This window comes from Heterodontus francisci, chromosome 6, assembly GCF_036365525.1.
Source record: "Heterodontus francisci isolate sHetFra1 chromosome 6, sHetFra1.hap1, whole genome shotgun sequence".
NCBI lineage: Eukaryota > Metazoa > Chordata > Chondrichthyes > Heterodontiformes > Heterodontidae > Heterodontus > Heterodontus francisci.
In genome coordinates, this window is record NC_090376.1 from 106,390,268 (window position 1) to 106,678,625 (window position 288,358).

Here is a 288,358-nt window from a genome sequence, read left to right on the forward strand (position 1 = left end):
AAAGTCGGAAAACCCCAAATCTGTCCCAAGTTGGGAAGCGCATTCCTGTTTCAGCAGCTGTCATCTACGAAACTGACAGCATAATGTTTTTAAACAAACTGACCAACCACAAAGCTAATGTGCTGAGCGCTCCCGCTCCCTGCAACTGTCAAGAGAGAGAGAGGGAGAGGGGTGAAGGGGGGAACAAAGGGGGGGGGAACAAAGAGAGAGAGAGAGGGGAGAAACAAAGAGAGAGGGGGAAATCAGAGAGAGAGAGGGGGAAACAAAGAGGGGGGAAACAAAGACGGGGGGACAGACAGAGACAGACAGTCAGATAGAGAGAGGGGGAAACAAGAGAGAGAAATGGGGGACAGAGAGGGGGGCACAGAGAGTGAGGGGAACACAGAGAGGGGGGAACAACAGAGAGGGAGGAACACAGGGAGAGAGACAGGCAGAGAGAGAGATCAAGATCACTCCTGACAAATAGATATCTATCCGGAATACTCCGCATTGCTACAAGGAGTGTGCGGACATTGACTAGGGAGGTGGTCGTATAGTGGTAATGCCACTGCACTAGTAATCCAGGGACTCAGGCCAATGCTTTGGGGACATGGGTTGGAATTCCACCATAGCAGATGGTGACATTTGAAGTCAATTATTAATCTGGAATTAAAAGCTAGTCTAATGGTGACCATCAAGCCATAATCAATTGTTGTTAAAAACCCATCTGGTTCACTAATGTCCTTTAGGGAAGAAAATCTGCCATCTTACCTGGTCTGGCCTACATGCGACTCCAGACCCACAGCAATGTGGCTGACTCTTAACTGCCATCTGAAATGGCTTAGCAAGCCACTCAGTTGTCAAGGGCAATTAAGGATGGGCATCAAATGCTGGCCTTGCCAGTAATGCTCATATCCCATGAATGAATAAAAGAAAACTTGTGCAAGCAAAAAATGCCAGGTATTGCACTAAATCAGTGTCCAACATAGTGATGAGAAAGTAAGTCAATAAATTAATCTTCTCATTTAAACTCTTTTCACAAAAAATGCACATTTGTTGTCATTTTGATGAATATTAAGATAACTTTTTAATACCTTTATCTTTCTGAAATTGTCTCATCGGCCTCCCTACATAAGACAAAAATTGTAATGTGGCCCCCCCCACATGAAAAGGTTGGACAGCCTTGATGTAGCTTAACATGTTCCTAGGTGTGCTTGAGCTTGAACAATAATAATGCTTAAAACTAAATCATTGAGGGTTTTGGTCATTTAAGGATGGGAATAAAAAGCTATCAGGGAGTTTGCAAAATCTATCTTAGAATTCAAAAAGCCATTTCTTTTGTTTCTTCATTTATTTCTTGAAAGCTATTTTAATAATTTGAAATTTTGCAGCGGTCACAGCAAGCGCATAATTCATTTTTCACAAAATCAGTCCTCTGCAGAAACATTGGTTTTATCGTGATATATAGTGAAAATCTAATATAAAATAATACAATGACAGAACAGTGCTCCTTGTACCATTTCTCATTGTTAACTATGTAGGAGAAGCTGAGGAAACATGAAAGATACAGCCCAATTGAAAATATAGTTACATAGAAAGTAGGTGGAAAAAAGTTGCTTTTGCAATTTATCTAATGGAACAGTTGTCATTTTCTTGTGTGAAGACTTTATAACTCCTACACATTCACTATTTATTATCTGCTATTTTGAACATCTCCTGTATTCTGATGTCTACATTTTGAAACCCTATTGGGAAATCCATATCTTGAAGCAAAATTGGATCTTTAAGCATTCGATAAAGGGACTGGCCCCAGCTTGCAACATTTGGGTGTTTTATGAGGTCATAGCAAAAAACATTTCAAATTTTAAGATAGTTCAATTGGATCTGGCCTTTGGAAATTCCATGCGTTAGCTCTGCCATTCAATAAGAGTTCTATCTGTCCCTAAATCGAAAGCCCAGTAAGCCCAAGCTGCATTGAGATGTTATCAAAAACTTGTTAGCATTGAAATTCAAAGTGCCTGACCTTCAGCTTTAGCTTTGTAAAGACTTCAAATTCAAGCAATGGGGTTTTATTAGCATCTTGTTTGGTATATTGTGTGTCGCTGATCTAAGTTGCAGTTATCTTCAAAATTTATTGTGCCTCAGCGCACAAGAGCTTTCAGTTTATGTATGTCTGAAATCTTATCTTTTTAGGTTAGATTAGTTAACAGGTTCAGTACCTAAGAATGGATGGAAATCTTTAACACTTTGTGGTGAAATCCAAAGTAATATTGATAACCTAGGTGTTTCTTTTTATTACCTATAGTTCAGCTTTCTGTCCAAATTCTGTTTCCCTCAGGCCCCTCTCTCTCCCCACTGTCACTTATACCTATTGTTTTCCAGCACTGTTCACCCTCCAACTTGCTCTCTCTAAATTTAAATTGCCCAGATAGTTGGGATTTAGACTCATGTCACCTGGATAATTAATCTAGCAACATAACCACTACAGTGTTGTGCCCCTAACTGAGGGCTTTTCCAAGATTTGAACCCAGGACCTCTCACACATTTGAATGAACAGCTCTGAAGCAAGAATCATATCCCTAGACCAAGAAGCCAACTGTTCCTATGCTCTCTTAGCCATCCTATCCTCTTCCACCCTTCATGAGCTTGAGATCATCCAAAAATCTGCTGTCTGTATCTTAACTTACACAATGTACTGTCCACCTATCACTCCTGCGGTTGCTGACCTACATTGGCTCCTTTTTTAACATCTCCATTTAAAAACTTTCATCCTCAAATTCAAATCCCTTCATGGCCTTGCCCCTTCCTATCTCTGTAACCTTCTCCAGCCCTGCATCCCGATAGCTCTATATTCCTGCACCTCTGGGCTCCTGTCCATCATCCATTTCCTTCATCCCACCATTGGTGACAGTGTCTTCAGCCATCTTGACCCCGAGCTCTGGAATTTCCTTCCTAAACCTATTATGACAGTGACTGCACTTCAGAACATGATGGTCACTTGAGCAGCTCGGAATCCTTCCGCCCTGGCTGTTACCTTTGTCAAGAAAGACATCCATCCAGGTGGTGTCATGTTCACCAATTTTCCCATCAACCAGATGAAGAACAATAAAGCCCCCGCAGCCGATGGAATTCCACCCGAAGCCTTGAAGCATGGTAGCCCTGCCTTATACACCAAGCTCCATGAGTTTTTCACGGTCTGCTGGGAACAGGGCAGGATTCCACAGGATCTTCGTGATGCCATTATCATCACCTTGTACAAAAACAAAGGAGAAAAATCAGACTGCTCCAACTACAGTGGGAGCACCCTCCTTTCTACTGCTGAGAAGATCCTGGCTAGAATACTTCTGAACAGGCCTTGTGCCTACCATTGCGGAAGAACGATGGGCCGAAGGGCCTGTTTCTGGCTGTATAACTCTATGACTCTAAAATCTCCCAGAGAGCCAGTGTGGTTTCAGAGCAAACAGAGGCACCACAGACATGGTATTTGCACTCAGACAATTACTAGAGAAGTGCCGTGAGCAAAACAAAGGCCTGAACGTCACTTTCATAGACCTCATCAAGGCATTCGACACTGTGAGCAGAGATGGACTTTGGAAAATCCTTGAAAAACTTGGATGCCCACCCAGGTTCCTTGCCATGGTGAAGCAGTTTCATGAAGATCAGTATGGACAAATTAAGCAAAACAGCAACCTCTCAGGTCCCTTCTGTATCTCCAATGGCATGAAGCAGGGATGTGTGCTGGTCCCGATCCTATTCACCATCTTTTTCAGCATGGTGCTGCATCAGGCAATGGAAGATCTTGAGGAGGGGTTTTACTTATGCTTCCGGACTGAGGGAGGCCTTTTCAACCTCAGGCGCTTTCAGGCTCACACAAAGACATAAGAAAAACTCATCTATGAACTTCTTTTCACCGATGTCTGTGCTCTCCTGGCCCACAGTCAGTTAGACCTGCAATGTATAACAACACATTTTCCCAGGGCGGCGCAACTCTTCGGACTAAAAATCAGTTTAAAGAAAACTGAAGTCCTGCATCAGCCTGCAGCCCAAGAAGAATATAGACCACCAAGCATTGTCATCGACGGAACCGAGCTGAATGCCGTCAAGCAATTTACTTACTTGGGGAGCGTCCTCTCATTTGATGCCACCATAGGCAAGGAAGTGGACAGTAGGCTCTCAAAAGCAAACAGTACATTCGGCAGACTCTAGAAACGTGTGTGGAGCAACCACAGCCTCAGAGCACAGACCAAACGGAAAGTGTACAAAGCCTCACCATCCTTTTGTATGGCGCTGTCATGGGTCCTATTCCGCCGTCATGTACGTCTTCTAGAGTGCTTCCATCAGCGCTACCTCCTCAGCATCCTCAAGACCCGCTGGCAGGACCACATCACAAACATTGAAGTCCTGGAAACAGCCAACATCATCAGCATCGAGGCCATCCTCCTGCAAAACCAACTGCTTTGGGCGGGTCACATTGCCTGGATGGATGACAGTTGCCTGCCCAAGATCATGTTATACGGAGATCTAACCATGGGTCAAAGTAACAGAGTGGCCCAATGCAAACGTTTCAAGGACTCCCTGAAGAAGTCTTTCTCTGTGTGCCACATCGACCATCACCAGTGGGAAGTGCAGGCCATAGATCATGATGCCTGGAGATGCTACATCAGGAGGGCTACAGACACCTTTGAGACTGAGCGAAGAACCAGCATGAAAGAGAAAAGGAGGAGAAGGATAGATCCAATTGTCCCCAGCAGCGACTACACCTTCACTTGTACCCACTGTGGGAAAATCTGCTGGTCATGGATAGGCCTGACTAGCCACCAGCGGGCCTGCAACCGATGTCTACAACCTTCCCAAAATCTTTGTCTGGGAAAGAATGCCAAGAGAACACCTCAGAGGTACGTAATTGGCTGTAAAGCACTTTCGGACATGTGGCGGTCTTGCAAAGCACTATATATAAATTATATGTTTCTTATTACGATGCCAATGGAGGGCTGAAGTCAACAGTTTGCAAAAGTTTGGTGGTGGTGGGATTCCACAGGAAGTGCCCATTGCTATGGTAACACACTGGTTTTGTTAGGCATGTGTAGCAGTGCCTCACCTGTCCAAAAAGATCACTGTGCACTACTGCCTTCAACCAGCAGATTAATTGGCCATTAATCTCAAACTACAAACTGTCTTCTTAAACCTCTCTCCCTTGTTCCCTCCACACTCACTTCTAACAATAAGTGTGAGGGGCTCATGGACTTCTTTGTCAATAACATCGGGACCATCCAGTCAGTTGCCTCTACCATGACCCTCCCTTCCACTAATCTACCTGGCCAAACTTCCTATAATGCTCCTCACTGCCCTAGCCCTTAACTGGCATCTTTCTCTAGTTTCTCTCCAATCTCCTCTCGTGCCTCCCTGAGTTCATCTTGTCCATGAGACCCGCCTCCGGTTCACTTGATCCAATTCCCACTAAACTGCTGATCATCCAACTTCCCCTCCTGGTCCCCATGTTAGCTGATATTATAAATGGTTGTCTCTCTTCAGGTGTTGTCCCTTTCTCCTTTAAATCTGCCATAATCACCCCAGTCTTCACAAAAGGGCAGCACAGTGGCGCAGTGGTTAGCACCGCAGCCTCACAGCTCCAGCAACCTGGGTTCAAATCCGGGTACTGCCTGTGCGGAGTTTGCAAGTTCTTCCTGTGTCTGCGTGGGTTTCCTCCGGGTGCTCCGGTTTCCTCCCACATGCCAAAGACTTGCAGGTTGATTGGTGAATTGGCCATTATAAATTGTCACTAGTATAGGTAGGTGGTAGGGAAATATAGGGACAGGTGGGGATGTGGTAGGAATATGGAATTAGTGTAGGATTAGTACAAATGGGTGGTTGATGGTCGGCACAGACTCGGTGGGCCGAAGGGCCTGTTTCGGTGCTGTATCTCTAAAAAAACCCTTGACCCCACTGCTCTAGCAAACTACCATCCCATCTCCAACATCCCTTTCCTCTCCAAAGTCCTTGAATGTGTTGTCACCTCTCAAATCCATTCCCATCTTTCTTGGAACTCGATGTTTGAATCCCTCCAATCAGGTTTCCGCCCTTGCCACAGTACTGAAACAGCTCTTATAGAAGTCACAAATGACATCCTATATGACTGTGACAAAGATAATCTTTCCCTCCTCGTCCTTCTTAACCCATCTGCAGCCTTTGACATGGTTGACCACACCATCCTAATGCCTCTCCAGTCATCCAGCTGGGTGGGTCTGTTATCCGCTGGTTCCGTTCTTATCTATCTAATTGTAGCCAGAAAATCACTTGTAATGGCTTCTCTTCCTGCTCCCGCACTGTTACCTCTGGTGTCCCCCAAAGATCTATCCTTGGCCTCCTTCCATTTCTCATCTGCATGCTTCCCCTCAGCCACATCATCTGAAAGCACAGTATTAGTATTCACATGTATGCTGACAACACTCAGCTCTACCTTACCACCTCTTCTCTTGACTCCTCCACATTGCGAAATTACCAGACAACTTATCCGATATCCAGCACTGGATGAGCAGAAATCTCTTCTAATTAAATATTGAGAAGACTGAAGCCATTGTTTTCAGTCCCTGCTGCAAATTCCATCCCTCTCCCTGACAACAGTCTGAGATTAAATCAGTCTGTTTGCAACCTTGGTGTCACATTTAATCCCGAGATGAGCTCCTGACCTTATATTTGTGCCATCACTAAGACTGCCTATTTCCACCTCTGTAACATCTTCCAACTTTGCCCCGTCTCAGCTCACCTGCTGCTGAAACTTTCATTCATGCCTCCATTACCTCTAGACTTGACTATTCCAATGAACTCCTGGCTGGTCTCCCACATTCCACTCTCCATAAACTTGAGGTCATCCAAAACTCTGCTGCCCGTGTCTTAACTCGCACCAAGTCACGTTCCCCTTTCACCACTGTACTCTCTGACCAACATTGGCTCCTGGTCAAACAGCATCTGGATTTTAATATGCTCACCCTTGTTTACAAATCCCTCCACGACCTCACCCCTCACTATCTCTGTAATCTCCTCCAGCCCCATAACCCTCCAAGATATCTGTGCTCCTCGAATTTTAGCCTCTTGAGCATCCCTGATTTTAATCACTCAACATTGGTGGTCCCACCTACAGTTGCCTTGACCCCAAGCTCTGGAATAGCCTCCCTGCAACTCTCCACCTCTCCATCTCACTTTCCTCCTTTTAAACACTCCTTAAAGTTTACCTCTTTGACCATCTTGGTCATCTGATCTAATATTTCCTTTTCTGGTTTGGTGTCATACTTTGTTTTATAATGTTCTTGTGCAGTGCCTTGGGACGTTTTGTTACATTAAAGGTGCTACATAATTATAAGTTGTTGTTGTATTAGTAGTGGGAATTTTACCATGTACTAACTGGATGCTCTATTTGCTTCTATAATAAAGGTGATTAAATTTCACAAGTAATGAATTGGACATGACGGATTTTGGGATATCCTGAGGATATGATTTGGTACCACGTTTTTTCTTGCATCTTATGGATAACAAAAAGGGTTGATTTTCCAAACAGGCACTCCTGGTGAGAATTGGTTCTTGCAGAGGGTGCTGGTTGGGAAACTGTTGGACCACAACAGATTTTCATTCATTTAAATTAATTCCAGGGGCTGTGTACTTAAAATTTGCCAACCAGTGCTCCTTTTGAGCACTATCGCAATTGGAGCTTTAAATCAGGAAGCAAGACTTATGAGAGCACACGCACAGGGAAAATGATTAAAGGAAAGTACAGGAAAAACATTTGTAGATTCCTGAAAGGGTCTGATGATCATCAGTGATGATCATCAGTTGAAAGTGAGTCCCCTCCTACACTGAGCAGATGAGAACCATTAAATCGTATTTCATGTTACATTCAAAATAGAGATTAAGAATCAGATTGGTTGTTAATATCTTTCCTTTGTATAATTAAATTCTATGATGTAGTGTAATATGGCAATTATTAATCATTATTAACTTGTATTATTATGTTTGGTATGCCTGAAATTGTATTAATATATCCTTTGGAGGAAGTAACTAGGCACATGCTAACCATGTGTGGTTAATAAAAGTATTGATATTTGCATAACACCTTCTTATTAAAACATCTCAACACCTCACACAATGAAGTACTTTTGATAGTCACTGGTAATTGTATTACTGAGATAGTGAGGAACTACAAGATCAAGCCAATGGGGTATGTGATTAATCCTTGCAGCTTCCTGTATGTTCCTTTCCTATCACTTTTTATACTTCAGAGGTAAAAGATCATTTTGTCATTTGTCATTGTTTCCTCAGTGAAATATCCTTTCTATCATGACAATTTCAATGACAACACTGGTAAGATCTAAAGTTCTATTGTGAATTATTAGCCAGTTATAATGACTTGTTATAAAAACAAAAAATGCTGGAAAATATTCAGCAGCATCTGTGGAGAGACAAGCAAAGTTAACATTTCAGGTCAGTGACCTTTCATCAGAAAGTTCTGATCAGGAGTTCTGATGAAATGTCACTGACCTGAAATGTTAACTTTGCTTCTCTTTCCACAGATGCTGCCAGACCTGCTGAGTATTTTCCAGCACTTTTTGTTTTAATTTCAGATTTCCAGCATCTGCAGTATTTTACTTTTATTATAATGACTTGTTGTTCCACTTACCCACTACAGATCTTAGGTTTGTATCAACCATTATCTCGTAGCACTGAAATTCATAAAATTAACTCACTATTTTTAAACATTATATCGTATAGGCAGCATTGTCAGTGAATATGTTACTGTTAAATGTTACTCAATTCTCCCTTTCACTCCTGTAGGTGCTGACTTGGCCTGTTACATTGGTCACTTAGTTAACTTGCCCAGATGGCTATTCTTTTTTGACTCTAGTCAATGTCAGCACATTCTATAATCATGGGTCATCGTAGCCGAGGCCTGCCAGACCTTCACTCCAGGTCACCTGCACACTTAATTAGGCCAGCACAGATCAGCAATTGGAACAAGAGCTTTGGCAGTTTTTGCCTGTCCCAAACCCAGATAGGAGTGAGGCCAATTTTAGCATGCTGTACTGCTGCCCTGGCCTACAGCCACTAACTCGTCATGCATCAAAAATTGATCCTGGGACATAGACAAGTTACTACAACAAATAGAGGCTTTATCTTCTGCACCATCAATTGAGCTGGGCTGTGCCACTATGACAGATTATTAGCTTAAATTCAAGCAAATGAGGGAACTTCTTTCACTGTTCTTAAAAATGACTGAAAATATATCATTGAATATGTGTGAAAATAGTTCGCTAATCACAGTTTGTTATAGTGTAGTTCTTATAATCTCCAGCACAAACAGTTCCCTTGATCTTTTTGATTGCTCCACACATAGCTAAGAGTAAGGTGTCACACAGCATGATGAGTAACTCAAGACTGGCAGCAACAGGGTTAAAATGATTGTTAGGCACTTTCTACTATATTTCCAAAATATTTGTGCTTGCTGCCATTTTAACTTTGCTCCTTTTTTCATTTGGAAGAGGTGTCTACCAGTGGAAGGTGAGGGCCTTGTTAAAATGTAAAGATTGTGTCCAGTAACATCATCCATACCCTGACCTCATTCGAACTCTAAATCACGGAAACCTTACTTGCCAGTAAAACCTGCTGAGCTTGGTGTGTGAGCACTACTAAAGCTGTTCAAAAAGGGACTTTCATCTGCATCTTAGTGGATCAGAGGATCTTGTTGTTGTCAGGTTGACCGGGAGCGTTTCCAGCTTCCAGATGGCTTCTTTCACATTTTTTGGCCTTGTCACTTTCAGAGTGCTTTAGCTGCTTATTATGTGTGTAATTATTGCTACTTTATTCTAGATGGAGGAACACTTGAATGAGGAGGAGGAGGAGGAGAGCAGCATGAGCAACCACCACTAACAGCAGCAGGGCCTCTTAGAAAACAGAAGGTGAGCAGGGCTGCTTGTCAGAGGCCATACCCAGTATACAGGGTGTACAGACCAAGAGTCTCTTTTGTGGACCTAGCTGAGGAACAGTGCAGAAGGAGGCAATATTTCTCCAGGTAGGCTGTCTTAGAACTCAGCAATCATCCTGCGATGGGACTAGCTGCTTGTTGGACCAATGATGCTGTTTCATCTTTATGTTGTTTTTGGTTCCCCGATGTTGAAAAGAATCACACTTTAAACTTGGAAAAAGCTGGAGTCTGTCTTGTTTATTTCAGCACCGTGCTTTGTACTGTAGACCCCGTTGAACTGGTTCTTGTGTTACATATAACATGACTCCCCAGTGCAGCTGTGAATGAGGCCCCCACTGGAACACTTACACATAACAACTAGTTCCTAGCACTTTACAGATAGTATAACAATATATATATACATAACAGACACGTCCTTTGCCAGTGACTCTCAAAGTCATCAGAGCCCTTAACTTCTTCACCACTGACTCCTTTCAGTCTGCTACAGGAAACATCAACCGTACCTCCAAACTGCAGTACACAGCTGTCTTTAGTAATTGTCTGATGCCCTGTTCGACAAGGTGCAGCAGTATATCATTCTCCCCAATGACCTCTGTTGTGTTTTATTTATTTTATTTTAAGATACAGCACTGAAACAGGCCCTTCGGCCCACCGAGTCTGTGCCGACCATCAACCACCCATTTATACTAATCCTTCACTAATCCCATATTCGTACCACATGCCCACCTTCCCTATATTCCCCTACCTATACTAGGGGCAATTTATAATGGCCAATTTACCTATCAACCTGCACGTCTTTGGCTGTGGGAGGAAACCGGAGCACCCGGCGAAAACCCACGCGGTCAGAGGGATTTTAGATTTAGATTTAGAGATACAGCACTGAAACAGGCCCTTCGGCCCACCGAGTCTGTGCTGACCATTAACCACCCATTTATACTAATCCTACACTAATCCCATATTCCTACCACATCCTCACCTGTCTCTATATTCCCCTACCACCAACCTATACGAGGGGCAATTTATAATGGCCAATTTACCTATCAACCTGCAAGTCTTTTGGCTGTGAGAGGAAACCGGAGCACCCGGAGGAAACCCACGCAGACACAGGGAGAACTTGCAAACTCCGCACAGGCAGTACCCAGAATTGAACCCGGATCGCTGGAGCTGTGAGGCTGCGATGCTAACCACTGCGCCACTGTGCCGCCCATGCAAGTTGTGAGGTGTGGACTTTCAAGGCAAGACGCGCCTCATGAGCTCTTTGTAACATAGGTGTACTATATCTGCAGCAGTCTGAGCTCTCAAATAAAACAAATTTATCATTTGTTCATACCAATCGTTTGGTATCTCCGTGTACAGCAAACAAAGCAACATGACAAAACAACATTACAACCTCAACAGTCAAAAGGACAGAAATCAGGGATTTGCAACAGTGACATTGGAACCACACATGTTGCGGTCAGGGCACCGAAACAAGAGCCACTATCACAGAAAGTCTACCAGTTCATTGATGTCCAGCTAGTGGCCGATCAAAGGAATACCATCATGCAGGTTTGTTTCAGGTATCCAGGGAATTGACCTAATGCTTTGATCCTGAGAGAGTCTATCATTCCCCCTATATTCAACCCTGCAAGGAAAGTGGCAGGGTGGCTGGGGGATAAGAGTTGTTTCCACAGACTTTACTAAAGAAAACCCTGCACAACCCCACCATATCCAAACAGCACAGATATAATAGGAGACAGGGACCATCAAAATCATTATTGAATACACCATAGCGATATGGAAGAAGAGGTTCAGGTATGTCAACAGGTTTGGGGCTCCCTAAACATGCCCCACATATCTCCTGAATCATTATGTTTAGTGATGCATATTAAATAACATCACGCTGCAGAGAGGCCTGCATTTGGAGGGGGCAGAACAGCTTCAGCAACAGTCCACATAGGCCAAGGAGATCAGGGCGAAGGAGAAGAAGGAAGAAGGAAGGGCAGCTCAATACCTTACTGCAAGCGATGTGAGGAAGAAGTTTACTTTCTTTTTTGATTTATCTATCAATTGGTTATTTGAAAAAGACCATAGCAGAGAAGTATCAAAGTATTTAACTCATAAATTTATGTAAAGTAATAAAGTAATTAACTAAGTAGAGATGGCTGGGCAGGTGATGTGCTGTAGCTGTATGATGTGGGAGCTGGCTGACCCCATTGTAAACGGCAGGGACCACATCTGCAGCAAGTGTTGGTTGCTGGAAGAACTCCGGCTCAGAGTTGATGATCTGGAATCTGAGCTTCAAACACTGCGGCACATCCGGGAGGGGGAGAGTTACCTGGACGTTTCGTTTCAGGAGGCAGTCACACCTGGTAGATTAAGTAATTCAAATTCAGTTAGTGATCAGGGACAACAGGGTGTGATTGCAAGTGAGGCAGGTAGGGGGATCCTGAGTTCAGGAGTGGAGGAGCCTCAGCCTTTGACCTTATCCAACAGGTACGAGATACTTGCTCCCTGTGTGGATGAGGAAAAGGGCTGCAGGGAGGATGAGCCAACTGACCACGCCACCATGGTGCAGAAGGCCATTCAAGAGGGGGGAGCAAAAAGACAAGTGGTAGTTATAGGGGATTCTATAATTAGGGGGATAGATAGTATCCTTTGCAAGCCGGATCGGGAGTCCTCCATGGTGTGTTGCCTGCCCGGTGCCAGGGTGCAGGACATCTCTGACCAGCTTGAAAGGATATTGGAGCGGGAGGGGGAGAATCCAGTTGTTGTGGTCCACGTTGGGACTAACAACATAGGCAAGGCTAGGATGGAGGACCTGTTTGGGGATTATAAAGCACAAGGAACGAAATTAAGGAACAGTTCCTCGAGGGTCATAATCTCCGGATTACTGCCCGAGCCACGTGCAAATTGGCTTAGGGATAAGAAAATTAGGGAAGTAAACACGTGGCTAAGGGAGTGGTGTGGGAAAGAGGGGTTCCATTTCATGGGGCATTGGCATCAGTTTTGGAACCGGGGGGATCTGTACCGATGGGACGATCTCCACCTGAACCGATCTGGAACCAGTGTTCTAGCGAAAAGGACAAATAAGGTGGTCTCCAGGACTTTAAACTAGTGAGTCGGGGGGAAGGGAAAGGGAAAACGACAGGGAGTATGATGATAAATAAAAAGGTAAGCAGCAGGTTAACATGTGTGCAGGAGGGTTTAAGTTCAAGGCAGACTATGAAAGAAGCAGAAAGGAAGGATAACTCAGGAGTTATTATTAGAGATGTTGGAAATCATGAGGGTAAGAAAGCTAGCATAAAGGCACTTTACCTGAATGCTCGTAGCATTCGTAACAAAGTTGATGAGTTAATAGCACAAATCATCGCGAATGAATATGATTTGGTAGCCATTACGGAGACATGGTTACAGGTTGGTCACGACTGGGAGTTAAATATCCAGGGGTACCAGACTATTCGGAAAGACAGACAGGAAGGTAAGGGAGGTGGTGTAGCTCTGATATTCAAGAACGACATCAGGGTGAGAGATGATATAGGTTCTATGGAGAATGAGATTGAATCCATTTGGGTGGAAATTAGAAACTCTAAGAAGAAAAAGTCATTGATAGGCGTAGTCTATAGGCCACCAAATAATAACATCACATTGGGGCGGGCAATAAACAAAGGAATAACTAATGCCTGTAAAAATGGTACGGCAATTATCATGGGGGATTTTAATCTACATGTAGATTGGTCGAACCAGCTCAGTCAGGGTAGCCTTGAGGAGGAGTTCGTTGAGTGTATCTGTGATAGTTTTCTTGAACAGTATGTAATGGAACCGACGAGGGAGCAAGCTATCCTAGATCTAGTCCTGTGTAATGAGACAGGAATAATTAATGACCTCATAGTTAGGGATCCTCTTGGAAGGAGTGATCACAGTATGGTTGAATTTAGAATACAGATGGAGAGTGTGAAGATAAAATCCAATACCAGGGTCCTGCGCTTGAACAAGGGGACTACAATAGAATGAGGGAGGACTTGGCTAAAGTAGACTGGAAACAAAGATTTTACGGTGGGACAGTTGACGAGCAGTGGAGGACTTTCAAAGCAATTTTTCAAAGTGCTCAGCAAAAGTATATTCCAGTGAAAAGGAAGGACTGGGAGAAAAGGGGTAATCTGCCATGGGTGTCTAAGGAAATAAGGGAGGCTATCAAATTGAAAGAGAAGGCATACAAAGTGGCCAAAAACAGCATGAAACTAGAAGATTGGGAAAACTTTAAAGGTCAACAGAAAGCCACAAAAAGAGCGATAAAGAAAAGTAAGATAGAACATGAGAAAAAATTAAAGACAGATAGCAAAAGTTTCTATAAATATATAAAACGAAAAAGAGTGGCTAAAGTAAAAGTTGGTCCTTTAGAGGATGAGAAGGGGAATTTAGTTATGGGATATGATGAAATGGCCGAGGCATTGAACAGGTATTTTGTATCGGTCTTCACAGTAGAGGACACTAATAACATGCCAGTAATTGATAAAGAGACGAACGTAGGTGAGGACCTGGAAACAATCATTATTACGGAAGAGGTAGTGTTGGGCAAGCTAATGGAGCTAAGGATTGATAAGTCTCCTGGCCCTGATGGAATGCATCCCAGGGTACTAAAAGAGATGGCGGGAGAAATAGCAGGTGCACTGGCGGAAATTTTCCAAAATTCGCTGGACTCTGGGGTAGTCCCAGCAGATTGGAAAACAGCAGATGTGACGCCACTGTTTAAGAAGGGAGGTAGACAAAAGATGGGGAATTATAGACCGGTTAGCTTAACCCCTGTAGTGGGGAAGATGCTTGAGTCTATTATCAAGGAAGAAATAACAGGGCATCTCGATAGAAATTGTCCCGTTGGGCAGACGCAGCATGGGTTCATGAAGGGCAGGTCATGCTTGACAAATCTTTTGGAATTCTATGAAGACATTACGAGCAAGGTGGACAATGGGGACCCAGTGGATGTGGTGTACCTAGATTTCCAAAAGGCCTTCGACAAGGTGCCGCACAAGAGGCTGCTGCATAAGATAAGGATGCATGGAGTTAGGGGTAAAGTATTAGCATGGATAGAGGATTGGTTGACTAACAGGAAGCAGAGAGTGGGGATAAATGAGTGCTATTCTGGTTGGCAATCAGTCACTAGTGGTGTGCCTCAGGGATCGGTGTTGGGACCGCAATTATTTACAATTTATATAGATGATTTGGAGTTGGGTACCATGTGTAGGGTGTCAAAGTTTTCAGATGACACTAAGATGAGTGGCAGAGCAAAGTGTGCATGCAGATGACTGTGAAACTTTGCAGAGGAACATAGATACATTGAGTGAGTGGGCAAAGGTCTGGCAGATGGAATACAATGTTAGTAAATGTGATGTCATTCATTTCGGTAGGAGTAACGGTAAAAAGGATTATTACTTGAATGGTAAAAAGTTGCAGCATGCTGCTATGCAGAGGGACCTGGGTGTCCTTGTGCATGAATCGCAGAAGGTTGGTCTGCAGGTACAGCAAGTAATTAGGAAGGCAAATGGAATTTTGTCCTTCATTGCTAAAGGGATTGAGTTTAAAAGCAGAGAGGTTATGTTGCAGCTGTATAAGGTACTGGTGAGGCCGCACCTGGAGTACTGTGTGCAGTTTTGGTCTCCTTACTTGAGAAAGGATATACTAGTACTGGAGGGGGTGCAGAGGAGGTTCACTAGGTTGATTCCGGAGTTGAGGGGGTTGGCTTATGAGGAGAGACTGAGCAGATTGGGATTATATTCATTGGAATTCAGAAGAATGAGGGGGGATCTTATAGAAACATATAAAATTATGAAGGGAATAGATAAGATACAAGTAGAGAGGATGTTTCCACTGGCAGGTGAAGCTAGGACAAGAGGGCATAGCCTCAAGATTAGAGGGAGCAGATTTGGGACTGAATTGAGAAGGAACTTCTTCACCCAGAGGGTTGTAAATCAACGGAATTCCTTGCCCAGTGAAGTAGTTGACGCTACTTCAGTAAACGTTTTTAAAGCTAATGTAGATATCTTTTTGAACAATAAAGGAATTAAGGGATACAGTGAGAGAGCGGGTAAGTGGATCTGAGTCCACGAAAAGATCAGCCATGATCTTATTGAATGGCGGAGCAGGCTCGAGGGGCCGGACGGCCTACTCCTGCTCCTAGTTCTTATGTTCTATGTTCTTATTGCTTAACAATTTCACTGACCTGTTCATTCTTGAGGTCCCCATTATCATAGAAGCAAGTCTTCAGCCCATTCAATTCATTTCTTGTGAAATCAGAAAATGGCTGCGTGTACTAGATACAACAAAGGAGATAGGCCTCAAAAACATCCTCGCTGTCGTGTTGAAGACTTGTGCTCCAGAGCTAGCTGTGCCTCTAACCAAGATGTTCCATTGCAGCTACAACACTGGCATCTACCTAACAATGTGGAAAATTTCCCAGGTATATCCTGTCCACAAAAAGCATGTTAAATCCAATCCAGCCCATTGCCGCTCCATCAGTCTATTGTCAATCATTAGCAAAGTGATAGAAGGTGTCATAGATAGAAGGTGTCATAGTGATATCAAGCTGCACTTATTCACCAATAACCTGCTCACCAATGCTCAGTTTAGGTTCTGCCAGGACCACTCAGCTCCAGATCTCATTACAGCCTCAGGACAAACATGAACAAGAGCTGGATGTCAGAGGCGAGGTGAGAATGACTGGCGTTGACATCAAGGCAACATTTGACCGAGCGTGGCACCAAGGAGTTCTATTAAAATTGAAGTCACTGGGAATCAGGAGGGAAAACTCTCCAGTGGTTTGGAGTCTTACCTAGCACAGAGGAAGATGGTTGTGGGTGTTGGAGGCCTATCATCTCAGCCCAGGACATCACTGCAGGAATTCCTCAGGGCAGTGTCCTTGGTTCAACCATCTTCAGCTGCTTAATCAATGACCTTCCCTCCATCATAAGGTCAGAAGTAAGGATGTTCGCTGATGATTGCACAGTGTTAAGTACCATTCACAACTCCTCAGATACTGAAGCAGTCCTAGCCCACATGCAGCAAGACCTGGACAACATTCAGGCTTGGGCTGATAAGCAATGACCAGATCCCACAAATGAATGAAAAACAATGTTGAGAGGTGGGGTAAAAACAAGATAGAATGAAAATGGAGAGGTGATGCATATAAAGGCAGATGTGTTTAATGTGAAGTGTGGAGTTTGTGGTAGTGCAAATTGTAACATCTGAGAAGAAAATGGTGTGGGTGGTATGAAGAGAGCATAGGAAGAGTTTCTTTGTGATTGTATGGTCAATTATATGTTTTGGGATCTGCATGTAGAAAATGACTACATTGGGTGAATTCCTTATTGATCACCAAAATTACTATGGACATCTTAGCTTGAAAGTACAACATGAGTTCTGTAAGAAAACAGGCTGTAGGGAGACCTTGAGGCAAGGAACTACAACCGGCTGAACCAGATAAGGTCAGAACAAGAGAAGTAAATACAGTAATTGAGGAGGTAGAAACAGGAGATGGTGTGACAGTCTGTGGTTTAATATGAAGAAGACTAAAGCAATAATGAATAATAGAATTATATATGATTTTAATAGTATAAGAACTAACAATTAACAGAAGGAAAGATGGCTAGAGGCAAGTGGAATGGTTAACTGAGACTTTGACTGTGAATAGCTAACAGTGCTGCCCTGAAAAATAGGCTCCAACTGTGGCCTAGTGCAAAAGTACTGGATAGAGAAACCTTGCAGAGTTAAGAGCCGAGGCTAATGCCTATACTGCAGAATTGGACTAAACTCGCCAATCATTTTCAGACAAAGAGAATAGCACATGGTGCTATGGCACATCATATCCTGTTGTGTGGTAGAATAAAACCATGTAAGTTAGGACATCCTACTGGCCTGCAGACAGTTTGGACTAATGATTTTGGAGATCCAGTTCAGGGTGTCTCCAGTTCAGGGTGTCCTAAGATTTTATTCAAGTATGCATGCAAGTATGTTTGCTTGCTTACTAGGATTGATATATAAATAAGACAGAGGCTAAATGTTGTCTTATTTAATAAAGTATTAAAATTGCTGAAACTAGACTCTCAAACATATTAATTAAAAATATAGTGTTGAATCCAAGTTCTTGTAATGTGATGGAAGAAACAGGGGAGAGAGTAACAGGCATGTTGAGAGGTCCTGTTGGGAGGGTTGGAATGATAAAGAGCTGTACTTACCCTTGCTGCTCTTGTGAGGTTATTGAACCTCTTCCTACATTGAACTTGGGTCCTGAGGGTCATGCTGGTGGCACTGATCCTTTCATCTACCTCTCTCAAGGTCTGTTTCATGGTAGCCTTGGGATTGCTCGTGTGGCTTCAGACAACAGTTGCACCCTCCTGGCCCTCATTTCCTCCATTAAGACATCCAGGGATGCATCTGAAATTAAGGCGACAGGTCCTTGACTTGTCTGTCTTGTTTCTATCTTTAGCAACATTCTTCCAGCAAAAATCAAAGCAGAGGACACAACTTGTGTCAGGTGATGCATGTAGCCCTCGAGGCTTGCCTGATGTGGGCAGGCTGCCCGGATCACAATCCAATTGGGAGGGCAACATGTCAATCATATTGAAATGAGGTCTGGGAGTTAAGATGGCTCAGCCTCACGCCACCAGCATCATGGGACTTGCTCTCAGCCTGTCCTCAGCGTGTCTGATTCACACACCGCGTTTAAATTAGGGCTTTAATCTATTATTAGACACAATGTAATCTGAATTATTTAACACTTAACACTCTGTTATTAATTTCTCACAAGTTCAGATTTCAGAAGGATAGATCTGGAAGCTGGAAGCATCTGAATATATGTGCTGTGGCAGCATAACACTGAGAAAGGGAGCCACAGCTGAATGCAACGCACAGTTACTCCAGAGCGATGGAGACGCAATTATATTCTCCAAGTATGGATAACTATTGATAAAAGGAGGAAATTATTAATTTAAAAATTGCCAGTAATGAATTATGGGATCCATTAATGATCTAGAATAGTGTTTTTGCATGTTTGGAGATATTAAACAATGGCATATTAAAAAGAAGCAAAATGAGTTGGATGTGGCTATGTAATTTACCAAATTTTATAAATACTTCCCTTTTGTACATTAAGTATCAATGCTATTTCTCAAAATATCAGTGCAGCAATGTGCAATGAATTATTGACAGAGAAACACATTTTGAACACTTGGTAATTTAAAAAAAAAATGGGATACTTAATATGTCAACCAATTCTCAAAGCTTCAGCATAATTCTTCTTAAATAAAAGCCAAATGGCAGGATACAGTGATCATCATATTTACAGATATTTATTTGCTCAGTTGTCATTTTCAATGTATGAATTGCATAATTAGGTTACAAAGTATCTCAAAGTATAATTAGAGACATTGAGAAACTGATACATTCCATATAAGATATCACTAATTTAAAAGAGCTGTCATTCTCTTAAAGCTTGCCAGTATCTTTTCTTTATTTAAAAAAATCTAAACTTTGGCCATTTTAAGGAAGAAATGAGTTAACTTACTTCCTGAAATCTACTGGAGCAATTTTATACACACATTTGCATTTGTCTCTTGGAGTCTGTGCACATGCACGTGTGAGTTTGCATATATCTATGTATCTGTGTGGTTGCATTGGATAAAAAGACAACAAAAATCTTTTTCTTTGCTCTCGGTTTTACAGCATTATGAGTGTTATCTTGCCTCCAAATGGCGTCCATGGGATACGCGCCTTAACATTTTGGTGATGGTGTTAAAGCGGGCAGCAAGCATCCACTAGAAATACACATCGATTTTATGCCAGTGCTGCCATTTTGGAGCTCAATGCTTCAGCTAACACACTCTCTTAATCTTGCACAGCTCAACATGCATTCAATAACCACACACCCCCTTCCCACCTCCCACCAGTGCTATTTAAAGGATCATGAACTACTTACAAGTTAGTTGTTGTTTGATTTCTACTGGTGTTGGTGCAATTGTAGAAGTGTTTAGTGGTTTCCAGAGTTGTTTGAAGTTGTGAAATCTACAGATGGTGGTGTGGTATGTGCTGTAGAACTTAGTTCTGACTTACGCACAAGCCACTTGCTCCGAGATATGGGTGCAGTAGTATGTGTACAAAGCAGGACAAGCTGCTGGAAGATGGAGGAAGAGGAGGGGAAGAAAGGTTCTCAGCAGGAGGTCATATACATCTAGGGTGTTTAGGCAGCAGCTTTCTGTATTAAATTCCATCTGCCACTTGTCTGCCCATTCTGCTTGCCTATGTATGTCCTATTGCTGGCGATTCATATCATCCTCACTGTTTGCCACTCCTCCAAGTTTGATATCATCGGCAAATTTTGAAATTCTACTCTGTATTCCAAGATCCAAGTCATTTATATATATCAAAAAAAGCAGTGGTCCTAGCACTGACCCTTAGGGAACACCACTGTCTACCATCCTCCAGTCTGAAAAATAACCATTTACAATTACTCACTGTTTTCTGTCCTTAAGCCAATTTTGTTTTATCCAATTGGACACTGATCCTCCTATTCCATGAGTCTCAATTTTATTAACAACCCTTTTATGTGGTTCTTTATCAAACACTTTCTTAAAATCCATATAGGCAACACCCACCACATTCCATTCATCAACCTCTCTGTTACTTCATCAAAAAATTCAATTAGATTAGTCAAGAATGATCTACCTTTTACAAATCTGTGCTGGCTATCCTTAATTAACTCAAACCTCTAAGTGTCTGTTGCTTTTTTCCCCTGATTATTGTTTCTGAAACCTTATCCACAACTGATGTCAAACTAACTGGCCTATAGTTCCTAGTTCTGTCCTTACACCCTTTCTTGAATAAGGGTGTTACATTTGCCACTCTCCAATCCTCTGGCACATCCCCCCCCCCCCCCCCCCACTCCATATCGAGGAAAGATTGGAAGATTACGACAAGCCCTTCCACTATCTCTACCCCCACTTCCTTTAGCAAGCGATCCAGACCAGGTGACTTATTTATCCTGAGCATAACCAGACTTTCTAGTACCTTCTCCCTCTCAATTTTCACCTTATCCAGTATCACTACTTTCTCTGTGTCTACCGATACTTTGTCAGATTCCACTTCCTTAGTAAACACTGATACGAAGGACACATTGGCCAGAATTTTACATTGGGGCGGAGGCCCCTCCCACCAGCCAAAACGTTGGAGGCAAGCCTGCCTCCATCGGGCCTGGAAGCCATGCCGTGATTTTATGCGGGCCCAGGACTTCAATTGGCCTCGGGTGGGATTTCCACCCCTCTGAGGCAGGAAGTCCAGCCTCCAAGAGCTGACAGCCAATCAGGCCTCCACGAGCTGGCTGCCAATAAGTGGGCCAGCAGCTCTTCAGTCCCAGCAGCATCACCTGGAGCGGTGGCCATTGCTGGGACTGCACCAAGCAAGAGCAGCAGCAATGGAGGAGCCCCAGAATTAAAGTAAGCATGCCAGGCTTCACCAGGGATGATCAGCCGTGTCCCGGCAAGGCAGGGATGGTCGGTTGGGGCAGTGTGGGGGGGGGGGGCGGTGGTGGATGCAGAATACGCTCCAGTGGGGGCGGCATGTGCCATGGGGGGGGCCTCCATGAGGCACAGGGTGCCAGATCAGGAGGGCACCGACCACCCCCCACCCCCCGCAAGAAGACTGCCAGATTTTACTGGGTGGCCACCAGAGGTGCTGAGCCGGCTGTCCACCGCTGGAAATATACCAGTGACAGCGAGAGGAGGGCCTTAAGTGGCAATTAATTGGTCACTTACAGGCCTTAATTGGCCTGGGGCGTCAAGTCATTCATCACCTCCCCCGCTGCTAGTACAATTGCAGCCTGGGTGGCAAGGCGACGGGAACGCCACCCCCTGCCTCCAATTCAATTTTATGCCTCCTCGTCTCCAGCCAACCTCCGTGGGGCGAGTAAAATTCTGACCATTAAGTATATTAGCCTTGCCCGACATCTCTAAGCATACATTACCCTCTTTGTCCCTTATAAGCTCCACTCCACTTCTTACTACATGTTTACTATTTACATGCCAGTAGAAAATTTTGGGTTCCCTTGTATGTTGATTGCCATTCTATTCTCATATTCTCTCTTTGCCAGCCTTATTTTTCCCTTCACCTCCCCTCTCAACTTATTGTATTTGGCCTGGTTCACACTTGAACAATTCACCTGACATGCATCATAAAGCCTCTTCTTTTGTTTCATCATAATCTCTATCTCCCTCATTATTCAAGTAGTCCTAGCTTTGATTCCCATAGCTTTTGCCCTTATTGGAATGTACCTAGCCTGTACCTGAAGCATCTCTTCCTTAAAGATAACCCATTGTTCCAGTATAGTTTTTCCTGTCAGTCATTGACTCCATTTTACCCTGACAAGATCCCGTCACATCACATTGAAATTAGCCCTCTTCCAATCTAATGTTGATCCATGGTGAACTCCAAAAGGTTGACAGTGTGGAATCTGACAATGCTATTGTCACTGAAGGTCAAGGAGAGGTGATTGGTCTTTCCGGCCTTATCAAGATGTCTTTACCTGGCATTTAAATGGCACAAATAATACCTGTCACTTGTCATCCCAACTCTAGATGTTATCTAGGTCCTGAGGCTAGCTTGGGATACTTCATTATTAGAAGAGTTGTGAATCGAGCGGAACATTATGGATTCATCAATAAGCAGCCAACTCCCAACCTTATGATGGAGGGAAGGTCAAAGGTGAAGCTGCTAAAATGGTTGGGCTGATAACATTTCCGTGAGGAACTCCTGTTGGAGCTGTCAATACTGGTTTCTACCAACCACCACCATCTTCAGGTATCAACTATCAGGTATGAAGGCAGCTAATGGAGGGTTTTCCATTTGCCACTCATGGACTTCATTATTGTTAAGGTTCCTCAATGTCATACGCTGTTGAGGGTAGCTACTCGTCTTTCCTATGATATTTAGCTCTTGAGTGCATATAGGAACATAGGAACATAGAAACATAGGAGCAGGAGTAGTCCATTCAGCCCATCGAGCCTTCTCCGCCATTCAATATGATCATGGCTGATCATCCACTTCAATGCCTTTTTCCCACACTATCCCCATATCCCTTTATGTCATTGGTATTTAGAAATCTGTCAATCTCTGCTTTAAACATACTCAATGACTGAGCCACAGCCCTCTGGGATAGCGAATTCCAAAGATTCGCAACACTCTGAGGAAAGAAATTTCTCCTCATCTCTCCTAAGTGGCTTCCCCCTTATTTTGAAATTGTGTCCCCAGGTTCCAGACTTCCCAACTAGGGGAAACATCTTACCTGCATTTACCATGTCTATCCCTTTAAGTATTTTGTAGGTTTCAATGAGATCACCTCTCATTCTTTGAAACTCTACAGAATACAGGCCCAGTTTCCACAATCTCTCTTCATAGGACAGTCCCGCCAAAGGGGAACAAGTCTAGGGAACCTTCGTTGCACTCCCTCTATGGCAATAATATCCTTCCTAAGGTAAGGGAACCAAAACTGCACACAGTACTCCAGGTCCAGTCTAACCAAGGTTCTATATAATTGAAGCAAGACTTCGCTACTCCTGTAATCAAATCCTCTTGCAATAAAGGCTAAAATACCATTAGCCTTCCTAATTGCTTGCTGCACGTCCATGTTAGCTTTCAGTGACTTACTAACGAGGACATCCAGGTCCCTTTGTACATCTACACTTTCTAATCTCTTATCATTTATGAAATACTCTGCACATCTATTCCTCCTACCAATGTGGATAACCTCACATTTTCCACATTATATTCTATCTGCCATGTTCTTGCCTACTCCCCTTGAAGCTGCTTTGCATCTTCCTCACAACATATATTCCCACCTAGTTTTGTGTCATCCGCAAACTTGGAAATATTACATTTGGTCCCCACATCCAAATCATTGATATTGTGAACTGCTAGAGCCCAAGTACTGATCCCTGTGGTACCCCACTAGTCACAGCCTGCCAATGCAAGAAGGACCCATTTATTCCTACTGTCTGTTTTCTGCCTGTGAACCAATCCTCAATCCACACCAATATATCACCTCCTATCCCATGTGCTTTATTTTGTTAACCAACCTCCTGTGAGGGACTTTATCAAAAGCCTTCTGAAAATTCAAGTATACCACGTTCACCGACTCCCCTTTATCAATTATGTTAGTAACATCCTCAAAAAAACTCCAACAGGCTCGTCAAGCATGATTTCCCATTCATAAATCCATGTTGACTATGCCCAATCAGATCATTATTATCCATTTATCACATCCTTTAGAATAGATTCTAGCATTTTCCCTACTATTGATGTAAGGCTAACAGGTCTCCAGTTCTCTGTTTTCTCTCTCCCTCCCTTCTTAAGTAGTGGGGTGACATTTGCTACCTGCCAATCTGCAGGAACTGCTCCAGAATCTATAGAATTTTGGAAGATGATCACCAGTGCATCCATTATCTCCATAGCTACCTCTTTCAACACTCTGGGATGTAGAATACCAGGTCCTGGGGACTTATCAATATTCAGCCCCATTAATTTCTCCAATACAACTTTCTTACTAATACTAATTTACTTCAATTCCTCATTCTCCCGAGTCCCTTGGATCTCTAATTCTGGGAGATTTCTTGTATCTTCCTCAGTGAAGACAGACACAAAGTAAGCATTTAGCTTCTCTGCCATTTCTCTATTCCCCATTATAAATTCTCCTCACTCTGACTACAACAGACCGACATTTGTCTTAGCCAAACATTTCCTTTTTACATACCTAAAGAAGCTTTTACAGTCCATTTTTATGTTTTTTGCTAGCTTACATGCATATCTATTTTCCCTTTCCTTATCAGTTCCTTGGTTCTCCTTTGCGGTATTCTAAAATCCTCCCAATTCTCAGGTTTATTACTAATTCTGGCAACTTTATAGGCCTTTTATTTAATCTTATACAATATTTAACTTCCTTTGTTAGCCACGGTTGACTGCCTTTTCTTTTGAGGTGTTTGTGCCTTGAAGGAATGTATAGTTGCTGTAAATTATGTAATAATTCTTTAAATACGATCCATTGCCTCTGTACTGTCTTACCTTTTAATGTATTTTCCCAATCCATCTCAGCCTATTTGCCCCTCATACCTTCTTAATTTCCTTTGCTCAAATTTAACACCCTGGCTTCAGATTGAACTACCTCACTTACAAACATAATGTAAAATTCTATCATATTATGATCACTCATCCCTAAAGGTTCTTTTACAACAAGATTATTAATTAACCCTTTCTCATTACATAATACTAAATCTAAACTGGCATGTTCTCTAGACGGTTCCTCAACATACTGCTCTAGAAAACCATCCTTAACACACTCCAGAAACCCATCCTCCACAGCATTAGTGCTCATTAGGTTTACCCAGTCTATATGCAGATTGAACTCAGCCATGATTACTGTATTACCCATGCTACATACTTCTCTAATCTCCTGATTATACCCATGCCCCACACTACCACTACTGTTTGGTGGCCTATAAACAACTCCTACCAATGTTTGCTGCCCCATGCTGTTTCTTAGCTCCATCCAAACAGATTCCACATTTTGTTCTTCCGATCTGAGATCCTTCCTTACTAATGTACAGATCCCATCCTTTATTCTCAGTGCAACATCACCTCCTTTTCCTTTTTGCCTGTCCTTCCTAAATGTCGAATATCCTTGAATATTCAGCTCCCAGTCTTGATCAAGCTGTAGCCACATTTGCGTAATGACAATCAGATCATACACATTTCCCTCTATTTGGGCCTTTAAATCATTTACCTTGTTGCAAATGCTATGTGCATTCAGGTAAAGTGCCCTTAACCTTGTCTTCTTAACATTATTCTGCGTTCTAAGCCTAGTTGTTGCTCGCCTTTGTTTCGCCTGTCTTCTAATGTCGCTTGCACCTCCTGTTACAAGATTTACTTCCTTCCAATTTGAGCTTCCCCTCAGTTTCCCATCCCCCTAACAAGCAAGTTTAAACCCTCCCCAACAGCATTAGCATATCTCCCTGCAAGGATATTAGTTCTGGTCCTGTAAAGGTGTAGCCCATCCACCTTGTACAGGTGCCCCAGAACTGGTGTCAATGCCTCAGAAATCTGTTGCCCTCTCTCCTACACCAATTCTCCAGCCACGATGTCTGGATCAAAGCACTGGTGCCAATAGTGGAACGATTAAAATTAGGATTGCACAGGAGGCCAGCATTGAAGGAGCACAGAGATCTTGAAGGCTTGTAAGGCTGGAGGAGGCTACACAGATAGGGAGGGGTGAGGCCTTGGAGGGATTTGAAAACAAAGATGAGAATTTTAAAACTGAGGTGCTTTCAGATGGAGAGTCAGTGAAGGTCAGCAAGGACAGGGTTGATGAGTCAATGAGTGAATGAGATTTGGAGAAACGTAAGATAAAGGCAGCAGAGTTTTGAGATGTCATCAGGGCCCATGGTATTTGTTGGGTCCAGATGCCCAACCACTTCCTAACATTTATGGAATGAATTGAATTGACTGGACTGATGGTGGGGAGCTCCAGAATATAAACATTTTAAGAGATGATAAATCAAAAAAAGTATAACATTGACTAATGTAGTCTCAGTAGTTTTGGTAAAAAAAACATTCAGGAGAATTTGATCTTTCTGCCATCCTGTTTTTCAAAAAGAATAAGTCAATAATGAGACTAAAATTTAAAAAAGCTTACTGCCATCTTCTTGTGGCCATTATCAAGTTCAGTTTTAATATAGGTGGTCAGCACTACTGCTGGAAACAGGCAATGTAGATTGGGGTCCGAAGATGTAGATTGGACCCTGATGTCATTTTTATCTAGGAACATGTGAATCCGGTGCAGCACCAGACCCGCCCACTGCCCTGAGTGGAAAGCAGCCACAACCAGCGTTCCTTAAAGGGTTCCCTGGGATTCAAAGCCATGCTGAAAAAGTAAAAGTAATGGCTTTGATGGATTTTGGCAACAGGATGAAGATAATTGCTTTTCCTGGTTAAATATTTTCCCAAATTTTAAATGTCATGTCTGCCTTGGCCCCCCAACTCTAAGGATTGACCATTTGTACCCCTTTAATGGAATTCTGCTGATTTGGCTCCATGGATAGACTACCAGATTTCCTGCACACCCCAGAATCATGAGCAGCCTATAAGGGCTTGGTTTGCATTGGCACTTTGCTTCTTCCATGCTAATCATGTCTGACCATCAATATGACTCAGGCCTCTCACAAAGAAGATCTGGTGGGTGTTACAATTTCTCTGCCTATTGCCCAACCAATGTACACTCGACTTCAAAATCATACCTCGTCCCTTTCAAGTCTTGTAAGTCCCAATATGAAAATCACTGAACCACTTTGAAAATAGAACTGCTCACAATGACTGGGAGAAAGAATTAGGTTTGGCTGTAATGCACCCATGATAGTCAAATAGTGTGCTGATGGTCAGTCTTGATTAGCATGCAAGCAGTGAGCTGGAAATGCAAACCAAGCACTGCTTGGTCTTCTGGGGGGTGCGGGAAATCTGGTTGCCCAACCACAGAGCTGAGTTGGCAGAACTCCATTAAAGGGGAAGGAACGGTCAATCTTTGGGGTGGGGTTGCAGGGTGGTGGGGGGGGGCGGGGGGGGGGGGGGTGGGAGGCATTGTCCAGACTCAAACATAAATAATGTTCACATAGCAAGGAACTGGAGAGCTGATGCTTGTGGAACAGCTCCCCAGCACAACTCTCCACCTTTTCAAGACGAATGGGAAAAAAAATTGGATAAATAACAAAGAGGAAATTAAATGAGATCAACAGGCTAATCTTTAATCTTACTGCAGACAGGAGCTCATTTTTCCCACAGTTTCTCTTTCTACTCATTGCCAGCTTTAGAACATATTTGAAAGAGGGGGAAGAGAAATGAGCTCAAAGGACAAATCCACTCCTTTCATTTTTGATCAATGTTGGGTATTTAATTTGGCTTTGGATACAAACATGTAAAAGATCTGAAAAGCTTGCAAATTATACACAAATACATGGAGAAATCATGGGCACTGGAGGATCAAAATGACAGCCTTGGGGGGGATGTTGGGAGGTGTGAGGTGCGGTGATGGTGACATGGAGACACATTGCCGGTAGTGTATAAAACTCTTGTAATATTTTAGGGTTTGTCTCAGTAGTTAGATTTCACCATTTCTTTTAACATTGTTACATTTTTTATTCTCAATTAGAGTTGCACTATACTTGCTTATGAAGAGGATATAAATACAATATTTAAGGACATGAAGGAAGCTTTTATTATCATTCATATTTTTAGTCATTATGCAATTATTTCAAATCATAAAAATGTTTTTACTGGCAATCTCCCCAACGCTCAACTCTAAATGTTAGCTTGTTTCTCTTCCAAAAAAGATTTGCTTACCAACTCGTCTAGACAGAAATACTGAGGGAAATAAAGATACCTGCATGCGCCTGACAATGAACATGGATAAATTAAACATCGTTTCCTGGGTGTACTACCTTGTATAACATTGTGGCCAGTCTGAAGGCATTGCCAATTCATATTGGGCTTTATAATTTACTATTTTGATGTATTGGGATTCCATATTCTTCCTCATTCTCCTTTTCCCATTACTTTATTATTTGGCATACATTAAGAGTAATAATGGGCATGAAATTGGAATCTACGGCACCATTGGCGATGCTGTTACTAAAGTCGGAGGCCCTTCTTGTGGGACGTGCTGTGTCTCCAGCCACTTTTGGTGTGCCCACATAACACCCCATGCGGGTGCTTGCACAGGCATCCTCTGACATGCCAGAAGTCTTCCAACTGGTGCTGTATTGATGCCATTCAGACCTACTGGCTCTATTTGTGAACTTGGACCATACAGGTCTGTTCCATGTATTCGCTTGTTGCTCACCAAAGATCATGCATTTAGCAGCAAGAGGGGCCCAGCACGAGCATTATTTAAAGGCTGGGTGTTGTAGTGAGTTCCCAGCTTTGGCAGAGAGTGCTGTTGCATCCTCACAGAGAGGGCGGAGGATTTGGTGACTTGTCCCTGCAAATGGGGGGATTTTATGCTCTTCCCCGCAGCGTGTTTGGAGGTGGGGAGAGCATTTTATCAGGTGGGATGGTGGCAGGGCGGGATCCTGCCACATTCCCGCCTCCACTCCAATTAAGTCTCTGGTAAGAAGGCCCGTGGTTGGCCTTTCTGCCCCGTTGCCAATTAAGGCCCTTAAGTGAGCAATTGGTGCCCAATTAAGGGCTTCGTTCCGTCTCCGTTGGTATTAGCCCAGCGGTGGGCGGGCCTGTCGCCATATGGGGAGCACAACAAACAAACCCATGTGGGTTGCTTGACAGCTCTGGGGCTGGGTGTCCCTCGTTAAAAGGCACTTAGTGTCTGCTCAAGGGACCTGGCATGGGGGGGTGGGGGCCCACTGAGAGCCACCCCCTACCCCTGCTGCCGACCCCCTCCTACAACACCCTCCCCGACAACTCCCACCATGTGAAACCCCTCCCGCCATGACTCATCTGTAGCCTGAGTCCCTCGATGATCCTTAGCTGTCGGTGAGTACATTACCGGCAGCAGCCACAACTTCCACGATGGTGCTACTCAATGAAACAGCTGCCAGCCTCTGATTGGATGGCAGCTCTCAGCAGGCGGGACTTCCATCATTAGGGTCCTTAATCCTGGTCAAGGCCTAATTGGCACATAATACGTGGGCCTTCCTAAGAGGAGGCGATGCGGGGCTCTTGCTGGCTCTTCAGCCTGTGGCCAAGACCCCCATTGCCTACATAAGATCCCCCCTAAAGGCTGCAACAGGGGCTGCAGTTGCAGTACCTCTGCATCTGCATTATTAAAGGATCAGAGGCTGGAGAGAGGGCAAGCTCTGCGCGATGGCCTCTGTCAAGTTGGAGCTGGACTCCTTCATGCTCCTTGGCAAGTGAAAGTATTTACAGATCAATTGAACGTTGATTGAATGGAAGCCCGTACTGTTGATGAAGGTGGCTGGCTGGTCCGTGGGATTCTTGATGGCCAAATATGTGCAATCTAACACACCTTGCTCATGGGGGAATCCAGCGATGACCCCGAATCCAGTGGCCCTCGCAGCCTGACTGTCAGAGTCGGTCCGGTAGCCCACATAGTCGATGGCCCTCTTGAACAACTCCTTGGTGCAGTGGTGTGCTGCAGCCTGGGAGACCCCACACACGTCCCCAGTGGATCCCTGGAAAGATCCTAATGTGTAGAAGTTTAGTGCATTGGGGTTGTTAATGCCACTGGCATAGGGTGACCCCTAAATCCCAGAGGCCACAAATCATCCTGTAGAAGGCCCAATAAGTTTTTGCAGTCTCCTTTGAGGGCCATAGTCATCGCTGACAGTGTCGCTCGGACATTTGGAGGCATGTGATGTGAGTCCTGTAGACTCTCTGGTGTATGTGGACCCTTCTTGGCCTGGCTGGCTGCTGCTGCTCTTGTTGTGGAGCTTCGGGTCTGGGCCAACTGTCTCTTGGGCCTGTATCCATTGGAGGTGCCTCAACACGCTAAGGCGATCCAAAAACATAGGGTGCATGAGACACATGGCAGGTGTCCTGGGACCTTCCGATTGCTTCAGATGCAGATTACCTTGGCAATTAAGCTGATCAATATTTGCTCGTCTGAATGCCTGATGCGTCTCAAAACTAAAGATAACTGTGGGGCTACCATCTTTTCCAGCATTGTGAGCCACCACACATACTAACACAGCATTTATGATACCCTCTAATGCCCACCCACACCCAAGCTAGAATCTTGCAGAGCCCCCAAATACACACAACCCCCTTGCAGAGCCGCCCGATACACACAACTCCCTTGCAGAGCCCCCCAATACACACAACCCCCATGCAGAGCCCCCTGATACACACAACCCCTTGCAGAGCTACCGATACACACAACCCCCTTGTAGACCCTTCATCAGTAGAGCAATAATGGCCACAGAACCCTCCACTTTCCCGATGCTGCAATGGTCAGGAAAGCTCCCCATGGTGGCACTGAGGCCTATCGCCTCGGTGCCGCCAGCTTTTAACAGTTGCAAAGCTGAAAACACGAGTGCCACATAGCATCCACAAAATCACAGTCCAATTAATCACAAATAATTACATTTAATTTCATGTTAAACAGCATTTCAGCAATTTAAATTAGGCTCCCATCACGTTGGAGCATCAATACCGCCATGGTGCATCCCTGCCTCGGACTAAATTGGGAAATTACGGAACGAGACGGCACAGTGGCGCAGTGGTTAGCACCGCAGCCTCACAGCTCCAGCGACCCGGGTTCAATTCTGGGTACTGCCTGTGTGGAGTTTGCAAGTTCTCCCTGTGTCTGCGTGGGTTTCCTCCGGGTGCTCCGGTTTCCTCCCACATGCCAAAAAGACTTGCAGGTTGATAGGTAAATTGGCCATTATAAATTGCCCCTAGTATAGGTAGGGAAATATAGGGACAGGTGGGGATGTGGTAGGAATATGAGATTAGTGTAGGATTAGTATAAATGGGTGGTTGATGGTCAGCACAGACTCGGTGGGCCGAAGGGCCTGTTTCAGTGCTGTATCACTAAACTAAAGATGCTGGATTTCAGGGAGGACGGCTCCACTGCAATTCTCCATCCCCCCCACAGCACCGAACCCGCCTTAAATGGCCGCACAGAATTCAGCCCAGTGGGTCACTGGGCATGAGAGGGCTGCAGCCAAAACAGGTAAGAGATGAGATTATGTGTCAGATCACTGGGGTAAAGGCCTGCTACCCGACCCGAACCCGACGGGACCCGACATGTGTCGGGTTCGGGTCGGGTCAGGTTGCACTTCCGGGTCCGGCATTCGGGCTCAGGTCATGCCAGGTTGGACACGCTCTATCATAGGTAAGTGGCTCCAATGTTAATTTAATTTTTGGACTAGAAAGGTGGTTTTGTTACAGTTATTTTAAGCTAGTGCAGATCAGCAACAAAGTGAAAAACGGAAGGTAAATTAACTGATGGTCGGGTTGTGTCGGGTCGGGCACGGGAAAAAATGGAAGGACTCAGGCTGGGTCGGGTTTTTTTTTGCAGACCCGAGCAGGCCTTTACACATGGGGTGGTGGGGGGGGGGGGAGCGTGGAGGGTGGTGGTGGGGTGGTGGAGACTGGGGTGGTTGGTGGGGGGAGGCGAGATTGCAGATGAGTTTTACTGCAGAAAACTCAGATGGGCACTTTGATGGGGCAGCATCCAGGAGAATTCTGATGAACATGCATGTTGAGATGCTGTCAGGCAAGACTATGGCTCTCCAGGGAGGCTGTCACAGACTTATTGGGCCTCCTGCAGGATGATTTGCAACCTCTGGGATTTAGGGGTCAGATTAGCATGGCACTAAACTTCTACACATCTGGAGCTTTCCAGGGATCCACTGGGGACATGTGTGGGGTCTCCCAGGCTGCAGGGTGATGCTGCATCAAGGAGGTTTTCAAGAGGGCCGGCAACTATGTGCACTATCGGGCTGATCCTGACAGTTAGGCCGAGCGAGCCATCAGATTCGGGACCATAGCTGGATCCCCGCAGGTGGAAGGTGTGATTGATTGCATGTGTGTGGCCTCAAGAGTCCCACAGACCAGCCAGCTGCCTTTATCAACAGGAAAGGCTTCCATTAAATCAATGTTCAATTGATCTGTGACCACTGAAAGCATTTCCTGCAGGTGTATGTCCACTTCCTCGAAACAGCCACAATACCTACATACTTTGACAGTCCTAGATGCCACAGCTTTTCAATCCCCCCACTCACCTTCAGGGATGGATTCTTGTCTTCAAGGGCTTGAAGATTTGGTTTCTGACACCTGTGAGGAACCCTTGCAATGCAGCAGAGGAGAGGTATGTGATATATGCATCAAACTGGCTGAGCATTTTGTATATTGCTTCTTTGCTGCCCTCTCTGTTGCGGAGGTACAATTACACAAGTTCAACAATGGCTGCTTACATGTTAGACTTACTCATTGAATAGACAAGAAGGTACAACACTTGCCACAGCTCCACCAGAATGACCATTAAGCAGGCCATTGAGCTGCTGCAGATGAGGTTATTCTGCCTTGATCTGTCTGGTGGAGCCCTGCATTATGCCCCATCCAAGGGTCCTGCGTATCGTGGTGGTTTGCTGTGCTCTGCACAATCTAGCATTACAGAGAAGGGAGGCCTTTCAAGAGGAAGATATGCTTGAGGGATAATCATCCTCCAAAGAGGAGGATGCAGAGGAGAGACAGGGGCAAACAGCACTGGATGACGATAACACGGCGATGGAGGCAAGACATGTTGAGCAACGGAGGCAAGAGACAACCTCTTAATGACCCACTTTCAGCCACCCTGATGTCCACTCAATGAGAATCCAATGAAGACTCACTTTCATGCATGTAGTCTTCCACCTCCTTTCCATCTGTGCTCCCTGAATGCCGACTAGCTGCAATGTACACGGCTACCTGTGGGAGAACATATGTTCATGAGATCTGCAGTCACATTTCCATGATAATGAGGGCTCTGGTCACATTGGTACAGCACCAAGGGGTAGCGTGGAAGTCAGAAGCTCACAAATAAGGCAGGTTGGAACATGATTTTCACACAATGATGGATAATGATTGGCACAAAAGTGCGTTTAATTAAATTCCAAATAACATATCTGCAACACCCGTGAATACCCATGTGTGGTTAGATGCTTTTCTTAATACGCTTGTAGTTGCTCCTATGTGGTGTGATCCCTGCGCTAGCAGCTGTGCTGGAGGCAGGCTGCTGATCAGTCTGTCCCTTGGCCTGAGGTGACTTTGGTCGCAATCCCCTGGGTGCCTGAGGCCGGAGGGCCCCAGCTCTCTAAGGGTTTCCTGCACTGGTGCAGAATGTTCCTCAGGCATTGCAGCTGCTGGAGCTGGGCTCACTGGCGGCATGGCTGAGGAGCCGGTTTCCACACTCAGAGCATCCTGAGGGGAGACCCCAGAATTGGAGGGCAGCCTCTCCTCCATCCTTCAAGGCTTGCTGGAACCTCCCTGCTCACCAGAGCAGGGTGAGGAGTGGGACAAGTCTCCAGGCTCCTGCTTCTTCTCGCACCATGCCATTGCTGAGTTGAGCTTGTCATGGGTTCCTTTGCGTTATCTTAAGTAACACAGTGAGCGATGTGGATTCCAGAAGATCCTCTAGAAGGTTTATTAACAGCTAAACGAATATACACAATACAGAACCTTTGTCCAGAGTGTTACAGAACAGAGTGACTATGGTTTCTAGGCACATGACTACATCCTGGTACTTAGCTCATTTGCATACTGAATTCTTAAAGGAACATCACTCTTAAAGCGATCATACAACATCTCCTTTCTTTCCAAACATAAGTCTTGTACGTTGAAGTAAAAACACATAAAATTGGATAATATCAAAATTAGTTGTACAGGGATAGAGATTATAAAATTTACAAGTATAAAGATGAAGGTTGTGAAAATTACAAGTACAGAAGCTTAAGAGTTCATGTATTGTTTCGGTCATTTGACAACTCTTCCAGATCTTGTTGTGGTATAACATTCTGGGGATATGAATTTCACCCTTGGCTGTTCTTGACTTGCAGATGTGTTGGCAATGTGTTGGTTGTTGTTCACTTGTTCCATCACACCCTCATTGTCGGAGTGTATTCTTTCGAGGCCGCTGTGCGCAATTGGAGTATTGCACACTTCTCTTAATTGGCTTTGGTTCCTCCTTAACACTGTTCCGTTAGATGTTGTAATCTTGTAAGACCTGAGCTCACTGCATACTTTGGATATCTCTGTGGGTAATCATGTTCTCATTGTGGGGTGTATGACACTGACCTTTTATCCTACGTGTAGTTGAGGTAGTTTTGCCCCTGCATGTCGGTCATGCAACATTTTCATTCTCCCTTGTTTTTCGAGTAGTATCTCCTACATCTCGGAGAATTTGGACAGATGGCACTTGTCTGCCAATCATGATCTCTGCTGGTGACGATAAGCCCATATCCACAGGCGCAGCTCTGAAGTGTAACATGGCAACATGAAAATCTTGTTTTGTTGTCCTACATTTCAGGATAAGCAATTTAACTGTGTGAACCATTCACTCGGCAAGACCATTAGATCTAGGGTAATGTGGTGAGGATGTCACATGGTTTACGCCCCATTTGACGCACATATCCCTGTAAGGTCTGCCCGTATACTGTGGCCCATTGTCAGAAATAATTTTTTCAGGTGTATCAAACAAACTGCATATGGCACTCAACGTGTCTGCGACAACCGTGCTTGATGTGTCTTTTACCTGTCTGACAGTTGGAAATTTGGAGAAATTATCGGTGACTAAGATAAAGTCCTCTCTATTCACAGTAAATAGATCAGTGGTGATTTTGGACCAAGAGACTGATGGAATCTTGTGAGGATGTAGAGCTTCTTTACGTTGTTGTGGCTGGTGGCTCTGGCATGCCTAGCACATCCTCACTAACTTTTCAATGTAAGCATTGATCCCTGGCTAATAAACAGTGTCTCTTGCCAGTCATCTTATTCGCTCTATACCCATATGGCCTAGGTGAAGTTGTGACAAGATGTCCTGATGGAGAACTTTGGGCACAATCACTTGTTTTCCTTTGAAGGTGATGCCTCTCAAGATACCAAGTTCATCTCTACAAGGCCAAAAACATCTGAAGGTTTCTGGCACCTCTTTTATAATATCAGGCCAACCTTCTATGATGACTCTCCACAGGGCCTTCAGTTGTGGGTCATTGGCTGTTTCTGATTGCAGTTGGTCACATTTGTGCTGACCAAAATTCAATAAATTAATTTTGAGCACATCTTCCACCTCGATGTCCATGCTGTCCACTTATAGATCCAGTGGAACTTCTTCATTCTCATTCAGATTTGACAATCTGCTCAGTGTATCCAAGATGACCATTTTGCTAACTTGTTTTGCAGCAAACGTCGAAGTCTTACCCCTGTACTGTCACTAAAAGTCGCTGTAGTTGAGGTGGTGCGCTTGTCAATAGTTTGTGTCAGATCATCTTCAGTAGTTTGTGCTCAGTTTCCACAGTGAACTGCTTACCGAACAGGAAGGTGTGGAACCTTGTGATCCCAAACACCAGAGCAAGTGTTTCATGCTCTATGTTTGAGTAATTGAATTGTGCTGAGGATAAACATTTGGATCTGAATGCAATTGGTTTGCTATCCTGCAGGATGCACGCTCCACACCCTTTCTGTGAGGCGTCGACTTCCAGGATTGTCGTCTTCCATGGATCATAGTACTGCTGGGTACAGGTTTCTGCTGACAATGCTTGTTTGAGAGACTCAAACATATGCTGATGGTCCTCCTGCCATACATATGGTACGCCTTTCTTTAAGGGCTCTCTCGGTGATGATGCTTTGTCAGAAAAATTTGGAATATATTGTGCCAAGAAGTTGAAAAATCCAAGGCATCTCTGTAGATCTTCTTTGTCTTGTGCTTTACATCTAGGACTTTTCCTGGGTCAAGACAGATTCCGCAACCTAATAGATGGAGCCAAAGAAATTGATCTGACTGACATTCACCTGACACTTGCTGTTAAAAACAAGCCCTTCACAACGATCTAGTGCCATCAGTGAATGCAGATTTTGATCATGCTCTTCTTTGGTTTTGCCCATTACCGGAATATCATTGGCAATGCATATACATCCAGGCATGCTCTCTATAATTATGTTCATATTTTGCTGAAACAAATCTTGACTGACAGATAAGCCGAAGGGTAGTCTCTGGAAGCAATATCTTTTCAATGGTGTTCTGAAGGTGGTGACTTCCTGAGATTCCTTAGTTAAGTGTACTGACCAATATCCATGTTTAGCCTCCAACTTGGAGAAGAATTTGTCTCCTTTGAATTTGGGATTCAATTCCTCTAATGTTGGAATCTTGTGGGGGCATCTCTTTAGGGAGAGGTTTAGACGCCTTGGATCTAGACATATCCTGATTGCTCCATCCTTCTTCAGTACGCACATAATTGAGCTGCACCAGTCTGTGTGATGATGCGCACGATGGATGATGCCATTGTGTTCCATGTCATCCAACTCGCGCTTAAGCTTTTCTTGTATTTGCACGCTGCACTTTCTGGGAGGGTCAATTGACGGAATTGCATCCTCTCTGAGGTGCAGTACAGTATCGCCTTTGAAATCTCCTGTGGCGTTGAACCTGTCTGGGTACATTTGTTGTAGGTCCTGGACTGGCTCAATGTGGTACCCTTGGTCTTTTCTATTGTAATGGGTACCTTGGTGATCTCATGGATAGTCACAATGTTGAGGTCCTTACACACTGGTAGTCCTACCACTGGTGGTCCGCTTGTGTCTACCAAGTAAAATATGTGTGGTTTCCATGCTGACTTGCTATTGCTGCATTGAATTGTTAGTGTGCCACTGCGAGGGATGGGTGACCCATTGTATGCAGTTAAGTTTGCAGTTGTGGATTATATCATTGATTTCCTATGACCCCGGTACATATCCTTCAGGATTCGGACTGGTAGGATATTTGCACTAGTTCTGATGTCAATCTTAGTCCTGAGTGTGTGTTTGCCAGGTTTCTTTGGGCACAAGATATTAATTGTAGCAAAAGCTTCCAGTTGTTTGACTTCATCAACACAATGTGTCAGGTTCACAATGTGAAATGCCTGCTTGTCTTCTGGCTGCGAATTTCTCCACTTTGAGTGTTGTCTCAGGTCTGTTTCTCTGGTGACTTCATGTATCGGCTTGCATTTATGCAGGTCTCTGGTGCTGTCCTTGCTGCTGTTGCCATGCTGCTGCACCTGTCTTCTATTTGTTTGTGTCCTATTGTGACTTCTGGCCATGTCTTCAGAGCCAGATTTCTTGCATAGGTGGGCCCAGTGTCATTTTGCACTGCATGCCTTGCACAGATCTTGAAATGCAGGACAGCTTCACAGTGAGTGGGACAACCCACACTTACCACACAGCCTGCTTGCATTTTGTGACCCAGTTACTGTGCCTATACTGCTGGCTGCACATAGTGCTTGCAGATGTTGTTGTCCAGCTACAATGGCTTCATATTTCCTGCCATCTTCTAGCAGTGCATCAATGCTCTGACCTGTCTTTTTTCCCTAGAGGTCTTATTGAAACACTTCAATCGGTGTTGAGACAATCACCAGCTTCACTATTCACTCTGACAGCTCTATTTCTGAAAAGTCACATTCATTCCCTTACTATGGCATCTACTGATGAATTGATCTATGGATTCTTGTGGCTGTTGCCTCTAGGACATCAAATTCCAGGCGATGAATTCTAAAATTCACTCTTACCCGAAGCTGATCTTCTAACACTTTCCATATCTTTGCGGGATCTTTCTGATCCTCTTTGGATAAGCCAGAGGTATTGATTCTGTATGACTCCTCATTTCCAAATGCGATCAGTATTTTCACAGCCTGCTTCTCTGGTTCTGCAACCACTTGGTCTATGACGCATAACTGCATTCTTTGTTTAAAAATTTTGAACTCGAATAGGTTATCAATGACTTTCCAGTTCATGCTGAGAAATTTTATATCCATCCTTCTGCTGTTCTTTTTGCTTTCTGCTTTATGTTTAACTTTGTTCATCTCTGTGTGTGCCTTCAGCACTATACTTATTATGACTTTTCTATTTGTAGCTTAAAACTTGTTTTATTAACTCTGCGCTGTTCCCCATAAGAAATTCTTTTCTTCTGGCTAACCGCTTTGATGGCCATGTGAGCCGCATGGAAGATGGCAGGATCCCCAAAGACACATTGTACAGCGAGCTCGCCACTGGTATCAGACCCACTGGCCGTCCATGTCTCCGCTTTAAAGACGTCTGCAAACGCGACATGAAATCCTGTGACATTGATCACAAGTCGTGGGAGTCAGTTGCCAGCGTTCGCCAGAGCTGGCGGGCAGCCATAAAGACAGGGCTAAAATGTGGCGAGTCGAAGAGACTTAGTAGTTGGCAGGAAAAAAGACAGAGGCGCAAGGGGAGAGCCAACTGTGCAACAGCCCCGACAAACAAATTTCTCTGCAGCACCTGTGGAAGAGCCTGTCACTCTAGAATTGGCCTTTATAGCCACTCCAGGCGCTGCTTCACAAACCACTGACCACCTCCAGGCGCTTATCCATTGTCTCTCGAGATAAGGAGGCCCAAAAGAAAAAGAACAGGTGCTTGACAGTGTTCTTTTTTTCTTGCAGCACTTTACTTGTATGTTTGCACAGCTGTTCGATAGGCAGTTCAATGGTTTTCCCCTTTGCTTTTTTTGCGAGAGTTTAGTTATCTTCTTCACGTTTGACTGGTTTAATGATTTTTTTTCAACTTTGCTGCTTCAATGGAGACTGCTGTGCTCAAGAGGTCCCCATGCTTTCTTTTCACTGTCAGACTTTGATTTCTTTTCAGTTCACTCGCTTTTCGGGGTTTTCCCCATTTTTCTCACTCACATGGAGCCTTTAGAAAATTAATTTTTTAAAACTCTCCAAAGGCTTTTTTATACCGGAATTTCTCGATCATCGGCACAATGACTCACCTGATTGTTCGCTTTTCAGTCACATTTCCTTCCTATGAAGCTTTTCTCAGTCTTCAAAGATATGTAACTTTCTTTCACTCTTTTCAAGTACTTTAAAGTTTCTTCACTTGCTTCAGATTTTCTCTTTTTTTCTCTGTACTGCTTTTAAATTTTGTTTGCTGTTTTACCCATGATCTTCAAGCTTATAGCTTGTCTTTTAACCACTGCTGCTACCATATCATGGGTTCCATTGTGTTATCTTAAGCAACACAATGAGATATGTGGATTCCAGTTCCTTGAAGATCTCTAGAAGGTTTATTAACAGCTATACTTATATACACAATACAGAGCAAACTATATACAGAACCTTTGTCCAGCGTGTTACACTGCAGATTGACTATGGCTTCTAGTCACTACATCCTGGTGCTTAGCTCATTAGCATACTGAGTTCTTAAAGAGACATCACTCTTAAAGTGAACATACAACAAAGCTCATGACCAAGGCGATGGTGTGCAGGTCCTAAGCGTCTGCGGAATCTGGCTCTCCATGGGGGTCACCAACCTCTCGATGGAGGAAGACATGCATTTATATGCCTGGGACATAGCAGCAGTAATGGCTTGGCTGGATTCCTCCATCATCTGCTCATGGCTGCGCATGCCCTCTGGCAGCTCCATCAGATGTTGCCTTACCTCTCTCTGTAACTCCATCATGCCCTGTGCTGCTGACAACAAAGGCTCACCATCAGCCTGGGGCTCAGCATAGGCCTGACCAACCAAAGTCCTCCGACTGTCAGTGGCCTCGGCTGTTTCAGCCTCTGCCAGCTACTCTGGTGCCTGGGCAGTGCTTTCACCAGCTAGTGACCCTGATTCTAATGCCAATCAATCACCCACTGAGATGAAAGTATCTGCACTGGTGAAAGGTACAGGAGAGCCATGGGATGGTTCATCCTCTGAGTGGTCCTCCTCCTCAGAGGTTGACAGATGTCACTCTGTAGCAGTAGTCACCAGCAAATGGTTACCTGCATGAGGGAACAAAAACATGTGTGGGTTAGGCTGCACATATCCTGTTATGACAAATATGCCAGATGTGGTTCTCCTTCATTAATTTTTCAATGAACAGCAATGGTCAATATCATGCGCAGGGCCTCCAGTCTCCCTATCAGATACAGCATGTCCTCCCTGACTCCCAGGTAGATCCCCTTGCTCTTCCATGGCCTGCTTAGAGGACGTATGTTATGCACCCACTCCACCAGTTCTGGCCACCTGTTATAGGCCTTCTTCTCCTGCAAGAGGAAGGATGGAGAAATTATAAATTGACATAAATTTCAACATGACAGTTCTGCTATTATGGGCCCCTTGTCCCAAGCTGGAGTATCTGATATGATGATACATGCTGTCATGGGATTTACTGGGGGTGAAATATGAACCAGAGAGGCATGTGGCCCAGATGCAGCCATGCATCTGTCATGAGGAGGTTATCACCTCTCTGTCACTGAGCTGGTAGTGGCACCCTCACCATGTCATACACCCAGTAGTAATATCAAAACCCCAGAAAAGAGCATTGAAACAGAGACCTCACCTTGGCTGAATACAGGGGGTCATTGACCCTCTTCCTGCACTGGACCCAGTTGTAATGGGTGGCCCCATGGCTGCTGACCTCCTCTGCAATCTCCACTCGGGCTGGCATGGTTAGGCAGGAGGACCTGTTCTTGCCATTGCTGGGGAAGAGAACGTCCAGCCTTTCCCTTACAGTCTGAGGAGAATCTGCAGGGATGCATCACTAAAGTATGGGGCCACCCTTGGTCTATCCTCTGCCATCCTCTCCACTCTTTCTAGGAGGGTTGAATGTTGTAGTAAACAGTGCTGTGACTTTCTATGCCTCACAATAAACTGATCTTCTATCGACTGCAAGGCAGGAGTGAATGCAAGGCTGGCAGGATTTTAATACGGTGCCAGCAACTGATCAGCTGTCAGCTGATGCCATAATCAGCACCTCACCTCTCGTGCCCGCCTCATGATTTTGGGTGACCGCCTGCTACAGAATCACGACAGCATGGCTGCACACGTGACGCACAAATTTCTGGGTCCACTGCCAGGACTGGTCGTGGACTCATTAAATTCAGCCCATTATGTGCAGATCCTAACTCTGTGATGGCCTCCAAGATAGGTACAGTACCACTATTTGAACTGGTGACTCCGAGTGTCAGATCAAGTGATAGTGCCTCTCCATCAGTGTTGCTCTGTTGCATTCTCTCTTCCTGCTGTGGCTGGGCAGGCAACAGCTCTTGGGTGTCTGAAAGTGGGAAATCAGAAATAAGAAGGTTGGTTCTGAGGGAAGGGAGGTGGGGGGAAAGCAAGAGGAGAACCTATTTCTGATGTTTTAGTTTAGTTTAGTTTAGTTTAGAGATACAGCACTGAAACAGGCCCTTCGGCCTACTGAGTCTGTGCCGACCATCAACCACCCATTTATACTAATCCTACACTAAACCCATATTCCTACCACATCCCCACCTGTCCCTATATTTCCCTACCACCTACCTATACTAGGGGCAATTTATAATGGCCAATTTACCTACCAACCTGCAAGTCTTTTGGCTGTGGGAGGAAACTGGAGCACCTGGAGAAAACCCACGCAGAGACAGGGAGAACTTGCAAACTCCACATAGGCAGTACCCAGAATTGAACCCGGGTCGCTGGAGCTGTGAGGCTGCGGTGCTAACCACTGCGCCACTGTGCCGCCCGATGTTCTTGCTCATCTTTCTAGATAGCAGGATGAGGAGCAGCTGGGAGTTGAGAAGGGGCACAGGCAAGAACATACCATCATTCCCAACGTTGTCAATGACACTGGATGTCACAGACTTTGTCGCAGGCCCATGATTCAGGGAACCATCTCCTCCACAGGTTTCAGCAGATGCAGGTATCCTTGTCCCCCCAACTGTTATGGGCCACCATGTTCTGTAAGAGAGAGGGAAGAATTTAAGTGATTGTGTTTCATTGTGTTTGGTGAATGTTCCTGCCACAGCTGAATAGCTGGTGGTATATGGAAGCAGCGGGAGCTGGATGTGAGGCTGGCATCATTGGAAGATGTGTGAGGGTGAGGTGGAATATCCGGATGTTAGTGCTGGGGATTGCTGATGGGTCAGTGATGAGTATGTGGTCCATTGAGCAGCATAAGAGGCTAGTGGTCTGCTGGGTAGGCGATGCCCTGTGGAGAGGCATTCATTAACCTTGAACACCCACTTGAGGTCATTACACTTATTATGGCACCGCTGCCAGGTCCACGGGGCCAGACACTGTAAATTGAGCTCCCTGGCTACCTGATCCTATTCCCTCCTGGGGGCATTCCTTGTGGGCCTTAACGCCCCCTAAGGAAACAGGGCCTCTCTCCGACTGCCCACATACATCTCTGAGGTATCCGGCAGCTCATCCATGAACCTTGGAGCCCTCTTTCTACCCTAGTAGCCTTCTGTGATTCAGTACAGCTTCCTTTAAGAGGGACAGACTGCCTTTAAGAGGGACAGGCTGTCTGCATCATGTGGTCTCTGCAAACCTAGCTTGGCTCCCTGCTTAGTTCGCAGGCAGCCAACAATGTGAATCTCACTCAGACCATGCTACAATCATTTGATTGAGGAGGCAGCATGAAATTTGCATGCTGCCTATCTCTGTGACAATGGGTGCAGGCAGGACGTGAATCATGACACCCACGCCCAAAAAACAGTGTGGACCAATTCCTGGCCCATTACTTTGAATATTACTTGATTTTATTTAAAATTGAAGATCATGAAATTTTTAAAAAGCGAGAGACTGCTGGAGGTAAATGTACTTAAGATGAAAAAACTGCCACTATAAAAAATAGTCTAATCTGTCTCTCTTGACAATTGACATATATTCAGTAAATAATGAATTTTATGTATTATTTATTTCTCAGGATTAATTTCTCTGCTTGTCCATATGAGGCTTGTCAGCTCTGCAGAATGGACCAGTGTCACTATCAATCAATCCAGCACAGCATGGACCAGCTGCAGACTAAAGCTCACTCAACTCTTCACAGTAACATGACTTTACCCAAAGTCAAAAGAACACTTGTGTGAATGTTTCCACTTTCCACCTCAGCTGCCTTGGTTTTCATGGCAATTTGTGCCAAAGATAGGCACTTCAGAGCTGCTGCCTTGCACTCATTAGGCATTGCATTAAGACTGCACAAACAGGAACACTAAAAGGGGAAACAAACTTCTCCATCCAAGCTTCCAGTGGCAAGCATGAACTACTATGGACATAAGCCATGCTTTTTCAGCACTGCTATGTTTTTCTCCTGCACCTTGGTCAGCTCATCCTTTGGTATAAATGATGCTGCTACACCAAGAAGAAGAATAAATTCTACATTTTTATCACTGCCTCCCAATGTGGCTGGGAACATAGAAAGGAATGGGACCAAGGTTTCCAATGAGCTTAGCCACTGACCACAGGTATTGGGAAATGGATATGAACTATTCATAATTTTACAAGGATTACATTAATCCTTGGAAAGTCATACACCACATAATTTGCTGCTATACCTGGCCAGCTGACTTCACTAAAATAAAAGCAAAATACTGCAGATGCTGGAAATCTGAAATAAAAACAAGAAATGCTGGAAATACTCAGCAGGTCTGGCAGCATCAGAACATTCTGATGAAGGGTCACTGACCTGAAACATTAACTCTGCTTCTCTCTCCACATATGCTGACAGACCTGCTGAGTATTTCCAGCATTTCTTGTTTTTATTTCAGCTGACTTCACTCCCTGCCAATGAGAAAATCATGTCCCGCCAATTAGAAAATCAATCTTGAATGCTAGAATTTGATTCTCTACTAACATCTGCCAATCTGAAACTAGAAAAATATATGGTAAAATGAACATTGGGCCAGTCAACATCTGAGATAGAAAGATATGTTGTTGCTTGGGTCTGACCTCCTATCACAGATTTCCAGCATTTGCACTTTTTCTTTATATCCATCTCTATACATCTCAGTCTGTCTATCTACTTCACATCTGTGTGTCTATATCTCTCTGTCTGCCCAGTTGCTTATGTTTTCTCAACACATATAGTGTTAAGTGTTTATGGGTGTATGATTCTGAGGCAGCATTGCACGCAACAAGTGGCATTCCATGAGATGCTTGGAGTTCGTATGAAATGAAGTACATACAAATCACACGCTTGCTTTTATAAAACACTTGTGTTTCAGTTAGGAATAGATTTATTTGAAATCAAGCAATAGTAATTGTCATGACCAAAACAGCATCTGCAATCATCCTTGAGGTGCAATGAATCAAAAGTTAAATAATATTCTTCAATCCTGGGAAGCACCTTCAAACTCTCTCCAGTGCCCTTTGATTTTTCATTTATACTCTGTTAAAAACAGACTTATTCCTCAACTGCTAGTTCAGTACACAACAAATATTGACTCTGTCCGGAACTAAAACTGTCTCTAAATCAGTTTTTTACTGCTAAAAGATTATAGTTTCGGTCCAGAAAGAGTGCTAGAATGCTTTTAATGTCTTCCTTTCGCAACAGTTTATTAGTAGCCCACGCCTTATATTGCCCACAGCCTGGGTATGTAGAAGGTTCAATGGACTACTGCAGTCAGAGATTAGCTATAAACCAGGACGTGTGTTGCACAAAATATGCTAATTTTTGTGTTAAGTCTTAGTCTTCTGAGACATGTGTAGTGCTGGATTATCATTATGAGTGGATTTCTCTCAATTTCTCATAACCTGCATTACGAGCTTAGTGACCTTTCACTGTATTGTTTGTTCAATGAGTATATTACAACACAAGAAAATGATCTCCCGGTGGTGTTCACATTGCATTAGTTACAAAATTGGAATTTTCTCTCTTGCACATCCTCACTGGAGGTTTCAAACAATACTATGTGTTTAACAAGACGTCTGCTCAAGGTTTTCATCAGCACTTGAACTATGATCACAAGCTGTTGTAACTGTCAGCCACGGCTCTGTGCAGACTCTCACCCCTGAGTTAGAAGTCTCTGGGTTCAAGTCCCAATCTGTGGATTTGAGCCCACAATCTAGTGTGACACTCAAGTACTGCACTATAAGAGGAGCTGTCTTTTGTATAAGAGTTTAGCACCTCTTGTGGGAATCGTGACTTCACTGTTCAGTTGTATACCAATGATTTAAAACAAACATGCTGTCTTCATGAAAAGAGTTTCTGACACCATTTTTTGATTCAAGTCTAGAAAAAGCTTTATGTCATTTTTGTCACATTGGTGCCACAAATTAGTGATGTAACGATGTATTTTGAGGCAACTCAAAATCATTTGTTTGTAAACAAATAAAATTCAATAGTCGTATGGTTTTTTTGGGAGCGTGAAAGCAATGCCTGTTGAATTCATTTTGTCACTGGCCCCTTGACCAGTTACCCCAAGTTTGCATGTGAGTAAAGGTGCTAAACTTTGATGGGCATGAATATTCATCTGGGGGTAAATGCACTGTGTGAAACACAGGAAAGTAAAATGAGAAAAGTCCATGTCTTCCACAGACCATGTATAATTTATTCTCTCATGGACCCTATTCCATGCGATTCATCTCTCCACCCAAACTATCAAATCAGCTCCAAAATATTCATCAATCTCATGTGTCTAAGATTTAACCCTGGCCTGATGTCTCTTTAGATAATGGGACAGAAATTTGTCTAGTCCCCCATTGCTCAGGCAGTGCGTGCTCCAACCAGGAGGCCCCAGGCAGGCCTAAAAATGGGCATCACTGATTTAGGTGAGCTGTTTGTCACACTCAGGCAGCTCGACCTGTTTGAAGAAATATATCTCAGGCCACCTCCTTAGTTAGAAGTGACCCATAGGTAAATCCCAGGAAGAGGGTTGTGGTAAGTGGGGTGGCGATCGGGTTGCTGTGGAATTGGTGGAGCAGTCCAACTCCTGTTTTCAGAGCAACAATTTTAAAAACAGTAAAAAAAATCTTACCTTTTGTTGACAACCATTGTTTAGGCCACAGGAACTGCTGAAGGATCCAAAGCGAGCGAGTTTGTTGCAAGTCGTGTCCTGTGGTATCCAATTTCTGCATGGGACTATTTTATTCTTTCAAGGGATGTGAGTGCCATTGGCAAGGCAAGCATTTGTTGCCCAACCCTAATTGCCCTTGACAGCTGAATGGCTTGCTAGGTTATTTCAGAGGGCAGTTAGGAGTCAACCACATATCTGAGGGTCTGGCATCGCATGTAGACCAGATCAGATAAGGATGGTAGATTTCCTTCCCTGAAGGACATTTGTGAACCAGATGCATTTTTATGAGAATCAATAATAGTTTCATGGCACCATTACTGAGACGAGCTTTCAGTTCCAGATTATTAATTTATTAATTTAATTTAAATTCCACCAGCTGCCATGGTGAGATTTGAATCTGTGTCCCCAGGGCATTAGCCTGGGCCTCTGGATTACTAGTTCAGTGCCATTACCACAACATCACCATCTCCCTTTAAGACTGACCTCCTGCCTCCACTGCTTCACCCCTGCCAGTGGTTGCCTGACACTTCTATCCTTACATCACATTGCCTGCCCAAGTCAATTGGCAAGGAAACAGATTCTTAACCATCCTATTGAATGATCCCTGACAGTCATCAAACAGCCTTTTTCTCCAGTATTTTTATAACTAATAAATGAACGAATTCAAAGAAAATGAAAAAGGCACTAACAATCTTCTTTGATACCACTGTGATTTTGTTTGTCCTGGGTTACTTACTGCAGTATCCTGCAGATTATTCTTTAATTCATGGAGACTGGAGGACAATCCTAGAGAGTTGGCAGCTCTACATAAAACAGGCATTAAGCCCTTTACTTACATATACAAAGGGGCCTAACACCTGTTTTAGGTTGTCACCAGGGGCACCTGAAAATAGGTCAGATATTTTACAGGCATCTCTGGGGTGGAGCATATTGGTCCCCGAAATTGGGCCTTGTTTACTTAAACTGGCGAAAGTTCTATCCCCAACATTCTTGCTTTGTCCTAGAAGCACTGTCCATGACTTTAATCCACTCTCAATGGGCAGGAGAGTGTCAGGGATAGTTTGAAATATCAAAATCAGGCAACTTCACTCTTTTCCTGTCCCTTTAAAATTTAAAATGTAGAATTCAGGCATGGACAAGTCTCCAGCAAAAGGCAGATGAGGGCCTAAATAACGCATCTAAGTCACAGCATGATGGCAGCAACTGCATTGCGACTTAAATTTAATAGAAAGTAAAGTGGAGCCCTGCAACAGAACCGAGTTGGGAGCTGCTAACTTCACAAGGCATCTGATTTTTGTCAGCACTGCTTGTGAGCCAGGAGCAGCAGAAGTGCTCCACAAGGACCCACAAAGAAGGTTTTAGCTTCTCCCCGCCCCAATCTGTAGCCACCTTTCCCCAGCCCCTGTCGAAATTGTCATTTCTCCAGCTCTGATCTTCAGTCTCCCTCCTCCAGCCCTGATCTCCATTTTCATATAGAGTCTTCATATAAACAGAGCAAAGCAAATTGGCAAAGATAGTCTGTAAGATATGTTTGTAGAATGCTTTTGTGACAGTTTCTTAGAACAATATGTTGTGGAAACAATTAGGGAAAAAGCTATTTTAGATCGAGTATTGTGTAATGTTGCAGGTTTAATTAGAAATCTCATCGTAAAAGGTCCTGTGGGAAAACATGAGCATAATATAATTGAATTGCACATTAAGTTTAAGTGCAACATATTCGAGTCCAATACAAGAATCTTAAACTTAGACAAAGCCAATTACATAGAATTGAGGGGAGAGCTAGCTAAGGTTGGTTAGGTGAATAGATTGAAAGATATGGTCATAAAGAAACATGGGAAACATTTAAAGAAATGATACAAAATTGTCAACAAAAAATACATTCCATTGAAAAACAAAAACTCAGCTAGAAAGATCCATCTGTAGCTGACTAGAAAAAGTAAGATAGTATTGTTCTAATCCAAGAAATCAGTTGTTGAAGGATAGAACTGGAGTCAATTTTTACACACTTCTATATTTATTTACAGCAATACACATTACAAGAAAACACCTCCTAAACTAAGAAACCACAGTGAAGCCCCGGTTAATGCCCACCACCTGAATACAATGTAACACAATTAATATTCAATTAACAAGTATTAGATTCAAAGAAGAGGCTTATAATGTTGCGAAGAATAGTGGTAAGCCTAAGGAGAGTTTTAGAAACCAGCAAAGGGTAACCAAAATGTTGATAAAATGGGATAAAATGGAACATAAGATTAAACAATGTTCTTATAAATTAGCCAGGAGAATAAAAACAGATTGTAAGAGCTTTTACAAGCATATAAAAAGTAGGAGAGTAGTTAAAGTAAATGATGGTCCCTTCAATGCAAAGACAGGAGAAATTATCATGGGAAATGAGGAAAAATGGCAGAGACATTGAACAAATATTTTGTGTCTGTCTTCACAGTAGACGACGCAAATTACATGCTAGAAATAGAGGGTGACCAAGGAGCTAATAAGAGTGAGGAACTTAAAGTAATTAATATCAGCAGAGAAAAAGTATTAGAAAAACTTAAAGGACTAAAAGCTGATAAATCCCCAGGACCTGATGGCCTATATCCTAGGGTTCTAAAAGAAGTAGCTGCAGAGATAGTAGATACACTGCTCATGATTTTCCAAAATTCCCTAGATTCTGGAAGGGTCCCAGTAGATTGGAAGTTAGCAAATGTAACACCGCTATTCAAGAAAGGAGGGAATGGGAAAACAGGGAACAATAGGCCAATTAGCCTGACATCAGTCATTGATAAAATGCTGGAATCTATTATTAAGGAAGTCTTATCAATGCTCTTTGAAAATCGTAGTACGATTAGACAGAGTCAACATGATTTTATGAAAGGGAAATCATGTTTGACTAATTTATTAAAATGTTTTGAGGATATAACTAGTAGGATAAATAAAGGAGAGCCAGTAGATATAATATACCTGGATTTCCAAAAGACATTCAATAAGGTTAATAAAAGGTTATATGCAAGATAAGGGCTTATGGAGTTGGAGGTAATATATTAGCATGGATGGAGGGTTGGTTAATGGACAGGAAGTAGAGAGTAGGGATAAACATGGCATTTTTAGGTTGGCAGGCTGTTACTAGTGGAATTTCTCAAGGATCACTCTTGGGGTCTTGGATATTTACAAGCCATATTAATAACTTAGATGAAGAGACCAAGAATAATACATTCAGGTTTGCTTACGGTACAAAGCTAGGTGGGAATGTGAGCTGTTAGGAGGACACAAAGAGCACAAAGAGGCTGCAAAGAGATATAGACAGGTTAAGCGAGTGTATAACATGGTGACAGATGGAGTGTAATGTGGGGAAGTGTGAGGTTAGTCACTTCTGCATAAAGAATAGAAATGCAGAATATTTTTAAAAGGCGTAAAAGTTTTAAGTATTGATATTCAGAGAGACTTAGGTGTACTTGCAAAAGGAACATAGAAAGTTAGTATGCAGGTACAAAAAGCAATCAGGAAGGCAAATGGCAAGTTCACTTTTATTACTAGGAGATTTTAGTACAAGAATAAGGAAGTCTTGCTACAATTGTATAGGGCTTTGGTGAGACCACACCTGGAGTACTGTGTGCAGGTTTGGTTTCCATATCTAAGGAAGGATATACTTACATTGGAAGTGGTACAACTCAGGTTCGCTAGATTGGTTGTTGGGATGAGAGGGTTGTCCTATGATGAGAGAGTGAGTAAATTGGGCCTATACTCTCTGGAGTTTAGAAGAATGAGAGATGATCTCATTGAAACGTACAAGATTCTGAAGGGGTTAACAGGGTAGACACTGAGAGGTTGTTGCCCCTGGCTGGGGAATATAGAACATGGTGACACAGTCTCAGGATCAGGAGTTGATCATTTAAGACTGAGATGAGGAGAAATTTCTTCACCTAGAGTGTTGCAAATCTTTGGAAGGCTCTACCCCAAAGGGTTGTGGATGCTCCATTGTTGAGTATTTTTAAGGCTGAGATAGACAGACTTTTGATCTCTCAGGGATTTGAGGGATATGAGCAGTGGGCAGGAAAGTGGAGTTGAGACAGAAGATCATCCACAATCATATTGAATGGTGGAGCAGGCTCAAGGGACAATATGGTCTACTCCTGCTTCTATGTTTTATGTTCTTATGTTCTCCCTCCCCCAGCCCCGATCTCTAGTCTGCTTCCTTCAGACCCAATCTCCAGCCATCTTCCTCAGGCCATAATACAAATAATACAAACATACGAATTAGGAGCAGGCCACTCGGCCCCTTGAGCCTGTTGCGCCATTCAATAAGTTCATGGCTGAACTGATTTCTCCACATTACCACCTACCCCCGATAACCTTTCACCCCCTTGCTTGTCAAGAAACTATCTACCTCTGCCTTAAACATATTCAAAGACTCTGCTTCCACTGCCTTTTGAGGAAGAAAGTTCCAAAGACTCACAACCCTCTGAGAGAAAAAAATTCTCATCTCTGTCTTAAATGGGCGACCCCTTATTTTTAAACAGTGATCCCTAGTTCTAGATTCTCCCACAAGGGGAAACATCCTTTCCACATCCACCCTGTCAAGACCCCTCAGGATCTTATATGTTTCAATCAAGTCGCCTCTTACTCTTCGAAATTCCAACGGATACAAGCCTAGCCTGTCCAATCTTTCCTCATAAGATAGCCCGCCCATTCCAGGTATCAATCCAGTAAACCTTCTTTGAACTGCTTCCAATGCATTTACAACTTTCCTTAAATAAGGAGACCAATACTGTACACAATACTCCAAATGTGATCACACCAATGCCCTGTATAGCTGAAGCATAACCTCCCTACTTTTGTATTCAATTCTATTCGCTTTCCTAATTACGTGCTGTACCTGCATATTAACCTTTTGCAATTCATGCACTAGGACACCCAGATCCCTCTGCAGCTCAGAGCTCTGCAAAGAACAAAGAACAAAGAACAAAGAAAATTACAGCACAGGAACAGGCCCTTCGGCCCTCCAAGCCAACGCCGCTCCAAATCCTCTATCTAAACCTGTCGCCTATTTTCGAAGGGTCTGTATCTCTTTACTTCCTGCCCATTCATGTATTTGTCTAGATGCATCTTAAAAGACGCTATCGTGCCCGCGTCTACCACCTCCGCTGGCAATGCATTCCATGCACCCACCACTCTCTGCGTAAAGAACTTTCCACGCATATCCCCCCTAAACTTTTCCCCTTTCACTTTGAACTCGTGTCCCCTTGTAATTGAATCCCCCACTCTGGGAAAAAGCTTCTTGCTATCCACCCTGTCTATACCTCTCATGATTTTGTACACCTCAATCAGGTCCCCCCTCAACCTCCGTCTTTCTAATGAAAATAATCCTAATCTACTCAACCTCTCTTCATAGCTAGCGCCCTCCATACCAGGCAACATCCTGGTGAACCTCCTCTGCACCCTCTCCAAAGCATCCACATCCTTTTGGTAATGTGGCGACCAGAACTGCACGCAGTATTCCAAATGTGGCCGAACCAAAGTCCTATACAACTGTAACATGACCTGCCAACTCTTGTACTCAATACCCCGTCCGATGAAGGAAAGCATGCCGTATGCCTTCTTGACCACTCTATTGACCTGCGTTGCCACCTTCAGGGAACAATGGACCTGAACACCCAAATCTCTCTGTACATCAATTTTCCCCAGGACTTTTCCATTTACTGTATACTTCACTCTTGAATTGGATCTTCCAAAGTGCATCACCTCGCATTTTCCCTGATTGAACTCCATCTGCCATTTCTCTGCCCAACTCTCCAGTCTATCTATATTCTGCTGTATTCTCTGACAGTCCCCTTCACTATCTGCTACTCCACCAATCTTAGTGTCGTCTGCAAACTTGCTAATCAGACCACCTATACTTTCCTCCAAATCATTTATGTATATCACAAACAACAGTGGTCCCAGCACGGATCCCTGTGGAACACCACTGGTCACACGTCTCCATTTTGAGAAACTCCCTTCCACTGCTACCCTCTGTCTCCTGTTGCCCAGCCAGTTCTTTATCCATCTAGCTAGTACACCCTGGATCCCATGCGCCTTCACTTTCTCCATCAGCCTACCATGGGAAATCTTATCAAACGCCTTACTGAAGTCCATGTATACGACATCTACAGCCCTTCCCTCATCAATCAACTTTGTCACTTCCTCAAAGAATTCTATTAAGTTGGTAAGACATGACCTTCCCTGCACAAAACCATGTTGCCTATCACTGATAAGCCCATTTTCTTCCAAATGGGAATAGATTCTATCCCTCAGTATCTTCTCCAGCAGCTTCCCTACCACTGACATCAGGCTCACCGGTCTATAATTACCTGGATTATCCCTGCTACCCTTCTTAAACAAGGGGACAACATTAGCAATTCTCCAGTCCTCCGGGACCTCACCCATGTTTAAGGATGTTGCAAAGATATCTGTTAAGGCCCCAACTATCTCCTCTCTCGCTTCCCACAGTAACCTGGGATAGATCCCATCCGGACCTGGGAGTTGTCTACCTTAATGCCTTTTAGAATACCCAACACTTCCTCCCTCCTTATGCCGACTTGACCAAGAGTAATCAAACATCTGTCCCTAACCTCAACATCCGTCATGTCCCTCTCCTCGGTAAATACCGATGCAAAGTACTCGTTTCGAATCTCACCCATTTTCTCTGACTCCACGCATAACTTTCCTCCTTTGTCCTTGAGTGGGCCAATCCTTTCTCTAGTTACCCTCTTGCTCCTTATATATGAATAAAAGGCTTTGGGATTTTCCTTAACCCTGTTTGCTAAAGATATTTCATGACCCCTTTTAGCCCTCTTAATTCCTCGTTTCAGATTGCGCCTACAATCCCGATATTCTTTCAAAGCTTCGTCTTTCTTCAGCCGCCTAGACCTTATGTATGCTTCCTTTTTCCTCTTAGCTAGTCTCACAATTTCACCTGTCATCCATGGTTCCCTAATCTTGCCATTTCTACCCCTCATTTTCACAGGAACATGTCTCTCCTGCACGCTAATCAACCTCTCTTTAAAAGCCTCCCACATATCAAATGTGGATTTACCTTCAAACAGCTGCTCCCAATCTACATTCCTCAGCTCCTGCCGAATTTTGGTATAGTTGGCCTTCCCCCAATTTAGCACTCTTCCTTTAGGACCACTCTCGTCTTTGTCCATGAGTATTCTAAAACTTGCAAAATTGTGATCACTATTCCCAAAGTAGTCCCCAACTGAAACGTCAACCACCTGGCCAGGCTCATTCCCCAACACCAGGTCCAGTATGGCCCCTTCCCGAGTTGGACTATTTACATACTGCTCCAGAAAACCCTCCTGGATGCTCCCTACAAATTCTGCTCCATCTAGACCTCTAACACTATGTGAATCCCAGTCAATGTTGGGAAAATTAAAATCTCCTATCACCACCACCCTGTTGCTCCTACATCTTTCCATAATCTGTTTACATATTTGTACCTCTATCTCACGCTCGCTGTTGGGAGGCCTGAAGTACAGCCCCAACATTGTTACCGCACCCTTCCTATTTCTGAGTTCTGCCCATATTGCCTCACAGCTCGAGTCCTCCATAGTGCCCTCCTTCAGCACAGCTGTGATATCCTCTTTGACCAGTAATGCAACTCCTCCACCCCTTTTACCTCCCCCTCTATCCCGCCTGAAGCATCGGTATCCTGGGATATTTAGTTGCCAATCATGCTCATCCCTTAACCAAGTCTCAGTAATAGCAATAACATCATACTCCCAGGTACTAATCCAAGCCCTAAGTTCATCTGCCTTACCTATTACACTTCTTGCATTAAAACAAATACACCTCAGACCACCAGTCCCTTTGCTTTCATCATCTGCTCCCTGCCTACTCTTTCCCTTAGTCACGCTGACTTCATTATCTAGTTCCTTACAGGCTTTAGTTACTACATCCTTACCAGCAATCTCTCACCATTTAGATAATATGCTATTCTTCTTGCCAAAATGGACAACTTCACATTTTCCCACATTATACTCCATCTGCCAGGTTTTTGCCCACTGAGTTAACCTATCTATATCCCTTTGTAGCCTCCTTATGTCCTCTTCACAACTTACTTTCCTACCTATCTTTGTGACATCAGCAAATTTAGCAACCATACCTTCAGTCCCTTCATCTAAGTCATTTATATAAATTGTACAAAGTTGAGACCCCAGCACAGATCCCTGTGTCACACCACTCGTTACATCTTGCTAAACAGAAAATGACCCATTTATGCCTTCCCCCTGTTTCCTGTTAGCTAGCCAATCTTCTATTCATGCCAATATGTTATCCCCTACACCATGAGCTTTTATTTTTTGCAATAACCTTTGATGTGGCACCTTATCAAATGTCTTTTGGAAATCCAAGTACAATGCATCCACCGGTTCCCCTTCAACCACAGCACATGTAACTCCCTCTAAGAACTCCAATAAATTGGGTAAACATGATTTCCCTTTAACAAAACCATGTTGACTCTGCCTGATTATCTTCAAAGTTTCTAAGTTTCCAGCTATGATGTCTTTAATAATAGCTTCTAACATTTTCCCTCAGACAGATGGTAAGCTAACTGGCTTGTAGTTTCCTGCTTTCTGTCTCCCTCCTTTTTTGAATAAAAAAGTTACATTTGCTATTTTCCAATCGAATGGAATCTTCCCTGAATCTAGGGAATTTTGGAAAATTGAAACTAACGCATCAACTATCTCACTAGCCACTTCTTTCAAGACCCTAGGATGAAGTCCATCAGGACCCGAGGACTTTTCAGCCTGCAGCTCCAACAATTTGTTCAGTCCAACTTCCCTGGTGATTGTAATTTTCTTGAGTTCCTCCCTCCCTTCTATTTCCTGACTTACAGCTAATTCTGGGATCATACTTGCATCCTCTATTGTGAAGACCACTGCAAAATACCTGTTCAGTTCATCTGCCATCTCTTTATTATCCATTATTGATTCCCCAGGCTCACTTTCTATAGGACCAATGTTCACTTTGTTAACTCTTTTCTTTTTTAAATATCTATAGAAACTCTTACCATCTGTCTTTATATTTCTAGCTAGCTTTCTCTTGTACTCTAATTTTACCTTCCTTATCCGTCTTTTAGTCAATCTTTGCTGTTTTTTATGTTCAATCTTCTGACCTGCAACCCATCTTTGCACAAATATATGCTTTTTCTTGAAGTTTGATACTATCTTTAACTGTTTTATTTAACCACGGATGGCGGGTCCCACCCTTGGAATTTTTCTTTCTCATTGGAATATATCTATTCTGTGTATTCTGAAATATACTCTTAAAAGTCTGCCTCTGCATCTCTATTGACCTATCCCTTAACCTGATTTGCCAGTTCACTCAAGCTCACTCTGCTTTCATGCCCTCATAATTGCCCTTATTTAAGTTTAAAATACGAATCTTGGACCCACTCTTCTCTCCCTCAAACTGAATGTAAAATTCAATCATATTATGATCGCTGCTACCTAGGGATGCCTTAACAATGAGGTCATTAATTATTCCTATCTCATTGCACAATACCAGGTCGAGTATAGCTTGCTCTCTGGTGGGCTTCAGAACTTATTGTTCCAAGAAATTATCCCCAAAACATTCTATGTACTCCTCATCTAGGCTACCTCTGCCCATCTGATTTTTCCAGTCTATGTGTAGGTTAAAATCCCCCATGATTATCGCCGTACCTTTCTGACAGGCTGCCATTATTTCTTCCTTTATACCCCGTTCTACAGTTTGGTTAACATTAAGTGGTCTGTACACCACTCCCACAAGTGATTTTTTGCCTTTATGATTTCTCATCTCCACCCAAACCGCTTTTACATCCTGGTTTCCTGAACTTAGGTCATCCCTCTCTATTGCGCTAATAATCTCCTTAGAATCAGAGAATCATGGATAGATTTATGGCACAGAAGGGAGACATTCAGCCCATCATGTCTGTGCCGGCCAAAAAGGAGCTACCTACCCTCATCCCACATTTCACCTCTTGGTCAATGGCCTTGTAGGTTATGGCACTTCAAGTGCATATACAAGAACTTTTTAATTGTGATGAGCTTTTCTTCCTCTACCACATGATTAGCCAGTGAGTTCCAAAACCCCACCATCATCTGGGTGAAAAAGCTTCTCCTCAACTTCCAGGATATTGATCTGGAGACATGGGTTCGAATCCCACCACAGCAGAACGTGGAATTTGAATTTAATTAATAAATCTGGAATTAAAAGCTAGTCTAATGATGGCCATGAAACCATCGTCGATTGTTGTAAAAACCCATCTGGTTCACTAATGTCCTTTAGGGAAGAAAATCTGCTGTCTTTACCTGGTCTGGCCTACATGTGACTCCAGACCCACAGCAATGTGGTTAACTCTTACATGCCCTCTGAAATGGCCTAGCAAGCCACTCAGTTGTACCTAACTGCTACGAAGTTAATAAAAAGGAATGAAACCGGACGGACCACCCGGTGTCGACCTCGGCACCGGAAACGACAATGGCAAACCCAGCCCTGTCGACCCTGCAAAGTCCTCCTTACTAACATCTGGGGGCTTATGCCAAAGTTGGGAGAGCTGTCCCACAGACTAGTCAAGCAACAGCCTGACATAATCATGCTCACGGAATCATACCTTACAGACAATGTCCCAGATACTGCAATCACTATCCCTCGGCATGTCCTGTCCCACCGGCAGGACAGACCCAGTAGAGGTGGCGGGACAGTGGTCTACAGGAGGGAGGGAGTTGCCCTGGGAGTCCTCAACATCGACTCCGGACCCCATGAAGTCTCATGGCATCAGGTCAAACATGGGCAAGGTAATTTCCTATTGATTACCACCTACCACACTCCCTCAGCTGATGAGTCAATACTCCTCCATGTTGAACACCATTTGGAGTAAGCACTGAGGGCGGCAAGGGCACAAAATGTACTCTGGGTGGGGGACTTCAATGTCCATCACCAAGAGTGGCTCCGTAGCACCACTACTGACCGAGCTGGCCGAGTCCTAAAGGACATAGCTGCTAGACTGGGTCTGCAGCAGGTGGTGGGGGAACCAACACGAGGGAAAAACATACTTGACCTTGTCCTCGCCAATCTGCCTGCCACAGATGCTTCTGTCCATGACTGTATTGGTGGAAGTGACCACCGCACAGTCCTTGTGGAGACAAAGTCAAGCCTTCACATTGAGGATACCGTCCATCGTGTTGTGTGGCACTATCACTGTGCTAAATGGGATAGATTTTGAACAGATCTAGCAATGCAAAACTGGGCATCCATGAGGCGCTGTGGGCCATCAGCAGCAGCAGAATTGTACTCAACCACAATCCGTAACCTCATGGCCCGGCATATTCCCCACTCCACCATTACCATCAAGCCAGGAGACCAACCCTGGTTCAATGAAGACTGCAGGAGGGCATGCCAGGAGCAGCACCAGGCAAACCTCAAAATGAGGTGTCAACCTGGAGAAGCTACAACCCAGGACTACTTGCATGCCAAACTGCATAAGCAGCATGCAATAGATAGAGCTAAGCGATCCCATAACCAACGGATCAGATCTAAGCTCTGCAGTCCTGCCACATCCAGTCGTGAATGGTGGTGGACAATTAAACGACTAACTGGAGGAGGTGGCTCCATAAATATCCCCATCCTCAATGATGGGGGAGCCCAGCACAGCCATGCAAAAGGTAAGGCTGAAGCATTTGCAACAATCTTCAGCCAGAAGTGCCGAGTGGATGATCCATGTCGGTCTCCTCATGAAGTGCCCAGCATTACAGATGCCAGACTTCAGCCAATTCGATTCACTCCGCGTGATATCAAGAAACAACTGAAGGCACTGGATACTGCAAAGGCTATGGGTCCTGACAATATTCCGGCAATAGTACTGAAGACCTGTGCTCCAGAACGTGCTGCACCCCTAGCCAAGCTCTTCCAGTACAGCTACAACACTGGCATTTACCCGGCAATGTGGAAAATTGTCCAGGTATGTCCTGTACACAAAAAGCAGGACAAGTCCAACCCACCCAATTACTCCCCCATCAATCTACTCTCAATCATCAGTAAAGTGATGGAAGGTGTTATCAACAGTGCCATCAAGCAGCACTTGCTTAGTAATAACCTGCTCAGTGGCGCTCAGTTTGGGTTCCGCTAGAGCCACTCAGCTCCTGACCTCATTACAGCCTTGGTTCAAACATGGACAAAAGAGCTAAACTCAAGAGGTGAGGTGAGAGTGACTGCCCTTGACTTCAAGGCAGCATTTGACCGAGTATGGCATCAAGGAGCCCTAGCAAAGCTGGAGTCAATGGGAATCAGGGGCAAAACTCTCCGCTGGTTGGAGTCATACCTAGCGCAAAGGAAGATGGCTGTGGTTGTTGGAGATCAAACATCTGAGCTCCAGGACATCAATGCAGGAGTTCCTCAGGGTAGTGTCCTGGGCCCAACCATCTTCAGTTGCTTCATCAATGACCTTCCTTCAATCATAAGCTCGGAAGTGGCGATGTTCGCTGATGATTGCACAATGTTCTGCACCATTCGCATCTCCTCAAATACTGAAGCACTCCGTGTAGAAATGCAACAAAACCTGGACAATATCCAGGCTTGGGCTGATAAGTGGCAAGTAACATTCGCGCCACACAAGTGCCAGGCAATGACCATCACCAACAAGAGAGAATCTAACCATCCCCCCTTGACATTCAATGGCATTATCATCATCACTATCAACATCCTAGGGGTTACCATTGACCAGAAACTGAACTGGAGTAGTCATATAAATACCGTGGCTGCAAGAGGCTAGGACTCCTGAGGCGAGTAACTCACCTCCTGACTCCCCAAAGCCTGTCCACCATCTACAAGACACAAGTCAGGAGTGTGATGGAATACTCTCCACTTGCCTGGACGGGTGCAGCTCCAACAACACTCAAGAAGCTCGACACCATCCAGAACAAAGCAGCCCGCTTGATTGGCACCCCATCTACAAACATTCACTCCCTCCACCACCAACGCACAGTGGCAGCAGTGTGTACCATCTACAAGATGCACTGCAGTAATGCACCAAGGCTCCTTAGACAGCACCTTCCAAACCCGTGACCTCTACTACCTTGAAGGACAAGAGCAGCAGATGCATGGGAACATCACCACCTGCAAGTTCCCGTCCAAGTCACACACCATCCTGACTTGGAACTATATCGCCGTTCCTTCACTGTCGCTGGGTCAAAATCCTGGAACTCCCTTCCTAACAGCACTGTGGGTGCACCTACCTCACATGGACTGCAGCGGTTCAAGAAGGCAGCTCACCACTACCTGCTCAAGGGCAATTAGGGATGGGCAATAAATGCTGGCATAGCCAGTGACGCCCACATCCCATGAATGAATAAAAAATACTCCTCCTTCATCCTTCTACCGATTACCTTCTACCAATTTAAATTTATGACCTTTTGTTCTTGACCTCTCTGCCAAGGGAAATACACCCTTCTTACCTACTCTAACTCGCCCCTCTTGATTTTATATACCTCAATTAAATCTCCCTTCAGCTTCCTCTGTTTCAAAGAAAACAACTTTAGCCTATCCAATCTTTCCTTATAGCTAAAATTCACTATTCCTGGCAACATCTGCGTAAATCTCCTCTGTACTACCTGTAATGCAATCACATCCTTCCCATAATGCAGTGACCAGAACTGTATGCAATACTCTAGCTTGTGATGTACCTAGTGTTTTATACAGTTCTCGCATCACCTCCCTGCTTAAATTCTATGCCTTGGCTAAGAAAAAAAAATATCCTGTACCCCTTCTTAATCACCATATCTATCTTCAGTAATCTGTATGCATGCAGTCCAGAGTCCCTCTGTTCCTCTACAGTCCTTAGTATCCTATCATTTATTGTGTATTCCCTTGCCTTGTTTGCTCTCCGCAAAAACATTACCTCGCAATTCTCTGGATTTAGTTCCATTTGTTATTTTTCTACCCACTTGAGTAGTGCACTGATAGCTTCCTGCGGTCTACAGTTTTCTTTCTCTCAATCACACAGCCAATTTTAGTATCATCTGAAAACCTCTTAATCATGGCTACTACATTTAAGTCTAAATCATTGGTATATACCATGAAAAGTAAGGGACCAGTACTGAGTCCCGTGGAACTGCACAAGAAACAGCCTTCCAATCACAGAAACACCCATCGACCAAAACCCTTTACTTCCTGCCACTGAACCAATTTAGGATCCAACTTGTCACTTTATTCTTGGATACCACTTTTCTGACCAGTCTACCATGTGGGATCTTGTCAAATATCTTGCTAAAAATCCATGTCGATTACACTGACCCTTCTTGTTACTTCCTCAAAAAGTTCAATTAAGTTAGTCAGACATAGCCTTCTCTTAACAAATCCATGATGACTGCCCTTGATTAATCCATGTTTTACTAAATGACAATTAGTACTGTGCCTCAGAATTTTTACAATAATTTGCTCATGATCAAGGTTAGGCTGACTGGCCTGTAATTATCTGGTCTATCCCTTTTTCTCTTTTTAAACAACAGTACACTGTCAGCAGTCGTCTAGTCCTCCAGCACCATACCTGCAGCCAGAGAGAATTGGAAAATGATGAGGGTCTCTATTATTTCTCCCCTTGCCTCTCTTAACAACCTGGGATTCATTTCATTTGAGTGTGTTTTTTTTCTCTACTTTGAAGGATGCGAAACCACTTAATATTTCCTCTTTCATTATGTTTACCCCACCCACTATTTCACACACCTCCTCTTAGCTATAATGTCTGCATCATTCCTCTTGTTTGTGAAGACAGACATAAAGTATTCTTTAAGAACCATGCTTGTAACTTTTGCCTCCACACATAGGTTATCTTTTTGATCCCTAGTTTGCCCTACTTTTTCCTTAGTAATCCTCTTGCTCTTTGTGTATTTATAAAACAGCTTTGGGTTTTCCTTGATTTTACTTGTGAATATTTTTTCATGCTCTCTCTCTTTGCTTATGGAACTTCATTTTAAATTTTACCTCTGCACTCCCAAGGCTTTTTGCAGTATTGAACTCTTGGTACCTGACATAAGCGTCCCATTTTTGCCTTATCCTACCCTGTATGTTCTTTGACATCTGGTGGGGGTGGGGTGTAGAGTGTGGGGGGAGAATCTAAATTTGGAAGTCCCATCTTTTTTTTTTAGCAGGAACAATATTTGTTCTGAACTCTATCTCCTCCTTGAATGCCTCCCACCGCTTTGGCACTGATTTAACTGATGTAGCTGTTTCTTGACCACTTTTGCGAACTCATGTCTCAGTTCATTAAAATTGGCCTTTCTCCAATTGAGAACCTTTACTCCTGGTCTGTCTTTGTCCTTTTCCATAGCTACCCTGAATCAAATTAAATTCTGATCACTACCACTAAAAAGCTCATCTACTGATAACCCTTTCACTTGCCCAGCTTCATCCCTAAAACTAAGTCCAGAATAGCCCCATGAATAGTTCCGATGAAGGGTCACTGACTCGAAACGTTAACTCTTCTTCTCTTTCCACAGATGCTGCCAGACCTGCTGAGTGGTTCCAGCATTTCTTGTTTTTATATTAGACCCATTTTTTATTGGGCTTGCTATGCCCAAATTCTGTCGAATGCATTTTAAGAATTTTGCACCCTCTATACTTTTACACTGATTTTATCCCAGGTAATATTAGGTAGTTGAAATCCCCAAACTATTACTGCCCTAATGATTTGCACTTCTCAGAAATTTGCCTACATATTTGCACTTTTATCTCCCTCTGACTATGGGTCTATAGTACACTGTCAGAAGTATGATTGCCCCATTTTTGTTCCTCAGTTCAATCCATATGGCCTCAGTGGATAATCCTTCTAACATATCACCGAGACCAGCAGCGGGGTATAAAGAGCAGTGGCAGAGCAGGCCCAAGAACAGCAACGAGAGTGAGAGCGAGAACAGTGCGACACCTGTGGCAGAGGGTAATGAGCTAGGGGATTCAGAGTGGACCGACAGTCTTTGAGGGAAAAAAAGAAAAAAAAATCAAACTGCAACATCACAGGAAAGTGATTGGTTGGCGAGTATTTCTCTAGTTCTCTCTCTAAACTAGGGCATTTGTTCAAACTAGGATTCAGGAAATAAAAAAAGTCAGTTGGGGTAAGTATAATGATAAGTGAATTAATAATGAATATTAGCACAGAGCACGTCCAGAGGCATTAATTAAAATTAGCAGTTCAAACAAGGTACTAACTAGATTCTAAAAAAAGGAATAGAGCTTTTTTTAGATCATGGATGGGCAGCTGAGATCTGTTGCTTGTAATTCCTGTACTATGTGGGGACTTCAGGATACTTCATGTGTCTTAGAGGATCACATGTGTAGGAAGGGTCTCCAGCTGCTTGAGCTCAAGCTCAGGATTTCTGAGTTTGAGGGGCAGCTGGAGTCACTGCAGAATATGAGGGAGGATGAGTGTTCCAGGAGGTAGTTACCCCACAGGTAGTAAGAGTTCAGGATAGTAGATGGGTGGTCATCAGGAAGATTAGGAAGAGACAGGAAGTGTAGGAGTTGTCAGCATGTGTGCTGCTCTCAAACCGGTATTCAGCAGTGGAGACTGTTGGGAGTGATGACACCTTGAAGGAGTGTAGTCCAGACCATGGCATCAATGGGCAAGGGACTGTACAGGAGAGGACAGCAAAGAGTAGAAATGCAGTTGTTATAGGAGATTCCATAGTCATCAAGAGATACAGTACCGAAACAGGCCCTTCGGCCCACCGAGTCCACGCCGACCACCACTCATTTATACTAATCCTACATTCATCCCATTTTCCCTCTCACATCTCCACCTTTCCTCAATTCTCCTACCACCTACCTACACTAGAGGCAATTTTTACAATGGCCAATTTACCTATCAACCCACAAGTCTTTGGCACGTGGGAGGAAACCGAAGCACCTGGAGGAAATGCATGCGGTCACAGGGTGAACTTGCAACTCCACTTAGGTAGTACCCAGAACCGAACCCAGGTCGCTGGAGCTATAAGGCTGTGGTGCTAGCCACTGTGTCGGGATACAGACAGACATTTCTGCAACCATGATTGTGAATCCCGCATTGTGAGTTGCCTCCCTGGTGCCAGGATAAAGAACATCATGGAGATGGTGCAGAATAATCTGCAGGGGGAAGAGATTGAGCCAGAAGTTGTGGTACATGTCTGTATCAATGGCATAAAGAGGGCAGGAATTAAGGTTCTGTGGTCAGATTTTCAGAAGCTAGGGAGCAAGTTAAAAAGTAGGACCTTGAAGGTAGTAATCCCTAGATTACTCCCAGTGCCACGCCTTTAGTGAGAGTAGAAATAGGAAGACAGGGAGGATCAATGCATGGCTTAAGGCATGGTGCAGGAGGGTGAGCCTCAGAATCTTGCTGCATTTGGACCAGTTCTAGGGCAGGAGGCACCTATTCAAAAGGGCTGGGTTGAACCTCAACAGGACTGGGACAAATGTCCTCGTGGGGAGGTTCACTAGTGTTGTTGGTGAGGGTTTAAAATAAATTGGCAGAGGGTTGGGCACCAGCATATAGAAGTGAAGGGGAATAAGTTGCATAAAAGAGTGAGATGTGTTCACTAGTACTAGAGAAGGAAATAAGACCATATAAGATATCAGCAGACTAAGAAGGACTACCAAGAATACAAAGACAGGCTTACAGTGCATGAATGTAAATGCACAAAGTCTGGTGAATAAGGTTGGTGAGCTACAAGCACAAGTAGCTGTGTTGGAATATGATGAAATGGCAATAACAGAAATGTGGTTTAAAAATGGTGAGGACTGGGCACTTAATATTCAAGGATACAAAGTGTTCAGAAAAGATAGGGAAGGGAAAAAGGCCGGTGGGGTGGCAGTACTGATTAGGGAAGACATTATGTTGGTGTTGAAATAGAGGATGTCTTTGAAGGTGCAAGGATAGAATCCTAGATTAGAGAAGGAAGAAAGGTGTTATCACGCTACTGGGGTATACTCTATAGGCCTCCAAACAGAGACAGAGTGATAGAGAAGAAAATCTGCAGGGAATTCAGAGAGATGTGCAAGAGCTATGGAGCAGTGATATCGAGGAATTTTAATTACACAAATAATGATTGGGATGATGTTAGAGTAAAGGGTAAGGGGGTGGAGGAATTTCTGAAAAGTGTGCAGGAAATATTCCTTGACCAGTATTTTCTTGGTCCAACTGGAAAAGAAGCATTGCTGAATCTGCTGCTGGGGAATGAGGTGGGCCAAGTGTCTGCGGAGGAACACTTGGGTAAGAGTAATCATCATATCATAAGGTTTTGATTAGTAAAGGAGAAGAACAAGGAACAATCTAAAGTAGAACTTCTGAATTGGAAGAGAACTAACTTCAATGGGATGAGAGGGGATCTAGCCAGGAGAAAATGGAACCAAAGATTGACAGGAAAAACTGTAATGGAACAATGGGTGATCTTTAAGGAGGAGATCTTTCAGGTACAGGTTAGGTACATTCCAACAAGGGTGAAAATTGCGAAAACCAAAGCCAGGACTCCTTGGATGATGAGTGGGCTAGAGATTATGATGAAACAAAAAAATGGGTGTATGATGCATGTCAGGTGAATTCTTCAAATGAGAACCACGCCAAATATTTTAAGTTGAGAGGGGAAGTGGTACAGAGTAATGCTAGAATATTAATGAGTATTTTGTATCAGTGTTTACTAATGAAGAGAATGCTGACAAAATATTGGTAGAAGCGGAGATGATCAAAGTAATGGATGGAGTGAAAATTGATAGACAGGATGTTCTGGAAAGGTTGGCTATGCTTAGGGTGTATAGGTCAACTGGTCCAGATGGCTTGCTGAAGGAATTAGGGGTGGAGATAGTAGTTGGGCTTGCCATCATCTTTCAATCTTCCCTAGAAATGGGGGAGGTGCCAGATTATTGGAGAGTGGCAAATATGGCACCCTAATTCAAGAAATGGTGTGAGGACATTCCTAGTAACTACAGTCCGGTTGGTTTAACTTCAGTGGTGGGTAAGGCTTTAGAAACAATAATCAAGGGAAAAATTAACAGGCACTTGAAGAGGTTTGAATTAATTAAAAAGAGACAGCATGGATTTGTAAAAGGCAGTTCATGCTTGACAAATCGTATTGAATTTTTTGATGAAGTAACAGAAAAGGTTGATGAAAGGAATGCAATGGATGTTGTCTATATGGATTTTAAGAAACCATTTGACAGAGTACCACATGAAAGACTCGCCAACAAAATTGAGGCTCATGGAATAGGAGGTCAGTGTCAACTTGGATAAAAAAATTGGCTTAGGGACAGAAAACAGTGAGTTGATTGTTTTTCAGACTGGAGGATGGTAGACAATGGTGTTCCCCAAGGGTCAGTGCCTGGACCACTGCTTTTTTGATATATGTAAATGACTGGGATATTGGAGTACAGAGTAAAATTTCAAAATTTGACAATGTTACCAAACTTAGTGGTGTGGCAGATAGTGCAGATGACACCAGTCGACTGCAACAGGTCACAGATAGGGTAACAGAATTAACAGACAAGTGTCAGATAGAATTTAATGCAGAGAAGTGTGAGGTGATGCATTTTGGCAGAAGGGAGAGGGAGAGGCAGTATAGATTTAATGGCATAGTTCCAAAGAGTGTGCAGGGACAGAAGGACCGTGGGGTTATTGCACATAGATATTTGAAGGTGGCAGGACATATTGAGAGAGTAATTAGCAAAGGATCTTGGGCTTCATAATTAGAGGTATTGAGTACAAAATCAGGGAAGTTATGCTGAACCTGCATAATGCTCTGGTTAGGCAAAAACTAAAGTGTTGCATCCAGTTCCAGTCACCGCACTTTAGGAAGGTTGTGAGGGTCCTTGAGAGGTTGCAGAGGAAATTTACCAGAATGGTTCCAGGGTTGGGGGATTTTAGCAACAAATTTAAGTTGGTGAAGCTGGGATTGTTCTCCTTGGAGCAAATGAGATTAAGGGGAAATTTGATAGAGGTGTACAAGATTATGACAAGCTTAGATGAGGTAGACAAAGAAAAGCTGTTCCCATTAGCTGATGGTATAAGGACTAGGGGACACAGAATTAAGGTTTTGGGCAAGGAATGCATGGGAGATGTGAGGAAGAACTTTTTTATGCAGCAAGTGGTAATGACCTGGAACAACTTGCTTTCTTCGTGGGCGGTGGTAACGGACACAATAAATGATTTCAAAAGGAAACTGGATGAGCACTTGAGGGAAATAAACTTGCAGGGTTGCAAAGACAGAGCGGGGGAGTCGGACTGATTGGATTGCTTTGCAGAGAATCGGCATTGAGTCAATGGGCTGCATGGCCTCCTTCTGTGCCATAATGACTCTATGGCTGAATTTTGTGTCTGTGGTGGGGGTCCCGATGCTGGGCTGGAAAGCTGGGGGCAATCCCGCCTTTGCATTTGTGGGACCGCTGTAGCATTTTCAGCACTCTGGCAATTAGCTGCCTAGTGTTGGGGCTCATGTCCCTTTAAAAGCCTCCAAAGAGCTGGCAGCAAATTGGAAGGTCAGCAGCTCTTCAGTCCCACTTGGAGCAGTGGTCACTACTAGAACTGCAGTAGGGCCAGACCATCCAACATGGAGGAGGCCTCGGAATCAGGTATGCTTCAGTGGCTTGCCGAGCCTTGGGTTGTGGGAAGGTTGGAGGGGTGGGAGGAGTGGGGGTAGGGGTCAGTTGTGAGTGCAGATGGATCTTTCCGAGGGGGTAGCCCTTGCCACCAGGGCAACAGGTTGCCTGATCAGAAGGGCACCCCCTCTCCACCCAAGCCTGTAGGGAGGCTGCCAGAATTTACTGGGCACCCTCTCCATGTGGCGGGGTGCTCCACTACTGGCAAAATACCAGCAGTGGTGGGAAAAGGCCCTTAAGTGACCCTTAATTGGCCTCTGGACAGGAAGACGGTTCTTGATCTCCCCCACCCCAGTAAAATTCCATGGCTTTGGGAAGGCCATGGACACTCCACTCTCCTCCTTCCTTTACCATTTTGTTCCTCCCTAACCTCATTTACCCCTCTTCAGGGTACCTCGGTCGTTGAGGCACCCTCTCCTTGAAGCTGTAGCCTTGGCAACAGTCAATGCTAGTGGTGGTGCTGCGGTTGCTGCTGACTTAATTGGCCACCGCCAGGAACATGCCTGCCTGGATCCTGCCGCCAGCTGAAGCAGGGTTGCCTCTCGCATTCGGCTCCTGCAGAAGGACTTCAGCCATCATGGAAAAATTCTGGCCATTGTTTCTGATCCTGTTGAAGTGCATCCTGTCCAGCTTGTACAGCCCCACCTCCCCAGACCTGGTGCCAATCCCCCAGAAATCTAAAGCCTTCCCTCCTGCACCGTCTCTCCAGCCACATGCTCATCTGCACTGTACTCCTATTTCTGTATTCACTAGCACGTGGCACTGGGAGTAATCCAGAGATCGCTACCTTTGAGGTCCTATTTATTAATTTTGTTCCTAGCTCCCTAAAATCTTCCTGCAGGACCTCATTCTTCTTTCTGCCTATGCCATTGGTACCGATATGGACCACGATCTCTGGCTATTTACCCTCCCCCTGCAAAATTGTCTGCAGCTGCTCAGTGGCAACCTTGACCCTACCAACAAGGAAGCAACATATCATCCTGGAAACATGTCTGTGGCCACATAAACACCTGTGTGTTCCCTAACCATTGAGTTCTCTATCACTATTGATTTTCTGACTTTTCTCTCCTCCCTTTTGCAGCTGAGCCAGCCATGGTGCTGTGGATTCGGTCTGGCTGTACTCCCCAAAAGAAACATCACTCTCACCAGTGTTCAGAACTGAATACCAGTTGGAGAGCATGATGCGCTCAGGGGACTCCTACTCTATTTGCCTGGTCCTCCTTGTCTGTCTGGTGGCCACCTATTTCCTTTCTACCTGCTTACTCTTAAACTACGGGGTGTCCAGCTCCTAAAATATGCTATCCATGTAGCTCTGCAGATGCACTGCAGTGACACCAGCTGTTGCTCAAGCTCTGAAACCCGGAGCTCGAACTCCTCCAGCTGATGATACATCCAGCACATGTGGTTGTCCAGGAACAAGAAGCATCCTGGTGTTCTCACGTGGCACAGGATGTGCATTCGACAGGACTGAAGTACCCTGCCATGCCTCTATTTATTAGGCTAATAACTAAAATTTACCTGAAATAAACTAAAGACCTTTCCCTGATCTGGTCAAAAAAGCACTCACCAGCTACTCAGCAACCAGCAGCTTCCCTCATGTTGATGTCACTTTAGGTGCCTTTATCACTCTCCCTGACACAGGCTCACTTATCTCTAGCTTCTCCATTTCTTGAATTAATTGATCAGTTGTTAAAAATACTAAGCACACATCCAATTGCCTTCCCCTAGTCCCTGCTTCCAGCTTACCTCCCCAATTCCTGATCTCGAGTCTCCATCCCACAGACCTGATCTTTAACCTCCTTCCCCAGCCCTGATCTCCAGCCTCCTCCTCATTGCTCAACCTCCAACATCCTTCCCCCAGTTCCAATCTTTAGTCTTCTTCTGCCATCCCTGATCTCCAGCCTCCTTCCTCCAGCCCTGACCTTTGCCCTCATTCCCCCAGCCCCGATCTCCAGCCTCTTTCCCCAGGCCTCCTGATCACTGGTTTCCTCTCCACCAGTCCTCCTGATCTCAGGCTTCCTGTCATTTGGCTGGCTGCCAAGCATAAAATGGTCCTATTAGAGACAAATTAGGTCCAGTCATCAAGATCAGTAGAGCTGCCACGTTCTTGGCCTTGCTGGGTACTTGGGTCGATTTTGGCCTTACCTGCACCCTCACTGCCTGCCCATGCCCTGCCCACCACCACCCTGTAAATCTTGGGGACATTTTGTCTCAAAGAGTCAGTCGATATATATATGTGTATATACATATATTAGTATATCTCCAGGTAACTTCTGATTCCTTTACCAACCAAGCAATTATCCAACTCCTTTTTCATAGAGTTAAGCCTCTCAGTCTTAATATTGTCTGGCCGGAATCTATTCCAGATGTACAATATACAGAGAGGGCAGGGAAAAGGAAATATTTTGCCTGACTTGTAACCTCACTTGAGGTTTGTTACCTTTAATAAGCCTTTGTTATTTAACTCTGCACTCCATGATCTAAATTACCCAGCTTGTTTTCAAGTGTATCATCTCTGGTAATTGAAATGTGTCTGATTTGAAAGGATGGTATTGTAATCCAGGGTTGCAGCCCCCCACCACCCACTTCACCCAGTGAATAATTTTTTGCCATTTCTAAACCACCAGCATGTTCAAAGTTTCACTGATGTATCAAATGTCACACACCACATTTATTACCAAATAGGTGAAAAATCAGAACTAACACCAGAGAGATAGAGGAGTGCTGCCAGTAATGCTGAATTACTAGCATTTCACTAATACAGAGCAGAGATGTCAGCAATTAAAAGAATTTCAGGATTAGTGGGAATCAGGAATGCTTGTTCAAGACAACAGCAGTCTGCTTGGCAGCGCTACCTTTTTCTGTTTTTTGTGAGGCTTAACAGTCTGTAGTGGGCGGACTGTCTGAGTTACTTGCTGCTGCTCACTCCTATTTGTATAGATAAGGAAATTTCCAGGCTGCTTCCTTTTGTCTGGGTTGGGTCAGCTGATCTCAGCCAGGATAACGGTGAGGGTATGATCTCTGGCCTGGGTTTCCACAGGCCCTTAAGAAGAATAATCAATCAGGGTTCCAGCTCCTAACACCTATTGGGAATACTCATCCTGTGGATAAATATGGCTATTCACTGAAATCAGCCACAGATAATTTTTCATATTTTGTTAGTGTCAGTGGAGGTGTTGCCCTACTGATAATGCCCCAGTTTCATGTCACACACAAATCTGAGGCTGAATCCTTATTACTTGGCTGCATCTGATGCTAAACCCTGGAGTGTAACTTGATGCATTGGAAAAATAAAAAATATATTAGGCGAGTAAGCAATGAAAAATTGTTTCCACCTTTGGTGGTTTAATAATAAGGGAGTATAGATTTAGAAATGTGATTAATCCTATGTGGCCATTGGACCAATATGGGAGAGTATTCGAACATGTAAGCTACTTTGTGAATCTGAACCTACACAGCAACAATATGTTAATGGTTTTCTTTAAACAGCGGCTCTGCTATGGTCCAGATCTGGCTGATAAAGTCATTCAAACAGCTGAGATAAGGGGAAGGCACAGTAGAAAATGATGATAATAGTTTTCTTTAATTGCTAGCCAATAAAATTAATCACCTGCTATGTATGGAATGTTGCTACTTGTAAGGCAATAAAAGGGCCTTCTTGCTGCACTGTGTTGTAAACCATTGTCTTCCAATAGGCTACTCATCAGGCAGAGAACATTAACTGACAGTCGTAAAAATGTAATCCTTGTGTTATCTGCATTTTTTCCACAAAAGCCACAGTGGTTTACAAAGCTGCCGTTGCCAATTTCACTGACAGTCCCCTTGTGTTCAAGCACTCATTTCAGCCATTATTTGGAAGTATATTCTCTCCCCAGTGATTCCTTGGGGAAACAGTACACTTTACAGTGAAATAAGGAAGGTAACCATCCAGATCATTGACTAGAAACTAAAATTACTTGGTAATGATTTGTTGCAAACTAATAGATGCAGCTGACCTCATATTTCCTCCACCACAGCTGAACTGCCATATAGGCAGAAACTCAGCGCTTCACGAGTGGTTATATTCTGCCTGGTATTTCTAAGATTATTCTATTTTGGGTTCACTCTGAGGCTAGCTTGACAGTGTTTACACTCTACTAGAGGTTGCCGACAGTAGGTTAATTTGAACTATTGATCTCAGGTCAGTAATTTTTTTACACAGTACATTAGAATAATAAATTAAATCACAGCATCCTAGCTTGGTGTCCTGATGTGTGTCCATGCTCCTCTGCATTCCACAACGCTGGCAGTTATCTACTTCTGCAGTTCACAGAACTCATAGCCCCCCTTTAGACTCTTGCCGCTAACACATTTGAGCACAGATTGGGTTGACTTAGATACCATGTGGACCTTGACAGCATTTGAGAGTATGATTGATAATTTAATATTCCTTAGAATTCTACTTCAGGTGTGCAAAAGTCAAGTGTATGCCAAGGCAAATCTGCAATCCGGAAATCCAAACATGATCCTGATGGCCAGTGCTTGTATCTTCCTGGATTGCCTGGGAACTGGCTATATGGCGGTATCCCACTGCTGTATTATCACATAAACAAGGCACAACCTCTTTAACACAAAGCCTCCTCATCACAGTAGATCATAACAATCTACACCACCTAGCTCATATATTTTTATTAATTAATTCTTGTACACAATAATGTTCTGGCTTTTATTTCTTTTGATCCATGCTTCATTTCTTGTGCTGCAAGAATTTCCAGTTGAACACAAAGATGGCGGAATGTTAAAGGGAGACATTTAATGTTTTCAGAATGTGCAGTGTCATCCCTGTAAAGGACACGGTTCCAAATTCATACAGGGCCAATTATTGTCCTTTAGACAGGAGATATTGATTCCGATCTGACTCCTCATGGCTAGCCTTAACTTGAAGGAACAAACATAACAATATTTGCAGACCAGTAACTGGTAAGTCATAATTCCTTGTGTTGTAAGGGTCGGTCCACATAACATGGATCTGTTAGTCAAAGTTTTAATAAGAAAATACGTCACAATTTTTGCATGATGATCTATATCCTATACTAAAAGGTATCAACCTTGGCTCAGTGGTAGCATATTTGACAATAAATCAGAACATTGTGGGTTCAAGCCTTACTTCAGGAACTTGAAGACATAATCTAGACTGACACTCCAGTGCAGCAACTAAGCGAGTGCCATACCATTGGAAGTGCTGTCTATCAGATAAGATGTTAAACTAAGGCCCCATCTGCCATCTCAAGTGAATGTAAACGATCCCATGGCACTCTTTGAAGAAGAGGCCTGGTGCCCTGACCATTATATTATCCCATTGCTGTTTGTTGGGCCTTGTTATGCACAAAGGTGGCTGCTACATTTTTAAAAATACAACAGTATCAAAAGTATTTTATTGCTGCAAAGCGCTTAGGAATGTCCTGAAGTCATAAAAGGTTTCATGAAACTTCATCTAGTTTGAAATGGATAAAGGAGATATGCCATATTCAGTATAATTCAATCTTTGGCATCCTTGGTTCGAGAGACAATGGGTAAGTGACTAGAGGTGGTCAGTGGTTTGTGGAGCAGTGCCTGGAGTGGCTATAAAGGCCAATTCTAGAGTGACAGACTCTTCCACAGGCGCTGAAGATAAAATTGGTTGTCGGGGCTGTGACACAGTTGGCTCTCTCCTTACACTTCTGTCTCTTTTCCTGCCAACTGCTAAGTCTTTTCGACTCGCCTCTCTTTAGCCCCGCCTTTACAGATGTCTGCCAGCTCTGGCGATCTCTGGCAACTGACTCCCACGACTTGTGGTCAATGTCGCAGGACTTCATGTCACATTTGCAGACATCTTTAAAGCGGAGACATGGACGGCTGGTCGGTCTGATACCAGTGACGAGCTTGCTGTACAATGTGTCCTTGGCAATCCTGCGATCTTCCATGCGGCTCACATGGCCAAGCCATCTCAAGCGCCGCTGGGTCAGTAGGGCGTATATGCTGGGGATGCTGGCCGCCTCGAAGACTTCTGCGTTGGAGATACGGTCCTGTCACCTGATGCCAAGGATTCTCCGGAGACAGTGAAGATGGAATGCGTTGAGACGTCGCTCTTGGCTGACATACATTGTCCAGGCCTCGCTGCTGTACAGCAAGGTACTGAGGACACAGGCTTGAAACACTCGGACTTTTGTGTTCCGTGTCAGTGTGCCATTTTCCCACCCTCTTGGCCAGTCTGGACATAGCAGCAGATGCCTTTCCCATGTGTTTGTTGATTTCTGCATCGAGAGACAGGTTACTGCTGATAGTTGAGCCTAGGTAGGTGAACTCTTGAACCATTTCCAGAGCGTGGTTGCCGATATTGATGAATGGAGCTTTTCTGGTGTCCTGTCCCATGATGTTTGTTTTCTTGAGGCTGATGGTTAGGCCAAATACGTTGCAGGCAGCCGCAATCCTGTTGATGACTCTGTGCAGACACTCTTCTGTGTGAGATGTTAATGCAGCATCGTCAGCAAAGAGGAGATCCCTGATGAGGACTTTCCATACTTTGGTCTTCACTTTAAGGTGGGCAAAGTTAAATAATCTGCCATCTGATCTTGTCTGGAGGAAAATTCCTTCTTCTGAAGACTTAAACGCATGTGAGAGCAGCAGTGAGAAGACGATCCCAAACAGTGTAGGTGCGCGATCACAGCCCTGTTTCACGCCACTCAGGATAGGAAAGGGGTCTGATGAGGCACCGCTATGCTGAATTGTGCCTTTCATATTGTCATGGAATGAGGTGATGATGCTTAGTAGCTTTGGTGGACACCCGATCTTTGCCACTAGTCTGAAGAGACCATGTCTGCTGACGAGGTCACAGGCTTTGGTGAGATCTATGAAGGCAATGTAGAGGGGCATCTGTTTTTCATGGCATTTCTCCTGTAGCTGGCGAAGGGAGAACAGCATGTCAATGGTGGATCTTTCTGCTCGAAAGCCGCACTATGCCTCAGGGTAGACATGCTCAGCCAGCTTCTGGAGTCTGTTTAAAACAACTAAAGCGAAGGCGTTCCCCACTATGCTGAGCAGGGAGATTCCACGGTAGTTGTTGCAGTCACCACGGTCACCCTTGTTTTTATAAAGGGTTTTGATATTGGCATTGCGCATGTCCTGTGGTACTGCTCCCTCATCCCAGCACAGGCATAGCAGTTCATGTAGTGCTGAGCATATAGCAGGCTTAGCACTCTTGATTATTTCAGGAGTAATGCCGTCCTTTCCAGGGGCTTTTCCACTGGCTAGATAATCATAGGCATTACTGAGTTCTGATTTTGTTGGCTGTTCGTCTAGCTCATCCATGACTGGCAGAGACTGGTCTGCATTGAGGGTGGTATCAGTGACATCATTTTCCCTGGAGTACAGTTCTAGCTAGTGCTCCATCCAGCGGCCCATTTGCTTGCGTTGGTCAGTGATCATTTCCCCTGATTTACACTTGAGGGGACGATCTTCTTGATGGTTGGTCCAAAAGCTCTCTTAGTGCCATCATACATTCCTCTAATGTTTCCGGTGTCGGAGGCCAGCTGAATATGACTGCATAGGTGTTGCCAGTAGTCATTTGCACAGCGCCTGGCTGTTCTTTGCACGGTGCTTCTGGCGGCTTTATGTGCTATGGATGTTAACTCGCTGGGAGCTTTCTTGTAGCTTAGCAGAGCAGTGTGCTTAGCTGCTATGACTGGCTCCATCTCTTCAGAGTGAGATTGAAACCAGTCTGCATTCCGCTTCTCACGTTTGCCAAAGGTGGTCATTGCTGAGTCATAGATGGCGTCTCTGATGTGGGCCCACTTGGTCTCTGCATCCCCTGAATGAGTGTTTTGAAGGGCTTTTTCAAGTGAATTAAGAAACTTTTGTGACAGCTGTAGCTAAGAAATTCTGTTAGTGTTGATGCGCGGGCGGCCCTTCTGCTTGGAGTGATGCAGCTTCTTTGGTTTGAGTCTAACCTTGTTGCACACCAGGGAGTGGTCGGTGTCACAGTCTGCACTGTGGAAGCTGCGTGTGATTTGAACACTGTTTATAGGGGCTCGCCTTGTGATAATGAAGTCCAGCTGGTGCCAATGACATGATCTTGGGTGTCTCCATGAAACTTGGTGACAGGGTTTAGTTTGAAAGAACGGGTTTGTGATGCAGAGGTTGTGATAGGCACACAACTCCAGCAGTCTCTGTCCATTCTCATTCATCCTTCCAATGGCATAGCGCCCGAGGCAGGAGAGTCGTGAGTCATGGTCGGCCCCAACCCTGGCCTTAAAGTCCCCCAGCAGGAACAAATGCTCGGTATTAGGAATGCTACTAATGATATTATGGAGTTCCTCATAGAACTGGTCTTTAACTTCAGGTGGGGAGCAGAGTGTTGGAGCGTAGATGCTGAGTAGGTGTACTGGACCAGAGGCGGTAAGTAGTTGGACAGACAGTATGCGTTCCGAGCCATTTGTAGGTGGCTCTATCATGCTGAGCAAAGAGTTTCTGAAGGCGAAGCCCGCTCAATGCTGTCTTGGTTTTCTGGATCCCTAACTTGCCAGTAGAAGGTGTAGTCTTGCTCTCTTAGTGATCCGCTCACAGAGAGGCGTGTCTCCTGAAGTGCTGCAATATCCACATTGAGTCTACTGAGCTCGTTGTTAATGATGGCGGTCATCCAAGAGTCGTCAATTTGTGTAAGGTCTTCCGACAGGCCAGGACACACAGGCCGGAATTTTATGCTGGGCGGACGGGAGCCGGATTTCTCCGTAAATGTCGGTGCCGATCCTGCTCCCGCCCAGCCTGGGAATCCATCCCATATTTTATGGATCCCCAGGCTTCAATTGGCCCGAGGCGGGGCCTCCACCCACTTGAGGGATGAGGTCCCGCCTCAGTGAGCTGCCGGCCAATCAGCGGGCCGGCAGCTCTTAGTCTCAGCAGCGCCATGGGAAGCAGTGGCCACTGCTGAGACTGCAGCCCAGCCGACTGAGGAGGACGCAATGGAACCAGGACAGAAGGTAAGTTTGGGCAGCCTCACCAGGGGAATCGGTCATGCCCTGGTGAGGCTAGGGTAGTCGTTTGGGGGGAGGGGGTCGTCTTGGATCCCAGGGTTGGGTTGGGAGGTGGGGGTGGCCCTCAATCGGGCACCCTGTGCCTGATTGCCAGGCCCCCCCACCCGGGTGCGGAAAGGCCGACAGCTGTAGCTGGGTGGCCTTTCATGTCCCGAGCACACCCGCTTGCCACGGGTAAAATACCTGTGGAGGCGGGCGAGGTCCCTTAAGTTGCCGTTAAGTGGCCACTTAAGGGTCTTGATTGGCCTTGGGCAAGCGGGCCGTCTCACCCCCCGCCCCCTGCTGGACCGCCGTAGACTTGGTCGGAGGCGGAATCGGGGCGGTTAGGCCTCCCGGAGCCTGCCGCTTAATTTTACGCTGCCCCCATGCCACCATCCGACCCGCTGGGGCGGCGTAAAATTCCGACCATAATTCTGATGTTCCAGCTTGCAAAATGAAGGGCTGGTACCTTCTTTCCTTTATTTGTCGTGCTGTTTGGTGCGATGTTACAGTCCACTTGTCGGGCAATGACCCTTAGCTCCAAGCACCCATTGAAGCAGGTGGACTGTGGCGGGACAGAACCTTTCTGATCGGGGGCTGCCCGGTTTGAGGCAGGCGGTAGCTGTCCCACTGACAAAGGCAACCCGTGGCGCCCAATTCCTACGCCAATTGAGCTGGGCTTAAATCCCGTAACTGCTGCCTTCCGTGTTGTTTTGGCCGCTGTGAGGCAACTATGGAGTGACCTCTCCATGGTGCATGCCTGGGCGGAATGTGTGGAGGCTGTGAATTTCCCAAGCATCAAAGCCCCCCTCTCGGCCTTCCTAGTGGGGTCCGAAGGAGTGCAGAGCATGACATTTGGCACCAGTATGGCTGCAGGAACTGCCGGAAACATGCCAAAGGTGACACATGACCGCCTTATCGGTGCCGCTCCAGATTAGTGTTTGCTCCCTTAGGCTTAGTCTCTCCCGAGACACCCACAAGGCAGTGGGGTTGTTAGCTCATATCCCTGAGCAGGGGCCCTAACAATTAAAATAACAAGTATAATTATGTTATACACAAGTATCACAAGCAGCCACTGTTTGCTTTTAATATTAAAAAACTCCCAAGGTATGCCTCAAGTAGGTGTAAGGACAACAGATGCTGAGTGGGGAGTGTGAGCTTGAGAGGAATGACAAAAATCTTGGTCAAAGAGAAGGATCTGGAGCTTTTTATAAAATGGCAAGTAGTGCAGCTTTCGGGAAGGAGTTTCACAGGTAGGACACAATTATGAAGAAAAGAAAGATTTGCATCTGTATAATGCTTTTCATGACCTCAGGATGTCCCAAAATACTTTACAGACAATTAAATAAATACCTTTGAATGTTTGTAAAGGGTAGGTCATGCCTGACGAATCTGATTGAATTTTTTGAAGAGGTGACTAAAATAGTGAATAGAGGAATCTCTATGAATGTTCTTTATATGGACTTCCAGAAGATATTTGATAAAGTCCTTCATAAGAGACTGTTAGCTAAAGTTAAAGCTCATGGAATTGAATGAAATTATTGACTTGTGTAAGAATTGGCAGGATGTGACTCGTGGTGTCCCACATGGATCTGTGTTAGGGCATCAGCAATTCACTGTATTCATTAACAACTTAGGTGATGGGATAGAAAACCACATATTCAAATTTTCCAATGACACAAAGATAGGGAGTATTATAAGTAATGTAGATGGAAGCGTAAAATTACAAAGAGATTTTAATAGATTAAGTGTGCGGACAAATGGATTTCAATGTAGACAAATGTGAGGTCATTCACTTTAGACTGAAAAAGGATAGAACAGGATACTTTGTAAATGGTGAAAAGCTAGAAACAGTAAAGGTCCAAAGAAACTTGGGGATCCAGGTAAACAGATCATTAAAATATCAGGAACAGGTACAGAAAATAATCAAAAACGCTAATGGAATGCTGACCATTGTATTTAGAGGACTGGAATGCAAGGGATTAGAAGACAGACCACACCTGGAATACTGCGAGCAGTTCTGGGCACCACACCTTAGGAAGGATATATTGACCTTGGAGGGGTACAGCGTAGGTTTAGGGCTCCAAAGGTTAAGCTACAATGAGAGATTGCACAAACTAGGACTGTATTCCCTGGAATTTAGACAGTTAAGGAGTGATTTGATTGAAGTATTCAAGATATTAAGGGGAACATATAGGGTAGATAGAGTGAAACAATTTCCGCTAGCTGGGAGTCTAGGCCCGGGGGTATAATCTAAAAATTAGAGCCAAGTGTTTCAAGAGTAAAATTAGGAAACAATTCTTCAAGCATAGGGTTGTAGAAATTTGGACCTCTCTTCCACAAGCAGCAATTGATATTAGATCAATTGTTAATTTTAGACCTGAGATGGATAGATTTTTGTTCGTCACAAGTATTAAAAAGATATGGGGGAAAGGGATATGGAATTAAGTCGCAGATCAGCTATGATCTCATTGAATGGTGGAACAGGCTTGAGGGGCTAAATGACTTGTTGCTGTTCCTATGTTCTTGAAGTGTAGTCACTGTTGTAATCTAGGAAACGCGGCAGCCAATTTATGCACAGCAAGCTCCCACGAATAGCAAAGTGATAATGACTGGCTAATTCATTTTAATGATGTTGGTTGACAGATAAATATTGGCCAGGACACCGGAGAGAACTTCCCTGTTTTTCTTTAAATAACATATATACTCGTGTAAAGGTCCAATTTCAGTGACCATTTTTTGAGGCTAAAACTGGGGGGCTCGAATTTTACATGAGTAATATTTGAGAGGTTGAAATCCTGCTCATTTTAAGTTCACAAAATATGAAACAAAAGTCCAATGGATATCAAAGAGTGACTGTTTTTTTCTCATTTTTATTATCAAACATTTATTAACAAAATAATAGCCACCATTGAGACAGATATAATTTTGATTTGGTTTGCCAGCATATCAAAATTCATAGGAGTTTCATCTATATTGCCAATGCAAACCAAACTGTCACTATTCTTTTCTCGATGCCTGAGTACAAATTGGTGGATCTGGTGATCTTGTTGTCAAGTTTAGCATGTAAACACTGTGAAATCTTTGTCTTTTGGTGAAGTATGTCTCTGCGTGAACATGGTACACCATCCAACACTGTCCTTGAATTCTGCTAGGCCTTCTTTCTTTGCTTCTTTCAGGACGTAGAGTCAGATGGATGAATAGGAAACTATAGGCTGGATTTTGTTGTCTCGCCACCACTCCTGGCGACGGGTGCATAAAATGGCAGCCGCCCACACAGAAGACGCGCTGCCACGCTGCTGCGATTATGCGACAGGTGACCACTTAACATATTGACGGCGGCCGCACCCTCCCAATCATGTGACAGGGGCAGCAATGGTGACATTGGAGCAGGTGCTGGCGCCATTTTAACAAGGTTGCCAGCCCTGCAAACAGTTCAAAATAATACAGAGTTCACCCCCTTCCCCCCAATCCAAACTCAGAATTTAGCAGTGACCCCTTCCCCTCCTCGGTGGCGCCAGCTTCTCTTAGACAGGAAAGCGAAGGCACATGAGTGCCACACTTTGCGCTGAAGATCAGGAATGGATGGATATATGCAGATAGATATTTTAAATATGTTCAGCAGGGTTCCCTCATAGAGTGGCAGAGGGCCCGCCATGGAGCTTCCCCACCGCTGGAAAGATTGGTTCCAGCAATCCCAGCGTCGGGTTCCATGGCGGCTGCCGCCACTCCGATTCTCTGGTTCCCCCACCGCCACGAAACCCGACGTTGGGCTGGGAACAAAATCCAGCCCTATGTATCCATTCTGGCAATGGTCACTGACCCATTCTGCAACTTTACCATCTAATTACAGCTACTTGCTTGGCTTTCCCCTGTTGGCACTTTTATTCTTTGGTATCTTCATGAGCTGTGTGGAAAGCTTTCTCCAATTTCTGACATTCTTCTCTGATACTTTGAATTCTCTTGCTGCTGCACAATTATTCACCTTCTCTGCAAATGCAACAACTTTCAGCTTAAACTGCACTGTTTATTTGTTGTTCTTTCTTGATGCCATTTTGACAAAATGTGGGGGTCCTAGCTGAACGTTCAGGTATTTATACCAGTGCACGATTGGAATGTTCTGTCTGTGCTCTGAAAGTTAAGGTCGACTTTTACACAATATATGGGAAAAATTCAAGAATTTTTGGCCAAAACTCACGGGTCGACTTTTACTCGTGTATATGCAGGTATCATGGAATCTCTTATGCCCACTTGAAAGGGCAGATGGGGTTTTGGTTTAATGTTGCATCCGAAAGACAGCATTTCCTCAGTGCTGGACTGGGATTATGTGCTTAAATCCCTGGAGTAAGATTTGAACTCAGAACGTTATGACTCAGGTATGAGTGCTACCACTAAGCCACAGCTGACAACTTTTCTTTATCGCAAAGCGAGGAAGTGAACAGAAGGCTTGAGTCAGAGGAACAAGATGTTCAGTGCAATTTGTGCCATTCTGCTGTGTATTAGCAAAGAAAAAAGAAAGTTTGTGAAATATCTTTTATAAGAAGGTGGTCCACTTTAAATAAACATATCGATGATCAACTGGGTGATACAGTGGTATGGATGATTGGTACACTACTCTAGACCAGCTAAACTGACAGCATAAAGTGTCCTCTCTGTGTTGATCCTAAGGGTAATAATTAAATGGCTCATATCAATCTCTACCTAGTCCCTAATCAGGGTTGGGACTCAAATCCATTTGTTTTCTCCAGTAGGTTACTGTCATATTTGGACTGCACTTGCATACCTTCCAGACGGGGTTGTCTTTCTGAACTTTGGACAATAGATGATGTGTGATGCAGGAAACCAGGTAGAAAAACTTTAATATTAAAACAGGGAACTTAAAAAATTTGGGATTTGGAATTCTAGTGTATGTTGTGAAGGTGCTCATTAGGAGAGGGAGCACTGAAATACTATAAATAATATACTGCTCAATATAGGAAAAATGGGATCAACATAAAATACAATGCTTTTAACATCACTACTTAGTGTGAGAACAAACGTCTGAATCAAAACCCTTTGGACTGAAATAAAACAGTAAATGCTGGAAATACTTAGCAGGTCAAGCAGCATCTGTAGAGAGAGAAACAGCATTAATGTTTCAGGTCGATGGCCCTTCATCAGAACTGGGGAAAGTTAGTTTTAAACAGGTTTTAAGCAAGTGAAAAGGAGGAGGGTGGGAAAAGAACAAAAGGGAAGGTCTGTGATAGTGCAGAAGGCAGGAGAGGTTAAATGACAAAAGGATTGGTGGTGCACCCCTCCCTTTCACTTGCTTAAAACCTGTTACACCTCTAACTTTTCCCAGTTCTGATGAAAAATCATCGACATGAAATGTTGGCCAGAATGTTACGCCCCCAGTGGGAGTGGGCTAGAGGCGGGGTGGGGACAGGGCTGCAGGGGGGAGGCGTAAAATTGAGTTCCCATCACCTTCCCGCCCCCACTGCAATTTTATAAACAGTGGAGGAGGTGACAAATGGCCCACCCGCCCCAGGCCAATTAATTTTCATTGAAGCGCCTCCTCCCGCCGCCGTTGTTGTATTACCAGCTGCAGACAGGCAGCTCAACACCTTAGGAGGCTGCTCAGTAAAACCTGGCAGCCTCCTTGTGGGCTGTGGGGGGGGGGCCCTCCTGATTGGGCACCCTGTGCCCCACAGAGGGCCCTCCCCACAGCACAAGCCACCCCTGCCTCGCCAGGCCTAGCTGATTGTCCCCGGGAAGGCCTCCTCCATTGCTGCTCCTCTCACTGGGTGCAGTCCCAGCAGTGGCCACTGGGCCCAGTGGTGCTGCTGGGACTGACGGGCTGCTGGCCCACTGATTGGCCAGCAGCTCTTGGAGGCAAAACTTCCTGCCTCACAGGGGCGGAAGTCCCACTTGAGACTTGAGGGCCTGGAACACATAAAATCATGGCATGGCTTCCAGGCCTGGTAGAGGTGGGCTCAGCCCTGACTTTTTAGCCGGTGAGCAGGACCGCCGCCCTGACGTAAAATTCCAGCCATTAACTTTGTTTCTCTCTCCACACATGCTATCTGACCTGCTCAGTATTTCTGACATTTTCTGTTTGTATTTCAGATTTCCAGCATCTGCAATATTTTGCTTTTGTCATTTGAACTGATATCTGTTTTACTGCTCCATTTGGGGGTTTTTGGGGGGGAAGGAAAACTGAAGTTCCTGGTGGAAATTAAATATTGTCATTTTTCTGTCCTAAAATAGGCTGACAGACTCTGCAAAGGAGACCAACAGTTTATAAGTGATGTTCCATCTTTACGATCTATGTGAATTCTCTGTTACTTCCTTGAATAAAATCCAAGGCAGGTATGATGTTGCCTAGGAACAGAACTAGAAACACCTATATACTTTTTCTGAATGAAGTAAGCATTTCTATAGAAAAATAAGTAATTTAACTATTCCAAGCACTTGGACTTTGAATCAGACTAGGCCTCTGTGATTACTGCACCAGCTCCCAACTGCTTTGACCATTTTCAAACCCCTACACAAATTCTTAATGCATTTGTTCGCACTGTGTATAAGTAGGAATGTTACATTAGTAAACATGTTTGTACGATTAACGTCTCTCTTGCTTCATGAAGTTAGAATTGTATTTGACCCCATTTTGATTTTAGAATGTTATTCAGAGTGCTTTCAGTAAGAGCAAGCTGCTGACACGCAGCTTTCAATGAAGTTCTGTTTTGACTTTGGCCGAACAAAATCTGAGGGAGTACAACCAATTAATAATGCAACAAAATGAAAACATTACACAGAACACAGCAGTGATGGGAAGCCAAGACTCCCTGAAGTCTGAGTTGTTAGAACATAATTAATATCAAATAAGGAGTAAGACATGCCCACAGCACCTAACTGAAAGGCATTTGATTGATATCTTTTAATAGTACTAATGGGAGTGAAACAGAAACTTGCTGAAAGGGCAGTTCAAGCAGGTCAAGATATTCATTTTCAATGTGGTGACCCTGCCAGCCTCAGTAAAAAGGTGGGAGGCCTAACCTCTGATGATCTTGTTTTCTGGTATTGATCTCAGCCATTAGGGCTTCTTATATTAAAATGTCAATTTGTACAAAACACAATATTAATAACTATGAGGTAAGGCAGTCGATCTAAGTGACCTCACCTTTCAGTGATGTGGCAATTTTCTCTTCTTTCCTACCAAATTTCATTTTGTAACAGATTGCATGGATTTTTTGAAGTGTATTGTTCCATGACTGAGCAAGACTTATTTTATTACAGTCTTCAATGGGCTTAGATTTGAATTTACTTAATAAATGTAAGTAAACTTCATTTTTCATCCCTTCTCAGAAGAAGGCACTGATTCATGCTGTAGTCGACTGTCATGTACGTTGTCCATCCCACTCTATTGAACAGAACTCAAAAGCCCATTCTTCATATCAGAACTTAGAGTGTAAGCTCAGAAGTAGGGAGGGAGCAGGGGAGGTGGGGACTGTTTTGAAGTCGGAACTCCCAGAACAACCGTTTTCCTTCAGGTTCCACCGATTTTAACGGAAGGACCTGATTAATATTTTTTGTCTCTGTTTCCTGACTGTAGCCAGCCAGATTGAGAGGCTATCTGTCTGTTGGACAGGTCAGCCTTTGGCAGCCAGCTGCAGCTGGAGAGCAGAGAGGAGGGAGGAAGAGGAAGCCTCGGGGGAGATTGGAAGAGTTGGAAGGGGAGATCGGAAGGGTCAGGAGTGGGGGAGATCAGAAGGGCCGATGGGTGTTTGATTGTGGGTTGGGTGAAGCAAGTGCACTGGATCCAGCAGATAATTGGAAAGACACATACCTCCTGGATCCAGCAGTCTTCACCTCCTGTTAAGTAATGGCTGTCCAGAGGCACGGGAGATACAGTTGGACAGGGTTAACTTTAAAATGGTAATTAATTCTGAGGCACGCAGCCTCATTATACTATTTGAATGACCAAACCACCTCCTGTGAACAGGTTGATAGCTCACCCTGGCCCCTACCTCCCAGCATGACCTTCATTAATATGAAAGAGGGCGGGTTGGAGGTAGGTTGGGCTCAGGTTTCAGATTTTTACATTTTATAGAGTCATAGAGAGATACAACACTGAAACAGGCCCTTCGGCCCACCGAGTCTGTGCTGGCCATCAGCCACCCATTTATACTAATCCTATATTCCCTACCACATCCCCTCCTACATTAATCCCAAATTCCCTACCACCTACCTACACTAGGGACAATGGCCAATTTACCTATCAACCTGCAAGTCTTTGGCGGTGGGAGGAAACCAGAGCACCCGACGGAAACCCACGCAGTCACAGGGAGAACTTGCAATCTCCGCACAGGCAGTACCCAGAACCGAACACAGGTCACTGGAGCTGTGAGGCTGCAGTGCTAACCACTGCGCTACTGTGCCGCCCAAATTCATCTGTTTTTAGGATTAAAATTCCTACCTAAATGTCAATAGGCTATTTGACTATGGGGACCAGCACAGTTGATGCAGCTTCTGTCCTTGCCTGAACTACATGTTTAGTTTGGTAAGTTATTTTATGTTCCTTTTTTTCCTTAAGAATCTATGGACTGTGTACTAATCCCATCTGAGAGGACAAGTTGGGAACCACTAGGTAGCCGTAAGAATAAGGTCAGGTTTTCTGCATCAATTCTACTCTCCCTCCCTGTGAGCAGGAAGGTTCTTTCCCTCGCCTGGTAGCCTGACTGAAATCAGGGATTTGTAATATGGACATCTTCAGGAATGAACCAGCCTAGAACATTGAGGTCAATTGCAATGCCCGTACCATGACCTCAGCTAAGATCAGCTAACTCAGCACTAACCGGCAATTGACCCTTCATGGTCTGTGCAGCATATTAGATACTGTGCAGTACATCTATTCACACAATTGTTACGTCCAGGTGATGAAGGGGTCTCAGTCTCCCCTTTCGCCCCTTCTCTGGTTTGACTGCAACAGGGTTTATCTTTCTTAACACAGTGATTTAACTTACTACCTGAGTGAGCACTTGCTGTTGTTCAAAGAACAAAGAACAAAGAACAGTACAGCACAGGAACAGGCCATTTGGCCCTCCAAGCCTGCGCTGATCTTGGCGCCTGCCTAAACTAAAACCTTCTGCACTTCCGGGGTCCGTATCCCTCTATTCCCATCCTATTCATGTATTTGTCAAGATGCCTCTTAAACATCTCTATGGTACCTGCTTCCACCACCTCCCCCGGCAACAAGTTCCAGGCACTCACCACCCTCTGTGTAAAGAACTTGCCTCGCACATCCACTCTAAACTTGGCCCCTCTCACCTTAAACCTATGTCCCCTAGTAACTGACTCTTCCACCCTGGGAAAAAGCTTCTGACTATCCACTCTGTCCATGCCGCTTATAACTTTGTAAACCACTATCATGTCGCCCCTCCACCTCCGTCGTTCCAGTGAAAACAATCCGAGTTTATCCAACCTCTCCTCAGCTAATGCCCTCCAGACCAGGCAACATCCTGGCAAACCTCTTCTGTACTCTCTCCAAAGCCTCCATGTCCTTCTGGTAGTGTGGCAACCAGAATTGCACGCAATATTCTAAGTGTGGCCTAACTAAAGTTCTGTACAGCTGCAGCATGACCTGCCTATTTTTATACTCTATGCCCCGACCGATGAAGGCAAGCATGCCGTATGCCTTCTTGACTACATTATCCACCTGCGTTGCCACTTTAAGTGACCTGTGGACCTGCACGCCCAGATCTCTCTGCCTATCAATACTCCAAAGGGTTCTGCCATTTACTGTATACTTCCCACCTGCATTAGACCTTCCAAAATGCATTACCTCACATTTGTCTGGATTAAACTCCATCTGCCATTTCTCCGCCCAAGTCTCCAACCAATCTATATCCTGCTGTATCCTCTGACAATCTTCATCACTGTCTGCAACTCCACCAACCTTTGTGTCGTCCGCAAACTTACTAATCAGACCAGCTACATTTTCCTCCAAATCATTTATATATACTACAAACAGCAAAGGTCCCAGCACTGATCCCTGCGGAACACCACTAGTCATATCCCTGCATTCAGAAAAGCACCCTTCCACTGCTACCCTCTGTCTTCTATGACTGAGCAAGTTCTGTATCCATCTTGCCAGCTCCCCTCTGATCCCATGTGACTTCACCTCTTGTATCAGTCTGCCATGCAGGACCTTGTCAAAGGCTTTACTAAAGTCCATATAGATAACATCCACTGCCCTTCCTTCATCAATCATCTTCGTCACTTCCTCAAAAAACTCAATCAAATTAGTGAGACACGACCTCCCCTTCACAAAACCATGCTGCCTCTCGCTAATAAGTCCATTTGTTTCCAAATGGGAGTAAATCCTGTCCCGAAGAATCCTCTCTAATAATTTCTCTACCACTGACGTAAGGCTCACCGGCCTATAATTTCCTGGATTATCCTTGCTCCCCTTCTTAAGCAAAGCAGCAACATTGGCTATTCTCCAGTCCTCTGGGACCTCACCTGTAGCCAATGAGGATGCAAAGATTTCTGTCAAGGCCCCAGCAATTTCTTCCCTTGCCTCCCTCAGTATTCTGGGGTAGATCCCATCAGGCCCTGGGGACTTATCTACCTTAATGCTTTGCAAGACACCCAACACATCCTCCTTTTTGATAATGAGATGACTGAGACTATCTACACTCCCTTCCCTCGGCTCATCATCCACCAAGTCCTTCTCCTTGGTGAATACTGATGCAAAGTACTCATTTAGTACCTCGCCCATTTCCTCTGGCTCCACACGTAGATTCCCTTTTCTGTCCTTGAGTGGGTCAACCCTTTCCCTGGTTACCTTCTTGCTCTTTATGTAGGGAGAAAAAGCCTTGGGATTTTCCTTAATCCTGAAAGCCAATGACTTTTCATGACCCCTTTTAGCCCTCCTGACTCCTTGCTTAAGTTCCTTCCTACTGTCTTTATATTCCTCAAGGGATTCGTCTGTTCCTAGCCTTCCAGCTCTTACGAATGCTTCCTTTTTCTTTTTGACGAGACTCACAATATCCCGCGTTATCCAAGGTTCCCGAAACTTGCCAAACTTATCCTTCTACCTCACAGGAACATGTTGGTCCTGGATTCTAATCAACTGATTCCCACATGTCAGATGTTGATTTACCCTCAAACAGCCGCCCCCAATCTAAATTCTTCAGTTCCTGCCTAATATTGTTACTATTAGCCTTCCCCCAATTTAGCACCTTCACCCGAGGACTACTCTTATCCTTATCCACAAGTACCTTAAAACTCATGGAATTATGGTCACTGTTCCCGAAATGCTCCCCTACTGAAACGTCGACCACCTGGCCGGGCTCATTCCCCAATACCAGGTCCAGTACGGCCCCATCCCTAGTTGGACTATCTACGTATTGTTTCAAGAAGCCCTCCTGGATGCTCCTTACAAATTCTGCCCCATCCAAGCCCCGACCACTAAGTGAGTCCCAGTCAATATAGGGGAAGTTAAAATCACCCACCACTACAACCCTGTTACCTTTACATCTTTCCAAAATCTGTCTACATATCTGCTCCTCTACCTCCCGCTGGCTGTTGGGAGGCCTGTAGTAAACCCCTAACATCGTGACTGCACCCTTCCTATTCCTGAGCTCCACCCATATTGCCTCGCTGCATGACCCCTCCAAGGTGTCCTCTAATATAATTGCAAACGAACCAATCAGACATTTTTTTTTGCATTTAAACAAGAAAGGTGTAAATTTATTAACCTTATCACTCTAACCTGCTTAAAATTACTAAAATATGCAACGCATCCATGCTCACATTCACATGAGAGGCACACACAAACAAATAGATTACAGAAGGGAAAAAACAGAGTTGGGAGGTTGGTGTAAAGTCTGTAATAAATGGAATTTAAATACTGAGCTTCAGTCCTAGAGTCCTTTGTTGAAGTTGTAGTCCTGAAGTCCTCACTGGGCCACACAGGGTTTGAGCTTTCTTCTCAGGTTCTGGAAAGCAGAAGTAGGGCTTTGTCCATCCCCTTAGTTGCTGATCCCCTTTAGGCGTAGTTGCTGTAGCCGAGGCTTCTCTGGGAATTTACTGGAGAGAGGGAGAAGGAGAAGTTCCCTTGATCGATTTCAGTTGCAGTCTGACTTCTGAGTCACCACTCACAAATCTCCAGAGTGGCCCAAGCCGTCATGTGATGTGACCACCTCCTTGTGTTTGAATTATGAATCTTCCGGAAAGGTTTTTGAAATTCAAAACTCTTCAGACATACTTTGCGGTGTTGGGGGAGTAGTGGGGGGTGGGGGGGGGGGGGGTGGGGGGTGGGTAGAATTTGGCTCTTTCAAATTCAATGTGTGTCGATGGCTTTTGATGACCCCCAATTGATAAGGCTATCCCAGGTAAGTGAATCAGAGAGTACCCCATTGTTCTGGCTAGAATGAATAATCACATCTGTCTCCAGCCGGGTTCTTTGATTTTTTGCATATGCAAATTATGAGTGGCCATCTTGGCTGCTAGTTGTTCTGTTTTAAAAATTACTTGTGACAATGTCCAGTAAAAATCTCAGACAAAGTTCCACGTGATGAAATTAATATCTCCATTTGGCATGTGGGGTTCCCATCACAGTCATGGTGGTATTTTATACATTGAGTGTATTTTTCCAAAGCACATGCATTTTAGGACCTCCTATTTTACTATATAGAATCTTGCTAAAATATATAAACTGGCATTTGTCCTTAATGTAGTAATTATCATCTCTATATGGTCTATACTGTTCAGAGTGTTTCTCGATAACTGACCGTGAATCACTCAGTAAACATGAACTGATTACTTCATATTCAATAGCAATGATTTCTGTCAGTCTGTTTGTTATACTGTGATATGTGGCATTCCCAAACCATCTCAAATCATTTTTAATATATACTTAACCTAGATCATGCTGATAACAAAGTGTGAATTACTTTTCCATAAATTTGCAGTAGTCCCAGCATGAATGTAGAAATTACTCTATAACGAAATGCTATTTGGCTCCTAGTTCCTATACTGGTGCTAACTCTTCAACTGGTATATTCTTCTCTTATCCCACTTCTTATGCATTTCCTCATACCCCTCCTTTTCAAAGGGGTGATGGTTGTTAGTGGGGAAGGGGGCAAGGGTGAAGTCTGATCCCAGATGGGAGGATGCCAATGTGGCAGCGGCCTTGGGTAGTTTTGTGAATGCTCGTATTTCTCCTGGCCCAACAAAAATAAACACAAACTTACCTTGAATCATAGACTCTTACAGCATAGATGCAGGCCATTCAGCTTGGTATGCCTGCGCTGGCTCTTTTGAAAGAAGTGTCCAATATAATCCCATACTTCATCTTTTTCCTCATAACCCAGCAATCCTCGTCATGTACATGTCCAATTGCCATTTGAAATTTCCTATGGAATCTGCCTCCACCAGCTTTTCAAATAGTGCGCTCCAGATCTTAGCAACACTCTGGCTGGAATTTTACATTGGGCAGGCAGCCCCGCCCACCATCTGAAAAGCTCAGGGCAAGTCCGCCTCCACTAGGCCTGGGGTGCCACACTGGGATTTTTCGCTCCCCAGGCCCATAATTGGCCTTGGGAGGGACTTCCACCTCCTTGAGGCAGGAAGTTCCGCCTAATGGAACAGTCGGCCAATCAGCAGGCCGGAAGCTCTTAGTCCCAGCAGTGCCACCAGGAGCGGTGGCCAGTATTAGGTCTACACCCAGCCATTGCAAGCAAGGTGAAGGACAGCCTGAAATGAAGGTAAATTTTTGGGCTTCGGCGGGGACAATGGACCGGGCCCCGGCGAGGCAAGGTTCGTCAGTTGGGGGAGGGGGGGGGAGTGTTGTGTGGTGGGGGTGTTTGGGGCTTCGGGGGCAGCTCTCCTTGGGGAACAGGGTGTCGGATGGGAAGGGCCCCCTCCCAGCCCACAAGAAGGCCACCAGCTTTTACCTGGTGCTGTTCTTGGGGCATTTGCTCTCCGCCCACTGAGAGTAAAATAACTGCGGCGGCAGGAGGAGGCCCTTATTTATTTATTTTATTTTATTTATTTAGAGATACAGCACTGAAACAGGCCCTTCGGCCCACCGAGTCTGTGCCGACCATCAACCACCCATTTCTATACTAATCCTACACTAATTCCATATTCTTACCACATCCCCACCTGTCCCTATATTTCCCTACCAACTACCTGTACTAGGGGCAATTTATAATGGCCAATTTACCTATCAACCCGCAAGTCTTTGGCAGGTGGGAGGAAACCGGAGCACCCGGAGGAAACCCACACAGACACAGGGAGAACTTGCAAACTCCACACAGGCAGTACCCAGAATTGAACCTGGGTCGCTGGAGCTGTGAGGCTGCGGTGCTAACCACTGCGCTACTGTGGCAGTAGCAGTGAATTGGCCATTTAGGGGCTTTGATTGTCCTGGGGTGGGCGGGCTGTTTCTCACCACCGCCACCCCACGTATAATTGCAGCAGAGGCGGGAGGGGGTCAGGAACAGCCCCCCTGCCTCCCACTCAATTCTACGCCCCGTCCACCCCCTAACACCAGCCCGCTCATTGGGGGCGGGGGGGGAACGCAAGAATTTCGGCCTCTGTGTGCAAAACTTTCTTCTCATTTCCCCTTTACTTCTTTTAAACCCCTCAATTATTAGAACATTTCCAAACAACTACTCCAAGCTATCCATGATTCTACTTACAAATCTTCTGAACTCTTTTTTTCAAATCACTGGCTTTACATTCTCCACTGTGTCCTAAAATCCATGTGGCGTTGGACTGACTCAATTTTAGCAATCTTTTGATCAAACAGGAGCCAATTTATCCAATTGACGCTGCTCTGAAATTGAGATCTGCTCTACATTTTCCAGGAAATATGCTGAGTGTTGTTTTGAAAATTATATCAAGAGAAACATTTTTACATCAGATACGCATTTCCACCAATATCCTCCAAGTTACAGAACTATTACATCATTATGATAATGATTTAGTCTGTTCCAAGCTATTATTAGTTTTTCACAAATTCTGGAACAACCTCCTCATGGGATGGAATTGCTCTTTTACATGATATCTTTGGCAGATATGAACTATTGACTATGACAGTGGGTAAAGCTTTCTAGAAGACAATCTAGTTTCGTGACCACAGATGTTCAGACTTGCCTAGTTTCAATAAATCTCTTGCATCCCGGTCTGATTAGGCTGATCAAAGTGTAGCAACATAAGCATTGCTGCCAAAATGACTGAAAGATTAGACAAACAATGTTGGAATTAAAACAAGTGTCTTTTTATTTATTATTCTATTGAATAACCTGTATTACAGACTCCTTTCAGGATGACTGGGAGAGGGAGTGAACAAAGTTATATGAAGTAGATGGTTTATTTACACAATTAAAAAAAGAATGTGGCAGGCTGGAAACTCTTCCTGTGCTGTCTAGGAATGCATCAGCCTTTGTGATCTGATGTCTGTTCGATGATTTGCTGAACATTTTTCATTCTAGTCTTCCATTATATTCTTGCTTATTTGGACACTGCCTTAAAGTTCAACCTGCTTCAAGCCATGACCTTTACCAACTAGAAGGACAAGGGCAGCAGCCACATGGGAACACCACCATCTGAAAGTACCCCTTCAAGTCACACACCATCAGGACTTGGAACTGTATCACTCACCGTTCTTTCACTGTCGCTGGGTCAAATACCTGGAACTCCCTTCCCAATGGCACTGTGGGTGTACCTATACCACATGGACAGCAGAGGTTCAAGAAGGTGCTCACCACCACCTACTCAAGGGCAATTAAGGATGGGTGACAAATGCTGGCCTTATCAGAAACACTCACATTCCCATGAATGCATAAAAAAGCAATAAGTTCTTGTACTCTTGTGACACATGGACCGCATCATTCTGCTTCATTTAATGCCAAACTAGGGTAAGTATATTGCCCAAATTTTGCTATAGTAAGGCATCTCCATTAGTTAGACTTTCCCTTGTACATTTAAGTTTTTTTTAACATGGTATTTTGCTGAAAATGAGAGCTTATAACATGGCAGTGGGGGCAACTTGACATCTGGGACCTGAGTGAACAGGTTAAGCAACTGTGCATCTCCTTAACCAATCCAATCGAAGGACTGTGAAATAAACAAAGGAATGACGGAGAAAAAAGTGTAAATTAGAGTAGTCAAGTCAGGTACAGGAAGAGAAAGAAAGGCCTCAATATTAAGTCTGGGACACACTGTGAGTGTGGGGGAGGGGTTGGGGTCTGATATTGACCAGGAAACCCAAGAGTACATTCAGTATGTCAGTCAGTGGCTTTTTAACTCAGCCGCTTCATTTGCATTTTGCTTCTGGCTTTAGTGTCGAATATACAACAGCAAGCATGATGAGGACCCTCATGACGTAATCTCAATTCCAGTATTCCCGGATAGTACATGTTGCTGCCACTGTGCGTTAATCTTGAAGGGTATGAATTTTGAAGATTGTAGATGGGGTGCAAATCAAGCTGGCTGCTTTGTCCTGGATGCTATCAAGCTTCTTGAGTGATGTTGGAGCTGCCCTCATCCAGGAAAGTGGAGAGTATTCCATCACATTCCTGACTTGTGCCGTGTAGATCATGGACAGGCATTGGGGAGACAGGAGGTGAGTTACTTGCTGCTGAATTCCTAGCCTCTGACCTGCTCTTGTAGCCACAGTATTTATGTGACTGGTCCATTTCAGTTTCTGGTCAATGGTAACCCTCCAGAATGTTTATAGTGGGGGATTCAGCGATGGTAGTTCCATTGAAAGTCAAGGGGAGATGGTTAGTTTCTCTCTTGTTGAAGATGGTCATTGCTTGGCACTTGCATGGTGCAAATGATACTTGCCACTTATCAGCCCAAGCCTGGCTGTTGTCTAAGCCTTGCTGCATCTGGACGCAGGTTGCTTCAGTATCTGAGGAGTTACGAATGATAATGAACATTGTGCAATCATCAGTGAACATCCTCAATTCTGACATTATGATGGAGGGAAGGTCATTGATGAAACAGCTGAAGATGGTTGGGTCTAGGACACTGCCCTGAGGAACTCCTGCAATGATGTCCTGGGACTGAGATGATTGACCTCCAACAACCACAACCATCTTCCTTTGTGGAGTTTGAGCATCCATGGAGAGGGGGAGCTCCCAGCTACCTGGCGACTCAATTATATATCACCGATCCACATTTTATACAGCACTCAGTCATTTTGGCTTGGTTTCAACAGAGGGTGAAATAAGATTATCTTCATAACAATAACTTGCAACATATTCTTACCTTACCGGTACTAATTCATGTCTTTTATCTCCGACGGGGCCTCCGCTTGTGCAGCAGAAGGTGGTCAACGATTCCTCAGATCTGAATCTTTTGCGGGTGCACCATATCTGGACTCATGCAGAATATGCATCAACTCAGATGCTCACTATTCAGTGGGACCAGTAAGGATGATAGTTGGGTTTTCACTTCACAAGTAAGCAGGTGCAGATGATGGAGACAGGGACAGCAGTGGAGAGTCTGTGTCATCCGGCACATCCCTCTTCAAGCTTTGCTCACCTGTACATAGGTGCTGTATCTGGAGGGCCGTTGATGAAAAGGTGAATCATTCAGCAGCAACAGACAACATGCTTTGCACAGACAGACCTTCCAAGTACACTCTTTTTTTTAATTTCCAAAATATACTTTATTCATAAAATTCTGTAAAAATTACTTTCCCAAACAGTTTAAAACAGCATCAAGTCAAAAAATACAAACAGTGCAAAGGTGATCGGTGTCCTTCGAGACAACCATGAGTTGCCTCACAACCCTTCCATTTCATTGTCATGCCATATACATTTTTACATTTACAGCACACAAAATTTTCCCGATACAGTTCGAGGGGTTTCCCATGGATCCAGCCCCTCAGTTCAGCTTGGCGGAGGGACCTTACACTGTGGTCTTTCCCCATTGAGCCTTTGCTGCGGCTGCCCCAAGCTTTAGTGCGTCCCTCAGCATGTAGTCCTGGACCTTGGAATGTGCCAGTCTGCAACATTCGGTGGTGGACAACTCTTTGCGCTGGAAGACCAGCAGGTTTCGGGCAGGCCAAAGGGCGTCTTTCACCGAATTGATAGTCCTCCAGCAGCAGTTGATGTTTGTCTCAAGTACACTCACCATAATTGTAGAGACAATGGAGAAGTCCCCCTCCAGAGTGAGTGGGTTGATGTTGCTGGACCATTGTGATGATACGTTCCCTTTTTGGTTAGAGTGGCCAGCTCTGTGAAATATCAAATGCTCCAATCCATACATGCCTTGACCACAGCCATGAGACGCTGAATGACAACATGTCTGCGACCTTAAATAGGATGACAGATACCTTAGCCTTAGCTTTGGTGCACAGATCTGAAACAAAGTGTTCTCCACCGTAGTGGTAGCAGATAAATGTGACTGGGCCATGATAGATAACGGTGAAAGTAGGAAATCCATTCAAATCACTTCCACTCATTACCCTCAGCGAGCATTGGACATGCTGTCTCATCTTCCAATGGTCAAGTATGCTCCTGCATAAATGCAGGTGGAGCAGTCTTTAGCGAGGCTCTTGTGGGTGCCAAAACCTAGAGGTACTCAGTCAAGAGCATCTTAACAGTCAGAGCAGGTATGTGAGCAACTTGCCTTCTACTTCTGCTCAAGCCACAGGGGTTGCACACACATAGAAACAGAAAGAAAAATTAGAAAGCTTTGTTGTTGCTTGCATAACGGTATACACATATGGGTGAATGATAACATTTAATGCTGTTAAGGTTCTGTTACTTATTTAAAGCACCTACATTTTATTATTTTATACCACTGTCCCATCTTGCCCCATCTTGGTTGCTGGTTGGCAGGTGTCTTTTAACTTGTTTGATGATGAAAGGGAAGACATGAATTGACAGGAGTCAATGTGTGGATGTGCAAGGGGTGATTGGTTGTTTGTAGAACTACTTTGAGTCAGTGTCATTGTGAGTGGAGTGGACAGTTGGGGGCGGGGAGGAACAGTTCTGGAAGAGTGGTGTTTGTCCCATGGGTGCACTAGCACAACCCAAGTGAACTTTGCATTAATTGCATTGCCCTCATTACCTTCCTCCTGTTCCTCCTCAGAATTCTCTGAAGAGGATCTATGCTCTGCACCTTATTCCTCCTGCAGGTCCAAATCTCACTGCTGTTCAATGTTGTGCAGGGAGCAGTAGATCACAACCAATTTGGAGACCCTGGCTAGTGTAGAAGGGAGCCTCCAGATCTGTTTAGATACCTGGATTGCATCTTCAGCATGATGACAGCTAGTTTGATCACACATCTGGTGGTCATGTGGCTTTCAATATAGCATCTTTGGACTTCATTGGTCGCATTTCTGAAAGGTGTCATCAATCAATTTTAAAATGGTTATCCCTTGTCTCTTAGCAGACACCCCTTACGTCTGCTTGCAGGTCAAAAAATGTCAGAACTTCATAGGACTATTGCAGCATGAAAGAGTCATGGCAACTGCCTGGCACTATTGTGCACACCTACATAAATACGTTTTTGTGGTTGCACACTAGCTACATACTGACGTAGTGGAAGCACTTGTGGTTCATGAACACTTCTGGTTGATCTGGGATTACATGGATTACTACATGTGTTCAGTCAATGGTTCCCTGCGCCTGTGGGAAGTCAGTCAAAGCTGTAAACTCAAGCACCCGCTCATTCTGACTAGTGCCTCACAAGCAGCGTTGATATAATTGCTGGCCCTCGAAAACAATCAGTCAGCTGTCTTATGCATTTGTGGGCCGCTTACTGGGACATCCTGGATATGTCTCTAGCAGAGTCCTGGAAGGTTCCAGAGGCTAAAATGTTGAGGTTGGTGGTGACTTTGACAGCCACTGATAACACAAGGCTACCAGGTCCAGGAGGCAGCATGTCTTCTTTTAGGAAGCTGCAGATATTTGGCCCCACCTGACATGACAGCCTGAGCCCATTGGCCCACTGTTGTTCGGATATGTCAAGGCAACTCAGCCTCCGCCTGTACACCCTGTATCATGGGTAGTGCCTCTTGTGAGCTGCTTCATTCTCTGCTGTTCCCCTCTCTGCTGTCCAGCCAGATGTCTCTAAAGCGCAGGTTGCTGCTGCTTCTGGGGCTTGTACTAATTATAATGGTACATGTCTGAGGTCCAATCTAAAGAAATCATAGCACTACTGATCCTGAACTGATTCACAAAATTTCCAAAATGTCAAAAGTAAACTCTCAGTAAAATCTGTGAACGAACTCTTTCCCACGAGCAAGCAAGAAAGCAGCTATGAGTCCTGAGCATTCATTTTAGTACTTATCCCCAACATATATCCCTCAAACAACATCACACACAAAAAACAGATCATCTGGTCATTATATTGTTGTTTGTGGGAATTTGCGCTGCACAAACTGGCTGCCGATTTCTACATTACAACAGTGACTACACTTCAAAAGTACTTAATTGGCTGTAAAGCACCTTGGGACCTCCTGTGGTTGTGAAAGGTGCTATACAAATGCAAGTCTTACTTCTTTCTTTTTCCTTGATTTTGACTCAGCCCCTTCAATTGCCACTGTGTTTTTGTCTTGCTTTTACTGGCGATTTTGTGGATGCCCGGGAAATGCATGGATGCGCTGTTAAATTTAAAAGTCAGTCAAAATATCGCTGCAGTTGAGGACAATGCACAAAACATGATGAAGTTAAACCTAGGAGTTGATTGGTTGGAGCTGGTTTCCTGACTTGCTGACATTTTTACTGGTTTTAATTCCCAAGCTGCACCCAAACCCAAGCACTCCTCCAGATTAAAATTTCTAGCCAAAGAGATGAAAAGAAAGATTAGAGTAAAAAAAAGACAGAAAGGGAAAGTTAATTTTAAAAATTACATTCAAAATTTGATATTTTTATAATCTCCAACAATTAATACCTGAAGGAATGAGACTTCATGCTTGTAATAATGATTTGTCTTTCTGTGGTGAGTTTAATTCATATCTACTTAGTGAATGCAGCAACTTTATACCATACAGTGCATTTCAATGGTGAGAGAAACAGCAAAATTCTGCTTTTGTTGTAGGGAAGTGATTAGAATCTCTAATTAAGGAGTGACTGAGAACTTGGAGAAATTTGAGCTTGGTTCTGGGGCAGAAGAGACTTGTACAAGCTGGACAAGTTACACCTGAACAGAGCCGGGGCCAATATCCTTGTGGGCTGATTTACTACTGCTGTTGGGGCGGATTTAAACTAACTCGGCAGGGTTGTGGGAACCAGAAGTTAATATGAACAAGGAAAAACAAGGTGCACAGAGAATTGGGAGAGACAGATAGCACTAGAGAAGGAAATAGTAAGGTATTAGGTGGGGTCAAAGTAAGAGGGAATGAAATAAGGTCCAAATTAAGTTTGCTGTGTATGCAAATACGTGGAGTGTGGTCAATAAGGGCTGGTGAGCTGCAGGCTCAGATAGCCACTTGGGAATATGATGTTGTGGTGATAATGCAGACCTTGCTCAAAAAAGAGCAGGACTGGGTATTAAATATTCCTGGATATAGGGAAAGATAAGGAAGGAAAGGAAGGAAGTGAGGTAGCAGTTTTATCTACCGTTCAACTACAGCATCTTTATGACCTTCAATGCATGTCGATGGTGAGGCGGACAGCAAAATGCCAATTTTGTGAAGCAAATGGTGGAGCAAACATGGACAACAACTTTTGGATGTTCACATTTAACCATGCTTCTACGCCTTGTTTGAAGTTGCTGTTCTTCTTTGGCCTCCTTACCTCGAGAGACAATGGGTAAATGCCTGGAGGTGGTCAGTGGTGTGTGGAGCAGCGCCTGGAGTGGCTATAAAGGCCATTCTAGAGTGACAGGCTCTTCCACAGGTGCTGCAGAAAAATTTGTTTGTCGGGGCTGTTACACAGTTGGCTCTCCCCTTGCGCCTCTGTCTTTTTTCCTGCCAACTGCTAAGTCTCTTCGACTCGCCACACTTTAGCCCTGTCTTTATGGCTGCCCGCCAGCTCTGGCGAACGCTGGCAACTGACTCCCATGACTTGTGATCAATGTCGCAGGACTTCATGTCGCCTTTGCAGACGTCTTTAAAGCGGAGACATGGACGGCCGGTGGGTCTGATACCAGTGGCGAGCTTGCTGTACAATGTGTCTTTGGGGATCCTACCATCTTCCATGCAGCTCACATGGCCAAGCCATCTCAAGCGCCGCTGACTCAGTAGTGTGTATAAGCTGGGGATGTTGGCCGCCTCGAGGTTACCATACTGTACCATTTACATAAAGGCTAGCTTCATTGTTATTTCCCTCATCTGCTGAAGTTGGTGACTGTTGCTAAGGGCTGGCAACCTTGGGTGCCTTATTACCCCAGTGGCCTCCACATGTGACATCAGGAACGGTATGTCTCCAGGTGCAGGAGGTTATAACAGCCAAGCCTGTTCTCACTGTACTTACACACAAACACTTGCCAGCAGAAGTCACTGGGTAAGATTCAGGAGTGAGAACCTTAGTTGCTTTTCCTGTTTTTTAAAAAATTAATCATAAGATGTGGGAGTCATTGCAAAGGCCAGCGTTTATTGTCTATCCTGAATTGCCCTTGGAAAAAAAAACACTTTCATGGCTTGCTAGAGCAGTGCAGAAGACAGAGAAGACTAAATCATATTGTTGTGGATCTGGAGCCACATGTAGGCCAGACCAGGTCAGAATGGCTGATGTCCTTCCCTAAAGGACAATAGTGAACCAGATTTTTTTTAAAAACAACCTTGTTGCTTCATGGTTACCATACTGATAGTAGTTTTTTTCTTAAATTTCAGATTTATTTAATCAAACTGAATTCAAATTTCCTCAGCTGCTGTGGTGGGATTTGAATTCATCTTGCCAGATCATTAGTCTAGGCCTCTGGATGATTAGACGAGTAACATAACTACTATGCTACCATACCCATTTATGCTTGAAGCACTGAGGCTAATAACAGTATCCTAATGGCTGCCGAGAATGAAATCAGCACGCTGAGCACAAACCAGAAGTTGAACCAAGCTTCTTATGCTTTGATATTATAGAGGGCAGGACCTTTACCTGGTTTGCAAGTAAATCAGTTAACTTTCAGTGTCTTTTTCTTACTCTTGTGTTTCAGATTCATTTGAAAATAACTGTTAAAAAGTAATAATACATAACAGACCTGCTGTTGTACATATGTTAATGAGATAAAAATATGCTAATAACTGACATTCCACAACAAGCACTGACGAAGGAAACATTTGTGAAAATTTGGGTGGAGTGTGGGGTGCAGGGATGATGGGTGCAAGGGATGGGAAATAGTATCCAGTTTTTGTTACTTTGAAAGAAAACAAAAATTATGAAGGGTTTAGATAAAGTAAAGAGAAACTGTCTCCAATGGCAGAACGATCAATAACCAGAGGGGCCACAGATTTAAAATCAGCAAAAGTATTATAGGAACAAAAGGAAAAACTTTCTTACGTAACAAGTGGTTAAGATTTGGAATGCATTGCCTGATAGAGTAGTGGAAATGGATTCAATAGTAGCCTTCAAAAGGGAAATGAGTAAATATTTGAAGGAGAAAAACTACAGGGATATGGGTTAAAGGTGGGGAGTGGGTCCAACTGGATAGTAGACTCAATGGGCCAAATGGCCTCCTTCTGTGCTGTACTATTTTATGGTTCTACAATTCTATGAAATATATTGTCAGGATGTTCTAGTAGAGTTTTAAAAGTTTGGAAGAATGGCTAAAAGGCAGTAAGATGATCAAGAAGTTTACGTCACCTTCTGAAATCAAAGTAAACTGTGAAATGAGGTTACGATTCCTTCATCACTCCTGGTGATCTGTTATTTTTAATCATTTATCTGTGGAGTAGTTTTGTTGACTTTTTTTGGAGCTTGTCAGGGTGAATGTGGGTGGCTCTCTGAGCTCATGATCCGAATTTTGCAGTCAGCAGGGAAGCAACAATGCTCACCGCTGACCTCAAAGAAAGCTCCCCACAAAGAACTCTATGGTGCAGATGTTGCCTTTCCTAACATCAGTTTGAATCTGGTGTTAAGTCCAGAGGATCTCCAGGCATCTAGTAACAGTGATGTCATCAAGCAGGGTAAGCAGTCAATTACACTGAAGTAGTCTCACAGACAGAAACCCAGGCAATAAAAATCACTGAATCCTTCACCTTTGATTGTTAAATTTTACAGAGAGCAAATTAAATGCTTGGTACATACACATGGGATTAAGGTAGAAGCTAAAATATCATAAACAAATAAAAAAAATACTTTTTTTTTTATTCATTCGTAGGCTGTGGGCATCGCTGGCTATGCCAGCATTTATTGCCCATCCCTAATTGCCCTTGAGAAGGTGATGGTGAGCCACCTTCTTGAACCACTGTAGTCCATGTAGGTTAGGTGCACCCACAGCGCTGTTAGGAAGGGAGTTCCAGGATTTTGACCCAGCGACAGTGAAGGAATGGCGATATAGTCCCAAGTCAGGATGGTGTGTGGCTTGGAGAGGAACTTGCAGGTGGTGGTGTTCCCATGCAACTGCTGCCCTTGTCCTTCTAGGTGGTAGAGGTTGTGGATTTGGAAAGTGCTGTCTAAGGAGCCTTGGCGTATTGCTGCAGTGCATCTTGTAGATGGTACACACTGCTGCCACTGTGCGTCGGTGGTGGAGAGAGTGAATGTTTGTGGATGGGGTGCCAATCAAGTGGGCTGCTTTGTCCTCAATGGTGTCGAACTTTTTGAGTGTTGTTGGAGCTGCTCCCATCCAGGCAAGTGGAGAATATTCCATCACACTCCTGACTTGTGCCTTGTAGATGGTGGCCAGGCTTTGGGGAATCAGGAGGTGAGTTACTCGCCACAGGATTCCTAGCCTTTGACCTGCCTTTGTAGCTACAGTATTTATATGGCTGGTCCAGTTCAGTTTCTGGTCAATGGTAAGCCCAGGATGTTGATATTGGGGATTCAACGATTGTAATGCCTTTGAATGTCAAGGGGAGTTGGTTAGATTCTCTCTTGTTGGAGATAGTCATTGCCTGGCACTTGAGTGGTGTGAATGTTACTTGCCACTTATTATTAAATTATATGAAATTCCTTATCATAATGGAAAAATCTGACATTCAACAAATATGAAATTTGTCTTTCAGGGCCAGTGAGGTGGTTTAGCGGCAATTACAAATTTAGTACAGCGTTGAAAACCCAGTTACCCTCATTTAACAAGGTATAACTTTATCAAGGGTCATTGCAGTGAAACTAAGAGCGTGAGCATGAAAGTTCTCATCAGTTTAGTGATCTCTAATTGATTATGTAATTCAGGTGCACTTGCCTCGCGGCCGCCCGAGCTCCTCACTTTCCAACTCCAACTGACCCGGCAGCAACGGACACGGGAGGAACTGGCCAGCCAGGGTATCTTGCCACTTCACTTCCAATGGAGATGCCTGGTTTCTATTAGAGCGAGTGGGGAGCTGGAGCAAGGAGCTCAGGATCATCGTCACCAGCGGCCGGAGCCGCAAGGGGGTCGTGTCGGAGCTGGAGCTGCAGTGCCCGGACTGGGGCGACGATGAGCGCATGGCCTTCCTGTTCTCGGACTGGGGACGGTCCACATGTGGATGGCTCCAGATGAAAGCAATTGCACCCCCTCGCACCCCCTTGCATCCCCTCCCCCCCTCCCCCCTCACAACCGCTCCCCCCTTCTCTTTCCCTCCAGGAAATCGCACAGTTTACTTGTTAGGGCCCCTGCTCAGGGATATGAGCTAACAACCCCACTGCCTTGTGGATGTCACGGGAGAGACTAAGGCTAAGGGAGTAAACACGAACAGAAAATCCGGAGCGGAACATCTAAGGTGGTCATGTGTCACCTTTGGCATGTTTCCGGCAGTTCCTGCAGCTATACTGGTGCCAAACGTCATGCTCTTCACTCATTTGGACCCCACTAGGACGGCCGAGAGGGGGGTTTTGACGCTTGGACAACTCACAACCTCCATACGTTCCGCCCAGGCATGCACCATAGAGAGGTCACTCCATAGTCGCCTCATAGCGACCAAAACAACATGGAAGGCAGCAGTTACGTGTTTTAAATCCAGCTCAATTGGCGTAGAGATTGGGCGCCACGGGTTGCCTTTGTCAGTGTGAGAGGTCATCGCATCTCACTGCACGGCTACTGCCTGCCTCAAACCGGGCAGCCCCCGGTCAGAAAGGTTCTGTCCCGCCATAGGCCACCTGCTTCAATGGGTGCTTGGAGCTCAGGGTCATTGCCTGACAAGTGGACTGTAACACTGCACCAAACAGCATGACAAAAAAAGGCAAGAAGGTACCAGCCCTTCATTTTGCAAGCTGGAACGTCAGAACTATGTGTCCTGGCCTGTTGGATGACGTTACACAAATCAACGACTCTCGGAAGACCGCCAACTTTAACAACGAGCTCCGTAGATTCAATGTGGACAATGCAGCACTTCAGGAGACACGCCTCCCTGTGAGCGGATCACTAAGAGAGCAAGACTACACCTTCTCCTAGCAAGGTAGGGATCCAGAAAACCAAAACAGCATTGAGTGGGCTTCACCTTCAGAAACTCTTTGCTCAGCATGATAGAGCCACCTACAAATGGCTCGGAACGCATACTGTCTATCCAACTGCTCACCGCCTCTGGTCCAGTACACCTACTCAGCATCTATGCTCCAACACTCCGCTTCCCACCTTGAGTTAAAGACCAGTTCTACGAGGAACTCCATAATATCATTCGTAGCATTCCTAATACCGAACATTTGTTCCTGCTCTGGGACTTTAACACCCGGGTTGGGCCGACCATGACTCATGGCCCTCCTGCCTCCGGTGCTATGCCATTGGAAGGATGGATGAGAATATATAGAGACGGCTGGAGTTGTGTAATCACAACCTCTGCATCACCAACTCGTTCTTTCAAACTAAACCCTGTCACCTGGTTTCTTGGAGGCACCCAAGATCACGTTGTTGGCACCAGCTGGACCTCATCGTCACAACGCAAGCCTTTATAAACAGTGTTCAAATCACACGCAGCTTCCACAGTGCGGAATGCGACACCGATCACTCCCTGGTGTGCAGCAAATTTAGACTCAAACCAAAGAAGCTACATCACTTCAAGCAGAAGGACCGCCTGCGCATCAACACTAACAGAATTTCTTACCCACAGCTGTTACATAAGTTTCTTAATTCACTTGAAAAAGCCCTTCAAAACACTCCTGCAGGGGATGCAGAGACCAAGTGGGCCCACATCAGAGACGCCATCTATGACTCGGCAATGACCACCTTTGGCAAACGTGAGAAGCAGAATGCAGACTGGTTTCAATCTCACTCTGAAGAGGTGGAACCAGTCATAGCCACTAAGCGCACTGCACTGCTGAACTACAAGAAAGTCCCCAGCGAGTTAACATCCTTAGCACCTAATGCCACCAGAAGCACTGCGCAAAGAACAGCCAGGTGCTGTGCAAATGACTACTTGCAACACCTATGCAGCCGTATTCCGCTGCCCTCCGACACCGGAAACATCAGAGGAATGTATGATGGCATTAAGAGAGCTTTTGGGCCAACCATCAAGAAGATCGCCACCACCACCCCCCAAGTCTAAATCAGGGGAAATGATCACTGACCAATGCAAGCAAATGGACCGCTGGGTGGAGCACTACCGAGAACTGTACTCCAGAGAAAATGATGTCACTGATACCGCCCTCAATGCAGCCCAGTCTCTGCCAGTCATGGATGAGCTGGACGATCAGCCAACAAAATCAGAACTCAGTGATGCCGTTGATTCTCTAGCCAGTGGAAAAGCCCCTGGAAAGGACAGCATTACAAAGAACAAAGAACAGTACAGCACAGGAACAGGCCATTCGGCCCTCCAAGCCTGCGCCGATCTTGATGCCTGATGAAACTAACACCTTCTGCACTTCCGGGGCCCATATCCCTCTATTCCCATCCTATTCATATATTTGTCAAGATGTCTCTTAAACGTCGCTATCGTATCTGCTTCCACCAACCTTTGTGTCGTCCGCAAACTTACTAATCAGACCAGCTACATTTTCCTCCAAATCATTTATATATACTACAAACAGCAAAGGTCCCAGCACTGATCCCTGCGGAACACCACTAGTCACATCCCTCCATTCAGAAAAACACCCATCCACTGTTACCCTCTGTCTTCTGTGACTGAGCCAGTTCTGTATCCATCTTGCCAGCTCACCTCTGATCCCATGTGACTTCACCTTTTGCACCAGTCTGCCATGCAGGACCTTGTCAAAGGCTTTACTAAAGCCCAGAAAGACAACATCCACCGCCCTTACCTCATCAATCATCTTCGTCACTTCCTCAAAAAACTCAATCAAATTAGTAAGACACGACCTCCCCTTCACAAAACCATGCTGTCTCTCGCTAATAGGTTTGTTTGTTTCCAAATGGGAGTAAATCCTGTCCCGAAGAATCCTCTCTAATAGTTTCCCTACCACTGCTATGTCCAGACTGGCCAAGAGGGTGTGGGAAAATGGCGCACTGACATGGAACACAAAAGGCTGAATGTTTCAAGCCTGTGTCCTCAGTACCTTGCTCTACGGCAGTGAGGCCTGGACAACATACGTCAGCCAAGAGCGACGTCTCAACGCATTCCATCTTTGCTATGTCCGAAGAATCCTTGGCATCAGGTGCAGGACCGTATCTCCAACGCAGAAGTCCTCGAAGCGGCCAACATCCCCAGCATATACACCCTACTGAGCCAGCGGCCCTTGAGATGGCTTGGCCATGTGAGCCGCATGGAAGATGGCGGGATCCCCAAGGACACATTGTACAGCGAGCTCGTTGCTGGTATCAGACCCACCGGCCGTTCATGTCTCCGCTTTAAAGATGTTTGCAAACGCGACATGAAGCCCTGTGACATTGGCCACAAGTCATGGGAGTCAGTTGCCAGTGATTGCAAGAGCTGGTGGACAACTATAAAGGCGGGGCTAAAGAGCGACAAGTCGAAGAGACTTAGCAGTTGGCAGGAAAAGAGACAGAAATGTAAGGAAAGAGCCAACTGTGTCACAGCCCCAACAACCAATTTTATCTGCAGCGCCTGTGGAAGAGTCTGTCACTCTAGAATTGGCCTTTATAGCCACTCCAGGCACTGCTCCAGAAACCACTGACCACCTCTCGATGCTTACCCATTGTCTCTTGAGACAAGGAGGCCAAAGAATTGGAGGACCTCAACAGTGCTCCCTCCGGAGTAGCATAGTATTACTGACAGAAACTTCTGGATTTCCATGTTTAACTGCACATGTGTAGTCTCCAGAATGTGTTTTCAGTTTCAGAAGAGTAATGATGGTGAACACTGACAGCTTAGTCCATTATTGCTACCCAAAATCCGGGCCGCTGTGTTGTGACATGTTCACTGAAGGACTAATGATTGCTTGGTAATCACTGAGAGATTTTTGAGTAATATCTTAAAGATGGTTGCAATAAATAAAAGACAATTGATAAACAGAATTCAAATCTTCCCACCTGGCAAGTGCATGAAGTACAAAACTGCATGAAGAATACTGGTTGGGTTTTTTTTAAGCAAATGGGAAATTTGAGCCAATTGAAATCCATTATCTGCAAAAATAAAAACACAAAATCTCTTCCTAAGTTATCCATTTTTAAAGAGTAGCCAGTGATGCAGAAACAATCATTCAATTCTCTAAACAGTGTTGTCAAAATCTGTTGAGTGGTTTGTTGCCTCTCCTAGGTACTTCTAAAATAAAATTGATAATGTAATAGATCTACAATTTTGAACCAATTCACAACATTGATCAATAAACTCAACAATCTGTCCTCCCAGCATTTAAAACCACTTCAGTTGTCACATGCCTTTCTCACTTGGGGCCTTTGACTTCCACTATTTGCAGATTTCTGCACTAGGCATCCTTACAGGACTCTGCCTTCACACAACCTTACCTTTCCCCCTTGGTGCTTGCCTTTCTCCACACCATCACTTTCTCTGAGTGCTCATATAACACTTGATTTTGAAATGTAAATTGTTTTCATAATCTGGTCTGGTTTCAGTGGGAACACTTTAACCATTTATTAATTACTCTCTTTTTTCAAGTAACCATTGAAATCAGTTATGAATCATATTGTAGAGAAATTACATCCATATGCGAGTTATCAACATGCTTATATTGAGATATTGCCTTTCTGTTCTTCTCTCTATATCAAGATTGTCCAACCTTTCCATGTGGGAGCCAATATTACAATTTTCGTCTTACATAGGTGGCCAGTGAGACAATTTCGGATAGATAAAGGCATTAATAATTTATTTTACTATTAATCAAAACAACAACAAATGTGCATTTTTGTGAAGAAGCTTTAAATGAGAAAATTAATTTATTGACATACTTTCTCATCACTATCTTGGACACTGATTTAGTGAGATACCTGGCACTTTTTTGCTTACACAAGTAGTCAATGTTTGCCCGCACACTTGAAGCAATGTGAAGTATTCAGATAGATGTCCATCTTTCAGGAGTGATCTTGATCACTGTCTCTCCATCCCTTTCTGTTTCTCACTCTCCGTTTCTCTCTCTCCCTGTATCCCCCCTCTGTGTCCCCCTCCCTGTTCTTCCCATGTCCCCCCTTCCTATGCCACACCCCGTGTCCCCCCTCTCTGTATCATCCTCACTCTGTGTCCCTTCCTCTCTCTGTTTCCCCACCCACCCACACCACCCCCCCGCCCCGCCCCCGTCTCTTGTCCCCAAGTCTCTCTCCCTCTCTCTTAAATCACGTCAGTTTCACCATTGACCTTTGCCGGCAGTGGGAACAGCGGTTTTCCAACTTTGGACAGATTTGATATTTTCCGGCGGGTGTTGACTTTTTAAAAGCCTGCCAGAATACCAGGAATCCATCCGCAGTTGGGAACCCGCGGTTCCCGCTGTCAGCGCCTGTCAACTGTGAAACTGACTTGTGATTTTTTTTAAAAAGCCGGTCTTAAAGAAGAAGCCAATTTATTTTTTTTTATTTTTTTATTTTAGGGATACAGCACTGAAACAGGCCCTTCGGCCCACCGAGTCTGTGCCGACCATCAACCACCCATTTTTATACTAATCCTACACTAATTCCATATTCCTATCACATCCCCACCTGTCCCTATATTTCCCTACCTATACTAGGGGCAATTTATAATGGCCAATTTACCTATCAACCCGCAAGTCTTTGGCATGTGGGAGGAAACCGGAGCACCCGGAGGAAACCCACACAGACACAGGGAGAACTTGCAAACTCCACACAGGCAGTACCCAGAATTGAACCCGGGTTGCTGCAGCCGTGAGGCTGCGGTGCTAACCACTGCGCCACTGTGCCACCCACAAATTTCAATGAGGAAATTTCTCATCTCCTAAATTACCAGTCATGGACCCCTGGCAAGGATGAGAAACGGCCGGGTACAGTTTACATCTGCAGGTTGAATGGAAACCTTTGGCGCTCTGGATCCTGGCCCACGGGCCGTATGTTGCACAACCCTGCCCTATGTCATTTTCTTTGTCTTCTTAGTTCTATGCCTTTCACCCCTTCATTCTTTGTACTGGAAACCTGCTTTTGTTTGATCTTTTGGTCATCAGGCTCATGATTTCCATCTGTTTTGCTAACACAATTGAAGGATGTGGCACTGTACAAATACAATCTATGTTTAAAACAGATCTCTATCTTACAAATCCTACATTGAAACTAGAGGCAGGGAGAGATAAATGGACACTCAACATACACAACACAAGAATGGAAGGTGATTGTTACACAGACATCTGCCACCTGAAATATATATATGAGTTATACGCATAGGCTGGGATTTTACGCTGGCGACAGGTCTCGACATGCGGAAAAAGTGGTGCTGAATACCCCGCATTGCCTCTTCTCTGGAAGGCACGTCGAATCTAGAGCCAATCAGGCACTTAAGTAGACAGTGGTGGGCCTTCCACGGGATCAAGGACCCTGGTGCAGAAGACCCACCCTCAGAGAACTGCCGACCAATCAGAGGCTGGCACACCTCCACTGAGCAGCACCACCATGGCAGCAGTGGCTGCTGCCAGTAGAGCAACTACCGGAGTGGCACTGGACCCAGACCACAGGTAGGTGAGGGCGGGAGGGGTCTCGTGGGGTGGAGTCATGGGGGATAGGGGTCACTAGTAAAGCCAAGGGGTGGCTCTCAGTGGGCCCCTCCCCCTTCCCAATGTCAGGCCCCTCATTCGGGCACCAAGTACCTTTTAACAAGGGACCCCCCCACCCCTCACCCCCACCTCCCTGGAGCCGGGAAGCAGCCGGCATTATTTTTTGTGTTGTGCTTCCCATGCAGTAACAGGGCCGCCTGCCGCATAGCTAATTGTGGCAGTGGCAGGATGAGGCCCTTAATTGAGGATGAAATTGCCCAGTTATGGGCCTCAATTGGCAGCGGACAGGAACCATCCCACCCTATTTTATGCTCTCCTCACCTCCAAACCTGCCATGGGGAAGAACATACAATTGCCCTCGTAAAGTTTTATAAACGCTGGCCTGGATAATAGGAAAACTTTCCTGCTCTTCTTCGAATTGTGCCATGGCAACTTTATAATGGATTTTTAAAAAATCGATGCTTTCAAAATAGACATAGTTCTCAATTTAATTCAAACATCTGCCATTATGTCAGAAAGCTCTATAATTCAGATCGTGATTGAATGTACTTAAATGTTAAAGCAATAGTGGAACACATCTAGACTTAAAAGTACAATTTTTAATGTAAGAATATTTTAATGTTTTGCATATTACAATCTGTTATATTTTCTACATGGACAGTGCCACAAAAGTTCAGCTTTACAGTACTACATTGTACATAACATGGTATAATACCCCCTCATCACTGAATGAGTTATTGTCAGTATTGGCATTCACTAGGGTTTTAGAATAATGTTACTAATTCAAGTGATTCTAGCACACTGTATCTATAACTTCAGAATGGCATTGTTGCACCACATCTCACAGCTTGCTTACACTGCTCGATGTTCATCCATGACAGCCACATCATCCAAACATATTGAAAAACACTCACTGACTGACGGCTCTCTTCCTCACTGGAGAAAGTGTCACACAAAAGAAGGCAACAGGAATTAACAGGAGGGAGAGAGACACAACTGCTTGTTTTAAACCCCGTTGAGGAGACGTGGTGGACATTATGGGAAGGGGCATTGCTGAAATCCCTTCTCCCCCTCCTCCTCCATCTTCCAGCAGCATGTCCTGCTCTGTGTGACCTCTGTGCATTCTCCCAGCCATGCTTAATACCAAAAGGAAGCCCTACTAGACCAGCCAGGTCTGGAAGCAACTGGTTTGCGTACAAGCCTTTATATCAGCAAAAAAAAAGCTTCAGCTTTGGACTTTTGAAACATTGAGTAAGTATGAAAAAGCACCAAAAATGTGTAGAATTGGAACCACAGCCAGAAGAAATAATACAGCAATGAACCTGCAAGTATTTGATTATCCCTTTAAATAGTGCTGGTGGGGGTTCCTTCATGCCATTGAATGTGTGTTCAGTTGTGCAAGGTTAAGAGAGGGTGTAGGCTGCAATGTGAAGCTCCAAAACAGCATCGCTGGTGCTAAATTAGCATTACATGTTGACTGATGTCATGATTTGTCTGCTCCACATGTTGCAGATGGTCTTTAGGTGTGCACTTGCAATTCCTTTTACAAATATGGCATCCTGTGCACTTCCCATTGAAAATGTGTGCAAGCATTTCAGACTCTTTTCGTTAGTTTAAGAGGGGTCAAAACGTAGGTCACAGAAACATAGGAACATGAGTCGGTTATTTAATCCCTTGAGCCTGTTCTGCCATTCAATTAGATCATGGTTAAGCTGCAAACTAACTTCCTTTACCTGCCTTTACAGCATATCCTTTGATATTTTTGGATCATAAAAACCTATTAATCTCAAGATTTAAAATTTACTATTAATCTAGCATTAATTGCCATTAATAGAAGAGAGTTCCAAACTTCTACCACCCTTTGTGTGAAGAAGAGTTTCCTAATCTCAATCCTGAAAGGCCTGGCTCTAATTTTTAGACTATGATCTCTCGTCCTAGACTCCCCAACTAGTGGCAATAGTTTCTCCCAATCTATCCTATCTGTTCCCCTTAATATCTTGAGAACTACAATCAAATCACCCTTAACCTTCTAAATTCCAGGGATTGCAATCCTAGTTTGTTTAATCTCTCCTTGTAGCTTAATCTTTGGAGCTCAGGTATCATTCTAGCAAATCTACAATACACTTCCTCCAAGGCCAATATATCCTTCCTAAGGTGTGGTGCCCAGAACTGCTCATAGTACTCCAGGTATGGTCTGACCAGAGCTTTGTACAGCTGAAGCATGACGTCTACCCCCTTGTACTCTTGTCCTCTAGATATAAAGGCAGGCATTCCTTTAGTCTTTTTGATTATTTTCTATATCTGTTCTTGACATTTTAATGATCTGTGTACCTGGACCTCCAAGTCTCTTTGGACCTCCACTGTTTTTAGCTTTCTGCCATTTAGAAAGTACCCTGTTCTATCCTTTTTAGATCCAAAATGAATTACCTCACATTTGCCTACATTAAAATCCATTTAAAACAATTTTGCCCATTCTCTTAATCTACCAACATCTCTTTGTAATTTTACACTTCCATCTATGCTGCTTATAATACTGCCTATCTTTGTGTCCTTGGAAAATTTGGATATGTGGCTTTCTATCCCATCATCTAAGCAGTTAATGAATACAATGAATAGTTGAGGCTCCAACACAGATCATTGCAGGACACACAAGACACATTACTGTGTCATACAAATCACCACTGCCAATTAGAGTATTTGCTCATTATCCCTACTCTTTGTCTCCTACTTAGCCAATTTCCTAACCAGGTCAATAATTTGTCTTCAATTCCATGAGCTTCAACTTTAACTAATAGTCTCTTATGAGGGACTTTATCAAATGCCTTCTGGAAGTCCATAAAAATAACATCCATAGACTTTCCCTTTTCCATTACTTTAGACACTCCTTCAAAAAATTGAATCAAATTTGTCAGGCACGACCTGTCTTTTACAAATCCAAAATTGGTGCTTACGAAGCTCAATTTCATTTCCATACAATGATATTATGTTCTGTTCAGCTGTTGCAGTACTAGAGGTCACTGCAAACATGAGCTTCACACAAAAATAACTTTAACCAGTTACCACCACAGATCTGGGGCTGTGTAAGTTTTGTCAAGCAGAAGAAGCCATCAGGTAGAGAATGATATATTTATTCCACTGCACAATACATTCAAGATTGCTGCACGGCCTTGCATGTGGGCATCTTAAAGGAAACGTTAATTGTGCACGGCCTGTTTATTGTGCTGCGCAGTACCTTCCAGACATCTGTGTGGCTGTGTACTTGGGAAATTTAGTGGGAACATTGCTATTGAGTGTGTAAATATGACTTTGCCATTGTCGATTACAAGGTAGTAAACCTTGAGAGATTGCAAAGAGAAACAAGTCACTGTATAAAGGCTAATAAACTGGTTCTGATAAAATTTTATGATGACGTTCACCTTTGATTTAAGAGGGACTTTGTGAGGTTCCCTCAAGTTCTAGAACTCTGAGGTATTATTTAAGGTGTCAGGCTTGGATCAGTGATAGCACAGTGGCCTCTGAGTTAGATTATCAGTTCAAATTCCACTCCAGGGACTTAATCATTTAATCTCAGCAATATTTATCCTTCAGCAATATTTATCCCTCGACAAAGATCACTAAAACAGATTACCTGGACATTTACCACATTGCTATTTGTAGGGCATTATTGTGCACAAATCAGCTGCTGCATTTCCCTACATTACAACAGTGACTATGCTTCAGAAGTATTTCATTGACTGTAAAACACATTGAGATGTCCTGCAGGTGTGAAAGGCACTATATAAATGTAAGTTTTTCCTTTCTATTAGATGAGGTGCAGAAAAAAGCACTTTGTAAAGCCATTATCGTCACAAGGTAAATATTTTTGACAACTGTAAAATAATATTTATAATAAAAACAGAAAGTGCTGAAAAAACTCAGCAGGTCTGGCAGCATCTGTGGAGAGAGAAGCAGAGTTGACGTTTCAGGTCAGTGACCTATCATCAGAACTGGCAAAGGTTAGAAATGTTATAAGAACATAAGAACCTAAGAACTAGGAGCAGGAGTAGGCAATTCAGCCCCTCGAACCTGCTCCACCATTCAATACAATCATGGCTGATCTCATCTTGGCCTCAACTCTACTTTCCTGCCCATTCTCCATAATCCTTCAACCCATTTCTAATTAAAAATCTGTCTCTCTCCTCTTTAAATTTACCCAATGTCCCGGCATCCACCGCACTCTGGTGTAGTGAATTCTACAGATTCACGACCCTTTGAGAGAAGTAATTTCTCCTCATCTCTGCTTTAAATCTGCTACCCCTTATCCTAAAACTATGACCTCTCGTTCTAGACTGCTCCACAAGAGGAAACATCCTCTCTATGTCTATTTTGTCAATCCCCTTAATCATCTTTTCTACCTCAATTAGATCTCCTCTCATTCTTCTAAACTCCAGAGAGTAAAGGCCTAAACTGCTCAATCTCTCTTCATAAGACAAGCCCCCCAACTCTGGAATTAATCTAGTGAACCTCCTCTGAACTCCCTCCAATGCAACTACATCGTTTCTCAAGTAAGGGGACTAAAACTGTACGCAATACTCTAGGTGCGATCTCACCAATGCCTTGTACAGTTGCAGCAACACTTCCCTACTTTTATACCCTATTCCTTTAGCAATAAATGCCAAAATTCAATTTTTCTTCCTTATCACCTGCTGTACCTGCAAACTAGTTTTCTGCGATTCATGCACGAGGACACCCAGATCCCTCTGCACCGAAGCAATCTGAAGTTTCTTTCCATTTAGATAATAATTTGCCTTTCTGTTCTTCTGACCAAAATGAATAACCTCACACTTATCCACGTTAAAATCCATCTTCCAAATTTTGGCCCATTTATCTAATCTAACCATATCCATTTGTAGATTTCTTATTTCTTTATTGCAACTTACTGTCCCACCTATTTTAGTGTCATCTGCAAATTTGGCGATAGAACCTTCTATCCCTGCATCCAAGTCATTAATATAGATTGTAAATAGTTGGGGCCCGAGGACCAAACCCTGTGGCACCCCACTAGTTACATCTTGCCAACCAGAAAAATACCCATTTATCCCAACTCTCTGTTTTCTGTTGGTTAGCCAATCCTCTATCCAAGCGAATAAATTGCCTTTAACCCCATGTGAACTTACCTTGTGTATTAACCTTTTGTGCGGCACCTTATCAAATGCCTTCTGGACGTCCAGATAAACTACATCTACAGGATCCCCATTATCCATTTTGCTTGTTACATCTTCGAAGAACTCTAGCAAATTTGTCAAACACGATTTACCCTTCATAAAACCATGCTGACTCTGATGGATTGCGTTTTGACTTTCTAAATGTCCTGTTATTACATCCCTAATAATGGATTCTAACAATTTCCCAACGACAGATGTTAAACTAACTGGCCTACAGTTTCCTACTTTCTGCCTCCCTCCCTTTTTGAATAAGGGCGTTACATTAGCTTTTTTCCAATCCACTGGAACCTTCCCTGTATCCAGAGAATTTTGGAATATTATCACCAATGGATCCACTATCTACACTGCCACTTCCTTTAAGACCCTAGGATGTAGGCCATCAGGCCCTGGGGACTTGTCTGCCTTCAACCCCAATAGTTTGCTCAGTACTTTTCCCCTAGTGATGGTGATTGTTCTAAGTTCCTCCCTTTCTATAACCTCTGCATTACCTGGTACTATTGGGATGGTACTAGTGTCCTCCACCGTGAAAACTGAAGCAAAATACTGAGTAGTGTCTCTGCCATTTCTGTGTTGCCTTCTATTAACTCCCCTGTCTCATCCTCCAATGGACCAACATTCACTTTAGCTGCTCTCTTCCCTTTTATATACTTGTAGAAGCTTTTATATTTCAGGCTAGTTTTCTTTCATAATTTACCTTTGCTCTTTTTATTACTTTTTTAGTAACCCTTTGTTGATCTTTAAAAGTTTCCCAATCTTCCAGCCTGCCACTAGCCTTTGCAATATGGTATGCCTTAGTTTTTGTCTTTATGTTATCCTTAACTTCTTTGCTTAGCCATGGATGTTTTTCCCCCTCCTAGAATCTTTCTTCCTCGCTGGAATATATTTTATTTGGGATAAATTGAATATCTCCTTAAACATCTGCCACTGCTCATCAACTGTCCTACCTTTTAGTCTTCCCGCCCAGTCCACTAGGGCCAAATCTGTCCCCATGCCTATATAATTACCTTTGTTTAACTCCAGAACGCTCGTGTGGGACTCCAGCTGCTCGCCCTCAAACTGAATTTGAAATTCTAGGATGCTATGATCACTTTTCCCTAGAGGATCCTTAACAATGAGATCATTTATTAATCCCACCTCATTACACAACACCAAATCTAGCGTAGCCTGCTCCCTGGTTGATTCCACAACTTATTGCTCCAAAAAACAATCTCTAATACATTCAATGAACTCTTCCTCGAGGCTACCCTTGCCAATTTGACTAATCCAGTCTATATGCATATTAAAATCACCCATGATTATTGCCGTACCTTTCTTACAAGCCCCCAGTATTTCCTGGTTTACACTGTGCCCTGCTACGGAACTACTGTTTGGGGACCTATAGGTGACTCCCATCAATGACTTGCTATTTCTTATTTTTACCCAGACTGATCCTACATCTTGATCTCCAGTGCCTATATCGTTTCTCACTACAGCACTGATCTCTTCCTTCACTAACAAAGCGACACCACCTCCTTTTCCTTCCTATCTATCCTTCCGAAATACTGAGTACCCTTGGATATTCAATTCCCAAACCTGGTTTCCCTGCAACCACGTCTCAGTAATCGCCACTAAATCATACCCATTTGTCTCTATTTGCGCTGTTAACTCATTTATTTTATTCCGGATGGTTCGTGCATTCAGATACAAAGCCTTTAAGTTTGTTCTATTATTAAATTTCCCTACTCTTATACGATTGCTTGGTGCAATATGATGTTCACATGTTCTGTCCCTTCCTTTTATTTTCCGGTAACAATTAGCCTCACCACTAACCTGCACTAACCTACCTTCTCCTTTAACTTCCTGTTTTTCCATGCAACTGAACCCTCTCCCCCACTATTTAATTTAAAGCCCTATCTACAGCCCTAGTTATGTAATTTGCCAGGACTCTGGTCCCAGCATGATTCAGATGGAGTCCGTCCCATCGGAACAGCTCCCTCCTTCCCCATTACTGATGCCAATGTTCCATGAATTCGAACCCATTTCTCCCACACCAGTCTTTGAGCCACGCATTTACCTCTTTAATCTTATTGACCCTTTGCCAATTTTCTCGTGGCTCAGGTAGTAATCCGGAAATTATTACCTTTTTGGTTCTGCTTTTTAATTTAGCCCCTAGCTGCTCATATTCCCTCAGCAGAACCTCTAACCTTGTTCTACCTATAATGTTGGTACTTACGTGGGCCATGACAACTGGATCTTTTCCCTCACACTCCAAGTTCCTCTGCAGCCCAGATGAGATATCCCGAACCTGGCACCAGGTAGACAACAGAGCCTTCGGGATTCTCGATCCTGGCCACAGAGAACAGTGTCTATGCCCCTAACTATACTATCCCCGATTACGACTACATTTCTCTTTTCTCACCCCACCTGAATGATTCCCTATACCACGGTGCTGTGGTCAGTTTGCCATCCTCCCTACAGTCCCTGCTCTCGTCCACACAGGGAGCAAGAATCTCAAACCAGTTGGACAAGGACAATGGCTGAGACTCCTGTAGCACTACCTCCTGGATTCCTCTACCTGCCTCACTTATAGTCACACCCTCCTGTCCCTGACCACTGGCTGAATTCAAGGTAGTTAATCTAAGGGGTGTGACTGCCTCCTGAAACACAGCGTCCAGGTAACTCTCCCCCTCCCTGATGTTTCGCAGTGTCCGAAGCTCAGACACCAATTCATCAACTCTGAGCCGGAGTTCCTCGAGTAGCCAACACTTGCGACAGATGTGTTCACCAGGAACCACAATGGAGTCCACCAGCTCTCATATCATGCGGTACAACACATCACCTGGCCCTGCATCTCTATTTTATTTAATTAGATTTTAATTTGTTATTTAAATTTCCGACTGGTCTTTAGTTTTTTTAATCCGCTTTAGTCTTTAGTTTATATACTTATAAATCGATCAAGTCTTACTCTATGTTGATTCAATTAAATTCAATTAAAAACTTACCTGAATACTGACGCCCAGCTGCTTCCCTATTTTCAGTGTTCAATATGACGTCACTCTGACGTCACTTTTCGATTTTTCCCTGGCTCCTCATGCTCCACTCCTCTCTGTTTCTCTCCCAGACAAACTTCCGGTCCTGCTGCTCTTCGGGCACTGCTCCTCTCTGTCTCTCTCCCACACAGGTTTTTGTTGTGCTTTTTCAAACCTCCGGTCCTGCTTCTCCTTGGGCTCTGCTCCTCTCCTGCATGCCTAATTGGAAAATAAAGTGCTGTTCCTCTCGCTCGCGTTGATGTTCACTAAAACACTGCAACAGGCCCAGGACAGAGATGTGGGCATGAGAGCACGCTAAAGCCTACCGGACTGAACATTGAGTTCAATAATTTGAGAGCATGACTGGCCCTTTTTAATTTTTATTTAATTTTAATTTGTTCCATTTTTTTTAACCATGTGCCTTCCTACTGCTTTTCTCATGTTTGTGCTTTTGGCTAGGGCTGCTCATTATTCTGTCATTAACACTCCCTCTGCACTAATGCTTTGTCTTTCACCACACCATTAGCACACTCTCTTTGCCTTTGTCCCATGACCTTGTCAGTTAATCTCTTCGGCCTTCAGTCCGATCACACATCTTCCCTTGTGTTCTCTTCCCCCCACTCTCCCACACCCCCACTTTACTTATTTAAAACCAATTACATTTCCAACCTTTGCTAGTTCTGATAAAAGGTCACTGACCTGAAACATTAACTCTGCTTCTGTCTCCACAGATGCTGCCAGACCTGCTGAGTTTTTCTGGCATGTTCTGTTTTTATTTCAGAATTCCAGCCTCTGCGGTATTTTGCTTTTATTTAAATAATATTTATGATTGTCCTGGAGACCATTCAGCAAGGTGCTGTGTGAACAGAACAACAGCTAATTCCAGGCACGGCTCCACACATCTGTAGACTGTATGGGTCGCCTCGCATTCGCCACACTGATTTACAAAATATATTTATTGATTGAGATAACACATTTGCAACAGTTGCATCAACCACTTATGGTGCATTCTGAACAGCACTTCATGCTCTTGCTTTTGGTCTTTTTATTGGGAAGCTGTTCAGATTCGTCAAGATCATAAGAAAGAAAGCCTTGATTTATATATACTCCCAGTGAGCAAAAAGCAGTAGCTGGAAATAGAAAAGAATGTTCACATAGAGCAGAGGCAGCATGATAAGTAAATACAACAATGAAAATCTCTATACAGAGGGACAGTTAACAGGCCTTACTTCACAAAACACAAATGTGCAAGATATTGTGCCAATGCAGTGTACATGCGTCATAACTCTAATTAGAACAGCCTGGAGTGTTTTATTGTTTCCCCTAGCAGTGCTCACTAACAATTGCCTGTCAGAAGTCCCATCATGATAGAATTCTTGTGGCATTTCTGACAAAAGTTGCATTTAGTGGCTGTGGAGTGAGCTTGTCAACAATCCGGATAGTAATGAAAATATTCAAGGCACATAATGCTGTTTGCAAAAACTGCAGTAGAAGTAAAATATATATATATATATATATATATATATATAGATATAGATATATATATATATATCATATTTTGGTTTCTGCTTATTTCATTTTATGAATGGGCTTTTTTCCTTTTGACCACCCCCCCCCCCCCCCCCGTCACATATAGATTCCTTCACATGTCACTCAAATAGTGGTTCATCTCTGAGAAACATAATACATTTCTATTCAAATGTCACTGTGGTACAAGCGGGGCGGCCCATACAGCCTACTGATGTGCGGAGAGGTGCCTGGAATTAGATGTTGTTCTGTTCACACTGCACCTCGCCAAATGGTCTCTTTGACAATCATAAATATTATTCTTCAACTGTCAAAATATTTACGTCTATGACAAAAATGACTTTACAAAATGCTCTTTCCTCCATCTCATCCAATAGAAAGAAAAAACTTGCATTTATATAGCACCTTTCACACCTTCAGGACATCTCAATGTGTTTTCCAGTCAATGAAATACTTCTGAAGTCTAGTCATGTTCTTTTCAAATGTAAATACAGCTTGTTAAAAAAAGTGGTGATTTAGTTGTTAGTTCTACCATTGATAATTTAGTTGCAGTGTTTTGGAAACTTGAACTCCAATGACGCTATTTATTTTCCAGCCAATATAACATTAAATGCACGAAGTAAGTATATCACAAACAGGGAAGAATCTGTTTATACTGTTCCACTTTCAACACCAAGTATGTTTTGAGAAGTTTGAGGTTGTGAAAGACAAGAGTTTAATGACATCAATGGCATTTGTTGAACCTGCCTTGAACAAGCACCTTGTCTAGAGTTATGTCCAGAAGGTAAATATTATATAAGCACATTCACAGCACAAGATTTCAACATGGATACAAAGAGAAAAATATATCCCTTTCTTAAATCTAGTGGCATGAAGAAAATGATCCTCTTATTACTAATGGGAAAATTAAATGTAACTGGGAAGCACTGAATAGCGAAACAGTGAATTTCCAGTTCTCTGGGTTAACTGGTTTTGATGTTCATTCCCTACGTCAGTGCTAAGTTAAAAGATAAGGAGAACATTCCATTCCTCTGACCTTATTTATATTACAGCTTTTTATCTGAATTTATTTCTCCTGAATTTACAGTTGTACCAAAGCAAACATGAATCATTTGTGTGGTGTGGTGTCATTTTGAAATGTAACAAACTCCCACCTGGTTTGAAACCAGCTGTGAAACAGTCTCACTTGATTTGCCGTATCTCTCTTGCCTCTCAGCTGCATTTCACTTATAGTCTGACACCTGCCCATGTAAGTTCAGTGTATATAGAAACAAATGGACTCAAACTTGAATGAAACCAAAAGAGGTCATTTGTTTGATACAACTTGTGGTTATGAATTTTACTCAACCCCTTTAATACCTGCTTTCATTTAACATTCATTTAAGGCTAGAGTTTATCTATGGAGATCAATAACGGACAACCACCTAAGTGTTTCTGTGACCTTCCTCTTTATTAACATGGGTGTTAACTCACTTGTGTAAATAATGGCTAGAGGAATGCTGTAAGAACACATTAAACATTTGTCTGCTCTTATCACTGGTTAATTTCTAGCCATTAATCTTTAGAGAAGGCAGTCTATGTGTCACTATTTATGATGGTATTACTTTGTCCACTAATTTAGAGAAGTCCTGGGGAATGGATGTAACAGAACAACAACATCAACTTGCATTTAAAAGTACCTTTAAAATAGAAAAAAAGGTCTCAAGGTATTTCAGAGAGGCAAAATCAGACAATAATAGATGTAGACACAAAGAAAGAGATATTAGGAGAGGGTCTTAAAGGAGGAGAGGGAAGTAGAGAGGTGGAGGGGTTTCTGGAGGGAATTTTGGACTTTGGGACTTCGACAGCTGAAGATACCTCACTAATGGTGGGGCAATGTGAGGCGGGGAGTGGGTGGTAATTGCACAAAGAGCAGAGTCACAGCAGAGTGTATGGAGAGTTTGTGTAGTTGAAGAGGTTACAGAGATAGGAGGGATAGGCAAGTCCATGAAGAGATTTACATCAGTATTACATTAATATCCCAAGCACCAATTTTTAAGCTAGTGTGTTTAACCAACTTTCTAGAGACTAGTTAGATAGAGGGTATAAGCCCAGGATCAGTGGTTCACATAAAGTTAAAGCACGAGGTGAGCTGTGCTGATTTTATTGAAGCTTCTATAGCAGTCATTACAGGAATGTTCATTGATTTAAGCCAATCACTTCTAAAAATGCATCCTCTTTCTGCTTCTGCGGTAAAATATAATTCAAGCTTTTTGCCACAGTCAACCCTCATGAATATAGTCGAAGCTACAGATTGACATACATTATAATGTCTTTTATTAGACTAGGAATACATTTAACAATTATGCTATTGATTTAATCTTAGATTTTTAAAAAAATGTTCAACTGCTGGCTTTATAGAAGCAGAGACCGCTGAGCATAATTTCCCAGAAAAAAAAAATAACAGGCACAGTTTGATGATGTTTAAAGGCATTTTTTGTCACTGATTTATTTCTGGTGATTTGTGTCTTTCAGGAACGGTGATTAGTACCATACCTGATTGACGTGATTAACAACTTAGACGTGATCAACAACTTAAGCAGTGTGTTTTACCGAAAAAAATGGCCACCTCATCATTTGGAGACTACAAGATCCACAGGCTCTTCAGTTTCTGGATGATATAGCGAATCTCTGCCTCACTAGTTATTGAGAAATCTTAGTGGAAAATGGGCAAATAAATTAATATTTAATGTTCGATCAGATAGGAAGGACATTGGAAAAAATAATCCTGCCACTTTTTAAATTCACAGTATTTTTTTCTAACTTTGAAAACATTGTGCAATTTATTGCAAATGACATCTGAACAGAAATGAAGGCCCCAATAAATAGAAACAAACTGTTAGGCTCAGAGACATGACTGCACCACTTCAAACATCATGTGAAGTTCCTGTGTTGTGGATGGCATTATTTAAACTGTTATTGTTGAAATGAGATTGGTGTATTCCAGCCTTGACACAATCAGCCAAAAGGATAAGAACATAAGAAATAGCACAAGTAGGCCATTCGGCCCTTTGAGCCTACTCTGCCGTTCAATATGTTCATCTTCCACCTCAACTCCTCCTTCTCGAACTATCCCCAAATCCCTTGATTCCCTGAATATCCAAAAATCTATCAATCTCTGTCTTGAATGTACTCAATGACTGAGCATCCAAGAATCACAACCCTTTGAGTATCAATACTAACTGGCCCACCCCTTATTCTGAGACTCTGATCCTGTGTTCTAGACTCTCCAGCCAGGGGAAACACTTTCTCAGCAGCTACCCTACCAAGCCACTTAAGAATTTTATATGTTTCAATGAGTTAACCTTTCATTCTTCTAAACTCAAGGAAATATATGCCTCATCTATTCAACCTCTCTGCATAGGGCAATCCCTTCATCACCAGGATTTTTTTAAAATTCATTTTTGTGATGTGAGTGTCTCTGGCAAGGCCAGCATTTGTCGCTCATCCCTAATTACCATTGAGAAAGTGGTGGTGAGTCGTTTTCTTGAACCACTGCAGTCCATGAGGTGTAGGTACACCAATTGTTCGGAAGGGAGTTCCAGGTTTTTGACCCAGCAACAGTGAAGGAACTGTGATATAGGGCTGAATTTTATGGGCCCGCTAAGGATGTGAATGGCGATACGGGGGTCCATAAAAGTGTGTGGGAAGGCAGGGGGTGGAGTGCCTGTCGCCTTCCTGATGCCTTTGAATTTAGTCCAGGCTGTGGAAGGCCCAGGACGGGCTTCCTGCCCCAGGCCAATTAAGGACCTTAACTGGCCAACTAATGGTCACTTAAGGTCCTCTTCCCACCTCCACAGGGAGACACCACAATGTAAAACCTGGCAGCCTCCTAGTGAGGTCAGGGTGGGTCCCTCCTTTGGGCACAATCCAGAGCCTCCAGAGAGACCCCTGGCAATGAAGGCCACACCCCAGGAAGATCCCCAACACCCTCACTAACACCCCCCCACACCCTGTCACCAGGGCCTGCCTGAATGGCCCGGTGACCCAACCTCACTTACCTCTCCTTGGGTGGTCATCACTCTTCTACTCTTCAGATCCTCCTACAGTGCCAGCAGTGGACACTGTTGTGTTATTGCTTTCTTCAGCAATAAGGTACCAAATAATGTTGAGCTGAATAGTAGCTAAATAATGATTCTTTATTGTGAAATAACAAGTTTACAAGAGAGTTCTATCATCCATGTGTGACTAGGTGACAAACACAACTCCAACTGCTCCATTACATGTTGGTTGACATCACTTCCTGTGAAGACGTGTGAAGTACACAGACCGTTAATGCAGTATCACAATGGCCCACCTTAAGTGGAAATACACAAGAAATAAACTACGTACACAATGAAACAGAACAGTTTTAAACAATATTTACATATGCATTGACTCTTATGTCCTTTAATCAAGTGTCTCTGAAATGTACAGGTGATCTACTGACTTGACCTGATCTTGTCACTGTGTAAATTGGTTAAAAGTTAGATATGTCAACTTACTTCTCTTCACCTGTTTATCTGTTCTGACAGTCATCCTGTGCTTTAGCATTACACTTAACACTTTTCTTCACTATGTTCTGTGGATTCGGATATGAACATGTTCTCAAAGCAATAAGGTTGTCAGGCACAATGTTGTTAACTAGTTCCCTCAGCTGACATTTATTTCTTCTTAGTACTGGTCCATTAGGGATGGTTACTTCGTATGACCTTGGCTTGTTGCAGATTTTGGACACTTCCACAGGGAACCATGTCTTCTCTTGTGGATGGATCACTCTGACATTCTGGCCAATCTGTAATGGTGGTAGTTCGCAGCTTTCAGCTTTTCTTGTTTCTCCAACCGTTTGTCCTGGATTGACAAAGATTTCAGGAAATGATGACTTGGAAGAGTTGTCTTGACTTGGAAGAGTTGACTTGCCTTCCAAATATAATTTCCGCAGATGATGCTAATCCTGTGCTGATTGGTCTTGCCCTTAAGTGTAACATGGCTATGTGCAGATCTTGTTTAGTTTCTCAACACTTCACAATCAGTAATTTGACTGTGCATACCATTCTTACTGCTAGTCCATTCAACCTAAGGTATTGCGATGATGATGTAACATGGTTCACAGCCCGTCTCTGACAAGTCATTGAATGGTTTGGTGCTGTATTGTGGGCCATTGTCTGACACTATCTCCTCTGAGGGACCAAATAAACTGAAGATTGAGCTGACAGTGTTAGCAACTGATGAGCTTGACATGTCCCTCAATTGAGTGATTATGGGGAAGTTGGAGAAGTAGTTGGTCAGCAATACATAATCATCACCTTTAACAGAGAAGAGGTCAGTGGCTATCCTTGGCCAAGGATGTGAAGGAACTTCATAAGGATGGAGTGGCTCTTTATGTTGACTTGGTTCTTGCCCTTGGCATGCGTCACATAACCTTACCGCTTGCTCAATGTCTCTGTTAATTCCCGGCCAATAGACTGTTTCATGTGCAAGTCTTCTGGATTTCTCAATGTCCATATGACCTTGGTGCAACTTTGAAAGAGTGTCAAGGTGAAGTGTTTTATTTTATTTATTTTTTATTAAAATTTTTTATTTAGAGATACAGCACTGAAACAGGCCCTTCAGCCCATCGTGTCTGTGCCGACCAACAACCACCCATTTATACTAACCCTACAGTAATCCCATATTCCATATCACCTCCCTATACGAGGGGCAATTTACAATGGCCAATTTACCTATCACCTGCAAGTCTTTGGATGTGGGAGGAAACTGGAGCACCCGGCGAAAACCCACGCAGACACAGGGAGAAGTTGCAAACTCCACACAGGCAGTACCCAGAATCGAACCCGGGTCCCTGGAGCTGTGAGGCTGCGGTGCTAACCACTGCGCCACAGAGCCGCTTGTGAAATTAGCATTTTTCTTCCTTTGAAGAGAACGCCACTAGATAACCCCAGCTCATCTCAGTATGGCCAAAAGATTCTGAGTCCTGTAGGAACATCTTGTATTGTGTCAGGCCATCTTTTGACAATGACTTGCCGTAACTCCTTTAAAACTGGGTTTATGGAAGTCTCTTCTTGTAGTTCTTCATGTTTCCTTTGTCCGAAATGCATCAAATCTCTCTGGTATATATCTCCCAGCTCTATGTTGAGTTCATTAATCTGGACATCTAATGGAATGTCTTCACACTTTCTGGGATTGGTAATCTGCTAAGGATGTCAGAAGCCACCATAAAATTCCCAGGCTTATATCTGACCTCTCAGTCGTACCTTTGCACCTTGATTAATAGCCATTGTAGTCGAGGTGGCGCACTGGTGAGTGTTTTTTGCCATATCAGTGCCAATGGTTTGTGAACCGTATTAACAATGAAATGCTTGCCAAAGGGATAAATGTGAAATTTTGAGATTCCGAATAACAGTGCTCATGTTTCCCTTTCTATGTTGGAATAGTTGGCATGTGTAGGCGATAAATATTTTGGACCAAAAGCAATTGCACAATCTTCTTGCAATAAACATGCTCCTAGACCTTTTAACGAAGTATCTACTTTAAGAATGGTATCCTTAGTCGGATCATAATACTGTAAATGTGCCTCTGTCGACAGTGACTGGTTCAGCAAATCAAATGCATGCTTGTGATCCTCATGCCACAGAAATGGTGTATCCACGTGAGGGCATTGGAGAGAGGATAGAACAAATTTACGAGAATGGTTCCAGGGATGAGGAATTTCAGTTATAAAGATAGACTGGAGAAGTTAGGACTGTTTTCCTTTGAGAAGAGAAGGCCGAGAGGCGATTTGATAGAGGTATTCAAAATCATAAGGGGTCTGGAAAGAGTAGATAGAGAGAAACTGCTCCCACTCGTGAAAGAATCGATGACGAGAGGGCACAGATTTAAAGTAAGAGAAGCAAAAGTGACATGAGGAAATACTTTTTCATGCAGCGAGTGGTTAAGATCTGGAATGCGCTGCCTGAGAATATGGTGGAGGTAGGTTCAAATGAAGCATTCAAAAGGGAATTAGACTGTTATATGAAAAGGAAGAATCTGCAGGATTACGGGGAGAAGGCAGGGGAATGGAACTGAGGGAATTGCTCTTTCAGACAGCTAGTGTAGACATGATGGGCCAAATAGCCTCTTTCTGTACTGTAGCGATTCTGTGATTCCTTTTGATAAGTTCCCGTAGAGAAGATGACTTCTCAGAAAAATGTGATGTAGTAAGCTAGGAAATTTAATTGACCAAGGCATCTCCGTGAGTCTTCCTTGTCTTGTGGACTAGGCATAGACTGAATATCCTCTACCTTGCTGAGATCTGGTATTATGCCTGGATCAGCCTCACAGCTCCAGCGACCCAGATTCAATTCTGGTACTGACGACCCAGGTTCAATTCTGGGTACTGCCTGTGTGGAGTTTGCAAGTTCTCCCTGTGTCTGTGTGGGTTTTCTCCGGTTGCTCCGGTTTCCTCCCACAAGCCAAAAGACTTGCAGGTAGGTAAATTGGCCATTATAAATTTCCCCTAGTATAGGTAGGTGGTAGGGAAATATAGGGACAGGTGGGGATGTGGTAGGAATATGGGATTAGTGTAGGATTAATATAAATGGGTGGTTGATGGTCGGCACAGACTCGGTGGGCCGAAGGGCCTGTTTCAGTGCTGTATCTCTAAACTAAACTTAAATAAAGGTGAAGTGGCTCACGTTAATGGGGCACTTCTTACTGTCGAGTGCAAGGCCTTCCTTTCTGGTTGTTTGCACTAGGATGTGCAGTTTCCTGTCATGCACTTCTTTTGTGCTTCCCATAACTGCAATACAGACACACTCTGGAACATTTTCAGTAATATGATCCATACATTGTTGAAATAAATCCTACTTATTGATGGACCAAACGGTAAGTGCAAAAAACAATAGGCTGTATCTTGCTGTCCTCCCGATGGCAGGTTCCGTGGCGGGGGGTGCGGGGGGTAGGCTGGAGAATCAGAGTGGCAGTGGCCACCATGGAACCCGACACCAGGATTGCCTGGCCCAATCTTCCCTGCGGCAGGATAGGCCATCCGGCCATCCAGACTGGCCCCGGCGACCCCACCTTTTCTACCTCTTCTCTGGGGTACCAGTAGTGGCCACCGCTCCCAGTGATGCTGCCAATACTGCAGAGCTGCCAGCCCTGTGATTGTCCGGCAGCTCTTGGGGGGCGGCATCCCTGGTCCTGTTAAGTTTTAAAGGGACGGGAATTCCACATCCTAAAACTTTCACCCCGAAAGACCAGAGGATTACTCCAGAGGAGCTAAAATGCAGAGATGGTTTTTCCCCGGCTTTTTGGCCTGGCACCAGGAATCCCGTCTCCTGCACACAATCCAGCCCAATATCTTCCAAATGGAGTTCTGAAACTCATTAACTCCTGTGAACTTTCAGAGAGATGAACCGACCTGTTTCCATGCTTTGCATCTAGCATTAAAAAGAACTTGGCTCTTGCAAACTTCAGATTTAACTCTTCTAAAGTGGGGACATTGTTTTAACACCAGGTCAGCCTTCTAGAGTCTAACACACCCTGATGGAGCAGTCTTTTTTGATCACAGCTGTTATAGAGCTGCACCAATCAGTGTGCTACTGAACATGCCAAATCATTCTTTGCCTTTCCATAGTATCCAGCTTGGCTTTCAGTTTGTGCTTGATGTGGACACTACATTTCCTTGGTGGATCTTGCATATGGTTGTTCCTCCAAGTGCTCATACGCAGTGCTGGCTTGTAGCTATGGTCTCAAACTTCCTGCCTTCTTTCAGGAGACTTTTGATGTCATACCCCTTTTTCTTTGTCTAATAGCTCTTTCTGAAAAGCTTCAATCAGGGTAGATGCAATGACAAATTCCGTTATCCTTTCGGATAAATCCACTTCTGAGAAATCACAGGGCTGAATTTTACCAGCCTTCCGACATTGGGGGTCGTGGCAGGGGGGGCGCTAGGGAAATTCCTTTGGGAGTGGCCCTCTACGACCCCGACACCGGATGAGCCCATCGCATTTTAGCAAGGCCTTGGTGCAGCTCCCCTGACACTTGGCAGCGGAGTCTTCATTTAAATATGCTAATCGTACTACAATTAATGAATAAACACCTATCCTGTAACGACAGCCATCCCACGCCGATATTCTGGCTGCTGGACGGAACTCCCACGCCTTCAGATCTCCGTTTGGGGATCCAAGGCGTGATACTGGTGGGGAGGGGGTAGGAGTGAACTTTGCAGACTGGGAGGGGGGGAGCAGGGAAAACCACTCCGATTGGTTGTGGGGATGGTGGAAAAGGGTTGAGAGTCAAAGGTGCTGGGGTTGGGGGGCGGGGAGGTGGTGGTGAAAGGTCGGCATATTAAAAAGTGGTTTTCCTGGGGGATGGGCCAGTTTATTTATTGAGAACTCAGTGGGGGGGGGGAGGGGGGTGGTGGGAGAGGTGTTTCAAAGTTTAAATAAAATTTTATTTCCAATTTTCGTGTGGTGGCACCTTTAAAAATGTAAATTTACCGGAAGGGCTTAAAGCGCCTGTGCGGTGGGGCTGGACGCCAATGCTGGGGACGGAGCGCCCTCCCCCTTTACGTCATCGGGGCAGGCACTTCACCAACTCCATGCTAATGAGCCGCCGCGTTCAATATAGTAGGGGCTCGGCAATGGGCGATCCGCGTGGGCAGACCGCCATCTTCAAAGTGCACCACTGCAATCAGTAGTACGCTCGTAAAATTCAGTTACAGACTTTTCCTTACTCGCGGCATCTACCGACAATTGATTGATGGTCTCTTTGGACTGCTGTCTGGAGACCATCAGTTCCAGATGATAGATTCTAAAATTAATGTTTACCTTCAGCTGGTCCTCTAATGTAGTCCAGAGTCTCCCTGGGTCCTTCTGGTCCACTTCAGATAGTTCTGTGGTGTTGATGCAATGGTGCCCTTCATTGTCAATCATGATTTTTTTTTTGCTCACTTGCTTGTCAAGCTCTGTGACAGCAAGATCCAAAAAACACAACTCCATGCACTATTTAAAGAGCTGGAATATGTGAAGGAGATCTTGGGCTCCTGTTGAACACCATTGTTGAGCATCTCTGCAGTACTGCTATTTTGATGTGTTCTGCTGCCTCCATGCTGTGGTCTTCAAATACACATCACTGCCACTACTGCCACCATATTATGCTATTGCTTTCTTCAGCAGTAAGGTACTAAACAGTCTTGAGCTAAATGGTAGTTAAATAGTGAATTTTTTATTGTAAAGTAACAAGTTTACAAGAGAGCTCCATAATACATGTGTGACTAGGTGACTAACATGACTCCAACTGCTCTATCACATATTGGTTGACATCACTTTCTGTGATGATGTGCGAAGTACTCAGACTGTTAAAGTGATATCACAACAGCCACTGTTCCTGGTGGCACTGCCAGTATTACAGATCTGCCGACCTTCTGATTGGCTGGCATCTCTGGAGGTGGGAGCTCGTCCCTTAAAGGGATGGCATCCCCAATGGTGGGCAGTTACTTGCCTGCCCACCTTGAAATTGCAATTGAGGTTCAGCGGAGGGCTGAGGCTGGGTCTCCCCCATCTTCCGGCCTGCCGCCAGGAACCCTTTTGCCAGAATATAGTTCCAAATCAGGAAGATGTGAGGCTTGGAGGGGAACTTGCATGGACGTTCCCATGTGTTTGCTGCCCTTGTCCTTCTAGGTGGTAGAGGTCCCAGGTTGGGAAGGTGCCACTGTGTGCCAGTGGTGGAAGGAGTGAATGTTGAAGGTGGTGGATGGGGAACAGATCAAGCGGGCTGCTTTGTCCTGGATTGTGTCGAGCTTCTTGAGTGTTGGTAAAGTTGCACTCATCCAGGCAAGTGGAGAATATTCCATCACACTCCTGACTTGTTCTTTGTAGATGATGGGCCGGCTTTGGGAAGTCAGGAGGTGAGTTACTCGCTGCAGAATTCCCAGCCTCTGACCTGCTTTTGTAGCCACACTACTTATTTGGCTGGTTCAGTTAAATTTCTGGTCAATGGTAACACCCCAGAATGTTGTTGGCGGGGTATTCAACTATAGTAATATCCTTGAACGTCAAGGGGAGATGGTCAGATTCTCTCTTGTTGGACAAGGCCTTTGCCTGGCACTTGTGTGGCGTGAATGTTACATGTCAATTATAAGCTCAAACCTGAATCCTGTCCAGGTCTTGCTGCATGTGGGCACGGACTGCTTCAGTATCTGAGGAGTAACAAATAGTACTGAACGCTATGCAATCATCAATGAACATCCCCGTTTCTGACCTTCTGATAGAGGGAAGTTCATTGATGAAGCAGCTGAAGATGGTTGGGCCTAGGACACTACCCTGAGGAACTCCTGTAGCGATGTTCTGGAGCTGAGATGATTGGTCTCCAACAGCCACAGCCATCTTTCTTAGTGATGGGTATGACTCCAACCAGTGGACAGGTTCCCCCGATTACCATTAACTTCAATTTTGCTAGGGCTCCTTGATTCCACTCCCGATCAAATGCTGCCTTGATATCAAGGGCAGTCACTCACCTCGCCTACTGAACCTTCCTTGTACTCCATCTAAGGCAGGTATTTCCTTCCTTAGACAAGGAGCCAAACTGTACACAGTATTCCGGGTGTGGTCTCATTAAGGCCTTATATAATTGCAGTAAAACCTCTTTACTCTTCTACTGCAATTCTTTTGTAATAAAGGCAAACATGTTATTTGCTTTCCTAATTGCTTGCTGTATTTGCATGATAGCTTTTTTGTGATTCATGTACAAGGATACCCAGGTCCCTCTGAATGCCAACATTTCCCAGTCTCCCATCTTTTCATAAACATTCTACTTTTCGATTTTTCTGACCAAAATGGATAATTCGCATTTCTTCATATTATGTTCTGCCTGCCTCATTTTTGCCTACTCACTTAACCTGTCTTTATCCCTTTGCAGTATCTTTGAATCCTCCTCACAGCTTACCTTCCCACCTTACTTTGTATCATCAGCCAGCTTGGATACGTCATTCTTGGTTCCTTCATCCTTATTATTAATATAGATTGTAAATACATGAGGCCCAAGCACTGATCCTTGAGGTACACCACTAGTTACGTCCTGTCAAATCAAAATTGGCATATTTATTCCTACTCTCTGTTTTATGTGCATTAACCTATCCTCAATCCATGCTAATGTTTTACCCCCAATCATATGAATTATAGTTTTGTGTAATTTTGTTGCACATAATTGAATGCTTTTGAAAATCCAAATGCACTACATCCATTGGTTCACCCTTATCTACCCTGCCAATTACAACTTCAAACAACTAACAGATTTATCAAACACAATTTCCTTTCCATAAATCCTTGTTGACTCTGCCTGGTCATTTTATGATTTTCTAAGTGCCCGATTACCATGTCGCTAACATTAGATTCTAATATTTTCCTGACTATTGATGCCATGCTAACTGAGCTCTAGTTTGTTGTATCCTTTTTACCTCCTTTCTTGAATAACAGGGTTATGTTTGCCAACTTCAAATCCATGGGGCCATTCTAAAATCATGGGAATTACAGTAGATCAAAACCAATTCATTCACTGGCTGCAAAATCCAGCTCCATAGCATTGCTGGAGTCAGTGTTATGGAAACCAGAGACCCTCAAAATGGTGTGAACAATGCTTCCAATGTGACTCTTGTGACTCCCATGCTAGGAAAGGTGCTGTGCGGTGCCAAAAGCTTTTGCAGTGGGCAGATCGTGACACCAAACAGCCTCTCAGGCTGATTTGACTCACATCTGCAAAAGTAGACTGCACAGGTCAAGTGAATGCCTGTGCTAACCATTCCAAGCATTCAGCTGCACGAGGGACCAACATTAGCTCTATCTAAAGGGACAGCCATCCAACTTGCAGATGAGGTGCCTTTGACTTACAGTTGCTCTGGCAAAGTTTGTGGAAGTACTGTGGTGTGTTTTGGAGGAGTTCTAATGACTTGCTGGATTTGGAAGCGAGTGTTGCTGCATCCTGACAGGAGATCAGAGGAGTTTTGTGACCTGTCCACAGAGAGGCTGCAACAGGGCTGTAGTTGCAACAGACAAGGAAATGGATCTGAGGCAGCAGAGAGGGAACCAGTGCAGAGGAAGGAGGAGAAGGGGTTTCCATAGAAGGCTGTGCTTCTGGCTGATATCCTTCTTGCCTACCTAGAAGAACAAGTTAAAATCAGAACAGACGGGAAGGCAGCTTAATCAGATTGGATACATCATATGAGCTATTTCAACTTGCTGCTCATCTAGTTTCTGTCAGGTGAATAGGGTTAAAATTGGCGCTTAAATGTTTCGAAGATGTACTACCAGATACAAATGCTGTGTATGGTACTCAGCAGCCTTCTATAATAAATTTAATATAAAATAGTCATTTGTACAGAACTTGAGTATTGCTGAAAATAGAGACATGTTGTTGAAGATTTTCGTCTTGCACTCATCAGGACAATCCGCAAGGAGACCAATGTAAGGGAATATGTGTTGGAAACCACACCTGTCAAAATGAAACATATTAATTTCATCATATGGAACAATAACTTTGAACTGTTACTGGACTTGAAGTAACTTGTTTAAAAAAGACAACAATAGTGGCTAAAAACATGGCTGCACATTTGCATCCTAAAAGACAGTTGCATGCAGAAGACAATGGGAGCACTCCCTGATTCAATTAACCTGATGGATTTGTCAATAGAAATGATCAAGACAGATTGAATGTGTAAAAGCCAGCATTCCACCCCATCACTGAGAGTGTCTAGTAAGCTGGTGGGTATCTACAAACCTCGCAGGAGAGGCTGTTCCAAATAAGGAAGGTCTCTCCATGTCTCTCTCTCTCACGCAAAATTCTAGGGACCCACAGAAGTAACTCAAAGCTCAAGACAGAAGACCAGCGAAACAAGTTTGAAAGTGTGCACTGGGCCCCAACAAGAACTACAAGACTTAAGTTCAATCAAAGACTTTACATCCAATCCAAAACCAGTAACTGAACTCCAGTTATTACTTCAAACCTTTCCCCTTCATTCTCCTCCTCTGTCTCTATTTGCGTGTATGTTTATTGTGTATGCATGCTAGCGTGGTTGAGTCGTGTATTTTTAGTAGCTTTAATTGAATTAGAGTTTTAAGGTTAATAAACTTACACCTTTCTTGTTTAAATCTGAGAAAAGCTATCTGGTTGATTTCTTTTGCCATTACAATTAGAGAGCAGTGAGCATGGACTCACTGAGAGGGAAGCTAAAAAAATGGTGTTTTAAAAATTAAACCCTATTACGGCCAAACCAGGAAAAGGCTGAGGGGGACCCCTAGACCCCCTTTCTCACCTGTTCGTATCAAAAATAACAACTTTATACTACCTGTGAAGAGAGTGCTAATTGGTTGACAAGAGAACTATGATTGGTAGAGGTACTGCAATGGAGAATGCACCAGCTTACGGTGACTGACAGTTAACTGCCAAGCTTTCTTTGAAATTTAAACCAGGCAGCTTGACTTTGATTGGTCAAGGCAGTGCCCCGAGGAATAAGCCAGCGAATGACTGTCACGTATTTTGTTTAGCTGAAACAGATGCGATGTTTGTACATGTTCTTTCAGTCTGCAAAGAACAGGGCCCTGTGTATTAATATATGTAGCTTCCAGTAACTGCAAATGTGCCACACGATGAGCCCTACTGACAATCTTAAATTGGTTGTCAGCGTAATTTTTAGCACACTGAGGATTAATTAGCAATTGTTGTCCAATTGTGGAATATTATTTCCAGTTGGCTGCATGTAATGGTGGAATGAAATAACTGAATGAATTATGGTCAATAATCCATTTGACCAAGAAGATGATTGGTCAAAAGCCACACCTGGCCATGTCGTACAAGGCTGCCTGCAGTGTGTGCATGTATTCAGTCAGCTCTTGATTATATTTCTGATGACCACCTTTGTGTGCAGCTGCATCAAGATCTGCATAGACACTTGGTATGCAAACACCAAGTGTCACTATGTTCTGAGGTTCTATCTGTCCCCAATGTTAGGAAGGATGGGTCTGGCCACGTTACTGCGGAAAGCTTCAGTCAGTTGGACCTGGCCATACCACCTGTCCCTTATGGAAAGGTCTGCACAGAAAAACACATTTGACCACAGGTCCATCAGGATGTGCCCTACACATAATGTCCTCAAGCCCCTGTGGAAAAAAGAGTTGGTGGATCCTGTCGGACGTTTCCCCAACCAGACTGTCAAACTTATTTGACAGGGCGACACAGTGGCGCAGTGGTTAGCACCGCAGCCTCACAGCTCCAGCGACCCGGGTTCGATTCCGGGTACTGCCTGTGTGGAGTTTGCAAGTTCTCCCTGTGTCTGCGTGGGTTTTCTCCGGGTGCTCCGGTTTCCTCCCACAAGCCAAAAGACTTGCAGGTTGATAGGTGAATTGGCCATTATAAAATTGTCACTAGTATAGGTAGGTGGTAGGGAAATATAGGGACATGTGGGGATGTTTGTTGGGAATATGGGATTAGTGTAGGATTAGTATAAATGGGTGGTTGATGTTCGGCACAGACTCGGTGGGCCGAAGGGCCTGTTTCAGTGCTGTATCTCTAATCTAATCTAATCTAATCTAATCAGAACGCCTTAGCACCAGACCTTTCAAATAGGCACCAAGATGCAGCTTGGCTGGTGGTGAGAAGACCCCTCCCCGTCAGATGCTTCCTCCATGCCCCGACACGCTGCCCTCGAGGCGGCTGTGGTGGGAAAGAAACCGACGCCCACCTCCTTCTGGAATGTGCCTTTGCAAAGCAGATCTGAAAAGAGATACATTGGCATTTGTCGAGATTCATCCTAACCAGCTCCATAATGCAGGACTCAGTGCTGTTCTCAGGGGCGCACACCGCGATAGACATCAGCTGCTGCTGGAGGGTCATCAACTCGATAAAAGACATACTTTGGTCTTCCCAAAACTTGCTGGTCTTTCAGTACAAAGAGCTGTTGACGAATGAGTGTTGCTGACCGTCAAATTCCAAGGTCCAGGACTATGTGCTGAGAGATGCACAAAAGCTTGGGGCAGCCGCCACAATGGCTCAATGGGGAAAGGCCACTGTGTTAAGGCCCTCCCACCATAGTATACCAAGGGGCTGGAATCCGTGTAAGACCCTTGGGGCTGTATGCACCAGAGAATGTTTGACATGGAATGTAAATGTACCTTATAAATATAACCTGTAATGGCAAGTGCAGTGAGGCACCTCATGTACTGTATTGAAAGCAAGCGATCTGTATTGCACTTTATGTAATGACAAATTTGAAATGTTGTGTAATTTTATGAATAAAGTATACTTTTTGAAAAGAAATGTTGCAATAGAATCCCATTTTCCTGTTGATATTAACGTTTCTGCTTCTCAAAGTTGTCTAATCTCATCATTGTATTCAATGCCATCCTGGCCAGTCTGTCACAGGCATCTCCCAGTTGTTTGAATCAATATCACACAGCTTCATTAGTCCTTAAAATGCTTCCCCTAACTACCCAGCAATGGTTGAGCTGCCTGCTTGAGGAATCTGTTGTTGCCCTTCTCTCCCAGTGGAACTGTGATTTTATTAACATCGTCTCAATGCTGTTTGATCTTCCATGTTTCAACACCTTACAACTGGAATGAATGATGGTATGCAGTTAGTGTGCTATTGTAATTGATATGCATGATGTATTTAAGGTGGGGCAAGATGAATTGTATTGTCGCTGTGGAAGGAAATGAATATTGACAGGTGTCCAAACAGCTACCAAGGCTTATAAATAAGCATGTTTAACAGGTTTGTACTAGGCGTATCCATGCATATGCATCTCCAGTCAAGTTTTTTTCCTAGTTGCAAAACTCTCGATAGATTTGGTATCCCAACCAACAGGCTCACCCAGCTGTGTTATTCATTATTAATTTTTCCACAAGTATTTGGGTTCTCATGATTATCAGGGTCACTGCCAGGCAAACCATAGTATGGCTGGCAGGCATATCTGTAAGAGAAACAACAACAGCATACCTCAGGAGCCCTCCCCTTACTTCAACTTTGAGACATTTTTTGTTTGTGAGAAGTATTTCTCTTGCTTTTGCAAGTTAGGTTACCAAATGAATGGTGGTTGCACTGGGTTTGGTGATGTTCCATGCCCATTAGAAAATGGATGGTGAATATGGCTGGAATTTTACGGTGGGCGGACGGGAGCTGTCCTCCGATGTAAAAGTCGATAGCGAACCCGCTTCCTCCTCGCCTGGGGATCCTTTCCGTACTTTACGGGTCCTAGGCTTTAATTGTTCTGTGGAGGGACTTCCACCCGCTTGAGGGAGGAAGTCTCGCTTCATTAAACTACCAGCCAATCAGCGGGCTGGCAGCTCTTAGTCCCAGCAGTGCCACCGGGAGCGCTGGCCACTACTGGGACTACACCCAGCTTCACGATGAGGAGGTAGGTTTTTGGGGCCACGCCGGAGATGATTGGTCAGGCCCCAGCGAGGCAAGGGTAGTCGATTGGGGTGGAAGGGGGGGTGTGTTGGGAATTGGGGGTGGTTGGGGCATTGGCAGCAGCCCTCCATCAGGCGCAGGCAATGCCCGATCAGGAGGGCTCCCCCAGGCCATCAGAAGGCTACCTGCTTTGGTCAGTTGGCCACTTAAGAACCTTGAGTGGCCTAGGGCAGGCGGGCTGTTTTCCGTCACAGCCGCCCCGCGTAAAATGGCGGCGGCGGCGGGAGCGGGTCCTGAAGGGCGCCCCGAGCCTCCCACTCCATTTTATGCCCCCGTCGCCACCAGTCCACTCGTTGGGGGGGGCATAAAATTCTGGCTCTGACTTTAGATTCTTTATATATTGGCTGTGCAATTGTAAAACACTGACTATTAAAATTTGTTCCTTGCGTATTTGCCAAATTCAAGGCATAATAAGGAATACTACACTTTGGGGTTTTTATTTGTTGTGTGTTTTGGCCAGTATTATATTGCAAACCTAACTTTGTAAGAGAATCTGTTGTGAAATCTAAGCAGGTGACAGAAATGACAGTGTTTGATAAGAGCTTAACAGAATTCAGCAACAAAGTAACCTAAATTGATCGATTGCTAAAACACAAATTTTGTCCAATTAAGTTTGGGTTATTAATTTTAATTGTTTCTAATGAGTATTTACCTTCACCTGGTAAGTAAACAGAAATGCCATGCAGAGGGCTTTGTAACTGCCTAGTGTTTACTACACAGAGGCTAATCAGATGATCAAATGATACTTTAAGTCATTTTTGATTGGTTTGGTGTTATAACAACCCATTTGGCCAATAAATCTCTGGCAATAGGAAAGATGCTTGGCTGATAATTTAATGACTTTCCGGTTGACTATGTATTAAAATTTAAGTGAAATAACAAGAAAGAAGTTCTCTGTAAAAAAAAATTGAGTGAAAAAGCCAGAAAATGTATCTTTTCCTTATTTTCTCTGTTGTATCTTGTTGTGGTTCCATTAAATGTCTTGTCACCTACCATTAACCAAAATCATCGATTCTACAGAACTGAGACTGAATGAAAGGCCACAAGACATTTACCTTTTTGAGGATAATGTGCTAAAGTATAAAATATTTCTCTTTAAGGTTACCAATCGTCCTTTTATATTTTCCCTGAGGGGTATTTCCATTCTACAGAGTCTATCGCTATGACCTGATGGTCTTTGTCCTTTTAGGCTTGTGTATTCCAGCACTGTGACTTTAATCGTTGTATTATGTGCTCTCTATCATCTGTCGGTATTCCTTTCATCACACCAGCTTGAGTTAGGGAACTGGCATTACCAGTCTTTGTAACATAAGAAGTTAAGAACGAGTTCAGGGTATTTAATTTCATATGGAGTTTAAAATAGATGTAATTTTATTTAAACACAACAGTTATAATTCCAGTTTTCTCGGGGTGTACAAGTCTTCCCCATTACATGTTGTTGATGAATTTGACACATACATCCACTTGAAAATCTGGCCAGTTCTTGTGTTGTATCTTCCTGCTTTATTTCAAGGTTCATTTAAAGCACAAAGCTAAGTAAATGGCAGGAACAGTGTATTATCAGCAATAGTGGGCAATGGAGGGAGGATGGATCAGAGACAGGTCCTGCTTTTGGTGAAGAACAGGTGACACTAATGAATCAAAACATCATGTCAAAACAATGCAGCCAATTGCCCAGAGGTTTAGTATCATTATTACCAATATTGGCCTCTTTCAAAATCAGCAAGTAACTTGCTGAATGACGTTCCTCACCAAGCTATTTTTATACCTTATCTAACATGTCATCTAAGACTTGGGTAGAAGGCCACAGTCTACATACTAGAGTAACAGTTGATACAAAAGAAGACCCTGCATTGGAAAGTAATCATATGAAATGATTTGAAATGTATTTGACTAGAGCTAAGGAACGAAAAAGGTGTGGTTACATTGCTTGGTGTTGTCTATAGGCCACCAACTAGTGGGAAGGATGTGGAGAAACAAATTTTCAAGGAAATTACAGAGAGTTGCAAACTTTAAAGGGCAGTTATAATTTGTGACTTTAATTATCCAAACATAGACTGGGATAACAGTAGTGTTAGGGGCAATGAGAGGCAAGAACCCCGAGAGTGTGTTCAGAACATTTTTCTACAACAGTATGTTGCTAGTCCAACAAGAAAGGAGACACTGTTGGACCTGGTTCTTGGGAATGAGGTGGGCCAAGTGGATCAAGTATCAGTAGGAGAGCATTTGGGGGATAGTGATCATTGTATCATAAGGTTTAGACTGACTATGGAAAAGGACGAAGAGCAATCCAAGGTAAGAAAAATTAACTGCGAGAAGGCCAGCTTCAATGGGGTAAGAATGGAGCTGAGGCGAATAAATTGGAGTCAAAAGCTGTCAGAAAAACCGGTAGATGAGCAATGGGCTACCTTCAAAGAAGAGATCATTCGGGCACAGTCAAGATATGTTCCCTCGAAGGGAAAAAGGAGGGTAAACAAATCCAGAGCTCCCTGCATGACAAAAGAGGTAGAGATTAAAATAAAGAAGAAAAAGTGTGCTTATGCCAGGTAGAAAATACTATTGAGAAACAGGCTGAATAGAGAAGGTTCAGAGTGAAAAAGCAAATAAGAGAAGCAAAGCGAGAGCATGAAAAGAGACTGGCAGCTAGCATTAAAGGAAATCCCAAAGTTTTCTGTAGCCATATAAATATTAAAAGGGTGGTAAAAGGCGGAGTGGTGTCAATTAGGGACCAGAAAGGGGATTTACATATGGAGGCAGAGGGCATAGCTGAGGTATTAAATGAATACTTTGCATCTGTCTTTATCAAGGAAGAAGATGCAACCCAGGGAATGTTAAAAGAGGAGGTAAGTCAGATACTAAAGGGGTTTGAAATTGATAAAGAGGAAGTATGAGATAGGCTGTCTGAACTTTAAGTGGATAAGGCACCAGGACCAAATGAGTTGTATCCTAGGATACTGAGGGAAGTTAGGGTAGAAATCACAGAAGCACTGGCAAAAAATTTTCAGTCTTCCTTAGACTGGGAGGTGATGCCAGAGGACTGGAGAATTGCAAACATTACACCCTTGTTCAAAAAAGGGTGTCAAGATAAGCCCAGCAACTGCAGGCCAGTCAGTTTAACTTCGGTGATGGGAAAACTTCTGGAAAGAATAATCCGGGACATAATCAATAGTCACATGGACAAATGCAAGTTCATTAAGGAAAGCCAGCATGGATTTCTTAAGGGAAAATCATGTTTAACTAACTTGCTGGAGTTTTTTGAGGAGGTAACAGAGAGGGTTGATGAGGGCAATGCTGTTGATGTGGTGTACTTTCAAAAGGCATTTGATACAATGCCACACAACAGACTTGTGAGCAAACTTGTAGCTCATGGAATAAAAGGGATGGTAGCAACATGGTTACAAGATTGGCTGAGTGACAGGAAACAAAGTGTAGTGGTTAATGGATGTTTTTTGGGCTGGAGGAAGGTTTGTAGTGGAGTTCCCCAGGGATCAGTGGTGGGACCCTTACTTTTCCTGATATATATTAACGACCTAGACCTTGGTGTACAGGGCATAATTTCACCATTTGAAGATGATACAAAACTTGGAAACATTATGAACTGTGAGAAGGATAGTGTAGAACTTCAAAAAGACATAGACAAATTGGTGGAATGGGCAGACAGGTGGAAGATGAAGTTCAATGCAGAGAGATGCAAAGTGATTCATTTTGGTAGGAAGACCATGGACAGACAATATAGAATAAAGGTTACAATTGTAAAGTGGGTGCAGGAGCAGAGGGATTAGGTGTATATGTACATAAGTCATTGAAGATGGCAGGAAAGGTTGAGAGAGTGGTTAATAAAATATACAGTGTCCTTGGCTTTGTTAATAGGGGCATAGAGTACAAGAGCAAGGAAGTTATGTTGAACTTGTATAAGAGATTTGTTCGGCCTCAGGTGCAGTATTGTGTCCACTTTAGGAAAGGCATGAGGGCATTGGAAGAGTATAGAAAAGATTCACGAGAATGGTTCCAGGGATGAGGAATTTCAGTTATGAAGATAGACTGGAGAAGTTAGGACTGTTTTCCTTGGAGAAGAGAAGGCTGAGAGGTGAATTGATAGAGATATTCAAAATTATGAGGGTCTGGACAGAGTAGTTAGAGAGAAACTGTTCCCACTCGTGAAAGGATCGAGAACGAGAGGGCACAGATTTAAAGTATTTGGTAAGAGAAGCAAATGTGACATGAGGAAATATGTTATCACGCAGCGAGTGGTTAAGGTCTGGAATGTGCTGCCTGAGAACATGGTGGAGGCAGGTTCAATTGAAGCATTCAAAAGGGAATTAGACAGTTATAGGAAAAGAATGAATGTGCAGGGTTACGGGGAGAGGCAGGGGAATGGAACTGAGGGAATTGCTCATTTGCAGAGCCAGTGAGGACACGATGGGCCGAATGGCCTCCTTCTGCACTGTAACGATTCTGTGATCCTGTGATTCTGTGATTCTGTATTGATGCCATGTCCACAGTGTCAGATATAAGACAAACCATAAATCAGCTTTGCTGGCAACACCCATATTATTCCTGCTTTCCTTTACATTGGGATACTCATAGCTCAGCACATTACACATACAAATACGTGGTGCAGCAGTTTTGTTTCATTTAGGGTCCAAACGATGCTGAACGCCTGTCAGCAAATTACAAGACAGTAGTCCAATTGAAGGAGTTAGATGACATCATAAACCACAAGAGCTTAACTGTCATTTGAGCTCCTCAACTGGATTACTGCCTTAGGTTTACTTAAAGGCATCTGGTATTTATTTGTACTATATGAGCTAAGCAGTGAATCTTTTATACAAAATATTTTTGTTTTATTTTCCATTGACAGTAGACATTATTTGATGTCTTTCTTTGCAGATAAAAGTACTTGGCACAGGCACACAAAGATTGAGGTTTTTTGGTGTTGCGTATATCAGCCTATTTTGGAAAGTGAGTTAAGGAAGAATCTTAGTATGCAGTCAGGCTGATTCTGGGAGTGGGCAATCCAAGTGAGGAGTTGGACTCGGTTAAGTCCGCACCAAGATTGGGGATGGCATGGGTCAACTGGGATCGGGGGGGTTGGAGGGGGAGGGCTGGTGGGGTGATGCCAGGGGGTTGATCTGAGAAAGTGAGGGTTAACCAGAAGAGGTGTCAGTCGGGGGCTGGAGGGGGGGGGTGCGATCTGAAGTGGAGGGTCAACTAAGTGAGCGGGGTTAGTCAGAATAGGGGAGGAATTGATGGAGTTCACCAGTAGGGGGAGTGAGGAGAAGGGGTTGATCAGAGTGGGGCATAGATTTCAGTGGGCGGCCAATCAGGGGATTCATCAGTTCATGGGTCAATTGGGAGCCTGAGGAGGGGTTCAAACAGAGGATACGATGCAGGGGGCAAGGAGTGAGGATTAATTGGGGGTACGAGGAGAGGGAGTCAATTGGAGAGTTTTAGGATTGGTGAGGGGAGGGGGTCTATGGGGGGGGCGAGAGGTTGGTCAGTCGGGGGTGGGGGGGTGGTGCCTTGGGGCCTTGTGGTTGGAAGAATCGGAAGCCTTGGGGTGGGGTCGGAGGCCTCGGGGGGAAGGTCATGGAGGCTGGGGGTGCACAATTGTGGAGGCTGCTCAGTCAGGAGGTAGTTGTGAAAGCATGCACCACCTGAATCCACCAAGCCTTTCCCTCGATGAAGCCTGCCAGAGTTCCCAGCAGTTAATGTTGAAAATATGAATAACAATATTATTAGTTAATATTATCAGCTTCATTATCATATTTAAAGTTCCAACGTGCCTCCTTGGAGCCAGAAATTAGTTAAAGCCAGAAATGGGTGGGTTGGAGGTGGGTTTGTGTTGGGAAACAGATTTCTGAGACTTTAACTCCCCCCTCGACCCAAACCCACCCATTCTTTTAGGTTAAACTTCAGCTCATTGTTTCCATATATTACTTCTGAATTCTAATCTCACCCCTCGCCCTCCAACCTTCAAGCTTAAGCAGTGGTCCTATTGTTCTGGACAAGTTGTATCATATCATTAAATTGGACATGTTTCCCCATGATTTTCTATCTATCAATTATAATACAGTGTGTGCCAAAATTTCTTTATCGATGCTCTTAGCTTGAAAATCTCTGACTTGAGAATGTGAATTTGTAAAATAACCTCTATAGATCTGGATGTAGCATGCAGCACACACAGCACACATATTCACTGCATTTAGCAGTAGCTTACCTTTGTTACCTAGTGTTGGCACCAAGAGTGCTGAAGTTTGGTTTAACATTGTCATGTTTAACATTTTCATTGCAGCAGCTTATTCGGGAGCAGAGAGTGCGAGCGAGTGAGCAGCTGGGAAGGTCAGTTTCAGCTTAAACTTAATTTCCTTTTGTTTTCGGCGGACCAAGGGGCTGCTGGGTAAGTAAAACCCTATATATTTGGGCCGTTTAAAATAACTTGCCTTTCATTGCAGCAGCTTATTCGGGAGCAGAGAGTGCGAGCGAGTGAGCAGCTGGGCAGGTCAGTTTCAGCTTAAACTTAATTTCCTTTTGTTTTCGGTGGACCAAGGGGCTGCTGGGTAAGTAAAACCCTATATATTTGGGCCATTTCTGAACCCGAGACACGACATGGGTAGTGTCTCCCACCTGCCCTCCTCCTCTAACCAAAAAAAAAGGACTCGGTGGTGAGTAGATAAGGTAAGGCTTTTTCTACTTTGTTTTTTATCGTGTGATTGGTAAAAACTTTTCGTTCCTTTTTCATTTATCTAAGTTTCAGACTAAGTTAAGCTTAAGATTAAAAATGGCAGGAGATCTCAGACCCGTGTTATGCTCCTCTTGCTCAATGTAGGAGCTCAGGGACACGGCTGATGTCCCTGACTCCTTCACGTGCAGGAAGTGTGTCCAGCTGCAGCTCTTGTTAGACCGCATGACGGCTCTGGAGCTGCGGATGGACTCACTTTGGAGCATCCGCGATGCTGAGGAGGTAGTGGATAGCACGTTTAGCGAATTGGTCACACCGCAGATTAGGATTGCTGAGGGAGAAAGGGAATGGGTGACCAAAAGGCAGAGAAAGAGCAGGAAGGCAGCGCAGGTGTCCCCTGCGGTCATCTCCCTCCACAACAGGTATACTGTTTTGGATACTGTTGAGGGAGATGGCTCACCAGGGGAAGGCAGCAGTAGCCAGGTTCATGGCACCGTGGCTGGCTCTGCTGTTTAGAAGGGCGGGAAAAAGAGTGGAAGGGCTATAGTCATAGGGGATTCGATTGTAAGGGGAGTAGATAGGCGGTTCTGTGGTCGAAAACGAGACTCCCGAATGGTATGTTGCCTCCCAGGTGCACGGGTCAGGGATGTCTCAGATCGGCTGCAGAACATTCTGAAGGGGGAGGGTGAACAGCCAGTTGTCGTTGTGCACATAGGCACCAATGATATAGGTAAAAAACGGGATAAGGTCCTACAAGCAGAATTTAGGGAGTTAGGAGCCAAGTTAAAAAGTAGGACCTCAGAGGTAGTAATCTCAGGATTGCTACCAGTGCCACGTGATAGTCAGAGTAGAAATGAAAGAATAGTCAGGATGAATGCGTGGCTTGAGAGATGGTGCAGGAGGGAGGGGTTCAGATTTTTGGGACATTGGGACCGGTTCTGGGGGAGGTGGGACTATTACAAATTGGACGGTCTACACCTGGGCCGGACTGAAACCAATGTCCTTGGGGGTGCTTTTGCTAACTCTGTTGGGGAGGGTTTAAACTAATGTGGCAGGGGGATGGGAACCAAATGAGGAGGTCAGTGGACAGTAAGGAGGTAGTAACTAAAGCCTGTAAGGAACTAGATAATGAAGTCAGCGTGACTAAGGGAAAGAGTAGGCAGGGAGCAGATGATGAAAGCAAAGGGACTGGTGGTCTGAGGTGCATTTGTTTTAATGCAAGAAGTGTAGTAGGTAAGGCAGATGAACTTAGGGCTTGGATTAGTACCTGGGAGTATGATGTTATTGCTATCACTGAGACTTGGTTAAGGGAAGGGCATGATTGGCAACTAAATATCCCAGGATACCGATGCTTCAGGCGGGATAGAGAGGGAGGTAAAAGGGGTGGAGGAGTTGCATTACTGGTCAAAGAGGATATCACAGCTGGGCTGAAGGAAGGCACTATGGATAGAACTCAGAAATAGGAAGGGTGCGGTAACAATGTTGGGGCTGTTCTACAGGCCTCCCAACAGCGAGCGTGAGATAGAGGTACAAATATGTAAACAGATTATGGAAAGATGTAGGAGCAACAGGGTGGTGGTGATAGGAGATTTTAATTTTCCCAACATTGACTGGGATTCACTTAGTGTTAGAGATCTAGATGGAGCAGAATTTGTAAGGAGCATCCAGGAGGGTTTTCTAGAGCAGTATGTAAATAGTCCAACTCGGGAAGGGGCCATACTGGACCTGGTGTTGGGGAATGAGCCCGGCAAGGTGGTTGAAGTTTCAGTAGGGGACTACTTTGGGAATAGTGATCACAATTCCGTAAGTTTTAGAATACTCATGGACAAAGACGAGAGTGATCCTAAAGGAAGAGTGCTAAATTGGGGGAAGGCCAACTATACCAAAATTCGGCAGGAGCTGGGGAATGTAGATTGGGAGCAGCTGTTTGAAGGTAAATCCACATTTGATATGTGGGAGGCTTTTAAAGAGAGGTTAATTAGCGTGCAGGAGAGACATGTTCCTGTGAAAATGAGGGGTAGAAATGGCAAGATTAGGGAACCATGGATGACAGGTGAAATTGTGAGACTAGCTAAGAGGAAAAAGGAAGCATACATAAGGTCTCGGCGGCTGAAAAAAGACGAAGCTTTGAAAGAATATCGGGATTGTAGGCGCAATCTGAAACAAGGAATTAAGAGGGCTAAAAGGGGTCATGAAATATCTTTAGCAAACAGGGTTAAGGAAAATCCCAAAGCCTTTTATTCATATATAAGGAGCAAGAGGGTAACTAGAGAAAGGATTGGCCCACTCAAGGACAAAGGAGGAAAGTTATGCGTGGAGTCAGAGAAAATGGGTGAGATTCTAAACGAGTACTTTGCATCGGTATTCACCGAGGAGAGGGACATGACGGATGTTGAGGTTAGGGACAGATGTTTGATTACTCTCGGTCAAGTCGGCATAAGGAGGGAGGAAGTGTTGGGTATTCTAAAAGGCATTAAGGTGGACAAGTCCCCAGGTCCGGATGGGATCTATCCCAGGTTACTGAGGGAAGCGAGAGAGGAAATAGCTGGGGCCTTGACAGATATCTTTGCAGCATCCTTAAACACGAGGGAGGTCCCGGAGGACTGGAGAATTGCTAATGTTGTCCCCTTGTTTAAGAAGGGTAGCAGGGATAATCCAGGTAATTATCGACCGGTGAACCTGACGTCAGTGGTAGGAAAGTTGCTGGAGAAGATACTGAGGGATAGGATCTATTCCCATTTGGAAGAAAATGGGCTTATCAGTGATATGGTTTTGTGCAGGGAAGGTCATGTCTTACCAACTTAATAGAATTCTTTGATGAAGTGACAAAGTTGATTGATGAGGGAAGGGCTGTAGATGTCATATACATGGATTTCAGTAAGGCGTTTGATAAGGTTCCCCATGGTAGGCTGATGGAGAAAGTGAAGTCGCATGGGATCCAGGGTGTACTAGCTAGATGGATAAAGAACTGGCTGGGCAACAGGAGACAGAGAGTAGCAGTGGAAGGGAGTTTCTCAAAATGGAGACGTGTGACCAGTGGTGTTCCACAGGGATCCGTGCTGGGACCACTGTTGTTTGTGATATACATAAATGATTTGGAGGAAAGTATAGGTGGTCTGATTAGCAAGTTTGCAGACGACACTAAGATCGGTGGAGTAGCAGATAGTGAAGGGGACTGTCAGAGAATACAGCAGAATACAGATAGATTGGAGAGTTGGGCAGAGAAATGGCAGATGGAGTTCAATCAGGGCAAATGCGAGGTGATGCATTTTGGAAGATCCAATTCAAGAGTGAACTATACAGTAAATGGAAAAGTCCTGGGGAAAATTGATGTACAGAGAGATTTGGGTGTTCAGGTCCATTGTTCCCTGAAGGTGGCAACGCAGGTCAATAGAGTGGTCAAGAAGGCATACGGCATGCTTTCCTTCATCGGACGGGGTATTGAGTACAAGAGTTGGCAGGTCATGTTACAGTTGTATAGGACTTTGGTTCGGCCACATTTGGAATACTGCATGCAGTTCTGGTCGCCACATTACCAAAAGGATGTGGATGCTTTGGAGAGGGTGCAGAGGAGGTTCACCAGGATGTTGCCTGGTATGGAGGGCACTAGCTATGAAGACAGGTTGAGTAGATTAGGATTATTTTCATTAGAAAGACGGAGGTTGAGGGGGGACCTGATTGAGGTGTACAAAATCATGAGAGGTATAGACAGGGTGGATAGCAAGAAGCTTTTTCCCAGAGTGGGGGATTCAAGTACTAGGGGTCACGAGTTCAAAGTGAGAGGGGAAAAGTTTAGCAGGGGATATGCGTGGAAATTTCTTTACGCAGAGGGTGGTGGGTGCCTGGAACGCGTTGCCAGCGGAGGTGGTAGATGCAAACACAATAGCGTCTTTTAAAATGTATCTAGACAGATACATGAATGGGCAGGAAGTAAAGAGATACAGACCCTTAGAAAATAGGCGACATGTTTAGATAGAGGATCTGGATCGGCGCAGGCTTGGAGGGCCGAAGGGCCTGTTTCCTGTGCTGTAATTTTCTTTGTTCTTTATTCTCTTTGTTCTTTGTGAAGCAAGCTGAAGTCCTACCACAATAATGTGCATTCATCTTGACCTCAGAACAACAGCTCCGACCACTTCCCATGCCAGTCATCCTTGTATATACTTTGAGGGACGTTGTCATTATAGTGCCATTTGGCTTCATATAAGGTGGATTTGACCCCAAAATTATTTCCCATTTGAGTTAGCCGACAGAATTAGGGAGCTTTCATCCCCTCATTCTTGGCTAATTCAAACCCAAATTCCTAAAGGTAAAATACCAAAAGTGCAAGAATGCCATTTGATCTCACACTAAGAAACACAATCTCTCACATCTGAAGAATAAAGATTATAATGCATTTAACCAGTATCTAAAGTGAGAGAGATTTTCAGTGAGATGATCAGGTGAAAGGAGGAAAAAGGAGGAAGTGTAAGTTGGAGTAAAGGTAGAAATTGTGTGAGCTGAAGAAGATAAATGAATAAGAAGGAGCAGGCAGAGGAGTGAGGGGTGATGAGGATGGAAACAACCTGCTACATTTGTCACTGCCCTGCATGTACCAGAAAGGGAAGCAGTTTGAGGGGAAAGGAAATTAAAATAGTTCTGACCAGGTTATCCACAGGTGGCAAATATTATTTACCTAGCTGCTTTACTAATGGATGACAGAAAACCTCAAGACTGACAGAGGTCTCTCTGCCTACAAAGAACTTCAATATGTTGAAGGCTTGATCATTAAATATATTCATTCTAAATTATCAAATAAAAAAGACAAAGCAGATTTTATTCCCAATATTGGAACTTCTGAATATCACTGATTAGTATTCAGATTTTTCTTTCTCTGGGGCTTTTTTATCTGCTGATGATTCAAGGACTAGAGGTTTAAAGTGTTAAAGAGTCACTGTGGTCACATTAAAGCATTTTCAATGGCACTTTTCAATGTTTAGGAATAGATGAAATGCAGTAACACAATCAGTCAAGTAATAACATCATTGCATTGGCAATTGTGACAGGTGCTGCATATTTATTACTAAAATGGGATAACAGAAATTCATGCAGCAACAGTTTGTTCCCAGATATTCTATGATTGAATAATCCCCATTAAAGTTATAACAGGAACTTTAATATATTTTGATTTCTATTCTGATAGAATTGAATTTTACGTTGGAATTGTTTATTGCTTGTCATTTCATTTTAACTGCTCTGAAGTTTGATCGTCCAAACTTTTATGGGCACATTTTGTACACTTCTGTACTCAGTAAACATCATACTTGACCCAACCCACCGCAGCTGTAACATTTCTGATGCAAAAATGAGTCCTCATGAGTCTTTGAACGGTACTGTTATATTTTCAGAAGGTTTGTGTCATAGTCTCAGGTCTGACACTTCGGAGTAGAGTTTTCACTTTGGTCACAATCAGTGAATCTGGTGCAAACTACACCCGTTTTGAGAAATGTTTTTCTCTCAAACTCATTTGCACATACCAAAACACAAAATTTGCCACGAGCCAGTGTTATGCAACATATATATTTTTTAAATTTTGTTTTAAAACTATTCCTTGACCCAGTTAAGAGTGATAATTAGGTGCAGATTGAGTAATGCAGCTAAAAATGGGGTTATCATAAAACAATAAGCATTTTAATCAGTCACTTCGCCATCTGTGAGTAACCTGATTTTAAATTATTGAAAATTTCTTTAAAAAAAATGCAGAACCATTTCCTACTTATATTGGGGTACAGTAGTCAGTTTCTTAATTTTTTAAGACAATTAAAAGCTTTTAAAACATTCCTATTAGTGTCCTTATGTCTAAAATATCCACCTTAATTTTTGAAGTCTTTTCAAAGGCCTGCAAATGAGCACAATTGTTAGAAACTCGCAATGGTGAGTAATTTATCCTAAGGGGTGTGGATGAGCCCTGCTTGTAATGCAATGAGTTTTAAACTAGCTCAAAGAATCGCAGAAACTCAAATTGCACTGAACGCAATTTGCGCTTAGAATTCTCTTTGGACCTGGTTACATGATTTTGGCCGAATAATGAGCGGAACGCCAGACTTCATTTGTATTATTTGAGAGAATTAATTGAGTACAAAAGATGGCCTCCATTATCAACATACATCAACTCAAGTGTTTGTGGTGGGTTAGAGCCAATTTAAATACAGCCATTGGATTAAGTACTGGAGTAAATCATAGAATCATTGAACACCATAACAAAGAAACAGACCTTTTAACCATTAACTCTGTGCTGGCTTTTCTCAATCAGTTACTTAGTCTAAATCCAGTCTCTTGATTGCTCCTTATATCATGTGTGTAACATATATTCCTCTTTCTCAAACATCTGCCCAATTCCATTTTAAAAGAGCTTATGAACTCTGCCTGGACAGCTGAAGGCTCAATTCAGGGTGCACCAGGGCCAGAATTGGAGGAACACAGATTGCTGGAGGAGGTAATAGAGATGGGACAGGTGAGACCATGAAAGCATTTGAACACGAGGGTCAGAATTTTAAAACTGATGCAATACTAGTCCAAGGTCAACATGCACTTACAATACTGGGTGTTCGTAACTATGTGCAATTTAGGATACGGGCAGTAGAGTTTTGAATGAGCTCAAGGTCAAGGAGAATTTACCCACATTGTCCAAGCTACAAATCTCTTCAACATTGTATGAAATTTTGCAGTATGCATACACATACATTATGAAAATTACCAATTGAATTCTCTACTGAGAGCAAGTATTATAAACGGGTCTGCTTTGCTCAATCCCCCACTGTAGAATTGCATACTGAGACCAGATTGCCTTGCCAGATCACAGTATAAATAAGACATAAGACATAGATTCTATCCAAAAAAGGAGGGAGACAGAAAGCAGGAAACTACAGGCCAGTTAGCCTTACACCTGTCATAGGGAAAATGCTAGAATCTATTATTAAGGAGGTTAAAGCAGGGCACGTCGAAAATCTTAATGCAATCAGGCAGAGTCAACGTGGTTTTGTAAAGGGGAAATTATGTTTGACTAATTTATTAGAGTTCTTTGAAGAAGTAACAAGCAACGTGGATAAAGGGGAACGTGGATAAGGTGCCACATCAAAAGTTACTACACAAAATAGGAGCTCATGGTGTTGGGGGTAACATATTAGCATGTAGCGAGGATTGGTTAGCTAACAAGAAACCGAGAGTAGGCATAAATGGATCATTTTCGGGTTGACAAGATGTAACTAGTGGAGTGCACAGGGATCAGTGCTGGGGCCACAATTATTTACAATCTATATCAATGATTTAGATGAAAGGACAGAATGTATGTTTGCTAAATTTGCTGATGACACAAAGATAGGTAGGAGAGTAAGTTGAGAAGAGGATAGAAGAAGTCTGCAAAGGGATATAAATAGGTTACGTGAGTGGGCATAAATTTGGCACATGGAGTACAATGTGGGATAATGTGAACTTTTCCACTTTGGCAGGGAGAATAGAAAAGCAGTATATTATTTAAATGGTGAGCGATTGCAGAACTCTGCGGTACAGAAGGATCTGGATGTCCTGGTACATGAATCACAAGAAGTTAGTATGCAGGTACAGCAAGTGATTAGGAAGCCAAATGGAATGTTAGAGTCATAGAGAGATACAGCACCGAAACAGGCCCTTCGGCCCACCGAGTCCGTGCGGACCATCAACCACCCATTTATACTAATCCTACATTAATCCCATTTTTCCTCACTCACGTCCCCACCTTTCCTCAATTCTCCTACCACCTACCTACACTGGGAGCAATTTTTTACAATGGCCAATTTACCTATCAACCCGCAAGTCTTTGGCATGTGGAAGGAAACCGGATCACCCGTAGGAAACCCGCACGGTCACAGGGAGAACTTTCAAACTCCGCACAGGCAGTACCCAGAACCAAACTCGGGTTGCTGGAGCTGTGGTGCTAGCCACTGTGCCACTGTGTTGTCATTTACTGCAAGGGGAATCAAGTATAAAAGTAGGGAAGTTTTGCTACAGTTGCACAGGGTGTTGGTGAGACCACATCTGGAGTACCATGTACAGTTTTGGTCTCCTTACTTAAGAAAGGATATGATTGCATTAGAAGCAGTTCAGAGCAGATTCACTTGACTGATCACTGGGATGAAGGGGTAATCTTATGAGGAAAGGTTGGACATGTTTGGCCCGTATCCATTGGAGATTAGAAGAATGAGAGGTGATCTTATTGAAACTATTGATAGGATGGATGCTGAGAGGATGTTTTCCCTTGTGGGAGAGACTAAAACTTGGGGACACAGTTTAAAAATATGGGGCCTCCCATTTAAGATGGAGATGAGGAGAATTGTTTTCTCTCAGAGGGTTGTTAGTTTGTGGAATTCTCTTCCCCAGAGAGCAGTGGAGGCTGGGTCATTGAATATTTTTAAGGCTGAGGTAGATAGATTGTTGATTGACAAGGGAATCAAAGGGTATGGGGTAGGCAGGAAAGTAGAGTTGAGGCCACAATCAGATCAGCCAAGATCTTATCAAATGGCAGAGCAAGCTTGAGGGGTCAACTGACCTACTCCTGCTCCTAATTCATATGTTCATATGTTCGTATGAATCAAAACTGTCAAAGTGAATTTTACTTGGAACTGAAGGAGAGAAAGAGAGAGAGATAATGATACACAGGAAGAGAAAGAGAAAGACAATTCTCTAACTTTACCAATTTGCAACAAATTTGAAGAAAAGTTGCTGAGGTGAAGGAACCATTATCTAGCTTGCGGCACTCCCTATTCCCCCTGAAAAGTGGAACAGAACTGCTCAAATAAGCGTTGGACCTTGCTAACTGATGAAAAACAATCAGAATTGAAGAGCCAGTGGAGCCGTTCTTTCCTTTCCTCCCTTTTCACAGTGTCTTTGGAGCCAAGGTACTAACACAATAAACCTTTTCCATTTCAAAGACTGCATCTCACTGGTGTTCTATTTATAGTTTTGATCCCAACGAGATTACATTCAGGAGAGGTCAGAGTAAGCCTAACCTATAAGCAATCCTGGAAGGTTTATACCAAGGTTTATACCTGAATTAGTTCAAGTGCTGCGAGATGTTAAAATACTCGTCAACACATGCGCTGACTGCTGAAACTCAGTTGAAATCTGCAAGAGATTAGCATTGAGTGTTTGTGCCAGGCTGGTGTAAATCTCCTAAATCCCCACCTCAGGTAGAACCTCGGGGAAGAGATCAGAAGTTTAACTGCAAGATCTTATCAAAGTAACTAATTCACCACTATATCTACTAAGTCATGTGTTGTTATTATCTGTGCGTTCACAAGAAATGCAGCTAAAATACAAATGTTGCTATATTTCCACTAACTTTGAACAGTTATTGCAACAGTATTACAGTACAGGCACTAAATATACTTCAAGGATAGAGTTATTTAATGCTCCAATTTCATTTAGAACATGAAGCGGCACTGTGAATGTACATATGCATGCATGTATACATATAGATGCACATATACAACACAAGTCTATATACACACATTGGCATTCCAAGAAACGTTTAACATCCATGTCCAACTTTACTCTGCCTCAAATATGTTCGATCCAGTTGCTGGTGCAAGTCTGCTGGCTCAGGGAAACTCAGACTCCTATTAGTAACTAGATCAACCTGCATTAACATTCGGTGTTAGCTGTAGGCGATACGCTCCAGCTGGCATAATACAAATGCTCTGTTAGACATCTCATTTTTCTGAAGATTTGATAGAAAGTCGAGTATAGCTTCTGATTCATATTCTTTTGGGCCTCCTTATCTCGAGAGACAATGGATACGCGCCTGGAGGTGGTCAGTGGTTTGTGAAGCAGCGCCTGGAGTGGCTATAAAGGCCAATTCTGGAGTGACAGGCTCTTCCACAGGTGCTGCAGAGAAATTTGTTTGTTGGGGCTGTTGCACAGTTGGCTCTCCCCTTGCGCCTCTGTCTTTTTTCCTGCCAACTACTAAGTCTCTTCGACTCGCCACAATTTAGCCCTGTCTTTATGGCTGCCCGCCAGCTCTGGCGAATGCTGGCAACTGACTCCCACGACTTGTGATCAATGTCACACGATTTCATGTCGCGTTTGCAGACGTCTTTATAACGGAGACATGGACGGCCGGTGGGTCTGATACCAGTGGCGAGCTCGCTGTACAATGTGTCTTTGGGGATCCTGCCATCTTCCATGCGGCTCACATGGCCAAGCCATCTCAAGCGCCGCTGACTCAGTAGTGTGTATAAGCTGGGGATGTTGGCCGCTTCAAGGACTTCTGTGTTGGAGATATAGTCCTGCCACCTGATGCCAAGTATTCTCTGAAGGCAGCGAAGATGGAATGAATTGAGACGTCGCTCTTGGCTGGCATACGTTGTCCAGGCCTCGCTGCCGTAGAGCAAGGTACTGAGGACACAGGCCTGATACACTCGGACTTTTGTGTTCCGTGTCAGTGCGCCATTTTCCCACACTCTCTTGGCCAGTCTGAACATAGCAGTGGAAGCCTTACCCATGCGCTTGTTGATTTCTGCATCTAGAGACAGGTTACTGGTGATAGTTGAGCCTAGGTAGGTGAACTCTTGAACCACTTCCAGAGCGTGGTCGCCAATATTGATGGATGGAGCATTTCTGACATCCTGCCCCATGATGTTCGTTTTCTTGAGGCTGATGGTTAGGCCAAATTCATATTATACTGCTATATTCCATGTTATAACAACAAATTGGTACCAAATTGGTAGTACAACAACAGTTTTATTTTCTTAAATTTATACTGGTAAAATTTTTAAAGATTGTAATGCTATCTACATAAACTGAAAAAATATGCATTTTACCACAAATCACAAATGGAAAAATTGTTTTTTTCCCTAAAATTGTGTGACAGTTTCCTTGCAACTTCAGTCAATGTCAAATGCAATAGCCTCAACAAGACATTGCATTTTTCCTGTCCATGAGTCACAAGACAGATAGGTTGAAGACAGCCATTCAGCAAATCCCTCCAGGGCCTATCTCTGTAACTTTCCACAGCCTGACAATCTTCTGAGGACTCTGCCTTCTTCCAACTCTAGTCGCTTGTGCATCCTCCACTCCTGCAGTCCACCAAATGGGCTTCCAGAAAGCATGCAATAAGATTCCACATTTGAGATTGTTTACAAAATAGAGAGTGCACAGAATTGAAGACAATCTATTGGCATAAGTAGGGAATTGTTAGGAGGTAGGAGACAGAAACTATGGGTAATGAGTATGGACTCAAATTGGTGGGACATAACTAGTGGTGTCCCCTTGGGATCTGGACCTAGGCCTGGGCTTTTCCTTATTTTAATAAATGTCTTAGATGAAGGAATATAGAGCCATATATACAAGTTTTCTAATGTCAATATGTCAAGTGGCACAGTAAATAATGTAGATGGAAGCAGAAAGTTGCAAAGTGACATTAATAGATTAAATAGGCTGAATTTTACAGGCTTGCTGCCATTTTGAGCCTCTCCCGGAATGATTTTCCAAGTGGAAAAGCTGTGGGAAACTGTGAGTTTATCCACTTTTGACCTAAGAAAGTTAGAGCAGAATACTTTCTAAATGGTGGGAAGGTAGGAATTTGGAAGAACAGATTTAGGGGTCCAAACACAGAAATTGCTAGTGGATAGGTATAAAAAGAATCAGAAATCTAAATTTCAAAATTGCACTTGTTAGATTTCTGCACTGATCACACTATGAGTAAAGAAGAATTTTCGAACATCAGAGTGAAATTTGTCTTTTACTAACTTAAACTTGTGTCCCCTTGCCTTATTTGTTGCGATTCAACTTGAAACAGTGTTATTTTTTCAATGTGGTACTTAAAGTGCTACGGATGTTAACTCGCTGGGGGCTTTCTTGTAGTTCAACAGTGCAATGCGCTTAGCGGCTATGACAGGTTCCAGCTCTTCAAAATGAGATTGAAACCAGTCTGCATTTCTCTTCACACGTTTGCCATTGGTGGTCATTGCTGAGTCATAGAGGCGTCACTGATGTGGGCCCACTTGGTCTCAGCATCCCCTGTGAGAGTGTTTTGAAGGGCTTTTACAAGTGAATTTAGACATTTTTGTAACAGCTGTGGATAAGAAATTCTGCTCGTGTTGATGCATGGGTGGCCCTTCTGCTTGGAGTGATGCAGCTTCTTTGGTTTGAATCTAACCTTGCTGCACACCAGGGAGTGGTCGGTGACGCAGTCCACACTGTGGAAGCTGCGTGTGACTTGAACATTGTTTAAGGAGGCTAGCCTTGTGACGATGAGGACCAGCTGGTGCCAACGACGTGATCTTGGGTGCCTCCGTGAAACCTGGTGACAGGGTTTAGTGTGAAAGAACGAGTTGGTGATGCAGAGGTTATGATAGGTACACAACTCAAGCAGTCTCTGTCCATTCTCATTCATCCTTCCAACACCATAGCGCCCAAGGCAGGAGGGGCATGAGTCATGGTCGGCCCCAACCCTGGCATTAAAGTCCCCCAGCAGGAACAGGTGTTCGGTATTGGGGATGCTACTAATGATATTATGGAGTTCCTCGTAGAACTGGTCTTTATAGCTTCAGGTGGGCAGCAGAGTGTTGGAGCATAGATGCTGAGTAGGTGTACTGGACCAGAGGCGGTGAGCAGTTCCTCGGATGGTGATGGCAAACACGAGGGGACATAGCTTCAAGTTGAGGGGTGATAGATATAGGACAGATGTGAGAGGTAGTTTCTTTACTCAGAGAGTAGTAAGGGCGTGGAACGCCCTGCCTGCAGCAGTAGCAGATTCGCCAACTTTAAGGGCATTTAAGTGGTCATTGGATAGACATATGGATGAAAATGGAATAGTGTAGGTCAGATGGTTTCACAGGTCGGCGCAACATCGAGGGCCGAAGGGCCTGTACTGCGCTGTAATGTTCTAATTCTAATTCTAAAAAAAAGATGGACAGTATGCATTCCGAGCCATTTGAGGGAGGCTCGATCATGCTGAGCAAGGGGTTTCTGATGGCGAAGCCCAGTCCATGCTATCTTGGTTCTTCTGGATCCCTACCCTGCCAGAAGAAGGTGTAGTCTTGCTCTGTTAGAGATCCACTTGCAGGGAGGAGTGTCTTCTGAAGTGCTGCAATGTCTACATTGAGTCTACTGATCTCGTTGTTAATGATGGCGGTCTTCTGGGAATCATTGATTTGCGTAAGGTCTTCCGACAGGCCAGGACACGTAGTTCTGACGTTCCAGCTTGCAAAACGAAGGGCTGGTACCTTCTTTCCTTTTTTCGTGCAGTTTGGTGCGGTGTTGCAGTCCACTTTTCGGGCAATGACCCTGAGCTCCAAGCACCCATTGAAGCAGGTGGACTGTGGCGGGACAGAACCTTATTGACCGGGGGCTGCCCGGTTTGAGGCGGGCGGTAGCTGTCCAGTGAGGTGCGATGACCTCTCCCACCGACAAAGGCAACCCGTGGCCCACAATCTCTATGCCAACTGAGCTGGACATAACCTGCAACTGCTGCCTTCCGTGTTGTTTCGGTCGCTGTGAGGCGACTATGGAGTGACCTCTCCATGGCACATGCCTGGGCGAATGTATGGAGGTTGAGAGTTGCCCAAGCGTCAAAACCCCCCTCTCGGCCTTTCTGGTGGGGTCCAAAGGAGTGAAGAGCACGACGCTTGGCACCGGTATGGCTGCAGGAACTGCCGGAAACATGCCAAAGGTGACACATGACCGCCTACGGGGTTCCGCTCCGGATTTTCTGTTAGGGCTTACTCCCTTAGACTTGGTCTCTCCCGAGATGCCCGCAAGGCAGTGGGGTTGTTAGGGCCCCTACACAGGGGTAGGAGGATGCCGGTGGGAGGAGGGGGTGCGAGGGGGATCTGGGAAGGGGGCTGTAAGGGGGAAGGGGGGGTGCAGGGAAGGAGGTGCAGGGGGAGGAAGATGTGAGGGGGGAGCTGGGAAGGGGTTGCGAAGGGGGGAGGGGGGGTGAGCAGGGAGAGTGGAGCTGGGAAGGGGAAGGGGGGGGCAAAGGGGGTGCAGGTAATAAACCATTTCATCAGTTCCCACCATCGATGCCGGGAAAGCTCATCCGTGTCCTCCGGGAGGTGAGCGACAGCCTCGGGCGCCAGTACCAGCAGGAATTAACCAGCAGGAGTTAACATCCGTAGCACTTAAAGCAGCCAGAAGCACTGCGCAAAGAACAGCCAGGCGCTGCGCAAATGAATACTGGCAATACCTATGCAGTCATATTCAGCTGGCCTCAGACACCGGAAACATCAGAGGAATGTATGATGGCATTAAGAGAGCTTTTGGGCCAACCATCAAGAAGATCGCCCCCCTCAAATCTAAATCAGGGGACACAATCACCGACCAACGCAAGCAAATGGACCGCTGGGTTGAGCACTACCTAGAACTGTAGTCCAGGGAGAATGTTGTCACTGAGACCGCCCTCAATGCAGCCCAGCCTGTACCAGTCATGGATGAGCTGGACGTACAGTCAACATAATCGGAACTCAGTGATGCCATTGATTCTCTAGCCAGCGGAAAAGCCCCTGGGAAGGACGGCATTACCCCTGAAATAATCAAGAGTGCCAAGCCTGCTATACTCTCAGCACTCCATGAACTGCTTTGCCTGTGCTGGGACGAGGGAGCAGTACCTCAGGACATGCGCGATGCCAATATCATCACCCTCTATAAAAACAAAGGTGACCATGGTGACTGCAACAACTACCGTGGAATCTCCCTGCTCAGCATAGTGGGGAAAGTTTTTGCTTGAGTCGCTTTAAACAGGCTCCAGAAGCTGGCCGAGCGCGTATACCCTGAGGCACAGTGTGGCTTTCGTGCAGAGAGATCGACCATTGACATGCTGTTCTCCCTTCGTCAGATACAGGAGAAATTCTGCGAACAACAGATGCCCCTCTACGTTGCTCTCATTGATCTCACCAAAGCCTTTGACCTCGTCAGCAGACGTGGTCTCTTCAGACTACTAGAAAAGTTTGGATGTCCACCAAAGCTACTAAGTATCATCACCTCATTCCATGACAATAAAGGACGGCACAGTGGCGCAGTGGTTAGCACCGCAGCCTCACAGCTCCAGGGACCCGGGTTCAATTCTGGGTACTGCCTGTGCGGAGTTTGCAAGTTCTCCCTGTGACCGCGTGGGTTTTCGCCGGGTGCTCCGGTTTCCTCCCACAGCCAAAGACTTGCAGGTTGATAGGTAAATTGGCCATTGTAAATTGCCCCTAGTGTAGGTAGGTGGTAGGGATTATGGGATTACTGCAGGGTTAGTATAAATGGGTGGTGGCTGGTCGGCACAGACTCGGTGGGCCGAAGGGCCTGTTTCAGCGCTGTATCTCTAAAAAAAAATATGATTTGCACAGTTCAGCATAGCGGCACCTCATCAGACCCCTTTCCTATCCTGAGTGGCGTGAAACAGGGCTGTGTTCTCGCACCCACATTGTTTGGGATTTTCTTCTCCCTGCAGCTCTCACATGCGTTTAAGTCTTCAGAAGAAGGAATTTTCCTCCACACAAGATCAGGGGGCAGGTTGTTCAACCTTGCCCGTCTTAGAGCGAAGACCAAAGTACGGAAAGTCCTCATCAGGGAACTCCTCTTTGCTGACGATGCTGCTTTAACATCTCACACTGAAGAGTGTCTGCAGAGTCTCATTGACAGGTTTGCGGCTGCCTGCAACGAATTTGGCCTAACCATCAGCCTCAAGAAAACGAACATCATGAGACAGGACGTCGGAAATGCTCCATCCATCAATATCGGCGACCACGCTCTAGAAGTGGTTCAAGAGTTCACCTACCTAGGCTCAACTATCACCAGTAACCTGTCTCTCGATGCAGAAATCAACAAGCGCATGGGAAAGGCTTCCACTGCTATGTCCAGACTGGCCAAGAGAGTGTGGGAAAATGACGCACTGACACGGAACACAAAAATCCGAGTGTATCAAGCCTGTGTCCTCAGTACCTTGCTCTATGGCAGCGAGGCCTGGACAATGTATGTCAGCCAAGAGCGACGTCTCAATTCATTCCATCTTCACTGCCTCCGGAGAATCCTTGGCATCAGGTGGCAGGACCGTATCTCCAACACAGAAGTCCACGAGGCGGCCAACATCCCCAGCTTATACACACTACTTAGTCAGCGGCGCGTGAGATGGCTTGGCTATGTGAGCCGCATGGAAGATAGCAGGATCCCCAAAGACACATTGTACAGCGAGCCCGCCACTGGTATCAGACCCACCGGCCGTCCATGTCTCCGCTTTAAAGACGTCTGCAAACGCGACATGAAGTCCTGTGACATTGATCACAAATCGTGGAAGTCAGTGATCGCCAGAGCTGGCGGGCAGCCATAAAGGTGGGGCTAAAGTGTGGCGAGTCGAAGAGACTTAGCAGTTGGCAGGAAAAAAGACAGAAGCGCAAGGGGAGAGCCAACTGTGTAACAGCCCCGACAAACAATTTCTACTGCAGCACCTGTGGAAGAGTCTGTCACTCTAATATTGGCCTTTATAGCCACTCCAGGCGTTGCTCCACAAACCACTGACCACCTCCAGGCGCTTACCCATTGTCTCTTGAGACAAGGAGGCCAAAGAGAAGGGATGGTACTTAAAGGAATCGTGACCAAAATAAAACACATGATTGAATTGGAAAGTAAAAGCAAACAAAAAGTGAAGAAACAAAAAGAAAGCAAACTTCTGGCTGGCCTGTTGGCTCACCTTACTACATTAATATAAAAGCAAAATACTGCGGATGCTGGAAATCTGAAATAAAAACAAGAAATGCTGGAACCACTCAGCAGGTCTGGCAGCATCTGTGGAAAGAGAAGCAGAGTTAACGTTTCGGGTCAGTGACAATGAAGGGTCACTGACCCGAAACGTTAACTCTGCTTCTCTTTCCACAGATGCTGCCAGACCTGCTGAGTGGTTCCAGCATTTCTTGTTTTTATTTCACCTTACTACATGCTATGTTGGTGTGCTAACACGCCATGCAGATTAGATCCCTGGTCTGTGCTGGGGTATTACTAGATATCTGCAGTCTCCCTCAGGGTTTGAAGGATAGGAAAGGACCAAAATACTATCCTGCTACTCATCTGGTCTTTCCTGCTGAAAGATGTGCCTGTCTGGTCATTGAATGGAGATATGATCATGTTTGGTTGTGATGCTCCTCCAGTCAAATCCCCTGCTGGTGCTGCCTGGATTTAGACATGCAGGAAAACCAGTTGCATTGCAGTAGCAGAGGATTCCTGGCAGTCATGAAACCATGCAAAAAAACCAGCTTGCATTTATGTAGTACTTCTAACATAGCAAAATGTCCAAAGGAGCATTGTCATACAAAATTTGACACTGAACTACCTAAGGAGGTTTCAGGACAGATGACCAAAAGCTTGGTCAGAAAGATAGGTTTTAGGGAACGTCTTAAAGGAGAAGGGAGGTCAAGATGCAGGGAAGTTTAGGGACAGGATTTCAGAGCTTGGGGCCCAGAAGCTGAAGGTATGGTGCTAATGTTGAAGGAGAAGGAGATAGGGATTGCACAAAATTGGAGGAATACATAGTTCTTGGAGGGTTGTCAGACTGGAGGAGGTTGCAGAGATAGGGAGGAGTGACCCAGGGAGGGATTTGAAAACAGGGATGAGAATTTTAAAACAGATGTTACTGGACCAGGAGTCAATATAAGTCAGTGAGCAGAGGAGTGATAGGTGAATGGGACATGGTTAGAGTTAGGATATGAGTAGCAGAGTTTTGTATGAATTCTTAACCCAGCATGAGTCAGAAGAGAGTCAGGTGGGAAAAAAAGCTTGATGAAGAATAGCTGAAATATTTTTAAAAATGGAGCCCCTACTCTTCTAGGAAGGAAATTTCTGGAAAAAGCCAATTATCTGTTTTGTCAATATTATATCAGAGACAAGTGACATTTCATGATGAATAAGTCACTCAACAACACATGTTTATAAACTGACAAAAGACCAACTTCACCACAGGTGGCAAAACCCCTTTAATAAACCTTAATGAAATCAAAACAGCTGTGCCCCTTTCAACATCCGCTGCCTAATCTAGTGCATATTTGTACAGGCAGATCAGCTACAGGTTTCTCCCGTACCAGACGACTACACTAGAAAATACTATCTGGGCCTAATTTATGGGTGTTGCATCATTATATCAGCAACAGCTCCAGAACTCCTGCTATTCAGCTGGCCATTTTACGAGGTGAGAAGCACATTTATTGTTCAGATATGTTGCAAGTAGTTAGGCCCCAGATTTTGCCCCTCACCAGCTCTGGGAAAGTTTTAAGTTAAGGATATCTTGATTCTGTAATCAAAGAAACTCAAAAGTATTCAGAGGACTAAATTTAGACCAAAGTCTTTTTTTATCCATGGAAAACTGGTTATTTGCCTGCTTACTGTTAAACACTTTGATAATATAATTTGAATGCTCACTAAATATACAATGTTCCCTATTTTTGTATATCGCCCTTTCAAGTTTGGAATAGAAAGCAGTAGTTATACAATGCCCCGCCCTAGAAATTGCTTCATGGTAAAATTTCAATTTTTGATTTTTGTTCTGCAGTATGAAGAGTCCAGACCAGATGAAGGAAAAGAAACTGGAAAAAAAAGGCAAACCTGAGGTTTCCTTACAGCATTGCAAGTCCGAATTTCCAAACACACTCTTCACATGTGGGTTGGGCCTGATTTGAGCATGTATTGGAATTCACTGGTGCTTGCAATTTTATGTCCAGTTTTTAATGAACTGATTCCAGCATCTCAACTCAAAAAGTAGGACTTTCCTGTTCTGTACAGCTCAGTGTCACACCACACTAGCTTTCTGCACTCATGCTCTGGCATGGAGCATTACCCACTGTCTTTGCCTGTCAGAAAATCACAGGCATCATCCAACAGCTTTGGCTCCCAGTGAGTTAGCTTCCCTACCAGTTACACACATTTGGTCCAACTGGCCCTAATGTCTTTCTTCTCCAAACCAGATTGCTGGAAAGTACTACTCTGGTATTAACTCTAGGCAATGCTCTACTGTGGACAGTATCCATTGGCTGCTTGTTCTACACTTTGTGTGACCGTCTTATCCATTTGGTCAATGGTAAGGAAAATTAGGCGAGATATACAATGCCTGACCAATTCATCATCGTCCAGAGTTAAAATTACTCCCCAAATGGTCTCTTGTTTAAAATAGCGGAACAATTCTTCATAGTTGTTGTACATGTATATTGTTTCAACTCTACCTCAGAGTTGAGGAAACCATTAAAAAATTGCATTAAAAAATGCTAGACTTTTTGGTGTGGCTCACTCAGTGTGATAATCACTCACTTTGTTTTAAAAGCAGTAACTGATTTTAAGTGACTGCTGGTTTTAAAAATGAGCTCAGTTCCATGTATGTTCAAAGGTATTTTCAGTACATGTAATTGTTGCCAACCTCTGGTGTCACAGTGTTGTCATCCCTCCTGAATATTGAGACTGCTCATGGTGGAGTAGGTTGCTGGAAGGTTTGCTTGATGCCCCAATGCTGCATATTTTCACCCTTTTCTGTATGAGTTCCTTCTACTCATTGATGCAGAATTGAAGAAGGCAAGGAGTATCGGTTTTCAACTGTACACACACAAACCAAGGACTTTACAGAAAGGCCCGAGGTCCTGTCACTGGGACTGGAAGTGGAAGCCGCTGCCACTCTGGTGGCAAGATCTGCTTGGACCTGCATGCCAACACTACCTCCATGAGCTCTGTGGAGCAATGGCTGGGTGAGAGGGGGCGAGGCACCTGAACTCACCCCCAGGTCCTCAGACACCTCAAGTGAGCAGGTAAGGACAATTGTGACCTGAAAGTTTGGATAAGCGGCTGCCACTACATCTGGGGGCTCCTCTCGGGGCGTTCCTGGTGTGGGTGGTGGCACCTCAGCCCCTCTGTCAGTCACACCAGTGCCTCACATAGCCACGACGACAAGGTGCCTCCTGCACTTGTGCAGGGGGCCCTTAATATCTTGGGGTCTTCGAGGCCTCAGGCAGCCAGAGGACAACCGTCAAGGTCATCAAAAGCCCCGGGGCACCAAAGTTAGCAGCCTGTCTCCACCTCAGCTGAGAGCACAAGGGGAGTGCCATGCAGGAGCACACGCAAGAGATTTAAGAAGAGCACCTGGGTTCATGGGTTTATTTTTTGTTAATTCATGCATCCTTCCAATGTTTGTGTCTTCAATTAAATGCGGAATGTTGCAAGGCAAATGAGTCCTTCCATTTCTGGCAGCCCGTTGGGCCTTTAGCAGTACCATGTCTCCCTCCAAGGGTGAAAAAAGAAGGACCATACTGAGTGATGTCAATGCATTCCCAATGCCACTGTCTAATGTCTTAATGGTGCAGATGAATGGTAAGGACAATAAAGGAAACAGCAACAGGACTGCAGAAGGCTGCAGCTTTATTGGATTGCCTGGATCTGTCATTAAGAATCATCTGAAAAGTGCCTGTAATAGCACATCGCAAGCCTCCCTTGCTGGTATCTCATTGACCTTGCCAGTGGCCCCTGGGGTTCTTTATCATTCAGCACTTGATTAGTATCTTCTTCCACCTTCCTCATCGTGAGGGGAAGCATCATGCTGCACCATGTCCTCATTGTTCAAAGCCTCTCCCCTCTGTAGCACCATGTTGTATAGAGCATAGCTGACCATCACATTACATGAGATTCTTGCTGGGCATACTGAAGGGCTCCTCCAGATCGATTTAGGCATCTGAACTGCATCTTCAGAAGGCCCATGGCCTGCTCAATGGTAGTTAGAGTTGTCCTGTGGCAGGTGTTGTACCTGTCCTCTGCATCTGTGCTTGGGCTCTTCACAGGTGTCCGTAGCCATATCTTCAGTGGGTAGCCCTTATCACCAAGTATCCATCCTTGCAGGTTTATAATGGGGTCTGTAAAGGCCTGGCATCTGGGACTGCCTTAGTATGTAGACATCATGGCTGCTTACCAAGAACCATGCACACAGCTGAAGGAACCATTTGTGGTAGTCGGAGACCAGTTGATCATTGAGCGAGTGAAGCCCTTCCTATTGATGAAGGCTGCTGCCCAATCTTTGGGAGCCTTGATGGCCACATGCATGCAGTCGGTGACACCCTGCACCTGGGGGAATCCAGCAATGGCCCCAAATCCTATGGCCCTGTCTACATGTCTGCCTGGGTCTGTACGAAAGTGCATGGATTGGCTGCACTCTTGAAGATGGCATAAGTGACCGTCTTGATGCAGTGATGAGCCACAGACTGGAAGATCCTACACATATCACCAGAAGATCCCTGGAACAATCTTGAGGCGTAGAATTTCAGCAGCACAGTGATCATTAGCACCATTGCCATTGGGTATCCCATGGGGCTCAGCTCATCTTCCATCATGGCACACAGCTCTGTGACCACCTTGTTGGAGAGGAGCAGTCTTCAGTGACACTGCTGCTCCCACATTTGCACTAAGTAGAGCCTCTGATGGCAGACCCTTTTTGGTGGGCAACCTGTTCTGCGCATTAGCGGCTGGTTGCGTGCCCCTCTGCATCCTTCTCTTCTGTGACCCTCCTGGTGGCCCTCAGGTTGCTCCTGACCTACTGCTTGAGGCTGCAGCTCTCTCCCTCTCTGATGCTCCTCCTCACTGGAGGTCTCAAAGTCTGAGTGAATGAGGCTCATGGCAGGTAACTGGTCTCAGTTTCCAAGGCCTCTTGCCACCCCCCCACCCCCCCAACTCTAATGACACAACTGCCACTTCTGAGATGGCACTCAAGCACTATGCCCCCACTGTGCCAGAAATGTGTCCCTGCTACCAACTGCCACTGCCAAATGCCATGATGTTCCACCCTGCCTGCCAATGACCATGCTGAAGTTCACAATGGCTGCTGTCTGGAGCCAGCACTGATCTCCTGCAAATCCACCGCCTCCTTATACCTGGCAAGACTCTGAAGCCTCATTGTTTCCGTGCACACTTTGTAAAATTCGAAATCCCTGTGTTACAACCCAGTGAGGATGGTGTCTCGGTGTCTCTCTCAGCCTTCACCTGGTCTTACCGTACCAAGGTTTTATTTTAAACACACTGTGTTTTTAGCTCCCCCTTGGTGAATCCCTGTTCACTGCTTTCCAATTATAAGGCAAAGAAACCAGCACACACAGGCTTTCTTACGTTTAAAGAAGAAAAGTTGAAATTTTTTAAACTTAAATTTAAACCCTAATTCGGTTGATGCCGACGGATACACGACACGCCCACGCTAGCATGCATACGAGATACACACACAAAAATAGAGATAGAATAGAGCAGAAGAAAAATAAAGTGAAAAATTTGAGGTAATATCTGAAGAGTTTTTGTTCCAGTTCTTTGAGCTCACTGTAGAGTCCTTGATTGTAGGTTGATCTTGCTTTCGTTGGGGCGCAGTATTCTTCTTAAACCTTGTTTGCTGCAGGGGACTTTTCTCTCTTGGGGTTCATATGTCTTTAGTGGATTCAGAGGCTTGTGAGAAAGAGATGGGAGCAGACAGGTCAGGTGTTCTCAGTCCAGGAGCAAACAATCTTTCTGAGTTCAAACTCTCTGTGGCCAGTTCAAAAGAAAACCCTGGAACAGCCAGTTAGTCATGTGACCAGCTGGTCGAAACAGTCCTGGCCCTTGTGGGTTGTATCTGCCTTAGCAGGCCCTGGAATACGCTTCCTCACCTTCGATGTCTGTTAGTATGTAAATGATTTTTTCCAGCCATGGCTGATCTGTTTAACAAGTCATTTCCTCACTCCAACAACAGTTAAAAATCAATGAACATGACAAAATTGATGTGCCTCATTCTTGGCATGACACCTGGTAAAATTGCAGTTAACTACCTGTTAAACAGGCATTAATTAACTTTCCACTGCATTTCGGTGTGAGGTCCTCCCACCATCCTGGCCACATTTCGGAATATCCAGTTGCAATGTAAAGGGGCTTCTATCCCAATGCCTTTTGTCATGATACCAGGACTCCTACCAACTTCCAGCCTGGTGAAATCCAGTCCCAAGTCTTCTTGAAATTCATTTAGCAGGGAAATCAGGAAACATTTTTTCTCACGTAGGGAAGTGGAAAAGTAGAGTGCTGTTCCCCAAATTGTTGCAGATGCTCGACCAATTGAAATTGTCAAGACTGAGATCAATATATTTTTATAATTTAAGTGGTATGAATCAAAAGCGGGTACAGATACAGATCCTGTTCTTATGTGTGTGTGCAAATGTGTATATAAGAACATAAGAACTAGAAGCAGGAGTAGGCAATTCAGCCCATCGAGCCTGCTCCGTCATTAAATATGATCATGGCTGGTCTCATAAAAATAAAAGCAAAATACTGCGGATGCTGGAAATCTGAAATAAAAACAAGAAATGCTGGAAACACTCAGCAGGTCTGGCAGCATCTGTGGAAAGAGAAGCAGAGTTAACGTTTCGGGTCAGTGACCCTTCTTCGGAACTAGCAAATATTAGAAATGTCAAAGGTTATAAGCAAGTGAGCCGGGGTGGGGCAAGAGATAACAAAGGAGAAGGTGTAGATTGGACAAGGCCACATAGCTGACCAAGAGGTCATGGAGCAAAGGCAAACAATATGTTAATGGTGTGTTGAAAGACAAAGCATTAGTACAGATAGGGTGTTAACGAACTGAAGATTGAGCAGCAGCAAGTACAAACATGAAAAAAAACAGTGGGTAAGCAAACTGAACAAACTACAATGAAATGAAATAAACAAAAGAAAAAAAATTGGAAAAAATGTAAAAAAGAAAAAAGAAAAAATAACTAAAAATAAAAGTAAAATGGGGAGCCCGTCATGCTCTGAAATTATTGAACTCAATGTTCAGTCCGGCAGGCTGTAGTGTGCCTAATCGGAAAATGAGATGCTGTTCCTTGAGCTTGCGTTGATGTTCAGTGGAACACTGCAGCAAGCCCTGGATAGAGATATGAGCATGAGAGCAGGGGGGAGTGTTGAAATGGCAAGCAACCGAAAGCTCAGGGTCCTGTTTGCGGACTGAGCGGAGGTGTTCCGCAAAGCGGTCACCCAGTCTGCGTTTGGTCTCCCCAATGTAGAGGAGACCACATTATGAGCAGCGAATACAGTATACTACATTGAAAGAAGTACAAGTAAATCACTGCTTCACCTGAAAGGAGCGTTTGGGGCCTGGGATAATGAGGAGAGAGGAGGTAAATGGGCAGGTATTACACCTCCTGCGATTGCAGGGGAAGGTGCCATGGGATGGGGATGAGGTGGTGGGGGTAATGGAGGAGTGGACCAGGTTGTCGCGGAGGGAATGATCCCTTTGGAATGCTGACAGGGGAAGGGAGGGGAAGATGCGTTTGGTAGTGGCAACACGCAGGAGGTGGCGGAAATGGCGGAGGATGATCGTTTGTATATGGAGGCTGATGGGGTGGAAAATGAGGACAAGGGGAACCCTGTCACGGTTCTGGGAGGGAGGGGAAGGGGTGAGGGTAGAGGTGCGGGAAATGGACCGGACACGGTTGAGGGCCCTGTCAATAACAGTGGGAGGGAATCCTCGGTTGAGGAAAAAGGAGGTCATATCAGAAGCACCGTCATGGAAGGTTGCATCATCAGAGCAGATACCCCACCAGGATGGTTTAAGGGCTCTCCACTTCTTCCTTGAACAGAGGCCCAACCAGTCCCCATCCACCACCACCCTCCTCCGCCTGGCTGAACTTGTTCTCACATTGAACAACTTCTCCTTCAACTCCGCTCACTTCCTTCAAGTAAAAGGTGTTGCTAAGGGTACCCGCATGGGTCCTAGTTATGCCTGTCTTTTTGTGGGATATGTCGAGCATTCTTTGTTCCAGTCCTACTCAGGCCCCCGCCCCAACTCTTTTTCCGGTACATTGATGACTGTATCGGTGCCGTTTCCTGCTCCCGCCCCGAACTAGAAAACTTTATGAACTTTGCTTCCAATTGCCACCCTTCTCTCACCTTTACATGGTCCATCTCTGACACTTCCCTTCCCTTCCTCGACTTCTCTGTCTCCATCTCTGGGGATAGGTTGTCTACTAATATCCATTATAAGCCCACCGACTCCCACAGCTACCTCGACTACACTTCTTCACACCCTGCCTCCTGTAAGGACTCCATTCCATTCTCCCAGTTTCTCCGTCTCCGACGCATCTGCTCTGATGATGCCACCTTCCGTGACGGTGCTTCTGATATGACCTCCTTTTTCCTCAACCGAGGATTCCCTCCCACTGTTGTTGACAGGGCCCTCAACCGTGTCCAGCCCATTTCCCGCACCTCTACCCTCACCCCTTCCCCTCCCTCCCAGAACCGTGACAGGGTTCCCCTTGTCCTCATTTTCCACCCCATCAGCCTCCATATCCAAACGATCATCCTCCGCAATTTGTGCCACTCCAGGGTGATGCCACTACCAAACGCATCTTCCCCTCCCTTCCCCTGTCAGCATTCCGAAGGGATCGTTCCCTCCGCGACAACCTGGTCCACTCCTCCATTAACCCCACCACCTCGTCCCCGTCCCATGGCACCTTCCCCTGCAATCGCAGGAGGTGTAATACCTGCCCATTAAACTCCTCTCTCCTCACTATCCCAGGCCCCAAACACTCCTTTCAGGTGAAGCAGTGATTTACTTGTACTTCTTTCAATGTAGTATACTGTATTCGCTGCTCACAGTGTGGTCTCCTCTACATTGGGGAGACCAAACGCAGACTGGGTGACCGCTTCGCGGAACACCTGTGCTCAGTCCACAAACAGGACCCTGAGCTTCCGGTTGCTTGCCATTTCAACACTCCCCCCTGCTCTCATGCTCACATCTCTATCCTGGGCTTGCTGCAGTGTTCCACTGAACATCAACGCAAGCTCGAGGAACAGCATCTCATTTTCCGATTAGGCACACTACAGCCTGCCGGACTGAACATTGAGTTCAATAATTTCAGAGCATGACGGTCTCCCCATTTTACTTTTATTTTTAGTTATTTTTTCTTTTTTCTTTTTTACATTTTTTCCAATTTTTTTTCTTTTGTTTATTTCATTTCATTTTAGTTTGTTCAGTTTGCTTACCCACTGTTTTTTTTCATGTTTGTACTTGCTGCTGCTCAATCTTCAGTTCGTTAACACCCTATCTGTACTAATGCTTTGTCTTTCAACACACCATTAACATATTGTTTGGCTTGGCTCCATGACCTTTTGGTCAGCTATGTGGCCTTGTCCCATCTACACCTTCTCCTTTGTTATCTCTTGCCCCACCCCCAGCTCACTTGCTTATAACCTTTGACATTTCTAATATTTGCTAGTTCCGCAGAAGGGTCACTGACCCGAAACGTTAACTCTGCTTCTCTTTCCACAGGTGCTGCCAGACCTGCTGAGTGGTTCCAGCATTTCTTGTTTTTATGGCTGGTCTCATCCCGGCCACAACTCCACTTTCCTGCCCGTTCTCCATAACCCTTCAACCCATTACTAATTAAAAATCTGTCTATCTCCTCTTTAAATTTACTCAATGTCCCGGCATCCACCGCACTCTGGTGTCGTGAATTTCACAGACTCACGACCCTTTGAGAGAAGTAATTTCTCCTCATCTCTGTTTTAAATCTGCTACCCCTTATCCTAAAACTATGACCTCTCATTCTAGATTGCCCCACCAGAGGAAACATCCTCTCTTTGTCTACTTTGTCAATCCCCTTAATCATCTTATATACCTCCATTAGATCTCCTCTCATTCTTCTAAACTCCAGAGAGTAAAGGCCTAAACTGCTTAATCTCTCTTCATAAGACAAATCCCTCATCTCTGGAATCAATCTCGTGAACCTCCTCTGAACTGCCTCCAATGCAACTACATCCCTTCTCAGGTAAGGGGACCAAAACTGCACGCAATACTCCAGGTGTGGTCTCACTAATGCCTTGTACAGTTGCAGCAACACTTCCCTCCTTTTATATTCTATTCCTTTAGCAATAAATGCCAAAATTCCATTTGCCTTCCTTATTATCTGTTGCACCTGCATACTAGTTTTCTGCGATTCATGCACGAGGACACCCAGATCCCTCTGCACCGAAGCAATCTGAAGTTTCTCTCCATTTAGATAATAATTTGCCTTTCTATTCTTCCAACCAAAATGGATAACCTCACACTTATCCCCGTTAAACTCCATCTTCCAAATTTTGGCCCATTCACCTAACCTATCCATATCCATTTGTAAATTTCTTATTTTGTTATTACAACTTACTGTCCCTCCTATTGTAGTGTAATTTACAAATTTGGTTCGAATACCTTCTATCCCTGCATCCAAGTCGTTAAAATAGATTGTAAATAGTCTTGTCCAAGGACCGAACCCTGTGGCACCCCTCTAGTTACATCTTGCCAACCAGAAAAGGACCCATTTATCCCCACTCTGTTTTCTGTTGGTTAGCCAATCCTCTATCCAAGCTAATAAATTGCCCCTAACCCCATGTGATCTTACCTTGTGTATTAACCTTTTGTGTGGCACCTTATCAAATGCCTTCTGGAAGTCCAGACATACTACATCTATAGGATCCCTATTGCCCACTTAACTTGTTACATCTTCAAAGAACTCTAGCAAATTAGTCAAACACGATTCACCCTTCATAAAACCATGCTGACTCTGATGGATTGCGTTTTGACTTTCTAAGTATCCTGTTATTACTTCCTTAATAATGGATTCTAACAATTTCCCAACGACAGATGTTAAACTAACTGGTCTATAGTTTCCTACTTTCTGCCTCCCTCCTTTTTTGAATAAGGGCATTATATTAGCATTTTTCCAGTCCACTGGAACTTTTCCCGCATACAGGGAATTTTGCAATATTATAACCAATGGATTCACTTTCTCCACTGCCACTTCCTTTAAGACCCTCGGATGTAGGCCATCAGGCCCTGGGGACTTGTCTGCCTTCAATCCCAATAGTTTGTTCAGTACTTTTTCCCTAGTGATGATGATTGTTCTAAGTTCCTCCCTTTCTATAACTGCTGCATTGTTTGTTACTATTGGGATGGTACTGGTGTCCTCCACCGTGCAAACTGAGGCAAAATACTAATTTAATGTCTCCGTCATTTCTGTGTTCCCCACTATTAACTCCCCAGTCTCATCCTCCAATGGACGAACATTCACTTTAGCTACTCTCTTTCCTTTTAAATACTTATAGAATCTTTTGCTATCCGCTTTTATATTTTGCACTAGTTTTCTTTCATAATTTACCTTTGCTCTTTTTATTACTTTTTTCGTAACCCTTTGTTGATCTTTAAAAGTTTCCCAATCTTCCAGCCTGCCACTGGCCTTTGCAATATGGTATGCCTTAACTTTTGTCTTTATGTTATCCTTAACTTCCTTGCTTAGCCGTGGATGTTTTCTCCCCCTCTTACTCTCTGGAATATATTTTAGTTGGGAGGAATTGAATATCCCCTTAAACATCTGCCACTGCTTGTCGACTGTCCTACCTTTTAGTCTTCCCGCCCAGTCCACTAGGGCCAAATCTGTCCTCATTCCTATGTAATTACCTTTGTTTAACTCCAGAATGCTAGTGTGGGACACCAGCTTCTTGCCCTCAAATTGAATTTGAAATTCTAGCATGCTATGATCACTCTTCCCTAGAGGCTCCTTAACTATGAAATCATTAATTAATTACACCTCATTGCACAGTACCAAATCTAGAATAGCCTGCTCCCTGGTTGGTTCCACAATTTATTGCTCCAAAAAACAATCTCTAACACATTCAATGAACTCTCCCTTGAGGCTACCCTTGCCAGTATGATTAATCCAGTCTATATGTATATTAAAATCACCCATGATTATTGCCGTACCTTTCTTACAAGCCCCAAGTATTTCCTGGTTTATACTGTGCCCCAGTGGGCAACTACTGTTTGGGGACCTATAGATTACCCCCACCAGGATCTTCTTTCCCTTGCTATTTCTTATTTCTACCCAGACTGATTCTCTTGATCTCCAGTGCCTATATCATTTCTCGTTACAGCACTGATCTCTTCTTTTACTAACAAAGCTACACCACCTCCTTTTCCTTCCTGCCTATCCTTCTGAAATACTGAGTACCCTTGGATATTCAATTCCCAAACCTGGTTTCCCTGCAACCACGTCTCAGTAATCGCCACTAAATCATACCCATTCGTCTCTATTTGCACTGTTAACTCATTAATTTTATTCCGAATGCTTCGTGCATTCAGAAACAAAGCCTTTAAGTTTGTTTTATTATCAAATTTCCCTACTCTTGTATGATTCCTTGGTGCAATATGACATGCATACACATATCTATGCATGTATATATGTACGTACCTAGATTACATAAAATATAAACCTTTTTAAGTTATTTTTCTTCAGGAACAGCACACAGCAATGAGTAGTTAATTTATGCTACTATAAAGGTGCAATAACAAACGTTATTTTTACAAAATGAACAAAAAATGACACCAATTCTAGAGAAGGACCAATCATTCACAATCGAAGGGTTAAAGAAACATTCGTGACCACTATATCAAACAGATCAACTTCATTGAATTTATGTTTAAAATTGAGGTGGGTTGGCAGGGATTGTGTAACAGGGGTTGACACTTTAGATTCCAAACTGGATTTCACTGTTGCTGGAGAGTTTAGTAGCCATAAGTGGCAGTGTTTTGAATCAGTCTTGTGTAAACGTCACAGCTCCAATCTCTCTTGATTTTTTGGTATCTTGCACATTGCACTCTGTGCATCTTGTACAGGAATTTTCCCGTCATTCCATGATAATCCAGCTTTGGCCACAAATTATAATATAAACCCTGAGGAAACATGGAACTCATTTCATGTTTTGCATCAGAATATCTGAAGCACATTGGGGTCTGCTGTGTAAACAGAGTATTAGAGTCATATTTATTGAATGTGCTGTGAAGCTGAGTGTTATAATCTATCTCATAATCATCCCTGATTATTCCATCTAGTGAAAGTAAACAGCCAAGCTGCCTTCAAAATAAATTTTTCTCACAACTGATCCTTGAAGATGTGTGTGTATTTGTGTGTGTGGTTTTGAGATAACAAACATGGAAAAGACCCTGGTCATTGATAATATGTTTATCTTATCTTGTGCTGCAAAAGCATGCTTGTCCCCTTGCTACCCTTGATGAGGCTGCACTCCATGTAAGCATAAGGATATTCAAGTTGTGTCTGCCACAATATATTTTGATCCCTGTCAGTAGAGAGATAGATCAACCGATAGACAGAGGCAGTAATGGTGAAGAATAGCTGGAGCTTTGATTTGCTGGTGGGGTGAATGAATGTCTCTTGGAACATAGGACATCATCTCCACTGCAAACAGCCAGTATGCTACAGTCAGATGAAACCAGCAGTCTAAATCCAGGAGTTCTGATGAAAAGTCATTGACCTGAAATGTTGACCAGAATTTTATGCCTCCAGCCCTTGGAGCAGGCTGGAGGCAGGGGGCATAAAATCGAGCAGTAGGCAGGGTGTGCCATTCTTATTGCCTACTCGCCCCCGCTGCCATTTTATCAGCAACGGGGCAGGTGGCAAATGACCTGCCCACCCCAGGCCAATTGATGACCTTAAGTGGCCAACTAATGGCCACTTAAGGGCCTCCTCCCGCTGCCACTGGTATATTACAAGTGGTGGCTGGGCATTTCGCCAGCTGTGGAGGCCAGCTGGTATTACCTGGTAATACCAGCCGGCCTCCTTGTGGGCTGGAGGGGTGGGCCCCCCTTATCGGGCACCCTTTGCCCCACGAAGGGCCCCTCCAGCAACACAAGCTTCCCTCACTGGAGCACCTCCCTCGCCAGGGCACAGCTGATTGTCCATGGCGAGGCTCAAAACCCAACTCACCTTTTTTGTCGCCTCATTTAAGGAAGGATGTAAACGCATTGGAAGCAGTTCAGAGAAGGTACATGACAGGCCCCCCTTTTTATTTTTATTTTTAGTTATTTTTTATGTGTTTATTTTATTTCATTTTCTTTAGTTTGTTTCCACTGTGCCTACTCAATTTTTTTCATGTTTGTGCTTGGGGCCAGGCTGTTCAGTTTTCTGTCAATTGCCACCGTCTCTGTACTGACGCTTTGTCCTTCACCACACCATTAACATACTGTTTGCCTTTGCTCCATGACCTTCTGGTCAGTTATTCTCTGTGATCTTGTCCTATCAACACCTCTTTTGTTATCTCTTGCCCCATCCCTGCTTTACTTGCTTGAAACCTTCTGATGAAGGGTCACTAACCTGAAACGTTAACTCTGCTTCTCTCGCCACAGATGCTGCCAGACCTGCTGAGTATTTCCAGCATTTCCTGTTTTTATTTATTAGACGAATGCCTGGAATGGGTGGGTTGTCTTATGAGGAAAGGTTGGACAGGCTAGGCTTGGATCCGCTGGAGTTTAGAAGAGTAAGAGGCGACTTGATTTAAACATATAAAAATCTGACGGGTCTTGACAGGGTGGATGTGGAAAAGATGAGGAGAAATATTTTTCTCTCAGCAAGTTGTGAGTCTTTAGAACTCTTTTCTTCAAAAGGCAGTGGAAGCAGAGTCTAAATATTTTTAAGGCGGTGGTAGATAGATTCTTGATAATCGAGGGGGTGAAAGGTTATCGGGTGTAGGCAGGAATGTGGAGTTGAGGTTACAATCCGATCAGCCATGATCTTATTGAATGACAGAGCAGGCTCGAGGGGCTGAGTAGACTACTCCTGCTCCTAATTTGTATGTTTGTATGTCTTTTGTGCTTTTCTGCCTGAGTGCAGTCCCAGCAGTGGCCACCGCTCCTGATGATGCTGCCGGGACTGAGCAGCTGCCAGGCCTCTGATTGCCTCAGAGGAACGGAAGTCCCAACCGAGGCCAGTTATATGTCTGGGCCACATCAGATTGCTGCGTAGCTTCCAGGCCTAGGGGAGGTACTTCCGTCGTGACTTAAAATTTTGGCTGTTACCCCTGTTTCCTCTTCACAGATGCTGCCTGACTTACTGAGTGTTTCTAGCATTTTCTGTGTTTAGCCCTAATCCCATGTCAGTTATTATTCTTGTAACAAACAATATACTGGGCTGAATTTCACCATAAGGTAGGAAGTGTCGTCATCTGGAAAGAAAGCGGGTCTCTAGTCCGTGCAAGTGGATGGCAGGATCGCGGGGAAGATTTTACCGGTGACGGTCAATTAAGAGGGCAATTTCTGGGACTGCCATCCAATTCAGGACAGTAGCCTTCCTCTCAGAGCTGCTGGCCCAGCTAATAGAGGTGGCCGCTGCTGAGGCTGCAGGGAGAAGGAGAGGGCGTCTCCATGTTGAGGTGCCCTCTAAGTGCGGGTAAGAATTGTTTTAATGTGCCGGGGCCAGGCAGGCAGGCCCTGGCGATCGGAGGGGTGAACCCTCCAGTGGCAGTGTTGGAGTCGTAGGGGCGGCCATTGCTGCCGGGGGCTCCTCCGTGGGCCATAGAGTAGCTAGAAAGAAAGACCCCTCCCCACCCCCACACAAAGCCTCTAGGAGGTCGCCTCAATATATCTGGTGGTCTCTTCACGTGGTGAGGGCCCACCTGATGCTGGCAAATTGCTGGCCGGGCAGATAGTGGCCATTATTTGCCCACTTAATTGAATTAATTGCCTGCCCACCTCCAGTTGGCAGGTGGCCAAGCTGCTGCTATTCCCACTTCTGGGAATATCCTGTGGCAGCGGGAAGATGTCGTGGTTCCTTCCTAATGCATTCTATTGTAATTTTACAGCCCCACCCGCCTCCCAGCCTGTCTCCAGAGGACTGGTAAAATTCTTGCCACTGTGTGTGATCACTGGCAACAGGTTTACTTAATAGGAACATAGGAACAGGAATAGGCCATTCTATCCCTCATCATCTCTGCCATTCGGTTAGATCATGGCTGATCTGTACATCAACTCTACTTCTCAGCTCCATTTCCCTTGATACACTTACTTAATAAAAATCTATCACTCTTAGTCTTGAAAGCTCCAATTGTGTCAGCCTTTTATGGGAAAGAGTTCCAAATTTCTATTACCCTTCATGTGAAAAGGTGATTCCTGACTTCTCTCCAAAATGGCCTGGCTCTAATTTTAAAAGTATGCCCCTCATTCTTGATAACCTAGCAGAAAAAATAGTTTCTCTGTATCTATCCTGTTGAATTCTTTTTTTAACATTTCAAATATCTCAATCAGATCATCCTTCAATCTTCTATACTCAAGGGAATACAAGCCAATCTCCTCATAGTTTAACCGTCTAAACTCTGGTATTATTCTGGGGAACTTGGATGGCACTCACTCCAAGGCTTCCAAGTTCAAAATATAATGTTGTAATCTCAAAGAAAAAGCTGTAAATATGAAAGCTTTCTTTTCTGTGTTGGGCAGTAGGAATCTCAGCTCCTGGAACATTTCATGAAGGCTCCAGTATACTGAAAGTGAGCGAACAGCCTAACACAGCATGCTGTGTGTTTTGGTGAGAAGACAGCAACAGCTACAAACAGAGCAAACTGGTAGAGGGCTGATATTCCAAACCAGAGCATAATGCTGCTCTCTATTAAACTACATTCATAGTGTTTTGTGACAAAGAGAACATTAAGCATTGTCATCGCTTCTGGTGTAATGATGAAATGAAAAATGGCACAGGGACAAAGGTTTTTCTTTTCCCTGCAGTGAGTACCACATGTAAGACAAGACAACATTTAGTATGGGGCACCTCAGTTAAACACATCTTGTGAAAACTAAAATCTTAATTAAATGTGAATGTGCTTAAGAAATGACCTTGAACATATCCCTTCAGGTGTAAGCCCATTAATTGGAGGCATTTATGGTTCATAAACCGACAGGAGTATTTTATAAAGTGCAGGTAGTGGCAAAGTGGGCATAAATCTGATGTAAACTTAATGTGAGCAAAATCTTAAAAAAAAAACATGATAAGTAACGATTCATCATGACAGCTCTTCGATGTAAAACTCGATTGAATAGTGTCAGATTTATGTCTGGTAGAACAGATGGTTAGCTGAGCAGGGAGTATTCAGCAAAATGTGAAAATTAAAAAAAAATCTTTAAATTATGAACCAGTTAGGAGGAAAAAAATAAGGAACATTCACGCTGTAGAAACAGGCATGCTGTTAAAAATGGGTTATGTTCGATTTTTGAAATGACACGTCTTTAACATAACCTTCTACAGAGGGCAAGATTACAAACTGTGAAGTACCCAAATGTATTCATCCCTACAATAATGATGTGTTAACTTTTAGAATGCTGAATGTATATTTTTAGAGTTTTTATTTTTAGTTGTTTCTACTCACCAGATGTTGTGCCCCTTATCGGGACATGGTCCTACAGGCAATGCTCACCTTCTCACATGCAGCTATACTTCCAGTGTAAATCTTGAAGTGAGTGACAAGAGGTTATTTGACTTTGTGGGTCATCACATTGATTTAGTTCTCACACATGCACACCTTCCACCAAGAGTCACATAGGAACATAGGAGCAACAGTAGGTCATTCAGCCCATCGAGCCTGCTCCACCATTCAATACGATCATAGCTGATCATCCAATTCAATGTCTTTTTCCCACACTATCCTCATATCTCCTTATGTTGTTTGTATTTAGATATCTGTCAATCTCTTCTTTAAACATACTCAATGACTGAGCTTCCACAGCCCTCTGTGTTAGAGAATTCCAAAGATTCATGACCTTCTGAGTAATGAAATTTCTCCTCATCTCTGTCCTAAGTAGCTTTCCCCTTATTTTGAAATTGTGTCCCCTGCTTCTAGACTCCCGAACCAGGGGAAACATCTTACCTGCATCTACCCTGTCTATCCCTTTAAGTATTTTGGAGGTTTCAATTAGAACACCTCTCATTCTTTGAACCTCTAAGAATACAGGCCCATAATCCCCAATCTGTCTTCAGAGGACAGTCCCGCCATCCGGGAACAAGTCTGGTGACCCTTCATTGCACTCCCTCTTTGGAAATAATATCCTTCCTAAGGTAAGGGGACCAAACTGCACATAGTACTCCTGGTGCGTTCATAAAAGGTTGTATACAATTGAAGCAAGCCTTAACTACTCCAGAACTGGATAAGTAAACACCTTGGTGATCTGTCGCATAACCTCCTTGATCTATATGGATGAGTTTAGTATCAGAGGAGCATTATGCATTCTTATTGTCCAGAGCACTGGAGTATAGTATCTCGTTTTGGTATCCCCACTTGATGTGCAATATAGTGGCTTTGGAAAAGATCCAGAGGAGTGCTACACACATGATTCCTAGTGTAAAAGACCTCAGCTACTCAAATAGGCTCAAAGACCTTGGCAATGTAAACTTACAGGTGGCCTGATAGAGGTCTGTAAAATAATTAAAGGGCTGGGTAGCATGCCGATTGATATATTATTCCACTTTAGCTAATTGGAAAGGACATGGGGACGAGAGGTTAAACTATAAAGTAGGCTGATTTTAGGTTCCTCTTCATTTCCCAGAGAACAGTAAGCCTCTGGAATGCTTTGCCAACTGGTGTGATAGGTGTTGACACTCTGTATGCCTTCAAGTGGAAGCTGGACTGGTTCTTGGTTGAAGGTAAGTGTCTTTATAGATAACATTTGGTCTGTGTGATCTCCTGGACTGGTTGGTAGAGAGGAATATTTCAGGATATTTTTTCTCTTATTGGCCACAGGTTTTTCTGTGATTTGTTTTTTCCTCTGCCAAGATATTTCATGGCTGCAGGAGCTGGGTAAGGAAGTGTTTTGTCATGATGCCTCAGCCATTATCATGAGTAGATGGAGGAGGATTGATGGACCAGCTGGTCATTTCCACCCTGTCAATTTTGTATGTTTGTCTGCTCGTATGTTGTTTTATGCTTTAAGTATAAATGAGATACTTGTATGAATGGGTACATTTCCTCTCTGGTCTTTTAAGGTTAAGCTGAGTTCTGGTTAAATCTGATATGAGAATATAACTGTTATGATCAGGTGAGAAAGGGGTCTAGGAGTCCCTCTCAGCCTTCACCTGGTCTTACCGTAACAGGGTTTAATTTTAAACACACTGTGTTTTTAGCTCCCCCTTGGTGAATCCTTGTTCATTGCTTTCCAATTATAAGGCAAAGAAACCAGCACAAACAGGTTTTCTTAGGTTTAAAGAAGAAAAGTTGAAATTTATTAAATTTAAGCTTAAACTCAATTTTGGTTGATGCCTACGGATACAAGACACGGCCACGATATACACATGTAAATAGAGATAGAAAAGAACAGAAGAAAAATAAAATGGAAAAGTTTGAGGCAATATCTAAAGAGTTTTTGTTACAGTTCTTCGAGCTCACTGTAGAGTCCTTGATTGTAGATAGATCTTGCTTTTTGTTGGGGCCCATTATTCTTCTTAAACCTTGTTTACTGTAGGAGACTTTTCTCTCTTGGGGTTCATGTGTCTTCAGTGGATTCAGAGGCTTGTGAGAAAGAGATGGGAGCAGACAGGTGAGATCTTCTCAGTCCAGGAGCAAACAGTCTTTCTTTTTTCCAAACTCTCTATGGCTTGTTCAAAAAGCCCTGGAACAGCCAGTTAGTCATGTGACCAGCCGGTCAAACCAGTCCTGGCCCCTGTGGATTGCATCACCCCAGCAGGCCCTCAATGTGCTTCCCCACCACCTCACTGTTCGGTGATCAATATCCATTGTGGGTTGAATGTGTCAGGGAATGGTCCTTTGTCTACACAATCTGTTAGTATGCAAATGCTTTCCATCCAAGTCTGGCAGCCCTTGTAACAGGCCTTCTCTTCTTCCTAGCAACAATTTGAAATTTAATGTCCATATGGTGAAATTAATATGCCTCATTCTTGGCAGGTGGGGGCCCAGCAAGACAATAACCCTTTACCATGTTCCACATCTGTTTGCATCATTTGAATTAAGGACCAAAATTAAAATTTTTTTGACAAGCATTTTCATATCATTGGTTTGTACTAAAATACATTTGAACTATTTTTGCTTCACAATGCCATCATACAAAATGTGTATGATTCATTAGTTCCAAATTCTGCAAAACACAATGCAGTTCAACAACAGTGAATGAACAGGGTACCAAAAAAGCACAGTTTATTACAGTCTTCCCGAAGAAACAAAAAAATAGTGGCTGAAATGCATAATGTGCAATTAAATAATGGCATCACAAAGGTTCGGAGAGCTGTAATTCAACCTTTACTTTTTTGAACTTTCACTTTGCTGCCCAAACATCCTTTAATTATTAACATTTTACCTGCCAAATATACCATCCACATGCCTATATCTTCCCCATGTTGACATCAACATCCATTGCACTCATTTCCTACACTAATTCATTCTTTTGCAAGCTTCTCAAAGCTGAGGAGCTCCTTACCTCCTACAGTTTTTCCTTTTTGCTACTCTATAATTATCTGAGACAGAAGACCTTTGATATTTGCTTTGGTCTTTCAATTTAAAGAAGCCCATTTCCCTGCTGCTCTCACACTTCTGTTTGTGCCACCCACCAGGTTATTTTAGCTTGACTTATTTCTCATTACACCCATTAGCATATAATGAGGGAGGGGTAAACACACCAACAAGTTGCAAGTATCCTACTGGATGTCAAACCAGAATTGAGAGCCTGAGCTCCAGTCTCCACTAGACAGGACTCTTTGAAGCAGAGTTTGAACATTGCACCTGACTCAGAGACATGAATACTGCCACTAGGCCAAGGGCTTACTCCTGTGTAATAGGGTGTGCTATAACTAAATTTGGATTAAGATATATTGTTATGACCTGATTTGACATCTGGCTGTGCTATACTTGACATGAGTCCCAAAATCTGCTGATCACCCAACTTCTTTACCTGGCCTCAATGCTACCTGATATTGTAAATGGTTCCCTCTCCTTTGGTACTGTCTCCCTTTCTATTCAAAACTGACATCATCACCCTTCCTTCAAAAAGCCTACCCTTGATCCTCTGCCTTTGCAAACTACTGCAAAAGTCCAAACTCCCTTTCCTCCAAAATCATTGCACATGTTCCTTCCCAAATCCATGCTCACCTTTCCTGCAATTCAATGTTTAAAATTCTCCAATCAGGCCAGAACACTGAAACATCCCTAATCAAAGTCAAAATTACATCCTCTGTGACAACTACCATGGTGCAGTATCCCACAGCATCCTTCTGAACCTCTCTGCAGCCTTGAATACAGCTCAGCACTACTCCTACAACTATATTTCATTGTGCAGCGGAGTGAGACTGGCCTCTCTTGGTTCCACTCTTACCTATCAAGTCACAGGCAGAGAATCGCCTGCAGTGGCTTCTTTTGCCAACACTGCATATTACCTGTCAAGTTCCCTAAAGATCTATTCTTGGCTCCCTCCTATCCTTATATGCAGCCCCTTGGCTACATCATCCAAAGACACGGGGTGGAATTTTCCCAGGCCAGAGGAAGCAAGTTTTGAGGTTCGGGATGTCAGGAAAATTGCAGAAAATGCTGATGGGCTGGGATCCCGATATGTTCCCACCTCCTTCTGTCTTTTCCAGGGATAGGTTGAAAACTCCCATGGCTGAGGTGGGAATGCAGTTGAGGCAATTAAAACCTCAATTAAAAGGCATTTTACGCTTGCAATGCCTCTTTACAGTGCACGTGTCACACGTTGTGTCAGCAACTGGGCAGGTTAGAGAAGGCCAGTGCACAGCAGGAAATAATTGAAGCTTGATACTGACATGATCCCAGTGCTATAAAAGGAGAAAATAGTAAGCCTCAGGTCAGCCAGAGTCCAAGGCTAGTGCTGACAGGAGCATATTCTTGAGGCTAATCTCAGTGATTGTGTGCAGGGAAAGCAACTTGGTAGCATTTCCTTGAAGTATCTTGGAGGCCTCTAAGGGACTATTGACATTTTTGCCTGTGAGCTTACACAGGTATATGGGGTTCACATATTCTGAAGTAGAGTGGACCGCTGAGGAGACGGTGCAGTATCCTCCAGATAAGCAGTGACAGCATCAGGGGCAGGAACTGAAAGAGGAGCAGGAGCTGCAGTATTCTTCACAGCCATGATCAGACGGGAATGTCACAGGGCAGCACCTCGACAAAGACGATACCCTCAGCACAGGGTCTATAGGGCAAGGGCCAGCTTCCTGGACCTCTCAGAGCAGCTGCCTTGGAAGGCTGCAGCTCTCACGTCAGCTTGTTGCAGCCCTCTGCATCCTCTTAGAAGAACTAAGACCAGAGGAGGTCAAGGTGACCGCAGCTCTCAATTTCTTTGCTTCTGCCTCATTCCAGGGTTCAGCTGCTGACATCTGCACGATCTCACTATCTGCAGCCCACAACTGCATCAGCCAGGTGATGATGATTTGTTTGGGAGGGCATGCCAGGGTTGGCTTTGCCTCCCTGACAAGATTTCCTCAGGTCCAGGGCATGATAGACTGCACCCATATGGCGATCAAGGGCCCATCAGAACAGACAGGTGTCCTTCAGCAATCTCAGGTACATCAGCTCTTCGCTCCACCATAACAGCCTCAGTGGATGGCTCCTGGGTGACAAGGGGTACCCGCTGAAGACTTAGCTGTTGACACCAGTGAGGAATCCCATCACTAAGGCGTATGAAAGGTATTATTGAAGCCTTCTTACAATCAGAGCCACAATAGAGCAAGCAATTAGCTTGTTCAAAATGTGGTTCTGGTCCCTTGATCAATCTGGGGGCGCCCTTCAATACAAGCCAGCAAGCATCGCCAGAATAATGGTGGTGTGCTGCGCCTGCACAACTTGGCACCAAGGAGGAGTGAAACTGGTGCCAGAGGAAGGTGAGGAGTGCTCAGCTTCCTCGGAGGAGGAGGAAGAAAGGAGAGGGGCCAGCAGAGCATGACCATCCAGAGGTGCCACAATTCCCTGCTGTCATAAAGCTGCATGCCAGAGAAGCCATGAAGCTCTCATCCAGGCATGCTACAGCTGACTACAGTGCATTCAGCAATGCACTCGTGCTATCCGGACTCCTGTGGCAGACAGTATAGCATCACGCACATCCCTCTTCTAGCAAACAAATATACTCACTGCAAAGAGGCGTCCACCCATTACATCTTCAGCCTTGCATTGTCATCCATGAGTCTCATGCCACTCATCTACATTCACCTCCCCATGGTCATTGTGGAATGGAACAGAACTAACTCCATGATACTTCTCAGGCGATGAAAACACTTGCCTCATTGAAATAAACGTTTCACCAGCGACTCAGGCAGGAAGGTTCCACCCATGATGTCAGATTTCACATGAACACTGATGTTACCCAGCTTTACCTCACCACCATCTCGTTCAACTCCAAGGTTTTGTCAGCTTGCTTGGATTAGCTGCAGTTTACTCCAATTAAGCGTTTAAAGACCAAAGCCATCATCTTTGACCCCCACCCATGAGGTGGAATTTTATGGTCATCCCCAGAGTGGGTCTGAAGTCAGGGTGAGCATAATTTTTGAGCCCGGGGCAAGAAGGCCTGTGAACGGCCTTCCTGTCTCGCTGCCAATACAGGCCCTTAATTGGGGGTAATTAACCCCTAATTAAGGGCCTCTTCCCACTGCAGCTGCAATTACCTGTGCACCAGGCAGCTCTGTCACCACACATGGAACACAGCATGAAAAACCGTGTGGCCTGCTTCCCGTCTACTGGGGAGGGGGGGGGGGGGGTGGGGGGGGAGGGGTTCACTTGTTCAAAGGCACTTAGTGCCTGAACGAGGGACCCAGCATCGGGAAGCGGGGACCCGCTGAGGTCCACCCCCTACCCTTTCTGCTGGCCCCCTCCCCCCCACCCTGCAATCCCCACCCCGTGAGACCCCTCCTGCCCTGACCTACCTTGAGCCTGGTTCCAGCACCGCTCCTCGATGTCTGGTCACTGGAGCTACAGCAGCAGCAATTACCTCTGCAGTGCGCTACAGCTGCCGGACTCTGATTGGCTGGCAGTTCTGCAAGGCCGGGACTTCCAGTGGTGGGGTCCTAAATCATACGGAAGGCCTGCGGCTGTCCTGTTAAGTACCCAATTGGCACTAATTTCAGCGGGCTTTCCTTGCAAGAGCCGACGCAGGGATCTCCTCGTTGTCATCGAGACCCCCACCGCCAGCACAAAATTCCATCCATGATTTCCGTTCCCCCACTACCGATTCCATACCCATTTTCAATCACTGTTTCAGGATAAATCAGACAATTTGCAACATTTGGAGTCCTATTTGATCCAGAGATGCCAAGATCTTTCCAGCGCAAAAACCGCCTACTTCAATCTGCATAGTATCACTCAATTTTGAACCTGTCTCAGTCCAGCTTCTTCTGGAACATTCATCAATCTTTTGTTTCTTCTAGTCTCAACTATTCCAATTCTGTCCTGAACAGCCTCCTTTCTTCTACTCTCCATAAACTTCAGCTCATCCAAAACACTGCTGCCCATATCCGAACCCATACAAAGTCACATCATCCCTGTGCTATCTGACCTAGGTTCAAATCCCTCATGGCCTCACCACTCCCTATCTCTGTAACATCCTCTAGCTCCACAACCTTCTGAGAACTCTGTGCCCCTCCAATTCTAGCCACCATACCCCATTTGTTTCGCTCCACCATTGACGACTATGCTTTCAGCCATCTTGGCCCAAAGCTCTGGAATTTCTACCCTATCCTCTCCATTTCTCTCTCCTAATTTAAGACTTTCCTTAAAACCAATCACTTAGACCAGGCCTTTAGTCACTCCTCCTAATATCTCCCTATTTAACACCAATTTCTGTCTGATTATGTTCCTGAGAAGTGCCTATTGATGCTTTTATACTTTAAAGCTGCTATATAAATGCAGTTATCAGGGTTAAGCACCAATTTTGGACTTATCTGAATTGGAACAGTTTGGTTAAACATATTTTGCTGTACTCAGCTCATTTATGTTGGCAGGCTCCTGACTGTTATTTTGTCACTATTAGCTCTTGAGATCCCAGGAGAAAAAAAAGAATGTAACATGCACAGAGGTCACATGGGTGAATTAACTTGTCACTTAAGGGAATGCTAAATAGGTATCTATTTGGTAGTGCTAAGAAGCAAAAAAAAAGAATGTTTGGGGAAAGAGGCCAGAAGAAGGAGTGAGAGATATACAATCACAAACTTTATGACAGAAATACAGAGAAATGCAAAGATGCAGGCATGGACGAAGGCTGAGAGACAGAGATAGACAGAAATTTTCTGCGGCCAGAAATAGTTGATTTATTTCAGTACACTGCATTTGCTGAAAATCCTATTCCGCTCACAGCATTTCCAGTGTTTTGTTCAATGTGGCCTTTAGTTGTAGCTGTTAGACCTGAGTGATTGTGAGTTTGATTAACTGCTTGTTAACGTATGCCAAGAAAAAATAATGGATTTATGGGTTTGTTATTTGAATTTATTAGTTCACAAGATTTGGACATTGCTGGTAAGGCCAGCATTTATTGCCCATTCCTAATTCCACTTGAGAAGGTGATGATGAGCCTCCTTGAACTATTGTAGTCCGGTGTAGGTACTAATCATGGTGCTGTTAAATAGAGAGTGCCAGAATTTTGACCAAGTGACCCTGAAGGAATGGTGCTATATTTCCAGGTCATGGTGATGTGTGACTTGAAAGGGAACTTGGTGATGATGGTGTTTCCATGCATCTGTTGCCCTTGTCCTTCTTGGTGATAGAGTCAGTGGGTTTCAGAGGTGCTGTCAAAGAAACCTTGGTGATTTGCTGCAGTACATTTGTAGATGAAACACATTGGAGCCATGCTGTGTTTGTGGTGAGGAGAGTAAATGTTTAAGGTGATGGAAGGGGCACCAATCAATTGGGCTGCTTTGTCCAGGATCAGTTGATCTTCTTGAGTCTTGTTGGAGCTGCACTCATCCATTTAAGTGGAGAGTATTCCATCACACTCCTGACATGTGCCTTGCAAGGGGTGTAAATGCCTTGGGGAGTAAAGAGGTAAGTCATTGCTTGCAAAATTCCCAGCGTCTGACTTGCTCTTGCATTCACAGTATTTATGTGGCTGGTCCACATAAGTTTCTAGTCAATGGTGACCCCCCCGCCCCCCTCGCCTGCACAGGATGTTGACGGTGGGAATTCAATAATGGTGATGCGATTGAACATCAAGGGAAGTGATTAGAATCTTACTTCTTGGAGATAGCCATTGTTTGTTTAGCACACTTGTGTAGCACTGTTGTTACATGCCACTTATCAACCCAAGCCTGGATGTTGTGTAGATCATGTTGCATGCAATCATGGACAGTTTAATTATCCAAGGAATTGAGAACAGAACTGAACACTTGTGCAATCCTCAGGGAATATCCTCTCTTCTGACCTTATAATGGAGAGAAGATCATGAAGCAGCTAAAGATGGTTGGACCTAGGACACTGCCCTGAGGAACTCCTGCAGCAATGTCCTGGGGCTGAGATGGTTGGCATCCAACAACCACAGCCATCTTTCTTTGGTGTAGCTGTGACTCCAGCCAGTGGAGGGTTTTCCCCCGATTCCCATTGATTTCAATTTTTCCAGGGCTCCTGAGTGTCATACTGAGTCTCACCTCCGGAATGCAGCTCTTTTGTCCATGTTTGGACCAAGGCTGTAATGAGGTCTGGAGCCGAGTGGTGCTGGTGGAATCCAATAGAGCAGCGATGCGTAGGTTATTGCTGAGTAAGCACTACTTGATCGCACTATCGATGACATCTTTCATCACTTTACTGATGGTTGAGAGGCGACTAATAGTGTGGTAATTGTCAGGCAGATGCCAGTGTTGTAGCTGTACAGGAACAGCTTAGCTAGAGTGCAGCTTGTCCTGGAGCATATGTTTTCAACAATATAGTGGGATGTTGTCAGCAACCATAGTCTTTGCTATATTCCGTGTGCTCAGCCATTTCTTGATGTTACTTGGAGTGAATCGAATAGGTTGAAGATGAGCATCCATGATGGTGGGACCTCAAGGTGGATAATGTACTCTGCACTTCTGGATAAAGGTGGCTGTGAATGCTTCAGCTTTGTCTTTTGTATTCAGGTGCTGGGCTTTGCTATGGTTGAGGATGAGGATTTTCATGATGAATTTTCTGCCATGCAGCAGATATGGAGGAGCATGCCAAAAATGGTGGACAATGAATTAACATTACATTGCCATTGTTGCTGTGACCCCGGTATTGTTCCATCTGTGCCCACCACTAAATGGTCTAGCGACCCCTTTAATAAGGCAGTCTGCAGATTTAAAATGCAAATCAATGTCTTATGACCTTGATTGCTATTTTGGACTGAACAAGGCAGGGTATGCACCCTTATCAGATGACAATCTGGGCTAACAATATCCCAAATATCCTCTTTATTTTTGTAGGGCCAGGAGAGGCAGCCTGTACCACTTTGGTCACCAGCACCGCACCTCCACCCACCCCCCCCCCACCCCGACTTCTCTAGAGAGCAGAAATTTCACTCCCGCTCCACCCACCCCTCTCTTGGATTTACTTTCTTTCAGCCTGCCCGATATTGTGATGGTCTAAAGTCCCATGACAATCAATCTCTGACAGGATCCTACCCCACAATGTTAACGAGGCCCAGCCCTCAAAATTGGACCTCTGCTCCTGTGATGACTACTGGCCAGCACATTCCACCAGCACCCTCAGTGCTTCTTCCAAGAGATGTTCAATATGGAGGAGTACCTATTCATCAGCTGAGGGAGGGCAGTGGATGGTAATCAGCAGGAGGTTCCCTTGCCCATTTTTGACCTGATGCCATGAGACTTGATGGGGTCCGGAGTCAATGCTGAGGACTGCCAGGGCCACTTCCTCCCAAATGTCTACCACTGTGCTGTCACCTCTGGCTGTTCTGTCCTGCCGATGGTACAGGACATACGGGGGTAGTGATTGAGGCATCTGGGACATTGGCTGTAAGGTATGATTCGGTGAGTATGACTATGTCAGGCTGTTGCTTCACTAGTCTGTGGGACAGTTTTCCCATTTTTGGGACAAATCCCCAGATGTTAGTAAGGAGGACTTTGCAGGTTCGACTGGGCAGGGCGTGCCTATGTTGTTCCAGCATCAGCTGCCATGGTGGGATTTGAACTCAAGTCACCAGAGCATTAGTCAGAGCCTCTGGATTACTAGCTTGGTGAGACTGAAATCTTAATGCGAAAATCAGGTACAGAGTGCTCTCAATTTCATCTGTCCTTTTAATGGACAAAAAAAAAGTTTGAGCAGTGTGTGTCTAATTTTGGAGTAAGGCCTTCTAACCCACCAGGAAGCTGAAGAGAAAAATCTACCCCCGAAAGCTCTTGACCTCAAGAGAGTGGAAACTGGTTTAGATTCTTGGTGGTGCCCCTCTTGTCCCTGCTTCTCTTGAACACTGTTAACTACTGCATCTTCCTCACGTCATTTTCCTGTCTCTGACATGATATTTATTCTTTGTCTGACTTTAAGCTGTCCTCAACTACACACCAGTTCACTGCACAGGAGAATCTCATTTGTCTTCAGCCTCCAATCATGATTATATAGCTGATACAGGCTTGTCAATGCCATGAATTAGTCTCAAAAATATAAATCTGAGAAAGAAGAAAAGGTTCTTTGGCTCATTTGCTCTCCTTCCTATACGTAACCACTATTGATCCTTCATAAATTGATATTAGTCTAAGCTTGTTGCAAACTACCACATCCTTCCCCTCAACAGACAGAATTGCAGTGCCAGGAAATAAATACAAAAGACAATAAATCATTACTTGTCTGGCAACGTCTCATGGTTCATCTGGATGATGAATTGAAGTCCATTTCAGTACAATGCAAGAGCACTAGCAACTGGAGCAAAATAAAGGAGCATTTGGAAATGACAGTGTGAATAGTGCATGTGAAAAGATTACATTTAGTAGGATTTGGACTCGGGTCCCAGTAGAAAGCAATATTAGTGGTGCTAGTTGTATTAAGACTAATGAGGTTATAGAGAGCAAGATTAAGAGCTGCCACCTTATTTTTATCCTCTGCATGTTCTATTTTGGATACACCCGTCATGGCTTCCTCTCACCAAGCCCACGTCGCCCTTATAAAAATAAATTGTAAAAATGATTTTAATCTGAGCTGGATTAAGGCCAAGAGTACAGGCCTTGGAAATGTAGGCTTTCTCTCAATTCACAGCTAAACAACAAAAAAAGGCTGACCTACATTCACTTTCTGTTTGTTGTATTCTCATTTCATTTTGAGTCAAGCTATTCAGGGCAGAATACATGTAAATATTTGTTTGATTTTTTTTTGTTATTCCATTCTGTTATGTTTTTTGCTAACAAATGTAATTGTGTTTAAAGAAAGTTCGATACATGACTAAATTGATGCAGGAAGGATCACACTTAACCACTGCTATGACAACAAGTAAGAAGTCCTTTGGTGCATTGTTGTCTTATTGCAATCCGGGTGCAAAGAGGGAATACTCCATTAGTAAAGCAATGGGATAATACTGGCTATTTTCAGAACTGAGGTTGACGGGCAAGAAGGAATATTGTAGTCTCATATAATGGCATGGATCTGCCAAGATCAAGATTTTGCACTTAAGTCACTGGACTGTGACTTAAACCCACAACCTTCTGACTCAGAGGTGAGACTGCTACCACTGAGCTATGGCTGACATCTATGCCCTAGAATTCACACTGGGACACATGATGGACACTTGGGTGCTCCTTACACTTTCAACATCGTGATACTGATTCTCTGCTTAGGAGAGAAGATGCCAAATAGCAAAAAGGCATGGGCCTGCAACCTCAAGATTTTAGGCATGCTTGTAAAGCTCACAAAAGAAATCACTGCCATAGCATGCTTTGAGAATGTTGTGGACAGTGAGGTTGGTAGAGCTATCAACCTCAGGGTAAATACCATCGTTCTTTTGGTCTTTCTTACTTACTCAATTATGGCGACCATGCAAACAGTATATTGTGGTGTAAATAATATTTGAAGCTGTGTCATATAGCCAGCATTGTAAAACACACTGACAATGGCTGTTGTCAAGGGTCATCACTGCTGGAACTCTTAGCGCACCACAATAATTACACCTTGAGTTGAGAAATAGTACTGGGCCCCCTGACTTGTGAGTAGACACTCTGTCAGGGCGAATGTAGAAGCTGTTTTACAGATTCCTTCTTCAGGATCTTGCTGTTCAGCTGAACTCTAGGAAGTACTTTCTTCACAGTTGGTTTCTTTGTGATATCAAAAACAATGGCTTGGCTGCTTGACTATTTCTTCCATGTTCTGATCCTAAAAGGAAATAAAAATCAAACAAGAATGGTCCCAAAAATACTCATAAATATCTAACCAAAGAACCTAAAATGCTTCTTTGCAACTGCCTTTAGCATTTAACTTATTTGTAATGGGTGGAAGTAATATTGGGTATTACAAGCACCTAAAGATTTGGAAATACTTTGCGAAAGCAAATGCTTTAATTTGAATTCATTGCAAGAGCAAATTACATGGGTGTAAAGCAAATTGCAAAATCACAATGGGTCACTATCAACAGAGCTCCAGTGCAATCACTGGAAGCCCAGTTTGTTGATGTCTGCACACTCAACCCACCCCTGTTCACACTCTCCATCCCCACCCTAGCTCAACGTCAGTGTAGCCACCCTTACATAACTAACTCCCTGTATACTGATAATAAAAACAGAAAATGCTGGAAAGGCTCAGCATTTCTGTCAGCAGTTGAGAGAGAGGAACAGAGTCAACATTTCAGGTTGATGACCTTTAATCTGAACTCAGAGTTTCATCAGGTGAAAGGTCGCAGACCTGAAAAGTTAACTCTGTTTTTCTCTTTCTACAGATGCTGCCAGGGCTGCTGAATATTTGCAACATTTTCAATTTTTATTCTCTAAAGTAACTCCTCAACAAACATATGTCACTTGGATTTCTGGAAATGTGTGGTCACGCTTTTATTGTTGTCTTTTGCGATTGCAAAGAGAGCGAGGATAACAAAAAAACCGTCTTTCTCAGTAAGATGAAATGCTCCTTTTTTTAAGGTGGGCCCCCATTTAAAACATAAATCACCTATTCATGAGTCGTTCCAGAAGTTGCTTGAGCCTTATACACTACTCTGTAGTGGAGGCACCAGTGAAGATAATTAAACCTTTGTAGAAAGACTTCCACTATTTGGCCACTGTAGATATCACTTTCAGCTCAGCCATGTGCACAGCTGCAGATGATGGTGAAACCTCAGTAGGTGAAAGACGTCACTTTGACATAAATTGCACCATCTTTCAGATTATGTCTTCAACAGATCTTATGATCTACAGGATACACTGCAGCAGCTCACTAAAGTTACTCCGTCCTCTGCAACCTCTATCACTGAGAAAGACAAGAGTAGCAATGTCATGAGTACCCTATCACTTCCAAGTTGCCCCTTCAAGTCACACACATTCCAGGCTTGGACATATACTGATGTTTCTTCATTGTCATTGGATCAGAATCCTGGATTTCCCTGACTAATTGTAATGTGGGAGCACCATCAGCAAAGGAATGTAGTGCTTCATTGAGAAGCCCAACCACCACCTGCTGAGGGCAACTCAGATTATGCAGTAAATATGACCTTTCCCGCATATCCCACATCCTGAGAACAAATTTAAAAAAAGAGCTGTAAGTATATCCTTAATTCAAAGCTTCTCTTCCTCCATTGGATACTGTAGAACACTTTGGCCGTGAATCTATATGCAATGTATCACTGATTCAAAATAGTTTTGAGCTGACACTGGTACATGCACAGCTAGAATGCTGAAAGTAGGTACAAAATAATAAAGATAATCTCAACTTCTATCTATAGTTGGGAACTGTGAGTGAGATGGAATATTCTGTTATAGTCTTGAACAGTACTGATTTATTTTTAGCTGTCATCACTAACACTACTCATGGCTGTGAGATGGAAAGTGATTGTAGTTCAGAAAGTTTATTTTATTTACCAAATGTATCTGAATAATAATTCATGCAGCATTCATAATTTGTACTTGAGGGATGATATAAATCCCCAAGGGTGCCGTCTGGTTTACGCAACTGCTAATGCCATGAATAAAGTATTGTACTCTAGGTAGATAGGAGTTTCATAACACTTCACATCATGTTCTTCTTCTTGAAATAGTGTTGTAGAATAAAAGCCCCTTATGATCCATGTCCTTTTTACGAGGAAGAGTCTTTTGATACTTTATAGAGCTACACCATCTCCATTTTAATTTGACATTCCTGCCTCTGGCCAAGGTTGTTTTGCCACAATAAAAACTGTCTACACTGCATTCCAGTTGCAGAAAGGTAAATTGCTGAAGTAGCTAACAGCTTTGATATAGATTTCTAAACCCAGCACCTAAACTGTTGTATAGGCTCAACAATTACTTTTATCGATGGATATATAGGACTGGTCATTGTGCAAACTGAAGTGTCTAACCCGACAAAGATTGATCATGTAACCCGTGTTCCTGTTTTGAAATGTGGCATCTGACTTCTTTATGACAGGAAGAATCAGAAAGGTAAAAGGTAATGTCAGAAGTCAGATTGATACAAGATTACTTGGGCTTAATGGAAGCAAATGCAGAACCACAGGTTTCTTTTGATCTTTGGAAACTGATCCCGCTTACCTCTCAAATGTGCGAAGTATTGAAAAACTGATTGGAACTAATTTTTAACAACAGCAACTTATATTTATACAGTGCCTTTAATGTGATAAAACATCCCAAGGCGCTTAACACATGCATTATAAAACAAAATATGACGACCGAGCCACATAAGGAGATTTTTGGTCAGATGACAAAAAGCTTGTTCAAAAAGGTAGATTTTAAGAAGGGTAGTAAATGAAGAACGTGAGGTAGAGAAGCAGAAAGGTGTAGAGAGGGAATTTCACAGCTTCGGGCCTAGGCAGCTGAAGGCATGGCCACCAATGGTGGAGCAATTAAAATCAGGGATGCTCAAGATGCCGGAATTGGATGAGCACAAATATCTCGAAGGTTTGTGGGGCTGGAGGAGATTGCAGAGTTAGGGAGGGTCAAGGCAATGGAGGGATTTGAAAACAAGGGTGAGAATTTTAAAATCAAGATGTTGTTTGACTGGGAGCCAATGTAGGTCAGCAAGCACAGGGGAAATAGATGAACAAGACTTGATGTGAGTTAAGACACAGGCAGCAGAGCTTTGGATGATCTCAAGTTTATGGAGGGTAGCATGTGGAAGACCAGTCAGGAGTGTGTTGGAATAGTCAAGTCTAGAGGTAACAAAGGCGGGAAATTGGTCTCAGCGGTAGATGAGCTGAGACAGGGGTTAAGTCGAGCGATGTTATGGAGGTGGTAATAGGCGGTCTTAGTGATGGCACAATGTGTATTTCAATGCTCATCTTGGGGTCAAATATCACACCAAGATTACAAATAGATTGATTTAGTCTCAGACCATTGCCAGAGAGAGGAATGGAGTTGCTAGCAGAGGAATGGAGTTTGGAGCAGGGACCAATAACTTCAGTCTTCCCAATATTTAATTGGAGGAAATTTCTGTTCATGCATGTTATGTTTACGCTAGGTTGCTGGATATAGTATGTATATCTGATTTATCTCAGAGCAATGCAGATATCACACTTGTATTAAATCACCAACTGGTTTATTTACAGCACTTTAAACTATATTAGTTCTTATACGATCGCAATATATGTCTCCTCAGAGCAGTGGTTTCTTCTTGCTGTAGAACCTTTTACTTTCACTTTTAATTCCCAAAGGCTTAAATAATCAAACAGAGTGAACACAGATCAATGGACAGATTAATACAATCAAACCCAGATCAATTCAACACTACAATGCAGTACTGGACGTGGGATAAGCAGTCTGATAATTTAGGAACATGGAGGTATCAAAAAAGTTGGGTGTCATAAGCATACATGTGAAAACTAAAGCTGTGCTTTTGTATGATGTCGCCAAGAGGCAGCATGCTGATGCGAAATAGGTGGGGGCCAAGCTGAGATCCTTGGGGGACACCAGAGTTAATGCTGCAGGAATGGTAAAATAAGCCATTGCAAGTAATAACCACCAAAGCTTAGAAGATATTTAGCAGTATTAAGAATACACAGAGTTGCTGAACAGTGAAAACATGCATCCAAGGAGCAACTGAATTCCACAAAACAGTTAGAATATATAGAAAAAGACTCCAAAAAACTCTGGAAACATTAGAAAGAGCAACTGCACTTGTTTTGAAACTTGCAATGACTGATAGAGCTGACAGCATGAGAGTTGAAATGTGTTTTTACTTGATAAACAGAGCAGGGAACTTTCTAGTGCTATGCAGTTTACTGGAGCTTCAGAAAAATGCACTCCCACAGAGATTATGATGGCATTTCGTAAGTACATAAGAAGAACAAGAAAATTAAGGGCTACATTTTCTTCAGCCTGTAACCAACCGGGGATGCAAAACTGATGGGAGACTCATGACCTTCAGCTGAAAAATTTAGTAGCTGTCTACAATTTCAGGAAATTGTGTGAATCTTTGATTTGAGGTTGTACCATACGTGGTATTAGACATTTAAGCTTGAGGGAGCATTTCCTTCAGCAAAATGTTTGTAAGTCTACAGAGCACCAGAGGTCTCTGAAGAAAAACGTTCAAGCCTTAGAGAATGCTCTGAAGTTTAAGGTGAGAATACACCAGAGAGAATGAAACAACGGCACAAAGTGCAAAAAGCAAAAGAAGAGATGTACCATATTATCAGCTGTGGAGGAGTTGCAAAAATGCAACCATTCTGTCTAATTAATCTTATACTAAGAAACACAAAGAGGTCAAGGTTCATATCAGAGCAGCCGGGAACAGCAGGAAACAACTAAAGATTATTAACTAAGTAATCAAGTTGCCAGGAGCAAACCTGTTGAATCCTATTAGTGGTGCCCATTACCCCAACTAGATTTAGCACACTATAACATAAGAAGTACATAGTGTAATTCTATTAGATTGCAGTGTGATCCAAGCAAAGGATTTTGAAGGATCTGAGTTTTGTAGAAACGCATCAGGTTCTGGGTGCCAGCCATGGCTCAATGGCCACTCTCTCATGCCTTGTCAGAAGGTCTGTGTTCAAGTCCTTGAGCACAAAATCATGACTGACAGGCCAGTGCAATACTGAAGGAGTGCTGCGTGGTCAGAGGTGCTGTCTTTCAGATGAAATATGAAACCAAGGCCCTGCCGGCCCTCTTAGGTATATGTAAAAGATCCCATGACACTATTTTAAAGAACAGGGGAGTTCTCCTTGATGTCCTGGCAATATTTATCCCTCAACCAACATCACTGCAACAGATTATCTGGTTGCGGAGTCTTGCTGTATGCAAATTATCTGCTGTGCTTTCTGCATTACTACAGTGACTACACTTCAAACGTGCTCATTGGCTGAAAAGGGCATGAAAAGCTCAATATAAGTTGTTTTGCTTGGCCCCCACCTGCCAAGAATGAGGCACATTAATTTTGGCATGAACTTTGGCTTTAAACTGTTACTGGAGTGAAAAAAAGACTTGTTAAACAGATTAGCCGTGGCTGGAAAATACATTTGCATATTAACAGACAGTGTTTGGAAGGACAACGCAGCCATTCCCTGACACTTTCAACCCACAATGGACTTTTGATCACCAGAAATGTGAAGGTGGGGGAGCTCACATTCCAGGTTGACTGCTAAGATGGCCGAATACACAAACGGACATGGTCAAACCAGCTTGTCACATGACTAACCTGCTGGGCAACCTGAGTTTTTTGAATTTGTACAATCAGTTTGGGCAGAAAGCAGAATGCTCCTGGACTGAAAAGATCTCTCCTGGCTGGCTCACCACAGCCTCTCCTGTTTGTCTGCTCTCATCTCTTTCTTACAAGTCTCTGAATCCACTCAAGACACATGAACCCCAAGAGAGAAAAGTCTCCTACAGTGAACAAGGTTCAAGAAGAATAATGGGCCCCAACGAGAAGCAAGATCTACCTACAATCAGGGAGGCTACAGTGAGCTCGAAGAATTGTAACAAAAGTTCTTCAGATATTGCCTCAAACTTTTCCAATTTATTTTTCTTCTGCTCTTTTCTGTCTCTATTTGCAAGTCTGTATTGCATATGCATGCTAGTGTGGGTGCGTCATGTATCCGTAGGCATTAATCGAATTAGCGTTTAAGTTTAATAAATTCCAACTTTTCTTCTTTAAACCTAAGAAAGCCTGTTTGTGCTGGTTTATTTGTCTTAAAACTGGAAAGCGGTGAACAAGGATTTACCAAGGGGGAGCTAAAAGCACAGTGTGTTTAAAAATTAAACCCTGTTACAGTAAGACCAGGTGAAGGCTAAGAGGGAACCTTAGACACCTTTCTCAATTGGTCTTAACAAGCTATACATTTTTCTTTTTAGCCTGGTCGGAATATCCTGAAGCTTTTGGCATACCACTGAAGTACTTGAATACATCAATGAAACCAGTAAATGGTTCAGTATAGTTTGTTTAAGTCATTTTCAGTGATTTTATTTCAGACTACTCACAGGTGTAAGACTGGACACGCTTAGGAAATATGGTTCTTCATGGTGATAAAACCATTTCTGGCAATATTAATAAAACTGCTCCTGGTTACCACCCTGAACTACATCAAGGGACACTTTTTAGTTAAAAAATTATGTCCTATTAAACTGTCTGATTGTGCTGATTCATGGAAAATGTTATATTTCTGATTATACAAATGAATTTTAGGGGAAACTTGGGCTGGAATTGTACGTCACCCCGACCCCCTCCCCGCAGAAGCGGGCTGGAGTTAGTGGATTGTAAAATTGAGTGGGAGGCGGGGATGCTGTTCCCATCGCCTTCCCGTCTCCACTGCAATTTTACAAAGGGTGGCGGTGGCGAGAAACGGCCCAGCCGCCCCAGGCCAATTAGTGTCCTTAAGTCACCACTTAACTGCCACTTAAGGGCCTGCTCCCGCCACCACTGGTATATTACCAGCAGTGGGAAGGCAGCTCAGGCCCTCAGGAGGCTGCCCAGTAAAACCTGGCAGCCTCCTTGTGGGCTTGGGGGGCCCTCCTGATCGGGCTCCCTGTGCCCCACGGAGGCACCCTCAAGGCCCAACGCCCCCACTGAACTACATTCTCCCACTCCCAACTGGGACCCCTTGCTTCGCCGGGGCCTGGCTGATTATCTCCGGCAAGGCCCCACACACTTGGGCTGCATTTTACAAGCTCACTGCCAATATCGGCGACGAGCTTCAAAGATGGCGGCCTGCATGCATAGGCTTTACTCTGCGAAGCCGCCGCAATTTTAAACACGGTGGCTCATTTACATAGCCGGGGTCGACTGCCTTCTCTCCTCACTGATGACGTGGAGGGATGGGCGATGTGTCCCCAACAATGGCGTCATGCGCCACTACGCTATTTTGAAAGGACTTCCAGCCCTCCAGTGCAATTTAGATTTTTAAAGGAAAATGACTGAAAAATTAAATAAAGTTATCCTGACCCCCTCCGACCACCACCCGCCCCATGACCATGAGTTTCATTACTTGCCCCCTCTCCCCCAAAAAAACTTAACTTCTACTCCCGACCTTTCCACCCAAAGTTAAAAGACTTTAACCTTTATCCCTTCCCACCACCCACTGGACCATCAGAGACATTTGACCCTGCTGCTTCCCTCCTGCCCTGAAAATTTACCTGCTCCTACCTCCCCAGCATTCAAATTTTGACCCTGTTGCCGAGCGACAATATGGGGCCAGTCCATCCCAGTGCCAAGGCCTGTGATGGACCTCTCCCGGAGGCATTTTCTGACTCTCCCCGGCATGCCCCCCGACGACGGGGGGTCTGTAAAATTCACCCATTTATCTTTTTTCTGGGGTTGGCTTCCCTCTTGCTCCTTTCCCTAGTTGCAGTCCCAGCAGAGGCCACCACTCCCTGTGGTGCTGCTGGGACTGAGAGCTGTTGGCCCACTGATTGACGGAAAAGTCGGTGGCTAACCCGTATCCGCCTAGCCCGGGGATCTGACCCGCGTTTTACGGGTCCCTGGGCTTTAATTGTTCAGAGGCGGGACTTCCACCCACTTGAGGGAGGACGTCCCGCCTCTTTGAGCTGCCGGCCAATCATCGGGCCCACAGCTCTTAGTCCCAGCAGCGCCACCGGGAGTAGTGGCCACTGCTGGGACTGCAGCTCGGGAGAGGAGCAAGAGGGACGCTGACCACAGAAAAAAGATGTGAGCAAATTTTACAGACCTCCGATCAGCCACGACCGAAGGTAAGTTGGGTTTGCCTCGCCGGGGCAATCGGTCATGAACTGGCGAGGCAAGGGTGGTTGTTTGGGGGGGAAGCGGGGTGTCTCGGGTGGTGGGGGTGGTTGGGGAAGCGGGGGCAGCCCTCAATCAGGCGCCCTGTGCCGATCGTCAGGGTCCGCCCCTCCACCCCCGGTGCGCTCAGTGGCTGCCAGGTATCACTTAGCGGCTTTACACATCTACTGGACACCCGCTTGCCACGGGTAAAATACCTGTGGAGGCGAAGGCCCTTAAGTGGCCGTTTAGTGGCCAATTAAGGGGTTTGATTGGCCTGGGGCGGGGGGCCCATTTCTCACCCCACCCCCCCCCCACCCCCACCTGCGGCCCTTCATAAGTGGGGCAGAGCAAGAGCAGGCCGGGAAGCACTCCCAGAGCCTCCCACTCAATTTAACTTCACCACCCCGACACCATCCGGCTCGCTGGGGTGGCGTAAAATTCTGGCCCCTGTCTCAGAGGGGAGGAAGCCCCGCCTGAGACCATTTAAGGGCCTGGGCCACGTAAAATCATACTGTGACTCTCAGGCCCGGCAGAGGCGGGCTCAACCCGCCCACCGTACAATTCCAGCCATCAGAACAGATTTTCAAAATGGGGTCGGGAACCCAACACCCGAGTAACTTCCGGGTCCCGGCTCCGTGTCTCAACTGCGTCACTCATGTGATGTTATTTTGATCTGTTCATACCCTGGCAGGAAGAGAGTTCGGTGCCCGATTAGTGACACCGAGCATCTCCAGGAGGCTGGTGCTGCCTGCAGAGTGTGAGCAGCAAAGTCAGGCGGCAGCCATGATGGAGCCTGCTGCAGCCTTGCCGAAGAGAGCAGGCAGCTCCTTAGATGGCCCACAGCATAAAAGAAGAAGACGTTGTCGAAAAATCGAAATATGAGGTAATGCCTATGATCTGGAGTAAGATTTCCTGAGGGCCCCATAATTTTTAACCCATAAAAGGTTTCCCTTCGCCCATTGTGAACCCATCGGCTTTGCACTCACGTACACTAGACTGTTCGGGTTTACCGGAATCCAAATTGAAAATTCCAGTCCTGACCTCCCTGACCCCTTAAAAAGCTCCTCTTGGTGCTTTATGGGCCGTTAATTGGAGGTGAGCAGGTTCTCTGTTCCCTCACCCTGCCCCCACTTCAGAATTGTAATCTGTCTCGGAGGCATCAGGCTCCAGAGACGTCCTTTGGGACCGTGATTTTTAAATGCGTCTGCACCTAGTCCCGATCCCGCCAGCATTTGAAAATCCACTTCTTGAAGTCTAACCTAAACAGCACAATTTCAAGCACATATTGGGTGGAATTTCCCAGTTTACCCAAAACCCAGGGCAACATCTCAAATTTAAAATTCCCATCCTTGTGTTCAAATCCATCCATTAACTTACCCCTGCCTATTTCTGTAACCTCTTCTAGCTCACTCCGAGAACTATGCATTCCTCCAATTCTGGCCTCTTGTGCATCCCCGACGTCCTTCGCCATATCTTCAGCTGTCTAGGCCCCAAGCTCTGGAATTCCCTCCCTAAACTGCTCTGCCTCCTTTAGCAGTCTTCTTAAAACCTACCTCTTTAACCAAGGATTTGGTTACCTGTCTTATTGCCTTTATATTTGGTTCAGTGCCAATTATTGTCTGACCTTACGAAACACCTTGGGACTTCTTACTATGTTAAAGGTGCTATTTAGATAACAGTTGCTGTTGATGAGCCATACCTAATAGCGAGTTAATGTTTACATCACAACAAGTGATTCAACATATTATGATACAAATATAAACCACAGTCAAGAGTTGCTTGTTTAAGATGTACCTCTTCTTCTTCTTCGGCCTCCTTGTCTCGAGAGACAATGGGTAAGCACCTGGAGGTGGTCAATGGTTTGTGAAGCAGCGCCTGGAGTGGTGATGAAGGCCAATTCTAGAGTGACAGACTCTTCCACAGGTGCTGCAGATAAAATTGGTTGTCAGGGCTGTTACACAGTTGGCTCTCTGCTTGCACTTCTGTCTTTTTTCCTGCCAACTGCTAAGTCTCTTCGACTCGCCACACTTTAGCCCCGCCTTTATGGCTGCCCACCAGAACTGGCGATCACTGGCTACAGATTCCCACGACTTGTGATCAATATCACAGGACTTCATATCGTGTTTGCAGATATCTTTAAAGTGGAGACATGGACGGCCGGTGGGTCTGATACCGGGGACGAGCTCACTGTACAATGTGTCCTTGGGGATCCTGCCATCTTCCATGCGGCTCGCATGGCCAAGCCATCTCAAGCGCCGTTGGCTCAGTAGGGTGTCTATGCTGGGATGGTGGTCACCTCGAGGTCTTCTGTGTTGGAAAATACGGTCCTGCCACCTGATGCCAAGGATTCTCCAGAGGCAGCGGAGATGGAATGAATTGAGGTGTTGCTCTTGGCTGACATATGTTGTCCAGGCCTCGCTGCCGTAGAGCAAGGTACTGAGGACACAGGCTTGGTACACTCGGACTTTTGTGTTCCGTATCAGTGCGCCATTTTTCTACACTCTCGTGGCCAGTCTGGACATAGTAGTGGAAGCCTTTCCCATGCGCTTGTTGATTTCTGCATCGAGAGACAGGTTACTGGTGATAGTTGAGCCTAGGTAGGTGAACTCTTGAACCACTTCCAGAGCGTGGTCACCGATATTGATGGATGGAGCATTTCTGACGTCCTGTCCCATGATTTTCGTTTTCTTGATGCTGATGGTTAGGCCAAATTCATTGCAGGCAGCTGCAATCCTGTCGATGAGTCTCTGCAGCCACTCTCCAGTGTGAGATGTTACTGCAGCATTGTCAGCAAAGAGGATTCCCTGATGAGGACTTTCCGTACTTTGGTCTTCGCTCTTAGACGGGCAAGGATGAACAACCTGCCACCTGATCTTGAGTGGAAGAAAATTCTTTCTTCTGAAGAATTAAATGCAGGTGAGAGCAGCAGTGAGAAGAAGATCCCAAACAGTGTAGGTGCGAGAACACAGTCCTGTTTCACGCCACTCAGGATAGGAAAGGGGTCTGATGAGGCGCCGCTATGCTGAATTGTGCCTTTCATATTGTCATGAAATGAGGTGATGATACTTAGTAGCTTTGGTGAACATCCAATCTTTTCTAGTAGTCTGAAGAGGCCACGTCCGCTGATGTGATCAAAGGCTTTGGTGAGATCAATGAAAGCAACGTAGAGGGGCATCTGTTGTTCGCAGCATTTCTCCTGTAGCTGGCGAAGGGAGAACAGCATGTCAATGGTGGATCTCTCTGCTCGGAAGCCACACTGTGCCTCAGGGTAGACACGCTCAGCCAGCTTCTGGAGTCTGTTTAAAACGACTCGAGTAAAGACTTTCCCCACTATGCTGAGCAGGGAGATTCCACGGTAGCTGTTGCAGTCACCATGGTCACCCTTGTTCTTATAGAGGGTAATGATATTGGCATCGTACATATCCTGTGGAACTGCTCCCTCATCCCAGCACAGGCAAAGCAGTTCATGGAGTGCCGAAAGTATAGCAGGCTTGGCACTCTTGATTATTTCAGGGGTAATGCCGTCCTTCCCAGGGGCTTTTCCACTGGCGAGAGAATCAGTGGCATCGCTGAGTTCTGATTTTGTTTGCTGTTCGTCCAGCTCATCCATGACTGGCAGAGGCTGGGCTGCATTGAGGGCGGTCCCAGTGACAACATTTTCGCTGGAAAACAGTTCTAGGTAGTGCTCCACCCAGCGGTCCATTTGCTTGCATTGGTCAGTGATCGTGTCCCCTGATTTATACTTGATGGGGGGGGGGGCGATCTTCTTGATGGTTGGCCCAAAAGCTCTGTTAATGCCATCGTACATTGCACTGATGTTTCCGGTGTCGGAGGCCAGCTGAATACGACTGCATAGGTGTTGCCAGTAGTCATTTGCACAGCGCCTGGCTGTTCTTTGTGCAGTGCTTCTGGCTACTTTAAGTGCTACGGATGTTAACTCACTGCGTGCTTTCTTGTAGTTCAGCAGTGCAATGTGCTTAGCGGCTATGACAGGTTCCAGCTCTTCAAAGTAAGATTGAAACCAGTCTGCATTCTGCTTCACACGTTTGCCACAGGTGGTCATTGCTGAGTCATAGATGGCGTCTCTGATGTGGGCCCACTTGGTCTCTGCATCCCCTGTCGGAGTTTTTGAAGGGCTTTTTCAAGTGAATTTAGAAACTTATGTAACAGCTGTGGATAAGAAATTCTGCTAGTGTTGATGTGCGGGTGGCCCTTCTGCTTGGAGTGATGCAGCTTCTTTGGTTTGAGTCTAACCTTGCTGCACACCAGGGAGTGGTCGGTGTCGCAGTCCGCACTGTGGAAGCTGCGTGTGATTTGAACACTGTTTAAAGGGGCTCGCCTTGTGACGATGAGGTCCAGCTGGTGCCAATGACGTGATCTTGGGTGCCTCCAAGAAACCTGGTGACAGGGTTTAATATGAAAGAACGAGTTGGTGATGCAGAGGTTATGATAGGTACACAACTCAAGCAGTCTCTGTCCATTGTCATTCATCCTTCCAATGCCATAGCGCCCAAGGCAGGAGGGCCATGAGTCATGGTCGGCCCCAACCCTGGCATTAAAGTCCCCCAGCAGGAACAGATGTTCGGTATTGGGGATGCTACTAATGATATTATGGAGTTCCTCATAGAACAGGTCTTTAGCTCCAGGTGGGGAGCATTGTTGGAGCATAGATGCTGAGTAGGTGTACTGGACCAGAGGCGGTGAGCAGTTGGATGGACAGTATGCGTTCTGAGCCATTTGAGGGTGGCTCTATCATGCTGAGCAAAGAGTTTCTGTTGGCGAAGCCCAGTCCATGCTGTCTTGGTTCTTCTGGATCCCTACCCTACCAGAAGAAGGTGTAGTTTTGCTCTGTTAGAGATCCGCTCGCAGGGAGGAGTGTCTCCTGAAGTGCTGCAATGTCCACATTGAGTTTACTGAGCTCGTTGTTAATGATGGTGGTCTTCCGAGAATCGTTGATTTGTGTAACGTCATCCAACAGGCCAGGACACATAGTTCTGACGTTCCAGCTTGCAAAACGAAGGGCTGGTACCTTCTTTCCTTTTTTTGTCATGCTGTTTGGTGCGGTGTTACAGTCCACTTTTCGGGCAATGACCCTGAGCTCCAAGCACCCATTGAAGCAGGTGGACTGTGGCGGGACAGAACCTTACCGACCGGGGGCTGCCCTGTTTGAGGGGGGCGGTAGCTGTGCAGTGAGGTGCGATGACCTCTCCCACCGACAAAGGCAACCCATGGTGCCCAATCTCTACGCCAATTGAGCTGGACTTATAACCCGTAACTGCTGCCTTCCGTGTTGTTTTGGTCGCTGTGAGGCGACTATGGAGTGACCTCTCCATGGCGCATGCCTGGGCGGATGTATGGAGGTTGTGAGTTTCCCAAGCGTCAAAACCCCCCTCTCGGCCTTCCTGGTGGGGTCCAAAGGAGTGCAGAGCACGACGTTTGGCACCGGTATGGCTGCAGGAACTGCCGGAAACATGCCAAAGGTTGACACATGACCGCCTTCGGGGTTCCGCTCCGGATTTTCTGTTAGGGTTTACTCCCTTAGCCTTGTTCTCTCCCGAGACACCCACAAGGCAGTGGGGTTGTTAGGGCCCCTGCTCAGGGATAGGTGGATGCCGGTGGGAGGAGGTGGGGGGAAGGGAGTGCGGGGGGAAGGGGGTGTGAGGGGGAGGGTTGAGGTGGGAAGGGGTGGAGGGAAGGGAGTGTGAGGGGTAGCTGGGAAAGGGGCTGCAGGGAGGTAGGGGAAGGGGTGCAGGGGAAGGGGGTGCGAGGGGAAGATGGTGCGAGGGGGGTGAGCTGGGAGGGGGGCGAAGGGGGAGCTGAGATGGGGGAGCAGGGGGGGAGGATGTGGAGGAAGGGGGTGCAGGTAATAAAACATTACATCAGCTCCCACCATTGTCCTCTAGTGATCTGAATGCTGGTGGGGTACCTTCATTAATTGGTTAGTAGTAATGCACTTAAGAACGGACCTCATCAGGTAAATCGGGCTCTCGGTGAACCTGTTCGCTTCCATGTGCATCGTCTTTGTCAACATGTGGATTGCGACCCTGGCGAGCAGGCCAGCCCACAGCCTGCACGACCTCCTCGATATCAGCGTCCCGCTGTGTGGAAGGAGACCTTGCCTTTGCTGTACCTGACTTTGTTCAGGTACTCTGATGTGGCTCGAAGCGCATCTGCAGCGCAATGTCGGCGCAATGTCGGTGAGCACCGCGATCCAAGACGTACCACACGCACCTTTATTAAACATTTACTTTGAGTGAAATCTTAACACCTTTAAAAATTTTCAGAGGACAGGACCATAAGTGGTGGTGGCCAAAAGTGGCTGCCCACCTGCGTGATCTTACCGGCCAATTAAGAGGCTGCATCCAGGATGGTTGGCAGGACTGACACCTGGCTGGCCCAATGAGAGGGCCTGCAGTCCCACCGGGAGAGGAGGGTGCTGCTGCAGCAGGCAGAAGAACATGAGGGCACATCGAGATGGAGGCGTCCTCGGAAGAATTGCAAAATATTTGAAACTATTTATGGCCACAGCTGCCAGGCCAACCTGTGCAGGGGGAGCCCCTCCGTAGGATATCCTTCGACCATAGATTTGGCAGAAAAGGCTCAGGGGAGGCTCGAGGGACCTGCTGGGCCTCACTTGCAGCATGGGCCTGTCCACCATCAGTAAGATCCCGGCGGTGTCCCCAGTCTGGCTCCAAGTGGCCAGTAAACTGACACTAATTGGCTACCCGCCATTGCCAGGCAGGTGGTTGTTTCCATTCTGGAGGCGGGAAGACATTGGGTGGTCGACCCAATGCACCACCAAAGCCGATTCTGTGCGCAAGTAAAATTCTGCCCTTTATGTCAAAAATTTACCTCAAATATACTTATAGCACAAAAAGAAAGCCTGAACCATGTTTATCTCAATATGACATTCCCACTGTTTCTTCGGGGTTGGCCTCTCCAAGGCAAATTGCACTTCCTTTCGTATGCCCATCCCATTATTGAATTCAAAGAGGTTGCGTGGCTTAGCCTGCTCCCAGCCAGCGGTTGGGAGAGGTCTTGCGATATGATCTGCGGAGGGAAGAGCAGAATAACCAGCAAAGTTACCACACACTGAATTTGAGAACACAGTGGGCTGGATTTGATCGCGGGATGGGGTGGGGGCGCAGAATATGGGTCCAGCAGTGGACTCTGTGGCACAGAGGCCGATGCCAGGAGCACCCAGCCTGATCCTCCCAGCGACAGCGAGGCTCCATGGCAGCCCCCCTTCACTGGGGGACGGGACCTGAATTTTAAATACTTAAATCAATAAAATTAATACATTTAAATAAACTTACCTTCCATCTTCTGGGCCCACTGCGATCCTCAGTGCGGCGACTGTCACCTCGTGCCTTCGAATCCCCGTCAGGAGAACGTTGTGTGACACTGGTGGGGAGGCGGGAGGAGGTAAGTTTCTCAGTGCAGTGGAGGGTGGTGGGGAGGGGGACAGGGTCAAATAAATGTAATAGGTGTAGGGGATAGTGGGAAGGAGTGAACTTTAAACTTTGTGCAGTTTCTGGGGAGATGGTCAGATTTAAAAGGCAAATGTTTTTTGGGGGGAAGGGCAAAGGGTTAATATAATTGTTATTGAGGGGTGGGAAAGGGGCATTGGAAATGTATTTGAGAAGTTTTGGAGGGGTGCAGCTTTAAAAATTTCAATCTGCCGGCAGGGCTGGCTGCCCTTTAAAAAGGTGCCTGTGCACAGGCAGCTGGCGCCATTGCCGAAGAAGGACAGCTGGCCCCCTCCCTCCACGTGACTGGGGGGTGGGGGTGGGGGTAGGGGGGGCTACGGGCCACCACAGCTATTTAAATGAACTGCCGTGCAGGAGATTGCTGTGGCTCTTTGGCGTGCAGGCCGCCTTTTTCTGAGCTCGCCGCCAATCTAAATCCAGCCCAGTATTTCTTATCAGTGGAACTGAGACAGACCAACATTATCGATGAGCAGACTCATAAAGTGGCCTTATCATTTGAAATGTTCTCATTTTAAAATAGAAAAAGAATTCATCGATAGCAGCCATGCAGGATATATGAGCCTACACATCACTATTGCCACTATCAGCAGAACAACAGATGAATGCTTAATATGTTCAGATGATGTTGCTGTGTCTTGTTATTTCAGGGGAGGCACTGCCCATTTAAAATAAACTGGTTAATCTCTGCATTAAAGTAGCAGACAAACACATCTCACATGATGTCGTAGATCTGTTCATATAATTGATCTGCAACAGTAATTTGTAGCTATACCTTCTAAATGGCTCTTCTGAGTGATGGAACATTTGGAAAGTGAGTTCTCTATTTTAAAGAATGTTCATATAAACTACTTAACAATCTTTGGAAAAAGAGCAAGCCATTCTGCCCCTCAAGCCTGCTTGGGTCTTCAATTAGTTCATGGCTGATCTGCACCTCAACTCTATTTCGCCACTTTGCTCCCTCTGCCTTGATATTGTTAACTTACAAAAATCTATGAACCTCAGTCTTTTAAGATCCAATTGTCTCAGCATTTAGTCTTGTGGAGGAGAGTATTGTAGATTTCTACTGCCCTTTGCAAAAAAGCACTTCCTGAATTCACTCCTGAAGACCTGCTCCGATTTTAAGATTATGTCCCCTTCTTTTGATCCTACCATTAGAGAAGATGTTATCTGGTGACTAGGACAGGTGCAGGGGCATATTGAATGTCACGTTCCTGGAAGGTGGCTCAGGATTCCAATGCCTCCAGAACACAAAGTGATTTTGAAAGGGACCCTGGGAGGGGGGCAAGGGGAAACCCACATGCTTCCAATTATTTGGTTGTTGAGCTTGTTGAGGAGCTCATTAAAAGCCTTGACAGGATCAGTTTGTGATTTTCAATTGGAGAGCAGGGGGAGAAAGCAATTTAGAATTAGAACATTACAGCGCAGTACAGGCCCTTCGGCCCTCGATGTTGCGCCGACCTGTGAAACCATCTGACCTACACTATTCCATTTTCATCCATATGTCTATCCAATGACCACTTAAATGCCCTTAAAGTTGGCGAGTCTACTACTGTTGCAGGCAGGGCGTTCCACGCCCCTACTACTCTCTGAGTAAAGAAACTACCTCTGACATCTGTCCTATATCTATCACCCCTCAACTTAAAGCTATGTCCCCTCGTGTTTGCCATCACCATCCGAGGAAAAAGACTCTCACTATCCACCCTATCTAACCCTCTGATTATCTTATATGTCTCTATTAAGTCACCTCTCCTCCTCCTTCTCTCCAACGAAAACAACCTCAAGTCCCTCAGCCTTTCCTCGTAAGACCTTCCCTCCATACCAGGCAACATCCTAGTAAATCTCCTTTGCACCCTTTCCATAGCTTCCACATCCTTCCTATAATGCGGTGCCCAGAACTGCACGCAATACTCCAGATGCGGTCTCACCAGAGTTTTGTACAGCTGCAGCATGACCTCGTGGCTCCGAAACTCGATCCCCCTACTAATAAAAGCTAACACACCATATGCCTTCTTAACAGCCTTATTAACCTGGGTAGCAACCTTCAGGGATTTATGCACCTGGACACCAAGATCTCTCTGTTCATCTACACTACCAAGAATCTTCCCATTAGCCCAGTACTCTGCATTCCTGTTACTCTTTCAAAGTGAATCACCTCGCACTTTTCCGCATTAAACTCCATTTGCCATCTCTCAGCCCAGCTCTGCAGCCTATCTATGTCCCTCTGAACCCTACAACATCCTTCGGCACTATCCACAACTCCACCGACCTTAGTGTCATCCGCAAATTTACTAACCCACCCTTCTACACCCTCTTCCAGGTCATTTATAAAAATGACAAACAGCAGTGGCCCCAAAACAGATCCTTGCGGTACACCACTAGTAACTAAACTCCAGGATGAACATTTGCCATCAACCACCACCCTCTGTCTTCTTTCAGCTAGCCAATTTCTGATCCAAAGCTCTAAATCACCTTCAACCCCATACTTCCGTATTTTCTGCAATAGCCTACCATGGGGAACCTTATCAAATGCCTTACTGAAATCCATATACACCACATCCACTGCTTTACCCTCATCCACCTGTTTGGTCACCTTCTCAATAAGGTTTGTGAGGCACGACCTACCCGTCACAAAACCGTGCTGACTATCGCTAATGAACTTATTCTTTTCAAGATGATTATAAATCCTGTCTCTTATAAACTTTTCCAACATTTTACCCACAACCGAAGTAAGGCTCACAGGTCTATAATTACCAGGGCTGTCTCTACTCCCCTTCTTGAACAAGGGGACAACATTTGCTATCCTCCAGTCTTCCGGCACTATTCCTGTCGACAATGACGACATAAAGATCAAGGACAAAGGCTCTGCAATCTCCTCCCTGGCTTCCCAGAGAATCCTAGGATAAATCCCATCTGGCCCAGGGGACTTATCTATTTTCACACTTTCCAAAATTGCTAACACCTCCTCCTTGTGAACCTCAATCCCATCTAGCCTAGTAGCCTGAATCTCAGTATTCTCCTCGACAACATTTTATTTCTCTACTGTAAATACTGACGCAAAATATTCATTTAACACTTCCCCTACCTCCTCTGATTCCACACACAACTTCCCACTACTATCCTTGATTGGCCCTAATCTAACTCTAGTCATTCTTTTATTCCTGATATACCTATAGAAAGCCTTTGGGTTTTCCCTGATCCTATCCGCCAATGACTTCTCGTGTCCTCTCCTTGCTCTTCTTAGCTCTCCCTTTAGATCCTTCCTGGCTAGCTTGTAACTCTCAAGCGCCCTAACTGAGCCTTCACGTCTCATCCTAACATAAGCCTTCTTCTTTCTCTTGACAAGCGCTTCAACTTCTTTCATAAACCACGGCTCCCTCGCTCGACAACTTCCTCCCTGCCTCACAGGTACATACTTATCAAGGACACGCAGTAGCTGCTCCTTGAATAAGCTCCACATTTCGATTGTTCCCATCCCCTGCAGTTTCCTTCCCCATCCTACGCATCCTAAATCTTGCCTAATCGCATCATAATTTCCTTTCCCCCAGCTATAATTTTTGCCCTGCGGTATGTACCTGTCCCTGCCCATCGCTAAGGTAAACCTAACCAAATTGTGATCACTATCACCAATGTGCTCACCTACATCTAAATCTAACACCTGGCCGGGTTCATTACTCAGTACCAAATCCAATGTGGCATCGCCCCTGGTTGGCCTGTCTACATACTGTGTCAGAAAACCCTCCTGCACACATTGGACAAAAACTGACCCATCTAAAGTACTCGAACTATAGTATTTCCAGTCGATATTTGGAAAGTTAAAGTCCCCTATAACAACTACCCTATTACTCTCGCCCCTGTCGAGAATCATCTTCGCTATCCTTTCCTCTACATCTCTGGAACTATTTGGAGGTCTATAAACGACTCCCAACAGGGTGACCTCACCTCTCCTGTTTCTAACCTCGGCCCATACTACCTCAGTAGACGAGTCCTCAAACGTCCTTTCTGTCGCTGTAATACTCTCCTTGATTAACAATGCCAAAACCCCCCCTCTTTTACCATCTTCTCTGTTCTTACTGAAACATCTAAATCCCGGAACCTGCAACATCCATTCCTGCCCCTGCTCTACCCATGTCTCCGAAATGGCCACTACATCGAGATCCCAGGTACCAACCTATGCTGTAAGCTCACCCACCTTATTCCGGATGCTCCTGGCGTTGAAGTAGAAATGTCTGGAACACAGCAGGATGAAGAAGTTGTGAACACTGCAGTGGGATGGGCATGAGAGGAAATGCTGTTGATCACATTTCAGAATCGCAGAATAAAGCTCAGCTGCTCAAACGGTGGCACAGACATAGAGTAGCCATTGCTGGAGCTGAATGCCTTGCATTTGTGAGTGGTGAGTGGTAGGAATCTGGAGATGGTGGCTGCTGGCATCACTTGGGCAATTGGGGTTGTTAGAGGAAGCCCTGGTGAACAAAGGAGGGCCAGCTGAAGGAGATGAGATGAGAACAGGCTACTCTGTCATTGGACAGAGCAGACAGAGTTTCAGCAGATGCATCCTCCTGAACAGGAGGAGGCCAGAGGAGCACAGCAGGGGGAAGAAGGTGCTACCGAAGACATTGGGTGTACCGCCCAAGAGTCAGCTACCTGCAAATGACAGAGTTCAGTGCAGTAGGAGGCTGTGCCTATCCAGATAGACGGTCTCGGACCTATGTGCTCTGACCCACAATGGCCTGAGGCCTCACAGCCCTCATGGCAATCCCTTACCCGCAGCTAGCAAGGCCACCATGATGTTGAATTTTTATGCAACTGGGTCGTTCCAGGAATTAAAACAGAAAGTGCTGGAAATCCTCAGCAGATCTGGCAGCATCTGTGGAGAGAGAAACAGAGTTAACATTTCAGGTCTGTGACCTTCTGTTCTGATGAAAGGTCACAGACCTGAAACATTAACTGATTCTGTCTCCACAGATGCTGCCAGACCAACTGAGGATTTCCAGCACTTTCTGTTTTTATGTCAGATTTCCAGCATCCGCAGTATTTTGCTTTTATTTTGGGTTGTTCCAGCGATCAGCTGCAGATCTAGGTGGCATCTCGCAGTCAGCAGCTCATCATGCCATCAGGTAGGTCACGGATGCCCTTTCCTGGAGGTCCGGGGACTGCATCCACTTTGAAACAGATGGGCCAGTGTAGGCACAGAGGACATTGAACATTGTGGCCATTGATGGATTCCCTCAGGTCCAGGGGTCACCGAATGCACCCACGTAGCCATCAAGGCACTGACAGACCAGCCAGTCAGATTCCTGAACGGAAAGGGTTACCACTCATTGAATGTCCAGCTGGTCTGTGACCACAGGAAGTGAATTTTGCAGGTCTGCGGCCAATTCCTGGGCAGCGATCATGGCGCCTTTATCCTCCCAGGTGCTGCACCTCTTCAGGCCCACCTCTAGACTCTGTGGGTGGCTACTGGGAGATAAGGGTTATCCCTTAACAGACGGCTCCTGACACCCTTCCGCTACCCAGACATGGGTGGAGAGAGGCACTACAACCAGAGCTCCCTACTAACACGGATCTGCATTGAACAGGCCATTGGCCTCTTGAAGATGTGCTTTGTTTGCCTTGACCGGTCAGGTGGTTCTCTCCAGTACGAGCTAGACAGAGTGTTACGTATTGTGGTTGTCTGCTGCACCTTGTACAACATGACAATTCAAAGAGGCCTGGAGCTGAACGAATTGGAGGAGCTGAAACACCACTCCACCTCAGAGGAAGACTGGGAGGAGGAAGGAAAGAAGGAAGAGGAGGAGGAAGGGATTGCTCCAGAGGTGGCTGGCACCCAGGCATTTGAGGATAACCACTGATCCTGTCCCAGACCTCTGGGTGAACAACAGGCTGCAAAGGCCACGCTGATTCAGCACTGTTTCACCTGAGTGCCTCTGAACCCTTAAAACAGATGACCTCGTAACTCACCTTCCAGCACAGAAAGCTACCATGCCACAGTGACCCATATTTGAGGAGTTCCATTGCCACCCATGACGTTGGAGAATGAGATTTCTACCATCAACATCACAGAGCATGGGAATACAGCAATGCCAGGCACCCCTCCGACCCCCGGACAGGCACGTCCTGCCACTCCCGAGACTCGACTCCTGTTTTGACATGAAGCATTAATAACACACAGATCAGTTCAACTACATAAACAATTGACATTGAAATGAGAACAAAGGAGCAGACAAATGTGGACAACAGCACACAGGTGACCCATTAAGTGAAATTAATGGCGTGGTGCCTTCCTTTCTCTAACACTTCTACAGGGTGCTCCCCCTGTGGCAGAGGATGAGGTGGAGGCAGCCTGCTCCCTAGTCTCTGCGGATTCTGTCCTTGTCCTGGAAGTGCCCACAGGGATTCTTCCACAGGCTGCCGAACCTTCGTCATTGCAGGGACTACCTCTGTCACAGGGCCTTGGCACGCAGATGGTTCCTGAGTCAGAGGGGGCGAGGAGTTGAAGGGTGACGCCGATGCCTCCTGGGGGTAGCCCCTTCATCTGCCTTTTCAACTGCCTTAGCCTTTTTCTGGCGCCCTTGGATACTGGATGAGGCCACCGACTGGGACGCAGCTGGCATCCCCTTCGAGCATCTCAGCGCCATCAGCGACACGAGATGATCAATGCTACAGAGAGTCTCAATCTTTCTGTGCATATCAGCGCACTGCTCATGCATCCACTCAGAATGCAGCTGCATATGGCTCTCCAAGAGTTTGCCCAATCTCTCAATGGAGGAGCTCATGCGCTCGATACCCTGAGTCATGACGGAGCAAATGCATTGGATGAACACCTCCATTGCCTGCTCATGGCTCCGCAATACCTCAGGGATCTTTGACAAATGGGAACTTATCTGCCTCTGATTCTCAAGGAAGACTCTCCTTGTTCATAACACTCGAGGCACAGCATCTTCGTGCAGCAGGCACTGCTGTGTCTGTGCTACATCCTCCGAGGGGGATTGCTCGCAGCTGACTTTGCCTCGCACTCCTCCTCCTGCTCATGCACGATGTAACGTTCAACCAGTGCTCCTTGTTCTAAGTTAGTTTGTGACTCGACTGACATGAGCATGTCAGTGCTAGTGGAAAGTGCTGAAGAATGATGTGACCATACTGGCTCCAGTAGTTCTCCCCTGGCCAAGGAGGGCAACGATATTTCTCCTACAGCACTGTGCTCCCCCTCAGCTACTGGCATTGTGCGAATCACAAGAAGATGGTTATGAGAACTCGGCCTATTCATCATGTAACCCAACAGAAGCAACAATAATAACAACAATTTACATTAATATAGCAACTTTAGTGTATTAAAACATCCCAAGGCGTTTCACTGGTGCGTTATAAAACAAAGTGTGATACTGAGCTACAAAAGGAGATATTAGGCTAGATGACCAAAAGCTTGGTCAAAGAGGTAAGTTTTAAGTAGCAACAAAAGTAGGAAAGTGAGGTGGAGAGGCGGAGAGGTGTAGGGAGGGTATTCCAGAGCTTGTGGCCTAGGCAACTGAAGGCATGGCCACCAATAGTGGACCGATTAAAATCAGGGATACATAAGAGGCCAGAATTATAGGAGCGCGAGGTGATTTCGGAGATAGGGTGGGGTGAGGCCATGCAGGGGTTTGAAAACAAGGATGAGAAATTTAAAATCAAGACGTTGCTTGACTAGGAGCCAATGTAAGTCAGTGAGCACAGGGGTGATAGGGGTATGGGACTTGGTGCAAGTTAAGACACCGGCATCAGAGTTTTGGATAACCTCAAGTTTATAGACAGTAGAATGTGAGAGGAGTGTGTTGGAATAGCTAAGTCTACAAGTAACAAAGGCATGAATGAGGGTCTCAGCAGCAGTTGAGCTGGGGCAAAGTTGGACGATGTTACAAAGCTGGAAATAGGCAATCCTTGTGATGGCACCCATAGTGATGAACTACATAGAAAATCTCAGCTGAAGGGCCAAAGTGCACATTGGACAGGAATATCTGGGAATCCTGGGGCTGCCCATGGACAGCTGCCTGTTTCATCTCTTTTCATGGAGGTCCCTTGCTGCTCCATTTCTTCAATGAGTAGCAAACCCAGTCATGGCTGCGGCTTGCCTTTTCAAAGGGCCCTCCTTTATCGAGTCTTGCCTCAATGCTGGTCCCGATGCTGCTAATTGGTCGCCACTCTGGCCCCTTGCCAATTACTGCTTTTGCATTTGAAAATAGCATTACGTCAGTGATGCTAACACAGAGTGAGATCAGGAATCGGACGATCTGAACATTGTATTCCCAACCCCGGAAGGAAAATTCAGGCCAATTTGTCTGTATCTACCCTATTAAATCTTATTAACATTTCAAACGCCACGATCATATCAACCCCTAATTTTCTATACTTAATAGAATACAAGCCAAATTTATGCCAACCTGTCCTCATAGCTCTGGCATTGTCGGTGAATCTTTGCTGCACCCACTTGAAAGGCAATACACCCTTCCTGAGGTGTGGTGCCCAAAATGGAATGCAGTACATAAATTAGCTTAAAATTTTAAATAGATCACTATGTGGATCCCAAAACATTATCTATGTGCTGCCGTAAACAGCTTGGCTTTGTTTAGACCACACTTAGTTTGTAAAGGGAAGAAAGATCTTTCATGTTTGGCCAATGAACAAATTGCAAGAGACAGCGAAACCAAGAAGTGACAGCAAAAATACAGTGATCAATCTCTCCACAGTCTAACTCTAAAAAAAAGATAGAGTTCTAATCTCCCCTCCACTCCGCACTTCACACCTGTCAACAGGAGCAGTTTTGGTTGTCAGATTGATTAATTGTGTCTATCTTTAGTTTCTTGCTGCATCAAATTGTATTGACATATGTCTGACTCCACCAAAAGGAGAAAACATGTCAATTATGATATGTAAATGATCTCCAGTTAGAAGGTATACGTGATCACGAATTTCTATACAACACAGGAGCAAGTAAAATGGAACAACAATCAGAGCGAAGATTACTTTACAGATGGAGAGACACTTGTTCTCTGAGAGAAAAACTCTTTGTGACAATGGTACCATTTTTCCGGTGGCCATAACAGGAGGTAGTAGTATCACCATTAATGACCAAATTCTGCACTTGTTGGTAGTTTTCTGTTTCCATCCTCACTGGGTTTTCCCCACTCTCTGATTCCCGCTAGTCGAAGTCTCTTCATTACTATGGGAAATGTTGGGGTCTGATTGGCAAAGGAAAGTGAATTGACTGAGGTACCAGGCTGCTTCCTAAAGTAGTCCCGCTTGTTTTAATGCCATTGCCAATTGATATACGATCAAGTAGAAACAAAACACGATGAAAGGAAAATATAGTCTGCATTTCTTCGTTCATGGAATGTGAGCATCACCAGCAAAGCCAACATTTGTTGCCCATTCCTAATTGAGATGATGTTGGTGAGCTGCCTTCTTGAACTGCTGCAGTCCATCTAGTTTAAGTACACCCACAGTGCTGTTAGGAAGGAAGTTCCAGGATTTTGACCCAGCGACAGTGAAGGAACGGCGATATAGTTCCAAGTCAGGATGGCGTGTGACTTGGAGGGGAACTTGTAGGTGGTGGTGTTCCCATGCATCTGCTGCCCCTGTCCTTCTAGGTGGTTGAGTGCATGGGTTTGGAAGGTGCTATCGAAGGAGACTTGGTGAGTTGCTGCAGTGCATCTTGTAGATGGTACACACTGCTGCCACTGTGCATCAGTGGTGGAGGGAGTGAATGTTGAAGGTGGTGGATGGGGTGCCAATCAAGCGGGCTGCTTTGTCCTGGATGGTGTCGAGCTTCTTGAGTGTTTTTGGAGCTTCATCCATCCAGGCAAGTACAGAGTATTCCATCACACTCTTCACTTGTGCCTTGTCGAATGTGGACAATCAATGGGGAGTCAGGAGGTGAGTTACTCGCCACAGAATTTCCAGCCTCTGATCTGTTCTTGTTGCCACAGTATTTATGTGGCTGGTCAATTCAGTTTCCGGTCAATGGTAATCCCCAGAATGTTGATAGCAGGGGATTCAGTGATGGTAATACGATTGAACATCAAGGGGAGATTGTTAGATTCTCTCTTGTTTGAGATGATCATTGCCTGGCATTTGTATAGCGTGAATGTTACTTGCCACTTATCAGCCCAAGCCTGGATGTTGTCCAGGTCATGCTGCATCTGGACACAGGCTGCTTCAGTATCTGAGGAGTCGCGAATGGTGCTGAACATTGTGCAATCATCAGCAAACATCCCCACTTCTGACTTTATGATGGAGGAAAGGTCACTAATGAAGCAGCTGAAGATGTTTGGGCCTAGGACACTACCCTGAGGAACTCCTGCAGTGATATCCTGGGACTGAGATGATTGACCTCCAACAATCACAACCATCTTCCTTCATGCTCGGTGTCAAGCTTCTTGTGTGCTGTTGGAGCTGCACTCATCCAGGCAAGTGGAGAGTATTCCATCGCACTCCTGACTTGTGGCTTGTGGATGGTGGACAGGCTTTGAGGAGTCAGGAGGCGAGTTACTCACCACAGAATTTCCAGCCTCTGACCTGCTCTTGTAGCCACAGTATTTATATGGCTGGTCCAGTTCAGTTTCTGGTCAATGATGACCCCCAGGATGTTGATGATGGGGATTCAGTGATGGTAATGCCATTTAATGTCAAAGGTACTGAACACTGTGCAATCTTCAGCCACCATCCCCACCTCTGATCTTATGATGGAGGGAAGGTCATTGATGAAGCAACTGAAGATTTTTAGGCCGAGGACACTACCCTGAGGAATTCCTACTGTGTTGTCCTGGGGCTGAGATGATTGACCTTCAGGGAGGCGCTGGCGTAGTGGTATTGTCACTGGACTAATAACCCAGAGATCCAGGGTATTGCTCTGGGGATATGGGTTTGAATCCCACCACAGCAAAAGCTGGAATTTGAATTCAATTAATAAATCTGGAATTTAAAAAAAAAGCTCGTCTAATGATGGCCAAGAAACCATTGTCGATTGTTGTAAAAACCCATCTGTTTCACTAATGTCCTTTCAGGAAGGAAATTTTCTGCCTTATCTGGTCTGGCATATTTGTGACTCCAAACCCACAGCAATGTGCTTGACTCGTACATGCCCTCTGAAATGGCCCAGCAAGCCACTCAGTTGTATCTAACCGCTATGAAGTCAATAAAAAAGAATGAAAACGGATGGACCACTTGGCATCGACCTAGACACCAAAAATGACAATGGCAAACCCAGCCCTTTCAACCCTGCAAAGTCAAAGTCCTACTTACAAACATCTGACGGCTTGTGCCAAAGTTGGGAGAGCTGTCCCACAGACTAGTCATGAAACACCCTGACATAGTCATACTCACGGAATCGTACCTGACAGACAATGTCCCAGACACTGCCATCACCATCCCCGGGTATGTCCTGTCCCACTGGCAGGACAGACCCAGCAGAGGTGGCGGCACAGTGGTATACAGTAGGGAGGGAGTTGCCCTGGGAGTCCTCAACATTGACTCCAGACCCCATGAAGTCTCATGGCATCAGATCAAACATGGACAAGGAAACCTCCTGCTGATTACCACCCACTGCCCTCCCTCAGCTGATAAGTCAGTACTCCTCCATGTTAAACACCACTTGGAGGAAGCACTGAGGGTGGCTAGGGCACAAAATGTACTCAGGGTGGGGGACTTCAATGTCCAGTACCAAGAGTGGCTCGGTAGCACCACTACTGACCGAGCTGGCAGAGTCCTAAAGGACATAGCTGCTACACTGGGTATGCGGCAGGTGGTAAAGATCCCAACAAGAGGGAAAAAATACTTGACCTTGTCCTCACCAATCTGCCTGCCGCAGATGCATCTGTCCATGACAGTATTGGTAGGAGTGACGACCGCAAAGTCCTTGTGGAGACAAAGTCCCGCCTTCACATTGAAGATTACCTCAATCGTGTTGCGTAGCACTACCGCCATGCTAAATGGGATAGATTTCGAACAGGTCTAGCAATGCAAAACTGGGCATCCATGAGGCACAGTGGGCCATCAGCAGCAGCAGAATTGTATTCAACCATAATCCATAACCTCATGGCCTGGCATATCCCCCACTCTACCATTACCATTAAGCCAAGAGACCAACCCTGGTTTAATGAAGAGTGTAGGAGGGCATGCCAGGAACAGCACCAGGCATAATTAAAAATGAGGTGTCAACCTGGTGAAGCTACAACATAGGACTACTTTGTGCCAAACTGCATAAGCAGCATGCGTTGGACAGTGCTAAGCGATCCCATAACCAAGGGATCAGATCTAAGCTCTGCAGTCCTGCCACATCCAGCCATGAATGATGGTGGACAATTAAACAACTAACTGGAGGAGGTGGCTCCACAAATATCCCCATCCTCAATGATGGGGAACCCAGCACATCAGTGCAAAAGATAAGGCTGAAGCATTTGCAACAATCTTCAGCCAGAAGTGCCGAGTTGATGATCCATCTCAGCCTCCTCCTGAAGTCCCCAGCATCACAGATGCCAGACTTCAGCCAATTTGATGCTCTCCATGTGATATCAAAAAAAGACTGAAGGCACTGAATATTGCAAAGGCTATGGGCCTTGACAATATTCCGGCAATAGTACTGAAGTCCTGTGCTCCAGAACTTGCCTCGCCCCCAGCCAAGCTGTTCCAGTACAGCTACAGCACTGGCATCTACTCTGCAATGTGGAAAATTGCCCAGGTATGTCCTGTATACAGAAAGCAGGACAAGTCCAACCCGGCCAATTACTGCCCCATCAGCCTATTCTCAATCATTAGTAAAGTGATGGAAGGTGTCATCAATAGTGCCATCAAGTTGCACTTGCTTAGTAATAACCTGCTCAGTAACGCTCAGTTTGGTCTCTGCCAGGGCCACTCAGCTTCCTGACCTCATTACAGCCTTTGTCCAAACATGGACAAAAGAGCTGAACTCAAGAAGTGAGGTAAGAATGACTACCCTTGACATCAAAGCAGCATTTCACTGAGTATGGCATCAAGTAGCCCTAGCAAAACTAGAGTCAATGGGAATCAGGGGGAAAACTCTCCGCTGGTTGGAGTCATATCTAGCGCAAAGGAAGATGATTGTGATTGTTGGAGGTCAATCATCTGAGCTCCAGGACATCACTGCAGGAGTTCCTCAGGGTAGTGTCCTCGGCCCAACCATCTTCAGCTGCTTCATCAATGACCTTCCTTCATTCATAAGATCAGAAGTGGGGATGTTTGCTGATGATTGCACAATGTTCCGCACCATTCGCGACTCCTCAGATACTGAAGCAGTCCATGTAGAACTGCAGCAAACCTGGACTATATCCAGGCTTGGGCTGATAAGTGGCAAGTAACATTTGTGCCACGCAAGAGCCAGACAATGATCATCTCCAACAAGAGAGAATCTAACCATCTCCCCTTGACATTCAATGGCATTACCATCACTGAATCCCCCACTATCAACATCCTGGAGGCGACCATTGACTAGAAACTGAACTGGAGTAGCCATATTATACCATGGCTACAAGAGCAGGTCAGAGGTTAGAATTCCTGCGGTGAGTAACTCACCTCCTGACTCCCCAAAGCCTGTCCACCATTTACAAGGCACAAATCAGGAGTGTGATAGAATACTCTCCACTTGCCTGGATGGGTGTAGCTCCAACCATACTCAAGAAACTCGACACCATCCAAGACAAAGCAGCCCGCTTGATTGTTAGCCCATCGACAAACATTCACTCGCTCCACCACCGACGCACAGTGGCAGCAGTGTGTCTTCTTCTTCTTTAGCCTCCTTGTCTTGAGAGACAATGGGTTAGCGACTAGAGGTGGTCAGTCGTTTGCACAGCAATGCCTGGAGTGGCTATAAAGGCCAATTCTAGAGTAACAGACTCTTCCACAAGCGCTGCAGATAAAACTGGTTGTCAAGGCTGTTACACAGTTGGCTCTCTCCTTGCACTTCTGTCTTATTTCCATCCTACTGCTAAGTCCCTTCGACTCGCCGCTGTTTAGCCCCGCCTTTATGGCTGTCCGCCAGCTCTGGCGATCACTGGTAACTGACTCCCACGACTTGAGTTCAATGTCACAGGACTTCGTGTCGCGTTTGCAGACATCTTTAGAGCAGAGACATGGGCGGCCGGTGGGTTTGATACCAGTGACGAGCTCGCTGTACAATGCGTCCTTGGGGATCCTGCCATCTTCCATGCGGCTCACATGACCAAGCCATTTCAAGTGCCGCTGGCTCTGTTGGGTGTATATGCTGGGGATGTTGGCCGCCTCGAGGACTTCTGCGTTGGAGATATGGTCCTGCCATCTGATGCCAAGGATTCTCCGGAAGCAGCGAAGATGGAACGCGTTGAGATGTCGCACTTGGCTGGCATATGTTGTCCAGGCCTCGCTACCATAGAGCAAGGTATTGAGGACACAGGCTTGAAACACTCATACTTTTGTGTTCCGTGTCAATGTACCATTTTCTCACACCCTCTTGGCCAGTCTGGACATAGAAGTGGATGCCTTTCCCATGCGCTTGTTGATTTCTGCATCGAGAGACAGGTTACTGGTGATAGTTGAGCCTAGGTAGGTGAACTCTTGAACCAGTTACAGAGCGTAGTCGCCGATATTGATGGATGGAGCATTTCTGATGTCCTGTCCCATGATGTTCGTTTTCTTGAGACTGATGGTTAAGCCAAATTCGCTGCAGGCAGCTACAATCCTGTCGATGAGTCTCTGCAGACACTGCTCTGTGTGGGATGTTAATGCAGCATCGTCAGCAAAGAGGAGTTCCCTGATGAGGACTTTGGTCTTCGCTCTTTGACGGGCAAGGATGAACAACCTGCCACCTGATCTTGTGTGGAAGAAAATTCCTTCTCCTGAAGACTTGAACGCATGTGAGAGCAGCAGTGAGAAGAAGATCCCAAACAATGTAGGTGCGAGAACACAGCCCTGTTTCACACCACTCAGGATAGGAAAGGGGTCTGATGTGGCACCGCTATGCAGAATTGTGCCTTTCATATTGTCATGGAATGAGGTGATGATACTTAGTAGCTTTGGTGGACATCCGATCTTTGCTAGTAGTCTGAAGAGACCACGACTGCTGATGAGGTCAAAGGCTTTGGTGAGATCTGTGACAGCAACGTAGAGGGGCATCTGCTGTTCGCGGCATTTCTCCTGTAGCTGGCGAAGGGAGAACAGCATGTAAATGGTGGATCTCTGCTCGAAAGCCGCACTGTGCCTCAGGGTAGACATGCTCAACCAGCTTCTGGAGTCTGTTTAAAATGACTCAAGCAAAGAGTTTCCCCACTATGCTGAGAAGGGAGATTCCACGGCAGCTGTTGCAGTCACCGCAGTCACCCTTGCTCTTAGAGAGGGAGCAGTACCATAGGACATGCGCGATGCCAATATCAGCAGTGTGTACCATCTACAAGATGCACTGCAGCAACACACCAAGGCTCCTTAGACAGCACCTTCCAAACCCGTGACCTTTACCAACTAGAAGGACAAGGGCAGTAAATGCATGGGAACACCACCACCTGCAAGTTCCCCTCCAAGTCACACACAATCCTGACTTGGAACTGTATCACTGTTTCTTCACTGTTGCTGGGTCAAAATCCTGGAACTCCCTTCCTAACAGCACTGTGGGTGTACCCAACCCCCATAGACTGCAGTGGTTCAAGAAGGCAGCTCATCACCACCTTCTCAAGGGCAATTAGGGATGGACAATAAATGCTGGCCTAGCCAGCGACGCCCACTTCCCATGAATTGAATAAAAAAAACACAACCATCTTCCTTTGTGCTAAGTTTGACTCCAACCAGTGGAGAGTTTTCTCCTTGATTCCTATTGACTTCAATTTGCTAGGGCTCCTTAATGCCATGCTCAGTCAAATGCTGCTTTGATGTCAAGGGCAGTCACTCTCACCTCGCCTCTGGAATTCATCTCTTTTGTCCATGTTTGGACCAAGACTGTAATGAAGTCTGGAACTATGGCCAGGCAGAATCCAAACTGAGCATCAGTGAGCAGGTTATTGCTGTGTAACTGCTGAATGATAGCACTGTCGATAGCACCTTCCATCACTTTGCTGCTGATTGAGAATAGGCTGATGGGGCAGTAAGTGGCCAGATTGGTGTGGACAGGACAAACATGGACAATTTCCCACATTGTCAGGTAGAAGCCAGTATTGTAGCTATCCTGGAACAGCTTGCCTAGTGGTGCAGATAGTTCAGTCAGGACGTTGTCAGGTCCCAAAGCCTTTTCTGTATTCAGTATGTTCAGCTGTTTCTTGATATCACATTCCTGTGATGCTGGGGACATCAGAGAAGGCCAAGATGATTCATCCACTCGGCACTTCTGGCTGAAGATTGTTGCAAATGCTTCAGCCTTGTCTTTTGCAATGATGTGCTGGGTTCCCCCATCATTGAGGATGGAGTTCTTTGTGGAGCCTCCTCTTTCAATTAAATGTTTAATTGTCCATTCACAACCGGTTGTGACAGGACTGCACTGCTTTGATCTGATCTGTTTTAACATTTAGGACACCCTCCATCATGATTTGTGGCACTATCACCATGCTAAGTGGAATAGATTCAGAATGGACCTAGCAGATCAAAACTGGGCATCCATGAGGTTCTGTGGGACATAAGCAGCAGCGGTATTGTATTCAACCGCACTCTGTAACCTCATGACCCGATATATCCCTCATTCTATCATTACGATCAAGCCAGGGGATTAACCCTAGTTCAATGAGGAGGGCAGAAGAACATACCAGGAGTAGCTCCAGGCGTACCTAAAAATGAGATGCCACCCTGGGAAGCTACAGCACAGGAATACATGCATGCTAAACAGCAGAAGCAGCATGCGATAAACAGAGCTAGGTAATTCCACAACCAAAGAAATTTCTCAAAGTGGAGTCACATATAGGCCAGACTGAGAAAGGATGGCAGATTTCCTTGCTTAAAGTATATTAGTGAACCAGATGGATTTTTACAACAATTTGTTAGTTTCATGATCATCAGTACCGATACCAGTTTGTTTTAATTCCAGATTTATTAATTATTTTAATTTAAGAGCAACCAGCTGCTGTGTTGGGGTTTGCGCTCATGTCGCTGGAGCATTAGTCTGGGCCTCTGGATTACTCGTCCAGTAACATTACTACTATGCTACCGTTTTTGCAAATGTTGAAAATCTGAATTAAATATTTTTAAAAATATGGAAATATACAGCAGACTTTTCAGGGTTTGTAACAAAAGTTAAATACAAGGTAATATCTGATGTGCAGACTTTTTGTCGGAACCCAGTTGGGACCATTAGCCAAACTGTGAAATACTCAGCTTGATGTGATTATATTATTGAACATGTCACTGTAAAAAGTGATGTTTAAATGATGTTGCTTTCAATGGAGGTGGCGATGCCAATAAAACTGTTCCAGATTTCTACCTTAAGATATCATGCAATTTCAATGGTAATAAGCCCACACAGCTCTTACTATACTATCCCGACTGAAAAAACATAATAAATAGCATACTCCACCAATGCTGTGTTTGTTAAGTGATGCTGAATTTCCTATGCAATATATATCCCATTAAGCTTACATGCTGTGACTAATTTTATGAGCCTATCTTACAGCAATACCTGTACTGTATTTTTTAACATCTTTCTTCACGTTTTAAATGTTTAACAGTTCAATAGTACATAATATTACTGATGTAAGTTACTGACTGTTGGCAGTTTCAGTTACATTCAGTACAGTGAAGCAGTAATGAAAGTAGCTTTGATTTCCAATGAGCTCCCAATTGGTGTTGTATCAAGAAGGAAGAGGCTACTCGGCCTCCCCACAGTGTGGAAAGAAAATCAGAGGCATAGCCTGTTGCCTGGATATCTGTGGTGCTCTGGAAGGTCACTTCAGGGCATTGCCTGCGATCTGGGAGCAAGGCAGTGGATTCAGCTTCAGGTCAGGTAGATGAAGAAGGTAAGATAAAAACCAAGGCAAAGACAAAGGAGAAAACATACCAAAATATCTCCTTTAATAATAAAGTGAAATTTGTCTTTGGTGATAGCTATTGGCTTTAATAGCAAAGAAAATTAGCCAGGGTGTAAAACGAGCTATGTATTCCCTGTCACTCATTTTGCACTACTCCCCAAAACCAATTTCACCCTGTTGACCTCATCCCTTTGGGAATAAACCATTTAAAACAAAATCAACTCACAAACTATGAAAGTGAAACAAACATTAGTATAACACCAACAAAGTTCCTCTATGGTCTTACCATACCCCTTCACTGCAATTTCCTCCAAGTCATCTGATTCCGACTTTGGCAATTCCCTCACTAAGCATCTCTGTCTCCTTTGACAACCTTTTCAAAATCCATCTCTTTGGCCAACCCAATGGTCACCTCTCCTAACCTAAAATTGCCCTTCCTGGCTTGCCGTGTTTGCTCGAAGGCTATCTCTGAAGCTATCTGGGATGTTCTTTATGCAGATTTTCATTTTGATGATAGACTTTCTGTGAGTCCTGTACAACTAAAATACAGACTTAAAATATAATCTTAAATTTAATAAAATACTCTGTTCATCTCATTTTCCTTTTCATTACTCTTCTTTTTCCCTGAATTTCTCTATTTCTTAATATAATGTACCATGGCTTTATTTCCATAAATATACTGTATTCTGTCTCCTTCAAGCCATCTGAAAAAAACTATTTTTCTTGAACTTAATGGGGACTGTTAATTAATCTCCAACTGGCAAAAGTTTTTTTTTCTTCGGTCCAATTGAGCATCATAAATTTGAAAGTTCATCAAATCACATAAAGGCAGCTGTAGGATGAATTTATTTTGTTGACATTCAAGAAGCCCAATCCAGCCAGGACTGTCCATAACAAGGTCAGGGTTAATACAAAACTCAGCCTGATTAATTGGACTGAGACCAAACGTATATATCCCACAGTCTGGAAGAAGATTAGAATCAGAGCAACATCACAAGAATTTATGAGCATTTAAGATCGGCTTCCTTTTTATGCCAGCAACACAAAAGCTGTTACAGCTGCACCTCAGCATTTCATATTAATCTAATCAATCTGTACAGAATGCCAGTGTTAAAGCTTCAGACTCTGCTTCTACTGTCTTTGGAACACTGCCTCAGACAGGTTTATTCCTTAGAATTTATACCTTGTACACTGAAATTTAAGAAATATATTAATGAGTGATCTAGTGCCTGTTGAAGAAACATTTTAGAAATGAGATCCTGACAAGACATCAGGTCTGCCCTGTTCAAGATTCTTCAACATCTTTCTGTGGAGCCAGGAGGAACAGGAATGCTTCCCCCGAACTCCACATTCCAGGTGATTGTATCTCCCTGCACTGACCATTGCCTGTTCTGAGCCCTGTCCTGTAACTTACCTGAGGGCCACTGTCAGTGAACTAAAATTCACTTTTCTCAAATGTTGAGCTGTCTTTGGAGGTACGATGGGCATTGGCAGCTCTCTTCGAGTATATAGATGAGGACCGAGGCCTAATTTTGGGCCAGCTTTGAGGCTCTCTGTTTGTGCACAGACTAACTTTTATCCCTAAATTCTTCCATGGTAATATTCAGTTACATGATCCTAGGGACTGCAAGGGGGAGGCGGTGATGTAGTGGTAATGTCACTGGCCTAGTAATCGAGAGGCCCTGGCTAATGCTTTAGTGACATGGGTTCGAATCCCATCATGGCAAATGGTGAAATTTGAATTTAATTAATAAAACATCTGGAATTAAAAGCTGGTCTAATGGTGACCATTGTCAATTGTTGCAAAAACCCATCTGGTTCACTAATGTCCTTTAGGGAAGGAAATCTGCCATCCTTACCTGGTCTGACCTACATGTGACTCCAGACCCACAGCAATGTGGTTGACTCTTAAATGCTCTCTGAAATGGTCTGGTAAGCTACTTAGTTCAAGGGCAATTAGGGATAGGTAATAAATGCTGGCCTAGCCAGTGATGCCCACATCCCACAAACAAATTAAAAGAAGAGTTTCCATCAAACTTTTGCATAAGTTATGGCAGCAGAGCTAGAGAAGCCCCAAGAACATTCACTACCACAATGTTTTGCTTCTGCTATTCTACTTGGCAGATAATTCAAAATATTTATTGTTATTTGAGTAAAGACTTCTATCCAAATCTTTGCTGTGTGATTGATCTTCATTTTAAAACTAATTTGAATGTTCATTCTCTGGCCAGTTTCCTGCATTGAGATTTGAAGTAATATTCTGGGTTTACCTTATCAACACCATTTATTTATGTTGTATGTACTTTGATGAGCTCATTTATCAATGTCAAATTTAATTTGTTGTTTGTTTGCCCAATTGCATAACTCTTTCTGGGGTTCAAGGGATGTGAGGTAACTCTCATCTAGTTTACTGTTTGGGTCCTGGCTAATACTTCAATAGCAAAAAAGAGGCTAATCTCTGATCGGAAGTCCTCTCTGGATCTTCAGTCTCACACTTCAAGTCCTATCTACCCCTTCTTGCGGTGAACCTTGTTGATCTCTAACCCACAGTGAAGGGACAGATTTTGGAAGGGCAAATCAAAGTTCATTGTGACATGGAAGACAACAACTACAAGTATTTGGTACTTTCAGTGGATCTGGCACAATGGTAATGCAGTGTGGACTGTGGCTAAGGGCGAAAGCAGAAAAATACCCTGTACTGGCTAGCCACTGCAACTGCCAAAGGACCTAGACATCTTAAATCCTTCTCACCTCTGGGATCATGCAAAAGCACCGAGAGAATGGGAGCAGCAGCATGCACTCTTTCTCTGCTATAATCAAATTCCTAAATGTCGGTTTAGCAGTAAAATGTGACCTATAGACATACAACCAAGTCCTATGGCAATGGACAGCAGGTGAAGTGTTAGGTGAAGTCACAGTGGAACCTGTAGTCGTCAACCTCCACATCGGCAATATTTAGATGCTGAACAGTCGTTAGACATACCAGGAAGCACCATCGGCATCAGGGAGCATGATGTGACCATGCAGCCTCCCTGTATAGGGATACACAGCTGGGTACCTTTCACCGGAGGGGCCGATAAAAGGAGGCCTAAGCAAAGGCTACTTCTTATGTTATTGCTCAGCATACCACAGCTGGGAGTGACTCAATCTAGCGGTGTGAAACTGCAGAAAAAAGCAAAGACAAACACAAAGTCATCAAACATGACAGTGGCGTGCTGAAAGTTCGCACCCTACTTTTGATCGCCAAACCATCAGTAGACCCGAATGCCATTCAGCTCTAGTGGCCAGGGAACTTAGATGGTATAGTGTAGACATAGCTCTCCTGAGCGAGACAAGAGTAGCAGGAGAAGGCCAGCTTGAAGAAATAGGAGCAGGAAACACTTTCTTTTGGAGTGGACTACCTCCTACAGAATGTAGAGAGGGAGGGGTTGATTTTTCCATCCTGAAAGACGTTACAAAGGATCTGGAAAACCTTCCCAAAGGCCTCAACGAAAGGCTGATGAACCTATACCTTGTCCAGTAACAATATAGGAGGCATGAAACACTCATAAGTTCATATGCTCCCACAATGACTAACAGTGACGATGTAAAGAAGCGGTTCTATCATAATCTGGACCATCTGCTATGATCAATCCCGAAAGACGACAAAATTATCCTTATGGGCGATTTCAATGCCAGAGTCAGACATGATCGTATCACATGGGCATGCATCCTCGGTCAAAATGGAGTTGGAAAGGAAAACGCAAACGGAACTCTCCTACTGTTGTTGTGTGCCAAGCATGACCTTGCTATAATCAATACCATGTTCTGCCTGAAAGGAAAATGCAAGACAACCTGGCAACCATGATCTAAGCACTGGGATCTCCTTGACTAGGTGCTTGTCAGATAGCAGGAAAAGGCTGATGTCAAACTAACTTGTGCCATGCGAAAAGTTGACCACCACCTGATCTGTACCAAGCTGAGTCTAAAGATCCATCCAAAACATCATATATCAACTTGCCAGGCATGACCAAAGCTAGATGTCAAACTCCTCAAAAACACCACTATTGCCTTAGTCCTTGCTACACAACCACTCTGCAGTTTGATTTTCCTCCCCCAAGTGACATAGAAGGTGAATGGAAACAGCTCCGTAATCAGATCTTCAAGACTTCCGTAGGTATCCTGGGATACTGCAAGCACAAGCACCAAGACTGGTTCGAAGTGAATGATAAAAACATCTCCCATCTTCTCAAACAGAAACAGCTTTCACATACAAGTTTTCTAGCAACCCCACAATCAACAACCAAGCATCAAGCCTATAAAAATGCTAAACACAAGCTCCAGCATACTTTAAGAGAAATGCAAAAACTGATGAGCTGCAACATCTAACTGAGAGACATGATCTGTGCTTTTACAATGTGCTGAAGACTGTATAGGCTCACCCACCACAACCTTTGCTCCTATCCTAACAGCTGATGGAAATGAACAAATCACTGATAATGAAAAGATGGCACAAGCACTTTGTTGAGCTCAACAGAAACTTTCACATTTCAGTAAATTTTCTGCATCAAATTGCGCAGTTGCCTGAGAAAGAAAGCTTGTCTCCTCCTCCTTCCACTGAAAAAGTGATAAAGGCAACCAAATCAACCAAACAAGGCAAATTCCCTGGCCCAGCTGGCATTCCAGCAGGGATTTGGAAATGTAATAGTACGGAGCTTATTAACAAACTTATAGCTGACTTTAAGAGTATATGGGAACGAGAAAAAGTTCCGCAGTACTTCAAGGATGCCAACATAGTCAGCAACTAGAAACAGAAAGGATCCAAAAATGTATGTGGCGACTGTAGAGGAATAAGCCTTCTCTTAATCACAAGAAAGATCCTTACTTGAGTCCTATTAAACCATCTACTAGACAGCTTCATAGATGATGTTCTCCCAGAATCACAGTGTGGTTTTTAGGGCTAACTGTGGGACAGCAATATGGTATTTGTAGCAAAACAATGATGAGAAAAGTGCAGAGAGCAGCACCAGCATCTATATATGCTATTCATAGGCCTGACTAAATTGTTGACAGTGTGAGTCGATCTGGTCTATGGCACTTGCTCTGCAAGCTAGGATGTCTGAACAAGTTTGTTAAAATCCTGTACCTACTGCATGATGACATGGTTGAACGTGTTTTTGCCTGTCTTGAGATGTCTAATGCCTTTGCGGTAACCAGCGGTGTAAAGCAAGGGTGCATCATGGTTCCCCAACTCTTCAAACTTTTTGCTGCAATGCTTTCAGGAAGCCCCAGTGACATGCCTGCAGGCATAAACATTAGGTTCCATTCAGGGAAGCTCTTCAATCTGTCTATACTGCATGCCTCCACCAAGGTCACAAAGGCAGTAAAGAGAGGGCTTCTGTATACATATGACTGCCCTAGCTGCCCACAACAAGGAAGACATCCAGCTTATGGCAAACAAATTTTCGAGTGTTGCCAAAAACTTTGGTCTCCAAGTCAGTGTCTCCAAGACCGAGGTTATGCTTCAGCCAGCATCAGGCACACACTATGAAGCACCAGTGTCTCGCTCATGCAATGAAAACTTATGAACTATAAAATAAACTTGTGAAATAAACCCAAAATGGACACTGAAAGAATCCTGAGCTAATTTTCATGTCTGGACAAGTTTTGGCGAGGTCATTAAAATACAAATGATCTTTCTAGACATATCTTCGAGAAGTCACAAAGAAACAAATGACCCTTTCTATGGTAATGGCTACATCTCTCCAATCAATTAGGTTAACAATAGTGTGGCAGACGTTTTGACTCCAAGCTTGAACTCCAGAGAATGGGTGTGAAAAGCTCTACTTTATCAAGATGAGATGTGACTCCATTGTCTGACAATGGCCTAACTATCAGAAACTATTTATGAATTCAATGGAAAAGAAACTCTGGTCACATGATAGAAACTAGGTTTCTGATAAGGAGTTTTAATAAAGGTATATTCTGGGCAGAAAAAGATAGAGAAACATCCGTGCCATCAAAGAGAAAGGAACCTGCCGAACACCACCAGTGTTTAAGCTGCATATAGGCAGAAACTGGAGTTGGCTTTGACCTCCCCACCTGAGAAACCATACCAGGGTTTAGCCACAGAACTTTGACTGGAATATAACAAGAGAAATCTGGAATAGTGCATCCATCCTCCTAAGCCTGCCAACTTTTTTTTCAGTAAACAAGAAAAAAATTACAACCCTGCACCGTTTCAAGTCTTCACCTCAGGGAAAAGCAAGTGCAACAGAGAACTCTTAAAAATTCATAATACCTAAACGCATGTTATTGTATAATTTATATCTCTTCTTGAATGTGTGTATCTTATGAGTGTGAGAGTGAGTGTAGTTGCATCTATTTTGGGCATTGAAAAATAAACATTTATCTTTCTTTTAAAACTTACAAGAAAACCTGTCATTTGTCTGTTCTTGACAAAGCACTCAGGGGTTAAAAAAACACAGCCTTCGGTCAGTCGAGAGGTGGAAAAGGGGGAGACATCCCTATTTTCTCTCATCTGTCTATAACACCAGATATAACCGTTGATGGCACCAGTCTCAAGGCTGTAAAAAAATTCTCAAACCTTGATAGTGTGCTCTGTAGGGATGCCACTGTTGATGAAAATATCCGTGCACACATCCAGAAAGCAATTTCTGCCTATTGCCGACTCCATGGTCATGTCTGCAAGCTGCATGACATTACGCTTAAGACTAAAATCAAACTCTACCAGGTCATTGACCTTACCACTATACTGCATGGCGCAGAATCCTGGGTGTACTATAGGCACCAAATCAAAGCTCTGGAATGCTTCTACCAAAGACAACTGAGGTTCATCAAGAGAATTTGATGGCAGGACAAAATTACAAACAACCATACTGGGCTCAACAGCATGGAGACCATCATCCAGAAAATTCAACTTAGATGGGCAGATCATGTCTCCTGCATGGATGATTACAAAATCCCCAAGCTGATCTCCTAAGGGGAACTGTCTCGGGGCAAACAACATTAAGGTGATGAGTACAAATGAAATAAAGACACCCTAAAAAGTGCCTTACAGACATCTGCAATGCAGGCTCCTCTCTTGGGAAAACACTACAGTCGATCAGCCCTTGTGGAGCACTGAAATTTGATTCAGCATCTTTCAAGGACCATGTGCACAAAACTCACAAATTCAATGTGCCCAGAGGAAGGCGAGAGGTGGTACAGGTGCAGAAGATCCCCCAAGCACCAACAACCAACAATATGAACTGCCAGTTCTGTGGACATCCATGCCGATCCTTCAGTCATGAGAGGACCCACAGAAGACGATGAAATCATGCATAGCTTGGACATACTCAAACAACAAGGTGTCTACCAGAATAAATCCTTCTATAACCCTTCTTTGTCTATACAGCTTCCTCTATTTTAGCACTGACAGCAAAATCAACAAGTTAAATATCCATAACTTAAATGTAGATTAGAAAGAGTAGGGCTCCAACTACTTACCTCCTGGTCTACAATCAGCAGTTACTCCAAGTCTGACCAGTACTCTCTTGTTTCCTTTCTATTGTCTAATGTCTCATCCAGTCCCAATTAAGTCTTGGATTCATGTGGTTTTTGCTTTGATTAGGAATGTTTATAAATATACAAAAAAGGTGGAGAAAGAACAGAAGGCCCGTTAACTCTATCCTATTCAGCTATGTTGTTCACTGAGTAATACAACCCCACCAGCAGCTATTTCATTTCCTGGGAGAGGCAAAAAAAAGGTCAATACATCCTTAGGCCAATTCAGGAAAAATAACTATGGGATATTCCTCTCCAACCCTTGAAGGCGATCAAATATGAGTTCCAAGAGATAACAATGGCTATTCTTCAAACATAGACTGTAACAGTTCAAAAAGACAAGTCAGCACCATCTTTTCAAGGACAATTAGGGATGGGAAAAATGCCAGCCTTGTTAGTGATGCCCCTATCCTGAGAATTAATTTTTAAAAATGAGGTATATTACCCAATATGCTACCCACCTTTTATACTCAGTGATTTCAGCCTCCTCCTGGAACTTGACAAAGAGCTCTCTTTTGAACGTTTGGAGCAAATGTGAATTTGTTGCATTAATCGGCTACTAAATTCCAAAGGTCAACGATTCTCTGTGAAAAAGTGAAATTTGTCAAAAGCTTTCTGAAAGGCCAAATGGATCTGTATCATAGGAATTACACTGTCTGTTTTATCCGTAACATTCTGAAAGGATTCTAAACTGCTTTTATATTGACAATTCTTTAGTACGATTTCTGGGAGACCACCAGGCATGAGTCAGCTCCCATCATTTAATCTAATATATCAGATTCCTTATTCTTGTGACAGACTCATAGACTCAATTTTTGTTGAGTCTTTCGAGTCATCCATCAGGAATCTGAATTAAAACAGTGGCAACGTAAAAGTGCTAGAATTTATGCCAGGTTGGATAATCTGCTTCTAAAGCCATGGTGTTTTTGCTTATTAAATTATTTCTATACAGGTATTCCTCCAGACCACCCCTTAGAGCAACTTCCATTATTTTAACTGTGTGCTTTTGATGTTAGGTTAAAGGGCCTGCAGTTGCCTGAATCAGATCTGTTGCGCTTTTAAAATAAAACCATTGTGTTTACTTATTGCCAGTCTGCTGAGTCTGTTTGATGGTGATAGCCCATCACTGCCCTCCCTGGTCTCCTTCAGAAACCGAAGACAGATGTTGTTTAACTCAAGGGATTCATTAGTCTTAAGTCTCTTGAATTCATCAAGTAGCTCCCGACACTGATTTTAAAATCTACAAGGATTAGTAGCAAGTTAGTGTTATCTCTGCAAAGATTGGACAGGAAGTTAGTGTTATCCTCTTTGATGAAAACCTCTAGAAAATTTTAATTCGCTATTTTACTTTCTTCAGTTTCTTTTATGTTTTACAATTCTAATTTTCTTTGCAACTACTTTGGTACTGTGACACCAGAAGAATTTAGTGGTGTTATTCTTATTTTTTTTTAATGCTTATTTCTAGGCTCCTTTGCACCTTTGCCACCTCCTTCAATCTGTTTACTCCCCCTCTCTGAGTTCTTCTCCTTCCCAGTTTGTATTGCTTTCTTAGTCCTTCTTTCTTGTTTTATTAGTACATAGGGAATCTGTTGGCACTCCAGGACAATTCATCCAAATCTTTCTGCGCTCTTCACTAACAACCAGGATCAAATTTCTGAAACATTGATCTTCACAGCGATTATCCACATCTGTTACCTGATAATAAAATTGTATACTGGACCACACCAAACATACCAGAATCAACAGATGGAAGAATCTATTTTTCTATATCTTCTGTAGATTTTCACTGTAACAAGTTCAAACGATGCTCAGAAAATGTCATTGTTATCAAGGTTATAGATAACTATTTATATTCTTAATATACTTAAATTGTCATAATTGGAATCATTTATTTGGATCACTACATATAAATTAACAGAACACAGGGCTGTGATGATGGCCTGGAATTCTGTTGTGTGGAAAAGTGGATTGCATCTAAAGACTTTACCTAAATTGTGTGTATGATTTACAGGTATAAACTCTAGTCAAATAATTGGTTAAAAGTAAAAAAAAGTGCTCAATACATCTTACATTTTACTGACTCAAGCACCTGAAAAATCAACATAAATCACAGATGATTATGAAAGGAATTGGTAAAATTATTCCAAACAAAGTCTTCTCTGTAGTGAAGGTTTGAAAGGGCAGAAAAAACAAATTAAATCTAAGAATTTAGGAGCTATGTAAGTCGGGGGGTCAATGATGAGGTCTGGCCTCTCCATGGATCGCACCTTGATGTGGTGGAGAGGCTTGTGTGTCCCAAGGATCCCGTCAGCAATGCCATCGGGAGCTCCTTGCTCCTGCTAGCGCCTTCCATGGTGGCAAGCTCGGGGGAGGTAGCAGACAAATTGCGGTCCAAAAAGTCCTCAACGGCAGAACAGGTGAAGAAAGACTGTATATCTCACTGACTGTGAAGACGGAAAGATGGCTGCAGTGGCAAGGGGGTCACGGTCATCGTGATTTGACACGTCACCGAAATCTGACCACCAACCCCTCAAGATCGTGTGGACAATGATGGTGCCCCAAGGTCCCTATGTTAAACAAAGTAACACGTAGTCTTCTACCAGGGTTCTGTGGCAATCGTGATGGGGATAGGGCTGTGAACCTGAGAGTCCCTAGTCAAGAATCTGCACGCAGGCAATAGATGCATGAAGGTCATTGGACACCTGTGTTGGAACAGAGGTGTCTTTGGGCAGCAGCATCTGTGACTGAGCAGTCCTCTTCAGGATACCTTCTGCTCACCCCAAATGGGGAGGGGTCTCGAAAAGGTGCCCTAAAATAGGCTGACCCACTTTCTCCTGGCTGAGGAACCACACCCAGTGGGATCACCAATTTTGCAGTCAAAAAAAGAAAACTCTAAATTTGCAACTTGAAATTTAGAACACTCATGGGCAATCTCAAGAGTGACTAACCAGAAAGAAGAACTGTAATCGTACCATGTGGGGTATCAAAACTCCAAATTGACATTGCTGCCCTCAGCAAGATGATACCTCTCTCAAAAGGCCACCATTGACAAGAAGATCCAAGACTGGATCGACTGCATCAGTTCAGCCTCCTACAAATTACGGCAGCAAGTACTTGACAATGAAGACCTCCACGAATCAACAAAAGTCTTAGTGCACAGAGCAGTTGTTGTCACCATGCTCCTGTACTGCAGTGAGATCTGGACTGTGTATCAGTGATACGTAAGAGCACTGAAGAAATCCTTTCAGTGAAGTCTCCCCTGCATCTTCCGGATTCAATGGGAGGACAGTCAAACAAATGCCAGTGTCATTCTTGAAGCCAGATCCACAAGCATTCAGGCAAAACTGCTGCAAGATCAACACCAATGGATTGGCCACTGTGTCTGCATGGATGAAGATCACCTTTCCCACCAGGTTCTACTCTTACAACTCCCAAATGGTCAAAGTTCCAGGTTGGACAAAGAAAATGCTTCAAAGACTCTGAAGTTCTCCTTGAAGCGCTGCTGCGTTGACCTTAATGACTGGGAGGAGCTTGCTACCAGTTGCTTAGAATGGTGACATGTTCACCAAGCTGCATCATGCTTCAAGTCCTGACGCCTTAATGATGAGGCAGAGTGACAACAAAGAAGGAAAGAAAATGAAGTAAATCCTGCACTCTGGATCCCACTATGTCATGGGACATCCTGCTCCATGTGCCCAAAGGTCTGTGGATTGCAAATCGGCCTCCTCAATCACATGAAGACACATGGCACATAGTAGTTAAGACCATATCACCTTTTAAGAAAAGAATAAATACATTTTCAAGCATTAGAAGATACAAGGTGATAAGAGAGAGAATGGCAATAGAATTCCCAAGCAGTGTTTGATGCCATCTCTGTGGTCGAAGAAATCATACATGCTAGCTCAAATGTAAGATTTTGTCTGTTCAGTGACTTTGTCCAGTTTCTTTTATTCACCAATCAACACATGAATCTGTCTCATAATGAATGGTCTAAAAATGTACCAAAGCTCTTCAGTGCCACAATGTACTCGCCAACTGTTTCGCTACTTCTCTGGTTTCTGTTTCCAAATTTGTAGCTTTTCACTATCTCGAGTGGTTTAGGATTAAATGTTCCTCCACGATAATTATTTTGAATGGCACATCTTTTGCCTTGTTGGGAGCAAGAGAGCAAGAAGGTTTGTTCGCGTGCCATACACTTCCAGGCCAATCTCTGTTAGCAATTGCTTTCCTACTCTCAAGAATTGCCTCATTCTGTGTCTGGGCCTCCTCACTTTCACCTTTGAGTTCTAAAAGATTATTAGCTCTGCAGAACATGTCCATTCTTTCAAGGTATGAACTGAATGGTTCTCGAGCTCCAGCATACATTCCTAGCCTTCCGATGCATCCTGTGGGTGCAGCCATTTTGTCCCATTTTCAAATGTAATGGTGACCCCCTAAAGAAGTTACTGTGGCTGTCTGTAACTGGGATACAGAAGTTAAGTCAGCCGAATCAGAACAAACTCACCAAAGCCAGAGTCGTCAGTAGTTGAATTGATGAACACTAGGACCCTGGAGAATCCATTCAACTGCGTGCAGCCACGTGTTTCCAGAAACAATGAAGCTCAACACAATCTCATCAAAAATCTTCACCATCCCAGCAGGCAGCTTACAGGGAGCTAGTTTATTTTATTCATCACAGTTTCTACTGCTGTTTGCTGCAAACATATTTGCACTTTATCCCATTCCATCATCAATATCTATTGTGTATTACAAGGAACTTGTAAAGAAAGACAGACACCGAGATGGCCAGATCACATGTTTAATGACATCATTATGCATTGGGCATTTTCTTAGGGATACATTACAGATGGGACCTCTGACAGTACAGCACTTTCTCAGTGGTGCATTGCAGGGTCAGCCTAGATTATGTGCTCAAATCTTTGGATTGGGATTTGAACACACATCCTTCAGATTCAGAGGCAAGACTGTCACAGCGAAACAAAAAAAAAATGCAGGCTAACTTTCAAATGAAAAGGTCTGTCTCTCACACAAAACAGACTGCCCAGGTGATACCACATAGCTTGATAATTTTAAGTAAATCCTTATATCAAAAATAAAACTGAATGAAAGATACATACCTATATGGAGCCATTTAAAATAAAATCAAAAGTTAATCGAAAACCCCCAAATATTATTTAAGTTCTATTTTCCATTAGAATAATTCCCTGAGCTTGCATTTGGTGGTTTACCTAATTTTATGTTCACCACCATCCACCATTTATCTTGTTAAGCTGAGTTACTTTTGACTATTGCCTGGAGTCCTGTTGTGTGATTGTCAGACATGACTGGGGAAAGAAAAAAACTTTTAAACTAAAATAAATGGTCATTTACTTTCATGAGTGTCCTTGAGAGGATGCAGAGGAGATTTACCAGAATGGTTCCAGGGATGAGGAATTTTAGTTGCAAGGTTATGTTGGAAAAGCTGGAGTTGTTCTCCTTAGACCAAAGGAGATTGAGGGGAGATGTAATAGAGGTGTAGAAGATTATGACAGGCTTAGATAATTTAGACAAGGAAAGACTGTACCCATTAACTAATTGTACAAGGACTAGGGGGCACAGATTGAAGATTTTGGGCAAGAGCAGCAGGGGGAATATGAGGGAGAACTTTTTTATGCAGTGGGTGGTGATGACCTGGAACACATTGCCCACAAGGGTTGTGGAAACAGAGGCAATCAATGGCTTCAAAAGGAAATTGAATGGTCACTTGAAGGAAATAAATTTGCAGGGCTACGGGGATCGAGCGGGGGAGTGGGACTGACTGAATAGCTCCGTGGCATGGACTCGATGGCCCGAAAGGTCTCCTTCTGTGACATAAATGACTCGATAGATCCATGACCTCCCGAGAAATTAGAGCACCATCTTCCTCTCTGATGGCATTATCTAAGACTATTGTCCTTATATGTGAGTGTGCCAAAGTAAAGCTGCAGTTTTTTCTTTGGTGTGAAGGACATAGAATTAAAGCACAAAAAATAAAGAAAATCGAGGCCCTAGTTGCTGCTGCGGGCTAACAAACTCAGACTTTCATCAGACACATGGGAGTAATTTTGACCTTGTCTACTGGTAGAAAATGGGCACTGTCGGATCAGCCACCTGTTATACATCTTTCCTGATTTTCATTTCTATTGGAGTCTGGAAATGAGAGAGGTATAATGGGCAGCTGATCCAATATTGCCCATTTTACACTATTGTTCAGTGTCAAAGTGACCCCCTTGGTTTCAAACCTAGTCCAAGCTGATGGGTGAAAGCTTCTCTCTTTGCTAACTACAAGCATCATGCATGAAATAGGTTTGGGTAGTCTGAGGCTAGTTCCTAGGGAGGACAACCAAAACTAACCTTAATTTGATACTCATCAGCATTAAATTGGCAACCTAACCTAGAAAGGCCAAAAGAATAAAGTGAAAACAAAAAGAGCTCATTCTAAACTTATACAAATCATTGAATTGTATATTCAGGCCAGTTTTTCTGTTGCATTGTGATGGAAAGCTGGGATTTTCTGTCACAAGTGATGTCGGACATATAATAAACCTGCCAATTATGGATGGGCATACTATATTAACATGCAAATCATGAGATGATATCACAGACCCCTAGATTGTAACCCCCACAGTTGTCGCCTTGCTGATTGGTCAACACATCTACAGACAAAAGCACATGAGTTGTCTAATGACCGACAGCACCCTTCCATCATGGCCTATTTCTCTGCGTCTGAATTGCCTCAGCACTGGTGTCATAGAAACATGGAAAAATAGGAGCAGGAGTAAGCCATTCAGCCCTTCAGCCATTCAATACGATCATGGATGATCATCCAAACTCAGTAACCTGTTCCTGCTTTCTCCCCATTTGCCTTGATCCCATTAGCCTTAAGAACTATATCTAACTCTTTCTTGAATATATTTAATGATTTGCCCTCAACTGCTCTCCATGGTAGAGAATTCCACAGGTTCGCCACTCTTTGGGTAAAGAAATCTCTCCTCATCTCAGTTCTAAATGGGTAACCCCTTATCCTTAGACTCTGATCCCTGGTCCTGGACTCCCCCGTCATTGAGAACATCCTTCCTGCATCTAGTCTGTCCAGTCCTGTTAGAATTTTGTAGGTTTCTATGAGATCCCCTCTCATTCTTCTAACTCTAGCGAATACAAGCCTAATCGACCCAATCTCTCTTCATACATCAGTCCTGTCATCCCAGGAATCAGTCTGGTGAACCTTCGCTGCACTCCCTCCATAGCAAGAACATCCTTCCTCAGATCAGGAGACCAAAACTGCACATAATACTCCAGATGTGGTCTCACCAAGGCCTTGTATAATTGCAGCAAGACATCCTTGCTCCTGTACTCGAATCCTCTCGCTATGAAGGCCAACATACCATTTTCCTTCTTAACTGCCTGCTGCACCTGCATGCTTACTTTCAGCGTCTGGTGCACAAGGACACCCAGGTCTCACTGCACCTCCCCCTTTCCCAATCTATCACCATTCAGATAATAATCTGCCTTTCAAGTGGATAAGCTCACATTTATCCACATTATACTGCATCTGCCATGTATTTGCCCACTCACTCAATTTGTCCAAATCACACTGGAGCTTCTCTGCATATTCCTCACACCTCACACTCCCACACAGCTTTGTGTCATCTGAAAACTTGGATATATTAAATTTAATTCCCTCATCTGTATCATTAATATATGTTGTGAATAGTTGGGGTCCTAGCACTGATCCCTGGGTACCCCACTAGTCACTGCCTGTCACTCATAAAATGACCCGTTTATTCCTACACTTTGTTTCCTGTCTGCCAACCAGTTCTCTATCCATGTCAGTACCTTACCCCCAATCCCATGTGCTTTAATTTTGCATGCAAATCTCTTATGTGGGACCTTATCAAAAGCCTTCTGAAAATCCAAATACACCACATCCACTGGTTCTCCTTTATCTATTCTACTAGTTACATCCTTAAAAAATTCCAGTAGATTTGTCAAGCATGATTTCCCTTTCGTAAATCCATGTTGACTTTGTCCGATCCTGTTATTGTTTTCCAAGTGCTCTGCTATTACAATTTTTATAATGGGCTCTAGCATTTTCCCCACTACTGATATCAGGCTAACCGGTCTATAATTCCATTTTCACTCTACCTCCTTTTTTAAATAGTGGGGTTACATTAGCTACCCTCCAATCCAATGGAACTGTTCCAGAGTCTATAGAATTTTGATAAATGACCAGCAATGTATCTACTATTTCTAGGGCCACTTCCTTAAGTACTCTGGGATGTAGATTATTAGGCCCTGGGGATTTATTGGCCTTCAATCCCATCAATTTCCCTAACACCATTTCCCTACTAATACTGATTTCATACAGTTCCTCCTTCTCACTAGACCCTATGTTCCCCAACATTTCTGGGAGGTAATTTGTGTCCTCCTTTGTGAACCAAAGCATGTATTTAATTGGTCTGCCATTTCTTTGCTTCCCATGTCAGCTGCTTCAAAGCCCTTGTGCAGAAGTGGGGATACAGCTAAATGAGTTCTGTTGATTATGACTGTGGAGAGACATCCCAAATAATGAAACATCTCAAAGAATGCCCTCTGCTACCAGGGACATGCAGCTCGAAAGAGCTGAAGGTCTTCAACATTTGAGCCAGAGCCTGAGTGGAACAGTGGCGAGGGATGGTGCAGCAACAACACACAGTGATGATTTTGAGGTATTTCTAACCATTTTTACTTGAACGACACAGGACACAAGGAAAGCTTTTGCATTATTATCTTCAAATGTGGTTATGGGCCCTAGAGGGGTTCAAATTTTAAATTGGCCTTGCTGCCTATTGCAATCAATTGAATTGCAGTAGTCAAAGTGGCAAGTTCAAACTTGAAGATTAAATTTTTTTTTTCTCCAAAGTTTCAGCTGGCATCACTGATCACACTACACTGTGGCAAAGGACAACAGCAATTACCTTCCTGAGGCAGGTAACCCAACATAAGTGACCCCCACTGTCCTTCCATCACATTTAATTTATGCTGACCCTGGAATATGGGCAGGCACCAGGAATTTTCAGCCTGCTGAAGATCCTTCATGATTGCAACGAAGAGAAATGTAGGCTGTTGCATTCAATTTTAGGTGGCCTACATTAGAAAGGATGTCAAGGCCATGGAGAGGGTACAGAATAGATTTACTAAGATGATAACCAGTGTGAGAAGCTTTAGTTATGGGGAGGTACTAGAGAAACTGGTACTCTTTTCAACATTAAAAAGGTTAAGAGGAGATCTGATGGATGTGCAAAATTATAAGGGGCTTTGGTAAGGTAAATAGCATAAAACTATTTTCATTGGTCAGTGCCAATAACCAAGGGCATAAATTTAAGGTCATCACCTAAATAATACTTTTTTAATGCAAAAGTATATTGAAACAGAATGTGTAATAGCTGTTAAAAGGGCTGTGGAAAAATATTTGAGAAAGGAAAATTTCAAAGGATATGTGTAAATGATAGGGTCTAAGTGGACCTTGAACCAGATTACTTCATTCTGTGTTGTAAAATCCTGCGATTCTAAGAATGCCTGATATAGGATATAGAAACATAGAAAATAGGATCAGGAGTAGGCCATTCAGCCCTTCCAGCCTGCTCCACCATTCATTTAGATCATGGCTGATCATCCAACTTTGTAACCGGTTCCCACTTTACACCGATATCCTTTGATACATTTCACCCCAAGAGCTATATCTAACTCCTTCTTGAAAACATAAAATGTTTTGGTCACAACTGCTTTCTGTGCTTCTCTGGGTGAAGAAATTTCTCCTCATCTCAGTCCTGAAAGGTTTACCCCGTATCCTTAGACTATGACCCCTGGTTCTGGACTCCTCCACCATCGGGAACATCCTTCCTGCATCTACCCTGTCAAGTCCTGTTAGAATTTTGTAGATTTCTATGAGATCCCCCCTCACTCTTCTGAAATCCAGCAAATATAATCCTAACCGACTCAATGTCTCCTCATATGTCAGTCTTACCATCCCAGGAATCAGTCTGGTAAACCTTCGCTGCACTCCCTCTATAGCAAGAACATCTTTCCTCAGATAAGGAGACGAAAACTGCACACAATATATAGGGATGCTCTTCTTAGTCTCAGGCTAAGGCATATTTTTTGAGGCATGATACAGTGAGCTTTACTCGACACCTGACAATAGAGTGCTCAAGGTGCCTGAAATTGGAAAATGTTTCTTTTCCAATTCTGGCAGACTTCATTGCTAAGCATAAAAATCCACCTGTGCTTGAAACAATAAAACAATTGGAGAATAATATCTATGGCTCCATTACATTTAACAAAATTCCATGATAGAAATAAAATTGGGAGAGATGAAAAACACTGTTTTTCCCTGTTGCAAAAAGTCAATATCTACCCCACTGATCCTTCATACAGCATCATGGATTATTCACAGGTCCTTTAACATGAGAATTAAAATGAACTTCGTTGAATATTTGGGAAAGCTTGCTCGCACCAAGTGTGAGGTAGACAGTCACAGAATCCAATTTTTTTTTAAAAGATTTTTAAATGAAATAGAAGCTTATGTGTTTGCTAGATAAACAAGTGCATCTTCCTTCCAAGATAAGCAGATTATCTAAGGACTGTCAGAAGTCACGGATGTGCTTGATTTATTTTTCATTTTGATCTCAGAATGTGGTGACGCATTCATTACTCATTCCCAGTTGCCCTGAGAAGGTGATGGTAAGCCTTCTCTTTGAACCACTACAATTCTTAATGATTTTGTTCTGTAACAATTCCTTTACAACAGAGTTACTTGCTAGACTACTTCAGAGGGCATTAAGAGTCAAGCAAATATTGTAGGACTGGAGTCACATATAGACCAGACAATTTCTTCCCTGAAGGACATGAGTGAACTGATAGGATTTTCATAACAATCTGCAGCTTTAATTATCATTTTCCTGATGTTATTCCATCAATAACCAGATTTATTTTGTTTAATTTCAGAACAGCTTGATTTGATCTCACACATTATGGTTTGCTAGTACAGTATTATAACTAGTAGACTGATGTACCCTCCTGATGCCCAAGGTGAAATTAAGATCACGTTCACCCTAGTTATCTGAGAATCAGAATATAAATTGTAAATTTCATTTTGGCTTTTCTCTTGCTGAAATATGGAGAAGGCACCAATCTGGCATCAGCTGTCTTTTTTAATTCGATCATGGGATGTGGGTGCTGCTGGCTAGGCCAGCATTTATTGCCCATCCCTAATTGTCCTTGAGAAGGTGGTGGTGAGCTGCGTTCTTGAACCACTGCAGTCCATGTGGGGTAGGTACACCAACAGTGCTGTTAGGAAGGGAGTTCCAGGATTTTGACCCAGTGACAGTGAAGGAATGGCAATATTGTTCCAAGTCAGGATGGTGTGTGGCTTGGAGGGGAACTTGAAGGTGGTGGTGTTCCCATTCATCTGCTGCCCCTATACTTCTAGCTGGTAGAGGTTACGGGTTTGGAAGGTGCTGTCTAAGAAGCCTTGGTGCATTGCTGCAGTGCATCTTGTGGATGGTACACAGTGATGCCACTGTGTGTCAGTGGTGGAGGGAGTGAATGTTAGTGGATGGAGTGCCAATCAAGCAGGCTGCTTTGTCCTGGATGGTGTCGAGCTTCTGGATTGTTGTTGGAGCTCCACCCATCCAGGCAAGTGGAGAGTATTCCATTACACTCCTGACTTGTGCCTTGTAGATGGTGGACAGGCTTTGGGAAGTCAGGAAGTGAATTACTCGCCGCAGGATTTCTAGCCTCTGAATTGCTGTTGCAGCCCAGTATTTATATAGCTACTCCATTTGTTTCTGGTCAATGGTACCTCCCAGGATGTTGAAAGTGTGGGATTCAGCGATCGTAATGCGATTGAACGTCAAGGGGGGAGATGGTTAGATTCCCTCCTGTTTGAGATGGTCATTGCCTGGCACTTGTGCGGCGCATATATTACTTGCCACTTATCAGCCCAAGCCTGGATATTGTCCAGGTCTTGTTGCATTTCTACACGGACTGCTTCAGTATCTGAGGAGTCGTAAATGGTGCTGAACATTGTGCAATCATCAGCAAACATCCCCCCTTCTGACCTTGAAGGAAGATCATTGATGAAGCAGCTGAAGATGGTTGGGACTAGGACACTACCCTGAGGACCTCCTGCAGTGTTGTCCCAGAGCTGAGAAGATTGACCTCCAACAACCACAACCATCTTCCTTTGCGTTAGGTATGACTACAACCTTTATTCACTGTTCCATGCCTATTTGCATTGCCTTGGATATTACTGCAATGATCAAAAGGCCAGTACACTCGCTTCCCTAAATTTTATCAAGAGAAAAATCATATTTTCTGGAGTCTTGCCTCAATTTCCCATTGATTTCAGGAAAAGCCAGCAGTGTGCCCCCTACGCAGCCCTGCACTCCTCTCAAAAAACAAACAAGAATGAATCAGATTAGGAGCATAGGTTTTTACTGTACATTTGGCTCATTGAGTCTGTTCCAGCTCTTTACCAGAGCAATGCAAAGCTAATCTTGCTGCCCTCTCTCTCTATAGTTCTGTATATGTCTTTGCTTCAAATATTTATCAAACTTTCCCTTAAAGATGCAGTGTTCTCTACCTTAACCATCTCCTGTGGAGATGCATTCCACAGTTCAACAACCCTAGAATAAAAAGATTTCTGTTTCTATTCCTCCAGACTCGTAGTGCCAAATTTTAAATTGGTGACCGTTAGCCACTGACCTCCCAACCATAAAAACATAAGAAATAAGAACAGCCATACGGACGCTTGAGCTTGCTCTGACATTCAATAAGATTCTGGCTGATCCGATCGGGACCTGTTTCCCACCTGTTCCCCATAACCCTTGACTCCATGATAGTTTAAAAATATGTCTATCTCAGCCTTGAATATATTCATTGACTTAGCCTCAACAGCTCACTGGGGTAGAGAACCGGAAGAAATAGTCCATGCCTAGTCATCCTATCAAAGCCCTTTGTCATATTAAACTTGGTAAATATTAAAAATATGAAAATATTTGGCCTTCTCTGCTCCGATGGAAATAATCCTAACACCTCAATTCTCTTCACATAACTTTGGTTTCCTATCCCGGCGTCATCCTGGTAAATCTATACTGTACGCTCTTTAGTGCTTTGCAGTCTTTTCTATAAAGGGGAACCCAAGACGGCACACAAAACTCCAACTGAGGCCTAAACATTGGCCTTGTAAAATGATTTCATTACTCTTGTATTATATGCCCCTTTTTATCAAATACAAAATGCTGTTGGCCTTTTTTAAATGATCAGTTCTTGCCTCAGTGGGAAGTTTTCACTAGACATCTAATTGACAATTGATGACAACAGTTAATCATCAGGTTGTCAGGTTGGGCTATCCATCAGGGCAGAAGCCCACAGCTACACCATTGGACCTGGGCAATGCAAGATAATGCGTCCATGCAATTTGTCCAATTCAGAAATCTGAGAGTAGATCCTGACTTTGAGCAATAATGTGATAAGAAGTTGGCAGCCCATTTTACAACCCTCCCGATTTATTGATTCAAAATTTGAATCTATAATTATATATTTTTTTTTACATACAATTCATACATTTATTTTCACTTTTAATTCAACAGGTTGAGGTTTCAAGTCCACTCCAGCATTTGACGTTAGCTTGACACTTCAGTGCCGTGCTGATAGAATGCTACATTGTTTGGGGAGTCTTCTTTCTGATGAGTTCTTAAAATATGGTTTGTGTGCCTGTTCCTGGATTTAAGGTAGATGTAAAAGCACTACTTGAAGGAGAGCAGGAAATTATCCCATGCAACATTCTTCCTTCATCCAACATGATCAAAAAACAGAGCAGTGGACCACTCATCTCATTGATACGCATGGGATTTGGCAATGCACAAATGACTGCTGCATTTTCTTAAACATCAATGACTCCTTCAAAGTAACATAGAAACATAGAAAATAGGAGCAGGAGTAGACCATTTGGCCCTTCCAGCCTGCTCCGCCGTTCATTATGATCATGGCTGATTATCCAACTCTGTAACCTGTTCCCACTTTCCCCCATATCCTTTGATCTCTTTAAACCCAAGAGCTATGTCTAACTCCTTCTTGAAAACATACAATGTTTTGGCCTCAACTGCTTTCTGTGGTAGCGAATTCCACAGGTTCACCGCTCTCTGGGTGAAGAAATTTCTCCTCATCTCAGTCCTGAAAGGTTTACCCCGTATCCTTAGACTATGGCCCCTGGTTCTGGACTCCACCACCATCGGGAACATCCTTCCTGTATCTACCCTGTCAAGCCCTGTTAGAATTTTATAGGTTTCTATGAGATCCCCCCTCACTCTTCTGAACTCCAGCGAATATAATCCTAACCGACTCAATCTCTCCTCATACATCAGTCCCGCCATCCCAGGAATCAGTCTGGTAAGCCTTCGCTGCACTCCCTCAATAGCAAGAACATCCTTCCGCAGATAAGGAGACCAAAACTGCACACAAAATATCCAGCTGTGACCTCACCAAGGCCCTGTATAATTGCAGCAAGACATCTCTGCTTCTGTACTCGAATTCTCTCGCTATGAAAGCCAACATATCATTTGCTTTTTTTACTGCCTGTCGGACCTACATGCTTACCTTCAGCGACTGGTGTACGAGAACACCCAAGTCTCATTGCATATTCCCCTCTCTCAGTTTATAGCCGTTCAGATAATAATCTGCCTTCCTGTTTTTGCTACCAAAGTGGATAACCTCACATTTATCCACAGTATACTGCATCTGCCATGCATTTGCCCACTCACTCAACTTGTCCAAATCACCCTGAAGCCTCTCTGTATCCTCCTCACAACTCACCCTCCCACCCAGTTTTCTGTCATCTGCAAATTTGGAAATATTACATTTAGTTGCCTTATCTAAATCATTAATAAATATTGCGAATAGCTGGGGTCCTAGCACCGATCCCTGCGGTACCCCACTAGTCACTGCCTGCCATTCAGAAAAAGACCCATTTATCCCTTCTCTTTGTTTCCTGTCTGTGAGCCAATTTTCTATCCATCGCAATACACTACCCCCAATCCCACGTGCTTTAATTTTACACGCTAATCTCTTATGTGAGACTTTGTCGAAATCCTTCTGAAAGTCCAAATAAACCACATCCACCGGCTCCCCCTCATCAACTCTACTAGTTACATCCTCAAAAAATTCGAGTAGATTTGTCAAGCATGATTTCCCTTTCGTAAATCTATGCTGACTCTGTCCGATTCTACCACTGTTCTCCAAGTGCTCTGCTATAAAATCTTTGATAATGGACTCTAGAATTTTCCCCACTACCGACGTCAGGCTGACTGGTCGATAATTCCCTGCTTTCTCTCTACCTCCCTTTTTAAATAGTGGGGTTACATTAGCTACCCTCCAATCTGTAGGAACTGTTCCAGTGTCTATAGAATTTCTTTATTATTTATTCAGAGATGCAGCAGTGAAACAGGTCCTTTGGCCCACCGAGTCTGTGTCAACCAACAACCACCCATTTATACTAATCCTACATTAACCCCATATTCCCTACCACATCCACACCTTTCTTCTACCACCTACCTACACTCGGGGCAATTTACAATGGCCAATTTACCTATCAACCTGCAAGTCTTTGGCTGTGGGAGAAAACCGGAGCACGGGGCGAAAACCCACACGGTCAGAGGGAGAACTTGCAAACTCCGCACAGGCAGTACCCAGAACTGAACCCGGTTCGCTGGAGCTGTGAGGCTGCGATGCTAACCACTGTGCCACTGTGCCGCCCCAATGAAATGGAAGATGACCACCAATGCATCCACTATTTCGACGGCCACTTCCTGAAGTACTCTGGGATGCAGACCATCAGGCCCTGGGTATTTATCGGCCTTCAATCCCATCAATTTCCCCAATACTATTTTTCAGCTAATACTGATTTCCTTCAGTTCCTCTCTCTCACTAAACCCTGTTTTCCCCAACATTTCTCTTATGATATTTGTGTCCTCCTTTGTGAAGACAGAACCAAAGTATGCATTTAGTTGGTCAGCCGTTTCTTTGTTCCCCACAATAAATTCCCCTGTTAATGACTGTAAGAGACCTACATTTGTCTTCACTAATCTTTTTCTCTTCACATATCTATAGAAACTATTACAGTCAGTTTTTATGTTTCCCACAAGCTTGCTCTCACACTTTATTATTCTTAATCAATCCTTTGGTCCTCCTTTGCTGAATTCTAAACTGCTCTCAATCCTCAGCTCTGTTGTTTTTTCTGGCAAATTTATATGCCTCTTCTTTGAATCTAATGCTATCTCTAATTTCCCTTGTAAGCCATGGTTTGGCTACCTTTCTCGTTTTACTTTTGCGCCAGAAAGGAATAAACAATTGTTGCAGTTCATCCATGCGCTCTTTGAATGTTTGCCATTGACTTTCCACCATCGTCCCTTTAAGTAACGTTTCCCAATCCATCATGGCCAACTCGCGCCTCATACCTTCGTGGTTTCCTTTGCTAAGATTCAGTACCCTAGACTCAGAATCAACTATGTCACTCTCCATCTTGATGAAAAACTCTATTATATTATGGTGGCTCATCCCCAAGGGATGAGTAATACCTAGTACATTTAAAAGTCACATTTCTGAGAGATGTAGTAAAATGTTATCTGAATGCAAGTCTTTCCTTTTGTTTCTTTATTATCACTGCCCTGCATAAGGATGTCCAGCTTTCTGTGGTGCTACTCAAATAATCTATGAGAAAAGGCAACAACAGTAAATAATGTGACAGGCAAAATATTGCTTTGAATCAATGAAGAAGTTGAACTTCAGCTGACTATGGAAGGAGGTTAGCAAGATTAATTCTGGAGTGCTTCACTGGCGACTTTGATTGTTCGCAGTCCTCTCATGATACAGAACCTTGGCCATAAATACAGAGCAGTAATCCACACAGCTGTATAGAGCAAACTAAATGATGCATAAAAAAATTGCAGCAGGCACCAAAACATAATTGGATAGATTTTCGTCTTTACCTTTTAAGTGTTAAGCATCTCCAAGGCAGAGCACAAATCGATTTGGGAAGATTATACACCTGGTGCAGACCAATTTTCCTTGCATGAATTCAAAATTTCTGTTACCGATGTACACCAGATTTCCTCGCACAGCTCTGCTCAGGTTATCCTGAACATTAGGCAGTAAAGACAAAAATCTATCCTATCTCTCTTCCGTGTGTTTTCATTCATGGAAACTGAGACAAACTCAACACTGATTGGATGCATTAAGTTGCTGAAGATTGTAGCTGGATGCACACTTGTAGCAGAACTGGAGCTCTCACTGGACTGACTCAGTCACAAGGCTGAAGCCAGGAGAACACTAACTGTACACATCAAATTACTTTGATGTAACTTTGGAAAATAGACTCCTATCTCTCCACTTCCATTCAAAATTAGTGGAGGTTAAATCAAATTATGCTTCTGTGATTAAATGGTTGGAATTTTTTGGATCCCTGCGCACAAATATACTGTTCCATGCACACTTTGCCCATTCAAGGTAGATGTGATTTTGTAATGTATGTCCTTCCATATGACAGCCCCTCGATCACTATTTGTATGTCAGAGTTGCTAGTGACAACTTGGTGATATAAAAAAACCAGAAGAACAAGTACAGATTGAATAGAAAATGTTTGCCACATCTCATTGCCTGTGTAACACTACAACATGCCTGCTACTGGGATTTTCAGGATTAATATCACCTTACAAAAAGAATCTTGGAAATCAGAAACGGCATGGGGCCAATTCAAGGGGTATCCAACATGATCATTGAATCTAGCAACCTTTTCTCAACAGCCCGGAATTGGATCATGCAGCACTCATTTCTTTTTTGGGGGTGATAAATGGGTGGCAAAAAATTCAATATGGCACAAGGCAGCATGCATATGCTCATTCAATACTGCATGCCAAATTGGTAATGGTAACCTGGAGTTGTTCAAGATGCATGCTAAAACCAGTGCTAGACGCATTTCCCATGCAAATACATGGAGTACCATTAATTTCAGGCCCCTTTTCCATATTGGATCACGTCCAATTGCACAATGTGTCATATATGTCACAGTCAATTTTCTCAAGCATACAGCAGACAGTCTTTAAAAATCTGCCACAAAAAGATTGCTGCATGAGGATCCAGAAAATGGTTCTCTCGGTTCCACATTGCGACTACTGGTCACTAGTGGCTGTAGTGTTTTGAAAATTGCATTGTGCATTTTGTCCACTTAAGGCTGCTGTACACACATATACCAGCAAAGGGTGTCTGTAAGAGAATAAAGGAATCCATGTTTTTAACAGCATGTCGCAGTTCTAACAGAATAATAATATCATAGTGGCAAAGAGGATGGTGAAAAAAATAAGAAATAGATACTGAAAAGTAGGAAACATTGCTTTCAAGTATGAAACTTTTGGAAGGTATTTGTCTACTTTCTGCAAACAGCATTTTAAGTTGGAGACTGAGAGAACACATGGAGGTTGTGTTCGACACACATAGGAAGCTTGCACAGTATGCGCGCACACACACACACACACACACACTGATCTCACCAAAATAACTGGCCGATCAAAAAAAATCTTGGATCATAAAAAACAAATTTTCTTTGAAAAGAATGTGATCCCAGATCTTTGATCACACATTATCACTGCTTTGCTGATCAATATAGCATTGTCTATACCCAATCTACCACCTTTAGATGTGCATTTGGAGTCACCATCTGTATTCCCATGTTGGCAAAAGTAGCTGCAATGTTTCAAAGGCACGATGGCAAGTTTCGCAATCACTGATGACGAAAGAAAAAAGGTCTTACTTCTCCACTATGGAGGTGAATAATTAGAGGATATTTTGACACACTTTAGCCTGAGCAAAATGGCTATGACACAGCAAAAAATGCACTAACAACCTCATTTCACGCTCAAGAAAAATATATACAAAATTATTGTCTTCTCACACACTAGGCAAGAAGCAAATAAGATAATTGACCAATATTGCATGCGACTGAGGCAACTAACAACCAAATGTGACTTGAGTTTGTTGATCTTGAACACGTCTGACGGAAAATCAAAACACAAATAATCGAAGGCTGTCTCTCTAGTCAACTACGCCGATAAGCACTTGCGAAAGACAAAAAGCTGTCAGACCTGTTAGCAAGATCACTATCATTTTCAGAGTCCAGAGCTACTGAAGTTGAGACTGCCAACAGTAACCAGCACACTCCAAGATCAACTCCTGTGAACACTGTTCATCGCTCGTGTGGCAGGAAACCACCTACAAAGCAACAACAGCACTCTCAAAAACAGAGCTGTGACTTGTCCAAAGAATATTTCCACTGTTGTGGTGCTTACCCACACAGGACAGACTGTCCTGCTACTGCTAAACAGTGTAAAGCTTGTGGAAAACCCAACCATTTTGCTCATGCTTGTCGCTCATCAGCAAAATCAACTACTAAGACCAGTGCCAACAAAAGGTTGCCACGTACATGAACCACAGCAAAAGAGCAAGAGAATATAGCCAATGTAGAGGCAGGTGACCCTGAATATACTTTGCGCTCTCTCTTGGACACAGCAAACAGCTACGTGTGACAGTGACCATTGACTGCTCGGACATAGATTCTGTCATGGGAGACAAAAACATCCAACAAACTTCAGGATTGCTGCATTCTCTGCAAACCAGGGAATATGAAAATTTTCCCTTACAACAGTGACAAATCGCTGAAAGCCTCTGGGACTTTTGTAATGCCAGTCCAGTCTCATTCAAAGACACTGGAACAAATGCTGTACTATATCATATTTGGAGAATGTGACAGGCTTAACAGTTTCCACAGAGCAACAGATCTGCATATGATTGCAGTCACATATGTGATTCCTACACATAACAACAACTTTCTCAAACTGTATGTTGACCGCTTCACTGGTATCAGCAAACTAAAAGGCGTTACATGCAAGCTGCATGTGGACCCTAATGTGCCCCCAGTTGCATATCAATGGTGACGATTACCGTTTCATGTCAGAAAACAGACAGAGAAGGAACTTCAGTGTCAACTTGACCTTGACATTGTTAAGAAAGTTGGAGATGAGCCTACCCCATGGGTCTTACCCATACAAGTCGTCAAGAAAACCAAGAGCGAGAACCAGATTAGAATCTACATTGATATGCAAAGTCATGCAACGAGAAAGACACTTGACACCGACAATCGATGATATCATCGAGAAAGTGAATGGTGCTAAACACTTCACTAAACTTGACCTCAACGCAGGCTACCATCAAATCGAGCTTGCAGAAGAATTCGATATCTTACTGTATTCTCTACTTGTATTGGATTTTTTTGATACAAGAGGCTCAACTTTGGAGTCAACTCAGCAGCTGAGGTATTTCAGCACTTGATTTTGTCTGCACTTCAAGGACTTGAAGGCCCACTGAACATCAGTGATGATATTCTTATCTATGGTTGCACTGACAGTGAACTCGAGCCATGACTACATGCATGCCAACAATGTCTCAGAGAATGTAACCTCACCTTAAACAAGGTGTTCAATGAAAGCAAAATTGAATTCTTCGGTCATGTGTTCAGTGGTGAAGAGATATCAACTGATCCACGGACGTTGAAGCCATTGCAAACACGTCAGATCTGACAAACTTGCAGGAAGTCTGCTAGGACTCATCATGTACTGCAGTTGCTTCATTCCTGACCCCGCTATGTTATCTGCCCCACTACGCGACCTGACAAAAGAGACCACCAAGTGGGAATGGACTAAATCACACAAACAGGCGGTACACCAGATCAAATGATAGTTGTCAGCAAGTTGCACAAATGCCTATTTCAACCCTGAGAAAACCACCCAGCTAGTTGTGGATGCAAGCCCGGTTGGCTTAGATGCAGTTCTTGTACAGAAAGACAAGACAGGTAGCCAATAAATCATTGTGATAGCAAGCAGATCGTTGACACCCATAGAGCAACGTTATTCGCAAACAGAGAGAGAAGCGCTCTCAATCACATGTGGTCTCTTACACATTTATCTCTACTTATTTGGAAGCAGGTTTAAAGCAATAACTGATCGTTGACAATTAGTGAGCTTGTTCAACAATCCACATAGCAAACCACCCACTCGAATAGAGCGTTGGATACTCAATCTACAAGAGTATGAGTTCCAAGTTGAGTATCAGCCAGGCAAGCTCAATGCAGCGAACTATCTTTCGTGACATCCGTTGCTGACAGTCTGTCCTACTAGCCGTGAGGAAAAGGTTGCCGAACAACATCTTAAATATGTAAACCTAAACATGGTGCCAAAGTCACTAGATAGCTGACATCAAAGCAGCAACAAAAGAAGATGAGGCATTGCAACAATGTATGAAGGCTATAGAACCACGAAACTGGAAAGACATGATCGAGAGAGCATCTACAAGCAAAATCACTCACACACTGCAAGGTCTTCACAATGTTCGAAATGAGCTTACCGTTACAACTGCATCTGATCTCGTCTTACGCAACAACTATATTGCCACTCCACACTCATAGAAGGAATTAGTTTTTTTTATTCATTCATGGGATGTGGGCGTCGCTGACTAGGCCAGCATTTATTGCCCATCCCTAAATGGTCTTGAGAAGGTGGTGGTGAGCTGCCTTCTTGAACCGCTGCAGTCCATATGAGGTAGGTACACCCACAGTGCTGTTAGCAAGGGAGTTCCAGGATTTTGACCCAGCGACAGTGAAGGAACAGCGATATAGTTCCAAATCAGGATGGTGTGTGACTTGGAGGGAAACTTGCAGGTGGTGGTGTTCCCATGCAACTGCTGCCTTTGTCCTTCTAGGTGGTAGAGGTCGTGGGTTTGGAAGGTGCTACCTAAGGAGCCTTGGTGCATTGCTGCAGTGCATCTTGTAGATGGTACACACTGCTGCCACTGTGAGCCGGTGATAGAGGGAGTGAATGTTTGTAGATGGGCTGCCAATCAAGCGGGCTGCTTTGTCCTGGATGGTGTCGAGCTTCTTGAGTGTTGTTGGAGCTGCACCCATCCAGGTAAGTGGAGAGTATTCTATCACACTTTTGCCTTGTAGATGGTGGATAGACTTTGGGGAGTCAGGAGGTGAATTACTCGCCGCAGGATTCCTAGCCTCTAACCTGGCTACTCCACTTCAGTTTCTGGTCAATGGTAACCCCCAGGATGTTGATAGTTGTTGACATAGCACATGAAGGACACCAGGGAATTGTCAAAAACAAACAACTCCTTAGGGAAAAGGTATGGTTCCCGGGAACTGACTGCATGCTAGAGCACAAATTGAATCAGTGTTTGCCATGTCAAGCAATCACAATGTCAAATTCTCATAATCCTCTCAAGATGTCTGAGCTATCTCTAGGACCATGGATTGAAGTTAGTGTTGATTTTGCAGATTTACTCACTGGTGAACACCTGCCTATTATCACTGACACCTGTTATATAATTGATTCTTTATGCTGCCACCGTATAGAGTCTAGCCAAAGAGGTTCTTAGACTGCATTGTTTAAAAATTAAACTTTATTGTATAGGAACTACATACACTTCACACTAGCCTGTGTGTTTCCTTCAAAAGCCAGACTGGAACTGTTCTCAACTCTCTCTCACATGATCTCTTACCTCATCATGGTGGGCGGGGTAATCTTTACATTCTCTCAAGATTAACCCTTTGATACCCTTATACTACAACAACTGGAGCAGATTCCCAATTGTGGAAAGAGTTATGTTAACCTCAACAAAAGCAGTCATCCCAAAGCTTGACCAGATTTTCACTTTGTTTGGAATCCCTCAAATGGTAAGAAGTGACAATGGACCCCCATTCAACAGTGATAAGTTCAGTAAATTTTTGAACTCCCCAGGTTTCATGCATCACAAAATCACACCCCTTTGGCTAAGAGCTAATGGAGAAGTCAAGAGATTTATATGAACCTTGAAAAAAGTGATAGGTACAGCTACAGCTGAAAGCAGGTTTTGGAAGCAAGAGTTGTAATGCTTTCTTTGTAACTACAAAGTGACTCCTCACTCGACCATTGGAAAACCTCCAGCTATGCTCATCTTTGCACATCCTACGCACACATGTCTTCCTGAGCTGCCCTATGGAGCTAATGATGAACATGTACACAAATGTGAACAAGAAAAGAAATATCGAATGAAAGTAAATGCAGAGCGAAACATGAAATTCAGAACTATACCACTAAAGCCAGGAGATCAAGTCCTTGTGACTCGAGATGGTCATGTCGGAAAGCAAGCAACTCTTTATGAAATCCACCCATTTTTTGTGAAAAACACAAAAGGATGAATGATTTCTGCTGAGCGCAGTTGACAAATCATCACACGAAATGCATCATTCTTCAAAGCTCTGAAAACACCATTTGTAATCATTGAATCTGATTCTGACACTGACATGACGAACGAGTTAAATGAAACTACACCTGATGTTAGATGATATCCTACTCATGAGCCAAATCATCCGCCATACTTAAGTGATTATGTTACAAAGTGAACTATTATCAGTTGGTGAATGTAGTGTTTGATTGATCTGGGTTTTATTGTATTAGTCTGTCTACTTATCTGTGTCCACTGTGCTTGATTGTTTAAGCCTATGAATGGAATTGAAGAAGTTGAAACTAAAATCAAAAGAGACAAGAGACTGTTCTGAGAAGACATTGTGCTGAGATCTTGTAGTGCAGAGATATTTTAAAGTGCTGTAAATAAACCAGTTGGTGATTAAATACAAGTGTGATATCTACATTGCTCAGAGATAAATCAGATATATACATAATATCCAGCAACCCAGCATAAACATAACAAAAATGTGGCAACGAGGATGATTCAGCAAAATTTAATGTTATCAGCTCCAGAACAATTTCTTTCAATGCTGGGAAATCCTCCCTTGTGCTGGGAATGATGGATTCTAGGGTTCAAGACTTACTTGCTCACTACAGGGATGGATAGCCCAGATGTAGCAGCAAACTGTAAGAAAGTGATACTTGTACATTGTCTCAGAGCAGAAGGCCAGTGCATATTTGAGCAGCTCACAGAAGATATGTTTATGTTTGATGCGCCGGTAAATGCTCTCGAAAAATACCTCAGACCAAAGAATAGTGATGATAGAGTGATACACATTTTGCCAGAGATCCCAAGGACATGGTGAGTCCATTAAACAATACGTGACAACATTGCAGCAATTGGCGGCTATGTGTAAATTTGGCACACTCACCAACAAACTAATTTGTGACCGATTAATTGAAAAGACTTCAATTCCATGAATTAGAGAATGTCTCTTCATGGAGAATGATGACTTAACCTTGGACAAAGACATTATTTTGGCAGTCCAGATCGAAACTGCCATGTTACATTCGAAGAGGTTACACACACATGCACCTTTAGACTCAGGGTTGCAGACACAGCTTGCCCAACCAGCTTCAGTGCAAGGGTTAAGGACAAGAAGACCTCAGTAACCTCATCAAAATGTGTCTCATCATGGTCAGTTACCTTCAAAATTGTGCTCAAATTGTGGAAATGCTCATCGAGTCACAATGCCATATCCAGCTCAGGGAAGGAAGTGTAACTCATGTTTAAAGTGGAACCGCCTTCTCTTCACTATGGAAGTCCAATCTCTCTACACCTCTATCTCCCACCAGGATGGTTTGAGGGTTCTCCGCTTGAACAGAGGCCCAACCAGTCCCCATTCACCACCACCCTCCTCTGCCTGGCTGAACTTGCTCTCACATTGAACAACTTCCCCATCAACTCCACTCACTTCCTTCATGTAAAAGGTGTTGCTATGGGTACCTACATGGGTCCTAGTTATGCCTGTCTTTTTGTGGGATATATCGAACATTCCTTGTTCTAGTCCTACTCAGGCCCCCTCCCCCAACTCTTTTTCCGGTACATTGATGACTGTATCGGTGCCGTTTCCTGCTCCTGCCCCGAACAGGAAAACTTTATCAACTTTGCTTCTGATTTCCATCCTTCTCTCACCTTTACATGGTCCATCTCTGATACTTCCCTTCCATTCCTCGTCTTCTCTATCTCCATCTCTGGTGATAGGCTGTCGACTAATATCCATTATAAGCCCACCGATTCCCACAGCTACCTCGACTACACTTCTTCACACCCTACCTCTTGTAAGGACTCCATTCCATTCTCCCAGTTTCTCCGTCTCCGACGCATCTGCTCTGATGATGCTACCTTCCATGACAGTGCTACTGATATGTCTTCCTTTTTCCTCAACTGAGGATTCCCCCCCACTATGGTTGACAGGTCCCTCAACCGTGTCTGGCCCATTTCCCGCACCTCTACCTACACCCCTTCCCCTCCCTCCCAGAACCACGACAGGGTTCCCCTTGTCCTCACTTTCCACCCCATCAGACTCCATATCCAAAGGATCATCCTCCGTCATTTCAGCCACCTCCAGCGTAATGCCATTACCAAACGCATCTTCCCCTCCCTTCCCCTGTCAGCATTCCGAAGGGATCGTTCCCTCCGTGACACACTGGTCCACTCCTCCATTACCCCCACCACCTCATCCCGTTCCCATGGAACCTTCCTTTGCAATCACAGGAGATGTAATACCTGCCCATTTACCTCCTCTCTCCTCACTATCCCAGGCCCCAAACACTTCTTTCAGGTGAAGCAGTGATTTACTTGTACTTCTTTCAATGTAGTATGCTGTATTCGCTGCTCACAATGTGGTCTCCTCTACATCGGGGAGACCAAACGCTGACTGGGTGACCGCTTCGCGAAACACCTCCGCTCAGTCCGCAAGCAGGACCCCGAGCTTCCGGTTGCTTGCCATTTCAACACTCCCCACTGCTCTCATGCTCACATCTCTGTCCTGGGATTGCTGCAGTGTTCCAGTGAACATCAATACAAGCTCGAGGAACAGCATCTCATTTACAGATTAGGCACACTACAGCCTGCCCGACTGAAATTGAGTTCAATAATTTCAGAGCATGACCCCCCATTTTACTTTTATTTTTAGTTATTTTTGTCTTTTTCCTTTTTAAAAATTTTTTTTTGTGTTTATTTTATTTTATTTCATCTTAATTTGCTCAGTTTGCTTACCCACTGATTTTTTTTCATGTTTGTACTTGCGGCTGTTCAATTTTCAGTCCGTTAACACACTATCTGTACTAATGCTTTGTCTTTCAACATGCTATTAACATATTGTTTGCCTTTGTTCCACAACCTTCTGGTCAGCTATTCTGTGACCTTGTCCTATCCACACCTTCTCTTTGTTATCTCTTGCCCCACCCCTGCTTTACTTGCTTATAACCTTTTACATTTCTAATATTTGCCAGTTCTGAAGAAAGGTCACTGACCTGAAGTTCAGTTCAGTTCAGAGATACAGCACTGAAACAGGCCCTTCGGCCCACCGAGTCTGTGCCGACCATCAACCACCCATTTATACTAATCCTACACTAATTCCATATTCCTACCATATTCCCCACCTGTCCCTGTATTTCCCTACCACCTACCTATACTAGGGACAATTTATAATGGCCAATTTACCTATCAACCTGCAAGTCTTTGGCATGTGGGAGGAAACCGGAGCACCCGGAGGAAACCCACGCAGACACAGGGAGAACTTGCAAACTCCACACAGGCAGTACCCAGAATTGAACCCGGGTCGCTGGAGCTGTGAGGCTGCGGTGCTAACCACTGCGCCACTGTGCCGCCCTGAAATGTTAACTCTGCTTCTCTCTCCACAGATGCTGCCAGACCTGCTGAGTATTTCCAGCATTTCTTGTTTTTATTTAAAGTGGAGCCATTTTGCAAAGATGTGCAGGTTATTGAATTAAAAGACTTCATCGGTTCGACATGTGGGGGAGTCTCTTCCTGAGAGTGAGGTACAACATGTATTTACCATTAAAAAAAAGTAAAGCACCAGCTCATTTTAAGGAGTGCTCACACAACTTGCAAAACACAATTTGACACTAAATAAGGACAAATGAACATTTGTGGCACCCAAGGTTGACTTTCTAGGCTACAGTGACAGCAGCTGGAGTAAAGCCTACACACAATTTCAAGGCCTTTCATGCGCTTCCTACACTATCTAACTGGCATCGTTCCTTGGTACTGCCAACTTTTATCATAAATTTGTTCCTAAGTACACAGAGATCACGGAGCCTCTTTGGAAGCTACTGCGTAAAGATGCTTAATGGGAATGGACTGTCACACAGCAATCAGCATTTGAAATGTTAAAGGCAAAGAAAACATCTCCACCAGTCTTCGCGCATTTTAGCCCACATGCGGTAACGTATGCCACATTAGATGCGTCGGGAACTGCAATTGGAGCTGTACTCTCACAGGCCATTGACGGATGCGAATGACCAATAACTAATGCATAATGCCTGTTGTCAGAAACTGAATGTAAATATTCTACTGGAGAGCGGGAAGCACTAGCATGTATCGATGCATGTGAACATTGGCACATGTATCTTTTTGATAGAAAGCTTACTCTTCGCTCTGATCACCAAGGGCTGACTACATTATTAGCTACGTCAGGATCAGGTCATCGACCTCTATGTATCCACAGATGGTCAAATCGTCTACATTAGTATAACTTTGAGATCGAGTACCCTGCAGGTTCACGTAACCGAGTAGCTGATATGCTTAGCCATAATATTGTTGCAGATAGTGTTCACGATAGCAAAGCAGCTTGTGACTTTGAAGACTACTTGATCACTGTGATTACGCATGTGACCGCGAATCTTGTCACGCGAGAGGAGTTGGAGGCTGAGTCAGCAGCAGACAACGTACTGAAGCAAGTAAGTCAGTACTTCAAAGCTGAGTGGCCTCATGATATAGGGGAAGAACTGATCCCGTTTTACAGAGTACGCAATGAACTCTCATTGTTTGGTGATAACTGTATTGCACGTGCAACTCGAGCAGTTATCCCGAAGGCACTACAGCAATGTGTATTGCATCTTGCCCATGAGGGACATCCGGGTGTTGTTAAGATGAAACAACGATCCCGTGAAGCAGTCTAGATCACTGTGTAGGAGAATTCATTAGGAATGGCGCAGCTTGTGCACTCAGTGAAAAATTTGCTAAACCGTGTCCCGCACCTCTACAACTGACCCCATGGCCAACAAAACCATGGCAACAAATCCAAGTTGATATTTTTGGAGAAGTGCAAGTAGCCCCTAGGAATTAACGTTTCTTGCTTGTTGTTCATGTTTTACATAGCAAATGGCCGGAAATTGCTATAACGAATTCCATTACAACCACTTCAGTCAGTGAAATTCTGGACAAGTTATTTTCAAAATGGGGTTTGCCGGAAACTTCCTATCAAGTTACGGAATACATCACCATCTGACGTCACGCTACAACCTGCAATCAAATGGTGGCATTGAATGATTCAACTGGGTTATGGAGGAAAGTCTGAAGCTAGTATGTCAGAGGGGAAAACATTCGAACAATCCATTCATATCCTACTCCGTACATATTGATCTACCCAACACTCTCTGACCGGAAAGACTCCAGCCGAACTTATGATAGGTTGTAACTTTCGCATGCTACTGATCATTTTAAGCCATCACTACCAGTTACTGAGAATGTCAGAGCAAAAGCAGATGAATTTGCAATTCGACAAGGTAAAGCAAAATCATACTTTGGCAAAATACAGACACAAGGGAACGACAATTTCAAGCTGGAGATTGGGTTCGAATCAAACAGCCAAATCGTGACCACAAACTTGCTTCATCAGTATCAAGTCCAAAGCAGATTAAACGTTTGCTCGGTACCAATGCTTATCTGTTGGATGACAACATCAAGCGGAATGCGAGATGTTTGGCAGGGAAAAGACCAGGACATTTTGAGGATAGTCGTTATGAGGATACATTTCCGTTTCCTATGAGTGATATTGATCATCTGCCTCATCAAGCTGATCAAACAAATCCACAACCTCAAATTTGCAAATCTACTCACAGACTTAAGAGACCTTCCTATCTCAAAGACTATTTGTGTACTTAGAGAAAACAGACATGTTGAACACTAAGACATAACGTGCTGTATATATTTTTGTTGTTTAGAATACTTTAATTTAATAATGTCTTTAGTTAAAAGGGGGAAAACTGTATTGTTTGAATGATCTGGGTTTGATTGTATTAGTCTGTCCACTGATCTGTGTCCACTGTGCTTGATTGCTTAAGCCTATGGGTGGAGCTGAAGAATTTGAAACTGAAACCCAAGGAGACAGAAACTATTCTGAGAAGTTATTGTGCCAAGATTGTGCACAATAGAGATATTTTAAAGTGAATAAATAAACCAGTTGGTGATTTAATACAAAAGTGATATCTGCATTGCTCAGAGATAAATCAGATATATATATAATATCCAGCAACCCAATGTAAACATAATAGTGAACAAACCTTTCATCTCATTGTATGTGACTGAGTGCATTGTTAAATTAATACAAAAGTTAGAATATGTAATACTGGTGAAGTTGAATGCTCAAGTTATGCTTAAGTTTATTGTTTATGCTTTTGGAAACAAACCATTGAAACATGCTATGTCTCTCATCTATTAAGAAGGAGAGAGATGCAGTGTTTTGAAAATTGCATTGTGCATTTTGTCTGCTTAAGGCTACCACACACACCTATACCAATAAAAAGCATCTGTAAGAGAATAAAGGAATCCATGTTTTTAACAGCATGCAGTGTCTTACTAACTCTGACTGAATATTGCTGTTTAGTCCCAAGAATATCACAGCAGCCATCGCTCATTTCCCTTGAGCTTTTCTACCCTTCTCTCAGACTCACAGTGGGCCCAGTGCTGCTGTTCCCACTGACCAACTTTCCTCCTCTTCATAACTGTGTACTGTCACCAGCAGAGAAGCTGGCAACCCCAGGAAACCAGTTGCATCCTGATGATGCAAGACGCCCAATTTTATGTGGTCGGCTTGTACTTCGGTTTAGGCATTGTAGTCTTTGTTGCCTCGGGGTTTGAATTCTAAGACCAGCCAATTTCTAGGCCTGTATGTATCTTTCTTTCACATGTTCTTTCATTTGATCCTCTCTTCGTACTGGAGGATCATTCCATGAATGCAGGCAAAGCTTGTAATTACCTTGCTTTAGTCACCATTCTTCAGAAATAAGGTAGGCAATGTGCTGGCAGGATATTGAGACATGGGAGGCATCGGAGATTTCACCTTGGGTCTGATCCCACTCAACAGTCAGATCAGCAAACTTACCATTAATGGTCATTGGATAGTAATTAGTCACAAAAACTCTCTCTGAGTAGTACCACTAAAAGCATGACATACTGTGGCAGATTTTTCTCTTTAATTCTTGGGCATAAGAGTTTAATGGGAGAAAAGCTTTCACTGCAAATGTGGCAGAAGCGGCTCATAATTTTCCATCCACTAACAGGGATCCATTAAAGGACCATGCAGCAACACTGTCGGTCAGGCCTTTACATATTGTAGTTGTGTCATTATATATGCTGTCACTGATTAACTTGGAAGTGGTGCCGCCTCACACATTTAATCCTTAGCCAAGTCCATTAATCTGCTTGCCTCAGAGCACCAATACAATGCAGAAGAGCTTGTGGCTTGAGTAGTCTTGCTACACTCAGAACTCTGCCAACTTTCTCCCTTTATGATTTACTAACACGTAATCCATTATTTGAGTGAAGCTTCTCAGATTGTGTTGAGATTATACCAAGTGCCAATAGTGTTAAATTGTGCCCAAGTATTCATTTATTGATTAACTCGTATTTGCTTTCAAACCTCACTACATGAGAGATTGCATTAATGTGACCATGGGCAGATTTACTTGTTGGTAACTTGGCTATTTTGAGTAATAAGGTCTTGAAACGAAACATTTTCATTTTGTCTTATATACAATGGTGTTGATTTTTTTTAGTCTTCTAATCAATGCTTTCCACATAATGTAAAGCAGAGCAGGCTTGAAGGTGGTTCATTTGTTCTTGGGATGTGGGAGATAGTGACAAGGCTGCATTTATTGCTCATGCCCTCAAAGAAGCCAGTGGACTCCTTTTAGACCAACTGTTTTACAACAAAGTGGTTTGTAAGACCATTAAGCCAACCACTTATTGTGGGACTGGAGTCATGTGTCGATCACAACAGATAAAAGTGGTGGATTTCTTTCCCAGTGCTCCAATTTTTTAATGACAATCTGAAAACTTTCATGGTCATTTCTTTCAAGCGCCAACCACAAATAACTAGACTTACTGCACTCAGTTTCACAATTACCATGGTGGGATTTGAACGCATGATCTCTGGGTTCATTAAATGATCATACAAACAAGAAGAACAGGATCCAAGGGCTGCATGACTGAAGGTATGCCAAGGTGATCAACAACTAACAAATCCTGAATGTGCACAACTGAAAGATTTGCAGTCACTGGCAAACCTGCTTGGCAATGGTAGTGTCTTCAAAAGGTTTGGGTCAGCAGATAACTAGAAACACTACAAAAGCAAAATACATTGGATGCTGGAAATATGACAAAAACAGAGAATGCTAGAGATACTCAGTAGGTCTGGTAACATTTGTGGAGAGAGAAAGAGAGTTAATTATTCAAGTGGATGACTTTTTATCAGGACTGTTCTGATGAAAGGTCATCGACGTGAAAAATTAACTTTGTTATTAATCATATGGCTGCTCCATTGACGGTACTCATCAGCTGCAGCCTGAAGGTTGCCTTTGCCTATTTTGCAAGTAGACTGCAATGCTGAGCTATGAAGATGGTGCTATAGAGTAACAAACAGGGCTTTTTTTTGCACAAGCAAGCCGTACTGCACTGTTCCACTTCTGCAGCAAGTTGAGTGCTGGGCTGTTCCATAACTCATCTGACTGTAAACCTCTACAATGGCGCTCTGAGATTCTGTGGGTTTCTCCTGGTCTCTTGATGTGACATCAAATGTAGATCAAAGAATTCCACAGAGTAAATGCCATTTACACTGATTCTGTGGAGTGTACTTCCAGTCACTGCCCACATTTATGATAGGAGATCAGGGGAACCCCTATGAAATTTCCAGGCCTGTGTTTGATGTTCCTTCATTTTTGTGTTTCTCTTCTTGACCTCTTCCTCCTCAGCCATGGCAAAGGTCAATGGATAAAAATGACTTTGCTATGGCTGCACAATTTTTTGATTCCCACTCTGACTCTTTCCTTTAATGGCCCTCAGGTGCACTGCAAGTTTCTGCTACCACTACTAGTGTGTTCTCTGTATGTACCTGTGGCTATGCCCATTATGGCAATGAGTTGACTGTGACAATTGTGTGTCAATGGCACATTTCAGCTGAATTTTGTTCAGCTCCCAATGTCGGGCTCCATGGCAGGGGTGGGGGAGCTGGAAGATCGGAGCGGCAGCGGCCTGCCACAGAACCCGATGCAGGGATTGCCGGAGCCAATCTTCGCAGCGGGAGGGAAGCTCTGTGGTGAGCCCTCCGCCACTCTGTGACAGCATCTGACTTTAAACATTTAAATGTGGTGTTTGTATGAATTAAAATCTAACCCACAGCAATCATACCTGCTGTTCCAGATCTTCATTGCGATGGGCGGGCACTCACGTGCTTTCACTTTCCCAATCAGGGAAAGCTGGCGCCACCGAGGTGGGGAAGGGCGATCTCATCATTTGAAATGAGGGTGGGGGCTGGGGAGCCAGGTGAACTCTGCAATTTTAGTGCAGTGGGGTGGGAAGGGGTGAACTCTGCACTTTGTGCAGCTGTGGGGGGGGGGGGGGGGGGGGTGCGAGAGGGATCAAGAGCAGAATATATTTGGTTAGAGCTAAGAAATAATAGAGGTACCATTGCTTTGCTGGGTGTATTCTACAGGCCACCAACTAGTGGGAAAGATATAGAGAAACAAATTTGCAGTCCATGTAGGGTAGGTACACCCACAGTGATGTTAGGAAGGGAGTTCTGGGATTATGACCCAGCGACAGTGAAGGAACGGCGATATAGTTCCAAGTCAGGATGGTGTGTGGCTTGGAGGGGAAGTTGCAGGTGGTGGTGTTCCCATGCAACTGCTGCCCTTGTCCTTCTAGGTGGTAGAGTTTATGGGTTTGGAAGGTGCTGTTGAAGGAGCCTTGGTGTGTTGCTGCAGTGCATCTTGTAGATGGTACACATTGCTGCCACTGTGCGCTGGTGCTGAAGGGAGTAAATGTTAGTGGATGGGGTGCCAATCAAGCAGGCTGCTTTGTCCTGGATGGTGTCAAGCTTCTTGAGTGTTGTTGGAGCTGCACCCATCCAGGCAAGTGGAGAGTATTCCATCACACTCCTGACTTGTGCCATGTAAATTGTGGACAGGCTTTGGGGAGTCAGGAGGTGAGTTACTCACCACAGGATTCCTAGCCTCTGACCTGCTCTTGTAGCCACGGTATTTATATGGCTACTCCAGTTCAGTTTCTGGTTAATGGTAGCACCCATAATGTTGATAGTGGGGGATTCAGTGATTGTAATGCCATCGAATATCAAGGGAAGATGATTAGATTTTCTCTTGATGGAGATGGTCATTGCCTGACCCTTGTGTGGCATGAATGTTGCTTGTCACTTATTAGCCCAGGCCTGGGTGGACTGCTTCAGTATCTGAGGAGTCGCGAATGGTGCTGAACATTGTGCAATCGTCAGCGAACATCCCCACGTCTGACCTTATGATTGAAGGAAGGTCATGGATGAAGCAGCTGAAGATGTTTGGGCCTAGGACTCTACCCTGAGGAACTCCCGCAGTGATATCCTGGAGCTGAGATGATTGACCTCCAACAACCAGGACCATCTTCGTTTGTGCTTGGTACGACTCCAACTAGCAGAGAGTTTTCCCTCTGATTCCCATTGACTCCAGTTTTGCTAGGGCTCCTTGCTGCCATACACAGTCAAATGCTGCCTTGATGTCAAGGGTAGTCACTCTTACCTCACCTCTTGATTTCAGCACTTTTGTCCATGTTTGAACCAAGGCTGTAATGAGGTCAGGGACTGAGTGGCCCTGCAGAACCCAAACTGAGTGTCACTGAGCAGGTTATTGCTAAGCAAGTGCCGCTTGATGGCACTGTTGATGACACCTTCCACCATTTTACTGATGATTGAGAGTAGACGGATGGGGCGATAATTGGTCGGGTTGGACTTGTCCTGCTTTTTGTGTACAGGACATACCTGGGCAATTTTCCACATTGCCGGATAGATGCCATTGTTGTAGCTGTACTGGAATAGCTTGGCTTGGGGCATGGCTAGTTCTGTAGCACAGGTCTTCAGTACTATTGCCAGAATGTTGTCAGGTCCCAAAGCCTTTGCAGTATCCAGTGCCTTCAGCTGTTTCTTGATATCAGACGCAGTGAATCGAATTGGCTGAAGACTGGCATCTGTGATGCTGGGGACGTCAGGAGGAGGCTGAGATGGATCATCCACTCAGCACTTCTGGCTGAAGATTGTCGCAAATACTCCAGCCTTATCTTTTGCACTGATGTCCTGGGCTCCCCCATCATTGAGGATGGGGATTATTGTGGAGCCACCTCCTCCAGTTAGTTGTTTAATTGTCCACCACCATTCACGACTGGATGCGGCAGGACTGCGGAGGTTGGATCTAATCCATTGGTTGTGGGATCGCTTATCTCTGTCTATCACATGCTGCTTATGCTGTTTGGCAAGCAATTAGTCCTGGGTTGTAGCCTCACAAGGTTGACACCTCATCGTGAGGTATGCCTGGTGCTGCTCCGGGCATGCCCTCCTGCACTGTTCATTGAACCAGAGCTGATCCCTCGGCTTGATGGTAATGGTAGAGTGGAGGATATACCGGGCCATGTGGTTACAGATTGTGGTTGAATACAATTCTGCTGCTGCTGATGACCCACAGTGCCACATGGATGTCCAGTTTTGCGTTACTAGATCTGTTCGAAAGGTATCCCATTCAGCACACTGGTAGTGCTATGCAACACGATGGAGGGTATCCTCAATGTGAAGATGGGACGTTGTCTCCACAAGGACTGTGCGGTGGTAACTCCTGCCAATACTGTCACGGACAGATGCATCTGCAGCAGGCAGCTTGGTGAGGACGAGGTCAAGTATGTTTTTCCCTCTTGTTGGTTCCCTCACTAGCTGCTGCATACCCAGTCTAGCAGCTATATCCTTTAGGACTCCGCCAGCTCAGTCAGTAGTGGTGCTACTGAGTCAATTTTGGTGATGGACATTCAAGTCCCCCATCCACAGTACGTTCTGCACCCTTACCACCCTCAGTGCTTCCTCCAAGTGCTGTTCAACATGAAGGAGTATTGATTTATCAGCTGAGGGGGGGTAGTTGGTAGGTTGTAATCAGCAGGAGGTTTCCTTGCCCATGTTTGACCTGATCCCATGAGACTTCATGGCATCTGGAGTCGATGTTGAGGACTCCCAGGGCAACTTCCTCCTGACTGTATACTACTGTGCCGCCACCTCTGCTGAGTCTGTCCTGCCAATGGGACAGGACATACCCAGGGATGGTGATGGCGGTATCTGGGACATTAATTGTAAGGTATAATTCCGTGAGAATGATTATGTGAGGCTGTTGCTTAACTAGTCTGTCAGATAGCTCCCCCAACTTTGGCACAAGACCCCAGATGTTAGTAAGGATGAATTTGAAGGGTCGACAAGTCTGGGTTTGCCGTTGTCATTTCCAGTGCCTAATTTGGAACCTAAAAAAGGGATTTACACATGGAGGTAGGGGACATGGCTGAGGTAGGAAATGAGCACTTTGCATCTGTCTTTACTTTTACCCAGGTAGATGATGCTGCCCAAGACATAATAAAAGAGGAGGTAGTTGAGACACTGGATGGGCTAAAAATTGATAAAGAGGTAGTATTAGATAGGCTGGCTGTTGATAAGTTACCAGGGCTGGATGAGATGCATCTAAGGATACTGAGGGAAGTAAGGGTGGCAATTGTGGAGGCACTGACCATAATCTTCCAATCCTTCTTAGATGCAGGGGTGGTGCCAGAGAATTGGAGAATTGCAAATGTTACACCTTTGTTCAAAACAGGGTATAAGGACAGGCCCAGCAACTAAAGGTCAGTCAGTCTAACCTCCGTGGTGGGAAAGCAATTAGAAACAATAATTTGGGAAAAAATTGACAGTCACTTGGACAAATATGGATTTATTAAGGAAAGTCAGCATGTATTTGTTAAGGACAAATTTTATTTAATTAACTCGCTTGAGTTTTTGGATGAAGTAACAGAGACAGTTGATGAGAGTTATGCTATTGATGTGATGTACGTGGCCTTCCAAAAGGCATTTGATAAAATATCTTATAACAGGCTTGTCGGCAAAGATAGAGCCCATGGAATAAAAGGCACAGTAGCAGCATGGATACAAAATTGGCTGAGTGCAGCAAACAGAAAGTAGTGGTGAATGGTGTTTTTCAGACTGGAGGAAGGTATATAATAGAGTTCCCCATGGGTCTGTATTAGGACCCCAGCTTTTCTTGATATAGATTAATGACCTAGACTTGGGTGGACATGGCATAATTTCAAAAATTTGTGGATGACACAAAACTTGGAAATATTGTGAACTGTGAGGAGGATAGTGATAAACTTTAAGAGGACATAGACAGGCTGATGGAATGGGCAGACAAATGGCAGAATAAATTTAATGCAGAGAAGTGTGAAATGATTCATTTTGGTAGGAAGAAGGAGGAGAGGCAACATAAATTAAAGGGTACAATTCTAAAGGTGGTGCAGGAGCAGAGGGACCTGAGTGTACATGTGCACAAATCATTGAAGGTGGCAGGGCAGGTTAAGAAAGCAGTTAATAAACCATACAGGATCCTGGGCTTGATAAACAGGGGCATAGAGTACGTAAGACCTGGAGTGCATCAAATTGGAAAAGGCTCCATTTTGGAAAAGCTCTGCTCAAATGCTAAATACACTTGAGAAACTTCAAAGAGTTTAACAATTTCTATGCATTATCAGCATTTCAGTTCAGTCTTAATTCCAATTTGCTTAATCCAAATGATTCAATACCTCCATTTCTTCAGCATGAAATTTCCTACCTTGTCTTGTTATTTGCATAGCTTAATTGAAATTATTGGAAAATCCAATTTATTTAGAACAGAAAGTAACAATGTCAGGAGTAGATAGAAGAGGGTAATTTTGATTTTGGGCGATAGTAAAAAAAACAAGCAGTATCGAATTGGGAGCCAGTTTTATATATCTCCCAATTTTCATTTCCATTGAAATCAAATTTATGAAGGTTCCATCTGGGAAATATCTGTTCATATGGAAGATGCATTTCTTCTATAATTCAGAATTGGAAAAGGCTGCTACACAGTCCAACATTGCATGAACAGGAAGTACAAAAGTTGGGAAAATTGTAGAAATGAAGATAGTTTGAGACTGTCCAAATTAATTTCACTTAGAACCTTGAACACTAATTAGGCAGAGCCTGTCGTCTCATAGTCTGGTCTGTACTTTAAATCCAAATCCCTGAGGTGGATGGACACTTGATCCCATCTTCTCAAGTTATGAATTTGTTCTGAAGTCTTCAATTTCAGGCTAGAAAACACAGCACAGGCCATTTATTGAAAGCTTGTTGTTTGTCGCAAAACATACTAAAAAATTACTGGATAGCAAGCAGATTAAGAAACTAACTATGACTGCTAAACGTGGCCAATTTTTCAATTTTTCTGAACAAGTATTTGAAGTATGATGCTCAAAATTTTAAACAAATGATTGAGTGTGTTCTCGTATAACAATTCTGCTCAAGTACAGTGCAGTTTTCTGGAAAACTGTATAAGCAAAACAAGGAGTTGTACAAGGACAGGGCGAGTGTTGAAAAAGAACTTGCCCCTTTAAGCCGCAAGTCCATTGATGTGGTCCTTTGATATTTAATTCTCATTTTTATTCAGTCCCTGGGAGTTTATATAAAATGCTCACCAGATTTAAGTTTTCTCACACAATGAATAAAATACAAATTGAAAACTTTAGTTGAAATATTCAATCAATAACAAAAAAGAAACTACAATAAATGATCTTGCTAGTGGACCTGCTTCTTAAAGGACAAGTCAATTTTTTGCTACTTCCTCATCCATCGATATATCTATAAGTTAGTAGCATTTTTGGTGAACATTTATTTGATAGTTGCTTCATAGATGTCTGAGCTGCTTATTTTTTTTTTTAGTAAGATGTTTTTATTGTTGCCATTGAAACAGATTTAAATAATGCTTATTGGCTGCTGCATTAACCATCCTATCCCAGACAAACATTTCTATGAATAAAGACTTAAAATTGCACCAAATTGAGGTAAAATTACTTTTGTCAGTAAAGGTTTTGGCTTCATCATTCTGTGTTGCAATCCTTTTAAATGAGATTAAGTTGAGGCAAGTGAAAAATTTTGTGTCTGGCTGGAGGCAGTGTCAATATTTTTGTGTTTATATGTGTGGAAGATTGCTGTGCATGGTTTAACCTGAAGTAACATAATAGTCTTGTCAGAGCACATATAGCTCTATTTTATCATGATTACAGGAATGTTACTTCGTCCTACATCCTAACAATTAAATCACTCATTGATGACACTCCATCAATAGCTTTCCACAGTTTAAAATAGTTAGCATTTTATATGCAAAATGAGAATAAGTATTATGATTTCATTGATTGGTTGCCATTCATGTTATTGTTTATATTTAGGACAAAATTTCAATATTTATCACCATTGGCAGATGTGCCAAAGTGCAAAGAATGCATTCTATTCATGGCATTGCATGTAGTCAGATGTATATATGGGCCTAGAGATTTGTTTAGGTATGTCTTGAAGTGTCAAATGGGAACAGGGAACGATCCCTGCACCCAAAAATGAGGCCTGACAGTTGCAACAAAATTAGTCCTCTGGCCTCTTGAACATAATGGCGGCAATTAAACTGTTGATGACAATCGATGGGCGCCTGTTGTGCCTCCACCGGCAGCTCAACCAACTGAAGAATGCCAGCAGTATCCCTCAGGTAAGTCCTAAGAGGGGAAGGAGAGTGGGATGGGGCTGATTGTGTTCCTTGGCACTGCTGTGGAGCAGAAGGAAGCATTCCTGTTATTCTTGGCTCCATATTGAAAATAAAATAAAATAGATTTACCTTTTCAGCAGTTGCTGTTGGCTGAGTTCAGTAAGTCGAATTTGCTCTGATTGTTATTCTGTATATTCATTTTTGCTATCTGTGAAAAATAACAGTTTAACAATTCACATCTGGCCTTGACTAGCTAATTGTTTTCCTTGTCCTAATTTTCAGAACAAGTTGGTTGAGTTGTGATAGTCTCAATCTCATGATGTATAAAAAATGTACAGCAGATACATGGGAACACCATCACCAGCAAGTTCCCCTCTTTCCCCACCATCCTGACTTGGAACTATATCACTCTTCCTTCATTGTTGTTGGGTCAAGATCCTGGAACTCCCTTCCTAACAGCAGCGTTGGCATACCTACACCCCACGGACTGCAGCGCTTCAAGAAGGCAGCTCACCACCACCTTCCCAAGGGCTATTAGGAATGGGCAATAAATCCTGGCTTAGCCAGCGACATCCACATCCCCCAAACAAATAACAAAAATCACAGTTAAAGTGGTATCCCCTAACATTTCGTGAGTTGTTAATGGTTTTAGGGTATTCTGGTATGGTTGAGCAGTTGGCCTTTGCAAAATACCTGCTGAGGTGTTGAAATGATTCTTAGCTTAGAGAGTGTAATCATTGGGTAACACATTTGTACCAGCTTCTGTGCAGAAGGTCATTGCAAGTTTTTTTTTTACTCATTCCTGGGATGTGGGCATCACTGGCCATAGTATCAGTTGACAAGGCTGGGTGGGCTCATTCTCAAGTGTAAGGGTCCAATGACCATGGTATTGGGTGCTGGGCTCTCTGCAAGGGTAGGCACTGAGGGGTATTCTTGCATGTTCCGACGGGAGTAGCAAAGGGAAAGCTGTCAAGGCAAGTTTGTCTCTGCAAGACAATATGCTGGAGGGCTACCGATCAGCTGGCATAGGTCTCATATACCCAGTCTTTATGAATCCCCGGGCCTCAGAGCAGTGACTCAAATGGAGGGAGGGCCAGGATGTGGCTGCACCTCCCTGTGAAACTCCAAGAGAAGAGTGGCAGCTGTCAGCCATGCTAAGAAGGGCTCACCTGCACAAGAGAGTACCAGATTTGCCTCAGCTACCTTCAAATGTCCGAGCAGTATTGAAGGGAGGATGTCACCGACTTATGCGCCATGCTGCTGGACAAGTATTGACCTTTGGGCATCTGTGGACACCCCCAATGCCCATGGCCCTGAAGATGACCGTAGTACTCAACTTCTGCACCTCTGGCTCTTTCCAGGGATCAATTAGGGACATGGGCTGAATTTTACCGGCCCCTCCACACCATGGGTCGCAGTGCGGGGGCTGGTAAATTTCTGCAGGGAGAGGCCGACCTCGACCCGCGATGTTGAGAAGGGCCCGCCGTATATTACCGGTGGTGGGGGCACCTCGGTGCAGCCCCCCCACCCCATTGCCTGGCTGCGGGAAATTCATCAGCATATGCAAATTAACACTAAAGAGATGCAAATAAACTTACCTGTAGGCGGCAGCCATCCCATGCTGATTTTACGGCCTCCATTCGGACTCTGCGCGCATTCGCAACTCGGAGTTCCGAGGCGAGAACCTGGTGGGGAGGAATAAAATTTTCAGGGTGGGAGGGGTGGAGGAGCAGGGAAAGCAATTTTGATTGGATGTGGGGATGGTGAGAAGGGGTTGAAGGGCAAAAGATTGAAGGTTGAGGGGGAAAGTTCGGGTACAGATAAAAGCCAATTGTTGGTCATTACAGGCAATGAAATCACCATTGGGGAGCGGGGGTGGGGGGGTGGGTGTTGGTTGGGGAAGGGCCTCCACATCTTTATTATTTCTTAATAAAAAGTTACACTTATGTACCTTTAAATATTGAAATTAATTGTAAGGACTAAAAGCCCTTTAAAAATGGTGCCAGCACCTGCGCGGTGGCACCGAACACAGTTGCCGGGAACGCGACAGCCGCCCCCTCTACGTCATCAGAGCCGGCCGCTCCGTCTGCTCTATTTAAATAAGCCCCTGTGTGTAATACCGCGGGGGCTCCTTGGCGGCACTCAGTGCCGGAAGGCTGTCAAGTTCAAAGCGCGCCGTGCATTTAAAATTCAACCCCATGCGTGGGGTCTCCCAGGCAGTAGCCCACCGCTGCATCAAGGAGGTAACCAACACCCGGTTCAAGAGGGCCGGCAACGATGTGCACTCCCAGACTGACCATGACAGTCGCTGGATTCCCCCAGGTGCAAGTTGTCATCGAATGCATGCATGTGGCCATCAAGGCTCCCACTGAACAACCAGCCACCTTCATCAACATTCAGTCAAAGTGCAACTTGTCTGCGACCACCAAAAAACATTTCCTGCTGTTGTGTATGCTCACAACCCAGGAAGCAGCCACAATTCCTACATACTTCGACAGTCCCAGTTGCCACAGCTTTACAGGCCACCCACTGAAGTTACCCATTGAAGACATGGCTACTCACGCCTGTGAGGAACCCTCGCACTGCAGCAGAGGAGAAGTACAACACCTGCCATGGGTCCACAAAAGTGACCATTGAGCAGGCCATTGGGCTGCTGGAGATGAGATTCCAGTGGCTGAATCGATCCGGTGGAGCGCCGCATTGTGTTGATCTGCTATGCTCTGCAAAATCGAGGCACTGCAGAAGGGGGAGGACTGGCATGAAGAGGACATGAATGATTGCCAGCGCACAGCTCCACCACGCCCTCTGGCATAGCTGAGATGCTTACCAAGAGCGGCCTGTGCCTAGGATGGCAGCCCATTGAGCGAGAAAGGCTTATGGCAGCATCTCACAATTCAGACATGAAAGAATGAGCATTTCACAATAATGAATGTGAACTCTATTTATGAAAAAAGTGCAGAGAGCAATTGAATGGCAGATGTAATATACCTGTGAATCCCCAAGTGGTCTAGGTGTTCTTCTTTATATGTTTAAAGTGCTTCTACCAGGTGTGACCCCTGTGCCAGCAGCTGGGCTGGATGCAGTCTGCTGATCAGGCTGCCCCATGAGGGGTTTCTGCACAGGTGCAGGACTCTCCTCAGTCAGCATGGCTACAAGAGCTGGGCTCACTGGCGGAAGGGCTGAGGATCCGTTGTCCCCACTCAGAGTGCCCTGAGCGGAGCCCCCAGATGTGCAAGTCAGCCTCTCCTCCTCCCCTTCAAGGCTCATTTGAACCTCCCTGCTGACCAGAGAAGGACAAGGACCTGAATAAGACTCCAGGGGCCTCCTCCTTCTCTCACCTTGCCACTTCTGAGTTGAGCTCATGGTCAAGGTGATGTTGTCTGCATGCATCTGTGGGATCCAGCTCTCCAGGAAGGTCTCCAACCTCTTGATGGTGGATGCCATGCGCTCACATGCCTGAGAAATGGCAGTACTCATGACATCGATGGACTCCTCCATCATCCGCTCACGGCCGCGCATTACCTCTGGCAGTTCTGCCAGATGTTGCCTTACCTCTCTCTGCAACTTCAGCATGCCCTGAGCTGTTGGCACCAGAAGCTCGTCATCAGCCCGGGGTGGTCACTTGGTCTGGACGGCTAAGTCGCCTGGTCCATAGAAACATAAGAAATAAGAGTAGGAGTAGGCCTTTCCTGTCTATTATATTTCCTGCCTGTGCCCCATAACCCTTGACTTCCTTGTAGATCAAAAATCTGTCTAACTCAGCCTTGAATATATTCAATGATCCAGCCTCCACTGCTCTCTGGGGAAGAGAATTCCAAAGATTAACAACCTTCCGAGGGAAGAAGTTCCTCCTCATCTTCGTCTTAAAAGGGAGACTCCTTATTTTGAAACTTCACCCCTTAGTTCTAGATTCCCCCACAAGGGGAAACATCCTATCAGCATTTACCCTGTCAAGCCCGCTCAGAATCTTATATGTTTCAATAAGATCACTTCTTATTCTTCTAAATTCCAATGAGTATAGGCCCAACTTGCTCAACCTTTCCTCATAAGATAACACCTTCATCACAGGAAGCAACCTGGTGAACCTTCTCTGAACTGCCTCCAATGCAAGTATATTCCTCCTTAAATAAGGGGACCAAAACTGTCCGCAGTACTCTATGTATGTTACCAATGCCCTGTATAGTTGTAGCAAGACTTCCATACTTTTATGTTCCATCACACTTGTAATAAATGCCAACATTCCATTTGCCTTCCTAATTACTTGCTGTACTTACTTGCATGCTAACTTTTTATGATTCATATACAAGGACACCCAAATCCCTCTGTACAACAGCATTCTGCAGTCTCCCTCCATGTAAATAATATTCAGTTTTTCTATTCTTCTTGCCAAAGTGGACAACCTCACATTTTCCCACATTATACCCCATCTGCCTAATTTTTGCCCACTCACTTAACCTATCTATATCTCTTTGCAGACACTATGGGCTGGATTTTATGGGCCCTGCAGAGGTGGGGTCGGTGGCAGGGGGGAACCAAAAACTCACGATGGGTGGCGGCGGCGGAGGGTCTGTCATCGCCCGTCACTAAATGATTTTGCCGGAGGCAGGATAGACCAACGACGGCCTTCTCGCCCAAAGGCCAATTAAGGCTCATAAGTTGTCTATTAATGGCCACTTAAGTGCCTCTTCCCATTGTCGCTGGGATCTAACCAAAGAGAGGGAGTGCCTCTGCCACGTGGGGAGGGCACATTGTGAGATGAGGCACACTCCCTGCGGGCTTGGGGGTGGAGTCCCGCCTTGTGGGCAATCTGTGGCCCATGGAAGACCCTCCACCTCCATGGAACCCGCTCCCCCTGGACAACATGCCTATCCCACCACCTGCAGCCCCCTCACCAGGGTTTTTCAGACTGGCCCTGGCGACCCTGCCTCACTTACCTGAGGTCTGAGTTTCCAGTGCTGGGCCTGGGTCTAAGGCCTCTGCAGTACCGATAGTGGCCACAGCTCCCGGTGGTGCTGCCAATACTGCTGAGCTGCTGGTCCTCTGATCGGCTGGCAGCTCTAGGAAGCGGTATCCTTGTCTTTAAAAGGACGGAGAACCTGGCGCCGGAAACTTCGCCTTCGGAACAATGAAAGATTGCATGGGCGGGGGGGGTGGCATGAAAAGTCCAAGGCAAGGTTCCCTCCACCTTTTTGGCCCAGCGCCGGGAGCCCCGCAACCCCCACAAGATTCCAGCCTTTGTGTCCTCCTCACAACTTGCTTTCCTACCTATCTTTGTATGGTCCACAAGTTTGGCTGCAATACCTCGGCTTGCATCCCAGGCTCCTAAAGGAAGTGGGAGTGGAGAAAACGGAAGGGCTTGCCATCATCTTCCAATCTTCCCTGGATACGGAGGAGGTGCCAGAGGATTGGAGATTGGCAAATGTGACACCCTTATTCAAGAAAGAGTGCAAAGACATTTGTAGTAAGCACAGGCCAGTCAGTTCAACATCAGTGGTGGGTAAGGTTTTAGAAACAATAAATAGGGAAAAAAATCAACAGGCTCTTAGAGCGGTTTGAGGTAAATAAGGAAGGCGAGCACGGATTTGTAAAAGACAGATCATGCTTGACTAATCTAATTGAATTTTTTGATGAAGTAACAGAAAAGGTTGATGAAGGGAAAGCAAAGGATGTTGTCTGGATTTTAAGAATGCATTCGACAAAGTACCACATAAAAGGCTGGTTGACAAAATTGAGGCTCATGGAAAAGTATGATCTGTATTAGCTTGCATAAAAACATGGCTTCGGAACCGAAAACAGCAAGTTGCAGTAAATGGTTGTTTTTTCAGACTGGAGGATGGTAGACACTGGCGTTCCCCAAGATTCAGTGCTAGGACTACTGCTTATTTTGATATGTGTAAATGACTTGGATATTGGAACACAGAGTAAAATTTCAAAATTTGCCAATGATACCAAACTTGTTGGTGTGGCAGATAGTGAAGATGATATCAATTGACATACCAATCACCAACAGGACATAGATCTGCAGAATGGGCAGATGGAATTTAAGACAGAGAAGTGTGAGGTGATGCATTTTGGCAGAAGGGATATGGAGAGGCATTATAGATTAAACAGTGCAGTTCTGAAGAGTGTGCAGGGACTGAGGGACCTAAGGGTTCATCTGCATTGTTCTTTGAAATTGGCAATACATACTGAGAGAGTATGGTCGCAAAGTTATATGGGATCTTGAGCTTCAATAGAGATATTGAATACAAAAGCAGGGAAGTTATGCTAAACCTGTATAAAGCTCTGGTAAGGTCACAATGTGGTATTGTGTCCAGTTCTGCTCACCACACTTTTGGAAGGATGTGAGGGTCCTTGAGAGGGTGCAGAGGAGATTTACCAGAATGGTTCCAGGGATGAGGAATTTTAGTTACAAGGTTAGATTCGAGAAGCTGGGGTTGTTGTCCTTGGAGCAAAGGTGATTGAGGGGAGATTTGATAGAAGTGTACAGGATTATGACAGGTTTAGATAAGTTGAACAAAGAAAAGCAGACCCCGTTCGCTGATGGTACAAGGACTAGGGAATGCAGGTTTAAGGTTTTGGCAAGAGATGCAGGAGGGATGTGAGGAAGAACTTTTTTACACAGCGGGTGGTAATGACCTGGAACTCACTGCCTGTGAGAGTGGTGGAAGTGGAAACAATGAATAACGTCAAAAGGAAATTCGATGGGCTGTTGAGGGAAATAAAGTTGCAGGGCTATGGGGATAGAGATGGGAAATGGGACTGATTGGATTGCTGCACAGAGAGTCAGCAGAGACCTGATGGGCTGAATGGCCTTCCGCTGTGCAGTAATGACTCTGTGACAGTTAAAAACTACAGTGTTCTACAAAGCCTTTACATATTCCATGATGGAATTTGTAAATCTCTTCAGTAGGTTGCCATTTTACTGGACTTAAAAGAGTGTCATGAAGATCCCACCTGCCAAGAATGAAGCACATTAATTTTGTCACATGAACATTAATTTTAAACTGTTGCTCGAGTGGAGAGATGACTTGTTTAAAGAGATCAGTAGTGGCTGAAAAAAAATTGCATTCTAAGGCAAGTCGCCTAGGAAAAGCCAACGGGAACTGCTCACTGATTCAATTAACAGAGATTGGTCTGGGCAATGGTGATCCACATCTTGTTGGTCTAAGAGATAGCACTACACCACCCCACACCAAGAGCTTTGGAATCCACAAATGCAGGAGTTTGTTAAAAAAGCAAGTCACATGACTAACCTGCTGGCCCCCCCAAATCTGGTTTTGAACTGCTCACAGGACAGCTTAGATCAGACTGCAGATTTCAACTGACTTTGGAAGAAGAGAACCTCTCTCTCTCTCTCACTAATCTCTGGATCCACTGAAGTTACTTAAACCTCAAGAGAGAAAAGACTCCTACATCGAAACAGGTTTTAAAATGTGCACTGGGCCCCAACCTAACGGCAAGACTTACCGGCAACCAAAGACTCTACATCGAATTTAAAGGACCGTAAATAAAAACCCAGCTATTGCCTCAAACTGTTCCCCTTTATTCTTTCTACTTTTTCTGTCTCTATCTGCATGTGTGTTTATCACGTATGCATGTTAACGTGGTCGCGTCGCGTATTCGTAGTCATTAACCGAATTAGGGTTTAAGATGAATAAACCTCTACCTTTCTTGTTTAAATCGAAGAAAACCTGTCTGATTGATTTATTTGCCTTACAATTGGAAAGCAGTGAACAAGGATTCACTGAGGGGGAGCTAAAAACATGGTGTTTTAAAAAATTAAATCCTGTTATGGTTAAACCAGGCAAAGGCTGAAAGGGAACCAATAGACCCCTTTTTCATCTGGTCGTAGCAATAGTCTTATGAAGAGATAGGACAGAGTAGCTAAAAACAAACTGTTCCCACAGGCTGAAGGGTTGAGACTGAGGGGCATAGATGTAAGTTACATTTAAGAAAGTTAAAACAGAGAGCAGTAAAATCATTTTTACACAGAGTTATGAGATTGTGAACTTCACTAATGGAGCTAATAACTGAAGAGACCATGTCAACACTTAAAATTGGTTACATGGATAATTCAAGGAAAGAGGGATAAAGGGATAAGGAAACGAGGTGGCACGTGGTACTAGGTGTACTAGGAACATAGGAACTGGAGCAGGCCATTCAGCCCTCGAGCCTGTGATTCAATTAGATCATGCCTAATCTGTACCTCAACCCCCACTTACCTGCCTTATCCCCATATCCCTTGATACTCTTCGCTAACCAAATTCTATTGATCTTGGTCTTTAAAGCTCCAGGTTTCTCTTACTCTTTGTGTGAAAATGTTGCTTAGTTTTGTTCCCCAATGAAATAGCTCTAATTTTGAAATGTTTTTCCCGAATACTTAATTCCCCCACCAGAGGAATTAGTTTCTCTTCATCTACCCCACAGAATTGATTATCCATTTTAAACATCTCGATCAGATCATCCCTCAATCTTCTATACTCAGAGGAATACAAGCCACGTTCATGTAGCCTGTCCTCATATCTTAACCTTCTAAGCCCTGGTATTGTTCTGGTTTTGGACTACTTTCATGGAGGGTAAACACAAAGATGGATTGGTTGGCCGGAAAAACCTATTTTCATTTTTACATTCTTTGGAATCCCTAATTAAAAAGTAGTACTCCTGTAACGAAGAAAAGTGTGCTTGCTATCAGTTGCCCACAACGTTACAGCTGCAACATTGGCACATGAGTTACAATTACTTAAGGGAGAGTGGCAGATGAATGCATTTACCATTTCACTACAAATGGAAATCATCATGAAAGTATTTATGATGTTGTTGTGCACAATGATCAGAGCAGTTCTTGCCCCCCTGCTGTGTCTCCAAATATACAGAAAAAAAGCACAGCCTTGAATAAATATTTCAACAGACTCAAATGGTTGTTGTTATGCAAATCTTTAAGCAATCAAAGCTAAAGTTTCAAATTTAAGTTTGCTTTGTGTACCTTGCATTTCCTTATGACAGTAAGCAAACTAGAACATTGGAAATTTTTTCTGAATGTTATCATGGGTGTTGCCTGTACATGTTTCTAACAGGACGTCAGCATGAACTTATTGCTAATAAATCTACTGTTCAGGCGGCTGTTTGAACTGGTTCAGGTGTTGCTGATTCTTGCACAGGCATTAATACATTACCACTTTCTTCCATTTTAAAATTTTTTTTACCAAGGGTCGATTTCAGCACTGGTGATTGGCAAAAGTTATACTGAATGAGAAAGCTCTGAGATATCAGAGAATAATTGTTTCAAAGGTAAAATAAAACAAGAAGCACATTTTAAACTACATTAGGCAGAGAACTTTAAAATGGGAAATTCAGTATAATTTTAGAAAGATATGTATTTGTTCCTGGGTTAGGGATGATACTGGCAAGGAAATATATATTGCCCATCCCTGAGAACATTGAGAGTCTATCAAATGGTGTGGGACTGGAGTCATGTGTAGGCCAGACCAGGAAGGAGTGGCTGATTCACTTGTTTGATGGACTTTGATGAACCAATTGGGTTTTTACCACAATTTGATAGTTTGCTGATGCCAACCCACAAATTACCCAGTGTCACATTTTCTCTTTTATTTGATCATAAAGCTTAATTTTAAAGACATCCCTGCCACACATCAGGAAGTGCTCATGAATAGTGAACTTTTCTCAGCTGCAGTGACATCCAGAAACATATATCTGTTCAAGTTACTATTTACGTTAAACTATCTCAAAAAAACTTGCCTGTCTTGTTGAATTTTTGGAGACGATAAATGCAAAAGGCCTTCCAATTACAATATGCAACTGATGGGTCTCTGCTCTTTTGAAGGTTTCCTATTGAATTATATGTAACTAATGGATCAGATCAAAAACATGGCAATTCAATGATGAGTTAATAAAAAACTTTACCCTTAATTCTGATGTTTGAAACAAGAAGTATATGACGTCAAATGATTATAAGAGCATGACCAATTTGTACCTTAGCCCATTTCGTCTCATCTCATCACTAAATGTGATTTTAAAACAGCTGACTTATTCAAATACAATCTCTTACAAGAAATTATTAATGTGGAAACGATGAGTGACATCAACCAAACTGACAATTCAATGTGTGCTGAGCAATGAGAAATGGATAATTGAGGAATTTACTATCTTGGATCATGATTTTCCAATTATACATTTTAATTGCATCAACAATTCTGTATAACTGGAGGGAATGAGGAATTGTGTTACACAGGGGGCAGGATTTTATGAGCCTGCTGCCACTCTTGGTGGTGGGCTTAAAAAATGGTGGCTCACTGCAGAGCAGTCGCAATCTCCCACGCGGTGGCTCATTTAAATAGCCGGGGCAGCCCACCCCCGTCAATCATGTGGAGGGTGCGGGCTTTCTGGTGCTAGCAATGGCATCAGCTGCCTGTGCACAGGCACTAGCACCACGTTTAAAGGGCAGCCAGCCCAGCCGGCATATTTAAATTTTTAAAGAAACACCCCACCAAAATTTAACAAATAAAATTCTAACGCCACTTTCCTACCCCCCAATAACAATTACATTAACTCTTTGCCCTTTCCCCCCACCAAGACACTTAGCTTTTAAATCTGACCTCCCCCACCCCCACCACAGACCACACAAATTTTAAAGTTCATCCCTTCCCACCATCCCCTACACCCATTTCATTTATTTGACCCAATCCCTTTCCCCAACGCACTGAAAATATTAACTACCACCCCCCCCCCCCCCGCCCCCCCCTTCCCTACCAGTGTCACGCCTGCTTTCCCCAGACGGGAAATTGAAGGCGTGGAAGTGCCAGCCGCTGCGCTAAAGATCTCGGCGGGCCCAGAAGATTGCCAATAAGTAGATTTAAATTAATTCATTTCATTGATTTAAATATTGAAATGCTGTTCCCGTCACCCAGCGGCGGGGTGTGGGGCCGTCATGGAGCCTTGCTGCCGCCAGGAGCAACGGGCCGGGCCCTCCTGGCGTCAGCCTCTGTGGTGCGCCTCTGCCGGAATGATCTTCCGACCCCCGCACCCCCCCCCCCACCCCCGCCATGGAGCCCAACGTCAGGGGCTCGGTAAAATCCAGCCCAGGGAGTCTATTGGATCAGGCAGATTTTTTATTTAATGCATGTCTCATTTCTGTAGAAAGCACAAGTCTTTCAACCTTCATTTTTTTTCTATGAAATGGAAATGTATACATTTAAATTTAGGGGCCAATTGTTACATTAGGCTACTATTCAAGAAAAGGAAAACTGCAAATCTTGGAAGTCTGAAATGGAAACAGAAACTACTGGAAATACATAGTGGGTCAGTGAGCCTGTGTGAAGAAAGAAGGCATATTACTGACAGTTCAGGTATGTACCTTCATCAGAATTGAAGACTGAAACACTTTAGTAAAGTTCAATAAGATTGGATAAATTGAGAGAAAAAAGGGGTGGGAAAGGGAGAGCGAGAAGCAAGGAAAAATAATATTAATCAATAGACATAACAATCACAGAGAAGGTTTCACTGAGTTGAATCAGCTGCAAACTGGTTAATAGAAAATTATTAGGTGATTAAAAAATCATCAGCAATTTGATACAGAGCCATAAAAGGTCACAAGAAATGCAAGTACTGTAGAATGGAGAGATACAGGATATGTCCAATGAAAAAATGAGAAGATAAGGAAAAATAGAGAAGGCGAGAAAAGAAAAAAGACAAACTGTAAATGCCAGAGATCTGAAATGTCAAGCTGAAAGACTCAGCCTCCTGGTTGGAGATATACTTTAGATGGTGCAAAACATGAGTGGTGTGAAAATACTGAGTGAGGTGACTTTGGATCATAGTGGTAAATGGGCAATATCAATTCAGTTGCCTGTTACACATCTCCCTTGATTTTGAGTTCAATGGAAGTGAAAGTGAGGAGGGATATATAATGGGCGGCTGAATCAATATCGCCTGTTTTACACTATCCCCCAAAGTTACTTGATTTAGTGTGGTAGAACTCAGATTGCTGACCTGACTCCATGTTATACTACAAATTTGATGTTACAGTGCACCTGAAACCACTTTGCACCAATATGAAAGAGGTTGTTAATGGCAGCTTCACCAGTCAGCTTGTTTTGGTAATAATGAATATAACATTGTGCATTTGATGACAGTGATTTCAGCTCATTAACATTCATTTTGGCACAAGGTAAACCAACTAATTATTGGCATTAGATTACAGATTTCTTTTCATAATTGTTGAAATGACTTGTAATTTCAGACTGGTGCCAGGCTTAGGGTATGTGGTTTTGAGATGTTAATGGTTTTATCTCCCACGTGCAAACAGAACAAAATGCAATATTAGAAAATAAGCAAGCATTGATGTTGAACTGTACCAACTTTGAGGCCTCACCATCATTTGAATTGAAAAGTGAATGTCAGCGTGTGACTTAGTGACTTGCTTTTACCTCTGGATCAACAGGTTGTGGGTTCAAGTCCCACACCAGTGACATAATCTAAGCTAACACTCCAGTGTGATATTGAAGGTGGTTTCTTTTGAATGCAACATGAAACAGAAGCCTGGTCTGCCCTCATGGCTGATCATTAGCGACTCCACGGCATTATTTTCAAAGAGGTGGGGAGTTCTCCCTGGTATCATGGTCAACATTTATCCCTCAAACAACACCATGATTATCTGGTCATTATCTCAGTGCTGCTTGTGAGAGATCTTGCTATGTGCAAATTGGGTGCCTCGTTTCCGACATTAGGAAAGTGACTACACTTCAAAAGTATATCATAGGCTGTAAAGTTATTTGGGACATCCTGAGGTCATGAAAGGTGCTAGATAAATGCAAGTCTTTCTTTTTATATAAGTGGTTGGATGTTAAAGGACTTCTGTCATTATGGCATCACAACTGTTGTGGCTCAAACTTTAGTCAACTTCAGCAAACATTGCAGCAAAAGTTTCAGATATAAACCTCGCCAGAAAACCAGCAATCTTATCCCTCTAACCATAGAGGCGCTACAAGCAAATAATAGTTCTGTTCTGCAGCTAACCAGAATATGAGAGGCTATGACAATGTTCCTTTGAGGTCAACCAGTCTACTGCTGCTTCAACTTGTTTACTTTTGTTAGTTTACTTCTCTGAAATGTATTCAGGAGTAAACAAGCTGAATGTTCCTTATCAGTCTTAACAGAGTTTTCATCCAGTCAGAATTGTTTGTGAATATATTTTTACTCTGGTTATAGTCTATGGAGTCATGATGAGAACCGTTGGATGTATGTTTTTAATGACCTCTGCATTCCATATTTTGTTTTGGCCGTATCAGACAAGCTTAGAGTTCTAACCAGCGCTGGACCCCAGTGGTGAGCCTCTCTCTTTCTCTCTCTCTCCAGGCAGCACGAAGTTTCGAATCCTGGCTACAGTCTTCAAAACATCTAAGTCTATCATTGCTGCAAACAGAGAGTCCGGGAAGAAAACCATCTACATCACTGTCTCCAAGAAAACCCTGAACCAGGTGGCCACCTAGTTTTATTTAATACGTCTAGAACAGTCACAAAGACCCCTGCACACACAAACCCCAGCCTATTGCACAATATCATCAACTCACACAGTTTAATTGATTTGAAAACACTTTTCAGTCTTATATATCAAGTTTTGCTCTAGTACCTTGCAAATCTAGGTAATTTATCAAGATAGACTAAAAGAACTGAGACTCTCCACTTTAGAGAAATGTAGACTTATGGGAGGTCTGATTGAAGATTATAAAATGATGGAGAGAATAGTGTTACGATCAGGTGAGGAGGAGTCAAAAGACTCCTCTCTTGTCCCTCTCCTTGTTTTACCACAGTTTATTTCTTTTAAACAGTGAATGTACTTACCAATTCAGTGAGTATTTAACCCTTTTAGGTGCTATGATCATAAAAGAACCAATCGGACAGGTTTTCTTGAGTTTAAACAAGAAAGAGATTAGTTTATTGTATTTAAACCAAAACTGATCTAAGTAAAAATAATAAACTACGCTCCAACTTACGCACACACACATGTACATACACTCACACTCACACACACACTCTCACACTCTCACACACTCTCTCACACTCTTCTGGCAATTCAGTTGTCTTCTGGCCGAATTCGTGGTACAGGAGTTTCTGGTTGGTAGAGGTGGCCACCTGGTTCAGGGTTTTCTTGGAGACAGTGATGTAGATGGTTTTCTTACCGGACTCTCTGTCTGCAGCAATGATAGACTTAGATGTTTTGAAGACTGTAGCCAGGATTCGAAACTTCATATTGCCTGGAGAGAGAGAGAGACTCACCACTGAGGTCCAGCAATGGTTAGAACTCAAAGCTTGTCTGATATGGCCAAAACAAACTCCATGTTTTCACACAGATGGAGAGACTGTCAAATGATTAACACGATGCATTCTCGTTTTCACTTTAATGAGATCTAAGTCTAATAAATCCAATCTCAGGTCTTATTGTTTCAATGTTTACCCCCCGAGGTTCATCCTCACTGCTGTGAATATTCCAAGATGACTTTGAATGTCTTGCTAATGAAAGCGATATCAGATAGCTCATTCAACTGCTCAAGCCATTGTTCTGGATGAGGGCTATTTAGACATGTGTCTCCAGTTCAATACCTTGGAATGTGAAGTATTTCAATGCAAATTGTGGTTGCCATCTTAGCTGCTTTCTTTTTAAAAGATGAATTTAAGATTCCAGCTTTCCTTCTAAAAATTTAATTTTGGTTTCCAACTGATGAATTAAAAATCATCATTCAGCATAGCATGTTTTCATGACAATAGGTTGTGTTTGAGTTGACAATTTGCTCCAATTAAATAAGTTAGGAGACACCAGAACTCACAATTTTAAGTTAAATAAGGCCAGATCTAGGTTAGATATCAAGAAGTGGCTTTTTTTCAGAGAACAATTAACATCTGGAACAGGCTGCTGATTTGTACAGTGGTCACCACTGTCAAGCGAGAGCTGGACCAGTTTCTAGCTGGAGTGGAGATCACCATGTTAAAAAGATACCTAGTGCATACAATTATCAGGGTCAAAGTGATCTCCTGGATTAGTTTTGATCGTCTAGTGGCGTCGGAGTGGAAATTCCCAGATTAACACCAACCCCACTGTCCTCTCCCCTAACGCCCAACAAATTGTCTGGGGTTTTATCTAATTTTTTGCCTCTCCCAGGAGATCACAAGGTGTTAGGTGGGTTGGAGAGTGTATATATTGTGATACACAATATATCACAATTATGTGGGACAGGCTGGATGGACCCAAGGTTCTTCTCCTGTCTGTCAATATTTGTATGTTCATAAATCCCTTTCTCTTCATTCCCAGTGAAGGTCCATCACCCTGCCACCCCTCCTCCCTGACTACCAGACTGAACATCTTACCAACTCTGAGCGAAAGTAACTTGCTCTCAACCTGAACAAATCCTCATTGAAAGGCTCAGCTGACAGAACAGTCACAGTTCTGTCCTTGCTTCAAAAAGTCCAGAGCAATTGGAATATAAATGCAAATGTCAATGAATCAGAACAGCCACATTACTTCACCCAACATTGCCTATGAAATGTGACTGCAAAAGGCCCTCCATCTCCATACTTCTTAAGGGTTTGATTGTTCTAATGTTTTTCTTGGTAATTACTTCAGCAACTTCAACACCATGTTGTAGATAACAAAAACAACGTAGACTTTCTTTGACTAAAATATTTATACAATTCCCCTGACATGATTTCATAAACTCACTCACAAATTCATTGCTTATGTCATGCAGTCTGTTTTTTGTAATGATGTCACTGCTGTTTTAATTTCCGTTTCTTTCACACTAATTCTCCCCCGATCCCTGCCCATACTATACTTATTTCTCCAAACTACACCTTTTATTCAAGATGCTTTTCTGTCTGGAATATTCATATTTTTTAGATTAGTTTGCCTGGAGTTGGTTGGGGGTGAAAGGGTGTGATGGAAGGAAGGCGAGGGGAACACAAACCAAATCATATGTGGCCCATTTGGCCCTTGACACCCAGGCTACTGAACAGCTTCTGACTGGATTGAAGATTACAACAGGTGAGGTATTGGGATTATTATGGAAGGAAAGGGGGCCACATGGGAAGCCTTCATCCTCCAACTAATGAACTAGGGTGTTTATTGTTGCTCCCCCCGGGACGACCACCAAATATCACCTGGAAGACCCTAGGCTAGCACTATCAAATATGGCCAGATGTGTTGTGACTTATTAGGTAGTACTCTCACCTTTACGTCAAAAGATTATAGGTTCAAGTCGCACTCCAGGGCTTAAGCATCACAACCTAGGCTGACACTCCAGTGTAATACTGAGGGAGTTCTGCACTGTCAGAGGTGCCATTGTTCACATGAGATGTTAAATTGGGACCCTCAGGTGGATGTAATAGATCCAATTTGTGCTATCTTAAAGAAGAACAGGGGAGTTTACTCAGTGCCCTGGCCAATATTTATCCCCGAATCAACATCACAAAAAACAGATTAGCTGGTCATTATCATTTTGCTGTTTGTGGGAGTTTGCTGCATTACCTATATTACAACAGTGACTCCAGTTCAAAAATTGCCTATATTGTAACAGTGACTCCAGTTCAAAGGTGCTTCATTGGCTGTAAAACACTTTCGGATGTCCTGTGGTTGTGAAAGGTGCTATATAAATGCAAGTCTTTTTTTGAAAAGTGAAATTGGGGCAGCTTGCCAGAGCCCAATGCTCTGCTATCATTTACATGTAGTGGGAAAGGGCTGTTGGCACCTTCCTGGCTGGGGTAGGAGAGGGAAGTACAGGTCAGGGTGAAAACACAGCATTAGACCTGACTGTCCAATTTTCTTGTACTTTCCACCACTGACACACCTAATTTGGGGTAGGATAGTGCAAGGAAATCCAAGCCTTTGCAGATGAGTCAGTCAGACTTTGGTTTCCAGTACAATATTTTTGCATTGATTTATTGTTTTAATGTAGAATTTTTATTATTTTCAATCTTGCTGTTTGATAGTCATAACTGACATGAATTGGTTATGATTCTGACCTGGTGCATATCATTAATGTTATGCATTGGGTGCTTTCTCCTCCTGATCTCAGAAAAGCATGAAAAAGTGATCTGAGCTGATTTGAATCTGTTTGGACTACTTTTTTGGCGTGGCTTCATCTGAAGCCATTCTTGGCTGTTGCTTGCAAAATGAGCCTAATGCGTATTTTACACTGCTTGTTTTCCATTCAATCTGATTAGTTCACATGAGCTTGGAGCATAATAAAATAAGGAAAGAAACTACCTCTTCTGTCATGTCATAATGATGTCTTCATGTTTGTGAGGTCTTCATTTATGCCTAGCTTTTGGATAAAATATATGATAAGTTCTCAGATGTCTTTGTAAATAGCGATATATTCTTATTTATTGAGAATATAATTTACATCTTAGGCTACTTTTTCCCTACTTTCGAGTGAGTGTAGCTGATTTTCTCAAAGTTTGCAGACCACCTTACTCTTAATTATAGGATTTATTATGTTCTAAATTTGTAGCAGAAAAAAATTAAAGTTAATATTTATTTAAGTCGTATAAATTGATAAATACATTTTCTCATGGGTTCTTCCAAATGCCCACCACTACCCTGTTTACACGCGTACGCCGTCTGCAATATCAACCATAAATAAAGCCATCTCTGATCATTTCCTTGCATCATTATCCACCCACATCCCCCTTCCATATCCCAACCCTACCTCCTTCTGTATCTGCCCCTGGTAAAACAATCTCCCGATTCACTTAAAATTGCACTTTCAAAATCCCAACTGCCTAGGCTCTGGTCCTCCATTCACTACAATATTTCTGCAGTTACTGAGTTGCTCTATTGCATACTCACCTCCACCTTTGATGCCATAGACCTCACTAAAACCATCATTGTCTCTCATCCTGGCTGGTCCCCTGGTACAGCCCTTATCCCCACTCCCTTAAGTCCAAAGGCCTGAATGGATGTGGTGGGCAGCTGGTTTAGCCATTCACCAACAGATGTGGCTGGACCACAGAAAGATCTAACGGGTCCTGCTCTTGCTGCTAAAACTGCTTACAATCCTAGGATCATCTTGGAATGCAAAAATAACACCTGGCTTCTTCTCTGTACTGCAAACTGTCTTTGTAAACCCCTTTCCCCTGTCTCCTCCACCATTACATCCAACAATAAGTGCAAGGAGCTCACAGATTTCTTTGTTATTAAGATTGAAACCATCCAATCAGCTGCCTTTGCCACCTCCCTCTCTTCCCCTCGCCCACCTGGCCAAACTTCCTCTAAAGATCCCCTTGCCATAGCCTGAATGTCTTTCTTTCTCTAGTTTCTCTTCCCTCATGCCCTCTCTGAGCTTATCTTGTCCATGAGACCCACCTCCTGCTCTTTTGACCCTATTCCCACTAAACTGCTCATCATCCAACTGCCCTTCCTGGTCGCCATGTTAGCTGATATTCTTAACAGTTCTCTCTATCTGTCCTTCACTCCTTCAAAACTGCTTTTATGATCACTCCCTTCAATAAACTAACACTTGATCCCTCTGAACTTGCAAACTACTGTCCAATCTCCAATCTCCCATTCCTCCCTAAAAGTCCTTGAATATGTTGTCACCTCCCAAATCCATGTCAAACTTGCCCAGAATTCCACGTTTGAGACTGTCCAATCAGGTTTCCTCTCACGCCACAGTACCAAAATAGCTCTTCTCAAAGGCACACATGACATCCTATGCTACTGTGACAAAGGCAAACTGTCCCTCCTTGTCCTTCTCACCTGCCTGCAGCCTTTGACATGGCTGATCACACCATCCTCGTCCAAAGCCTTTCCATCATAGTCCAGTTGGGTGAGACTGTACTTGCCATTCTTAGCTATCTAATTGTAGCCAGAGAAGCACCTACACTGAAACAAAAACAGAAAATGCTGGAAATACTCAGCAGGTCAGACAGCATCTGTGGAGAGAAAAACAGAATTCATGTTTCAGGTGTGTGTGACCGTTCATCAGAACTGGCAAAAGTGATAAATATAATAAGTTTTGAGCAAGTGAACGAGGGGAGCAGGGAAGAAGAACAAAAGGGAAGGTCTGGGATGGGGTGCAGAGCAGGAGAGATTAAATGACAAAAGGTTTTCTACCCTGATCACCTACACTGATTTCTCTTCTTGCTCCTACACTAATACCTCTGGTGACCCTCAAGGATCAATCCTTAACCCCCTCTTATTTCACATCTACAAGCTGCCCCTCATAACATCAG